The 288,358-nt window shown below is 43.8% G+C and overlaps 4 protein-coding genes across 18 annotated transcripts in view; 2 read left to right on the top strand and 2 right to left on the bottom strand.

The window, feature by feature from the left end:
- Positions 1–55,341, top strand: part of nadsyn1 (NAD synthetase 1) — a 164,586-nt gene extending 109,245 nt beyond the window's left edge. For all 5 annotated transcript variants that reach the window (XM_061277341.1, XM_061277340.1, XM_061277343.1 and 2 more), the window contains 11 exons: positions 13,524–13,651; positions 13,736–13,784; positions 13,902–14,004; positions 17,515–17,683; positions 38,987–39,122; positions 39,585–39,691; positions 40,699–40,830; positions 41,454–41,523; positions 43,246–43,374; positions 54,446–54,622; positions 54,706–55,341. In XM_061277341.1, the coding sequence (XP_061133325.1) occupies positions 13,524–13,651; positions 13,736–13,784; positions 13,902–14,004; positions 17,515–17,683; positions 38,987–39,122; positions 39,585–39,691; positions 40,699–40,830; positions 41,454–41,523; positions 43,246–43,374; positions 54,446–54,622; positions 54,706–54,735 (1,230 nt within the window). In that variant the 3' untranslated portion in view covers positions 54,736–55,341. The remainder of the gene's footprint in view (positions 1–13,523; positions 13,652–13,735; positions 13,785–13,901; positions 14,005–17,514; positions 17,684–38,986; positions 39,123–39,584; positions 39,692–40,698; positions 40,831–41,453; positions 41,524–43,245; positions 43,375–54,445; positions 54,623–54,705) is intronic.
- Positions 55,342–82,802: 27,461 nt separating this feature from the next.
- Positions 82,803–223,681, top strand: tpcn2 (two pore segment channel 2). Of its 11 annotated transcripts, none has more exons than XR_009714163.1 (26): positions 82,803–83,329; positions 99,457–99,509; positions 112,676–112,752; positions 125,810–125,987; positions 126,970–127,086; positions 135,515–135,621; positions 136,353–136,425; positions 140,069–140,168; positions 140,269–140,334; positions 140,438–140,502; positions 170,368–170,459; positions 171,051–171,132; positions 171,545–171,634; positions 171,719–171,838; positions 178,214–178,273; positions 178,392–178,514; positions 181,593–181,642; positions 191,435–191,534; positions 193,228–193,299; positions 195,536–195,609; positions 195,770–195,875; positions 202,010–202,092; positions 202,170–202,251; positions 210,537–210,651; positions 221,595–221,686; positions 221,773–221,820. XR_009714163.1 is itself a non-coding variant. In XM_061276386.1 (26 exons), the coding sequence occupies exons 1-26, from the start codon at positions 83,188–83,190 to the stop codon at positions 223,435–223,437; spliced, it is 2,289 nt and encodes a 762-aa protein (XP_061132370.1). In that variant the 5' UTR covers positions 82,803–83,187; the 3' UTR covers positions 223,438–223,681. The 11 variants fall into 11 exon arrangements, 10 of the variants coding, with proteins under 10 accessions (XP_061132370.1, XP_061132369.1, XP_061132368.1 ...); XM_061276386.1 differs by lacking the exon at positions 210,537–210,651 and adding an exon at positions 223,385–223,681 and having other exon boundaries at positions 171,719–171,766; positions 221,773–221,876; XM_061276385.1 differs by lacking the exon at positions 210,537–210,651 and adding an exon at positions 223,385–223,681 and having other exon boundaries at positions 221,773–221,870.
- On the bottom strand, positions 143,938–147,158 carry LOC133152633 (uncharacterized). The gene has a single exon (XM_061276405.1). The coding sequence runs from the start codon at positions 147,098–147,100 to the stop codon at positions 146,123–146,125; it is 978 nt and encodes a 325-aa protein (XP_061132389.1). The 5' UTR covers positions 147,101–147,158; the 3' UTR covers positions 143,938–146,122.
- LOC133152636 (uncharacterized) lies at positions 202,438–284,024 on the bottom strand. The gene is made up of 3 exons (XM_061276412.1): positions 283,376–284,024; positions 220,782–220,974; positions 202,438–203,280 (listed from the first exon to the last, which is right to left on the bottom strand). Exons 1-3 carry the CDS (start codon positions 283,412–283,414, stop codon positions 202,802–202,804), a joined length of 711 nt encoding a protein of 236 aa, XP_061132396.1. The 5' UTR covers positions 283,415–284,024; the 3' UTR covers positions 202,438–202,801.
- Between the last annotated feature and the right edge of the window lie 4,334 nt (positions 284,025–288,358).

Genomic DNA, 288,358 nt, shown 5'->3' with positions numbered 1-288,358 from the left:
CATGGGTGTTTTTATTCCTCTTCAACGTCTCTCCCATACAGAGCCGCCTCTTTCCCGTGCGCGGTGGTGCGTTTATGGGCAGTCGGAGAAATCAACGCCAACAAAAAAAATTACATCCAGCCTAGTTAAGACCATACCAAAGACTATAAAAACGGGACCCATTGCCTCCCTGCGTGTGTGACGATCATTGGGACTTAAAAAATAAAAATAAAAAAATTAAAAAAAAAATTAAAAAAAATTTTGTACCCATGTATAATGCGCACCCCAGATTTTAGGACAATAAATTAGTTAAATTTTGCGCACTATACACGGAAAAAAACGGTATTTTTATTTTTTATTTTTTTATTTTATTTTTTTATTTTATTTTTTTAATTTTTTTTAAGTCCCAATGATCGTCACACACGCAGGGAGGCAATGGGTCCCATTTTTATAGTCTTTGGTATGGTCTTAACTAGGCTGGATGTAATTTTTTTTGTTGGCGTTGATTTCTCCGACTGCCCGTAAACGCACCACCGCGCTCGGTGCGCGCACGGGAAAGAGGCGTGCGGACGTGAAAAAGTGAACAGCAGAGAAGAAAGGAACAAGGCAAAGTGTTGTGAAATAAAATATTACCTGTAATACGGATTTACGTAGAGAACTGAACTCTCGCTCTTTATATAGCTGACGTGTCTTGCGCATCCGTTCTGCGCATCTGTAATGGCGGCCTCCGTATGATATCCGGTTTGCGTGTGTGCGAGAGCGAGAGAGAGAGCGCGAGAGAGAACGCTCAACCGTAGCGCGCCGCCGACCGCCCAACTGCACCGCGCTGGTCGCATTATTGTGACAGAGCCGTCGCTGAAATTTAGAAGATATTTTTAAAGTCCTGTTGTGCTTTCTAAAATTTAAGTGGACCTCAGTGCGCACTGCGCAGGGAGCTTAATTTGGTGCGGTCGCGCAACCGCAGCGCGCCGGGCGCTCACTGTCGCATTGCTTAAAGAGCGCCTTTGTGTTTTAGTCTTAACACCAAAGGAACAAGGCAAAGTGTTGTGAAATAAAATATTACCTGTAATACGCATTTTGTTATTTGCTGATTGAAACTGCTAATTAAACTGTGAATTGAAACTAATAGGAAGAAAACAACTCTCGCTCTTTATATAGCTGACGTGTCTTGCGCATCCGTTCTGTGCATTTTATTTCACAACACTTTGCCTTGTTCCTTTCTTCTCTGCTGTTCACTTCAAACACGCTCCATGCGACCGCAATGCTCTTGTATCAGACGCTTGCTCGATCACCTGCTCGTTTGCTGTCTGTCACAATGTACCCTACACAAATCCGAAACATTTGTTGCGGCTCCGAGTCACGACGAGGGGCAAGTTTTGGTTTCCAAGGGTGTTTTTATTCCTCTTCAACGTCTCTCCCATACAGAGCCGCCTTTTTCACGTCCGCACGCCTCTTTCCCGTGCGCGCACGGAGCGCGGTGGTGCGTTTATGGACAGTCGGAGAAATCAACGCCAACAAAAAAAATTACATCCAGCCTAGTTAAGACCATACCAAAGACTATAAAAATGGGACCCATTGCCTCCCTGCGTGTGTGACGATCATTGGGACTTAAAAAAAATAAAAAAATAAAAAAGAAAAATAATAAAAAATAAATCATAAAAATTGGGTGCGTATTATACATGGGTACAGGCTTTTTTCCAGCATCAGCATGCCATTTTTAGGGTGCGTATTATACATGGGGGCGCACTATACACGGAAAAAAACGGTAGTGATTTGTTGGAGAGGGAGCGACAGTTCAGCAGCGCAAGGGAGATGGATGAAGGAGCGGGGGGAGGGGGAGCGGAGATTGTTGAGGTTGCCAGTACGGGAGGTGGGGGTGACGGGGGGGCGAGAGGTAGTCCAGAACTTATTAGTTTATTGTGACTCAGTGGTGCCCTCTACAAAATTTTAATGAAACAGCCCCAGTTGTACGTTTCACCTTAATGAATATTTGGTTGTACAGTCAAACCTCGGTATTCGAACGTCCCGGTTCTCGAACAAATAGGAATTCGAACAAAAAATTCGATATTTTTTTGCTTCGGTTGTCGAACAAAAAATGCGGAGGTTGAACCTCGCGAGATGAGCCGAGAAGACCCGAGAAAACCCGACCGCGCGACCCAGGATGCCGACTGACTCCGTTCGTTGTATTGTATTTTTGTTACTTTGAGGATTGTATTAACCCATAATCATGCCTCCAAAGAAAGCAAGTGGGAGCAGTAAAGCCATCCTAAAACACAAAGACGCTCTTAAAGCAATGCGACAGTGAGCGCCGGGCGCGCTGCAGTTGTGCGATCGGACCAAATTAAGCTCCCTGCTCACAGAGGTCCACTTAAATTTTGAAAGTACATCAGGACTTTAGAATATTTTCTACATTTCAGCGACGGCTCTGTCACATTAATGCGACCAGCAGTTGCGCGGTCGGTCGCGCGCTACGGTTGCGCGTTCGGCGGTGTGCTGCAGTTCTGCGATCGGACAAAAATGCGCAAATGAAAAAATGCTTTAAAAAGGCGTTTTTTTAAGTCTTGGAACGGATTACATTTTTTTCCATTATTTGTAATGGGAAAAATAGATTCGGAGTTCGAATGATTCACTTCTCGAACAGCCTTCTGGAACGGATTGTGGTGGAAAACCGAGGTTTGGCTGTACTGTATTTGTATTAACCCGAAAAACACGGTTAGCTTTTCCGCCTCACAGTTCACAGATACAGGGTTCGATTCCGCTTCCAGCCTTCCTGTGTGACGTTTGTATGTTCTCCCCGTGCCTGCGTGGATTTTCCTACTACATTCCTGAAACATCCACAGTTGGCCGACCAAATCAAATTGTCCATAAGTGTGATTGTGAATGGTTGTTAGTCCATTTGTGCTCTGAGGTTGGCTGGCGACCAGTTCAGGATGTACTCCCACATGCCCGCGACCCTCATGAGAATAAGCGGTACGGAAGATGAGTGAGTGAGTGAGTGAGTGAGTGAGTGAGTGAGTGAGTGAGTGAGTGAGTGAGTGAGTGAGTGAGTGAGTGAGTGAGTGTATTCGCTAAAGACCAACAAAAACACCATTTGCTAAACCTAACAGGAAGATAGTTGGCCCTGTTTTTGGCCTTTCTGAAAGGGTTTATCATTTGTCTTGTAACTGTAGGTGCTTCATCTAAATATGTTTATGATGAAAAACAAAACAAAGGCTTTGATGTTCTTAACATTTGTGAAAATACATTACACCTGGCAGACCATTATCCTTGATAAAGTAATCATTACTTAATGCTTTTTTGCACATTTTAAAATCTCTACAAAATTTAAATAAACCAGCTCCTCTTGAACTTTCCACCAAGATCTACCAAAAATTGGAAACATACAGATGCCTATGTAACAGCCCAAGACCTCCCAACAGTCTCTGAAGCTCTACTCTCAACGCAACAGGAAATTTACCATTATTTGCTTTGAGATCCTGTCTCACTTTTGGCCTTTTATTGGGGTAATGTTTTGTTAAAATACCTTTTAATCTGATGTACTTCATTTTCCAACAATTCCAATTTGCTGGCATCCAAATGTACCTGTAACCTAATGGCGCCAGGGCTGCGAGAGCCCTATATTGCTGCTTGTAGCTCTAGTTCAGGGGTGTCCAAACTTTTTGCAAAGAGGACCAGATTTGATCAAGTAAAGTGGCCCGGGGGCCAATAGTTTTTTCTGATGTTTTTAACTACAAAATTTCATGCAAATACGCTATTATGAAAAAAAAGTATTGTCCCAATTGTCTTTATTTTTAAATGACAAAATAACCAAATATAAGCCAGTCAGGCAGTTGTGAACAACTCTAAAAACACAAATTCTGCCTTTCAGTCATATCTGAAGAGTCAGATAGCATTGAACAAACTGTATGAAATACCTGAAATTTACATGAGTTTGAAATTATTTTTGCCTCATGAACATTTTAAACAGGAGTTATAAGTAATGCAAAGTTGGCTGTTATCATTAAAAGTGAATTTTGCTCTTGTCATTTACAATATCTTTCAGAAAGTAATAGTTTGTGTCACGTCTACAGGTTCGTAACATCAACAGTATTAACATGGCCACTTCGTAATATTTAATATTAAGTAATATTTAATATTAAGTTATATTTAATATTAAGTAATATTTAATATTAAGTAATATTTACTTTTGATTTACTTTTTACTCACAGCCCCGCGTGAAGAATCAGTTGTGATGCCAGTTCACCTTGGAGCTGCTTCACTTTATCAGTGCGGTCACTCCCTGTTACCTTGTTGTATGTGTTAACATGTTTAATCTGATACAGTGTCTCTTTAGGTTGAAATCCTTAAACAAGGCAACCGTCTCTTTAGAAATTAAACAAACACAATTGCCTTGATTTTTAGTGAAGTATTGTGATTCCCATTTCTCTTGAAAGCGACAACCCTCAATGTCTACTTTCCTCGTTTTTTTTTGCAGTCGCCTGGCAGAAATGAGCGGAGAGGGGTGCGCGGCACAAATGCAGACTGACATTATTAAAGTGGTGCTGCCACCCTTTGGTAAAAGGAGGAATTATAGTTTAAAGTTTCATTATTTTTATAATTCAGTTTAACAGTGCAGGCTGACATAAATAATACATTATAAGACCGAAGCTGCGGGGGTGGTGCTGCCACCTTTTGATAATAAGAGGAATTACAGTTTCAAGTTTCATGTTTTTTTTTATTCAGTTTGATAGTGCAAGCGGGCCATAAATACTGTGCTCTTCGGACTATAAATCGCTCCGGAATATACGTTGCATCAGCCATAAAATGCACAATAAAGTGAAAAAAACATACAGTGCCTTGCGAAAGTATTCGGCCCCCTTGAACCTTTAAACCAGTGGTCACCAAACTACGGCTGGATACGGCCCACGGGACCGTTTAATCCGGCCCGCCAACCCTGAACAAATTGTATTATTAAACTTTTTTTTTGGTCATTTTTCCTGCAATGACTCTTCTCCACAATGAACTTCAATAAGTCAAAGTTCAGGTCCAGACCTAAAGATGAGCACATTAAAGCCATACTGAGGGTCTCAGTTGCCTCCTCCCTCAAGCCAAATGTGGCTCAGCTGTGTGAGAGGAAGCGCTGCCAAGTCTCTGGCAGCAAGGATTAGGAGGAAGTAAATGAAGCCTATGTTCTGAAGAACAGTTCATGTTCTGCATGTTCTGCATGTTCTGACTTGTTAAGATTGAAAAGATTTTTTTTTGAATACTTGAAGCCTTTTTTTTGTGGAATACTTAATGCGGCCCAGCCTCACCCAGACTCTACCTCCAGCGGCCCCTAGGTAAATTGAGTTTGAGACCCCTGATTTAAACTTTTTTAACAAATAAAAAACTGAAAAGTGGGGCGTGCAATATTATTCGGCCCCCTAGCGCGAATACTTTGTAGCGCCATCTTTTGCTGCAATTACAGCGGCAAGTCGCTTGGGGTATGTCTCTATCAGTTTTGCACATCGAGAGACTCTAATTCTTGCCCATTCTTCCTTGCAAAACAGCTCGAGCTCAGTGAGGTTGGATGGAGAGCGTTTCTGAACAGCAGTCTTCAGTCTTCAGACTATCAAAGAGCAGGTGCATTTATACGGAGACTTGATTACACACAGGTGCATTCTATTTATCATCATCAGTCATTTAGGACAACATTGGATCATTCAAAGATCCTCACTGAACTTCTGGAATGAGTTTGCGGCACTGAAAGTAAAGGGGCCGAATAATATTGCACGCCCCACTTTTCAGTTTTTTATTTGTTAAAAAAGTTTAAATTATCCAATAAATTTCGTTCCACTTCACGATTGTGTCCCACTTGTTGATTCTTGAGAAAAAAATAAAATTTTATATCTTAATGTTTGAAGCCTAAAATGTGGCGAAAGGTTCAAGGGGGCCGAATACTTTTGCAAAGCACTGTACATACCGGGACTCTGTACTGGTATGCAAGCACTGCTCGCCACTGGCGGAGTTTGTGATCATTATAAGTGTCGTCCTTTTTACCTGCCAAGGGAATTTACCGCGATTCTGCTGGTCGCGGTTTACATCCCTTCTCCAACATCGAAGGCGACAGGATCGCGGCTCTTAGTGAACTGTACCAGACTGTCAGTGAACAACAGACAGTGCACCCTGACGGTTTCACCATCTTTGCTGGGGATTTTAATCATGCTAACCTGAAGTCTGTTTTTCCGAGGCTTCACCAGCATGTTAATTTTCCGACACGTGGCGACAGCTTCCTGGACCTGGTCTACTCTTCGCATAAAGGAGCCTTCGAAGCTGCCCCCTTCCCCCATCTTGGACTTTCTGACCATATTACTGTTATGCTTTTGCCCGCATACAGACAAATGGTGAGAGCATCCAGACCAAGCGGGTACGGGTGTGGCCTGAGGGTGCCTCTGATGCACTTCGTGACTGCTTTGGCACTACTGACTGGGACATGTTTCGGAGGGCTGCCACTTGCGACGATCGGACAGACATTGAGGAGTATACTGACTCTGTTTCCTCCTACATCACGAAGTGCATTGATGATGTGACTCACTCAAAATCCATCGTCACTCCGGCTAACCGGAAGCCATGGCTGACAGGGGCGGTCTTCAGGTTGCTGAGGGCCAGGAACAAAGCCTTTAGAGCGGGAGATGAGACTGGCTTGAGGACTTCGAGGGCCGACCTGTCCCGGGGCATCAAGGAAGCGAAGAGGGCGTTCTCTTGCAAAATTACCGCCCACTTCAAGGACAGCAGGGACGCACGGAGCATTTGCCAGGGCATTCAGACCATCACGGACTACAAGCCCGCGCCGCAGAGCTGTGAAGGCGACATCCGTCTGCTCAATGACCTTAAAAGCTTCTTTGCTCGCTTCGACGCTCAGAACAGCACTTGCCTGCTGAAGGCCATTCCCCCTTCACGTGAGCTGCCCCTGTTCCTCTCTGCCGACAGCGTGAGGAGGGCGCTTGCCGCTATCAACATCCGTAAGGCGGCGGGCCCTGACAACATCCCGGGTCGAGCGCTGAAGGACTGCACTAGGGAGCTGACGGGTGTCTTCACGGACATCTTTGACATTTCCCTGCAGCAGGCCATCGTCCCGTCGTGTGTCAAGGCTGCCACCATCGTACCTGTGCCGAAGAAACCTGCTCCTGCTTCGATGACTACCGCCCCGTGGCACTTACGCCCATAATCATGAAGTGCTTTGAGCGGCTTGTCATGGAGCACATCTGATCTGTTCTCCCCCCCACCATAGACCCCTTCCAGTTTGCGTACCGTGCCAAACGGTCCTCTGAGGATGCCATCTGCTCTGCCCTCCACTCGGCCCTCACCAACCTGGAGAGAATGGACTCGTATGTGAGATTGCTTTTTGTGGACTTCAGTTCTGCCTTCAACACCATTGTGCCGCAACGACTCATCTGCAAACTCGACAAGCTGGGCCTCAGTACCTTCAGTTCTTCTGGCGAATGTTCGATCGCTGGACAACAAAATGGATTACATTCGCCTGCTGAGATCTTCAAACCGGACAGTGCGTAACTGCTGTGTGCTCATGTTCACTGAGACTTGGTTGACCGTCAACATTCCGGACTCTGCTGTACATCTGGAGCGGCTAGCGTGCTATCGGCAGATCGGGCCATTGTACAAGGGGGAAAATCTCGAGGAGGTGGGATATGCGTCTACATCCGTGATGAATGGTGCCGGGACTCTGTAGTGGTATGCAAGCACTGCTCGCCACTGGGGGAGTTTGTGATAATTAAGTGCCGTCCTTTTTACCTGCCAAGGGAATTTACCGCGATTCTGCTGGTCGCGGTTTACATCCCGCCTTCCAACATCGAAGGCGACAGGATCGCGGGTCTTAGTGAACTGTACCAGGCTGTCAGTGAACAACAGACGGCGCACCTGATGGTTTCACCATCTTCGCTGGGGATTTTAATCATGCTAACCTGAAGTCTGTTTTTCTGAGGCTTCACCAGCATGTTAATTTTCCAACATGTGGCGACAGCTTCCTGGACCTGGTCTACTGTTCACATAAAGGAACTTTCAAAGCCGCCCCCATCTTGGACTTTCTGACCATATCACTGTTATGCTTTTGCGCGCATACAGACAAGTGGTGAAAGCATCCAGGCCGGTTCTCAAGCGGGTTAGAGTGTAGTCTGAGGGTGCCTCTGATGCGCTTCGAGACTGCTTTGGCTCTACTGACTGGGAAAAGTTTAAGCAGGCGGCCACTTGCGATGATCGGACGGACATAGAGGAGTATATTGACTCTGTTTCCTCTTACATCGCGAAATGCATTGATGATGTGACCCACTCGAAATACATCGTCACTTGGGCTAACTGGAAGCCATGGCTGACAGGGGCTATCATCAGGCTGCTAAGGGCCAGGGACAAAGCCTTCAGAGCGGTGGATGAGGCTGGCTTGAGGACAGCGAGGGCCGACTTGTCCCGGGGCATCAAGGAGGCAAAAAGGGCATTCTCTTGCAAGATCACCGCCCACTTCAAGGACAGCAAGGACGCACGGAGCCTTTGCCAAGGCATTCAGACCATCACGGACTACAAGCCCGCGCTGCAGAGCTGTGAGGGCGACATCCGTCTGCTCAACGATCTCAACCGATTCTTTGCTTCGACGCTCAGAACGGCACTTGCCCGCTGAAGACCCCTCCCCCTCCACAAGAGCAGCCCCTGTGCCTCTCTGCCGATAGCGTGAGGAGGGCGCTTGTCGCTATCAACACCCGTAAGGCGGCGGGACCTGACAACATCCCAGGTCGACCGCTGAGGGACTGCGCTGGGGAGCTGACGGGTGTCTTCACGTCTTTAACATTTCCCTGCAGCAGGCCATCGTCCCTTCGTGTTTCAAGGCTGCCACCATCGTACCTGTGCCGAAGAAACCTGCTCCGTCCTGCTTCAATGACTACCGCCCCGTGGCACTGACGCCCATCATCATGAAGTGCTTCGAACGGCTTGTCAAGGGGCACATCAGATCCATTCTCCCCCCCACCATAGACCCCTTCCAGTTTGCGTACCGAGCCAAACGGCCCTCACCCACCTGGAGAGAAGGGACTCGTATGTGAAATTGCTGTTTGTGGACTTCAGTTCTGCCTTCAACACCATTGTGCCACACCGACTCATCTGCAAAGTCGCCAAGCTGGGCCTCAGTACCTACCTCTGCAACTGGCTACTAGACTTCCTCTGTCGGAGGGCCTCAGGTCGTACGTGTTGGCGACAAAATCTCCGCCAGCATCACGCTGAGCACGGGGGCTCCCCAAGGCTGCGTGCTCAGTCCGCTGCTCTTCACCCTGCTGACGCATGGCTGCGCTGCAACCTACAGCAACAACCGCACAGTGAAATTTGCTGACGACATGACTCTGGTGGGTCTCATCACCAAGGGTGACGAGACTCAATACAGGTTGGAGGTTGACCTTCGGACCATGTGGTGCAGGGACAACAACCACACCCAACACCTGCCGCTGACCATCGACGGTGCTGTGGTGGAGAGAGTGAGCAGCAGCAGGTTCCTGGGGGTGCTCATCAGTGAGGATCTCTCCTGGTCCACCAACACTGCATCACTGGCGAAGAAGGCCCATCGCCGCCTGTACTTCCTGCGGAAACTCAGGCGAGCGAGTGCTCCTCCGGCCGTCATGACAACATTTTACCGTGGCACCATTGGGAGCGTCCTCTCCAGTTGTATTGCTGTTTGGGGTGGTAGCTGCACTGACTACAACATGAAGGCCCTGCAGCGCATAGTGAACACGGCTGGTAAGATTATTGGTGCTTCACTCCCCTCCTTGAAGGACATTTACACCTCCCATCTCACCCGCAAGGCGACCATGATTGTGAGTGATGAGTCACCCCGCTCACTCTTTGTTCGATCTTCTGGCCTCTGGGAAGAGGTACAGGAGCCTGCGCTCCCGCACCACCAGACTCACCAACAGCTTTGTACTCCAGGCTGTTAGGATGCTGAATTCTCTCCCCCCTTCTGCGTAGCATCCTTTACTTTAGCGCTATATTCTGAGCGCTGTATGCACACTTACTCAGTTTTGCTCCTCTTATTTATCGTGTTATTTGTTTATCTGTTATTTATTCATCACTCTTATTATTCATTGTTTGTGCCTTCTTGTTTTTATTTTGTGTTGTTTACTTGTATGTATATTGTGTACGATGTCTTGTCACCGTGGGATAGTGGAAACGTAATTTCGATTTCATTGCGTTTCTTGGCATTTGAAGAGATTGACAATAAAGCAGACTTTGACTTTGATATCAAATTCCTATTATATAAACAACAATATTATCAAACTATCTGTGTCACTCCAAATCATTAAATCCATCCACCCATCCATCTTCCGCTTATCCGGGGTCGGGTCGCGGGGGCAGCAACTTTAGGAGGGACTCCCAGACTTCTCTCTCCGCAGCCACTTCGTCCAGTTTTTCCCGGGGGATCCCAAAGGGTTCCCAGGCCAGCTGAGAGACATAATCTCTCCAGCGCGTCCAGGGTCATGCCCGCAACACCTCCCCAGTGAGGTATTCTGATGAGATGCCCGAGCCACCTCATCTGGCTCCTCTCAACGTGGAGGAGCAGCGCCTCTACTCCAAGTCTCTCCCGGATGACCGAGCTTCTCGCCTCATCTCTAAGGGAGAACCCGGACACCCTGCGGAGGAAACTCATTTCGGCCATTTGTATCCTGGATCTCGTTCTTTCGGTCACGACCCATAGCTCGTGACTTTAGGTGTGGGTGGGAGCATCGATCGACCGGTAAATCGAGAGCTTTGCCTTTTGGCTCAGCTCTCTCTTCACCACGACAGACCGGTACAGAGTCCGCATTACTGCCGACACTGCACCAATCCGCCTGTCGATCTCGCGCTCCAACCTGCCCTCCAAGACCCCAAGACACGTGAACTCCTCCACTTGGGGCAGGATCTCTTCCCCGATCCATATAGGGCATTCCATTCTTTTCCGACCGAGGACCATGGACTCGGATTTGGAGGTGCTGACCCTCATCCCGACCGCTTAACACTTGGCTGCGAACCGGTCCAGTGAAAGCTGGAGACCACGGCTTGAAGAAGGCAAAAGCACCACGTCGTCTCCAAAAAGCAGAGACGCGATGCTGAGGACCCCAAACCGGACACCCTCAACGACTTGGCTGCGCCTAGAAATTCTGTCCATAAAAATTATGAACAGAATCGGTGACAAAGGGCAGCCTTGGCGGAGTCCAACCCTCACTGGGAACGAATCCGACTTACTGCCGGAAATGCGGACCAAACTCTGGCATTGTTGATACAGGGACCGAACCGCCCTTATCAATTGGCTCGGCACCCCGTACTCCCGAAGCACCCGCCACAGAACTTAGTACATGAGTTTTTAAGTTCTCTAGTCACCCAAGGTCTATTTTATGCTGTTATTTCTCTGATATATTCCCATAGGGCAAATTATAGTGTATTAAAGGAAAAAAAAAAAACCTGATAAGATGTTTGAATCACATTTGTCTAATTTCTCACACCGGCTTTGCTTCCTTAAATCGTCCTTAAGGCCTTCTATGGGTGCCGGTCTTTTAAGGCTTGTCTGGTTATTATTATGTTTATCATTGTTATCATCATTGATTAATTTAAATTTTAAAAGATTACAAATATTGGAAAATTGTCACCTATTATCGTATTGGCCAGAATATAAAATGGTGGTTTTTGCATTGAAATTAGAAACGTAGCGATAATCTGGAGAAAAGTGGGTCGAAGATCGGCCAGGTTAACCAGCAGCTGCTGAGAAGTTATGATGCAAACTTCAAGATGATGGTGATAATTGAGTCAGTCTTCAACCAATTGCAAAGCGACTGTGAAATATGGTGTCACAGAGTGTAATGTGTCAGGTCTAAATACTATCAGACGTTTATTTACACGCTGGAAACAAAGAGGAGAAGACAACCAGTATTCTTTTGCTCGCGAGGAGAATTAGGTAGAGGGCCCAGTTCACAGTCCTCCACTAATTCTGACCTGCCCTACCGTCATCTCCTCTTTTTATATTGGGTTGCCCTGGTTACAAGAGGCGTTGCTACACTAAAGGGAGGAGAGAGTGTTACTGTAGCAACGCTGTTCAGCTAGCTAATAATGTTTTGTGGTGCGAGGCCGCATGGCCTTGGCCGATCTGTGACCCCAGGAATGCAGAGTCTGTTCTTAGATGGTTGGCAGCCTCGTTCCCGGCTGCAATCTCCAAACCTGGATGCCATGTCTCTGTAAAACAATGCTCTAGACTTTCTTGCTACATTTCATACAATAATAATAATGAGTAAATAATCAGATACCTCTCGTGCATACACTCCAACAAACTTTAAGTAGATGTGAGATAACTTGCATGAAGTCTACTTAAACAAACATTGAGTAAATATGGGATGACTAAAAACTGTCTCGGACAAAAACAGTTAACAGAGAAAAGACTTCTCTTGAACTAACAAAGAACAAAGAACAAAGGTGTTCTGTTCCTAACTAGTGAGGGCTTCTCACAGATAAGAAAAGGAAGTGAGTATAAGGGCTCCCCAAGGCTAGCTGGCAGATATGTTGACTTGAGCGAAGATATGTAACCTCCGGTTTCAGGCCGACCAGCGCTTCAGCAAAACTAATTATTCTAACATAATGTATGGAGATGGAGAGCTCACCTAAAAAAATGCTCACAATCAGAGAAAAGCTTTCCGTGGTCCTCAGAGCAGCCGTTTTCAAGAGCTCGACAGGATCATTTGTTTCAGATGTACTGCAATTATTTTTTGTAAAAAATAAATTTGGTGTTCAAAAAGTCTTTTTTCAAACTTGAGTCTTGAAAAAGAGGGGGTCGTCTTGTAATCAGGGCCGTCTTATATTCGGGCCAATATTAGATGTCACATAGATTCAGTCCGCAAAGATTTGTAGTCTCAAATTCATTGTTGAAGATGTTATCAATTATTTTTGCTTTAAGAATGAAAAGTGAAGAGGAACAGATTCATAAAGGGAACTAGATGGCTTAATATAGCAAAACACACCCTCTGAAAAAGGAAACAGCTTCAAATGAATTCAGCCGTCGTTTGGCGGTGTTACATTCGACAGAGGGGTCAAATCTGTTATTTGAAATAAGAGCCTTAGCTGTAACAATTTTGTGATTGAAAAACTGCAGCAATCTATTTCTTGAATATATTGAATCTATTCTAATTTTTGGGGAAGAATCTGTGCAAACAGTCCAAGGGGGATTTAATCACAGAATCAATACTTTATGTGCACCTTGTCTTTCTTTCCACTTAAATTCAGCTTTGGAGCACTCCTTTTTTTGAGAAAAGTCAGATGGCTGTACTTAGGAGTGGAAATTTTAACAGCAGTAGGAAAAGACAACATCTAAGAGCACATATGATTGCAAATCACATTTTCAAATTTGAGACCAAAAGACCAAAAACACGAATAAAATCTGAAGTATGTCCTTGCAGCGGAACCAGGGATGAAATGCATGTTTTACGTAACAGTTAAAATGTGACACATTTTGCAGCAAAGACAAACAACACTTACTGTATATAATAATAATGCTGTTCTTTGTGTCTCTGGTCTAGGGAAGTGAATTCAAACCATTCTATAGGATCAAAGTTGACTTTTCTCTATCCAGTAATGATAATGACATCTTCCTCCCCACCCACCAAGCGATAACATGGCACTTGCCTACGCCAGAAGAAGAAATCAGGTAAACAACATGAGTTTTGTATTTGAATGTGATGTGCAGCTGTTTAGGTAAACCCCCCGCTGTTCCTGTATTGTTTTTTTCCAGCCTCGGGCCAGCTTGTTGGCTATGGGACTACCTAAGGAGGAGTGGACAGGTAAGATTGAAAGCCCAAGTAAATGTTGACAAATGACATCTTACTTTGCCTGTCAACAAACAATTTGATTGTGTAATATCAATGTACTATATGTGATGATTTTGTTTTACCTCTTAGGCAGGCTTTCTGTTGCCTTTGAGTGGAGGAGTTGATAGCGCCTCTGTTGCCTGTATTGTCTACTCTATGTGTGTGCTGGTTTGTCAGGCAATAGAAAATGGCAGTAAGTAGATTTTCATTCAATGCATTCTAAATTGTGTTACTTGAGACCAGGGGTGTCCAAAGGGCTGCATACAGAAAAATGAAATAATGTAAGGGCCACTTTAATGTTGGACTTTTATTAAATATGGTAAAATCTAGCAAGCTTTTATCTTTAGCTTCTTGTTTGCATTTTATTGTATTTTATTTCATAAACTGCGAAATATAAGCTTTCTGTTGCAAGGTGATAATACATATATTTGCAGTTTTGTTCTCAAAATTTGGGGGTTTCCTGCGGCCCTGTATACCATTGGACAAAATCCATCATTGCACTAAATACCACCCAAATTCCATCTGCCCATTCAGAAACCCCCAATAGAGCAAACTGTCATAAGATAACCTTTTTTCAAACAGATTACTGCAATATCTTCATAAATCAGACAGAGCAGATAGTAAAGAAACCTTTTGCTTTTGAAATTGAACTATCTTAATTCACCACAGTATTCTGAAGAGAATTTGTGTTATTTTAGTCATAATTTATTATTTTTTGTGCCTCTTTGTGGCTCTAAAATATATAAACCAACTTATTTTGAGGAGTGGAATCTGTTTTTGACACCCTTCCTTCTCATTCTGCCTACCTCTAACTTTTTGTGTCAAATGTCATTTTTAGTTACTGTATTTTCCGCACCATTACGGGGCCTCACACGGCAATACAGGGCGCATGCATGTCATGATTTACGGTAAAAAACAAAATGGGAAAAAACGCGTCACGGAAGTTGTATGAGTTCAGTTGCACTTTATTCTACTATTTAACCATGTACTGTACTGTACTCACATTATTGTTAATCGATAGTCATACGCAAAAATCCATCCAAGTTCTCGTCTTCTGTATCCGAATTAAAAAGTTGGGCAAGTTTGTCATTAAACATGGCAAGTTCCCTCTCGCCATTATCTCAACATTGTCACATTGCTCTTTTGCAATGATCCAGAAAGCTCTGATTGTACCTCATAAGCATGTTTCTTTGTCAATGCCATTTCAGAGGGTCTTAATGCGATTTGTTTTGCACAAACAAAAGTATTTATTTATCAATGGTGACGGTGGTATGTAGGTATTATGTACAGTTCTCTGATTGGTTTACCGCCCTAGTCTACGTATTTTACAATGTAATGTCTGATTGGTTCATTGGGTCTACATATTACGTCTACATTTTGGACTTACCCTGACACTGCACACTAAACACGGCAGCCACACAACATTTACCGATTTTGAAATTCGGTCCACACAAAATGTGCACCTTCGGTTTAGAGAAAATTAAAGGCTTCTAGTGCGGAAAATATGGTAATTACCGTATTTTTTGGAATAAAAGTCGCTGCGGAGTACAAATCGCACCAGCCATAAAATCCACAATAAAGAGGACAAAAACATATAAGTTGCCCCGGAGTTTAAGTCGCATTTTGGGGGAAATTTATTTGACAAAATCCAACTCCAAGAACACACATGAACCAGCAACAACAGGCTAAACGATACGGTATGCTAACGTGGCATAAACACAAACGAGGAGCTGAAAATGGGCCTGATGTAACATTAACAGTGATTCAATTAACTATAGCATAAATAACACATTTATCAAACCATCTGTGTTACTCCAAATCATTAAATCCATCGATGGAATTCGTCGTCCTTTCTGTAAACAACGCCCCGTGTGTGGTGCGCCGCTGACGTCGGACTCGTCGTCAGTTGCAGTTCAAATTATTCCACAGGCCCATATAACGATATATAAAGTATGAATCAAATAACCATCATATAAACAACAATATTATCAAACCATCTGTGTCACTCCAAATCATTAAATCCAACGATCAAATTCCTCGTCCTTTATGTAAACAATGCCTTGTGTACGCCGTGCCGCTGACGTCAGACTCATCGTCAGTTGCAGTTCAAATTATTCCACATGCCCATATAATTATAAACAACAATTTTATCAAACTATCTCTGTGACTCCACGTCATTAAATCCACCTATTGAATCCTTCGTCCTTTATGTTAACAACGCCGCGTGTGTGCCGTGTCGCTGACGTCGGACTAGTCTTTAATTGCAGTTCAAATTACAGTAATCCCTTGCCACATCGCGGTTCGTTTATTGCGGTTTCACTACATCGCGGATTTGTCTTTCTGAATTAAAAAATGATAAGATTCAAAATAAAACTTTTAAATTGAGGAATTATGGCACAAATGTTGCCCACTCGTCAGCAGAAGGCGGGAGTGCCCACACAATTGCAGTGCATACACTTGTACCTTTTTATAAAAAGAAATTGTGTTAATAAGAGTTCTAAAAACACATTTAAGAGTGTTATAACTTGTTATAGAAAAATCGTTATAATGATAAAACAGTTCTAAAAACATATTTACAGTAAGTACACTTGTACCTTGTTATTAAAATTGTTATAATAATAAAGGCTGTTCTAAAAAGATATTTACAGTATGTGTTAAGAATTCTCCATGTTATTTATGTTATTCAGCCGTGCTTTGACTTGGGGTAGGGTGCCATCTCAAATCATTAAATCTCCTGACTCTAGAAGTCAATGAATGTCAGTGAGGCTCCAATTATTCCACAGCCATAGTGCGCCCTCTTGCGGTTTAAAGTGAAAATAACATGTGAAGTGATTAACTATACTAGTAATGTGTTAACGATGAAGTAAAAACCTGTGAATAATTTCACATATAAGTCGCTCTGAGTATAAGTAGACCCCCCCCACACCCAAACTATGAAAAACCCGTGATTTATGGTCTGAAAAATACGGCACTTTTTCATGTCGCGGACCAATAAATGAATGACAGGCTGCAAATGGCCCCCAAGAACTAGTTTGGACACCACTGTTTTTGACAATCATTCTTCATTCATGAACAGTTTGTGTATTTTTATACAGGGTCCGGCAAAATGATCTGACACATTTGTAGGTTTAATAAAATGCAAATAAATTAAAGAAACAAAAAGTTTTTATATTTTCGAAAAGTACATATAATGCCATTTTGTTTTGTTTCGTTTTCGAATAATGTAATTTGGTTTTGTTTCAGTTGCTAACATGAATTGGGCCGGTGAGCATCACACTTTCATTGTGGAAATGTTTATCAAGTACAAATCTGTAACTGCAACACAATGAGCGTTCCGTTTGCGCTTCAGACTTGGTAGACGTGATCCCGTACCTGCTCGAAACACGGTCTTATGTTACTAACTTCAGAGCCTTTGGATCAGCATTGAAACGAAAATTAACCGGCTGACCTTGCACCGCCAGAACTCCAGAAAATCTGGCAGCGGTAAAACCAAAATAAGATTATTTGAAAATGAAACGAAAATTAAATGAAACCAAACAAAACAAAACAAAATGGCATATGTACTTTTCGAAAATAAAAAAAAAACCTTTTGTTTCTTTAATTTATTTGCATTTTATTAAACCTACAAATGTGTCAGATCATTTTGCCGGACCCTGTACTTTCATGTGTTATGCTTTCCTATGATCTCTCTTTCTTCTCTCAGATAACCAGGTACTGGAAGACGTTCGCAGGTTAATTGGGGATGACACGTACTTTCCTCAGCAGCCAAGGGAGCTCTGTGGTCATATCTTTACTACTTGTTACATGGGCAGTGAAAACTCATCAGCAGACACATGCGACCGTGCCAAAAAGTTGGCCAGTCAGATTGGGAGGTATGCATGATCAAAGGTCTTTTGTGTCTTGTAAATTAGCATTTGTGTGTGCAACTTGAGAGGGAGAATCTCCTCACATTCATCATTATCATCATCATCATTCTCTGAACTGCTTTATACTGATGAGGGTCATGGGCATGCTGGAGCCTATCCCAGTAGTCTTTGGGTGGCAGGCGCAGTGCACCTTCAACTGATGGCCAGCTAATCACAGGGCACAAATAAAGAGGAACAACCATTTACATTCACAATCACAGTTAGGGACAATTTGGAGTGGTCAATATTTTTGGAATGTGGGAGGAAACAGGAGAACTCTGGGAAAACCCTCTTAGGCATGGGGAGAACATACAAACCCCACACAGGAAGGCCAGAGCCGGAATCAAACCCTTTACCTCTGAACTGTGAGACCGACGTGCTAACTGGTCCTCACATTCAATTCATGTTAAATTACAGAACTACCGTGATTTTCGGACTATAAGTCGCTCCGGAGTATAAGTCGCACCAGCCATAAAATGCCCCAAAAAGTGAAAAAAAAAAAAACATATATAAGTTGCTCCGGAGTATAAGTCGCATTTTTGGGGGCAATTTATTCGACAAAATCCAACACCAAGAACAGACATGAACGAGCAACAACAAGCTAAACGATACGGTATGCTAACGTGACAAACACAAACGAGGAGCTGAGAACGGGCCTGAGGTAACATTCAGTTATTTAAAAAAACTATTACATAAATAACACGTTTATAAAACCATCTGTGTCACTCCGATTCATTAAATCCATCGATCATCCTTTGTCAAGTCAAGTTTAGCCCTAAATCACAAGCAGTCTCAAAGAGCTTCTTATAGACAAAAAGTGACAATTATTCTCAAAGCATCCCCTGATCTTAAGCTCCCAAAAGGGCAAGGAAAAACTCAAAAAAAAACCTACCAGGGGAAAATGAGAAACCTTGAGAAGTGACCACAGATGGAAGGATCCCCCCTTTCAGGATCACCAGGTTGAAATGGATGCAGAGACGGCACAAATGATACATTTTTTAATTTCAAAATGTTTTTATTAGTTTTCTCACAGAAATGACAACAGCATATGCTCTGGAACAATTCGCATGGGAACAGACATTGCATTGCATACAGCCTACTAAACAAACATTTCACCCATACAAAACACCTCATTGTTACCTAATTAATAATAAAAAAAAATAATAATAATAATAAAAAGATAATAATAATAAACAAAATTAAATTTGGAAAAAAAAAAAAAAAAAAAAAGGGGAAGGGCAAGGGGGGGGGGGGGGGTGAGAGTGGGCTATTACTCCAATAAGTTTGCATCAAACTCATCCTCATAATAATCCAGGAAAGGTTGCCATACAATTCTAAAATTCTCCTTCTGAATTGTGGTTCTAACTTTTTCCAACTGGAGGAAGGACATGGTCTCACTCACCCAGCGAGAGTGCCTAGGGGGCAATGGAGATTTCCAACACATAAGAACCAAACGTCGAGCGAGTAATGAGGAAAACGCCATCATCTGAGATTGAGCCTTCGAGACTCCTTTTGTCTGTACAACCCCAAATACTGCCGTGACTGGATCTGGGTCAATTCTTCTCTTACAGATGTAGGAGAATGTGTCAAAAATTCTAGACCAAAATGTATGTAATTTTGGGCATGTCCAGAACATATGCCCTAAGGTTGCCTCAGCTTGCTTACAGCGGGTACAAGTAGGGTCCACGCTTGGAATCATTTTAGCCAATTTGGTCCGTGAATAATGTAATCGATTAAATACTTTAAACTGTATTAGCCTATGTCTGACACAAATGGATGTACTGTATATCTTACTGATAGCCTTTCGCCAAATTTCATCAGAAATGTTCAAACTCAAATCTCCTTCCCACTGGGTCTTCAAATGGTGAAGTGGCGGGCAGTTAATATTACAAATCATTCTATACAGTCGGGACACACCACCCGATTGTTGCAAATTTAGTGTCAAACAGTCATCCAGGGGACTGGAATCCGGTTGTAGGGGGAATGATGAAAACTGAACTCGAACAAAATCTCAAACTTGGAGATATCGAAAAAATTGAGTACCAGATAAATTAAATTTCGTAATTAATTGTTCCCAAGTTGCAAAACTACCCCCTACATACAAATTTCCCACGCATTTCACCCCATGTCTGGCCCAGGACAAAAAAGCAGTGTCAATCAGTGATGGTTTAAAAGCAGCGTTTTTAATCAGAGGCATAGATAGCAAGGGTTGTGTATATCGAAAGTGCTTACGAAACTGGGTCCAAATGCGAAGGCCCGATCTGATGATTAAATTGGTTGAATGCTCACCCACTGGTAGCGGGAGAGGGGCACACAGTAGCGATGCCAGAGATACTGGAGAACAATCATGCTGTTCCATTAATAACCAAGATGGCCCATCTTCATCCGGATTCAAATTATACCAAAAAGCCATTTTAAAAATATTAGCAGCCCAGTAGTAGTACAAAAAATTAGGTAGCCCCAGTCCACCGTCTTCTTTACGTCTCTCAAGGACTGATTTCCGAACACGAGGTATCGATTTATTCCAAATAAAGCGGCTGATGTACCCATCGAGCTCCTTAAAAAATGATTTTGGCAGAAAAATGGGAATTGTTTGGAACAAGTACAAGATCCTCGGCAGAATCACCATTTTAACCGAATTAATACGGCCTGCCAAATTTATAGGAAGCGAAGACCAGCGCAACAAATCCTCCTTGATTTGATACAAAAGCTTTTTGAAATTAGCTCCGAATAAACCTGTATGACTACTAGTGACTTTCACCCCCAAATATGTCATAGATCCTACTGCGGTCGTGAAGGGGTAAGAGTCATAGACATGATTTTTCGCTATATTATTAATAGGAAATAAAATACTTTTAGTAGGATTGATCCGATACCCCGATGACATACCAAAATGTTCCATTATGTCTAAACATTTCGGGATTGAGGTATCCGGATCTGACACAAACAGCAACAAATCATCCGCATACAACGAAACCTTATGAACTAAGCCTCCTCTCAAGATTCCCCGTACATCCGCACAATGTCTCAGGGCAATAGCAAGTGGTTCTATGGCCAGATCAAAAAGGAGGGGGGATAGAGGGCACCCCTGTCTTGTCCCCCGTTGAAGGGTAAAGTAAGACGAGATAAAATTATTTGTCCTCACCCTTGCTTGAGGTGAAGCATACAGTATCTCTATCCAAGAAACAAAAGTTGGACCAAATCCAAATTTGGTCAAAGTTTTAAAGAGATGTTTATGTTCAATTGAATCGAATGCTTTGTGCGCATCTAATGATATAACTATTTCTGGGGAGTTTCCAGTAGACGTGGAGTAGATTACGTTAAAAAGCCGCCTAATGTTGTGAAATGGTTGACGGCCCTTCAGAAACCCCGTTTGGTCCGGATGTATGATCTTTGGCACTATGGACTCCAACCTTGATGACATAATTTTAGCAAGGATCTTATAATCACTTGTAAGCAAACTTATTGGACGATAAGAATCACATTTGGTTGGGTCCTTGCCCTTTTTAAGAAGAACTGAAATGGTGGCCTGGGTCATGGAAGTTGGAAGCTTTTTCTGTTTTAGGACTTCGCTATAGACTATACATAATAAAGGAGTTAATTTATTAGCAAAAGCCTTATAGAATTCAATTGGGTAACCATCCGGGCCGGGTGCCTTCGAATTCTTCATGGATTTGATAGCTTCCCCTATCTCGGCTTCAGATATGGGCAGTTCCAAAAAATCCCTGTCCTCTTCAGCCACCGTGGGAAAAGCTATATTATCCAGAAAGCTGTTAGAACGAGAATAGTCTGCTGTATAGAGAGACGAATAAAAGTATTTGAACTGGTCGTTGATGTCTTTGGGATTAGATTTAATTTCTCCGTCTAGTGCCTGGATTCCCTCAATAAAATTAGTTGCCGAGCGCTGGCGCAGTTGGTGAGACAGAAGCCTGCCAGCCCGTTCTCCATGTTCATAACAATTTTGCCTGGACTTCAAGAATTTTTCACTGGCCTCCTTAGAGGTCAGAAGATCAAATTCTGTTTGTAACGCTATTCTTTGTTTACGTAAATCGGCTGTTGGTGAAGAAGAATGCTGCAGATCTACATTTCTTATTAATTTGATCAACTTATCAAATCTTTCCCTACGGGTTTTATTGAGACGGGCATTGTATTCAATTATCTGGCCCCTAATGTAAACCTTAAAGGTCTCCCATAATATAAAAACATTCGTGCCCGGTAAATTATTCGTCTCCAAAAAGAAATCAACCTGTGATGAAATAAATTCCACAAAATTCTCATCCGACAATAAATATGTGTTAAATCGCCAATCATACTGTAAGGGCAGTCTACTTTGAAGGCAAAGTTCTAAGGTTACTGGGGCGTGGTCCGAGATTACAATACTATCATAATCAATTGATTTAATTAGTGGGAGTAGTTTTTGATCTATTAAAAAAAGGTCAATTCTTGAATACGTCTGGTGAACTGCAGAAAAAAATGAAAACGTTCTGGAGGTTGGATTTTTAAATCTCCATGGATCGACAGCTCCCAGAGATTGGCAAAAGTTCTTAATAATAGATGCAGATTTAGAAGGGGGGCCACTTGAAACCCTAGATCGGTCAAGTGAGGGCTCAAGAACCGTATTTAGATCCCCGCCCAGTACAAGATGGTGTGTCCCAAGATCCGGAATGCGCCCAAACAAATCTTTAAAGAATTTAGTGTCATCCCAATTGGGGGCATAAACACTAATAAGCACTACTGGAATACCACAAAGCTTGCCCTGCACAATAACAAACCTCCCTTCTTTATCATCTATAGCCCTATAGAGAGTAAATTGCACATTTTTACCAATTAAAATGGCTGTACCGCGTAATTTGGAATTTAAGCCAGAATGATAAACCTGAGATATCGGTCCCCTCTTCAATTTATGGATATCGTTAATACGAAGGTGTGTTTCCTGTAGAAAGATTACCTCCGCTTTTAATTTATTCAGATGAGAAAACACCTTACTCCTCTTCACTGGGTGGTTGAGACCCCTCACATTCCAGGTTACAAATTTTGTTAATCGTCCTTTCACATCACCGGAAGAACTCAACATAAATTGAAGAAAAAATAATGGAGGATGGATGTAAAAAAAGGTTGCTCCACATCTCTAGCCCTTGGATAGGAAAAGGAAAGAAAGGGGAAAAGCAAAAAAAACAACAGAAAGAAAACAGAGAAAAGAGAGGAAAAAAAAAAGAAAAACCACAAAAAACAACAACACCAACACCCAAAAGGGTTTCACACCCAACACAAAACCTTTGTTGCCGGTCCCTCCCCAAATGAGAGACTGCACCCAGCCCACCTCCCACGCCACTATGAAGCATCTGAATTGTTAAGGCTACTCCAGACACTTGTCACAAGTGGCTGCGACCCCACATGAACCTAAGATTACACATTTAACCAAATATCTATACTATGAAACACCAACAAGACCCACCTACATACATATTCCCTCGTTAAGCCCATGGAAAACAAACATATTGAAGTATAATAACTCAGCAAAACAACAGATCGAGAAATACCAACGATGGTACCGTAAACAAGCAGGTAGATTTAAACAAAAATGATTCAAGGCGAGAAATGAATTGAGACATGTGTGTGTGAAATATAAACAAGTAAGCAAAATTGCTTGCATGGAAAAAAAAATATATATACATATATATATATATACACACACACACGTACACATACATACACACATACATATATACATATATATACATATACACATATATATATGCACATACATATATACATACACACATATACACATATATACACACATACATATACATACATACATATATACATACACACACACATATATACATATAAATAATCGACATAACTCAATAATAATAACCCCTAAATAAGTAAGCCTTAACATTAACCACAGTAATTAAGTTTACACATACACAATAGAACTGGCATCAGTCAGTATAAATCACGAGTTATGAGAGAGATGTAGTAAGAACCCACTTACCAACCCAAATAGCTGTCCATGAAAACGTCTCATCCCAAATATGTAATTTTTAATGTCTCAAGAGTCCCCAAGTCATGCCGACATCAGACCTTTGGCAAACGCAATTGCCCTCACTGGGTCGGAGAACACTAGCTGCACGCCATCCGTGGTCGTTACCTTCAATCTCGCAGGGAACAAAAGTCCATATTTCACTCCCTCGCACTGTCTTAGTATCTGTCTCGCCGGGCCGAACTCCGCTCTCTGTCTTGCAACTCGCTGCGTGAAGTCCGGGAAGATTCGTATGACGTCCCCATCTTTAGAGACGAGCTTCTGGGAAGCAGCTTTCTTCAGAATGGCCTCCTTTTCCTGAGAGTAATGGAACTTCACTACGAAGGCTCTCGGTGGCTGATCTTGTCCCGGTTTGCCAGATTGTGGATTGGTGCGGTGGGCCCGGTCAATTACCGGTGTGGTTTCCATTTGCAGTAGTTGCTGCAGAAGTTCCGCAACAAAAGTGCTCACCCTTACACCATATTCACGACCCTCTCTGACACCGAACACTCGCAAATTGTCTCTCCTCGACCTTGCTTCTAAGTCCTCTGTTTTCACCGTCATGTCTGACATTACTTTCCGTAAATCGGACACTTGTTGTTCCAACTCGGTGATTCTGTCTGATTGACCATTGGCACCCTCCTCCAAGCTAGCCATACGTTCCTCCAGGACGCCAACTCTGTTGCTAGCATGGTCGATAGCCGCCTTCAGTTCGTCTCCAAGGCTGCTTATTTGTTTGGACAGCTCCTTCTTCTGCATTTCCGCCTTCTCGTCGATCTTGGTCAGCAATTCAGCCCTCAAAGCGCCAATCGCCTGTAGGACAGCGGACTCTCCCGAGGCTAGGCTACTCTCTCCGGGCTCATTAGCTCTCAGCCTCGGCATTGTAAAGAAACTCCACAATACCGTCGAGAGAGGAAAAAAGAGAAGAATAAAACAACAAAAAATACTGTGTATAATTGATTGATAGGTGTTCCACGAGTAGCAAATTATTTTAAAAAAGGGGTCTCGTTGGCATATTTTAGGTAAATGTGGGAGAGCTCAGACGACACGTCTACATATCTCCGAAGCTCAACCGGAAGTCCCCACAAATGATACATAACATGAAAATCAATGAAAAAAAAGTGGATGTCCATGTCAGAGTGAAGGGCTGCCGGAGGAGCCCTCAATTGTCCTGGCAGTGTCTTCGAGGAGGTTGAGCTGCAGTTCCCCCATCCTGAATTGGCCCACGAGAATCCAGCTGTCAGCTTGGGTGCCACCTAACAGCCTCCCCGGCCGGGGAGGGGGGAGGGGTGGTAGGGGGTGGAGAGGGAGAGAAAACAAACTCCAGCCGAATCAGCCACTACAGGTTAGTTAAAGGCCATGTCATAGAAATGTGTCTTTAAACGTGTCTTAAATGTTTCTACTGAGGTAGCAGTCCTAATATCCATTGGTGGGGCATTCCAAAGCTCTGGAGCCCGAATAGAAAATGCTCCAGACCCTGCAGACATTTTCTTGGCCCTCGGTGTCGCTAAAAGGGTAGCGTTTTGCGAACGAAGGTTACGAGACGGAACAACTAGGTCGACGAGATATGAAGGCGCTAAGCCATGCAGTGATTTATAGGTTAATAGAAGAACCTTGAAGTCACATCTTAAATGGACCGGGAGCCAATGTAAGTTGGCTAATATTGGGGTAATGTGATAAAATTTTCTTTCCGTGAGAGCAGCCTTGCAGCAGTATTTTGTACTAACTGTAGACTTTTGACGCGGGACTTAGGAAGACCAGAGAATAGTACATTACAGTAGTCCAGGTGCGACGTGACGAACGCATGTATAATAGTCTCCGCATCACAGGTCAAGAGGATCGGACGAATCTTTGCAATATTACGAAGGTGAAAAAACGCAATTCTCGTTATATTTTTAATGTGCTTTTGAAAGGAGAGAGTTTGGTCAAATATTACCCCGAGATTAGTTACAGTATCGCTCTGAGTGATAGTAGGGTTATCTATAGTTATAGTGGTTTCCTTGAATAAGTGTTGCTAACAAGTTGGACCAATTATCAACATCTCAGTTTTATCTGGATTAAGACGAAGGAAGTTGAGGGACAAGGCAAGGCACGCCTCAAGATTACAACAATCCCGCGGATCTGTCATCAATAACGGCATATATACCGTTTTTTTCCGTGTATAGTGCGCCCCCATGTATAGTACGCACCCCTAAAAATGGCATGCTGATGCTGGAAAAAAGCTTGTACCCATGTATAATACGCACCCAATTTTTATGATTTTTTTTAAAAAAAAATTTAATTTTTTTTTTTTTTTTTAAGTCCCAATGATCGTCACACACGCAGGGAGGCAATGGGTCCCATTTTTATAGTCTTTGGTATGGTCTTAACTAGGCTGGATGTAATTTTTTTTGTTGGCGTTGATTTCTCCGACTGCCCGTAAACGCACCACCGCGCTCCGTGCGCATGGAGCGTGTTTGAAGTGAACAGCAGAGAAGAAAGGAACAAGGCAAAGTGTTGTGAAATAAAATATTACCTGTAATACGGATTTAGGTAGAGAACTGAACTCTCGCTCTTTATATAGCTGACGTGTCTTGCTCATCCGTTCTGCGCATCTGTAATGGCGGCCTCCGTATGATATCCGGTTTGCGTGTGTGCGAGAGCGAGAGAGAGCGAGAGAGAGAGAGCGCGCGAGAGAACGCTCAATCGTAGCGCGCCGCCGACCGCCCAACTGCACCGGGCTGGTCGATTATTGTGACAGAGCCGTCGCTGAAATTTAGAAGATATTTTTAAAGTCCTGATGTACTTTCTAAAATTTAAGTGGACCTCAGTGCGCACTGCGCAGGGAGCTTAATTTGGTGCAGCGCGCCGGGCGCTCACTGTCGCATTGCTTAAAGAGCGCCTTTGTGTTTTAGGATGAACAGCAGAGACCAAAGGAACAAGGCAAAGTGTTGTGAAATAAAATATTACCTGTAATACGCATTTTGTTATTTGCTGATTGAAACTGCTAATTAAACTGTGAATTGAAACTAATAGGAAGAAAACAACTCTCGCTCTTTATATAGCTGACGTGTCTTGCGCATCCGTTCTGTGCATTTTATTTCACAACACTTTGCCTTTCTTCTCTGCTGTTCACTTCAAACACGCTCCATGCGACCGCAATGCTCTCGTATCAGACGCTTGCTCGATCACCTGCTCGTTTGCTGTCCCGTGCGCGCACGAAGCGCGGTGGTGCGTTTATGGGCAGTCGGAGAAATCAACGCCAACAAAAAAAATTACATCCAGCCTAGTTAAGACCATACCAAAGACTATAAAAATGGGACCCATTGCCTCCCTGCGTGTGTGACGATCATTGGGACTTAAAAAAAAAAAAAAAAAAAAAAATTAAAAAAAAAAAATTTTTTTTTTTTTTTTTGTACCCATGTATAATGCGCACCCCGGATTTTAGGACAATAAATTAGTAAAATTTTGCGCACTATACACGGAAAAAAACGGTAATTGGGTGTCATTCGCGTAGCATTGAAAACTAATATTATATCTACGTACGTATTATGTCCCCAAGCGGAATCATATAAATATTAAATAGAATTGGTCCGAGAACCGCCCTGTGGGACACCACACGTAACATTATAGAGCTCCGAGGACGCATTGCCATGGACCACTCGGTGCGTCCTGTTTGATAGATAGGAATGATAATAAAATATCGAAGTCTACAGTGTCGAAGGCAGCACTAAGAACGAGTAGTAACGGTACAGATGAAGTGTTTGAATCCATAGCTATGAGGAGATCGTTAGTCACTTTAGCAAGTGCTGTCTCAGTGGAATGATTAGCTCTAAAACCAGACTGAAAAGAGTCATATCGATTATTGGCAACCATGTAATCAATAAGATGCTGCGCTACTACTTTTTCAAGAAGTTTTGCTATGAATGGGAGGTTTGAAACTGACTTATAATTACTGAGACAGTCCGGGTCAAGATTTGGTCGCTTAAGTAACGGTTTAATGATAGCGATTTTAAAGGCTGTCGGCACTATCCCAGAGGAGACAGACAGATTGATTATATTTAAGACGGACGGTCTTAAAATTTGAAATAATTCTTTAAGTAGTTTGGCTGGAAGAGGGTCGAGTAAACATGTTGTTTGTTTAGCCGCACTAACCAATTGTGTAAGCCTTTCAAGGGACACGCTTTTAAAATTTGAGAGGGTTGTTGCATGATCATCAGCTTTGGTAAACAGCGGGCTCGACCGAGCGATTGGAATGGTATTCTTGATCTCGTCCCTAATGGATTCAATCTTTTGAGCAAAAAATTTCATGAACTCGTCAGCTGAGTGGAAGGAACTATCGGGGGTTGGCTGGCGTAGAGTCACCTTTCCCACTGTATCAAATAGGTGTTTAGGATTGTTTTTATTGAGATTAATAACCTGCGAAAAATACTGAGTTTTTGCTAAGATAAGCGCATCTTCATATTTCAGGAGGCTATCCTGCCATGCCTGATGGAAAACCTCAAGTTTGGTTAGACGCCATCTGCGCTCATGCTTACTACATATGTAATTGCTTAAGCGTACGCGTTTCATCTGTGAACCACGGAGTACGCAATCTACGGCAAGTTTTCAGACGTAACGGCGCCACAGTATCAATGGCATTTAACAATGTCGCATTGAATTCATTTGTAAGATTATCAATAGAGCCGGTGTATGCGGGAAATATAGCGGTTGCCGGCGACAGCAACTCAGATAGTGCAGTTGCAGTCATGGAGTTAAAATTACGGCTCCTATAATTCTGATTGCTCTCTCGTCTTTGACAAGGAACTAGAACAGTGGTCACCAAACTACGTTTAATCCGGCCCGCCAACCCTGAACAAATTGTATTATTAAACTTTGGTCATTTTGCCTGCAATGACTGCGTTTCCCCAGTAGATGGGGAAGCGCTCGCCTGCGCATTTACTACCGGAAGCCGTGTCAGAAAGCTCGGTGCACACTCACAAGTGCGTGTACGTACTCAGTAGTACGGACATGGCGCACTCGCGCTCTATTTGTATCAGTCCCGAATTTAGAGCGTGGGCTGTGACGACAGCATTCTTGTAATCCGCGCGCTGAGCTTTCAGATGCAGTTTTGCGCTAAAGCCACCCACAAACCTTCCCCTGGAATCCTTCCATTGAAATGAGTCGCCCAAAGAAAAGCAAGGTGGACACAGTGCCGAGCGTTTAAAAGAGAGTGGCCAATTTGGCTCGACGTACGCGACTGACGTTCAGCCACATGAACGTCAACATCAACCCGTCACAGATCGAGGTAAACGGACCAACACCTCGGATCTCGCCTAAGAATTGCCCCAACAAATTTTACTCCAGGCTATGACGCACTAGAAAAACTTTAACAAAAAAGACAGCGGTGTCTACAAGCCTACTGGAACCTACAAAAGGATTATAAGGAAGGAACACAAGAACTTTAAGAGACTGCTCAATGTGTCAGAGAGATTCTGCTCTGACAACTGAGCTGAACTTTTATCTGTTAAGATTGTGCATGGCACAACAGAAAGTCAATGTTCCATGGCTTTTTCTTCTATGAAGAACCCAGAGAGAGTTATTTAGTTATTATTTATTTCCTGTTTTTTCTGTGAAGAACTCAGAGAGGGTTATTTAGTTATTATTTATTTCATTAATAGTGTTATTTGTTTCCTGACTTTTTTTCTGTAAAGAACCTGGAAAGGGTCATTAAATAACCGTTATTTGGTTATGTGTGGCTTTCTGGAAAATAATAATTTTTTTAAGCTCCCATACGATCGTCACACTTTTTCTGTTACAAACTGACACCGGCCCCCCATCAGAGAAGGGAAAAGTTATGTGGCCCTAAAAGGAAAAAGTTTGGGGACCCCTGAACTAGAATTTCAAATTTTATTAAGTAATGATCAGACAGAACAGTAGTGTATGGCAGTAATGCTATATTTGAGGTTGCAAGTCCTCGGGATAATACCAGATCTATGGTATTTCCATTCTTATGCGTTGCTGCCTGTACGGCTTGCATAAAACCAAACGTATTTGTTAAAGTCTGAAACGCCGAAGTTAGTGGCTCTGACGGTAAATTCATGTGGATGTTGAAATCGCCCATGATAATTATATTATCCGCATTGGTTACTAGATCAGCCACGAATTCTGAAAATTCATCCAGGAAGTCAGAGTAAGCCCCGGGTGGACAGTAGTCAAGTCAAGTCAAGTCAAGTTTATTTGTATAGCCCCAAATCACAAGCAGTCTCAAAGGGCTTCACATAGACAGAAATTGACAATTATTCTCAAAGCATCCCCTGATCTTAAGCTCCCAAAAGGGCAAGGAAAAACTTAAAAACCCCTAGCAGGGGAAAATGAGAAACCTTGAGAAGGGACCACAGATGGAAGGATCCCCCTTTCAGGATCACCAGGTTGAAATGGATGCAGAGAGGGCACAAATGATACAACATGAAAATCAATTAAATAAAAAGTGGATGTCCATGTCACAGCAGAGGGCTGCCGAAGGAGCCCTCAATTGTCCTGGCAGTGCTCTTCGAGGAGGTTGAGCTGCAGTTCCCCTTTCCTGAATTGGCCCACGAGAATCCAGATAGAAATAACAGCAAGATAAAATGACGGTAAAGCGGTGGATTGGACAGTGAGAACTTCAAATGTTTTAAATACGTTGATCGAACGAGGCCTAAATCTAAGCTCGGAATTCGAGATGAGGGCGACACCCCCACCCTTTTTTCGAGGACACGCCACATGCGAGCTCACAAAATTTGGAGGCGAGGCCTCGTTAAGCGGCAGCAATTCATTAGGTTTTAACCAGGTCTCGCAGAGACCAAAAACGTTTAGATTATGTTCCGTGATGTGGTCATTAACGAGAACTGCTTTCGTATGAAGCGATCTAATATTCATAAAACCGAGTTTAAGTGTAATCGGTCGATCACGGTGTGTATCTATCGAAGGATATTTAAACGAGATGCGAGTAAGATTGTGTTCTCTAGGCCTGACATCACCTCTCGAATGTTTGTTAGCGCGGTGGGACGATACAGCCGTGGGAATCTGATAGTAAATATTTGTTACACATGTAAAATTATCTGAAACGGGCACCGTTTCATCAGCAAAACCGGTCGGGGTGGAGTGATTGGATTTGTCTACTACCCCAGTAGAAAGTGTGTTTATGTGTACTGTAGCACTATTCAAACTGTCACGCTGTAGTCTACATGAGGAGCTATGTGCATGCTGGAAGTCTAGCCTAGCGCTTTAGCTTAACAGACTCCAAACCCATCCTGACAGGTGGTCTAATCACCTGTGCCCCGGCCTGCTCTAAAGTGACCTGTCATTTGTGGCTCAAACAGTAATCTATATTCCTAGAAAGAGTGAAGGCGCCTTCACGGTTAGGGTGAAGGCCGTCCTTCCTCAGCAAGTCGGGGCGGCCCCAGAAGGAGGGCCAGTTATCTATAAAATACAGTCCCTGCTTTTTACAGAACCCAGCCATCCATCGATTAAGGGAGACTAATCTACTAAACCTCTCATCAGTGCCTCTCCCAGGCAGGGGGCCAGAGACAAATACTCGATGCCGACTCATCTTTCTGGCGAGATCACAAGTCCTCGCTATGTTTCTCTTTGTGATCTCCGATTGCCTCATCCTAACATCATTGGAGCCGACGTGTATCACTATGTCCGAGTAGCTAGTGTTGTTGGAACTACGCTGTTGACTAGACCTATTGCGAGTCAGCTCCCTAAGATTAGCTTCTATGTCGGGTGCTCTGCCCCCAGGAATACACATTACCGTGGCTGGATTTTTAAGCGTAATATTTCGGGTAATGGAGTCACCTATGACCAAAGTGCGAGGGCCAGTAGACCGAGATGACTTTGGACGGCTATGCGTCTTACCTGGCTCATCGCGATTAGCAAGCCGCTTGGGGCTAATGCTAACTGGGCTAGCGGGCTGACTACAGTCCGCGTCTGTATCCGCCACATCTACTGTTATCGCGCAATTCTGCTCTAACTGGCAGACACGTCCCTCTAGCAGGGACAACCTCTCTAAGAGAAGGGTGCAGTTGGTGCACAAAGCCGTACAAACCTCTTGATGCACAGCCATACTTTGTGTCCGATGATCGACGGTAGACAAACGGGCACGAAACTTCAGGTCTCCCAGGCACTCCGGCTGTGAAGTACAAAAGATCGAACAGTGTAATAAAAAGATTCAAACTTACTTTAGAGTCAGGGAGATGAGTTCCACGCTGGAGAAAACAAAATCGTCCAAGCCTGAAAAGTATTGAGAGTCTGGGCTGAGAAGGAAGAGGACGTCCGGCAGAGAACCCGGAAGTGTGTGTCCAAAAGTGCAAGTAAATCTTGTCTATAGGAGATTTAACAATGCCGTGTGCCGCGCCGCAGTTCAAATTATTCCACAGGCCCATGCAACGATATATAAACTATATTTTAAATACCGTATTTTTCGTACCAAAAAGCGCACTGGATTATAAGGCGCACCCTCATTGAATTTTTTATTTTAGAAAGTATTTCATATATAGGGCGCACCGGATTAAAAGGGGCATAAAATAGAAGCTATACTGCAACAAACTGAGGTTGACTAGGGTTGCGGTATGCATCCACTAGCCAATAACCTATGAGCCCTCTGTAAACAATCGCGTTTCTCAAACAATCTCCAATAAAATGATCAGAACTGACTAAAGTTCAATCTATCACTGGTACTGCTTACCTATGTTTCCCTTCCATATCAATCCGTAAATGTACTCAAAACATTAACAGAGCAGCCTATTTTGACATGAAATAGCCTTGTGCGTATACCAGCTATTTTTATAGCATTAGCCACCCGCAAACTCCCATGAGCCTCAGCTCGCAGACCCCCATGAGCCTCAGCAAAGTGTAAACAATCGCGTTTCTCAAACGATCTCCTATAAAATGATCGGAACTGACTAAAGTTCGATCTAACACATTGGTACTGCTTACCTATGTTTCCCTTCCATATCAATCCGTAAATTTACTCGAAACATTAACGGAGCAGCCTATTTCGAAATTAAATAGCCTTGCGGGTACAACAGCTATTCAGTGACGCCCCCTGACTACAGTTGCCGCAATGTTGGGAAGCGATGCGACCTTGTAATATACTAGTTGTACTAAAATGTACTGAAACATTTTGGCAGAGCACTGTGTACAACCAGTAACAAACAAATTCATCAATTGATCCATATATAAGGCGCTCTGCATTATAAGGCGCACTGTGTTTTTTGAGTAAAATGTACGTTTTTAAGTGTGCCTAATAGTGCGGAAAATACGGTAACTATCACATAAACAACAATCTTATCAAACCATTTGTGTCACTCCAAATCATTAAATCCATCGATCAAATTTCTCGTCTTTTATCGATCGTCCTTTGTCAACAAGGCCGTTTACCGCGCCGCAGTTAAAATTATTCCACAGGCCCATACAACGATATATAAACTACCGTTTTTTTCCGTGTATAATGCGCGAAATTTAACTAATTTATTGTCCTAAAATCTGGGGTGCGCATTATACATGGGTACAATTTTTAAAACATTTTTTTTTTTTTAGTTTAGTTTTTTTTTTTAAAACAATCATGGTACAACAAAACCAACAACAGGACTGACCGACAAAGACGTGGAACAAAAAGACAGGGTAACATTACCAAAGACAGGAACAGAAACCAAACAGACATCATGACAATAACACATGCAATGATCCGACGGTGAGCGAGGGGCAGACAGGACTTAAATACAAAACACGTTACATCGATTGAGGTGACACAGGAAGGGAGGGGTGACGCGAACAGAAACTATGGCAACCTAGACCAGGCGTGTCAAACTCAGTTTGGCTCTGGGGCCGGATCCAGACTTTCTGTTCTCAGGTGGGCCGGATCAGTAAAAGTGTCAACTCCAACTATTTAGCTTTGTTTTCCAGTACTATGCTTTATCATTCAGCCTACATTTGTAGCCTACCCTACATATTATAATCACGGATGACAAGGGATCTTTTCTAAGCACAACACATTTATTCACAATGGAGAGAAAAAATGATTTTCATGTTTGGCATTGAATGTGTTAACAACTGGTTTATTTTAACAGTTGAGTGAATGCAGTTTTACACCTGAACCACCTCACCACACTAAACAAACTCAAGTGGGAGCTATGAAAAAAAATGTTTTGCCTTAATTGTCATACTGCTTTGAAATAATAATAAATAAAAATACAAAATAAAAGTTTTAGCAGTGCATGGGCAATAAGATTAGACTACATCAGCTCAAACTACTAGGCTGGGCCTACTGAAGCTGAGAATATACTGCACAATATTAATTGTCTTTAATATGAAACCAGATTAATCTTATTTTTAATGATCTGTATTCATGAGTGCAAACAAATGTCGTGTCATCACACTTTTTTCTCTCTCTCACTGCAGTCAACTTGCTGCTGCTGGCTCCTGAAACTTGGCATCTTTTTGCCTTTACAAGTGCGTCTATCAGGTGTCAAATCCTGAGTAGCAGCACATTTAACAATGTCATTCAAGTGTTCATTTGTTAACCTTGAGCGCTGCTTTGTTTTATTATTGTTCATCACGGAGAACACCTGTTCACAAAGATAAGTAGTCCCAAACATGGAGAGAACCTTTGCAGCCATGGCTGTTAATTTGGGGTAACCTGGCACAAAATACTGATAAAACGTATCCAATCCCACGGACCCAAATTTATCCTTCATAGCGGAATCGCACTGCAAGTCAATAAGCTCGAGCTGAATGTCAGCTGGCACATCAGAAGGCTTCACTGTAAATGGCAAGCGAAAAAAGCCGAACTTGTTCTCAAGTTCACTGAAAACCTGAAACCCCCGCTCAAACTCTCGCAGCAAATCTGTTATGTTGTCTTTATATTTATCCAAATCGGGACGATCCGGTGCCTTCGTACGCACAGCTGTGAGACATGAGAAGTGTGTGATGTCACCGCTGGATAGCTGCGTCTCCCACAGTGACAGTTTCATCTTGAACGCACTTTGTTTATTTCCTGGTACTAACTCGTGTCAGTGCCGCATGCTGGACGTGAGCTCTTTTACACATTTACTGCCCTCTAGCGGCCGGAGGGAGCATTTGAGTGGTATTTATTTTAAAGAATCATAACTTTTGATAGAAATGAGCTAGTGACTCACTTCTTTTTTTGACATACTCAGAAATTTATGACGGGCCGGATTAAATCATCCAACGGGCCGGGTCCGGCCCGCGGGCCGTATGTTTGACATGCCTGACCTAGACACATAGCAAAACTGGGGACGAGACATGACAAATCTCCCTCGAAATAAAACTTGAAATCACCTTTCTTCTTGTTTGTTGTCAATCGCGCATCGCATTCAGCCATCCTGCCCAACACACTTAGTCAGTAAAATTCATAATTGACGACACATCGTTTGATGCGATGGTGCAATCCTTGATGGTGTGTTATTGTCAAATATTGTTTGTTTTTTAATCTCCATCGCGGACCGGACGTCATACGGAGGCAGTATGACTGCGCATGCGCACTATGGATTCAATTCACAGTTTAATTAGCAGTTTCAATCAACAAATAACAAAATGCGTATTACAGGTAGGTAATATTTTATTTCACAACACTTTGCCTTGTTCCTTTTGTCTCTGCTGTTCACTTCAAACACGCTCCATACGACCGCAATGCTCTCGTATCAGACGCTTGCTCGATCACCTGCTCGTTTGCTGTCACAATGTACCCTACACAAATCCGAAACATTTGTTGCGGCTCCGAGTCACGACGAGGGGCAAGTTTTGGTTTCCAAGGGTGTTTTTTATTCCTCTTCAACGTCTCTCCCATACAGAGCCGTTTTTTTCACGTCCGCACGCCTTTTTCACATGTGCGCACTGATCGCGGTGGTGCCTTTACGGGCAGTCGGAGAAATCAACGCCAACAAAAAAAATTACATCCAGCCTAGTTAAGACCATACCAAAGACTATAAAAATGGGACCCATTGCCTCCCTGCGTGTGTGACGATCATTGGGACTTAAAAAAAAAAAAAATTAAAAAAATACTTTTTTTAAAAAAATCATAAAAATTGGATGCGTATTATACATGGGTACAGGCTTTTTTCCAGCATCAACATGCCATTTTTAGGGTGCGTATTATACATGGGGGCGCATTATACACGGAAAAAAACGGTATATTTTAAATAACTATCACATAAACAACAATATTATCAAACCATTTGTGTCACTCCAAATCATTAAATCCATCGATCAAATTTCTCGTCCTTTATGTCATCCTAGTGACAGAGGACATGTCCAGAGGATATGGCGCTTTAAAGTGTTAATTACTTTATTTGATATTTTCTCTCTATTTTTCATGTTTTTAATATGTTCAAGATAAAGATATCAAAGCATGTGAAGTGATCAACTATACTAAAAATAACATGTGAAGTGGTCAACTATACTTGTAAGTAAGTGAGCAAGTAAAAATTTGTGGAAAAAAACATATATAAGTTGCTCCTGAGTATAAGTCGCAAACTGAAAAAAAACGCGACTTATAGTCCGAAAACTACGGTATGTCAATGTAATCTCTGCTTCATTTATGTGTATAAACAACGAACGTTAATCTAAGACCACTTGTAGCTTAATTTACCTTAACCCATTATGATCTAAAGCACCTGGAAAAACACGCCTCTAAAACCTACGGGTGACTTTAGAAGCACTCCCGAAAACCTGATGCTTTACTGGAAATTCAGCAGTATTGTCACCCCCTGTAGCAGATGGAAACATGATTCCATAAACCTTGGAGAACTCAAGTTAAGTCAAGTTTATTTGTATAGCCCTAAATCACAAGCAGTCTCAAAGGGCTTCACATAGACAAACAATTGACAATTATTCCCAAAGCATCCCCTGATCTTAAGCTCCCAAAAGGCCAAGGAAAAATGTAACCCTACCAGGGGAAAAATGAAAAACCTTGAGAAGGGACCACAGATGGAAGGATCCCCCTTTCAGGATCACCGGGCTGTAATGGATGCAGAGAGCGCACATATATGTAATACGTAATATGAAAATCAATGAAAAAGTGGATGTCCAAGTCAAAGCGAAGAGCTGCCGGAGGTGCCCTTGAATGTCCTGGCAGTGTCTTCGAGGAGGGTAATCCGCTGCAGTTCCCTCATTTTGAATTGGTCCACGAGAATCTAGACAGCCTCTGTCAGCTTGGGTACATATCACCTAACCACCTCCCCAGCTGGGTAGGGGATGGGGAGAGGGATAGAAATGTGTCTTTAAACGTGTCTTAAATGTTTTTACTGAGGTAGCAGTTCTAATATCCATTGGTAGGGCATTCCAAAGCTCCGGAGCCAGAATAGAAAATGCTCTAGACCCTGCAGACATTTTCGTGGCCCTCGGTGTCGCTAAAAGGGTAGCGTTTTGCGAACGAAGGTTACGAGACGGAACAACTAGGTCGACGAGATATGAAAGCGCTAAGCCATGCAGTGATTTATAGGTTAATAGAAGAACCTTGAAGTCACATCTTAAATGGACCGGGAGCCAATGTAAGTTGGCTAATATTGGGGTAATGTGATCAAATTACACGTGGCTTTCACATTAACCTTTATTTCTATAAACATTCCGTGTAATTTTTAAAAATTCTCCATTTATCGCTGGGGACGGCTGCATTTAAAACGGCCTCAGTTAAAATTAATCCTCCATTCATCAAAACTTTCTTCCGCGTTGTACACAAACATACTTTTTAGCCACAAATCACAATTCAATCACAATTCTTGTTAAGAAAGCTCTGTTTTCAGGAAAACTTACAATACAGCGCTGGGCTTTTCGTGCAACGATTCTCAGGAGCAGAAAGTCCCGATTCAGAAAAAGCAATGATACGTATAATGTTTCCCCTGGTTCAAAGACCTCAAGAGTTTTCTACCTAATTGTGAAATTCCTACATCTAACATGCTCGATGAACAATTCTATGAACCAAGATCACTGTCACGTGTTAATTGTGATGCATTTCATTGGCTACAAGATCGTGAAGCAAATGTCAACAAACATAAAATACATTTGCATTCCAGGTTTTAAAGGGAGAGATGTGTAACAGCGCTCCTGGCTCAAAAGGTTGAAATACGATAATGCGCTCCTGGCTTAAATGGGACCCATTGCCTCCCTGCTTGGCACTCAGCATTAAGGGTTGGAATTGGGGGTTAGATCACCAAATGGTTCCCGAGCGCGGCACCGCTGCTGCTCACTGCTCCCCTCTCCCCCAGGGGATGGATTAAAATCACATGGGGATGGGTTAAACGCAGAGGACAAATTTCACCACACCCAGATGTGTGTGTGAGACGATCATTGGGACTTTAACTTTAACTTAAATGAGCTAATTTTCATTAATATATAAAGTTTTTTTTGTTTATTGTTTTAGTTCAAGTGATATTGCTGGGCCATCCATCTATCTTCTTCCACTTATCCGGGGTCGGGTTGTGGGCGCAGCAGCTTTAGGAGGGATGCCCAAACCTCCTTCTCCCCAGCCACTTCGTCCAGCTCATACCAGGGGATCCCAAGGCGTTTCCTGGCCAGCCGAGTGACATATTCTCTCCAGCACGTCTTGGGTCATCCACGGGGTCTCCTGCCGATGGGACATGCCCTGAAGACCTCCCCACCTGCAGTCCAGGACCTTACCAGGGAGGCTGAGGAGTGAGATTGCGCTGTAGTTGGAACACACCCTCCGGTCCCCCCTTCTTAAAAAAGGGGACCACCACCCCAGTCTGCCAATCCAGAGGCATGTCCACGCAATGTTGTGGAGGCGCGTCAGCCAGGACAGCCCCACAACATTCAGAGCCTTTAAGAACCGGGGCCTTGCCTCCGAGGAGATTTTTAACTACCTTGGTCACTTTGACCCCAGAGATTGGAGAGTCCACCTCAGAGTCTCCAGGCCCTGCTTCCACTGCGTGTCGGTGGAATTGAAGTCTTCTTCGATGTATTCTCCCCACAGACTCAAGACGTCCCATTATTGCTGGGCAATATCTGAATTTGCAGATTCAGTCAACCCAACATTTAATTTTTTTTAATTTGATGTTCATGTTCTGATTAATAAAAAATAAATCAGCCCTAAGACTATCTCGGCTCTTGCCCAAATGTATCAACAACTTGGAAAAATAGGTTCTGTATTATGCTGACACACATCCAAGGCATGAGAGACTTCCGGACATCACAATTTATACACTCTACAATTGTTGCTATAACATTTAGGAAATTAACTGTTTATGAATTCTTTGTTTTTTTAGCACTCATATGAACATTAATATAGACATGGCAGTAAAAGGCATTCTGGGTATCTTCTCAATGGTTACTGGAAGATGGCCTCAATTCCTCGCCAATGGAGGGAGTCACAGGGAAAACTTGGCGCTGCAGAATGTGCAGGTTTGTCATTCAATCACACAACATTACGTGTTTTACCAGCAGATATTGTGTTGCAACCAAGATTATTTTAGTTAACGAAAACAGGCTTAATACTTCTCAAGGTTTTCAAGCCACGAATCAACTTGTGACGTTAGCAATTTGTCATACAACCCATCTTAGATTTATTTAATTGGGGTACGTGCATGCACTGCACTTATTGTAATCCAAAGTCTGTGGACTGTTAAACTCTACTTGGTATCATAAACATGTTTTAAATTAAAACAATACTTAAATGGTGTTTTTTTAATCTTGCACACAAATAAAACAAATCTTTTGAATAATGAAAACTAATACCACAACCAACTAAAACTAAGCTGAAACTATCATTTAAATTCAGTAACTACGATAACCCTGGTTGTAAATCACTGCTTATTCTTGAGGACCTTCATACTAAATATTTAAGGTCATGCAATGTTTTCATAGGCAAGGATAAGGATGGTCCTGGCTTATTTGTTCGCCCAACTGAGTCTCTGGAGTCGAGGAAAACCAGGGGGCTTACTGGTGCTTGGCTCAGCCAATGTAGATGAGAGGTAATAACTGCTTTTCTTATGGAAACGGGCCGTGGGTTAATCCTATTAAAATGTGACCTTTGCAACCTTCATTGCTGCCCTCTTCTTCTACGCCAGTGCTTCTCAATCATTTCTGTGATGCGCCCCCTAGGGAGAAGAAAACATTTTGCGCCCCCCATGTTACAATTAACATAAAAGAAATACAAAAATAAAAAAGAAAGATCAACTTACAAAAAAGAATAACTTTATTAATAAAATTGTTTTTTAGTCTGTAACAGAACAGATTCTATGTGCATCACTTTGCCTGAAATTAAAAATTAAATTATAATTATTTAAACTATAAACATTCTTGACCAACTGCCATTTTATGCTGAAAAGATATAAAAAATAATAATAAACATACATAATATTAAATTAAATAACAGCAATAAATAATATTCAATTCAAAGTAATCAGCAACATTAACTCGGGAGCGCATTCACCGAATCCCTCTTTTAGTGAAAAATATGTTTTTTTTCGAATTCAACCCATTGATGTTTTTTTACTGGTGCACAAAATAGGCCATGCATGAACATCATCTTGTTCAAAGAACAAAACAAACACACAATGCAGGAACTCACAACAAATGTACCTGGAAATCAGTGTGAATTTTGCTGTTGCTTTTGAGAGACGAGTTCCGATATGCGTCATCATGAATTTACAAGATCAGTCATGTGTGTCCGGACCGCCGCGGCGGAGGCTCTGCCAAACCCTTGAGACCGACTCATTGAACCGCTAGGATTCGATTGAACCCAGGTTAAGAAGCACTAGTTAAAACCTTCTTAAACTATTGAGAAAAACGTGGTGCCCCTAGTCGCGGTTGATTATACTGCTGGCAGTAGATTTTCTGCCACCACTAACAAATAATTGATTATTCAAGGTCTACAACAATGCTAGATTATCTGCCTGAATATTTGATGTGTTGGAGAATTTTCTGAGCTGTATTGACTGGACAACTCGAATCTCTCCCTAATAAAATTTCTTCTCAGTCTGACAGGTTATTTTACAAAGTATGACTGCTCAAGTGCTGACATCAACCCTATTGGAGGGATTAGCAAAAATGACCTGAAGAGTTTTCTTCAGTACTGTGTTCAGCAATTCCAGCTCACAGCTCTTAGAAGGTGAGAGTTGCTGATTTGTATATTTACAAAGGGACACCTAAATGTGTTGATCACTGGCACTTATATCATAAGGCTGCATGTAAAATTTCAGCACAAAAAGTCATGATTTATGGGTATTTTTATTATACTGTATATATATCTTCTTTGTCTCTCTCTTTTTCATGGATGCCATTCATTCAGGACACCTTGGTTCTTGTTTTGGTTATCTGTAGAGTGCTTGTCCCTTCTTTTGTTCCGTCTGACTGTGGTACCTCAGTTGTTCACTATTGTCAAATGGGTCATTTGTGTTTCCTGAAAGTAATTGTTTCTGTCTTGCCAAAGCAGTGTTTACGTTTGGCAAAGTGTATCGTTGGATGTTTAACATCAATGTTCAGAGTCCTATGGATATAAATGAAATGGCAATGACCAATGAACAAATCATAGCACAAAATGCTTCTCTAAACACATTGTGCTCTAATCTTAGAGACTTGTAAAAGAAAGAAAAGCTGCCATTAGAGAATTACTGCATTTAAGATGTTCATCTCCTCATTTTTTTGTAAGTCAGCCATAAGAAGACAGACTTTTTTTTTTTCCATTTAGATTATTGGTATCTCCGTTTTTTTAGTCATTTAATGTCCTTACAGCATCCTGGCTGCTCCACCCACTGCTGAACTGGAGCCTCTGACTAACGGACAGGTGTCGCAGACAGATGAGGTAGGAAATAAGAAACTCCTGTCAAAAACAAACAATCTTTTTCTCAGTGATCTTAACTTTTTAGCACGTTGCTATTTGACTCTTATTTGAGATTTTACTGCTCAGGGACGTGCGGTCAGAGGAGGCAAGGGAGGCCACGCCTCCCCTGCATCATGAAAGGGGAAACATTTTTTTTAATTGTTTTTATTATAAAGTCATTTTCCTTTTAATTTCAGTAGTTTTGTATCATTTTGAACTAAAATCTCAGATTTTTTCATAGTTATTTTAACCGAAGACGATTCGCTCGGAGGAGTCAACTTCCTGCCCTGCCTCCTCTGAGGATTGCGTAATCACACGGCTGCCCATGCTGACAGGCTATGCAGTTAGACCGAACTGCTGTCTGTCGCTGTTTAAGTGTTCAAACACTGTGGCTATATTTACTAGTTTCCGTAGTTAAGCTGATGTATATAATATGCTTATAATATCTAGTGTTTTTTGTTATCCGTCTGTAACGTCGTGTTTCTTTAGATCAGTGCTTCTCAAATAGTGGGGCGCGCGCCCCTTGGGGGGCGCGGTGCTATTCCTGGGGGGGCGCGTGTGACCCTGGGGAACAGGCTTTTTTTTTGGCAGTACTAGAATAAAGTGTAATTGCGCGTTTACTACAGCAGGGGGCAGTGGCGCTCTCATTGTTACTTCTGTCACGTTTGCGACAGTGCAACATTTTACGACTTACAAGACAAGTTAGGATAGTCACGGTGGGGAGGGGGGGCGCGAATAGTTTTCTTCTTGCTAGGGGGGGGCGTAACAGAAAATAATTGAGAACCACTGCTTTGGATGAACAAAACGGCTTTGAAAAGAGACCCAACGGAGGCAACAAAAAAATGCGCCCACCTGTAGAATAAGTGATCTCCAGTTCAAATTTACAGTGAACGACTGAGGAGCAGTTGTCCATTTATTTCGTTTTACATTCGTTTTTTCGTTTTTTTTTTCCGTTTTTACATTTCGTTTTACAATGTAGGATTACATATCCAAACGATTTTCAACTATGGATTTTCGGTCGAAGCAGGAGGTCATCAGTAAAGGAAGACCAACTCCGGAGTTAAAAGGTTTGATTCGGACAACGGGACTTCGGAGCATGTCTTTTCAAACGGAGTGGTACGCATTATCAAAAACAAGTTTTTGATTCCATGTGCTTTATTGAGTGTTTTTATGTTTGAAGACTGCTGATATGAGATTTGAATTAAAAAAGATCAAATTAAATAATGAATAAGCCCCTCTCGAGCAGCGTTCCCCAACCTTTTTTGTGACACGGTTAGGTGTCGGACAAATTTTACCGGGTCGGGGGGGGACGTCAGTGCCTCCCCAGTCATGAGCTTCACAGCACGTCACTGTCACTGCTATACATCCCTTCCTAAGCCGTCACGTTGTGTTACATGAGTTTGTGTGCGTGTGTGTGTGTGTGTGTGTGTGTGTGCGTGTGTGCGTGTGGGTGTGCGTGCGTGCAGGTGTGTGCGCGCGTGTGCGTGTGTGTGTGTATAGTACATATATATATATACACATATACTGTTTTGCACACCATCACAACTTCATTAGAGTTTTTGGGTTTTTGAAAAGCGCTATACAAATTTATTGAATTATTATTAGAGTTTGGGTTTCATCAGTTGCTATTTTTTTGAATGTGAAGAGTTTTATGAGGAAACGAGTTAGTCTTCTATTATTCTCTAACCTTTCATATCTGTATAGGCTGACATGGGGATGACCTACTCCGAGTTATCAGTAATTGGACGCCTAAGGAAGATCTCCAAATGTGGACCTTATAGTATGTTCTCTAAACTCATTCAGATGTGGAAGGATGTGTTGTCACCCACAGAGGTTAGTGATCTGTAGGACATTAGTAGTATTCTCATTTTCCCCAGGTGGGGCTTTGATTTTTTCCTTGCCCTCCTGGAAGTTAAGATCAGGAGATGTTAAGAATAATTGTCAGTATTGCCCATGTGAACCCCTTTGAGACTTGTCTGTGATTAAGGGCTATATAAATAAACTGGATTTGAGTTACCATATTTTCTGGATTATAAGGCGCACCGGACTATAAGGCGCACCTTCAATGAATGGCCCATTTTAAAACTTTGTCCTTATATAAGGTGCACCGGACTATACGGCGCACCATTAATGCATCATGTCAGATTTTTAATTCAAATCAAACCATTCTCCAATTTTTATTTCAACTTCAGACGCAACAAATTACCGTTTTTTTCCGTGTATAGTGTGCCCCCATGTATAGTACGCACCCCTAAAAATGGCATGCTGATGCTGGGAAAAAGCTTGTACCCATGTATAATACGCACCCAATTTTTATGAATTTTTAATTTTTTTTTTTTTTTTTTTTTTTTAAGTCCCAATGATCGTCACACACGCAGGGAGGCAATGGGTCCCATTTTTATAGTCTTTGGTATGGTCTTAACTAGGCTGGATGTAATTTTTTTTGTTGGCGTTGAGTTCTCCGACTGCCCGTAAACGCACCACCGCGCACGGGAAAGAGGCGGCTCTGTATGGGAGAGACGTTGAAGAGGAATAAAAACACCCTTGGAAACCAAAACTTGCCCCTCGTCGTGACTCGGAGCCGCAACAAATGTTTCGGATTTGTGTAGGGTACATTGTGAGACAGCAAACGAGCAGGTTATCGAGCAAGCCTTGTCTGATACGAGAGCATTGCGGTCGCATGGAGCGTGTTTGAAGTGAACAGCAGAGAAGAAAGGAACAAGGCAAAGTGTTGTGAAATAAAATGCACAGAACGGATGCGCAAGACACGTCAGCTATATAAAGAGCGAGAGTTGTTTTCTTCCTATTAGTTTCAATTCACAGTTTAATTAGCAGTTTCAATCAGCAAATAACAAAATGCGTATTACAGGTAATATTTTATTTCACAACACTTTGCCTTGTTCCTTTGGTGTTAAGACTAAAACACAAAGGCGCTCTTTAAGCAATGCGACAGTGAGCGCCCGGCGCGCTGCGGTTGCACGACCGCACCAAATTAAGCTCCCTGCGCAGTGCGCACTGAGGTCCACTTAAATTTTAGAAAGTACATCAGGACTTTAAAAATATCTTCTAAATTTCAGCGACGGCTCTGTCACACTAATCGACCAGCGCGGTGCAGTTGGGCGGTCGGCGGCGCGCTACGGTTGAGCGTTCTCTCTCGCGCTCTCTCCCTCGCTCTCTCTCGCTCTCGCACACACGCAAACCGGATATCATACGGAGGCCGCCATTACAGATGCGCAGAACGGATGCGCAAGACACGTCAGCTATATAAAGAGCGAGAGTTCAGTTTTCTACCTAAATCCGTATTACAGGTAATATTTTATTTCACAACACTTTGCCTTGTTCCTTTCTTCTCTGCTGTTCACTTCAAACACGCTCCATGCGACCGCAATGCTCTCGTATCAGACAAGGCTTGCTCGATCACCTGCTCGTTTGCTGTCTCACAATGTACCCTACACAAATCCGGAACATTTGTTGCGGCTCCGAGTCACGACGAGGGGCAAGTTTTGGTTTCCAAGGGTGTTTTTATTCCTCTTCAACGTCTCTCCCATACAGAGCCGCCTCTTTCCCGTGCGCGGTGGTGCGTTTACGGGCAGTCGGAGAAATCAACGCCAACAAAAAAAATTACATCCTGCCTAGTTAAGACCATACCAAAGACTATAAAAATGGGACCCATTGCCTCCCTGCGTGTGTGACGATCATTGGGACTTTAAAAAAAAAAAAAAAAAAAATTAAAAAAATAAAAAAAAAATTAAAAATTTTTTTGTACCCATGTATAATGCGCACCCCAGATTTTAGGACAATAAATTAGTTAAATTTTGCGCACTATACACGGAAAAAAACGGTACTTTATAATCATAAAATAATGATCCGTAGTCTTTTTGATTCATAGTCTTCAGCGGGCCACTTATGATTGATTTCATGTAACAATGCTTCGGGCCAGTTTAAATATAGGAATTTGGTCCATATATAAGGCGCACCAGACTATAAGGCGCACTGTCGGCTTTTGAGAAAATTTTAGGTTTTTAGGTGTGCCTTATAGTGCGGAAAATGCGGTAACATTTATTGACAGAGATGGAGCTCTGCAAACGTACAAACATGCATAAATCTCAGCGATGAGCACAATAAACCTAATGTACAGGGAACAAGAGCAACAGACAACTGTTATAATATGACAATGAAATGCTTCATCTCCAAGGCAACATCACGTTCTAATTGCAGGTTGCCGTCCCTAATAGATAGATAGAGAGATAGATAGATAGATAGATAGACAGACAGACAGACAGACAGACAGACAGACAGACAGACAGACAGACAGACAGACAGACAGACAGACAGACAGACAGACAGACAGACAGACAGACAGACAGACAGACAGACAGACAGACAGACAGACAGACAGGTTTAACCTGGCCTTAACCAGCTCAATGACCTAGTGGTAGAGTGTCTGCCCTGAGACTGGAAGGTTGTGGGTTCAAATCCTGGCCGGGTCATACCAAAGACAAAAATGGGACCCATTGCCTCCCTGCTTGGCACTCAGCATCAAGGGTTGGAATTGGGGGGTTAGATCAACAAATGATTCCTGAGCGCGGCACCGCTGCTGCTCACTGCTCCCTTATCCCCCAGGGGATGGATCAAAATCACACGGGGATTGGTTAAACGTAGAGGACAAATTTCCCCACGCCCAGATATGTGTGTGACGATCATTGGGACTTTAACTTTTTAAGAATCAATTTCGTACAACTGATTTTTTTAGACAATCGTAGCCTTTATGTCAGGGGTCCCCAAACTTTTTCCTGTGAGGGCCACATAACCTTTCCCTTCTCTGATGGCGGGCCGGTGGCAGTTTGTAACAGAAAAAGTGTGACGATCGTAGGGGAGCTTAAAAAAATTATTGTTTTCCAGAAAGCCACACATAACCAAATAACGGTTATTTAATAACCCTTTCCAGGTTCTTTACAGAAAAAAGGTCAGGAAACAAATAATAACACTATTAATGAAATAAATAATAACTAAACCCTCTCTGAGTTCTTCACAGAAAAAACAGGAAATAAATAATAACTAAATAACTCTCTCTGGGTTCTTCATAGAAAAAAAACCATGGAACATTAACTTTCTGTTGTGCCATGCACAATCTTAACAGACAAAAGTTCAGCTCAGTTGTCAGAGCAGAACCTCTCTGACACATATGAGCAGTCTCTTAAAGTTCTTGTGTTCCTTCCTTATAATCCTTTTGTAGGTTCCAGTAGGCTTGTAGACACCGCTGTCTTTTTTGTTAAAGTTTGATAGTGCGTCATAGTCTGGAGTAAAATTTGTTGTGGCAATTCTTAGGCGAGATCCGAGGTGTTGGTCCGTTTACCTCGATCTGTGACGGGTAGATGTTGACGTTCATGTGGCTGAACGTCACGTCGCGTACGTCGAGCCAAATTGGCAACTCTTTTAAACGCTCGGCACTGTGTTCACCCTGCTTTACTTGGGCGACATTTTAACGGAAGGATTCCAGGGGAAGGTTTGTGGGTGGGTTTAGCGCAAAACTGCATCTGAAAGCTCAGCGCGCGAATTACAAGAATGCTGTCGTCACAGCCCACGCTCTAAATTCGGGACTGATACAAATAGAGCGCGAGTGCGCCATGTCCGTACACGCACTTGTGAGTGTGCACCGAGCTTTCTGACACGGCTTCCGGTAGTAAATGCGCAAGCGAGCGCTCCCCCTTCTACTGGGGAAACGCAGTCATTGCAGGCAAAATGAGCAAAAAAAAAAAAAAAAACAGTTTAATAATACAATTTATTCAGGGTTGGCGGGCCGGATTAAACGGTCCCGCGGGCCGTATCCGGCCCGCGGGCCGTAGTTTGGTGACCCCTGCTTTATGTACTCTCCACCCGCCCAAATATGTACCTCCCCAAATGTACTCAGCCGACACCTGCAACTCCATAATGCTGTTTGTTTATTAATAAGATTCAAAATATCCTCCTGAACCTCAAGATAAATTCATTCTCTCTTCACATACCTAAACTCCTATCCACCAGTCTTTCTCTACTTTTGCACACCCCACTTCCTCACAACTCGCAGAAATCCTCCACAAATCCATGCTCTCCACCTGCCTGCACAATCCTGTCCTTTCAATCTTGGCCAAATACTGCCCTTCCTCGTTATATCCACTAATCTCTGCCATTATTCACTCCTCTTTCTCTAATGGCATTGTACCACCATTGTTGAAAACTGCAGTTGTCACTCACTCTGAAGAAACCTTGTTCAGACCCCAACAATTACAAAAACCTCCACCCCATCTCCAAGCTACCATTCATTTCAAAGATCCTAGAAAAATGGGTCAGCATTCAACTCCGTTGCCATCCAACCCACAACAATCCTTTGCGAGGCTTTTCATTCCAGTTTTCGTCCCCCCACAGCATTGAAATAGCTCAACAATCTCTTTCATTGGCATCGCTCAAACCACCTTAATTTCATTCATACCTCAAAGACCACACCGTTCATCCGGCTAAAAGCATTTTTATCCAGATCCCGCCCAATCTTTTCAGTTTTGCCCCAAGGGTCTGTCCTGGACCCCTTACTATTCATTATCTTCCTCCTCTCCCTTAGGACTATTGTCAAAAAATGTACTACCTTCTTCATTGCTTTGTGGATGACACCCAGCTAGCTCTATTTCTCCTACAAACACAGCATTTCACTCCCTTCCTCTTACCTCACCTCAGATTTATCAGAAATCAACTTCTGGTTCGCCTATAACTATGAAGCGTGACAAAAAATAACTTATTCTCATTGGTACTACAAAATCCGTAATATCCCACCTTGGCACATTTCCCTCAATCTGTTGGCCACACCTGTTTGCCCTCCCTTCAGGTCAAGATTCTGAATGTCATTCAAGACAGCACACTCTCTTTCAATTAACATATCAATAACATCACTAGGTCAGCGTACTTCAGCCTGCACATCACCTGCTGATTATGGGCGATTCGGTGTGTGTGTGGGGACTGTTGTCTTCCATCCCGTCTTTCGGCCTTGGCGATCACCTTTGGCCGGGTTCTTGGTTGTTTTTCCTCCTGCCGCTCTTCCTCTGACACCTCTACCGGTTTTATTGCTAAGTGTCCTTCCTGTAAACCATTCTTGCACATACATCCACTTCGCCCACTGTCGCACACCGCCCATTCATCATTCTTTCAATTTTGTCATTTTGTACGGAACTTTTGTTGTTGTTGTGAACTTTTGGCTGTGACATCATCAATTTATTAATGGCACAAGATGGCGGCGCACGCAGTTGCAGCGGCTCAGTGCTCTCCCGATCTACGCATTGTTTGTTTTTTGTTAGTGTTTGTACTCACTGTATGTCGATCATACACAAGCTACAACCGGCAGGAGCTCCTCAAGATAGGTGTTTGCTGCGAGTTGAGTGTCGCAGCGGAGTTTCACCGCTCGCAAAACATCCCGGAGGATGTCATCAGGCGCCCCGGTTCCCCTTGGATCACCATCCCCGCTGGGAGGAAGCGAAGGCAGCGCAGAGAGAGGAGGCAGAAACGAGGCTGCAGGGCCGGTGCGCTAACCAGGCTACAGAAGCGGCCGTTCAAACTACCGCTCCCTAGCCTGTTTCTTACCAACGTCAGGTCTCTTGCTAACAAGATGGATGAACTAAGGCTACAGATGTCTGCGAACCAGACCGTGAAGCACTGCTGCATGGTACTGATCACCGAAACCTGGCTTCATCCACTCATACCGGACTGTGCTATCGAGCTAGCAGGCTACACCACACAGCGTCATGAAAGGACTGAGAACTCCGGCAAGAGCAAGGGGGGGGGGGGGGGGGGGGCTCTGTATGTACGTCAATAACAACTGGTGTACTAATATTCTGCTGCCCGGACCTGGAGTATGTGACTATTAAATGCAGGCCCTTTTACCTCCCTCGTGAATTTACCGTAGTCATGACGACTGTTGTTTACATACCTCCGGATGCTAAGGCTAAGCTAGCTATTGGACTATTACATGGCAGTATTAGCAGCCATCTGACCAGTTATCCTGACACAGTCCACATCATGGCTGGGGACTTTAATCATGTGGATTTGAAAGCAGCACTCCCTAGTTTCCGCCAGCATGTTAAATGTGCCACTAGAGGAGTTAACACTCTGGACAAGGTCTACTCCAACATTAAGCTAGGCTACAGGGCAAAACAGCTACCTCACCTGGGCCAGTCTGACCATATGTCACTGCTATTAATCCCGGCATATACCACCATCAGGAGATCAGCTCTTGTCATCTCTAAAACTGTTAAAACCTGGCCTGATGACGCCTCTCAGCAGTTGCAGGACTGCTTCGACAGGACTAACTGGGACATCTTTGAACACCGGGACTTGAACGTGTTCACAGACAGTGTTCTGTGTTATATCAAGCACTGCACAGACACTGTCACATTGGACAAGCCTATACGGATATACCCCAATCAGAAGCCCTGGATGACCCGGGAGGTCCTTCGGCTGCTGGAGGAGAGGGACATCGGTCTGTCCCTTAGGTCTGAGGATGGGGCTCTCTACAGCACAGCCAGAGCCAACCTAAGGAGAGGCATCAGAGAGGCCCAGCTTGCCTACAAAAAGAGGATTGAGGATCACCTGGACAGCAACAACAGCAAGCAGGTGTGGCAGGGAGTTCAGCATCTCACCAACTACAGAACCACCATCGGAGCTGCTGAAGGGGACGCCTCACTGGCAGAGGTCCTCAATACCTTCTTTGTCCGGTTCGAGTCCGAGCCACCTGAAGCGGCCACATCACATCCCACAGACCGCAGGCTTCACCTTCACAGTGAAGGAGCACGAGGTGAGGCGCACGCTGCGGACCATCAACTCGAGGAAAGCTGCGGGTCCTGACGGCGTTACTGGGCGTGTTCTGAAGGGCTGCGCAGATCAGCTGGCTGGAGTCTTCACAAAGATTTTCAACCAGTCCCTTACCGAGTCCACCGTCTCATCCTGCTTAAAATCCTCCACTATAGTCCCCCTGCCCAAGAAACGTCACATCGCCAGGCTTAATGACTACCGGCCAGTCGCACTCACCCCGGTGGTCATGAAGTGCTTTGAAAAGCTGGTACGGGGTCACATCACATCACTCCTGTTCAGAGGTTTTGACCCCCGCCAGTTTGCCTACAGGGCAAATAGATCCACAGAGGACGCAGTAGCTACAGCCCTCCACGCTGCACTGTTCCACCTGGAGAAGCCGGGGAGCTATGTGCGGATGCTATTCGTGGACTTTAGCTCTGCTTTTAACACCATCCTCCCCCACAGACTGGTGGACATACTGGAGGGCCTGGGACTTCCACACAATACTTGTAGGTGGATTAAGAGCTTCCTGACGGGTCGCAGCCAGAGGGTGAGAGTGGGCCGTCATACATCCACACCTCTCAGTCTTGGTACCGGCTCCCCACAGGGCTGCGTACTGAGCCCACTGCTTTACACGCTCTACACACATGCATGCACCCCCGCCCACCGCAGCAACACCATCGTGAAGTTTGCGGATGACACAACCGTGGTGGGGCTCATCTCAAAGGGGGATGATGCCTACAGGGACGAAGTGGTCCGGCTATCGGAGTGGTGCGGAGAGAACAATCTGCTCCTAAACACGGCTAAAACCCAAGAACTGGTCATTGATTTTAGGAGGAAAAATAAAATGGACATTCCACCAGTTATCATCAACGGGGTCTGTGTGGAGAGGGTGTCCTCCTTCCGCTACCTGGGTGTCCACATCGAGGAGGACTTCACCTGGGGCGTGAACACCTCTGAGCTGCTTAAAAAGGCCCAGCAGAGACTTTACTTCTTAAGGGTGCTGAGGAGACACAGCATTACACAAAGACTGCTGGTGTCCTTCTATCGCTGCTCCATAGAAAGCACTTTAACATACTGTATATGTGTTTGGTACTCCAGCTGCACCGCTGCTCAGAGGAAAAAACTCCAAGGGGTCATCAACACAGCACAGAAGATCATCGGCTGCCCTCTCCCCACACTGGAAGAGCTACACAGAACCCGCTGTCTCAAAAAAACACAGAACATTCTGAAGGACACTTCCCACCCTGGCCACTCCGTTTTCGAACTGTTGCCATCAGGCAGACGCTACAGAGCAATTAGGTCAAGGACTAGCAGATTTCCCAACAGTTTTTACCCTACAGCGGTAGTCGCATTGAATGCAGCTAAACGTAAATGATTATGTCTGTGTATGTTCTTCTTCTGTGGGTTTTAGCTTGTATTTTTTAAAACTTTTTTTCTATTTATTCTGTTCATTTTTTATCTCATGCGCGGATCGGTTGGCACTTTTTAAATTCCGTTGTACATGTTACAATGACAAATAAAGATCTATCTATCTATCTATCTATCTATCTATCTATCTATCTATCTATCTATCTATCTATCTATCTATCTATCTATCTATCTATCTATCTATCTATCTATCTATCTATCTATCTATCTATCTATCTATCTATCTCTATCTCTATCTCTATCTCTATCTCTATCTCTATCTCTATCTCTATCTCTCTCTCTCTCTCTCTCTCTCTCTCTCTCTCTCTCTCTCTCTCTCTCTCTCTCTCTCTCTCTCTCTCTCTCTCTCTCTCTCTCTCTCTCTCTCTCTATCTCTATCTCTATCTCTATCTCTATCTCTATCTCTATCTCTATCTCGCTATCGCTATCGCTATCGCTATCGCTATCGCTAGCTCGCTAGCTAGCTAGCTATGTTCCCTGACTATGCAAAGTTCTTACTCACCACTTACCATTTATTTGTTTGTTTGTTCTTTTGACACTATCTTTTGACACATCTTTTTGTTGTTAGGCAAAACATTTCCCTCTGTCCAGAACGTTCAGTAGTAATCCAAAACTGGCGTCTAGCATTAATCAAAACGTAAAATGTAATCAAGTACGGAACATTTTTAGACGACTTTGGCAGTGTCCGTGACAGAAAATCATCAGGCATGCATTAAACAGTTCCTTAAGGGTCATTCAGCTATTCGGGCAATATATCAAAAAAACATTTATTTCAAAGTGCACAGAAATGCATAGTATCAGATAATAAATTTATTAATGTCCCCTGACCATGCAAAGTTTGTACTCACCACTTACCATGTTTTTGTTTGTTTGTTTTTTTGATACTCCATGTACTTGCTTACATCATCCTATTCTTAGTTTAATCATGCTTCCAACCATATCTTTTTTTTGTTAGGCAAAATATTTCCCTCTGTCCAGAATGTTCAGTGGTAATCGAAAACTGGTGTCTGCCATTAGTCAAAACATCAGATATAAGCAATTACTAAACATTTTTTGACGACTATGGCAGTTTCCGTGATTTAGAAAATCATCAGGCATGCATTAAACAGTTCCTTAAGGGTCATTTAAGCTATTCAGGCAATATATCAAAAAACATTTGTTATTTTAAAGTGCTCAGAAATACATATCAGATCATAAAGTTATAAAAACCTTTGTCATTACCCCCTATCAAAAATGTCTAGTTATGTCTTCTTTATTGATTTGGTGTGTAGGTATAATTATATGCTTAAAATGTTTCTTTTATTGATTTAATATGTGAATGTACTTGTCTGCTTATGTACTTTATTCAATGAGGTTTGACCATATCTGTTTTTGTAGCTAGGCAGGACTTTTTGTATTTCGACCCCATTCCTTCAGTAGCACTCTCTCCATAAACTTCAATTAGTCCAGACCTTAGGCGCACATGCCATCACAAGAACACTCCCCTCCCATTACATCAACCCCGTTCTCCAGCAACTTCACTGGCCTATGGTCAAATTCTGCATCCAATTTAAGCTGTTCCCTCTTATCCTCAAAGCCATTCATAACCCTGCCCCTCCATACCTGTGTGACCTCCTTCACATCACCCATCACCATTCCAATGCACACCTTCATATCTGCTTCCTCCATCCACCTTATTGTTCCACCTGTCAGCACTCTAAGGGAAGCAGAGCCTTCAGCCACTCCGCTCCCCAGCTTTGGAACTCTTTGCCACTTGCAATTCACTCTCGCTTACTGTTTTAAAATCAATACTTAACACTCACCTATTTAATATTTTCTACTCACTGTGATGGCACTGCATCATTTTCTTTCTTCCTATTCTTATTTTTTTCTAATTTTCTTCTGTACAACCAGTGGTGGGCATCGTTCTCCGTCCCTGAGTTTTCCATCCCTATTCCAGGCTTGCATAGTTGGTCTGAGTCAGCCAAATGGTGTCAAGAATGGACTTTGTATAATTCTGTTTTACCTGTTGTTTATTGATGTACATCGTCCTTGAGGGTCTCAAAAGGCAGTTTCAAATTGAATGTATCATTATTGCTATTATTAAACGAGCACAAAAAGTGCATACGGAAAAGCCAAATGAACGCCATCCTCAAGATTTAGAAAAAAAAAAAAACAGAGCTAAAGTGCGCCAAAGGTAAGAAATAATGCACTGTGGCTGAAAGTGATGTTCAGGGATGAATCGTGAATTTGCATTGGTGATGATGCGGGAACTTTTTTTAAGTGCCATTCCATTTAGATTTCTGTCGATGAAGATTGGCCAAAGAAAATGTGCACATTTATGCAGTCATTGATGATATGTGGTGCATGTTACGTAAAGGCACATGGGAAATGGTAGTCATTGCATCATCAATAAATGTACACATTCCAGGGTATATTCTCCAGGGTACTTGTCAGAAAAGTCGCTGCTGTTGTGCTGATGGCTTGGAGTAATTGTAATCATTCTATTATCCCGATCTATCAAAATAATATGCAGATTATTGTTAAATTTTTAAGCATATATACTACAAGGGCATTGAACAAGTTTGGGGCGGGGGGGCGTATTATATTTGAGAGTATGTTTTGCAACCCGTGTTGATGTTATATGGACTGAGTAAATTTTGTGCATTTTGAAATTTTTAAGGTTGCATACAAGGTTAAGTGCTTCTTCAGGATGTACTCAATGAACCGCCATAAGATGACAACAGTGACTCCATCCTACCATGCTGAGAGCTATAGCCCTGATGACAACCGCTTTGACCTTCGTCCTTTCCTCTACAACACACGCTGGAACTGGCAGTTTCAGTCTATTGACAGTGAGGTAGCAAACACTTTGTAATGTAAATTTCCTGTCATAATGTCTTCAAATGCCATTAAGAGTTTATTCTGTTTCTTTCTCCTTAGATATCACAGATGGCAACAAAAATGCACTAGTACTAAGGTGTTCATTCCCAAATAATATTGTCAAAATAGTAAACATTTTTTGAGTTGGTTTGTATTAAATTCCAAACACAATACAGTACAGGAATTAACAGCATTGGGATTTTCTTTTGTTTAATTAACCCCAAATGTGTCATGATTCGTCCCCGATCACGTCCATGTTGTCATTGTTTTGTCCGTCTGTCTGTGTGCTCATGTCCGTGGATCATGTCAGGGTGCTTCTGTCATGTCTCGTCCCCGGTTTTGCTAGGTTGCCATGGTTTCTGTTCACGTCGCCCCTCCCTTCCTGTGTCACCTCAATCAATGTAACCGCGTTCACCTGCCTCGTGTTTTGTGTTTTGTATTTAAGTCCTGTCTGCCCCTCGTTCACTGTCGGATCATTGCTTGTCAGTTGTTGCGTGTGTCGTCGTCGTCAGGTCCTGTTGTTTTCTTATCTTACGTCCTGGTCGGTCAGTCTAGTCATTGCTGTGTTAACCTCATGATGTCTTTTTGTTCCACGTATTTTTCGGTCAGTCTTGTTGTTAGGTTTTGTCAGTGAGTTAGGTTAGTGTACCAAGTATGTATTTTGAGTTCTTCCAATAAACCCTGGTCCAAGCTGCACATGGTCGCCGTGCTCCATTTCCACCACCCAAGCCTGACACAAATGGTTAATATTGTTTGGAACACTTCAGAATTCAGCCTGCTGCTTTTGTCAGTCGTCACATCAATAAATACAAGTGAATCAACTCCATCGGCAGCCATACCTGCCACAACCATGCTTCATTAATATGGTGGTATTTCAGGGTCATAAATATTGTGACAGGGACACAATTCAAATTTTCTGGCATCCAAACACAGTTTGAAATGAAAAAAGAAATCTAATAAATAGAAAAAACATGGTATCAGTTATTGGTATATACAAGTCATTGGATGTGAACGTTTTTGTTTTTAATTAATGAAAATAGATTTCATTGTATTTGAAATGATGTGCTTTGACTACAGACTCTCAGTTTTAATGTGAGGGTATTTATATCCAAATCGAGTGAATGGAATGGGATTTACAATTTTTTTACAGTTTTTTTGCGGTTCTCCCGGTTTTTAAGGGGCCATAAGTTATGGGGCAAGTTGCTTGTCAGCTTTATCATGGCCAGGTGGCAGGGCAGGTACTGCAGGGGAGTCTGTTACCTTCTATTCTAATGATATGACTGCTGACAAAAGCACCAGGATGTATTTTGTGTTGAGGTGAATATCTGCTCATATTCAGACATCTTTGGAACTGATTTGACAGTGTTTTGCAGTGCAAATGTTCAATGACCCAAAGCATTCTCCAAAGGTAACCACAGTCATTGACTGTAAGTGAAAAAAAGTATAATGTTATGCAATGGTCAAGTCAATCACCTGACCTGAATCCGATTGAGCGTGCATTTACTTGCTGAAAACAAAACTGAGAAAAAACAGAAGCTGAAGACATTTGCAGTAGAGGCCTGGCAGGCATCACCAGTGATGAAATCCAGCATCTGGTAATATGCATTTCAGACTTAATTGACTGCAAGGGATTTGCAACCAAATATGAGGAAAATAGAAGTTTGATTTACCATTTACCAGCATACACTGTAGATGTAGTATGTACATCGTTCACCCTCAAATAAACCTGAAAGTGCGGTTAAAGCACATCTTGTTTGTTTCATTTGAATTACATTGTGGTGATGTTCTCGTCCTTGTGAGGAGTTGAGCTGTAGCGTTTTGTACTAACGTTTTAATACGAGATTTAAGAAGACCAACGAGGAATACGTTACAATTATCTAAGTGTGATGTAACAAACACGTTATCATGACGTCTGCATCACATGTTAAAAGAATGGGATGGATGTTAGCGATACTGCGGTGGTGAAAAACATAGTTCTGGTAATGTTCTCAATGTAGTTGTGAAAGGAGATGTTGGGTCAAATTTAACACGGAGCTTTATTACAGAATAACTTTGGGTAATCGTACATTTATCAATACTTAGAGTGGTGTCCTTACATAGGTGCATATGACGAGCAGGGCCAATTATCAACATCTTGGTTTTATCCAGGTTAAGAAGAAATTGAGGGTCATCCATTATTTAATTTCAGCAAGACACTTCTCAAGATTACAGCAATTACGCTGAATTAACATTACCAACGGCATATGTAGTTCGGTATCGTCTGCTCAACAATGAAAACTAATGTTACATTTCCGTATAATGCAGGGCTGTCCAAACCTTTTGCAAAGCGGGGCCAGATTTGGTTAGATGAAAATGTATAGGGGCCGACCATTTGCACCGACATTCCTCGAACCATTACTATTGTAAATGAACTTGTAAATATGTAACTATATATCCTTTGCTGTCTGCAGATAGGTTGATATTGCAAATGACAATCTGTTGTCAATTGCACTACCAGAAAAGTTAAAGATTAAGATAATGATAAATTAAATACAAATGAACAATTTTATGAAAGTTTAATGATTTTGTATTAGATGTATTGAGCTTGTTTTATTATTATTCTTGTATTAATAAGAAGGGTGATATTGGTGTTTGTGACTGCAGTAAACACGCTAGGTTGCATGTCAGATTCTTAATCCAATTTAAATCATCCATCCATCCATTTTCTGTACTGCTTGTCCCCACGGGGGTCCCGGCCGTGCTGGGGCCTATCCCAACAGTCATCGGGCAGTAGGCGGGGGACACCCTGAACTGGTTGCCAGCCAATCGCAGGGCACACAGAGACGAACAACCATTCGCACTCACACCTAGGGATAATTTGGGGTGCTCAATTTGCCTACCAAGCATGTTTTTGGGATGCGGGAGGAAAGCAGAGTGCCCGGAGAAAACCCACGCGGGCCCGGGGAGAACGTGCAAACATTTGGCCCGAGGACCGGACTTTGGACATGTCTGGGACAACGCTCGCAGCAAGCTTTTTCTTATTGGGGGTGGAAAAGAACGAACTTTTCATTTTTAGAACAATGACCTTAGTTCATAAAATTTCAATTATGAACAATGAATAATCAAGTTCATTTTAAAATTTGTGAACTGATCTTTGAACTAATTTGTGCAGAATATGAGCTTTCTCAACACTGACATAGACACGAGGAGGCAAGACGTTGTGACAGCTGGATTTACCCATTGACACTATATAGGCATAGATATAATTCACAATTCACACCTTGTCCACGTCCCGAAAACCAAGTTGCGCACCATGGGCGACCGGGCCTTATGCCATGCAGCCACCACGCTGTGGAACTCCCTCCCCGACCACCTAAAAGCACCCCAATTCACTGAATCTTTCAAAACCGGATTTAAAACTCACCTCTTTACTCTAGCATTTTCGTAATCTTGTTCTCATATGCTGGTTGTAGTCCAGTTGTTTTATACTTGTCCTTCCTTTGTTTTCTTGTTTTTACTTACCATGTAGTACTTTGAGAGAATAGTATTACTGCAGATAGTGAGGGGTGAAAGTGGTGAAGGGTCTCGCCTGAAGACCACTGTCATCTCCACGGTCTTGAATGGCTTCAGTTCCAGGTGGTTTTGGCTGCATCAGTGGACCAGCCGCTCCTCCTCCTGTCTGTACGCAGTCTCATCACCGTCTTGGATCAGTCCGATGATACTGCATACTTGAGGAGCTTCACAGGGGAGTCACCTGAGGAGAAATCGTTGGTGTAGACTCTGCTCTTCTCTCTCTAGAGGACGCACCCCTGAGGAGCGCCAGTATTCATGGTCCGGGTGTCAGATGTGATGCTCCCCAGCCTCACACGCTGTCTCCTGTTGGTCAGGAAGCTGGTGATCCACTGACAGGTGGAGGCAGGCACCGTGAGCTGGATGAGCTTCTGTTGGAGGATGTCAGGAGCAATGGTGCTGAACGCCGAGCTGAAGTCCACAAACAAGATCCTGGCATACGTTCCTGGGGTGTCCAGGAATAGCTAGTAATCATTTTAACATCCACACGTCTATTCAACATTGAATGATACAATTCAATGATTCAATACATTTAACCTGTAATCCGTACCTTTGAGATGTGCCAGGGTGTGAAAATTTACATAGTTTTTTATATATAAAAATAGGTTTTAGTAACAGTCATACGTACATACGTTTGCTGCAGATATAAATACTCCTTTTGATGTTAAGATTAACCAAAACTACAATTGAACCTAAATAAAACCATTCATACATTATCCAACCATTACAAACTTAAATGTGCAATGTTTTTAATCATGTTTAAAAAATGTAAACATATACATACAATATTAAAAAAAAATGGGGGTTAATTTAATAGAGCAAAACTACTAAGTTGCAATATAAATATATACATACTTTTTACATATCAAATTAACAAAACCACCTGCTTGGCCAAAAACAAGGGGGAAACAAAATAAACATCACTCTCTTGTGGGTCTGATAGCCCCCTCTGCTACTCAGCGCTGGAGCCTGTTTTAATGGACATCAGGCACCACGCATTGTTGACCTTAGGATTACTCTGTAAAAGAAATATGAATATGAAAAAAACGACTACCTGTAAAATTTTATTTTTTCTTGATGTATGTCATGTCAGTCACCCATTTCGAACATGAAGCAATCGCACAGGAACGAGCAGACAGGTGTTTTTATTTACCAGCACTATCACAGCAGTCTTCCTGAGGGCCCTCTGCACGAGTCACACGAGCATGCATATTGAACGTTTGTCATTTGTGTAGAGTCCTCAACAGAAAAAAAATGTCAACATTGAGAGCAGCCACTATGTAAGCCTTCACTGTTGTCTTTTTTAATCTACAGTACAGATATCAAACTAATCATACCTGTCTATGGTCTTCTTGGAAACATGCAGGTCTTGACTGCTTTACAATCTGTATACAAGGAATTATCAACACTGTCTCAGAAGAGTAGAATTAAGAGTGGACAAAATTGATTTGAGGACTTTTTTTCTTGTAAATCAAGCAAAAAATATCTGAAAAGTCAGTAACTTTGACAGTACAGCAATTAAACCAAATGGAACCCTACATGTTCCATTTGTATGCTATCAAGAGTGAACATACAAAATTTTGACAAACCAATTCCAAGCTTAATTATTCTGTCATTCATTCTTGCATCCTGTTTGTCATTTATTTCCTTGGACATCATGTCAAAGGTCTCCAGATCAGTCATGGGCAACCATCCACTCTCCGCGTCACATTATGAACGAGAGTTGAGGCTCCTCAGCCCAGGTATTGACAGAAGGGGTTCCACGATGACCTTCAGAAACTCTGCGAATAAAGATAAATAGAAATAAAATACTCACTTAAATTACTGCAGCGCAGCTATGACCTCTTTTTAGATGACTAATCCCTACAGAAAAAAAAAAAACTATTTTCCTGTCATGGGTGTTTCACACTAACTTCCTAGCTGTTGAAGAATGAAGCAAATTTTAGCTGCAAGATTCAAATGAACCATTTTCCAATTATAAAATTTGCCGTTTGAAGAAAAATGATGGCATTTTGTCTGTGCCTTTGAATGTGCTGCAACTTAATTTGGATGTTATACATATCCAATAACGGTCTTTCAAAGTAGTACTCTATAGAAATAAAAGTTCTTGTTCTACAAGTTGTTATCCAAATGATAATGATACAGGGTAAACCTAGGTTTTAGTTTGCACTTGGACAGCCGCCCCGGTTTCCGGAGTGTGAAAGTCAAGGCAATGACATGTTAGGCTGTTAGGATCCTGAACTCTCTCCGCCCTCCACTCTCAGCTGCATAACGTCCTTGCCTTTTGGGCCACGTTGGCTGCCTTGCACTACTCCTCCTGTACTTTTGCGCTATATTCTGACTGTCTGCACTATTGCTCCATTTCTACCATGTTGCTCTTATTTATTTACTATTGATCCATTGCTGTTATTATTCATTGTATGTGCCTTCTTGTTTTTTCTTGTTGTATTGTTTACTTGAGTGTTTTGTTGTCCGTGGGCGCGCACGCACACACACGCGCACGGAAATAAATCACAATATGTTCACAATTAAAAACTGAAAAAAGTTGCATAAGGATGAAACTGACAGTTACAGATGGGTGGATTAATTGTTTGATTGGTTGGTTGACTGAAAAATGGATTGATTGATTGACTTGTTAAACTGTCTCTGAAGGCAACATAAATAGATAGGTACTTGATAGATTCTTACAAAGGTGTTCTGTCGTGTGGAATGGGTAGCTTAATAGCTCACCCCATTGATTTTTTTTATTTTAGAAATTATTTCATATATACAGGATTGTCTCAGAAAATTGGAATATTGTGATAAAGTTCTTTATTTTCTGTAATGTAATTCAAAAAACAAAAATGTCATACATTCTGGATTCATTACAAATCAACTGAAATATTGCAAGCCTTTTATTATTTTAATCTTGCTGATTATGGCATACAGCTTAAGAAAACTCAAATACCCGATCTCAAAATATTAGAATATCATGAAAAAGTATACTAGTAGGGTATTCAACTAATCACTTGAATCGTCTACTTAATTCTGAACTCCTGCAAGGGTTTCCTGAGCCTTGGAAAACACCCAGCTTGGTTCAGTAAACTAAATCACAAGCATGGGGAAGACTGCTGATCTGACTGCTGTCCAGAGGACCATCATTGACACCCTCCATCAGGAGGGTAAGACACAAAAATAAATTTCTCAAAGAGCAAGTTGTTCACAGAGTGCAGTTACAAAGCACATCCACAAAAAGTCTGTTGGAAGGGGGAAATGTGGCAGGAAACGCTGCACAACCAAGAGAGATGACCGCAGCCTTTACGGCATTGTGAAGAAGAGTCGCTTCCAGAATTTGGGGGCGCTCCAAAGACAGTGGACTGAAGCTGGAGTCCAGGTATCAAAAGCCACTGTTTACAGACGTGTCTGGGAAATGGGCTACAATAGCCGTATGCCCATGGTCAAGCCACTTCTGAACTCAAGATAACGGAAGAAGCATCCGACTTGGGCTATGGAAAAGAAGCACTGGACAGTTGGAGAGTGGTTCAAAGTCCTCTTTTCAGACGAAAGCAAGTTTTGTATTTCATTTGGAAGTCAAGGCGCTAGAGCAGGGGTGGGCAAACTACGGCCCGCGGGCCACATCCGGCCCACGGGACCGTTTAATCCGGCCCGCCAACCCTGAACAAATTGTATTATTAAACTTTTTTTTTGGGTCATTTTGCCTGCAATGACTGCGTTTCCCCAGTAGATGGCGAAGCGCTCGCCTGCGCATTTACTACCGGAAGCCGTGTCAGAAAGCTCGGTGCACACTCACAAGTGCGTGTACGTACTCAGTAGTACGGACATGGCGCACTCTCGCTCTATTCATATCAGTCCCGAATTTAGAGCGTGGGCTTCGACGACAGCATTTTTGTAATTCGCGCGCTGAGCTTTCAGATGCAGTTTTGCGCTAAAGCCACCCACAAACCTTCCCCTGGAATCTTTCCATTAAAATGAGTCGCCCAAGGAAACGCAAGGTGGACACAGTGCCGAGCGTTTAAAAGAGAGTGGCAAATTCGGCCCGACGTACGCGACGTGACGTTCAGCCACATCAACATCAACCCGTCACAGATCGAGGTAAACGGACCAACACCTCGCATCTCTCCTAAGAATTTCCACAACAAATTTTACTCCAGACTATGACGCACTAGCAAAAAAGGGAGACCAACAACACTGTTCCCACTGAAAATGAACGGGAGGCTCTCAAGTTTATTGTAAAAAAAAATGCATATTGAATATGATTTGTACACATAGCAGGGATTGAAACTAGCGACCATTTTCATTTTCAAACAATGCAGGATGCTCAAGGACATTGATGCACCACCTATTTGCGACTAATCTTAACCTGTAAAGTTCTTAAGGCTTACTTTAAGGAAGTGTTTCCCATTTCCTCACCTCTGTTACCAGGTGTTTGTGAGTCAAAACTCTGCTCTGATTTTCAGATACCCCTCACCGTGTTGCTGTTTTGATTACTTTATTTGGATGTATGCTTTCACAGATTCTTCAAGAATTCAAGAATATTTGGTCAGAATGTTTGCCGTTTGATGTGATCGCATAAGATAAACATCTTTCATTAATCTGACCTGCAGGAACTGAAGTGATGGAGACTGTTATTCATAATAACAGTGTCGTATTTTATGAGAATCACTGATAGCAGTTTTTTAGTGAATTATTATTATTTATTTTTTTAATGCTGTTAATAAATGCATTTGTTTTCAAAAAACTTGTTTGGAATATCCATGCTTTACTACCTACTAAAGGCCAAAATCTTTTATGCAATGACCTTTGCAGGTCGCTTATATGACTTCACACAAAGCCTACGTCCTTCTGCTCCTGGTTCGGCCCTCCGGTCCAAATTTAGAACCCAGTTCGGCCCGCGAGTCAAAAAGTTTGCCCACCCCTGCGCTAGAGTCTGGAGAAAGGCTGGAGAGGAGCAAAATCCAAGTTGCTTGAAATCCAGTGTGAAGTTCTCGGTCAGCGATGGTTTGGGGAGCCATGTCAGCTGCTGGTGTTGGTCCACTGTGTTTCATCAAGTCCAGAGTAAATGCAGATTTTAGAGCACTACATGCGTCCATCTGCTGAAGAGCTATATGGCGATGATGATTTTCATTTTCCAGCATGATCTGGCACCAACCCACAGTGCCAAAAGTACCAGTAAATGGTGTACTGATCATAGCATTACTGTCCTCCATTGGCCTGCCAATTCTCCTGACCTGAACCCCATAGAGAATTTGTAGGGTATTTTGAAGAAGAAGCTGAAAGACACCAGACCCAACAATGCAAATGAGCTAAAGGCCGCTATTGAAGCATCCTGGGCATCCATAACACCTCAGCAATGGCAGAGGCTGATTGCCTCCATGCCACGCCGCAATGATGCAGTAATCCGTGCAAAAGGATTCCCAACCAAGTACTGAGTGCATTAATGGACATTTTCAAATGTTTGATTTTGTTTTGCTGTTATAAATCTTTTATTTAACTTGGTCTGAGGAAATATTCTAATATTTTGAGATTGGATTTTTGAGTTTTCTTAAGATGTAAGCCATAGTCAGCAATATTAATATAATAAAAGGCTTGCAATATTTCAGTTGACTTGTAATGAATCCAGAATGTATGACATTGGTTTTTTAATTGCATTACAGAAAACGTTGTCACAATATTCTAATTTTCTGAGACAGTCCTATATATATGTGTATATATATATATATATATATATATATATGTATATATGTATATATGTATATATGTATATGTATATATGTATATGTATATATGTATATATATATATATATATATATATATATATATATATATATATATATATATATATATATATATATATATTTAATATGTGTTGTATGTCTTGTCACCGTGGAATAGTAGGCAACGCAATTTCGATCTCTGTGTGTCTTGACATGTGACGAAATTGACAATTAAGCAGACTGAGTTTATAAATGCAAGTTCGATATTGAAGATTGCAATTACATCATATGCTTTTTGGATATGCTCAACAGTAGCTAAGCATGCATACAGTCGTATGCAAACGTTTGGGCACCCCTGATCAGTTTCATTATTCTTTATAAATCATTGGTTGTTCTGGTCAGCGATTTCAGTGGAATATATATATATATATATATATATATACATATATATATAGCAGACAAACAGTGTGTTTACAGAAAGTGTGCAATCGTTACTTGAACAAAAGTAGGCAGGTGGATAAATATGGGCATCCCAACAGAAAAGTCCTCCTTTTACAGAAATAACAGCCTCTAAACCAGGGGTGTCCAAACTTTTTACGAGGGCCAGATTTAATAAAGTGAAGGGGCCCAGGGGCCAATAGTTTTTTCAGACATGTTTTAACGACAAAAATTTCATGCAAATACACATTGTTATAAAACAAATTTCATTGTCACAATTGTCTTTATTTTTCAAATGACAAAATAATCAAAGAGATTCCATTCAGGCAGATGTGAACAACTCTAAAAACACAAATTCTGCCTTTCATTCATATCTGAAGAGTCAGATAACATTGAACAAACTGTTTGAAATACCTTACATTTACATGAGTTTAAAATTATTTTTGCCTCATGAACATTTTAAACAGGAGTTATAAGTAATGCAAATTTGTCTGTTATTATTAAAACTTAAAACAAGTGAGTTTTGCTCTTGTCATTTACAATGTCTTTCAGAAAGTAATAGTTTGTGTCATGTCTACAGGTTTATAACATCAACAGTATTACCATGGCCACTTTGTAATATTTAATATTAAGTAATATTTAATTTTTATTTAATTTTGACTCACAGCCCCGCGTGAAGAATCGCTGTTGTGATGCCATTTCAGCTTGGAGCTGCTTCACTTTATCAGCGCCGTTACTCCCTGTTAGCTTGTCGTATGTGTTAGCATGTTTAGTCTACTTGTGTCTCTTTAGGTTGAAATCCTTAAAAAAGGCAACCGTCTCTTTAGAAATTAGACTAACATAATTGCCTTGATTTTCTGCAAGGAAGTATTTAAGTAATTCCCATTTCTCTTGAAAGCAACGGCCCTCAATGTCAACTTTCCTCGTTTTCTTTGCAGTCGCCATGGCAGAAATGAGCGGCGAGGGGTGGTGCTGCCACCCTTTGGTAATAGGCGGAATTACAGGTTCAAGTTTCTTTTTTTTTTTTCTTTTTTTTCAGTTTTACAGTGCAGGTGGTCTATAAATAATACATTATAAGACCGAAGCTGCAGGCTATATGAAATCTGATCGGGGGCCGGATTTGGCCCGCAGGCCGGACTTTGGACATCCCTGCTCTAAACGCTTCCTATAGCTTCCAATGAGAGTCAGTATTCTGACTGAAGGTATTTTGACCATTCTTCTTTAAAAAACATCTCCAGTTACGGGTATTTAAGGTGGCCAGTTGCAAGTTGTTCTCCTCTATGCATCTTCTCTGAATAGTGGCAACATGGGAGCCTCAAAACAACTGGCAAATGACCTAAAAACAACGATCATAGTTTAGGGCAGATATGGGCAAACTACGGTCCGCGGGCCTCATCCGGCCCACGGGACCGTTTAATCTGGCCCGCCAACCCTGAATAAATTGTATTATTAAACATTTTTTGGGGTAATTTTGCCTGCAATGACTGCGTTCCCCCAGTAGATGGGGAACCGCTCGCCTGCGCATTTACTACCGGAAGCAGTCAGAAAGCTCGGTGCACACTCAAAAGTGCGTGTACGTACTCAGTAGTACGGACATGGCGCACTCGCGCTTTATTTGTATCAGTGCCGAATTTAGAGCGTGGGCTGTGACGACAGCATTCTTGTAATTTGCGCGCTGAGCTCTCAGATACAGTTTTACGCTAAAGCCACCCACAAATCTTCCCCCGGAATCCTTCTATTAAAATGAGTCGCCCAAGGAAAAGCAAGGTGGACACAGTGTTTAAAAAAGAGTGGCCAATTTGGCTCGACGTACGCGACGTGACGTTCAACCACATGAACATCAACATCAACCCGTCACAGATTGAGGTAAACGGACCAACACCTCGGATCTCTCCTAAGAATTGCCACAACAAATTTTACTCCAGACTATGACGCACTAGCAAAAAAGGGAGACCAACCACACTGTTCCCACTGAAAATGAAGGGGAGGCTCTCAAGTTTGTTGTAAAAAAAAATATTTGGAATATGATTTGTACACATAGCAGGGATTGAAACTAGCGACCATTCTTATTTTCAAACAATGCAGGATGCTCAAGGACATTGATGCACCACCTGTTTGCGACTAATCTTAACCTGTAAAGTTCTTAAGGCTTACTTTAAGGAAGTGTTTCCCGTTTCCTCACCTCTGTTACCAGGTGTTTGTGAGTTAGAACTCTGCTCTTATTTTCAGATACCCCTCACCGTGTTGCCATTTTGATTACTTTATTTGGATGTATGCTTTCGCCGATTCTTCAAGATGATATATTTGGTCAGAATGTTTGCCGTTTGATGTGATCTCATAAAATAAACATCTTCCATTAATCTGACTTGCAGGCACTGAAGTGATGGAGACTGTTATTCATAATAACAGTGTCATATTTTATGAGAATCACTGATCGCAGTTTTTTAGTGATTTTTTTTAAATGCTGTTAATAAATGCATTTGTTTTCAAAAAACCTTTTTTGAATATCCATGCTTTACTACCTACTAAAGGCCAAAACCTTTTATGCAATGACCTTTACAGGTCGTTTATATTACTTCACACAAACACTACATCCATCTGCTCCTGGTTCGGCCCTCCGGTCCAAATTTAGAACCCAGTTCGGCCCGCAAGTCAAAAGGTTTGCCCACCCCTGGTTTAGGGGAAGGATACAAAAAGCTCGCTCAGAGATTTCAGCTGTCAGTTTGCACTAGGAGGAACATAGTGAGGAAATGGAAGACCACAGGCACAGTTCTAGTTAAGGCCCGGAGTGGCAGGCTAAGAAAAATCTCCGCTAAGCAGAGGCGAAGAATGGTGAGATCAGTCAAAGTCAACCCACAGAGCAGCTCCAAAGAGCTACAACATGGTCTTACTGCAGATGGTGACACTGTGCATCGTTCAACTATTCAGTGCACTTTGTTGGAGATGTATGAGAGAATAATGCGGCAGAAGCCTTTTCTGCGCACATGCCACAAACAGAGTCGCTATAGTTATGCTAAATCACATTTGGACAAGCCAGCTTAATTTTGGAATAAGGTGCTGTGGACTGATGAAACTAAAATTTAGTTATTTAGTTAGTTATTTTGTTTTTTTTTTAAGACAATCATGGTACAACAAAACCAACAACAGGACTGACCGACAAAGACGTGGAACAAAAAGACAGGGTAACATTACCAAAGACAGGAACAGAAACCAAACAGACATCATGACAGTAACAGATGCAATGATCCGACGGTGAGCGAGGGGCAGACAGGACTTAAATACAAAACACGTTACATCGATTGAGGTGACACAGGAAGGGAGGGGTGACGCGAACAGAAACTATGGCAACCTAGACACATAGCAAAACTGTGGACGAGACATGACAAATCTCCCTCGAAATAAAACTTGAAATCACCTTTCTTCTTGTTTGTTGTCAATCGCGCATTGCATTCAGCCATCCTGCCCAACACACTTAGTCAGTAAAATTCATAATTGACGACACATCGTTTGATGCGATGGTGCAATCCTTGATGGTGTGTTATTGTCAAATATTGTTTGTTTTTTAATCTCCATCGCGGACCGGACGTCATACGGAGGCAGTATGACTGTGCATGCACGGAAGCAGTATGACTGCGCATGCGCACTATGGGTCAGCTGCGCAGAACGGATGCGCAAGACACGTCAGCTATTTACTAATTAGCGAGAGTTCGGTTTAATTAGCAGTTTCATCAGAATGGATAAGAGAGCAAGTTATACTGTAGCATTTCGAAAGAAAGTCATTGAAGTGGCAGAAGAATTAGGCAATAGGGCAGCTGCGCGCCAATTTGACGTGGAGGAAGAAAAAAAATCAATTTGATACAGCGAAGGCTTCAGCAATATAGTCCTCTTCTTGACTGACAATGAATGTGATAGTTTAATACAATCAGCAAATAACAAAATGCGTATTACAGGTCGGTCATATTTTATTTCACAACACTTTGCCTTGTTCCTTTCGTCTCTGCTATTCACTTCAAACACGCTCCATACGAGCACAATGCTCTCGTATCAGACAAGGCTTGCTCAATCACCTGCTCGTTTGCTGTCTGTCACAATGTACCCTACACAAATCCAAAACATTTGTTGCGGCTCCGAGTCACGACGAGGGGCAAGTTTTGGTTTCCAAGGGTGTTTTTAGTCCTCTTCAACGTCTCTCCCATACAGAGCCGCCTTTTTCACGTCCGCACGCCTCTTTCCCGTGCGCGCACGGAGCGTGGTGCGTTTACGGGCAGTCGGAGAAATCAACGCCAACAAAAAAAAATTACATCCAGCATAGTTAAGACCATGCCAAAGACTATAAAAATGGGACCCATTGCCTCCCTGCGTGTGTGACGATCATTGGGACTTAAAAAAAAAAAAAAAAGAAAAATTTCATAAAAAAAAATTCATAAAAATTGGGTGCGTATTATACATGGGTACAGGCTTTTTTCCAGCATCAGCATGCCATTTTTAGGGTGCGTATTATACATGGGGGTGCACTATACACGGAAAAAAACGGTAAGTCAAATATCAATCTGTACCTGGTGGAGTCCGGTCAGTTTTTAATACAAATGCTCCTCTTTTCTCCAGGCTTGGAGTCTGCGCTGTTAAAGGGAAAAAAGAACATGTCTGATTTGACAATTTACCTATTAACTGCTGTTAATCACATGACACAACACAATTTTAACTTTTGAAGTGATTTGCCTTAGAGTTCCAACCCCTGTTGAGCGTAAAACAAAGTTAGGTGCACATTTGAATGACATCAGAAGAGAAAAACCTACCTTTCCACTGTCACAACTCGTCCCCGGTCGTTTTATTATGTGTATATGTTGCCATGGTGTCTGTTTGCGTCGCCGCTCCCCTCCTTTTTCACCACACAATCTATGTAATCACAGTCACTTGCCTCTCATTACCTGTCGTGTATTTAAGTCCTGTCTGCCTCTCACATCGCTGTCGGACTATTTTGTCTCTCGTCTTTGTCTGTCAGTTCTGTTTCTGTTATCAAGCCCTGTCGGTCAGTCAGTCCCGTTGTTGTTTTGTTAGGCCTTTATGTTAGTTTGTCCGTTGTCTGTTCCCCTTCATCCTTTATTCCAGTGCTTCTCAAATAGTGGGGCGCGCCCCCCTTGGGGGGCGCGGTGCTATATCTGGGGGGGCGCGTGTGACCCTGGGGAACAGGCTTTTTTTTTGGCAGTACTAGAATAAAGTGTAATTGCGAATCTTCACAGCAGGGGGCAGTGGCGCTCACATTGTTACTTCTGTCACGTTTGCGACAGTGCAACATTTTACGACTTACAAGACAAGTTAGGATAGTCACGGTGGGGAAGGGGGGGCGCGAATAGTTTTCTTCTTGCTTGGGGGGGCGTAACAGAAAATAATTGAGAAGCACTGCTTTGTCATGGAGCACATCCGATCCGTTCTCCCGCCCACCATTGACCCCTTCCAGTTTGCGTACCGAGCCAAGCGGTCTTCGGAGGATGCCATCTGCTCTGCCCTCCACTCGGCCCTCACCCACCTGGAGAGAAGGGACTCGTATGTGAGATTGCTGTTTGTGGACTTCAGTTCTGCCTTCAACACCATTGTGCCACAACGCCTCATCAGCAAACTTGACGCGCTGGGCCTCAGTACCTACCTCTGCAACTGGCTACTGGACTTCCTCTGTCAGAGGCCACAGGTAGTACGTGTTGGCGACAAAATCTCCGCCAGCATCACGCTGAGCACGGGGGCCCCCCAAGGCTGCGTGCTCAGTCCGCTGCTCTTCACCCTCCTGACGCATGACTGCACTGCAACCTACAGCGACAACCGTATCGTGAAGTTTGCTGACGACACGACTCTGGTGGGTCTCATCACCAAGGGAGACGAGACTCAATACAGGCTGGAGGTTGACCTTCTGACCACGTGGTGCAGGGACAACAACCTCCTGCTGAACGTCGACAAGACCAAGGAGATTGTTGTGGACTTCCGGAAGGGTCACACCCAACACCTGCCGCTGACCATCGACGGTGCTGTGGTGGAGCGAGTGAGCAGCGCCAAGTTCCTGGGGGTGCACATCAGTGAGGATCTCTCCTGGTCCACCAACACCGCATCACTGGCAAAGAAAGCCCAGCGCCGCCTGTACTTCCTGCGGAAACTTAGGCGGGCGAGCGCTCCTCCGGCCGTCATGACTGCATTTTACCGCGGCACCATTGAGAGCGTCCTCTCCAGCTGTATTGCTGTTTGGGGTGGCGGCTGCACTGACTACAACTTGAAGGCCCTGCAGCGCATAGTGAACACTGCTGGCAAGATTGCTGGTGCTTCGCTCCCCTCCTTGAAGGACATTTACACCTCCCATCTCACCCGCAAGGCGACCACGATTGTGAGTGATGCGAGTCACCCCGCTCACTCTTTGTTCGAGCTTCTGCCCTCTGGGAAGAGGTACAGAAGCCTGCGCTCCCGCACCTCCAGACTCTCAAACAGCTTCATACTCCAGGCTGTTAGGATCCTGAACTCGCTCCCCCGTTCTGCGTAGCGTCCTGTACTTTCACTGTCTGAACTGTCTGAATGCACACTGGCTCTTATTATTTATTATTTGTTATTACTCTTATTTATTGTTTGTGCCTTTTTGTTTATGATGTTTTTTACTTTTGCGCTATGCTTGCTGGCTCCGTTATTTATTGTGTTATCTGTTTATTTATTATTTATTCATCACTCTTACTATTGATTGTTAGTATTTTTGCGTTCTTGTTTTTATATTGTGTCGCGTACATGTATGTCTATCGTGTTATGTGTCTCGTCACCGTGGGATAGAGAAAAACGTAATTTCGGTCTCTTTGTGTGTTGTGACATGTGGAGAGATTGACAATAAAGCTGACTTTGACTTTGACTTTATTCCAACACCCCTTTCCCTCAATAAACCCTAGTCTAAGCTGCATTTGGTCGCCCTGCTCCATTCCAATCCGTGACATCCACGTGCCACTCCTTGAGCTAATTCAGGAGTCACAAATCACAACATGGGTAAAAAGGAAAATTACATCTTTGCCATGCCATCAAAAATCTCAAATTTGTGCTCTGTACTTACTGTTTGATCTTGTTTTATAATAACCATGTAAGATTGCTGGTGCTTCGCTCCCCTCCTTGAAGGACATTTACACCTCCCATCTCACCCGCAAGGCGACCACGATTGTGAGTGATGTGAGTCACCCCGCTCACTCTTTGTTCGAGCTTCTGCCCTCTGGGAAGAGGTACAGAAGCCTGCGCTCCCGCACCACCAGACTCTCAAACAGCTTCATACTCCAGGCTGTTAGGATCCTGAACTCGCTCCCCCGTTCTGCGTAGCGTCCTGTACTTTTACTGTCTGTACTGTCTGTATGCACACTGGCTCTTATTTGGTGTGTTATCTGTTTATTTATTATTTATTATTACTCTTATTATTTATTGTTTGTGCCTTCTTGTTTATGATATTTGTTTTACTTTTGCGCTATGCTTGCTGGCTGCGTTTTGCTCCTCTTATTTATTGTGTTATCTGTTTATTTATTATTTATTCATCACTCTTACTATTTATTGTTTGAATTTTTGCCTTCTTGTTTTTATATTGTGTCGCGTACGTGTGTCTATCGTGTTATACGTCTCGTCACCGTGGGATGGAGAAAACGTAATTTCGGTCTCTTTGTGTGTTGTGACATGTGGAGAGATTGACAATAAAGCTGACTTTGACTTTGACTTTGAACTGACGCACAGAGGAAGGACCCACAAACTGAAACAAGAGGAGCATTATCAAAATAAAACAGGAAGTGACTATACGACAAACAGGACAAGACAACAATAACCCACAAAACATGACGGCATGACAATTGCTTTGTTTTAAACCACCATTGATCCATGTGAAGTGTGGTATATTCTGTAACCTGAGGCCTAATTTAAATCCATCCATCCGTCCTTCCGTCCATCCGTCCGTCCATCCATCCATCCATCCATCCATCCATCCATCCATCCATCCATCCATCCATCCATCTCCTGTACCGCTTGTCCCCGCCATCAAATATGAAATATTAAAGCCTAAACCAGCTATAAATTGTATAAATAATGTACAGAAGTCGTATTGCTTTGTTTTAAACAACCATTGATCTGTGTTAAGTGTGGTTATTTCTGTAAAGTGATTAAATCCATCAAATTTGAAATATTGAACCCTAAACCAGCTGTAATTTGTATGAACAATGTAGAAATGTTGTATTGCTTCATTCGACAATTTCCGCTAAGAGGCAGCAACGTGCATACCGTAATTTTCGGACTATAAGTCGCGTTTTTTTCCATAGTTTGGGTGGGGGGGTAGACTTATACTCAGGAGCGACTTATATATGTTTTTTTTCACAAGTTTTTACTTGATCATTAACACATCACTTACTTACAAGTATAGTTGACCACTTCACATGTTATTTTTAGTATAGTTGATCACTTCACATGCTTTGATATCTTTATCTTGAACATATTCAAAACATGAAAAATACAGAGATAAAATCAAATAAAGTAATTAACACTTTAAAGCGCCATATCCTCTGGACATGTCCTCTGTCACCAGGATGACATAAAAGACGAGACATTTGATCGATGGATTTAATGATTTGGAGTGACACAAATGGTTTGATAATATTGTTGTTTATGTGATAGTTATTTAAAATATAGTTTATATATTGTTGTATGGGCCTGTGGAATAATTTGAACCGCGGCGCGGCACACGGCATTGTTGACAAAGGACGATCGATGGATTTAATGAATTGGAGTGACACAGATGGTTTTATAAACGTGTTATTTATGTAATAGTTTTTTTTAAATAACCAAATGTTACGAGCTTTGGAATGCCCTACCAATAGATATTAGGACTGCTACCTCAGTAGAAACATTTAAGACACGTTTAAAGACACATTTCTATGACATGGCCTTTAACTAACCTGCAGTGGCCGATTCGGCTGGAGTTTGTTTTCTCTCCCTCTCCGCCCCCTACCACCCCTCCCCCTCCCCGGCCGGGGAGGCTGTTAGGTGGCACCCAAGCTGACAGCTGGATTCTCGTGGGCCAATTCAGGATGGGGGAACTGCAGCTCAACCTCCTCAAAGACACTGCCAGGACAATTGAGGGCTCCTCCGGCAGCCCTTCGCTCTGACATGGACATCCACTTTTTTTTTCATTGATTTTCATGTTATGTATCATTTGTGCCCTCTCTGCATCCATTTCAACCTGGTGATCCTGAAAGGAGGGATCCTTCCATCTGTGGTCCCTTCTCAAGGTTTCTCATTTTCCCCTGGTAGGGTTTTTTTGAGTTTTTCCTTGCCCTTTAGGGAGCTTAAGATCAGGGGATGCTTTGAGAATAATTGTCACTTTTTGTCTATGTGAAGCCCTTTGAGACTGCTTGTGATTTAGGGCTATACAAATAAACTTGACTTGACAAAGGATGATCGATGGATTTAATGAATTGGAGTGACACAGATGGTTTTATAAACGTGTTATTTATGTAATAGTTTTTTTAAATAACTGAATGTTACGTCAGGCCCGTTCTCAGCTCCTCGTTTGTGTTTGTCACGTTAGCATACCGTATCGTTTAGCCTGTTGTTGCTCGTTCATGTCTGTTCTTGGTGTTGGATTTTATCGAATAAATTGCCCCCAAAATGCGACTTATACTCCGGAGCGACTTATATATGTTTTATTTCACATTTTTGGGCATTTTATGGCTGGTGCGACTTATACTACGGAGCGACTTATAGTCCGAAAATTACGGTAAACTGTGCGCCACCGTCAAAAAAACAAGGAGTGTGCAGAACAAGTAAAGTTGTCTTTGAAGTTCGAGGCGAGTCGACGCCTGGTTGCTTCTAAAAGACAAAATAAAAAAAAAATGCTAAGGAAGGCTGCTACGAGGTGAGTCTCCAAGGTTTCTCAGTAAGAGTTGTTGTTTCGTACTGCAAAGTGTGTTCATTTCATTATCAATCAATTTCAAGCTAGGACTAAAGTTGTAGCTTGCTTGCTAGCTCGTACTTCATTTTCGCTACGTGACTAGTTGGTTTAGTTTTGATAGTTTGGAAGAGAAGAGCTTCTGACACAAAGGTTAATGGGTTCTAAACGTTAATAGTAGCTAAAGTGAGTTTGCTACAAATTCCAAAGCGTTTGTTTCATGTCATGTGTATGTAATGGTTTTCTCTAAGTAAATAAAATCTCAAGTGAATAAAATATTTTTGAAAGTTTATAACTGTAGACTACATTTAATTTTTTTTTTTTGACAAGAGTTTATGCCATATGCATTTACAATTCAAATGTGAATTCAAAACTAATGTTTTGTTAGGCCTTTATGTTAGTTTGTCCGTTGTCTGTTCCCCTTCATCCTTTATTCCAGTGCTTCTCAAATAGTGGGGCGCTTTCAAAAATCGACATGGTTATTATAAAACAAGATCAAACAGTAAGTACAGAGCACAAATTTGAGATTTTTGATGGCATGGCAAAGATGTAATTTTCCTTTTTACCCATGTTGTGATTTGTGACTCCTGAATTAGCTCAAGGAGTGGCACGTGGATGTCACGGATTGGAATGGAGCAGGGCGACCAAATGCAGCTTAGACTAGGGTTTATTGAGGGAAAGGGGTGTTGGAATAAAGTCAAAGTCAAAGTCAGCTTTATTGTCAATCTCTCCACATGTCACAACACACAAAGAGACCGAAATTACGTTTTTCTCTATCCCACGGTGACGAGACACATAACACGATAGACATACATGTACGCGACACAATATAAAAACAAGAACGCAAAAATACTAACAATCAATAGTAAGAGTGATGAATAAATAATAAATAAACAGATAACACAATAAATAACGGAGCCAGCAAGCATAGCGCAAAAGTAAAAAACATCATAAACAAAAAGGCACAAACAATAAATAAGAGTAATAACAAATAATAAATAATAAGAGCCAGTGTGCATTCAGACAGTTCAGACAGTGAAAGTACAGGACGCTACGCAGAACGGGGGAGCGAGTTCAGGATCCTAACAGCCTGGAGTATGAAGCTGTTTGAGAGTCTGGAGGTGCGGGAGCGCAGGCTTCTGTACCTCTTCCCAGAGGGCAGAAGCTCGAACAAAGAGTGAGCGGGGTGACTCGCATCACTCACAATCGTGGTCGCCTTGCGGGTGAGATGGGAGGTGTAAATGTCCTTCAAGGAGGGGAGCGAAGCACCAGCAATCTTGCCAGCAGTGTTCACTATGCGCTGCAGGGCCTTCAAGTTGTAGTCAGTGCAGCCGCCACCCCAAACAGCAATACAGCTGGAGAGGACGCTCTCAATGGTGCCGCGGTAAAATGCAGTCATGACGGCCGGAGGAGCGCTCGCCCGCCTAAGTTTCCGCAGGAAGTACAGGCGGCGCTGGGCTTTCTTTGCCAGTGATGCGGTGTTGGTGGACCAGGAGAGATCCTCACTAATGTGCACCTCCAGGAACTTGGCGCTGCTCACTCGCTCCACCACAGCACCGTCGATGGTCAGCGGCAGGTGTTGGGTGTGACCCTTCCGGAAGTCCACAACAATCTCCTTGGTCTTGTCGACGTTCAGCAGGAGGTTGTTGTCCCTGCACCACGTGGTCAGAAGGTCAACCTCCAGCCTGTATTGAGTCTCGTCTCCCTTGGTGATGAGACCCACCAGAGTCGTGTCGTCAGCAAACTTCACGATACGGTTGTCGCTGTAGGTTGCAGTGCAGTCATGCGTCAGGAGGGTGAAGAGCAGCGGACTGAGCACGCAGCCTTGGGGGGCCCCCGTGCTCAGCGTGATGCTGGCGGAGATTTTGTCGCCAACACGTACTACCTGTGGCCTCTGACAGAGGAAGTCCAGTAGCCAGTTGCAGAGGTAGGTACTGAGGCCCAGCGCGTCAAGTTTGCTGATGAGGCGTTGTGGCACAATGGTGTTGAAGGCAGAACTGAAGTCCACAAACAGCAATCTCACATACGAGTCCCTTCTCTCCAGGTGGGTGAGGGCCGAGTGGAGGGCAGAGCAGATGGCATCCTCAGAAGACCGTTTGGCTCGGTACGCAAACTGGAAGGGGTCAATGGTGGGGGGGAGAACGGATCGGATGTGCTCCATGACAAGCCGCTCAAAGCACTTCATGATGATGGGCGTAAGTGCCACGGGGCGGTAGTCATTGAAGCAGGACGGAGCGGGCTTCTTCGGCACAGGTACGATGGTGGCAGCTTTGAAACACGACGGGACGACGGCCTGCTGCAGGGAAGTGTTAAAGATGTCTGTGAAGACATCCGTCAGCTCACCAGCGCAGTCCTTCAGCGCTCGACCCGGGATGTTGTCAGGGCCCGCCGCCTTACGGATGTTGATAGCGGCAAGCGCCCTCCTCACGCTGTCGGCGGAGAGGCACAGGGGCAGCTCGTGTGAAGGGGGAGTGGCCTTCAGCGGGCAAGTGCTGTTCTGAGCGTCGAAGCGAGCAAAGAAGCGGTTGAGGTCATTGAGCAGATGGACGTCGCCTTCACAGCTCTGCGGCGCGGGCTTGTAATCCGTGATGGTCTGAATGCCCTGCCAAAGGCTCCGTGCGTCCCTGCTGTCCTTGAAGTGGGCGGTAATTTTGCACGAGAATGCCCTCTTTGCTTCTTTGATGCCCCGGGACAGGTCGGCCCTCGCAGTCCTCAAGCCAGCCTCATCCCCTGCTCTAAAGGCTTTGTCCCTGGCCCTCAGCAGCCTGAAGACAGCCCCTGTCAGCCATGGCTTCCGGTTAGCCCGAGTGACGATGGATATTGAGAGAGTCACATCATCAATGCACTTCCTGATGTAGGAGGAAACAGAGTCAGTATACTCCTCAATGTCTGTCCGATCGTCGCAAGTGGCAGCCCTCCTAAACATGTCCCAGTCAGTAGAGCCAAAGCAGTCACGCAGTGCATCAGAGGCACCCTCAGGCCACACCCGTACCTGCTTGCGAACCGGCCTGGACGCTCTCACCATTTGTCTGTATGCGGGCAAAAGCATAACAGTGATATGGTCAGACAGTCCAAGATGGGGGAGGGGGGCGGCTTTGAGAGCTCCTTTATGCGAAGAGTAGACCCGGTCCAGGAAGCTGTCGCCACGCGTAGGAAAATTAACATGCTGGTGAAGCCTCGGAAAAACAGACTTCAGGTTAGCATGATTAAAATCCCCTGCGAAGATGGTGAAACCGTCAGGGTGCGCTGTCTCTTGTTCACTGACAGCCTGGTACAGTTCACTAAGAGCCACGATCCTGTCGCCTTCGATGTTGGAAGGCGGGATGTAAACCGCGACTAGCAGAATCGCGGTAAATTCGCTTGGCAGGTAAAAAGGACGGCACTTAATGATCACGAACTCCGCCAGTGGCGAGCAGTGCTTGCATACCACTACAGAGTCCCGGCACCATTCGTCACGGATGTAGACGCATATTCCACCTCCACGAGATTTCCCCCCTTGTACAATGGCCCGGTCCGCCCGATAGCACGCTAGCCGCTCCAGATGTACGGCAGAGTCCGGAATGTTGACAGTCAACCAAGTCTCAGTGAACACGAGCATACAGCAGTCCCGCACTGTCCGATTTGTAGATCGCAGCAAGCGAATGCAATCCATTTTGTTGTCCAGCGATCGAACATTCGCCAGAAGAATGGAAGGCACGGCCGGGCGAGCAGGGTTGGCCGCCAGCCTGGCCCGGACGCCCCCGCGTTTGCCCCTCTTCAGCCTCCTCGCACACCGCTTTCGACGCTTCCCAACCGGGGGAGGAATAGCAGACGAGCCCGGCAACGCTTCAGGACGTAGCAGTCCGAGCTCCTTTAATGTTCCCGCATCAAAGTCCAGAACTCGACAAAACTCGCTTTGGCCGATGTCAAGCAGAACCTGCCTGCCGTAACTGTAGCACGACTCAGTACGACGAGACGAGAGTTGACTTGTATTCCCTGATCCCAATTGTGTGCACCTGTGTCCTTGATCCTAATTGTCTGCACCTGTGCCCTTAGCCTTCTGTGTGTATTTAGTCAGTCTTCCCCTTGTCTTGTGCCATTGTGTGTTGTCCCGTCCAGAGCACCAGCGATCGCGTGAGTTAAAGAGACCCATTAGAGAACCTAGTTAAAAAAAGTCAAAGTCTGCTTAATTGTCAATCTCTTCACATGCCAAGACACACAAAGAAATCGAAATTACTTTTCCACTATCTCACGGTGACAAGACATAGTACACGATATACATACAAGTAAACAACACAAAATAAAAACAAGAAGGCACAAACAATGAATAATAATAGTGATGAATAAATAATAAATAAACAAATAACACAAGAAATAACAGGAGCAAAACGGAGCAAGTGTGCATACAGCAGACAGTCAGAATATAGCGCAAAAGTACAGGACGCTACGCAGAAGGGGGGAGAGAATTCAGGATCCTAACAGCCTGAAGTATGAAGCTGTTGGTGAGTCTGGTAGTGCGGGAGCGCCGAATCCTGTACCTCTTCCAAAAGGGCAGAAGATCAAACAAAGAGTGAGCAGGGTGACTCACGTCACTCACAATCGTGGTCGCCTTGCGGGTGAGATGGGAGGTGTAAATGTTGTTCAAGCACCAATAACCCTACCAGCTGTGTTCACTATGCGCTGCAGGGCCTTCATGTTGTAGTCAGTGCAGCTACCACCCCAAACAGCAATGCAACTGGAGAGGACGCTCTCAATGGTGCCACGGTAAACTGTAGTCATGACGGCCGGAGGAGCACTCGCTCGCCTGAGTTTCCGCAGGAGGTACAGGCGGCGCTGGGCCTTCTTCGCCAGTGATGCGGTGTTGGTGGACCAGGAGAGATCCTCACTGATGTGCACCCCCAGGAACCTGGTGCTGCTCACTCTCTCCACCACAGCACCGTTGATGGTCAGCGGCAGGTGTTGGGTGTGACCTTCCGGAAGTCAACAACAATCTCCTTGGTCTTGTTGACGTTCAGCAGGAGGTTGTTGTCCCTGCACCACGTGGTCAGAAGGTCAACCTCCAGCCTGTATTGAGTCTCGTCACCCTTGGTGATGAGACCCACCAGAGTCGTGTCGTCAGCAAATTTCACTATGTGGTTGTTGCTGTAGATTGCAGCGCAGTCATGCGTCAGCAAGGTGAAGAGCAGCGGACTGAGCACGCAGCCTTAGGTGGCCCCCGTGCTCAGCGTGATGCTGGCGGAGATTTTGTCGCCAACACGTACCACCTGAGGCCTCAGACAGAGGAAGTCTAGTAGCCAGTTGCAGAGGTAGATACTGAGGCCCAGCTTGGCGAGTTTGCAGATGAGTCGGTGTGGCACAATGGTGTTGAAGGCAGAACTGAAGTCCAGAAAGAGCAATCGCACATACGAGTCCCTTCTCTTCCGGTGGGTGAGGGCCGAGTGGAGGGCAGAGCAGATGGCATCCTCAGAGGACCGTTTGGCTCGGTACGCAAACTGGAAGGGGTCTATGGTGAGGGGGAGAATGGATCTGATGTGCCCTATGACAAGCCGTTCGAAGCACTTCATGATGATGGGCGTCAGTGCCACGGGGCGGTAGTCATTGAAGCAGGACGGAGCAGGTTTCTTCAGCAAAGGTACGATGGTGGCAGCCTTTAAACATGAAGGGATAATGGCCTGCTGCAGGGAAATGTTAAAGACGTGAAGACACCCGTCAGCTGCCCAGCGCAGTCCCTCAGCGCTCGACCTGGGATGTTGTCAGGGCTCCTCTATGTCCGTCCGATCGTCGCATATGTCCGTCCGATCGTCGCAAGTGGCCGCCTGCCTAAACATTTCCCAGTCAGTAGAACCAAAGCAGTCTCGAAGCGCATCAGAGGCACCCTCAGGCCACACTCTAACCCGCTTGCGAACCGGCCTGGATGCTTTCACCACTTGTCTGTATGCGGGCAAAAGCATAACAGTGATATGGTCAGAAAGTCCAAGATGGGGGAGGGGGCGGCTTTGAAAGCTCCTTTATGTGAAGAGTAGACCAGGTTCAGGAAGCTGTCGCCACGTGTAGGAAAATTAACATGCTGGTGAAGCCTCGGAGAAACAGACTTCAGGTTAGCATGATTAGAATCCCCAGCGAAGATGGTGAAACCGTCAGGGTGCGCTGCCTGTTGTTCACTGACAGCCTGGTACAGTTCACTAAGAGCCACGATCCTGTCGCCTTCGATGTTGGAAGGCGGGATGTATACCGCGACTAGCAGAATCGCGGTAAATTCCCTTAGCAGGTAAAAAGGACGGCACTTAATAATCACAAACTCCGCCAGTGGCGAGCAGTGCTTGCATACCACTACAGAGTCCCGGCGCCATTCGTCACGGATGTAGACGCATATTCCACCTCCTCGCGATTTTCCCCCTTGTACAATGGCCTGGTCCGCCCGATAGCACGCTAGCCGCTCCAGATGTACAGCAGAGTCCGGAATGTTGACGGTCAACCAAGTCTCAGTGAACACGAGCACACAGCAGTTACGCACTGTCCGGTTCGTAGATCTCAGCAGGCGAATGTAATCCATTTTGTTGTCCAGCGATCGAACATTCGCCAGACGAATGGCCGGGCGAGCTGGGTTGGCGGCCAACCTGGCCCCGGACGCCTCCACGCTTGCCCCTCTTCAGCCTCCTCGCACACCGCTTCCGACGCTTCCCAACCGGGGGAGGAATAGCAGGCGAGTCCGGCGACGCTTCAGGACGGAGCAGTCCGAGCTCCTTTAATGTCCCCGCTTCAAAGTCCAGAACGCCACAAAACTCGCTTTTTTATGTGACCGTCAGCCTATCCATGGGGGCAAATAGTCCTTCTTATTCTATCTATTGTATACGTATGTCTATTGATTGTCTATTTATCTGTTTATTGCTTGTCTGTTGTTCTTGTCTTAAGTGTTTTTTTTTTTTTAGCTCTCGTAAACTCTTTTCCAATGTGTTCTTTCAAAAATGGCAAATAAACAGACTCTATGACTCTGGTGTTTCTTTTCTGCTGTGAAGTGTGACTGGTGCACTTCTCATTGTGGAAATCCAACAATAGTACTACCCTATAGGATAATTCTCCCCAAATATTAGATATGTTCTGTGACTAAAAGTTCATTTGAGCCTAGAGGGTGCTGTAAAACTTTGGCATTTTTGCTTCTCAACCCACAACCATCCCTGTTTACCACATTCCTATCTCATGGCCCCATGTACATAAGAAAAGGTGGCCTAATGAAATGGAAAGTAACCCCAGCGCTCCCATTTGGCAGTGCTTGGTAGAAAAAGGAGTAGTGTGAAAATGCTGGTAGTCCTAGTGTTAAGGGAATGGAAAGGTTTATGGAGTGTAAAAGTATTAGGCAGGGTTTAAAAAGCTATAATATTATGTACTGGATCACAATTCAAATGGAGATTCACGCGCAACCATGACTCACTGGTTTCACTATGTATGATTTCCCCTGGGTTAGTGTCATGTGGTAATTCTCAACGTAGACACTTTGCATTGCTTTGCAAGTTAAACCACCCTTCTAATTTACTTACACCAATGTGGTGTTTAAATTTCTAAATAATGTATATACTGTTTCTTCTTCGCGGATCTTCGTTTTTCACGGGTGGTTCTGGAATGCATTCACCACGAAAAACAAGGGTTCACTGTATATTGAAATATTGAATATCTTTCCTAATGTGTGAGCCAGCGCTGCCTTTTTCTGTCGCTGTTTTTTATTTTACAGTCTATAATTTCACCACCACCGTAAACAGTGAGTTAACACAGACACTGTTCCCTTTTAATCAGGGCCGGTTCTAGGAATGCACATAAGAGGGGGCAGTCAGAAATGTGAAGGGGGCATGTTCTTTTTTTTTTTTTTTTTTTTACTTTACACATCCAGATCTCAACCTGGAGAAGTGGATTGCACTGTCAGGCCTCTACACTAAGACCTGTCCAGCTTGGATGTCCCACCTGAAGATTAAAGCTTCTGCTGGTATTGCTCTTAGGGTCACTGAGGCACGCAAACCCCCTGACCACAATAAGGTGGCAATCTCTCGGGGGGGGGGGGGGGGGGTCATATAATATGAATGTTATATTAACTCTTATTTGAGTTGTCGTTAACCATTAGTTATATCACGGGTCATTACGACGAGTTTGGTGGAGTTTTTACTGCTTCTTCCAACTCCTACTGCGCTGACTGTAACTTGACACTCTCTGGCTGCGTCTTGCCTCATTTGCATACTCACAGTGATTGGATGTTTACGGAGGGGCGCGGAGTCGTGACAGCAGGCTGTGTGAGGACACACTGCATCGACATGAGAGAAGAGAGGGGGCTGCTTAACGTGTGTTTCTATCAGCGGAATTTTCCCCTCTAAAAGTTTGATTCAAGTGGGCAGGACATCTGTTTGAGGGGGCGTTGCCCCCTCTTGCCCCTGCGTAGAGCCGGCACTGCTTTGAATGCTGATCACTTATTTTTTTACGTCCCAGTAAGCTTTTTTTTGGATGACAAATTGCAACACAGGCAGACCGTGGAGGTGGAGTCGAGAGGGTAGGAAGTCAATGTAAGGTGACACTCATGGGACAGAGGAAAAGTAGTCATTCCTTGGTATGTTCCCCTTGAAGAGATCAGAATTTGCAATACTGACTAGTAAGGATAACGTTTGAAAATTGTTCCACAGTGACACTTTGCATACCTCGCAATTAAATGGTTACTGTAGCAACTTGTGTATAGTTAGTGTTCGGCAGTCCGATCTACTAGGGGGAGGGGGGCGGTGCGCGTTGTGGGAGGGAGACTTGACACACTCGATCTCTTGGCGCAGATGTTAAGAATTCCTGTTGTTGTTCAATAAAGAGTCAGTTACAAGCCACGACTTGCCTGACACTTCGATACGCTACATTACTTTTTCAATTGCGGGGCCAAAGCTCGGAAAAAACAGCGCGTCGCTTTCTTGAATGGAATCACAAAAGCTGCTGGTGGAAAGTGCCGAACGAACCCCCGGAGATTACGGATGCTGGTCGGGCAGAGATCACCGGAACCCTACTAAGCGGACGGACCCGGTCAAATGCCGATCGAGCAGTGTCAGCGGACAAGCAGGTGAACATATCTATGCTATGAATATATCTATCTTAATTTCCAATGAGTCAGGAAAGACTACAAAGACCTCAATCTGGAATGTTTTTATGACCTTTTATTTTGTCTAATAAGAACACGTTTAAGTAAACCCTCCTATCGTCCTAGGGGTCAATTTGACCCCATTAAATGCTTAGCATTTAAAATATAGTAGTTGACTTTTATTTTTTGCCTCATAATCCATATATTTTCCATAATTTATTTAGGATGATACTTTTTCAATGTACTGAACACATATTGCACGCATTGGTCGTCCTCTGGGGTTAGTTTGACCCCAAGCTCTTTTAGCTGTTCGAACGTCTGTCTGTGTGTGTGACCTAACATTCACACAGCTGCAGGTGCAGAGTTGATACATTTGAGTTGAAACATTATATTTATTGTATTATACATTGCTTATTTTTATTCTAGTTTCCTATTACCACGAGAACATTGAGATTTCCCACCCCATGGGCATGAAGGTGTGTGTTTGTGCGTGCGTGTGTGTATGTGTGTGGGTGCGTGGGTGAGCGAGACCTACTGTACTCACCCTTGCCAAAGTAAAACTGATTTTTTATGCACTGTGGAGGGCGGGTTGTTCCGCAAGGACATTGATAGTTCATGCAAAATCAGGGAGGTGCAAACATATGAAATCTTGCATGGCAGTCCTCTATCTAAATCCTTCCTCATTGAGTATACTGCTATCTGCCTGTCTTTGAAAATGTCATCTAGAAAAACGTTTACTGTCTAAGAGGTTATGGAAAAGTTCTTTGACAGTGAAAGTGACAGAGGAGATTGTCTCTGAAACAGGACTGTTTTGAGGAAGACCCTGATTTTGAGGTGTTCTCATCTGATGAGAAGGAGAGTTTTGACCCTCCTGTTGTCCCTCAACGATCAGACACTATCGCTTCTAAAAATTGAAAGATAAGTTTTCCCACTGAATCAGCAGGGTAGACTTGGTGCTCCCAACGTTATCAAAATGGTTCCAGGACCCACCAAATATGTAGTTAGCCATGTTGACATCGAGTCATCATTGGAGCTCTTCATTCTTCAATCAGAAATGTTGTTCTTGGGATGACAAATGTAGAGGTGAAGCCAGTGCATGGGGACAGTTGGAAAGACTTGGATGTAGTTGACTTGGAAGCCTACATTGGCTTGCTAATTTTGGCAGGCTTTTACAAATCAAAAGGCGAAGAAACAGCAAGCCTTTGGGATGCTGTGAAGGGAAGAGCAATATTTCCTTACACCATGTCTCTGAAGACATTGCAAGTTTTGTCCCGCGTCATACGCTTTGATAACAAACAAACAAGGCGGGACAGACGAGAATGTGACAAAATTGCGACAATAAAGGATGTGTGTGTCAAGTGGGTGCTGCGTTTACCCCTGCTCCAGGCCACTTCGTAACTGTTGATGAGTCCTTAGCTGCGTTTCGTGGGCGCTGTCCATTCCGACAATATATGCCTAGTTTAGCAGCCAAATAAGGCATAGAAATATGGGCAGCCAGTCCCAAGCCCAGATGACAAAAAGAGGATGGGTGAGTGATAGGTTACAGTAATTAGCCACAAATATATTACAAAAAATAGATCAACCTCGCAAAAAATCGCACGTCTGGTTTTGGTGATGACGTAATATGACCAAAGGGTATGAATTGTTTTTTTTAACCAAAACCAGACGTGCGATCATTAATGTTGAGAAGTAAATTTGAGAAGATTTGTATGAAAACTTCAAAATAAAATAATTGTAATTTAAAGATTGGACCTTATGGTGACGCTAGAGAGGTCAACTCACGGATCTTCATGGGGATATTTATGTATTCAACGAATAAAAAAAAGTTCCTTTCACAAAACGTTGGGCAACAAAATTCTGTAAATTATTTTCTAAAGGTAAATGTGCCTGGGGTTAAATTGACCCCAAGAACCAAATGTGTGATTACTTTTGAGGACGATAGGGGGGTAAAGTAAATTCAAGTCCACTGACACCCTTGATTTAACGGCATAGTACGGATGGATGGATGGATGGATGGATGGATGGATGGATGGATGGATGGATGGATGGATGGATGGATGGATGGATTTTTCGGGTTTGAGTAGATGGATGGATCGATGGAAGGAATATCTTACAGACATATTAGTATATACATATAATGTGTATAGTACGTATGTATACACTGTGTGCAGAATTATTAGGCAAATTGTGCATAGATGTTTTTAATATCACAATGCAAAATCATTTTACCGTTTTTTTCCGTGTATAATGCGCAAAATTTAACTAATTTTTTGTCCTAAAATCTGGGGTGCGCATTATACATGGGTACAATTTTTTTTTTTTTTTTTTAAGAAAGTCATGGTACAACAAAACCAACAACAGGACTGACCGACAAAGTTGTGGAACAAAAAGACAGGGTGACATTACCAAAGACAGGAACAGAAACCAAACAGACATCATGACAGTAACACATGCAATGATCCGACAGTGAGCGAGGGGCAGACAGGACTTAAATACAAAACACGTTACATCGATTGAGGTGACACAGGAAAAGAGGGGCGACGCGAACAGAAACTATGGCAACCTAGACACATAGCAAAACTGGGGACGAGACATGACAAATCTCCCCCGAAATAAAACTTGAAATCACCTTTCTTCTTGTTTGTTGTCAATCGCGCATCGCATTCAGCCATCCTGCCCAACACACTTACTCAGTAAAATTCATAATTGACGACACATCGTTTGATGCGATGGTGCAATCCTTGATGGTGTGTTATTGTCAAATATTGTTTGTTTTTTAATCTCCATCGCGGACCGGACGTCATACGGAGGCCGCCATTACAGATGCACAGAACGGATGTGCAAGACACGTCAGCTATATTAAGAGCGAGAGTTGTTTTCTTCCTATTAGTTTCAATTCACAGTTTAATTAGCAGTTTCAATCAGCAAATAACAAAATGCGTATTACAGGTAATATTTTATTTCACAACACTTTGCCTTGTTCCTTTCGTCTCTGCTGTTCACTTCAAACACGCTCCATACGAACACAATGCTCTGGTATCAGACAAGGCTTGCTCGATCACCTGCTCGTTTGCTGTCTGTCACAATGTACCCTACACAAATCCGAAATTTGTTGCGGCTCCGAGTCACGACGAGGGGCAAGTTTTGGTTTCCAAGGGTGTTTTTATTCCTCTCAAACGTCTCTCCCATACAGAGCCGCCTTTTTCACGTCCGCACGCCTTTTTCACATGTGCGCACGGATCGCGGTGGTGCCTTTACGGGCACTTGGAGAAATCAACGCCAACAAATAAAATACATCCAGCCTATTTAAGACCATACCAAAGACTATAAAAATGGGACCCATTGCCTCCCTGCGTGTGACGATCATTGGGACTTAAAAAAAAAAAAAAAAAAAAAATTTTTTTTTTTTTTAAATTTAAAAAAATTGGGTGCGTTTTATACATGGGTACAGGCTTTTTCCCAGCATCAACATGCCATTTTTAGGGTGCGCATTATACATGGGGGTGCATTATACACAGAAAAAACGGTATGCTATTTTTACATCAATTAGTTATCATCTGTTTCTCTCATACTTCTCTTTACTTTTCTATATGAATTAAACCTTTTTGCTAAATGAACAGAAATTAATCACAAAATGTTCGCAATATAAAACTGAAGAAAGTTGCATAACGCTGAAACTGACAGTTACAGATGGGTGGATTAATTAAATGTTTGATTGGTTGGTTGACTGAAAAATTGATTGATTGGTTGATTGATTGACTGACTGACTGACTGACTGACTGACTGACTGACTGATTGATTGATTGATTGACTGGTTAAACTGTCTCTGAAGGCAACATAAATAGTAGATAGGTACGTGATAGATGCTTACAAAGATGTTCGATCGTGCTTAATACCTCACCCCGCTCACTCACATTGAGCACGCACGCACGCACACACTTACACACACTCACACACATGCACACACACACACACGTACCTGCACGCTGATGACGATATGTGGTGTCACCACTACAAAATAACACATTTCCCCTGCCAAGTTTAGTCATTTTTATTCTTAATATGGTTTTGAATGGTAAATCTGTGGATGATTTGTAACAGTGTGAAACCTCCTTTGGCGCAACGGGCTAGCAATTTAGCTTCAACACAGCAGACTGAAAGCTCAAACTTTGGAAACATTATTTAAGATTGTATTTTTTATTTTTATTTTAGCAGATGCACTTTTAATTTCGTTGTACACATGACAATGACAATAAAGATCTATTCTCTAGTCTCTATTCTTAAGATGAATAGGCAATGTCCCCAACAGTGAATACAGTCACCACTTCCTCATTTCCTTCACATGTGAACTGTTGAAGACTCGACAAGCCCAGTCCAGATTCTGAATCATTGTTTTTTTTTTAAATACGAGGTTAAAGTTTATTTGAATATCTGTAATTATTTATGGAGCTAAAATACTAAATATTTCACAACCTGTATTGGCAATTACTTGTTTTTGTTTGGTTTACTATTTGAAAGAAAATAAATGTTAATTAAATAAAAAGACCACAACTTTGGTTGTACACCTCGTGTGCATCCTGTGTGAACAGAAGTGACTCAACATTTATACAAGTTACTTCTGTATAGGAAAAAGTCACACTTCATCTGTCTTGACATTTTACTTCTTCATTCGATTGAAGTTGTGGTTAGAATGTCCGCGTCGCAGTTAAAAAATTATAGGTTTGAATCTCATGTGAAACTTGCATTTTAATCTTCTCCACATTATCCATGGTATCTTATTGCCTTCAGTCACTTGAGAGTATTTCTTGATACAAGCCATTATTGTTATTGCTTTTATTTAAACTTTTATGAGTGCGGGAGGCGGGATGGCTTTGTTTTGTGCTCTGCAGTTTAAAATACAGGAGCTATACAGTGGAACCCTGGAAGTCAACTGCCTCGGAACTCAACATATTCGGTTTTCAACTCAAAATGTCGAGAAATCTTTGTCACAGGAACTTCGGAAACCAACCCGACACACGTGGCTATTGTAAACAAAATAGAGCTCATTCTACCTCACGCTAGTCGGCGCTGGTTGGCGTTGTTTGGCGGGTTGTAGACCGCTGTAAGGCTGCACTGTACTAGAGAAAAACATGGATCCCAAGAAAGACTCAGGAGAAAAGCAGAAGAGGAAAGAAACAAGAACGATAGAGCTGGAAAAGGCGATGTTAGACAAGTATGAAAGAAGCATTTGTATGTTGGACTTGGCATGGGAATTCAAAGTGCCGAGATCAACCATAGGTTCAGTTTTGTGGAATAGAGAGACGATAAAAACTGCTAGTGTTGCTAAGGGGGCTACCAGGGGTTACCAATGGAAAAAATAAAAAAAGGAAAACACTGACAAATGCAGCCAAACAATGCACCTCCTCTCCACCTCCACGTTCATAGATTCAGCGCCAAATCAATGTCAAGGCATGTAGATCATAAATTCACTGTTTTAATGATGTGTTGTAAGGAGACGTATCATGGAAAATCCATTTGTTTTGCTTTTGTATTCATCTTGTGTACTTGGAGTCTCTAAGATTGTAGAAAAGTGTAATCTATCCTTCCAGGTGCTGCAGAGATACTTTTATGATCTGTTTGGGGGCTATTTTTTACTCTGTTCTATTTTCTCCTTTTTCTATTACGTATTTTTATCTATTACATCACATCCGTTGGGGCGGGACTACCAAATAAGGGAATGGGTGCGGCCAAACAAATCCGCCATCATTATTACTCAGAGAGACTTTTGTAGGAGCGGCTCGGTGCGGCACTGGGTAGCACGTCCGCTTCACAGTTAGGAGGGTGCGGGTTTGATTCCACCTCCGACCCTCCCTGTGTGGAGTTTGCATGTTCTCCCCGGGCCCGTGTGGGTTTTCTCCGGGCACTCCGATTTCCTCCCACATCCCAAAAACATGCTTGGTAGGCCGATTGAAGACTCCAAATTGGCCCTAAGTGTGAGTGCGAGTGCAAATGGTTGTTTGTATCTGGCGTGCCCTGTGATTGGCTGGCAACCGGCTCAGGGTGTCCCCCGCCTAATGCCCGATGACGGCTGGAATAGGCTCCAGCACGCCCGCGACCCCTGTGGGTACTAAGCGGTTCAGAAAATGGATGGTTGGATGGACTTTTGTAGTCCAAAAACCTCAAGAAAGCCGAAGTGGAGGGATTAAAATGTTCCGTTGTTGCAGCAATCCGCACAATTCATTGCACCGTTCCCCCAGCATTGGAACCTCAAAGAAGTGCCTAGTCAAATTTCATTTTTTAAGAAGATTTTCTCAGAAATCTTTCATCAGAAGGATTCGCCGAAAGACTGTTTTGTTGATGGTTCAGTTCCTTCAATCTATGGAAACGACGGACACAGTAAACCGAGTTTAAGTGTAATTGGTCGATCCGGGTACGTATCTATCGAAGGATATTTATACGAGATGCGAGTAAGATTGTGTTCTCTAGGCCTGACATCACCTCTCAAATGTTTGTTAGCGCGGTGGGACGATACGACCGTGGGAATCTGATAGTAAATATTTGTTACACTTGTAAAATTATCTGAAACAGGCACTGTTTCATCAGCAAAAACGGTCGGGGTGGAGTGATTGGATTTTTCTACTACCCCAGTAGAAATTGTGTTTATGTCTAGTCTACATGAGGAGCTATGTGCATGCTGGAAGTCTAGCCTAGCGCTAGTTAACTTTAGCTTAAAGACTCCAAACCCATCCTGACAGGTGGTCTAATCACCTGTGCCCCGGCCTGCTCTAAAGTGACCTGTCATGTGTGGCTCAAACAGTAATCTATATTCCTAGAAAGAGTGAAGGCGCCTTCACGGTTAGGGTGAAGGCCGTCCTTCCTCAGCAGGTCGGGGCGGCCCCAGAAGGAAGGCCAGTTATCTATAAAATACAGTCCCTGCTTTTTACAGAACCCAGCCATCCATTGATTAAGGGGAACTAATCTACTAAACCTCTCATCAGTGCTTCTCCCAGGCAGGGGGCCAGAGACAAATACTCGATGCCGACTCATCTTTCTGGCGAGATCACAAGTCCTCGCTATGTTTCTCTTTGTGATCTTCGATTGCCTCATCCTAACATCATTGGAGCCGACGTGTATCACTATGTCCGAGTAGCTAGTGTTGTTGGAACTACGCTGCTGACTAGACCTATTGCGAGTCAGCTGCCTAAGATTAGCTTCTATGTCGGGTGCTCTGCCCCCAGGAATACACATTACCGTGGCTGGATTTTTAAGCGTAATATTTCGGGTAATGGAGTCACCTATGACCAAAGTGCGAGGGCCAGTAGACCGAGATGACTTTGGACGGCTATGCGTCTTACCTGGCTCATCGCGATTAGCAAGCCGCTTGGGGCTGATGCTAACTGGGCTAGCGGGCTGACTACAGTCCGCGTCTGTATACGCCACATCTACAGTTATCGCGCAATTCTGCTCTAACTGGCGGACACGTCCCTCTAGCAAGGACAACCTCTCTAAGAGAAGAGTGCAGTTGGTGCACGAAGCCGCACAAACCTCTTGATCCGCAGCCATCCTTTGTGTCCGATGATCGACGGTAGACAAACGGCCACGAAGCCTCCGCTCTCCCAGGCACTCCGGCTGTGAAAACAAACAAAAAAAAGATCGACAGTGTAATAAAAGATTCAAACTTACTTTAGAGTCAGGGAGATGAGTTCCACGCTGGAGAAAACAAAATCGTCCAAGCCTGAAAAGTATTGATAGTCTGCTATAAATAACCAAAATATCTTTCCTTTTTTTTATTGTAAAGAAGCACAAGAACATTAGGAAAATGTTGAAATTTAATGAACATTCGTTTTACAAAACATTTCATGAAACACCTGAGATTTCCTTAGACAAATGTCTAAAATGTCTTCGGTTGTTGTGATGTCCATCATTGGCACCAACTCAAGAAACTCTTCAGTAACAGTCAATGTGTCATCACCTCCACGCATAAATAAGGCCAGTTGTGCCACGTCTGTGATGTCAGTGCTCTCGTCAATTGCAACGGAAAATGCAATAAATTACTTGACTCTGTTTCAATTGGCTGTATAAATCTGCTCATAGGTCCGAAATCCTCTCTGCTATAGTATTCCTCGTCAGGCTAATATTAGCAAAAGCTTGTCGTTTCTCGGGACATACAAGTTCAGCCGCCTTCATCATGCATCGTTTAACGAAGTTACCATCGGAATACGGCTTTGATGCTAATGCTGTTTCACTGGCAATTGGTTAGCTGGCTTTTACCGCTGCTTCACTGACTTGTCGACTCTGGATGAAAGTTGACATCTATTTCCTCAGACCCGCCTGCAATTCGCTGATCTTATCTCTTCTCACTTGTCCTTGCAAGCCGTCATATTTTTCGCTGTGAAGAGTCTCGTAGTCTCGTTCAATACTGAGGTTTTCCGTGCATTTCAATTAAAAAAAAGGACGTGGTCCATTTTTCATTGAAAATTCTACACTCCATATCTACTTTTCTCAGTTTGGATAATGACATTTTGGCTAATGAGGGTGGAGGGGAGAGGTAGAGACCAGGGTAGAAACGACGTAACAAGCAGCAATTGGTGCATTGCTACCGTCTGCTGTGTTGGGTCTGTCTTCTCTGATCATAACGATGTTGTCTTCTACTCTGATTAAAGATTAAAGTCCCAATGATCGTCACACACACACCTGGGTGTGGTGAAATTTGTCCTCTGCATTTAACCCATCCCCGTGTGATTTTAATCCATCCCCTGGGGGAGAGGGGAGCAGTGAGCAGCAGCGGTGCCGCGCTCGGGAATCAGTTGGTGATCTAACCCCCCAATTCCAACCCTTAATGCTGAGTGCCAAGCAGGGAGGCAATGGGTCCCATTTTTATAGTCTTTGGTATGACCCGGCCAGGGTTTGAACCCACAACCTTCCGGTCTCAGGGCGGACACTCTACCACTATGCCACTGAGCCGGTGTGCCAAAACAGTGTGCCCCATAGCGGATAAACCATTAATAGCATATTAAAAATATTAATTCTGTGTCTTTTATGCATTTTTTCACTTTTAAATTACCCTGCGGGCCTGATCGAACGCGGGCCTGATCGAACCTCCTTGCGGTCCGGTTCCAGCCCACGGACCGTATGTTTGACACCACTGCCCTAGATCATTGTTTGCCTGATGTCTCAAGTCATTAAGGACAAACTCCTCAATGAAATCAACACATCTAATTTTCACATCTAACACGTCTATGACTTGGCCCGCCAACCCTGAATAAATTGTATTATTAAACATTTTTGTGGGTCATTTTCCCTGCAATGACTGTGTTTACCCAGTAGATGGGGAACCGCCCGCCCGCGCATTTACTACCGGAAGCCGCGTCAGAAAGCTCGGTGCACACTCTCAAGTGCGTACAGTAGTACGTATACAAGGCGCACTCCGCGCTCTATTTCTATCAGTGCCGAATTTAGAGCTTAGGCTGTGACGTCAGCATTCTCGTAATTCGCGTGCTGAGCTTTCAGATACAGTTTTACGCTAAAGCCACCCACAAACCTTACCCTGGAATCCTTCCATTTAAATGAGTGGCCCAAGGAAAAGAAAGGTGGACACTGAGTGCCGGGTGTTTAAAGAAGAGTGGACAATTTGGCTCGACCTACGCGAAGTGACGTTCAGCCACATGAACATCAACATCAACCCGTCACAGATCTAGGTTAACGGACCGAAACCGCGGCTCTATCCTAAGAATTGCCACAACAAATATTACTCCAGACGATGATGCACTAGCAAAAAAAGGGAGACCAACAACACTGTTCCCACTGAAAATGAAGGGGAGTTTCTCAAGTTTGTTGTAAAAAAAAAATGCATTTTGAATATAATTGTACAAATAGCAGGGATTGAAAGTAGTGACCATTCTCATTTTCAAACAATGCATGATGCTCAAGGACATTCATGCACCACCTGTTTGCAACTAATCTTAACTTTTAAAGTTCTTAAGTTCGACTTTAAGGAAATGTTTCCCGTTTCCTCACCTCTGTCACCAGGTGTTTGTGAGTTAAAGCTCTGCTCTGACTTTCAGATATTTGTCACAGTGTTGCCGTTTTGATTTCTTTATTACTTTATTTGGGTGTATGCTTTCACTGATTCTTCAAGATGATGTATTTAGTCAGAATGTTTGCCGTTTGATGTCATTTCGCCTCATAAGTTAAACATCTTTAATAAATCTGACCTGCAGGCGCTGAAGTGATAGTTGTATTTAGTGAGACAGTTTTTGGGTGAATTTTTTTTTAATGCTGTTAATAAATGCATTTGTTTTCAAAAAGCTTTTTTGGAATATCCATGCTTTACTATCTACTAAAGACCAAAACCTTTTATGCAATGACCTTTACGTGTCATTTAGATTACTTCACACAAACACTACATCCATCTGCTCCTGGTTCACCCCCCCGGTCAAAATTTAGAACCTAAAACCCAATTAAGACACTTTACACACCTTGCCTCCAGGTTGCCATTGTAAATGAGAAAATGTTCTCAATTGGCTTACCTGGTGAAACATCGAATAAAAAAAATAAAAAATTCGGCCCGCAAGTCTAAACATTTGCCCACCCCTAGAATCTAGGGCAGGGGTCGGGAACCTTTTTGGCGGAGAAAGCCATACATGCCCATTTTTTACAAATAATTTCCCGTAAGAGCCAAACCATTTAAAAAAAAAAAGATAGGCTAGATACAACTAAATGCATGTGTTTTATTTAAGACCAATGATTTTTTGAGTGTACTAATGTATTCTTTTTAATAACGTCACTAAAAGAGCATTATCTGGCTCGCGAGCCATAGGTTCCTGACGCCTGCTCTAGGGGAACACAATGTATTAAATGCATTCGTTAGCTTCTCGCTAATGCTAGCATTAGCTTACTGGTTAACTTGACTTGTTTACAAGATGTTTTCATAAATATTGGGAGGGAATTTATTTTGTTACGAGTTATGTATGTATGGACAAGTCTGCCGTTGACATATTTTAATCATTCGAAAAGTTTGCGGCGCAAGTAAACGCTACTTTTGCTAAAAAACTACAAATATGTCCGACTTGAAAGGAAGGTGCACATCCTGCAGCCTGGAGGGAGTGGGGTGTGAAGTATCTCATTTGCATTCAAAACGGCTTGCTCTGAGCCGCACCTCAGAACAAGTAAAAAGAGAGACCTGTGATGCTATCAAAATGAGGAATTCAGAGAAAAGCATCGCTGTTCCACTTTATATAGACCACAACTGAATGAGTAAATCAAAGAATTTCACAATTTCACGTTTAAAATTTCCGCAAAACTTCACAAAATTTCGTTTTTCACCTCTAATTTAGACATTTTTCAACCGTTTCAACCCATTCCAACTTTCAACTGTTCATCTTTTGCCTACGTATTCCACAACTTCCCACTTACCAAAAATTTAAAATTTTGAAATTCATGCCAAATTCTCCAAAATTTTGTTTTCAACTCTAATTTCTACATTTTCCAATCGATTCAACCTGTTCCAACTTTCAACTGTTCATCTTTTGCCTACTTATTCCACAACTTCCCTCTTACCGAAAATTCCAAATTTTAAATTTTGAAATTCACGGCAAATTCTCCAAAGTTTTTCCCTTCTAATTTCTACATTTTTCAACCGATTCAACCCATTCCAACTTTATTCACTTTGTTCACCTTACTTTCACACCAGCTCAGTGGCCTAGTGGTAGAGTGTCCGCCTTGAGACTGGAAGGTTGTGGGTTCAAACCCCGGCCGGGTCATACCAAAGACTATAAAATTGGGACCCATTGCCTCCCTGCTTGGCACTCAGCATTAAGGGTTGGAATTGGGGGGTTAGATCACCAAATGATTCCCGAGCGCGGCACCGCTGCTGCTCACTGCTCCCTTCTCTCCCAGGGGCTGGATTAAAATCACACGTGGATGGGTTAAATGCAGACGACAAATTTCACCACACCCAGATGTGTGTTAACTTTAACTTTATGCTTACCATATTCACCCCTTTCACCCCTACTTCCACTATGCTTACCGAATTCACCACTTCACCCCCAACTTCCACAGTGTGGTGGCCATCTTGGATTGTTCCAGAAGTGCCCCAAAATGAACACGAAGTGAACCGGAAGTGCCCCAAAACAAACCGGAAGGTCCCCAAAATAAAAAGGAAGTGACCTAATATGAACAGGGAGTGAACCGGAAGGGCCCCAATTTTAACACGAAGTGAACCGGAAGTGCCCCAAATCATACCGTAAATTACCCAAATTAAACCGGAATAGCACCAAATCAAACCAGAAGTGACCGGAAGTCACCTAAATTACACAGGAAGTGACACAAATAAACCGGAAGTGACCTCAACTAAACTGGAAGTGAACCCAAACAAACCAGAAGTGCCCCAAATTAACCGGAAGTGACCTTAATTCAACCAGAAGTTCCCTAAATAAAACCAGAAGTGACCCAAATTAAACATTTGCTCTAACTTTTACCATTTTTGTCCAATTCAACCCGTTTCAACTTTAGAATTCCAAAGTGAACCTCTTAAACCCGTAGTTTTTGTTTCGTTCCAAATTTAAAAAGATTTTGGCGCAATTCTTTTTAAAATCCCCATTCCTTCTCTATGGGGCATTTCGATTCAACCCATTTCAACTTTAAACTGTTCATCTTTTTCCTTTCTATTCCACAACTTCACACTTACAAAAAATTCCACATTTTCAATTTTGAAATTCATGTCAATTGTTTCTACCTTTTGACCGATTCAACCAGTTCTAATTATGATTTTCACCTCTTATTTCTACATGTTTCAACCGATTCAACCCATTTTCCTACCTATTCCACAACTTCCCATCCATCCATCCATCCATCCATTCATCTTCTTCCGGGATCGGGTCGCGGGGGCAGCAGCTTCAGGAGGGACTCCCGGACTTCCCTCTCCCCAGCCACTTCATGTAGCTCATCCCAGGGGATCCCAAGGCGTTCCCAGGCCAGCTGAGAGACATAGCCTCTCCAGCGCTTCCTGGGTCGTCCCCGGGGTCTCCTATCGGTGGGACATGCCCGGAACACCTCCCCAGGGAGGCGACCAGGAGGCATCCTGATGAGATGCCCGAGCAACCTCATCTGCCTCTTCTCAACGGAGGAGTAGCGACTCTACTCCGAGTCTCTCCCGGATGACCGAACTTCTCACCCTATCTCTAAGGGAGAGCCCGGACATCCTGCGGAGAAAACTCATTTCGGCCGGGATCTCGTTCTTTCGGTCACGACCCATAGCTCGTGACCATAGGTGAGGGTAGGAGCGTAAATCGACCGGTAAATTGAGAGCTTTGCCTTTTGGCTCAGCCTTCTTTTTACCACGACGGACCGGTACAGAGTCCGCATTACTGCCGACGCTGCACCGATCCGCCTGTCGATCTCGCGCTCCATCCTCCCCTCACTCGTGAACAAGACCCCAAGATACTTAAACTCCTCCACTTGGGGCAGGATCTCATCCCCGATCCGGAGAGGGCATTCCACCCTTTTCCAATCGAGGACCATGGACTCGGATTTGGAGGTGCTGACACTCATCCCGACCGCTTCACACTCGGCTGCGAACCGCTCCAGTGAGAGCTGGAGATCACGGCCTGAAGAAGCCGGCATGCGATGCTGAGGTCGCCTAACAGGACACCCTCACTACCTCGGCTGCGCCTAGAAATTCGGTCCATAAAAATTATGAACAGAATCGGTGACAAAGGGCAGCCTTGGCGGAGTCCAACCCTCACTGGGAACAAATCTGGCATCGGTGATACAGGAACCGAACCGCCCTTATCAGTCTGCTCGGTACCCCGTACTCCTGAAGCACCCCCCACAGAACCTCCCGAGGGGAGGGACACGGTCGAACGCCTTCTCCAAGTCCACAAAACACATGTGGACTGGTTGGGCGAACTCCCATGCACCCTCGAGGATCCTGCTGAGGGTGAAGAGCTGGTCCACTATTCCACGGCCAGGACGAAAGCCACACTGTTCCTCCTGAATCCGAGGTTTGACCTCCCGACGGACCCTCCTCTCCAGCACCCCTGAATAGACCTTACCAGGGAGGCTGAGGAGTGTAATTCGCCTGTAATTGGAACACACCCTCCGGTCCCCCTTCTTAAAGAGGGGAACCACCACCCCAGTCTGCCAATCCAGAGGGACTGTCCCCGATGTCCACGCGAGGTTGTAGAGACGTGTCAGCCATGACAGCCCCACAACATCCAGAGCCCTTAAGAAATCCGGGCAGATCTCATCCACCCCCGGGGCCTTGCCACCGAGGAGTTTTTTAACTACCTCAGTGATTTCGACCCCAGAGATTGGAGAGTCCGCCTCAGAGTCCCCAGGCCCTGCTTCCACAATGGAAGGTGTGTAGGTGGAATTGAAGAGGTCTTCGAAGTATTCTCCCCACCGACACACGACATCCCGAGTCGAGGTCAGCAGCACGCCATCTCCACTGCAAACAGTGTTGACGTTGCACTGCTTCCCCCTCCTGAGACGCCTGATGGTGGACCAGAATTTCCTCGAAGCCGTCCGGAAGTCATTCTCCATGGCCTTGCCAAACTCCTTCCACGCCCGGGTTTTTGCCTCAGCAACCGCCGAAGCCGCGTTCCGCTTGGCCATCCGGTACCTGTCAGCTGCCTCCGGAGTCCCGCAGGCCAAAAAGCCCGATAGGACTCCTTCTTCAGCTTGACGGCATCCCTTATCCGGATTGCCGCCATGACAGGCACCAATGACCTTACGGCCACAGCTCTGGTCGGCCGCCTCAACAATGCAGGCGCGGAACAAGGTCCACTCGGACTCAATATCTCCCGCCTCCCCTGGGACGTGGGAAAAGCTCTGCCGGAGGTGGGAGTTGAAGCTCTTTCTGACAGGGGATTCCGCCAGACATTCCCAGCAGGAACGCCAGGTCGGACCGGCATCTTCCCCCACCTCCACAACTTCCCACTTACCAAAAATTCCAAATTTTCAATTTTGAAATTCACCCCAAATTCCCCAAAATTTCGTTTTACACTTCTCATTTCTACATTTCTCAAGTAATTCAACTCGTTTCAACATCATTCTGCAGCATTCCCTAAGAATGTATTCAGTTTCTTCACCTTCACGTGCAATTTCTCTAGAAATTGCATTTTCTAGTTACCGTTTTTTTCCATGTATAATGCGCCCCCATGTATAATACGCACCCTAAAAATGGCATGTCGATCCTGGAAAAAAGCCTTTACCCATGTATAATACGCACCCAAATTTTGACTCCTACTTAAGTCCGTAAACGTAAAATTATTTCAGAAAAAAGATCATCTTTGGGAACAACCGGATGTTATTCTGCCGGTCAGTATCACTGCTCATGCGCTAGCAAACTCGAAAGCGAAGAAATGTTTCGGATTTGTGGAGGGTACATTGTGACAGCAAACGAGCGGGTGATCGAGCAAGCGTCTGATACGAGAGCATTGTGTTCGTATGGAGCGTGTTTGAAGTGAACAGCAGAGAAGAAAGCGCTTCTGTAATGGCGACCTCCGTATCATATCCGGATAAAAAAAAAAAAAAGATTTTTTATTTTATTTTGTACCCATATATGTATAATGCGCACCCAAGATTTTAGGACAATAAATTAGTTAAATTTTGCGCATTATACATGGAAAAAAACGGTACTCATGCTACTTAGTGTGCTGCCAGTTGCCCAACCTTGTTTTAAGGTGTACCCTACCTCTTTTAGCTAAAATAGATTACTCTTTAATGTTGAAATCTCTATCGTAACTGGCTGAGGACTTGCGCAAACAAGAACGTTGAACGGGAACTTCTGTTATTTAAGTAGGAAACAAACCAGTCAGACAGGTTCTACAGACAACATTTTACAGACATCTTTTTTTTTAACTTAGTAGGGCAGTGCGTTTAATATCTTATTTAGGTAGGAAATAAACCAGTCAGACGGGTTCCACAGACAATATTTCACTGACATCTTTTGTTTAACTTAGTAAGGCAGCGTGTTTAATATCTCTATCAGTCAGAAAATCTTGTGAAGGTAGACCAGTTGATACAGAACAGTTTATTTCATAATGCCTATTAACTTTGGAATTTGTTAAACTTCACCTCTGCGACAAAGATGGTTTTTCCATTCTCACCGGTCTCTCTTCCGACAGATGAGGACCTCCACATCCAACAAGCTATTGTTCTCATTGAAGATGCCATTCAGGTAACCAATTTTGGTGCTTCAATAGAATAAATGAGGATGTCTGATGGACTGACTTTATTGGGTAGGAGATAGACCCTATTCAATTTTATGACCTTTGAATGCATTTTCACATTGACATGAATGACATTTGCAAAGTTTCTGTTTTTGACAAAACAATCTTTTATTGCATTAGTCTCTTATAATGTTTCTTAACATACTGTAGAACAAAGAAATTTGCAACTGCTAAGTTGGTATTCACTGAAGATATAAGATGAAAAAGTGGGTTACTTCTGTTGTCAAGGGAAACCTACTACTTTCTGAATGTAAATATTTGCTCAGTCAAAGTTATTAAAGCCCAAAGTATATTATTACCGTGTTTTTCTTACTATAAGTCGCGTTTTTTTTTCTATAGTCTGGAAGGGGGGGGGGGTGATTTATACTCAGGAGGGACTTATATGTGAAATTATTCACAAATTTTTACTTGATCATTAACACATTACTTACTTACTAGTATAGTTGATCACTTCACACGTTATTTTCACTTTAAACCGCATGACTATGGCTGTGGAATAATTGGAGCCTCACTGACAATGAGTTCCATTCATTGACTTCCAGAGTCAGGAGATTTAATGATTTGAAATGTATCATCTGAAAACGGCCTTCAAAATAAAGCACCCTAGCTCAAATCAAAGCACGGCTGAATAACATAAATAACAAAGAATTCTTAACACATAGTGTAAATATCTTTTTGGAACAGCTTTTATTATTATAACAATTTTAATAACAAGGTACAAGTGTACATACTGTAAATGTGCTTTTAGAACTGTTTTGTTATAACAATTTTTCTATAACAACTTATAACACTCTTAAATGTGTTTTTAGAACTCATTATCATAACATTTCTTTTTTATAAAATGGTGTATGCACTGCAATTGTGTGGGCACTCCCCGCCATCTGCTGACGAGTTGGCAACATTTGTGCCATAATTCCTCAATTTAAAAGTTTTATTTTGAATCTTATTTTTTTAATTTGGAAAAGAAAATCCACGATGTAGTGAAACCACAATAAATGAACCACAATGCGGCAAGAGATTACTGTAATTTCAGGGCTCGAAACTAACGATTGCCCGATTGCCCGGGGCAAGTAGCGATGGCAGACGGGCAAGTAGAATTTTTTCCTCACTTGCCCGAACTTGCCCTGCCATAATACCATGTTTTCAAGCTGTAAAAATACGATTTTGTGCATAATTTCTCGCAACTTCTGCCGCTTCTGGTCCGACATTTTGTTTTCTAGGAAGCGGTTAGTTTCTCGTGTAAGTCTGCAATACATTGATAACGGCAAAGCGCTTCGTAATTAAATGCATGCTCCCTCACTCGTCCCTGGCTCTTCTGCGCCTGCGCACCAGCAGAGCTTGTTTCCGGTTGGCGGATACGAAGGCATATGAAGGCAAAACTTATAGTGTTGTCTTTTTTATTGCAAAAATGTGTCGGGCAAGTAAAAATCCACTCCAAAAAAATTCGGGCAAGTAAAATTTTGTTTCGGGCAAGTAAAATTTTCTCCAACTTGCCCGAGGGCAACTTGGGCAAAAAATAAGCTTCGAGCCCTGAATTTGAACAGCAACTGACGACTAGTCTGACGTCAGCAGCGCACACGCGGCGTTGTTTACATAAAGAACGAAGGATTCGATCAATGGATTTAATGACGTGGAGGTACAGAGATAGTTTGATAAAATAGTTGTTTATAATTATATGGGCCTGTGGAATCATTTTAACTGCAAGTGATGACGAGTCCGACGTCAGCGGCACGACGCACACGCAGCGTTGTTTACATAAAGGACGAGGAATTTGATCGGTGGGTTTAATGATTTGGAGTGACACAGATGGTTTGATAATATTGTTGTTTATATGATAGTTATTTGATATACCGTTTTTTTCCGTGTATAGTGCGCCCCCATGTATAGTACGCACCCCTAAAAATGGCATGCTAATGCTGGAAAAAAGCTTGTACCCATGTATAATACGCACCCAATTTTTATGAATTTTTTTTTTTTTAAAAATTAATTTTTTTTTTTTTTTTTTTTTTTTTTAAGTCCCAATGATCGTCACACACGCAGGGAGGCAATGGGTCCCATTTTTATAGTCTTTGGTATAGTCTTAACTAGGCTGGATGTAATTTTTTTTGTTGGCGTTGATTTCTCCGACTGCCCATAAACGCACCACCGCGCTCCGTGCGCATGGAGCGTGTTTGAAGTGAACAGCAGAGAAGAAAGGAACAAGGCAAAGTGTTGTGAAATAAAATATTACCTGTAATACGGATTTAGGTAGAGAACTGAACTCTCGCTCTTTATATAGCTGACGTGTCTTGCTCATCCGTTCTGCGCATCTGTAATGGCGGCCTCCGTATGATACCCGGTTTGCGTGTGTGCGAGAGAGAGCGAGAGAGAGAGCGCGCGAGAGAACGCTCAACCGTAGCGCGCCGCCGACCGCCCAACTGCACCGGGCTGGTCGATTATTGTGACAGAGCCGTCGCTGAAATTTAGAAGATATTTTTAAAGTCCTGATGTACTTTCTAAAATTTAAGTGGACCTCAGTGCGCACTGCGCAGGGAGCTTAATTTGGTGCAGCGCGCCGAGCGCTCACTGTCGCATTGCTTAAAGAGCGCCTTTGTGTTTTAGGATGAACAGCAGAGACCAAAGGAACAAGGCAAAGTGTTGTGAAATAAAATATTACCTGTAATACGCATTTTGTTATTTGCTGATTGAAACTGCTAATTAAACTGTGAACTGGAACTAATAGGAAGAAAACAACTCTCGCTCTTTATATAGCTGACGTGTCTTGCGCATCCGTTCTGTGCATTTTATTTCACAACACTTTGCCTTTCTTCTCTGCTGTTCACTTCAAACACGCTCCATGCGACCGCAATGCTCTCGTATCAGACGCTTGCTCGATCACCTGCTCGTTTGCTGTCCCGTGCGCGCACGAAGCGCGGTGGTGCGTTTACGGGCAGTCGGAGAAATCAACGCCAACAAAAAAAATTACATCCAGCCTAGTTAAGACCATACCAAAGACTATAAAAATGGGACCCATTGCCTCCCTGCGTGTGTGACGATCATTGGGACTTAAAAAAAAAAAAAAAAAAAAAAAAAAAATTTTTTTTTTTTTTTTTTTTTTGTACCCATGTATAATGCGCACCCCGGATTTTAGGACAATAAATTAGTAAAATTTTGCGCACTATACACGGAAAAAAACGGTAAGTGGCTCTGACGGTAAATTCATGTGGATATTGAAATCCGCCATAATTATTATATTATCCGCATTTGTCACTAGATCAGCCACGAATTCTGATTCAAATTCATCCAGGAAACCAGAGTAAGCCCCGGCTGGATGGTAAATAACAGCAAGATAAAATGACGGTAGAGCTGTGGATCGGACAATGAGAACTTCAAATGTTTTAAATACGTTAGTCGAACGTGGCCTAAATCTAAGATCGGAATTAGAGATAAGGGCGACACCCCCACCCTTTTTACGAGAATGCGCCACATGCAAGCTCACAAAATTTGGAGGCGAGGCCTCATTAGGCGGCAGCAGTTCATTAGGTTTTAACCAGGTCTCGCAAAGACCAAAAATGTTTAGATTACCGTATTTTTCAGACTATGAATCGCGTTTTTTTTTCATAGTTTGGGTGGGGGGACGACTTATACTGAGGAGCGACTTATATGTGAATTTTATCACAAATTTTCAAAAAAAAAAAAAAAAGTGAAACCGCGATAAACGAGCCGCGATGTAGCAAGGGTTCTGACTGTCTGCTGTATGCACACTTGGCATGTGAAGTGATAAATAAAGCAATAAAGCAGACTTTGACTTTGATTACTGTAATTTGAGCTTCAAGTGACGTCAGCGGCGCGGCGGTTGTTTACATAAAGGACAAAGGGCCCCACGTACTACCGGCATCATTAGCGGCTTTGTTTGTCAATGACACGAAGGAGAGTTTGAAGGGATTTAATGATTTGGAGTGACACGGAAGGTTTGAAAAACTATTATGGCTTTTACGCACGCCCGGTCTCACTCTACGGAGCTCTCTTTCACCTCCGTGGATGGAAGTAGGGGGCCGCCGCTCGGCCGGGTGGCTGTCCGGGGACGGTGGATGGGGCTCGGACACTGCTCCTACGCACGCCCGGTCCTACTCTACGTAGGTCCCAGCCACCTCCGGGGATGGAAGTCCACGCCGCCACACGCCTGGAAGTTGACACCGGTGCTTGGGGCTGTGTGGCGGTGAACTATTTATGTTATAGTTATTTGATATATTTTATTTTGTGTACCAACCTGTACCGTAATTTTCGGACTATAAGTGGCGGGTTTTTTTCATAGTTTGGGTGGGGGGGCCGACTTATAATAAGGAGCGACTTATGTGTTTCTTTTCAAAACATTTTCAAAAAAAAAAGTGAAACCGCTATAAATGAACCGCGATGTAGCAAGGGATTACCGTCATTTGAATTTCAAGTGACGTCAGCAGCACAACGTGGCGCGGCGGTTGTTTACATAAAGAACAAAGATTGATCACGGGATGACGAAGATGACGAAGGGCCCAACATACTACCGTGATCATTAGCGGCTTTGTTTGTAAGTGACACGGAGGACCAAGAGTTTGAAGGATTTAAGGATTTGGAGTGACACAGAAGGTTTGAAAAACTATTATGGCTTTTACGCACGCCTGGTCCTACTCTACAAAGTTCTCTTTCACCTCCATGGATAGAAGTCGGGGGCCGGCGCTTGGCCGGGTGGCTGTCCAGGGACGGTGGATGGGGCTCGGACATGGCTTTTACGCACGCCCGGTCCTACTCTAAGGAGCTCTCTTTCACCTCCGTGGATGGAAGTCGAGGGCCGGCGCTCGGCCGGGTGGCGGTCCGGGGACGGTGGATAGGGCTCGGTCATGGCTTTTATGCACGCCCGGTCCTATTCTATGGAGCTCTCTTCCACTTCCGTGGCTGGAAGTCCACGCCGCCACACGCCTGGAAGGTTGTTTAGTTAAATAAAGAGCCGTTTGCCAAACCCACGTCTTTCCTTGTACTTTGTTAACGTTACTATATAGTTACGTATATACTAGATCTGTGGAATAACGACGAGGCTGACGTCAGGGCACATGCGCGGCGGTGTTGACAAAGGACGAGGAATTCGATCGATGGATTTAATGATTTAGAGTGCACAGATGGTTTGATAATATTACTGCTTAAGTACAGTTTTTTTCCATGTATAATGCACCCCTATGTATAATACGCACCCTAAAAATGGCATGTCGATGCTGGAAAAAAGCCTGTACCCATGTATAATGCGCACCCAAATTTTGACTTTTTTTTTTATTTATTTACTTTTTTTTTAATCCCAATGATCGTCACACACACATCTGGGTGTGGTGAAATTTGTCCTCTGCATTTGACCCATCCCCGTGTGATTTTGATCCATCCCCTGGGGGAGAGGGGAGCAGTGAGCAGCAGCGGCGCCGCGCTCGGGAATCATTTGGTGATCTAACCCCCCAATTCCAACCCTTAATGCTGAGTGTCAAGCAGGGAGGCAATGGGTCCCATTTTTATAGTCTTTGGTATGACCCGACCGTGTTACTTAAATCCGTAAACGTAAAATTATTTCAGAAAAAAGACCATCTTTGGGAACATCCATCCATCCATCCATTTTCTGTACCGCTTAGTCCCCACTGGGGTCGCGGGCGTGCTGGAGCCTATCCCAGCCGTCATCGGGCAGTAGGCGGGGGACACCCTGAACCGGTTGCCAGCCAATCGCAGGGCACACAGAGACAAACAACCATTTGCACTCACACTCACACCTAGGGACAATTTGGAGTGCTCAATCGGCCTACCAAGCATGTTTTTGGGATGTGGGAGGAAATCGGAGTGCCCGGAGAAAACCCATGCGGGCCCGGGGAGAACATGCAAACTCCACACAGGGAGGGCCGGAGGTGGAATCGAACCCGCACCCTCCTAACTGTGAGGCGGACGTGCTACTTTGGGAACAACCGGATGTTATTCTGCCGGTCAGTATCACTGTGCATGCAGTAGCAAACTCTATAGCGAAGAAATATGTGAGACTCTCAACGGGATCACCAATATTTGAGTGATGTTCCAGTTATTTATCACAATTATTTATTATTATAATAATATATATAATATACATAATATTTATTTATTTATTATTCACAATTGTCAAGTGATCTTTCTGGTGATTTCTTAACTAGGCTGGATGTATTTTCTTTGTTGGCGTTGATTTCTCCGACTGCCCGTAAAGGCACCACCGCGATCGGTTAGGTTAAAATGAAAAGAGAGGAAAGTGACGTGTGGACATGTGAAAAAGGCGGCTCAAAGTCAAAAGTCAGTCAAAGTCAGCTTTATTGTCATTCTCTCCACATGTCACAACACACAAAGAGACCGAAATTACGTTTTTCTCTATCCCACGGTGACGAGACACATAACACGATAGACATACAAGTACGCGACACAATATAAAAACAAGAAGGCAAAAATTCAAACAATCAATAGTAAGAGTGATCAATAAATAATAAATAAACAGATAACACAATAAATAAGAGGAGCAAAACGGAGCCAGCAAGCATAGCGCAAAAGTAAAAAACATCATAAACAAAAAGGCACAAACAATAAATAATAAGAGTAATAATAAATAATAAATAAACAGATAACACAATAAATAAGAGCCAGTGTGCATACAGACAGTACAAACAGTAAAAGTACAGGACGCTACGCAGAACGGGGGAGCGAGTTCAGGATCCTAACAGCCTGGAGTATGAAGCTGTTTGAGAGTCTGGTGGTGCGGGAGCGCAGGCTTCTGTACCTCTTCCCAAAGGGCAGAAGCTCGAACAAAGAGTGAGCGGGGTGACTCGCATCACTCACAATCGTGGTCGCCTTGCGGGTGAGATGGGATGTGTAAATGTCCTTCAAGGAGGGGAGCGAAGCACCAGCAATCTTACCAGCAGTGTTCACTATGCGCTGCAGGGCCTTCAAGTTGTAGTCAGTGCAGCCGCCACCCCAAACAGCAATACAGCTGGAGAGGACGCTCTCAATGGTGCCGCGGTAAAATGCAGTCATGACGGCCGGAGGAGCGCTCGCTCGCCTGAGTTTCCGCAGGAAGTACAGGCGGCGCTGGGCTTTCTTTGCCAGTGATGCGGTGTTGGTGGACCAGGAGAGATCCTCACTGATGTGCACCCCCAGGAACTTGGCGCTGCTCACTCTCTCCACCACAGCACCGTCGATGGTCAGCGGCAGGTGTTGGGTGTGACCCTTCCGGAAGTCCACAACAATCTCCTTGGTCTTGTCAACGTTCAGCAGGAGGTTGTTGTCCCTGCACCACGTGGTCAGAAGGTCAACCTCCAGCCTGTATTGAGTCTCGTCTCCCTTGGTTATGAGACCCACCAGAGTCATGTCGTCAGCAAACTTCACGATACGGTTGTCGCTGTAGGTTGCAGTGCAGTCATGCGTCAGGTGGGTGAAGAGCAGCGGACTGAGCACGCAGCCTTGGGGGGCCCCCGTGCTCAGCGTGATGCTGGCGGAGATTTTGTCGCCAACACGTACTACCTGTGGCCTCTGACAGAGGAAGTCCAGTAGCCAGTTGCAGAGGTAGGTACTGAGGCCCAGCGCGTCAAGTTTGCTGATGAGGCGTTGTGGCACAATGGTGTTGAAGGCAGAACTGAAGTCCACAAACAGCAATCTCACATACGAGTCCCTCCTCTCCAGGTGGGTGAGGGCCGAGTGGAGGGCAGAGCAGATGGCATCCTCAGAAGACCGCTTGGCTCGGTACGCAAACTGGAAGGGGTCAATGGTGGGGGGGAGAACGGATCGGATGTGCTCCATGACAAGCCGCTCAAAGCACTTCATGATGATGGGCGTAAGTGCCACGGGGCGGTAGTCATTGAAGCAGGACGGAGCGGGTTTCTTCGGCACAGGTACGATGGTGGCAGCTTTGAAACACGACGGGACGATGGCCTGCTGCCGGGAAGTGTTAAAGATGTCCGTGAAGACATCCGTCAGCTCACCAGCGCAGTCCTTCAGCGCCCGACCCGGGATGTTGTCAGGGCCCGCCGCCTTACGGATGTTGATGGCGGCAAGCGCCCTCCTCACGCTGTCGGCGGAGAGGCACAGGGGCAGCTCGTGTGAAGGGGGAGTGGCCTTCAGCGAGCAAGTGCTGTTCTGAGCGTCGAAGCGAGCAAAGAAGCGGTTGAGGTCATTGAGCAGACGGACGTCGCCTTCACAGCTCTGCGGCGCGGGCTTGTAATCCGTGATGGTCTGAATGCCCCGCCAAAGGCTCCGTGCGTCCCTGCTGTCCTTGAAGTGGGCGGTAATTTTGCACGAGAACGCCCTCTTTGCTTCTTTGATGCCCCGGGACAGGTCGGCCCTCGCAGTCCTCAAGCCAGCCTCATCCCCTGCTCTAAAGGCTTTGTCCCTGGCCCTCAGCAGCCTGAAGACAGCCCCTGTCAGCCATGGCTTCCGGTTAGCCCGAGTGACGATGGATTTTGAGAGAGTCACATCATCAATGCACTTCCTGATGTAGGAGGAAACAGAGTCAGTATACTCCTCAATGTCTGTCCGATCGGCGCAAGTGGCAGCCCTCCTAAACATGTCCCAGTCAGTAGAGCCAAAGCAGTCACGCAGTGCATCAGAGGCACCCTCAGGCCACACCCGTACCTGCTTGCGAACCGGCCTGGACGCTCTCACCATTTGTCTGTATGCGGGCAAAAGCATAACAGTGATATGGTCAGAAAGTCCAAGATGGGGGAGGGAGCGGCTTTGAAAGCTCCTTTATGTGAAGAGTAGACCCGGTCCAGGAAGCTGTCGCCACGCGTAGGAAAATTAACATGCTGGTGAAGCCTCGGAAAAACAGACTTCAGGTTAGCATAATTAAAATCCCCAGCGAAGATGGTGAAACCGTCAGGGTGCGCTGTCTCTTGTTCACTGACAGCCTGGTACAGTTCACTAAGAGCCGCGATCCTGTCGCCTTCGATTTTGGAAGGCGGGATGCAAACCGCGACTAGCAGAATCGCGGTAAATTCCCTTGGCAGGTAAAAAGGACGGCACTTAATGATCACGAACTCCGCCAGTGGCGAGCAGTGCTTGCATACCACTACAGAGTCCCGGCACCATTCGTCACGGATGTAGACGCATATTCCACCTCCACGAGATTTCCCCCCTTGTACAATGGCCCGGTCCGCCCGATAGCACGCTAGCCGCTCCAGATGTACGGCAGAGTCCGGAATGTTGACAGTCAACCAAGTCTCAGTGAACACGAGCACACAGCAGTCCCGCACTGTCCGGTTTGTAGATTGCAGCAGGCGAATGTAATCCATTTTGTTGTCCAGCGATCGAACATTCGCCAGAAGAATGGAAGGCACGGCCGGGCGAGCAGGGCTGGCCGCCAGCCTGGCCCGGACGCCCCCGCGTTTGCCCCTCTTCAGCCTCCTCGCACACCGCTTTCGACGCTTCCCAACCGGGGGAGGAATAGCAGACGAGCCCGGCGACGCTTCAGGACGTAGCAGTCCGAGCTCCTTTGATGTTCCCGCATCAAAGTCCAGAACTCGACAAAACTCGCTTTTGCCGATGTCAAGCAGAACCTGCCTGCCGTACTTGTAGCACGACTCAGTACGACGAGACGAACAAAAAAAACTGCCGGACAAACACTCATTAGACGGACAAAACACCGTTTGGGCGGGACAGAGAGAGGTCGCTGCGTATGCACGCGCCGCCATCTTGAAATCTGTGTGGGATCAATCTCTGTATGGGAGAGAAGTTGAAGAGGAATAAAAACACCCTTGGAAACCAAAACTTGCCCCTCGTCGTGACTCGGAGCCGCAACAAATGTTTCGGATTTGTTTAAGGTACATTGTGACAGCAAACGAGCAGGTGATCGAGCAAACGTCTGATACGAGAGCATTGTGTTCGTATGGAGCGTGTTTGAAGTGAACAGCATAGAAGAAAGGAACAAGGCAAAGTGTTGTGAAATAAAATATTACCTGTAATACGCATTTTGTTATTTGCTGATTGAAACTGCTAATTAAACTGTGAATTGAAACTAATAGGAAAAAAACTGAACTCTCGCTCTTTATATAGCTGACGTGTCTTGCGCATCCGTTCTGCGCATCTGTAATGGCGGCGTCCATATGATGTCTGGGGTCTGTGATGGAGATTAAAAAACAAACAATATTTGACAATAACACATCATCAAAGATTGCATCATCCCATCAAACGATGTGTCGTCAATTATGAATTTTACTGACTAAGTGCGTTGGGCAGGATGGCTGAATGCGATGCGCGATTGACGTGTCTTGCGCATCCGTTCTGCGCATACTGTAATGGCGGCCTCCGTATGATACCCGTGTGATATATAAAACAAACAATATTTGACAATAACACACCATCAAGGATTGCACCATCGCATCAAACGATGTGTCGTCAATTATGAATTTTACTGACTGTGTTGGGCAGGATGGCTGAATGCGATGCGCGATTGACAACAAACAAGAAGAAAGGTGATTTCAAGTTTTATTTCGAAGGAGATTTTCTTCAAAAATTGTTGTACCCATGTATAATACGCACCCAAGATTTTAGGACAATAAATTAGTTAAATTTCGCAGGGTTTACATTGCATTATACATGGAGAAAAACGATAATAGTTACTTGATATCCAACTTATATATCGTTATATGGGCCTGTGGAATATTTTGAAGTGCAAGCGCCGTCAGCGGCGCGCACCCATTGTTGACAAAGGACGATCGATGGATTTAACTGAATTGGAGTGACACAGATGGTTTTATAAACGTGTTATTTATGCAATAGTTTTTTTTAATAACTCTGACTGTTACGCCAGGACCGTTCTCAGCTCTTTGTTTGTGTTTATGTCACGTTAGCATACCTATCGTTTAGCCTGTGTTTGCTCGTTCATGTCTGTTCTTGGTGTTGGATTTTGTCGAATAAATTGCCCCTCAAAATGCGATTTATACTCCGGAGCGACTTATATATGTTTTGTTTCACTTTTTTGGGCATTTTATGGCTGATGTGACTTGTACTCCGGAGCGACTTATAGTCCGAAAATTATGGTATATGTTTTTATCGTTACAGTTCAGTAGTTCTTGGCTCGTTGAACTCTTTTGTTAACTAAAGAGCTGTTTACCAAACCCATGTCTTTCCTGGTACTTTGTTAACGCGACAATATACCGTTTTTTTCCGTGTATAATGCGCAAAATTTAACTAATTTATTGTCCTAAAATTTGGGGTGCGCATTATACATGGATACAATTTTTTATTTGTTTTTATTTTTATTTTTTTAAGAAAATCATGGTACAACAAAACCAACAAGAGGACTGACCGACAAAGTCGTGGAACAAAAAGACAGTGTGACATTACCAAAGACAGGAACAGAAACCAAACAAACATCATGACAGTAACACATGCAATGATCCGACGGTGAGCGAGGGGCAGACAGGACTTAAATACAAAACACGTTACATCGATTGAGGTGACACAGGAAGGGAGGGGCGACGCGAACAGAAACTATGGCAACCTAGACACATAGCGAAACTGGGGACGAGACATGTCAAATCTCCCTCGAAATAAAACTTGAAATCACCTTTCTTCTTGTTTGTTGTCAATCGCGCATCGCATTCAGCCATCCTGCCCAACACACTTAGTCAGTAAAATTCATAATTGACGACACATCGTTTGATGCGATGGTGCAATCCTTGATGGTGTGTTATTGTCAAATATTGTTTGTTTTTTAATCTCCATCGCGGACCGGACGTCATATCAGTATCACTGCGCATGCGCACTATGGACCAGATGCGCAGAACGGATGCGCAAGACACGTCAGCTATATAAAGAGCAATGTTCAGTTTTCTTCCTCTTAGTTTCAATTCACAGTTTAATTAGCAGTTTCAATCAGCAAATAACAAAATGCGTATTACAGGTAATATTTTATTTCACAACACTTTGCCTTGTTCCTTTTGTCTCTGCTGTTCACTTCAAACACGCTCCACATGAACGCAATGTTCTCGTATCAGACGCTTGCTCGAGCACCTGCTCGTTTGCTGTCACAATGTACCCTAGACAAATCCGAAACATTTGTTGCGGCTCCGAGTCACGACGAGGGGCAAGTTTTGGTTTCCAAGGGTGTTTTTATTCCTCTTCAACTTCTCTCCCATACAGAGCCGCCTTTTTCACATGTCTGCACGCCTTTTTTTACATGTCCGCACTGATCGCGGTGGTGCCTTTATGGGCAGTTGGAGAAATCAACGCCAACAAAAAAAATACATCCAGCCTAGTTAAGACCATACCAAAGACTATAAAAACGGGACCCATTGCCTCCCTGCGTGTGTGACGATCATTGGGACTTAAAAAAAAAAAATTGGGTGTGTATTATACATGGGTACAGGCTTTTTTCCAGCATCAACATGCCATTTTCAGGGTGCGTATTATACATGGGGGCGCATTATACACGGAAAAAAACGGTAAGTCAAATATCAATCTGTACCTGGTGGAGTCCGGTCAGTTTTTAATACAAATGCTCCTCTTTTCTCCAGGGATACACATTACCGTGGCTGGATTTTTAAGCGTGATGTTTCGGGTAATTGTGTCACCTATGACCAAGGTGCCAGAGCCAGTAGACCGAGATGGCTTAGCTATGCATCTTAACTGTCTCATCGCGGTTAGCAAGCCACTTGGGGCTAATGCTAACTGGGCTAGCGGGCTGACTACAGTCCACATCTGTGTCCGCCACATCTACTGTTATCGCACTATTCTGCTCTAGCTGCCAGACACGTCCCTCTAGCAGGGACAACCTCTCTAAGAGAAGGGTGCAGTTAGTGCACGAAGCCGAGCAAACCTCTTGATCTGCAGCCATACTTACGTGTCCGATGTTCGACGGTAGACAAACAGCCACGAAGCCTCCGCTGAGAGCCAAACAGTGACATGGTCGAAAAGGCAGGGATTGACGGTCCGCTACTTTCAACAATAGTAAAAAGTGAGTGAAAAACTAGAAAAGAATATACAAATGTAGGAATGTAGATTGTCTCTCTAGTGACGCTGCGGCGCTCTGTGGCAAACCGGAAGATTGAAAGTTGACAGTATACAATATACATAATATAATATTATATGGTCAGAATGTTTATTTGCTTTCTTCCAGTATCGGTCCATTAACCACCGGGTGGATGCAAGATCACTTCGTCTGTATCGTTGGTACTACTCAAGGATATATCAGTGGTCAGTTCAAACCTTTTTACTTTGTTCATCATCTGTCATCATAGGATAGCAACTGGTTCACTCCATTTAATTCAAACTCATTGGTTCTTTAAAACAACACTTATAACCAAATGTGCTTTACTGTTGTTGAATATTTGCTTATCCTAACCTCTTTTAAATGTGGACAATTTTCCAGTCAGTTGGCAGATCAGTTCTTCAGACACATCAGAGGGGTATTCTAGAAAGCGGGTTATGTGAAAACTCTGAGTAAGGTAACCCTGATATGAGGTAAACTCGGAGTTATCCGTTCCAGAAAGAGAGGTAACTTAAAATCCGGGTCAGTTACTGTGGTAACTTACTCTTTGAACATAACCTGCTCGCTGGCAGGTTTACCACAAGAGACCCAGAGTTTCTACATGTCTCCTCGCACACAAAGAAAGCGATTGATTATGGATTAGCTGTTCATTCAAAATCCGATCGAAGCTGCAATAATTCAAAACGCTTTACATCGCGAGAGAATCTTCCGACCCAGATTAGAAGTTTTACCATTTCTAGAAGAATATCCTAGTGTAGTTGTACACTCGCTTGTCCTGTGTGTACCATGAGTTTGACACCATGAGTTTAATTCCCCACATATGATGGTGCGCATGTGTGTGAGCATGTGACTTAAAAAAAAAACAAAACTGCATGTCTGTGAATGTGTGACTAAAAAACATCTCCAACATATCTCTACACACCGCGGACTAGCACTCACATCAGAGCAAACCTTATGCATAGCACTACATTTTTCAATTTTTTTCTGTTGGCTGAGCAGAACTTAATGTTTGTTTTAAAATAGTATTTTAAAGAGTAGACGGCTCGGTGGCGCACTGGTTAGCACGTCCGCCTCACAGTTAGGAGGCCAATCCAACAGGAGAAAAAAGGACTTAGAAGCAGGTATGATTTGCTAGTCTGTGATTGTTTAATTTAATTATTTTAAATGGACTTAGGCTATTTAACAAAGTCAATATTAATTTCAGCTAAAATATTAATTCGGGTGGCGGCTCGGTGACACAATGGTTAGCACGTACACCTCACAGTTAGAAGGGTGAGAGTTCGATTCCACCTCTGACCCTCCCTGTGTGGAGTTTGCATTTTCTCCCCATGCCTGCGTGGGTTTTCTCCAGGCACTCCGGTTTCCTCCCACATCCCAAAAACATGCTTGGTAGGCCAACTGAGCACTCCAAATTGCCCCTAGGTGTGAGTGCGAGTGCGGATGGTTGTTCGTCTCTGTGTGCCCTGCGATCGGCTCTCAACCGGTTCAGGGTGTCCCCCGCCTACTGCCCGATGACTGCTGGGATAGGCTCCAGCACGCCCGCGACCCCCGTGGGGACAAGCGGTATAGAAAATGGATGGATGGATATTAATTCAGTGGCTACTTCAAATCATTTAAACCTCAAACAAAATGTTTTCCACTGTCCTCTCAGTTAAGTCTACACTTACGCTAGACACAAACGCATTTATGTTTTATACATATTGAAGTAATTTAAAATGTGACACTGTAGCCTACACCAACACTCATTAAAATTCATCCATCCATTTTCTGTACTGTGCTTTGAAAGCGGAGTGCCCGAAGAAAGCCCACGCTGGCACGGGGAGAACATGCAAACTCCACACAGGGAGGGTTAGAGGTGGAATCGAACCGGCACCCTCCTGACGTGACTCCCAGTGCGCCACTGAGCCGCCCCCTGAATTAATATTTTAGTTAAAATAATATTTACTTTGTTTAGCCTAAGTCCATTTGAAATAATTAAATTAAAATCAAAGTGAGGCGCAATCACAGACTAGCAAATCATGCCTGCTTCCAAGTCCTTTTTTCTCCTGTTGGATTGCACCTAAAAGAAAATCAGATTTCATTCCGACTTAAATTCCTCACTATAGGCTATGCTACGATCTTATGGGTAAATGTTACATCAATGGAATAATACATTCAAACTTACGCACTGACTCGGGCAGTAATTTCCTCTCATGACGTCTCTCTCTCCTTCGCTGCTGCAGCCGTATTATATTTGAGGCAAAATATAAGTTTGTACTCGCCGTAGGCCTGCATAAGGACCTCCAACTCCATCTTGGTAAAATAAGGTGATCTGTTTGTCCTCAGTTGTCATGGTGACTCGTGGTATCGGGGCTCTATTGATGATGGCTTTTTTATATTGGTTGTGCACGTGCGTAACTCCAGGTTAACCTACTCAGAGTTGATTGAACTAACTCAGATCAGCTGTTCTGAAACCAAATACTCAGAGTCTCCCATCTCAGAGTAGGTCAACTCAGAGTTCAGGGATAGACTCGGAGTATGTTGAACCTGCTTTCTGGAATACCCTCAGTTGTAGAAAAGCAGCACTGTATATGTGGTACATTTAAGTGCAAGCACAATCCATTCCATCCAAAATAAAACTTTAATTGGTAAACCTTCATTAACTGTGCAAGCAATATTTTGATATTTTAATATTATTGTCACACACGTGTCAGAGTTAAGCAGTCCTGTATTAACCATTTGAAAACGCCATTTGAACACTTTTAACAAATGTGTATATATATAATATCATCATCGGCGGTCACACGGGACGAGTATGACGGTCTTCTTCTCAGGGTCGTCTACTTGTGGGTCCGCAGGTGGGCGTAGAGGCCGATCCGGGATCCACATATTCTTGTGCAGTGTGGGCAGGGGAAAGTGGTGGTGGGTTGTGGTCGTGCTGGAGCCTGTTTTTGTCTTTCCTTTCGGAGTTGTCGTTTGGTTTCTGCGACACGGCGGAGTTCCTTTTCGTGATGTGCTGCACCTTCTTGCACCGCTGCCCTCCAGCAGTTCGTGTTCAAGGCGATGCGCTCCCAGTCCCGAGATGTTATTTGGAATTTCTTGAGATTGGTCTTGAGGTTGTCCTTAAAACGTTTCTTTTGCCCGCCCGGGGCTCGCGGACCTCTCTCCAGCTGGGAGTATAACATCTGTTTGGGGAGGCGGGTGTCAGCCATGCGGATGAGATGTCCTGTCCATCGGAGTTGGTGCTGCATTATTAAGGTGGTCATGCTCGGTATCCTGGCTTCCTCCAGAACGCTGATGTTTGTGCGTCTGTCCTCCCATTTGATCCGGAGTATTTTCCTCAAGGTTCTCTGGTGGTGTTGTTCAAGAGCTCTTAGGTGCCTGCTGTAGGTTGTCCATGACTCTGCCCCGTAAAGTAAGGTGGGGAGAACCACAGCTTTGTAAACCAGGAGCTTGGTGTCAACCCGGAGGTCTCGGTCTTCAAAGACTCTTTTCCGGAGTCTGGGATACGCTCCACTGGCACAGCTCAGGCGATGGTTGACCTCGGAGTCAATGTCCGCTTTGGAGGAGAGAAAGCAGCCGAGGTAGGGGAAATGTTGAACATATTCAAGTGCAGTGTTGTCCACATTTATGATGGGCGGAGTAGATGGCTGGTTGGGTGGGGGTTGATGTAGCACCTGGGTCTTCTTGATGTTCACGGTCAGACCTGTATGCCTTAGCGAAGGAGTTCAGGATGCCCTGGAGGTCTTCTGCAGAGTGTGCTGCAATGGCATTATCGTCTGCATACTGGAGCTCCACGACCGTGGTGGTTCTGATCTTGGTTTTGGCTTTGAACCTGTTAAGGTTGAAGAGCCTGCCATCAGTCCTGTACCATATTGGGATTCCGTGTGGTAGTTCTTTGTTGATGAGGTGGAGTATGGCGGCAATGAAGACAGAGAACAGAGTGGGTGCAATAATGCATCCCTGTTTGACCCCTGTCTCTACAGTGAAAGGCTCAGTCAAGGAGCTGTTATTGAGCACTGTGGCTGTCATTCCGTCATGTAATAAACGCAGTATTCTGACGTATTTGTCCGGGCAACCATACCTCAGAAGGATGCTCCATAGGGCCTGGCGATCCACCGTGTCAAAGGCTTTTGTAAGGTCTATGAAAGCCATGAACAAAGGCTGTTTATGCTCACGGCATTTCTCCTGGAGTTGACGTGCTGTAAAAATCATGTCTGCAGTGCCTCTAGATGGGCGAAAACCGCACTGCGATTCTGGGAGAATTTCCTCAGACAGTGGCAGTAGGCGATTGGCAAGAACACGAGCAAGTACTTTGCCAACTGTTGAAAGGAGCGAGATGCCCCTATAGTTTCCGCAATCCGCTTTGTCCCCTTTCTTGAAAATGGTCACTATCAGAGCATCCCTGTGCTCCGAGGGGAGTACTCTTGAGTCTGATGGACATCGTGGATCGTATCAGGCGGTGATCTGTCCAGCAGGCCTCTGAATCCATCATGGCTTTTGTGATGCTCACGTCGCGCTGATCCCTGGCTCTGACAATGACATAGTCAATAAGATGCCATTGCTTAGAGCGAGGGTGTCTCCATGAACCCTTGAGTTTGTTCTTCTGGCGAAAGATGGTATTCGTGATGGTAAGGTCATATTGAGCACATTTGCTAAGAAGCAAAACCCCGTTGGAGTTGATGTTTCCAATGCCTTCCTTTCCAATGGTGCCCTTCCAGAGGTGGTGGTCCCGGCCCACTCTGGCATTGAAATCTCCCAATATAATAATCTTGTCCTCTTTGGGGATTTTTGACAATACATCATCCAGACAGGCATAGAAGGCCTCTTTTTTTTGTCCTCATCGGAAGCAAGGGTAGGTGCATAAGCACTAAGAACTGTTGCCGTCTGGTTGTTGACCAGCACCAGACGGAGGGTCATCAAGCGCTCACTGATTCCCACAGGGAGTTCAGAGAGCTGACTGATCAGTTGGTTCTTGATGGCAAAACCAACCCCATGGATCCTAGGCTCATCTGTGGCCTTTCCTTTCCAAAAGAAAGTGTATCCACCCTTTTCCTCCTTCAGATGACCTTCCTCTGCCCGCCGGGTTTCTGAAAGAGCAGCTATGTCAATCCGGCATCTTCTCAGTTTCCTGGCAATGATGGCGGTTCTCCTCTCCGGCCTATCACTGGTTACACTGTCCATTAGTGTGCGCACATTCCATGCTCCAAAATTCATGTTTCTGTGTTTTTGACCGCATATTGGTGATCCCTCTGAACGCGGTAATCCAGTCGGGAGGTTTGAGGCAGGCTATGTTTAGGGGACCTTTTCTAGCCCCTTCCCCCTCAGGGGTGAGCAGAGTGGATCCTAAAAAGGGCTGCTCAGTCGTGGATGCAGCTACCAAAGAGCTCTATCTGCCTCGGTCCAAGAGCCCAACGATCATCTAACATTCACCGCCTGATGTGCCAGCTTGTGACTAGGGGCTTCCAGACTTCACAATCCTGCCCCCGTTGCCACTTACTGGTCGCCACAGGACTTTAATCCGGGATGTAAGGTGGATTCCCTGAAAAAGACGCCTGTGCGTGACTTTGTTTAAAGTGGGGAGACTGGTGCACAGACAGTCACCACACTGTCCTTGACAGATCGGGGTCAGAGTCCAGTGGCAAGGAGACCAAGACGACTGGTGACCCTTTTCTGCTGCAGCCTTCATCCGCCTTCCCAGCCGTTGTGACGCCACCCATCAGGTCAGCCATCATCCTCCGCCTGGTCCACCGTTGAGGTCTTCACTATTTACCCATAGCTGGAGCTGTTTACCCACAGCCGGGACAGTGGTTGATGGGCAGTAGGGCGTGTCCACACACTGGTGGGCCTACATGCCACATCTCTGGGGCCCACTGCTGCTTCGAGATCCTGCACAAGTTAGCCTGGGACCGCAAGGTGCCAGTTACCGTGTGTGGCCACAAGGAGGCGTGTGCAAGTCTTGGCAATGGAGAGGCTGTGTACCGGCTGAGGAGGCTTACTCACTCGGCTCCTCTTTTCACCCCCGGAAACAGAGGGCTAGCCGGTGGCGGTAGCTGAAAGCAGAAAAGTGGCAAGCAGAGGCAGCATGCAGCATGCACAAACTACAGGCACTACTACTCCAACACTACTGCACTGACGCATCACACGCCCTGTGTGCTGATGGAACACACACATATATAATATATACATACATATATATATATATATATATATATATATATATATATATATATATATATATATATATATATATATATATATATATATATATATATATATATATATATATATATATATATATATATATATATATATATATATCTATATATATATATATATATATATATATATATATATATATAATGTACCGTTTTTTTCCATGTATAATGCGCAAAATTTAACTCATTTATTGTCCTAAAATCTGGGGTGCGCATTATACATGGGTAAAAATATTATTATTTTTAATCATTATTAATTTTTAATAATAAAGATTTTAGAAAATCATGGTTCAACAATTTTTGAAGAAAATCTTGTCACGGATGGAGTGTGGAAAGGAGCGGGGCGACCAAATGCAGCTTGGACCAGGGTTTATTGGAGGAACTCAAAACACAGACTTGGTAAACTAATTGTGATAAATAACTGGAACATCACTCAAATATTGGTGATCCCGTTGAGAGTCTCACATATTTCTTCGCTATCGAGTTTGCTACTGCATGCGCAGTGATACTGACCGGCAGAATAACATCCGGTTGTTCCCAAAGATGATATTTTTTCTGAAATAATTTTACGTTTACGGACTTAAGTAACCCGGCCGGGTCATACCAAAGACTATAAAAATGGGAGCCATTGCCTCCCTGCTTGGCACTCAGCATTAAGGGTTGGAATTGGGGGGGTTAGATCACCAAATGATTCCAGAGCGCGGCGCCGCTGCTGCTCACTGATCCCCTCTCCCCCAAGGGATGGATCAAAATCACACGGGGATGGGTCAAATGCAGAGGACAAATTTCACCACACCCAGATGCGTGTGTGACGATCATTGGGACTTTAAAAAAAAAAAAAGTCAAAATTTGGGTGCCTATTATACATGGGTACAGGCTTTTTTCCAGCATCGACATGCCATGTTCAGGGTGCGTATTATACATGGGGGCGCATTATACATGGAAAAAACGGTAATTAGAAATGAGCAATGGTAGCAAGTACACCTCATTTTTAACATGAACTGTCCCACAATACACAAAAATACTTAAAATTACATACGTCACATGTAATCTAATCTAAAATGTTACATCATGACATACTGTACATACACACACATAACTGTCACTCACCCTCTTGATCACAAGAGGGTGCGTGACAAGCTATGTCAAGTATATGTCCCAGATAACCATTCTATGGCACCAGCCACAGTGGATGTAATTTATTTTTCAAACAGAAAGTTGCATTTCAACTGCCATCACACTCAAACACTCACTGAACAAAAATACGTACTTGAACACCATCTGCTGAGAGTGTGAGTCCTAATAAGTCCTTGTCAGATCTGCAGACGCGTGAGAACCGCATAAAAAAAATGTATGCTTGGACAAACCGGATTCGGTTGAAGTTGGGAAATTGTTAAAATGTAAATAAAAACAAAATACAATGATCTGAAAATCCTTTTCAACCTATATTCAATTGAATACACTACAAAGACAACATATGTGATGCTCAAATAATAATTAACTTGGAATTTCATGGCTGCAACACGTGCAGTAGAAGTTGGGAAAGGGCATGTTTACCACTTCGTTACATCAACTTTCCTTTTAATAACACTCAATAAACGTTTTAGAAGAGAGGAGACTAATTCTCTTAGCTTCTCATGTGGAATTCTTTCCCATTCTTGCTTGATGAACCGCTTCAGTTGTTCACGGGGTCTTCCCTGTCGTATTTTACGCTTCATAATGCACCACACATTTTCAATGGGAGACAGGTCTGGACTGCAAGCTTTTACTTCGAAGCCACGGTGTTGTAACACGTGCAGAATGTGGCTTGGCATTTTCTTGCTGAAATAAGCAGCGGCGTCCATAAAAAAGACGTCGCTTGGATGGCAGCATATGTTGCTCTAAAATCTGTATGTACTTTTCAGCATTTATGTTGCCTTCACAGAAATGTAAGTCACCCATGCCATGGGAACTAATGCCTCCCATACCATCACAGATGCTGGCTTTTGAACTTTGCGTTAATAACAGTCCGGATGGTCTCCTTCCTCTTTGGTCCGGAGGACACGATGTCCAGTGTTTCCAAAAACAATTTGAAAAGTGGACTCATCAGACCACAAAACACTTTTCCATTGTGCATCACTCTATTTTACATGAGCTGGGGCCCAGAGAACCCGGCGGCGTTTCTGGATGTTGTTCATAAACGGCTTTTGCTTTGCATGGTAGAGTTTTAACCTGCACTTACTGATGTAGTGACAAACTGTATTTACTGACAGTAGTTTTCTGAAGTTTTCCTGAGCCCATTTGGTGATATCCTTTACACACTCATGTCGGTTTTTAAGGCAGTGCCGTCTGAGGGATCGAAGGTCACGGTCATTCAGTCTTGGTTTCCGCCCGTGGCGCTTATTTGCAGTGATTTCATCAGATTCTCTGAACCTGTTGATGATATTATGGATCATTGTTGGATTTGGTCCACAATTTGGGAAGCGCGCTATCCGCGCCTCATGGCAAAAGCCACAGTGTTATCCAATTTACTCACTGCGTGCTCGTTTTATTTCTTCAGTTTTAGGAAAAGGCTAAGACACTGAAACAAAATTTAGACTTACACAGGTTGGTTGAGTTCAATCACAATTCTTGTCAAGAAAGCTCTGTTTTCAGGAAAGTACAATACAACGCTGGGCCTTTTGCGCGACCATGCTCAAGAGCAGAAGGTCTCCATTCAGAAGAGGCAATGTGCAAGGTTCTTTGGTCAGCTTATATTCCGTTCCACATGCCAGTGTGGGCCGAGTTTGATGGGTGATGAGTCAGGGGGTGTGGCAAGTTTGCAGGAGAGTTTGATTCTATGGGAGTGGGTGCTAGTTCGGTGAGAGCTGGTTCCGTGGGCGTCGGTGCTGATTATGGGTGATTTGGTGTGTGTGGGGGCCTTAGTTTTCCATCTCGTCTTTCGGCCTTGGCGATCACCTTTGGCCGGGTTCTTGGTTGTTTTTCTCCTGCCGCTCTTCCTTTGGCACCTCTACCGTTTTTATCTCCAAGTGTCTTTCCTGTAAACCATTCTTAAAACATACATCCACTTCGCCCACTTTCTTTCAATTTTGTCATTTTGTACGGAATTATGTGTATGTACTTTTGGCTGTGACATCATCAATTTGTTAATGTTTCCTGACTATGCCAAGTTCTTACTCACCACTTACCAGTTATTTTTTTTTGTTCTTTTGACACTATCTTTCGTTGTTAGGCAAAACATTTCCCTCTGTCCAGAAGGACTATAAGTCGCGTTTTTTTTTCATAGTTTGGGTGGGGGGGGGGGGCGACCTATACTCAGGAGCGACTTATATATGTTTTTTTTCACAAATGTTTACTTGATCATTAACACATCACTTACTTACAAGTATAGTTGACCACTTCACATGTTATTTTTAGTATAGTTGATCACTTCACATGCTTTGATATCTTTATCTTGAACATATTCAAAACATGAAAAATAGAGAGAAAAAATCAAATAAAGTAATTAACACTTTAAAGCGCCATATCCTCTGGACATGTCCTCTGTCACCAGGATGACATAAAGGACGAGAAATTTGATAGATGGATTTAATGATTTGGAGTGACACAAATGGTTTGATAATATTGTTGTTTATGTGATAGTTATTTAAAATACAGTTTATATATCGTTGTATGGGCCTGTGGAATAATTTGAACTGCGGCGCTTCACACGGCATTGTTGACAAAGGACGATCGATGGATTTAATGAATTGGAGTGACACAGATGGTTTTATAAACGTGTTATTTATGTAATGTTTTTTTTTAAATAACTGAATGTTACGTCAGGCCCGTTCTCAGCTCCTCGTTTGAGTTTGTCACGTTAACATACCTATCGTTTAGCTTGTGTTTGCTCGTTCATGTCTGTTCTTGGTGTTGGATTTTGTCGAATAAATTGCCCCCCAAAATGCGATTTATACTCCGGAGCGACTTATATATGTTTTTTTTCACATTTTTGGGCATTTTATGGCTGGTGCGATTTATACTCTGGAGCGATTTATAGTCCGAAAATTACGGTAATCCAAAACAAGCGTCTAGCATTAATCAAAACGTACAATATAATCAAGTACGGAACATTTTTAGACGACTTTGGTAGTGTCCTTGAGTTAGAAAATCATCTGGCATGCATTAAACAGTTACTTAAGAGTCATTAAGCTATTCAGGCAATGTATCAAAAAAGATTGATTTCAAAGTGCACAGAAATACATATCAGATAATAACGTTATAAAAACCTTTGTTATTACCACCTATCAAAAATGTCTAGTTATGTCTTCTTTATTGATTTGGTGTGTAGGTATAAATATATGCTTTTATTGATTTAATATGTGAATATACTTGTCTGCTTATGTACTTTATTCAATGAGGTTTGAGCATATCGGTTTTTGTAGCTAGGCAGGACTTTTTCCATTTCAACCCCATTTGTTCACCGTCGATGTTGAAATCCCTAAATTCCATGCAATTTTGCTTTGAGAAATGTTGTTCTTAAACTGTTGAACTATTTTCTCACGCAGATGTGGACAAAGTGGTGAACCTCGCCCCATCCTTGCTTGTGAATGACTGAGCATGTTTGGGGAGGCTTCTTTTATACCCAATCATGGTACCCACCTGTTCCCAATTAGCCTGATCACATGTGGGATGTTCCAAATAGGTGTTTGATGAGCCTTTCTCAGCTTTCTCAGTATTTTTTGCCGCCTTTCCCAACTTCCACTGGATGTGTTGCAGCCATGAAATTCTATGTTAATTATTATTTGGCGAAAAACAATTAAGTTTATCAGTTTGAACATTAAATATGTTATCTTTGTAGTGTATTCAATTGAATATGGGTTGAGAAGGATTTTCAAATCGTTGTATTTTGTTTTTATTCATATTTTACACAATTTTCCAACTTCAACCGAATACGGTTTATACATAGGTAGACAGTAATCCCTCGTTTTTCGCTGGGGTTACGTTCCGAAAAGAACCCGTGATAGGTGAAATGTGAAGTAGAAACCTTTATTTTTTTTTACCATTATTATAACAGGTATAACATTGAAACCCAAGGACAAAACGTTTTCAAGCCCAAGCATTTGTTTAACAAAGAGAAGTAAACTTTTTCTTCCAGATAACTATAGTAATATAATCATTTTAATCATCAGTATGTATTATATAGTGCGCCTCTGTGGGCTGACTCCGCTCTGTAGTGTCCTTTTCATCTGAAGCCATAACAATGCACAGTGAAAAAAATCTGTGAAGCAGTGAGGCCATGAAAGCTGAACCGTGATATAGCAAGGCATGACTGCATTATTAACTTTGCTCCTCAAACTGTACCTCTGGACGTCCCACATTGAGGTATTGCTGGAGGAAGAGATCAATAATGTAAAGTTTGGTCAATATCTGGTGTCCCCATTTTTGTGTCTGGTCTATTTGCCAAAATAATACTCCTCTACCCTTAATGCACAACGCCATGTTGGAACGGGTGACGTCTTGCTGTTGACGCCCCTTCCACCACAACTTTCTATTGAGTGGCCAGATTGCTTGCCTATGGATTGAAATTGTTTTTTTTCACTAAGTGACTTTAATATTTTCACTACATGATTTTGATAAGCCGCCATATGTGAGAAAATGTTCACTGTACGCCAGGCAGGACACCGAGCAAGCTCCTCACCAATGCTGTCGTGCTCCTGCTTCCTTGTTCGGCTTGAGATGTCAACTACGGCCACACAGTAGATAACATCTGGTTCTAACGACTCGGAGTAATTCTCCCAATTTAGCAGCATCAATATTGACAAAGGTTCGTAAATATGTCATTGAAAAGCCGCCGGACAAAAAAAAATAAGCTGATTGGCTGCAAGCTCGTAGGTGCCGCTATCGCAGCGCCGCCACTCTCTTGTTTGTTCGGCGTGGCCGATGTTGTGGACACCAGACTTTCCATTATTGCTCCCTGTCCCCAACAAGACCCCAATGTGGGACCTCCACAGCGACACTTTAAAGCTCCAGGCATTGATTAAAGTTAAAGTTTAAGGTTAAGCCTTCGCTGACAAAAACAGATGCACTTTGTGACATGTTTAACCGTTCAAATTGATTATTTAGGCTTGAACATTGGTGTGAAAAAACACATTCTAAACCTCTGTTCATTTTTCAAAATTTCCATTATTGTTCCCCGTCCCCAACAAGACCCCAACGTGGGACCTCCACAGGGGCACTTTAAAGCTCCAGGCATTGATTAAAGTTAAAGTTTAAGGTTAAGCCTTTGCTGACAAAAACAGATGCACTTTGTGACATGTTTAACCGTTCAAATTGATTATTTAGGCTTGAACCTTGGTGTGAAAAAACACATTCTAAACCTCTGTTCATTTTTCAAAATTTCCAGACAGATGAAAAAGGTTGACTAAAATTTCTTGAAAAGATTTATCGTGTCAAAATCTTGAAACCATCTAGAACAGACAGACTATACAGCAAGCAACCTATGGGACAGAACAAGGAATCAGCCCAACAGAAATGTTATTTCTAGTGACGTTGAAATAGCCCTCATCATTAGCTTGCACCAATCAATTTGGTAGCTCAAAAAAACACCTTACCCAGAATGCACAGCGCTACACGGAGATCTGCAAGTGACGTATTTATAGTGGATATTGTTCTTCATTTTCCTTATTTTAACCTTACAGAATAAGTGTTGCAAAAAGTTAAGACGCAAACAAAACACCCATAGGGAGTTAAATACAAATTAAACGTTGAGATCATCATTTTGGCTTGGCCCTCGGCAAACGTTCCAGCTTGGCCCCTTTACAAAGTTTATTGCCCACCATTATCTAAGTCAAAACTGTACAACTTTTGGGGCATTGCTACTACAATGTACTACCACCATAGCTAGACTACAGCTTTCCCCCCAAATCTTTGATGTGCACTAGCAATAGCAATAACTGTGTGTAAAATAAACAAATGTATTCATCATGTTTGTAATGTCCATCAAATCCAATAAATCGTATTGGATGTTTAATGTCAGATTTACAGTTGATTTGTACCAGTCACTCCAGTTTCAAGTCTCTGTAATCTATTATTCATACCCATACAGGACCTTAGGCCTGACCATTGGAGTGGTGCTGTTGCTAGCTTTTGTGGAGCGGCCATCTTCCCTTTCTATAACCTCTGACTCTCGATATCGCTCTCCACCCTGGGAGCCTCCTTGCGGTTTCACTGAGAGCATTGAGATAGTCTGTCTTATCATCTTCACTCTTGATCTTGCTGTTAAGGTACATGCAGTCAAACATTTCTCACATGACAGCATATAAAATACAGTGGTACTTCTACTTAGGAATTTAATTGGTTCTGCGATCAGGTTTGTAAGTAGAAATGTTTGTAAATAGAAGCAACATTTCTCATAGGAATCAATGTAAAAGCAAATAATGTGTGCCACACTATCCCAAAGGTCACACTTTTGCCCTATTACTCTGTGTAAAACACACCCTAAACCAAACAAGTTTTATTTTTTGCTTTTTCAAACCTTTATAACAAAAAATAAGTGTCACTTTATTCTTGACCGCCTAACTTTGCTTGGGGCTGGGGGAACCTGTTCTAGTTTTCTACACTTGGTAAAAATACCCCTGAGAAGTCAGAAAAAGTCAGGCTAGTAAATTATTGTATGCTTCCACATGCTCCCTGCAATGTGGTCACGTGCTCGTCATTACTTTTTGGTAGAATTAATGAGTTTTCCCACTGTGTGGGTGGTTATTGAACACACCTCGCGCAGAACGCGAGTGAGAATTACAAAAAAGAAAACAAAAGGAATCGGGCGTGTTTTTATTGAAAACAAGCTAGTATTGTCTGCCGCACGGCAACAGCTTCTACCTTTCACTCATTGCGCGCACACTCCTGCAACAAGGGATACAGATTTTCACAATGTATACTTTGTCATGAGCCCGACCATATACATGCATTCGTCATGCTCCTTTATGATTTTGAGTTTCATATCTACTTAAAGTCTTAGGAGACATACTCAACTACACTACTTGTTCTATACACTGCTAACAGCAAGGGGACAAGACTGGGATGTCGGTTCGGAAGTCGAAAACTGGTTCGTAAGTAGATACAAAAAATATTAAGGCTCCTTTTCGTATATGCAAAAAAATCGCAAGGCTCATTTCGTATCTCAAAACGTTTGTAAGTATATGCGTTCGTAATTAGAGGTACCACTGTAAGTATAATCATGCTTCTCTTTTTTTGGTTCACTCTCAGAGCTACTTAATTGGCTGGGATGAGTTTAGAAAGAACAAATGGCTGATGAGCTATACCATTGTCACTTCCGTCTCCATCATTGACTGGGTGTTGTCAATCAGCATGGTCTGTGATGAGGTGAGAACGAGTTTCTTCATACTTCCTGTTTTGCATTTACTGCTAATGAGCTTGAGCACCTTTCTCGGGGCAAGATCACAATGGATAGAGAGCTGGTTTTCATGGTTATTCCACCCATGCCGTTCTGGTAATGGTGAACATATTTTTTGCTCTATAGCAGTGGTTCTTAACCTGGGTTCGATCGAACCCAAGGGGTTCGGTGAGTCGGTCTCAGGGGTTCGGCAGAGCCTCCACCGCCGAGGTCCGAACACCCCTGATTTATCGTGTAAATTCATGATGACGCATATCTGAACTCGTCTTGCAAAGGCAACAGCAGAAGTCATACTGATTTGTAGGTATGTAATTTGTTGTGAGTTCATGCATTGTGTTGGTTATGTTGTTTGAACAAGGTGATGTTCATGCACGGCTCATTTTGTGCACCAGTAAAAAAACATCTGTCTTGAATTTGAAAATAATTATTTTATTTTTCACTTAAGAGGGGTTTGGTGAATGCGCATATGAAACTGGTGGGGTTCGGTACCCCCAACAAGGTTAAGAACCACTGTTCTAGAGCAAGACAATAAATAGCAGCTTGATAGTTTGCCCCTTAGTGTGTACAACCTAAAGCATTTGTACCGTAATTTTCGGACTATAAGTCGCACCGGAGTATAAGTCGCACCAGCCATAAAATGCCCAAAAAAGTGAAAAAAAACGTATATATATGTATATATATATATATATATATATATATATATATATATATATATATATATATATATATATATATATATATATATATATAAGTCGCTCCTGAGTATAAGTCGCCCCCCCACCCAAACTATGAAAAAAACGCGACTTATAGTCAGAAAATTACGGTAGTTGGCGGCAAACTGTACTCTGTTAAAGTGCTCTTGCTTCGAAACACACTGTTCCTGGCTCCACTCACACATTTGAAGTCCTGTTCATCCAGTTTATTTACCATATATTTTTTTCCTCAGTGCAGTGTCATCCATATCAAGGCTGCTTCAGAAGTCACAAAAGGCTTTAATGAAATTCACTCGTTTTCCCTTGGCTGAAATGAAATGGTCATTTTTCTTGCAGATCAAACATTCCAGAACCATGGGTTTCAGATGTTGACCATATTCTCATTGGCGAAGAACCAGTACTATCTGGAAATGAAATTCAGTACAAGTTTATTCAAAGCTAAAATTATCAATATTTTCAGTGAACCTTCTCTAATGTTAAACAATCCAGAATTATCTCAACTGTTCACTACCGGCGGCACTGCTAATCAAATATAATCAGCCCAATATTTATTGGATATTTATGTGTTTATTAGAAGTGAATGGCTAATTTTTCAAATGAATCAGATAGTCACACCATTTTTTCTACTTTGTTCTTTTTATAGATCTTGTCATCCATAAAACTAATTAGACAATGGGTGACTACCTAAAGGGGACAGAACCCAATTTGGGTGGATTAAGTTCCCCATCCCACACACATACACACTAGTTATTTTTGACAATATTTGGTTGGCATACGAGCAATCTTTGTCTAAATTGTTTACGTTGTAATCTTTACAGGTTACAGTGAATGGTAGGCAAACAGCTGATGCGTCTAGGCAAGTAGCGATGTTTAAAATTACAAATCTGCTACAGCGCCGTCACTTAACAGTGAGCGATAATGGCGTAGTAGATGCAATTATACTTTCCGAAATAGCGAGTGCCAACCAGTCAGATAAGATGCTGCCAACGTTAAAAAACCATGAGACATCCATTCTTAAAAATGCCTTAGTTTTTATATTTTGTTTACCTTGTGAGCGCTTGAGGAACCAGGAATACATCCGCTCTCCATTCTTAAAAACGGCTTAGTTTTTATATTTTGTTTACATTGTGAGCACTAATTTAGAATTTAAAAGAATGAGTAATGCTATATGTGTACAGCGGAAGTATGTCGTGATTTCGACTGACAGCAAACTATTTATACACATCAATGTCCTGCAAAATATTTGTCATCAACTAATTGTGAATTTAAGAAAATATCCTGGCATCTTTTTTCCTTTTTGAAAGCGGGTGTTCAACGTGAATAAGTAACATATTGAAATTATATTTGGGATGTTTTGCAGTTCAAATTAAGTTACTGGATAAAGGCTTTCAAGGAGGGGACTTGGTGACTTCTTGCTAAGGAACAATCTAAAACATTATTTAGCATGCAAAAGACATTAAATAATAAAACATCATTAAATCAAATCATCTTTTTTGGGAGGTGACCTTAAATCTTCCCTGTAATTGTGAAACGTGCCGACTCTTTCCATTCTTCCTCAATTGTGATTGTTCGGATTATTGTTAATGGTCAACAGTCAAATTATTAAGATCTTTTTTTTTTCTTTATTCTTTCTGTTTCTTATAAATGGCTTCTCGAACACAGCCTACGTTGTTGCACAGCGGGCACTGGACTTATTTTCATAGTAAATAATTCATATAAAGGGGGTGGGATTTAATAAGTTTTACTTCTTAATAGTAAAATAATAATGATACATTTTATTTGTAAGGCACTCAAGGTCGCCGAACATACATAAAATAGCAGGCACAATTAAAAGAAAAAAAAGAGAGTCTAAAAACAAAGAACATCTGCAGCAGAGTAATAAAATTAGACAAATGCCTGCCTAAACAGGTGGGATATGAAATGAATGGAGTCAATGTTTCTGATGTCCGGGGGGAGGGAATTCCAGAGGCAAGGGGCAGCGCAACCGAAGGCTCTGGCCCCCATAGTTGACAGATGAAATGGGGGGACAGTGAGGGTGATACTGGAGGCAGACCTGAGAGACTGGGTCGGAATGTGTACGTGAAAGAGGTCTGACAGGTATGGAGGGGTGAGGTTATGGATAGCCTCGAATGTGTTGAGGATTTTATAATCAATGCGCTGTTTTATGGGTATCCAGTAAAGTTGGTATAGAACGGGAGTGATATGATGGTAGACAGGGGTTCCGGTGACAATGCGAGCAGTAGCATTCTGGACCAGTTGCAATTTAAGGAGGAGTTTGTGAGGGAGACCGACAAGGATGGAGTTACAATAATCCAGATGAGAGGTGACAAGAGAGTGGACTAGGATAGCAGCACTGTGTGGGGAGAGTAATGAACGGAGGCGATTAATGTTACGGAGGTGAAAATAGGCAGAACGGATAGTGTTGTTTATGTGGGTGCTGAATGATAGCGTCCTATCGAGGACGACACCCAGGCTCTTTGCCTGAGGGGAAGGGGAAACTGAGGAGGTGTCAATGGTGAGTGTAAAACAGGGTTGTTTGTCGAGAGAAGCTTTGGAACCTATGAGGACTACCTCAGTTTTGTCACTGTTTAGTTTAAGGACGTTTGAGGTGAACCAGGATTTAATTTCTTGAAGGCACACACTGAAGGAGGAGGTGAAAACCTGGAAGGGGGTTTTGAAGAGACGTAGAGCTGGGTGTCGTCCGCGTAACAGTGAAAATTAATGTTATATTTACGGAAAATCGGACCAAGTAGGAGGAGATAAATGAAAAATAGGAGGGGACCAAGAACAGAACCCTGGGGAACACCAGAGGACGCGGGGGAGGGGTGACATGTGAATGATTTTAACTGGATAAATTGAGAAAGTCGGGAGAGATAAGAGTGAAACCAGTGCAGGGGTGTGTCAACCAGTCCAATAGAGGCTAGTCTTCCTCGGAGGATGGAGTGAGAGATGGTGTCAAAAGCTGCACTTAAATCAAGAAGAAGGAGTATGGATATGAGACCAGAGTCGGCTGCAATCAGGAGATCATTGGTGATTTTAATAAGGGCTGTTTCTGTACTATGTCGAGGGCGAAAAACTGGACTGGAATTGTTCATATAGATTATTATTAGTGAGGTGGGTGGTGATCTGTGATGCAACGACTTTTTCAAGAATTTGAGAGAAATGGCAGGTTGGAGATGGGACGGAAGTTACTGAGTATATTGGGGTCTAAGCCAGGTTTTTTAAGAGTTGGTGTGAATGTAGCAGATTTGAAAGATAGAGGGACAGAACCATTCTCACGTTTTCGAATATACCTATTTATGTTTACCATTATTTATCATTATTATTTATTATTATGTTATTTATCTGTTTGTACAGAGGCTATTCGAAATAAATGAAATCAATCTTGGACAGAGGTCTTCAAGAACATCTCCACTTAAAATCAAGTCTATGAAGCCTATAAAGTCTATAAAGCATTGTAGTGGTTAACTCTGGCCACTTAATGGCAGAGTTGCTCTTGCTGACACATAGAGCGGTGACATAAACTGTAAGGCCAGCCCAAATGGGAGCACAACGGAGAGTGTAGTTGTGGAGTAATGGAGGAAGAAGTCCGAGAGCAAGACAAAATGGCAAAACGGAAACAATCGACTTTCAAGTAGCTTACAATTGAACAAACTATTGCTCTTCGTGAGTGCTGTAGAGCAAAACAAAGGAGCGAATTTAGAGGAGATGGCTGTGAGTACGCAACAGATACGAAGTGTGAGTGGCAATTGGAGTTTGCAAAACGGAAGCGATCGTCTTTCAAGCATCTTATAATCAGGCAAACTAGTGGGAGGCAGTTCACATCCAAACAGCAGCTCTGGGAGGCTATTTTGACATCATGCAAAGGAATGTAAGCAGAAACTCTCAAAAAAACTCACAATTTCAATGTATACATGAATCGTAAAGGTAATATCAAAGAGTTGTGTTAACAATAGGGGTGTAAATCACGGGTTTTGTCACGATACGATATCATATCGATACAAAGAACTACGATACGATATTTGCAGATATCTTAAAGCCTGCTGCGATTCAGTCACGATATATCACGATATAGTGCTCTACGATCAATTTTTTTTTTAAAATAAAAAATATAGAACAATATCCTGATTTATAACAATTCATACGCAAAATCAACAAGGTACTGCAAACTCTTTATTTAGGGAATTACAAGAGTATTGTAGTATACAAAGTGCTTATTTTAACACTGAACTTTGATGTCGTGTTTTTTCTTTAAATGTGCGGCGAGATTTGTGGTCCCTGAATATTTGATCACCGCATGGCAGGATTTACAAACTGCACGTGTCTTGTCTGTTGAGCCATCTTTTCTTTGGAATCCAAAGTGCTTCCAAACGAACGACTTGAAGCCTAAAGGTCAAACACGGCGATATAAATCGATGTTTACGTTTAGCATCGATGCCAATAAATCGTAAAGCATTATATCGATTAATCGATGTGTATCGATGAATCGTTACACCCCTAGTTAACAACACAATATTAACATGTAACTTGGCCTGTTAGGATGTTTTTGATTGAACGAGCTGATGATTCAATGAATGTGATCTCTTAATGCTATAATTCAACAAATCACCATTTCCATTTTTTTACAACCTATAACATGTTTTGAAACGCTGATGTGCATTTGGAATAGTGCATTTTGGGTTTTCTTTATTTTTGACAATGTACTGTTTTCATTGTGAGGTTTGTTCAAAAGAAATTGATTTATACTGAAGAACTTATCCTAGACTTCCACAAACACAGTAAAAACACATCCCCACCGATCATCAATGGGACCTGCATCGAAAGGGTCACTTATTCAATCTCCTGGGCGTGCACATCTCCGATGGACCTCCTGGACTGTCAACGGTATGGTGGTGGTGAAGAAAGCCCAACACCCATTCCAGCGGGGACATTTTACTAAACAACCATTAATAGCATTCTTCCATACTACATTCCAGTGTGGTATGGTGGGTGCACCATTGGTAACATGAGAGCAATGATGCAGAGTGATTAATGCTGCTCAGAAATTCACTGCCTGCCCTCTCCCAGGAAGACATTGGAACCTCCCACAACCTCAGCAGAGCAACTAACATTGCCACGGACTCAACACACCCCGGACACCATATTTTCGAACTATTGCTCGCAGGTCGACGCTACAGAGCTCACAAAACCCGCATAGACTCAAGGACAGCTTTTTCCCTAGACCAGGGGTGTCCAAATGTTTTGCAAGGAGGGCCAGATTTGATAAAGTGAAGGGACCCTGGGGCCAATAGTTTTTTCGGACATTTTTTAACTACAAGAATTTCATGCAAGTACACACTGTTATAAAACAATATTCATTGGCCCAGTTTTCTTTATTTTTTAAATGACAGAATAACCAAATATAAGCCACTCAGGCAGATGTGAACAAAAAACACAAATTCTGCCTTTCATTCATATCTGAAGTGTCAGATAACATTGAACACACTGTGTGAAATACCTTCAATTTACATGAGTTTAAAATTATTTTTGCCTCATGAACATTTTAAACAGGAGTTATAAGTAATGTAAAGTTGTCTGTTATTATTAAAACTTAAAACAAGAGAATTTTGCTCTTGTCATATACAATATCTTTCAGAAAGTAATAGTTTGTCACGTCTACATGTTCATAACAACAGTATTAACATGGCCACTTCGTAATATTCAAGATTCAAGAGTTTTTATTCGCCATGTTTGAGCGTGCCAAACAAGGAATTTGACTTTGGTAAATCACAGCCTCTGTTCAACATTTAGGTGACTAAATGTTCAAGATGGCAGCGCGCGCACACGCAGTGACCTCTCTCTGTCCAGCCCGAACGGTGTTTTGTTCGTTGAATGAGTGTTTATCCGACAGTTTGCGCTATATTCTGACTGTCTGCTGTATGCACACTTGCTCCATTTTTGCTCCTCTTATTTATTAGGTTATTTGTTTATTTATTATTTATTCATCACTCTTATTTATTCATTGTTTGTGCTTTCTTGTTTTTATTTTTTGTGTTGTTTACTTGTATGTATGTTGTGTACTATGTCTTGTCACCGTGGGATAATGGGAACGTAATTTCGATTTCTTTGTGTGTCTTGGCATGTTAAGAAATTGCCAATAAAGCAGACTTTGACTTTTTTTTTTACTTTGACTAACACACTCAGGACATGTGAAAAATATTTTATATTAAGTAATATTTACTTTTGATTTACCGTTTTGGCCCGAATATAAGACGATGTTTTCTGCATTGAAATAAGACTGAAAAAGTGGGGGTCGTTTTAGATTCGGGCCCTAGACATTCACAACGCTAGAGGGCGCAGATACCTTCAAAGTGAATGCTGAACTTGACTCCCCAGGCCAAAGCGAACCCGTCACGAAGAAAAATAAAATAAATGCTAAAAATAGCGGAAGCACAAAGAAAAACAGAATAAATAAATATAGCGGTAGCACGAAGAAGAAAAATAAAAAATACCAGTAAGAAAGAAAAGACAAGAAAATAAAAGAAGTGATAAGAGAAAATGGAGAAACGTAGCGACAATCTAGTGCGTCGAAGATCGGCCAGGTTAACCGGCAGCTGAGGAGAAAATATGACGCAAACTTCAAGATGATAGTGATAAATGAGGCAGAGTCTTCAAACAATTGCCAAGCGGCTGTGAAATATGGTGTCACAGAGTGCAATGTACGGAGATGGAGAGCTAAAAAAGATCACCTAAAAAAGGCTCACAGTCAGAGAAAAGCTTTCCATATGTCATTGAAGATTTGTTCTTTAATGATATCATAACAGTAGCCTAACATTAGCTTACATGTAACATCATGTTACTTTCTAAACCCACATGCTTGTAAAAGTAAAAACGTAGCTTTGAGTTTTTTTGTTTCGATGTGCTACTTTAATGTTCTTAGCGCCGCGACCTCCATAGCTGATCATATCTTGACAGAGAATATACAAAACATAAAGATGCCGTCACGGCAGGGGAATGCTCGCGAGTCGCCGAGGCTAACGTTGCCCGGCCAGCTGGCCGGCCGCTCCCCGTCATATACATATATATAAAAAAAAAAATTCCCAACGGATTTACACGATTCACAAAAATGATACTTCCGACGGAAAAAAACACGGAAATCCAGGGCTCCGTGGAAAATTATCATCCCTGTAATAATACAATCTATTCAGGGTTGGCGGGTCGGATTAAACGATTAGTTTGGCATGGCCTAGAACCATGACGTATTCTGTTGTATGAATGGCAACAGATGAATACACAGGTTGTTTCTTTTGCCATCCAAGTGAAGAGAAGTTATTTGTTATGCCTCAAACTATATGCCACAAGAATTGATAGAACAATAATAATTTAAATGACAATACAATAATAGTAGTATATAAAATAATGCTGGAATATATATTTTGCAAATGCCGAACCATGAATTTGTTTGGTTCCACTGTAATGTAGTTAGAACACTGAATTATTCTATACTTTGTATAGTGTAGAGGTCTGTCAAAAAACGTTTGAATTTTTATTTTTGTCAAAGAAAAATCTATTTTACAGACTGAAAAATAAAAGATACTTAGTAATACAACAAAATCCTCCGGTGAAAAAGCTATTTAGATAAAGATATATGAATTAGAGAAACCAACATATTAAGTAATATTTTATTTCTTCTATCATTGGTCAGAAAATGAGAGTCAGAAGATTTTGTCGACCATTCTTCCTCTTGCAAAACTCATCCCTGATGAAAAAAACACTGAAGTGCATCAGGAGAACTCTGCCAGAGATTGCAAGGTATTGACTTTATTCACATTAAACGACATCAAGTTTTGTTAGCAACCAAGCTTATGACCAGCCTCGGTTTTCGAACGTCCCGGTTATCGAACAAATCGGTAATCGAACAAAAAATTAGAGATTTTTTTGCTTCGGATATCGGACGGAATTCGGTTGTCGACCCTCGCATGGTGAGCCAAGAGGACCTGCATGCCAACTGACTCCGTTCGTTATTACGTTCTGGTTACTCTGAGGATTGCATCAACTCTAATCATGGCTCCAAAGGAAGCAAGTGGGAGCAGTAAAGCCATCCTAAAACACAAAGATGCTCCTAAAGCAATGCGACAGTGAGCGCCCGGCCCGCTGTGGTTCCGCGATCGGACCAAATTAAGTTCCCTGTGCACTGAGGTCCACTTAAATTTTGGAAAGTCCATTAGGACTTTAAAAATATTTTCTAAATTTTAGCGACCGCTCAGTCACAATAATGCGACCAGCACGGTCGGCGGCGCGCTACGGTTGTTTTTATTAGTGGCGTAAATTTAAATGCTGACATAGTTTTTACATGTAGACCAATCATGCCAATGTTCAGCCCACTTTAGTGTCCCCTAATTTCATATTCTACAAATGCAATATTGATCAGAATGCTATTTTAGACAGGTGGGAGCACATAGAACATAATTTCAAGAAAGTTTTAAACTTGACTTTACCTTTAGGTTTTTTTAATGACTATAACAAGTTTCCTTTTTCTGCAGTGTCATTTTGCTGTTGGCACTTCATCTCTGTCTGTTTACTATGATTGGCATGTTGTTGTTTCCTAAAACTGAGGTGAGTTATTGTAAGTATATTCCACTAAACTCATCACACCACTCCCTTGTCTTATGTGACAATCCCCAACCATTGACATAGCACCATAGAAATGTTGGAATCCTGCAATTTTTTCTTTACACCTGCCTCACGAGACGTTAGTCACCAATGGCGTTTCCTATCACCAATCCTCGTCGCCACACACGCCTTGTGTGCGGGGACATTTGTTGATTGTCAATGGCACCGGACCCATTGGCTCGGAGTGTCTGACATGTTTGATCATTTTGGCTGGCTGCGCCATCGACGCTTGGTGGGCTGCTATTATCTATGGTGCGTGTGCTTTTTATACACCAAATATGGCTGTGTCCTCCAAATAAACTCCTGAACTTAATTGTGGAAAGTGCTGACATGGTCATCGACGTCGTAAACCGAGGACCCCCTGTAAATCGTATCACTTTACAGAGATACATACTTTGACATACACAAATGAACAAGTGGAGGCACCTAAAAGTTTAGTCAAATTTATTTATATAGCTATTAATCACAGGTGAAATAAATTCAGACATCCCTTGATCTTAACCACCAGGAGGGCAAGGATAAACAAAGATGGAAACAAATTAGAAGGGACCGCAGATAGGAGGATGCCCCTTTCAGTGCGACCAGATTGCAGTGGATGCTAAATAGGCAATGTTAATTACATAATGTAATACAAAACAATGTGATAAAGTAGTGTAAAAGTCCATTCAAGGAAATGACGCGCTGCATGAAAGAGCCTACAAACTAAAACTTCTTTCAAATTCTGCTGAACCTTTTGCATAGTTTTTATTCATTATATTAGTTATTCGTTTTACTGATTCATGACTGTCCCAGGTGACATCGAGTCAAAAGCAGATTACACCCTGAACTGGTCACCAGCCAGTCGCAGGGCACATTTAGAAACAAACAACCAGTTTCACCCATATCATATATGATATCATATCGATACAAAGACGCACGATACGATATTTGCGGATATCTTAAAGCCTGCTGTGATTCATTCATGATACATCATGATATAGTGCTCTACGATCGACATAGAACAATATCCTGATTTATAACAATTCATACGCAAAATCAACAAGGTACTGCAAACTCTTTATTTAGGAAATTACAAAGTGCTTCCAAACGAATGACTTGAAGCCTAAAGGCGAGCGAATTTCCTCGTCTTCTTGGACACTAGCCATGGCATCAGCCCAGGAGCCGCGTAGTTGTCGTCTCCCCTTTCACGTGCCTGCTCTGCTCACAACACAACACGCCGCTCCCGGAAAGAGGAAGCAAGCAACAATGAACTGGATTTCAAAATAAAGTCGCGTCTAATGTCCGAGGTCAAAAACGGGCGATATAGATTGATGTTTACGTTTAGCATTGATGCCAACAAATCGTAGAGCGATTAATCGATGTGTATCGTTACACCCCTGTGACTATTATGAGCTTTAGTAGGAATGCACGCTAAGTGACCTGCGTCAAAGGTCTCTAAACCCTTTCTCTCATTCTGCCATGTGACTCAGAGATTACACAAAGCAAGGACGCTGTTTGGACCATCTGCATTGTATGAAAACCCAATCAATCAGAATTTAAATTAAATTCTTTCGACATTTTGCTCATCAAAAACAAGTTGTAATGAACGTGAACCTTTAATGCATTTTATTCAGAAGGTTACTTTGAACCCCGAGGCTTAAATGGCGGCGCGGGGTATTTATGGATTTTTACGGCCTCCAGGGGGCGCTCTCGCAGGAAGCAAGTCGCTCTTGCTTCTTCTTCTTCTTCTTCTTCTTCTTCTTCTTATTTCTTCTTTGTTTGTCAGCGAGACAGACGAAGAAGAAATAATAAGAAGAAATAATGCGCCGAAGAAGACGTGCTAGTTTGTGTTTTGAACATTTCGCGCATCTTGCACACACCCTCATGGAAAACACACGAAGAAATGCATTTGATGCAGCTTTTAAGTTAAAAGCAATCGATTTGGCTGTCAAATAGGGAAATAGAGCTTAAATGGCGGCGCGGCGTATTTGTGGATTTTTACGGCCTCCGGGGCGCTCTAGCAGGAAGCAAGAGCCAGACAGACGAAGAAGAGATAATGCGCCGAAGAAGACGTGCTAGTTTGTCAAGACGGTTGTGTCACCCTTTTCTTTATTTCGTGGTCCCGTCTACACTGGAGCTATACGTGTCGCTCGCTAGTTTAATGTAATTTAGCGCTTCGTGCATGAATAAAATTACCATGAACAGACCCTCATTACACTCGAAGAAATGCATAAAAGCGACGACGAAAGAGAGACTGAGTGAGGCGAAGGATATCTAACGCTATTCCAATCGGACGCTGAGGAGGAAGGCTTCGCCATTGCACAGGAGGAAGATGAAGACGATGAAGCTCTTTTTTTTACTTTTACTGGTTATGTTTTTTAACGAGCCCTGTTGGTGCTGTACTACCGTGTTGCTGCTGTGTTACCGCCGCGTCTCAGTGACTTTTACCGGGTATGTTTTAAATCCAGCCCTATTAGTCTTGTGTTACTTCCGTGTTGCTGCGGTATTACTGCCGCGGCACGGGCAGTGTTTGGAAAGAAATGTTAATGTATGTTATTAAAACTTTAAAAAAGCTTTCTGTGTCCAGTCTTTCTTTGTTAATAACTCGCGTTGGAAAGAAATGTTAAGGTATGTTATTAAAACTTTAAAAAAGCTTTCTGTGTCCAGTCTTTCTTTGTTAATAACTCGCGTGCACACTTCCGTGTTGCTGCGGTACTACTGCTGTGTCACAGGCAATGTTTAGAAAGACATGTTAAAGTATGTTATTAAAACTTTAAAAAGGCTTTCTGTGAACGGTCTTTCTTTGTAAAAGAACGCGTGTGCACGTGCGGCTTATAGTCCGGTGCGGCTTATATAAAAAAAAAACTAAAATATCCCCCAATGTTAGCTGGTGCGGTTTATAGTCCGGTGCGGCTAATAGTCCGGAATTTACGGTAGGCATTAACTCTCTGTGTGCCCAACAAATCCTAACGTCAGATTCTGTTAGCCGGAATTCAGTTACCACCTTTGGTAGTAGCTTTTTAACAAAGGCCAACGCATCTCTCGCTTACTTCAGGAACCTAATACAACCTTTGTCGTAGCTATATGCTGCTCAACTACCACAACCCTCTTTTCCAGCTGCAGCAGTTGTGCGCTCACAGCCTCAATTAAAGATTCCAGTCTTGTGAACAATTCCTTAGTTTACCCTCCATGCATTTAGCCACAGCAACCGTGCCTTTACTAAGCCTTTGCTGTCTGTCTTTGTGGTGTTGGGCATATTTTTACAGAATACTAATCAAAGTTTGTTTATTGAGTTGGGTTAGTAAGCAGAGATCAAACTTTGCGTCTCACATGGACATGGCATATTTTGCACCCAAACGCATAATTGCCATGTATTTTTTTCTTATTTATATCCCTAATAACCAGGAAATCAAGAGAAAAAAAAATCTGAGAATTTCCTAGTCTGACCTCTAAATGGGTAATGAGTTTCAGGGTTGGGGTTCCTTGGGCAATGTAGAGCTCTGTCAGCCTTTTGAGCTCTTTCCCTTCATGGAACACCTTTCACATATGCTCATGATACACAATAAATGCCTCATTTTGTTATTAACGCTCTCCTTCTTTGGTTCAGGATCCACTTAAGAATGAAGAGTGGAAACTGTATTTTCGAAACCTTTCTACTTCACTTACTTCGCTGCTAGTGCTGCTCACTACAGCAAACAACCCAGATGGTATTTCAGTCAACACTGTCCTCTTCACGCATTACTGTTTTTAGTTAGTGAGTTGCCATATTTATTTTTTATTAATTACAAATATTCTGATTTTGTGCAGTGATGATTCCTGCTTACTCCCTAAACAGGGGATATGCCATTTTCTTTGTCTCCTTCAGTGTTATTGGTAAGATGTATTGTCATTGTCTATTTCAGTTCAATATTTACCTGTTTCTTGAAACAAAATTTGTGTTTCCTCATGTAATGTCTAATTATCTGTTTCCTTCCAGGAACATATTGCTTGATGAATTTACTGACAGCCATTATCTACAACCAGTTCAGAGGATATTTGCTAGTAAGTCGCACTTACACTGTATGATCTACTTCTCCCGAAAGGACAGAATGGAATATTTGAGGCCCTCACAATCCTCAAAGTTGCCCAGTTTATATGACCCGTAGCTCCAATTCAGGTGAAGTTGGGAGAATTTTTAATCTATAATTAAAACCAGAATCTAATAATTTGCAAATCATATCCAACCCATATTCAATTTAATTCACTGCCAAGACAAAATATTTAATGTTCGAACTGATATGCTTTGTTTTTGGAAAATATTGCAAAAACACTTCGAGCGAACCGCTGTCCAAGATCTGGTGCAGTCAGACATTCCATGGAGTAAGTCAGGGATGGGCAATGAATTATTCAAATGTTCAGAGTTAGAAATCGAAAATGTTGTCAAGAGTCATGCCAACATGCTAACTACAATACATTCCTTCTTTCCCTCCACTGTACAAAAAAGTAGAATTTTGCAAACATTGAGTTGGCAAAAGTGGTAGTTTTTCATTCTTTTATTTTAATAGTAGTTTGGATCACCAGAGAATTAACTGGAATCAGTAAATACATTATCTCGCCCACATGTGGAACACAGGTGGGTGGGTGTAGTTGTTGTAATGGCGGCAGTTCGGGCCTTGCGTTCAGCACATTTTCTCTTTCGAGTTTCGGCTGCACGAGCTCCAGTCGTGAGCCTGCATTGCCAGCTTGGGCCGTCCAGAGCATGCATCTCCCAGCTATTGGCGTCGATGCTGAGGTCTCTGAGGTAAGCTTTCAGGCTGTCTTTAAAGCGTTTCTTCTGTCCTCCCACTGTCCGTTTGCCCTGGCACAATTTGCTGTATAACAGCTGTTTCAGCAGTCAGGCATCCTCATGACATGTTCAGCCCATCTGACCTGTGTTGTCTGTAAGAGGGTGTAGATGCTGGGCATAAACCATTGCTGGTGCATTTGCCGATGCCATGCTTCCCAAAGATTCCTTCCCAGCTCTGATGGTCTGTCCCCACTCTGGCGTCCCAGAGAATCAATAGCTTCTCTGATTGTGAGACTGCTGCAATGAGGGCATCCAGTTCTTTGTAGGACTTGTCGGTGACATCATCTGGGTTTAGGGCACCTTTTCTAGCCCCTAGACTGAATCCTATAAAAGGGATGCTCAAACACCCAAGGGGCTGCCGAACTCCACTCTACCGGTGTAGAGAGCGACCACATGTCCTGAGCCGCCTGTGTGTAGGTCTGTGACTGTCCGCTCCCAATGTATCCGCACCTGCTGATTCGCCACACGCCCATTGCCACGGGACTTGTGAAGGTTGCACAGGATGGTTTGGGATGGTCATGATTTGTGCTAGACTTGGATTAAAGCAGTCTTTCTCAAATAGTGGGGCGCACATGGAGTTACGGTATTTTTGCACCAAACAAGAGCACACAGCACAGAGCAGGAGATGTAAAAGTTCAACGAACAAACTCTTCAGCAACACACTGAAAAAATATTTGTCAGGGATGAAAAGAAAGGCGGAGAGGGACGCAGATAATGAGACAAACGTAAGTCACCCGAAAGCCAAGACAAGGAAATATGACAAAGCGTATGTAGCGCTTGGCTTCACTGTTACTACGGTGACGAGGAAAGACCGGTATGTTTACTGTGTCTAAAAATGTTGGCAGCGGACAGCATGAAGCCAAATAAATTAAGGCGGCACTTAAAGACATTACACCTCTATCACGCTGATAAGCCGCTTGAGTTTTTTCAGCGAAAACATGCTAAATATTGCCAACAATCGTTCCGCTTTGTGAGTGCTACTTCAGTAAACCAGTGAGCACTTTTAGCATTATATAAAGTGGCATACCAAATTGCTCAGTGAGAAAAAAAACCCAGCACAATCAATTTTTTATTTTTGTTTTGTTGGTCAAATTGTTTGTCATATTGTGCTCTGAGTTAATGTTGCTGATGAATTTGATTCATTATTATTTATTGATTTCATTTAATTATATTTTTAAATATCAAATGGTCAAAGAATGTACCTAGATCCAGTGTTTACAGTTTAAATAAAGATGTGATTTTTTTTAAAAAATGTTTCGGACAAATTGATGCACTTTAAGTCTTCTCTGTTACAGACAAAAGATGTATATAATATAATATAATATAATATAATATAATATAATATAATATAATATAATATAATATAATATAATATAATATAATATAATATAATATAATATAATATAATATAATAAATATAATATAATATAATATAATATAATATAATATAATATAATATAATATAATATAATACAGTGCTTCTCAAATAGTGGGGCGCGCCCCCCTTGGGGGGCGCGGTGCTATATCTGGGGGGGCGCGTGTGACTCTGGGGAACAGGCTTTTTTTTTGGCAGTACTAGAATAAAGTGTAATTGCGAATCTTCACAGCAGGGGGCAGTGGCGCTCTCATTGTTACTTCTGTGACGTTTGCGACAGTGCAACATTTTACGACTTACAAGACAAGTTAGGATAGTCACGGTGGGGAAGGGGGGGCGCGAATAGTTTTCTTCTTGCTAGGGGGGGGCGTAACAGAAAATAATTGAGAAGCACTGATATAATATAATATAATATAATATAATATAATATAATATACCGTAATTTCCGGACTATAAGTCGCGTTTTTTTTCATAGTTTGGGTGGGGGGGGCGACTTATACTCAGGAGCGACTTATATATGTTTTCTTTCACAAATTTTTACTTGATCATTAACAGATCACTTACTTACAAGTATAGTTGACCACTTCACATATTATTTTTAGTATAGTTGATCACTTCACATGCTTTGATACCTTTATCTTGAACATATTCAAAACATGAAAAATAGAGAGGAAAAATCAAATAAAGTAATTAACACTTTAAAGCGCCATATCCTCTGGACATGTCCTCTGTCACTAGGATGACATAAAGGATGAGAAATTTGATCGATGGATTTAATGATTTGGAGGGACACAAATGGTTTGGTAATATTGTTGTTTATGTGATAGTTATTTAAAATATAATTTATATATCATTGTATGGGCCTGTGGAATAATTTGAACTGTGGCGCGGCACACGGCATTGTTGACAAAGGACGATCGATGGATTTAATGAATTGGAGTGACACAGATGGTTTTATAAACGTGTTATTTATGTGATAGTTATTTTTAAATAACTGAATGTTACGTCAGGCCCGTTCTCAGCTCCTCGTTTGTGTTTGCCACGTTAGCATAACATATCGTTAAGCCTGTTGTTGCTCGTTCATGTCTGTTCTTGGTGTTGGATTTTGTCTAATAAATTGCCCCCCAAAATGTGATTTATACTCCGGAGTAATATAATATAATATAATATAATATAATATAATATAATATAATATAATATAATATAATATAATATAATATAATATAATATAATATAATATAATATAATATAATATAATATAATAAAGTTATTCATTATTGTAAATTGATCTATATAACTTTCTTTTTTCTTTTCTTTAATGTTAACAAGGATACAAGGTTATGCAGAGGTGTACCTATAATAATTTTATAGAAAAATGATACTATATATTTACAGTGGCGGCGGAGAGTTAGGGGGGGCGCGAAACATTTACATCTTCCTGGGGGGGAGCGTAACAGAAAATAATTGAGAAGCACTGGATTAAAGTGAGAGAGAGTTGCACAAAACGTCAGCCTCACTCTCATCCGAGACCATCCAGTGCCATGGCAAAGTCAAGACAACCGGAGACAGAAACGGATGCAGTGGATGGCCGTGATGTTGTACGTGTCCTACCACGCCCTATGCGCTCCACAACGCATTGCTGGTAATTGCCTTTAAGCACACTGACTACAGAAGTAGTTCATCCACGCTGTCCTCCAAATCCAGACTTCACATGCTGGGTGGACAGAGCCCTGTCAGTGAGAGATCCCAGATCTGTAACTTCCGACATATCTTCCAGCATGCTCGCAACATAGTGGAGACTCGTGGCGGTGGAAGCGTCCAACTTCCGTCCATGATAACGACTAGCCCGTATCATGCCACTACCATAATGATGATGAACTACACGTTTGTCAAACTGCACACACATGTACCCACATGCAGACACAAAAGGGGACCGGGGCAAAACAGGAGCAGGCTTGGGGGACTTTAAGTGAGGAACTTGGCATATTTGGTATGTTTGTAGTTTTTTCTTTCTTTCAGTATTTGGACTTTACGATGATGCAACATTTTTTACATTACCATATTGCGGATTGTCAGCCACTCCATGCCGAAACTTTTCTTTCCCCTTTCATCAGAGGTGTGTTGCCTTAAAAAAAATGAAAAAGTGTGTTGTTTGTGCGTCCTGCTGATGTGAACAATTGTCTGGAAGTTGTGTAACAATTTATTTATGTTATGCTTATTTTACATTGTTGTTCAATAAATATTAAGTTAAATGAAGTACTGGTCTATGTTGTTCTACACTATGCAACTCTTGACATTTGTTAAAAAATCTGAATTATTTTACATCATTGAACGTTTTTGAAAAAGTAATGCAAAAACTACTTTCTCTAGTAATTACTTACATTTAAAAAGTAATTCAATTATTAATTAAATTACTTTTTGAAATGGTAACTAGTAACTGTAACAAGACTGGAGCTTATCTCAGCCGTCATCGGGGAGTAGGCGGGGGACACCCTGAACGGGTTGCCAGCCAATCGCAGGTCACACAGAGACAAACAACCATTCGCACTTGTACTCACACCTAGGGACAATTTGGAGTGCTCAATTGGCCTACCAAGCATGTTTTTGGGATGTGGGAGGAAACCGGAGTGCCCAGAGAAAACCCACGCGGGCACGGGGAGAACATGCAAACTCCACACAGGGAGGGCCGGAGGTGGAATCGAACCCGCACCCTCCTAACTGTGAGGCGGACCTGCTACCCTGTGCTCCACCGAGCCGCCGGATACAAACTAAGTTTTAGTAAAAGTTTTTTTATTTGTTTCGGGAGGTCGAATCACAAACAATCAGCCACCAGAGTGCAATAGTGAGCGAACATGAGCCAAGTCATAAGTCTACACTCCTATTAAAGGTATAGTGCATGTTAAACAAAAGGATTTGTATCTAACAAGGAATGTTGTGTTTACATATTTATCTGGAGGAGCCTTGGGGCAAGAATGCGCGTCTACTAATCTTCTCTCCACTCTTTGAACCAGTAAAACAGTCTCAAAGGGCTTCACATAGACAAAAAATTGAGAGTTATTCTCAAAGCATCCCGATCTTAAGCTCCCAAAAGGGCAAGGAAAAACTAAAAAAAAAACCTGCCAGGGGAAAATGAGAAACCTTGAGAAGGGACCACAGATCGAAGGATCCCCCTTTCAGGATCACCAGGTTGAAATGGATGCAGAGAGGGCACAAATGATACATAATATGAAAATCAATGAAAAAGTGGATGTCCAAGTCAAAGCGAAGCGCTGCCGGAGGAGCCCTCAATTGTCCTGGCAGTGTCTTCGAGGAGGTTGAGTTGCAGTTCCCCCATCCTGAATTGGTCCATGAGAATCCAGATAGCCGCTGTCAGCTTGGGTGCCACCTAACCACCTCCCCGGCCGGGGAGGGGGTGGAGAGGGTGGAGAGAGAGAAACTCCAGCCGAATCGCCCACTACAAATTAGTTAAAGGCCATATCATAGAAATGTGTCTTTAAACGTGTCTTAAATGTTTCTACTGAGGTAGCAGTCCTAATATCCATTGGTAGAGCATTCCAAAGCTCTGGAGCCCAAATAGAAAATGCCTTAGACCCTGCAGACATTTTCTTGGCCCTCGGTGTCGCTAAAAGAGTAGCGTTTTGCGAACGAAGGTTACGCAACGGAACATAAGGAACAACTAGGTCGACGAGATATGAAGGCGCTAAGCCATGCAGTGATTTATAGGTTAATAGAAGAACCTTGAAGTCACATCTTAAATGGACCGGAAGCCAATGTAAGTTGGCTAATATTGGGGTAATGTGATCAAATTTTCTTGTCCGTGAGAGCAGCCTTGCAGCAGCATTTTGTACTAACTGTAGACTTTTGATGCGGGATTTAGGAAGAGCAGAGAGTAATACATTACAGTAGTCCAGGCGCGACGTGACGAACGCATGTATAATAGTTTCCGGATCACCGATCGAGAGGATCGGACGAATCTTTGCAATATTACGAAGGTGAAAAAACGCAAATCTGGTTATATTCTTAATGTGCTTTTGAAAGGAGAGAGTTTGGTCAAATATTACCCCAAGATTAGTTACAGTATCGCTCTGAGTGATAGTACGGTTATCTATAGTTATAGCGGTTTCCTTGAAAAATTGTTGATAACGAATTGGACCAATTATCAACATCTCAGTTTTATCTGGGTTAAGACGAAGGAAGTTGAGAGACATCCATTGCTTCATCTCCGCAAGGCACGCCTCAAGATTACAACAATCCCGCGGATCTGTCATCGATAACGGCATATATAATTGGGTGTCATCCGCGTAGCATTGAAAACTAATATTATATTTACGTATTATGTCCCCAAGCGGAATCGTAAATATTAAATAGAATTGGTCCGAGTACCGATCCCTGTGGGACACCACACGTAACATTATAGAGCTCCGAGGACGCATTGCCATGGACCACTCGGTGCGTCCTCTTTGATGGATAGGAATGGAACCAGCCTAGTGCTGACCCTGAAATTATAACACAACTTTTAAGACGCCCTAATAAAATATTGAAGTCTACAGTGTCGAAGGCAGCACTAAGATCGAGTAGTAACAGTACAGATGAAGTGTTTGAATCCATAGCTATGAGGAGATCGTTAGTCACTTTAGCAAGTGCTGTCTCAATGGAATGATTAGCTCTAAAACCAGACCAGACTGCGCTACTACTTTCTCAAGAAGTTTTGGGATGAATGGGAGGTTTGAAACTGGCCTATAATTACTGAGACAGTCCGGGTCAAGATTTGGTCGCTTAAGTAACGGTTTAATGGTAGCGGTTTTAAAGGCTTTTGGCACTATCCCAGAGGAGACAGAAAGATTGATTATATTTAAGACGGACGGTCCTAAAATGTGAAATAGTTCTATAAGTAGTTTGGCTGGAAGAGGGTCGAGTAAACATGTTGTTTGTTTAGCCGCTCTAACCAAATGTTTAAGCCTTTCAAGGGACACGCTTTTAGAATTTGAGAGGGTTGTTGCATGATCATCAGCGTTGGTAAACGGCGGGCTCGACTAAGCGATTGGAGTGGTATTCTTGATCTCGTCCCTAATTGATTCAATCTTTTGAGCAAAGAATTTCATGAATTTGTCAGCTGAGTGGAAGGAACTATCGGGGGTCGGCTGGCGTAGAGTCAGCTTTGCCACTGTATCAAATAGGTGTTTAGGATTGTTTTTATTGAGATTAATAACTTGCGAAAAATACCGAGTTTTTGCTAAGATAAGCGCATCTTTATATTTCAGGATGCAATCCTGCCATGCCTGATGGAAAACCTCAAGTTTGGTTAGACGCCATCTGCGCTCATGCTTTCTACATAATTGCTTAAGCGTACGCGTTTCATCTGTGAACCACGGAGTAGGCAATCTACGGCGAGTTTTCAGACGTAACGGCGCCACAGAGTCAATGGCATTTAACAATGTCACATTGAATTCATTTGTAAGATTATCAATAGAGCCGGTGTATGCGGGAAATATGGCGGTTGCCGCTGACAGTAACTCAGATAGCGCAGTTCCAGTCATGGAGTTAAAATTACGGCTCCTATAATTCTGATTGCTCTCTTGTCTTTGACAAGGAACATTTATTAAGTAATGATCAGACAGAACAGTAGTGTATGGCAGTACTGCTATATTTGAGGTTGCAAGTCTCGGGATAATACCAGATCTATGGTATTTCCATTCTTATGCGTTGCTGCCTGTACGACTTGCGTAAAACCAAACCTATCAGTTAAAGTCTGAAACGCCAAAGTAAGTGGCTCTGATGGTAAATTCATGTGGATGTTGAAATCACCCATGATAATTATATTATCCGGATTGGTTACTAGATCAGCCACGAATTCTGAAAATTCATCCAGGAAGCCAGAGTAAGCCCCAGGTGGACGGTAAATAACAGCAAGATAAAATGACGGTAAAGCAGTGGATCGGACAGTGAGAACTTCAAATTTTTTAAATACGTTGATCGAACGAGGCCTAAATCTAAGCTCGGAATTTGAGATGAGGGCAACACCCCCACCCTTTTTTCGAGGACGCGCCACATGCGAGCTCACAAAATTTGGAGGCGAGGCCTCGTTAAGCGGCAGCAGTTCATTAGGTTTTAACCAGGTCTCGCAGAGACCAAAAACGTTTAGATGATGTTCCGTGATGAGGTCATTAACGAGAACTGCTTTCGTATGAAGCGATCTAATATTCATAAAACCGAGTTTAAGTGTAATCGGTCGATCAGGGTGCGTATCTATCGACGGATATTTAAACGAGATGCGAGTAAGATTGTGTTCTCTAGGCCTGACATCACCTCTCGAATGTTTGTTTGCGCGGTGGGACGATACGACCGTGGGAATCTGATAGTAAATACACAATTACACAATTATCTGAAACAAGCACCGTTTCATCAGCAAAACTGGTCAGGGTGGAGTGATTGGATTTGTCTACTACCCCAATACAAAGTGTGTTTATGTGTACTCTAGCACTATTCAAACTGTCACGCTCTAGTCTACACGAGGAGCTATGTGCATGTTGGAAGTCTAGCCTAGCGCTAGTTAACTTTAGCTTAACAGACTCCAAACCCATCCTGACAGGTGGTCTAATCACCTGTGCCCCGGCCTGCTCTAAAGTGACCTGTCATGAGTGGCTCTAACAGTAATCTATATTCCTAGAAAGAGTGAAGGCGCCTTCACGGTTAGGCTGAAGGCCGTCCTTCCTCAGCATGTCTGGGCGGCCCCAAAAGGAGGGCCAGTTATCTATAAAATGCAGTCCCTGCTTTTTACAGAACCCAGCCATCCATCGATTAAGGGAGACTAATCTACTAAACCTCTCATCAGTGCCTCTCCCAGGCAGGTGGCCAGAGACAAATACTCGATGCCGACTCATCTTTCTGGCGAGATCACAAGTCCTCGCTATGTTTTTCTTTGTGATCTCTGATTGCCTCATCCTAACATCATTGGAGCCGACGTGTATCACTATGTCCGAGTAGCTAGTGTTTTTGGAGCTACGCTGTTGACTAGACCTATTGCGAGTCAGCTCCCTAAGATTAGCTTCTATGTCGGGTGCTCTGCCCCCAGGAATACACATTACCGTGGCTGGATTTTTAAGCGTAATATTTCGGGTAATGGAGTCACCTATGAGCAAAGTGCGAGGGCCAGTAGACCGAGATGACTTTGGACGGCTATGCGTTTTACCTGGCTCATCGCGATTAGCAAGCTGCTTGGGGCTAATGCTAACTGGGCTAGCGGGCTGACTACAGTCCGCGTCTGTATCCGCCACATCTACTGTTATCGCGCAATTCTGCTCTAACTGGCGGACACGTCCCTCTAGCAGGGACAACCTCTCTCAGAGAAGGGTGCAGTTGGTGCACGAAGCCGTACAAACCTCTTGATCCGCAGCCATACTTTGTGTCCGATGATCGACGGTAGACAAACGGCCACGAAGCTTCCGCTCTCTCAGGCACTCCGGCTGTGAAGTAAAAAGATCGAACAGTGTAATAAAAATATTCAAACTTACTTTAGAATCAGGGAGATGAGTTCCACGCTGGAGAAAACAAGATCGTCCAAGCTGTGGCTGGAAGCTCTGCTCTGCTCTCAGAGCAATAGGCGCAATAGGTCCAAGGAAAGAAAGAGAGTATATACTTTATATAAAGTATAAGCTACAAAACAAACTGACAAATAACAAATTTTCAAATCAGACTAGTAAAAACTGTTCAAATATTTTAAAATTATGATTTTAACAGTGAAGACAATTTACAGTTTTAGTAATAACATGAATTTGATGCACAATTTGTCTTTGCGGCCCACATAAAATATCTGTCTCACGACTCATCCTCGGTTGCTGTATTGTGTCTTTGTTACCATGGTTTCTGTTTGCGTTGCCCCTCCCCTCCTGTGTTCCTCCTCAATCAATGTAACCACAGTCGCCTGCCTCGTGTTTCGTGTTTTGTATTTAAGTCCTGTCTGCCCCTCACTCCGTTGTCGGATCATTAATGTCTTCACGTCTCGTCTCGTCTGTCGTCGTTCCTGTTTTATCTTGTCTTTTTGTTCAGTTAGTCTTGCCCCTAGTTGAGCTTCTTATAGTTTGTCTTTGAATTCTCCAATAAACCCTGGTCCAAGCTGCATTTGGTCGCCCTGCTCCATTCCATCCGTGACAGAATGATCCGACCATCACAGCGACCAGCGCTTGGACCTCCTTCCACCACCAGTTCCCGTCAGCGACGCCCAATCCACGTCCGTCGTCCAAGCTTGTTCCAGCGCCATGAGCTCCGTGGCCGCCATCAGTTCGTTCCTGCCACGCTGGACCCACGGCCGCCATCGGAGTGCTTCTGGCGCCAGCGGCTCCGCAGCCGCCGTTGGATTTCACTCCAGCGCCATCGGAGAGCCTCCCGGCGCCATCAGACTCGCGGCCGCCATCGGGGTTCAACACAGCGTCGCAGGCCCCGCGGGCGTCTCCAGATTTCAAGCCAGCTGCGCTGGACCCGCGATCGTCCCTGGCCCCACTCCCACTGCTGCGGCGCGTGGTGGCTCTTGCTGCTGCCACAGCTCCGCCTTCCGAATGCCGCTGATCGTGGTGCGGACTTCCAAATGCCGCCGATTGCGGCTCTGACTTTCCGAGTTTCCGCCAAGCGCGGTTCCGTTCCCCGAGTTTCTGCCGAGCGTGGTTCCGTTCCCCAAGTTTCCGCCGAGTGCGGTTTTGTCCCCGAGTTGCTGCCGTTTGCGGTTCTGTCCCCGAGTTGCCGCCGTTTGGGGTTCATGTCCCCAGAGTTGCCGCTGATTGCGGTTCTGTCCCCGAATTGCCGCCGATTGCGGTTCATGTCCCCAGAGTTGCCGCCGATTGCAGTTCACGTCCCCAGAGTTGCCGCAGATTCCGGTTCATGTCCCTAGAGTTGCCGCCGATTGCGGTTCATGTCCCCTGAGTTGCCGCCGATTGCGGATCATGTCCCCTGAGTTGCCGCCGATTGCGGTTCATGTCCCCAGAGGTGCCGCCGATTGCGGTTCATGTCCCCAGAGGTGCCGCCGATTGCGGTTCATGTCCCCAGAGTTGCCGCCGATTGCGGTTCATGTCCCCAGAGTTGCCGCCTATTGCGGTTCATGTCCCCAGAGTTGCCGCCTATTGCGGTTAGAACTTTGCAATGGCCAGTGAGGTCATTTGAACTGGTGCGCTTCCCCCCCGGCCCCCCGCTCGCCACTTGGGGTTTTTGTTTTTTTGGGACGTCGGGAGCCGTCCCTTGTCGGGGGGTACTGTCACGACTCATCATCAATGCTGTATTGTGTCTTTAATACCATGGTTTCTGTTCGCATTGCCCCTCCCCACCTGTTACCTCAATCAATGTAACCACAGTCACCCGCCTCGTGTTTCGTGTTGTGTATTTAAGTCCCGTCTGCCCCTCACTCCGTTGTCGGATCATTAATGTCTTCACGTCTCGTCTCGTCTGTCGTCGTCCTTCCTGTTTTTATCTTGTCTTTTTGTTCAGTTAGTCTTGTCCGTAGTAGAGCTTCTTATGGAGGATATGCACTGACGTCACAGATCGGGGCGGCCATTATTGTTTGGGTGGCAAAAAGCCTCGTCCGCTGCCACTAGACTCGTGAGGATGGCGGCCTGGGTGGGTGTATTGAATGATTATTTCGTCCAGTTGGACCAAGAAAACCGCAAGAGATACATTGAAAAGTTGAAAAAATATAACATTTGTATTGATCCGCTGTGGAAGCCAAGTAAGAACGCCACCAGCTCAAGCGTAGCAGAAGCTGGGACAGCAAGCGTTTGGTCCTCTGATAAGGCGACTTTTCCGCCAGTAACATATCCAGACATATACAACTATTTGATAGATTGTTCAAGTCCATATATACCAAGGAAGACCTCAGAGCCTACAAGAGTTTGCAACGATATCGCTACCTGACTGCTGGTCCTGTCCATTCCGTTGAGTCACAGCCAGTGGAGCGAAACGGATGCCAGCCATGGCAGCACATAATATAATAATAATATATTATAATTGTAGATATGTGAACAATCTAATTATTAGAAACTAGCAATTAGACAAACATACTGTCATGAAGCTGTGTAATTATGCATTCCTTAGGTCATGGCCGAGTAGCAGGAAGAAAAAAGCAATATCCGAGCAATAATAATAAACTTTATTACAGGCTCTTGGCCCACAGGGGAAAAAACAAACATCACATACATTAAAATAAATAAAAAGAGTACATTTCAAATGTTAAGAGAGGCACTCTGTCATGATTGGTCCCCAGTTTGCTAGGTTGCCATGGTTTCGGTTCGCGTCGCCCCTCCCCTCCTGTGTTCCCTCAATCAGTGTGATCATTCTCACCTGCCTCTCATTTCCAGTCAGGTATTTAAGTCCTGTCTCTGTGTCACTCCCCTGTCGGTTCATTGCGAATGTCACCCGGTCCCTTTGTCTCACATCTCGGTCAGTATCTGTTGTTGGTTTGGTTGCAAGTTATGTCTGTTACCGAGTCTGTAAGTTCCTGCAATAAACCCTTTTCCAAGCTGCACGTGGTCGCCCTGCTCCATCTTCCACTCCGTTCCTGACACACTCATGCCAGCGTCCTCTGATGGTGGATGTGTACCTTATAGCACTACATCCAGTATACCTCACAGATGAATGTTGCCGTCAATAAAACTAAATTACGTACTTCCCACAAAGTGATCTGAGCAGATGTAAGAATGCTTGCAGCTGTTGCGGCCATGTTCCGCCCTACGAAGCGCCGCCACCCAGCTATCCTTTCTGGTCTGGTCCGCAGGGAACCGATATAACTTCTTGGTATCCCTTTTTTTGAAGCGATAGGCACACCCTATGGCACAACAACTCTTCACCATGGTTCAAGTTGCCTACGTAACAACTCTGCCACGATCTGCAACCGATAAAATGCTAAAAAATGCTCCACTATCAGCCTTGGACCTATTATTGTCCGCCGCTTTTTGCCACCTAAACAAACCGTCGGCCGGTCTGTGACATCACGTGCATACCCTCCATAGTCTGTCTTTGAGTTCTCCAATAAACCCTGGTCCAAGCTGCATTTGGTCACCCTGCTCCGTTTCATCCGTGACAATCTGAGTTTGACACCTGTGCAGTAAAACAATGTAGAAAGTACAGAAGGACAAAAAAAGTACCGTATTTTTCGGAATATAAATCAAGTTTTTTTTTCATAGTTTGGGGGGGCGACTTATACTCAGGAGCGACTTATATGTGTAATAATTCACAAATTTTTACTTGCTCATTATCACATTACTGACTTACTCGTATAGTTGATCACTTCACACGTTATTTTCACTTTAAACCGCTTGAGGGCACACTATGGCTGTGGAATAATTGGAGCCTCACTGACAATGAGTTCCATCCCCTGACTTCTGGAGTCAGGAGATTTTATGATTTGCAGTGACACAGATGGTTCGATAAACTTGTTATTTATGTTATAGTTATTTGATATATAGTTTATTTAGAGTAGCAACGTCAGCGGCACTCCACACACGCGGCGTTGTTTACAGGAAGGACGATGAATTCGATCGATGGATTCAATGATTTGGAGTGACACAGATGATTTGATAAACGTATTATTTATGTTATAGTTATTTGAATAACTGTTAATGTTACGTCAGGCCCGTTCTCAGCTCCTCGTTTGTGTTTATGTCACGTTAGCATTCGGTATCATTTAGCCTGTTTCTGCTGGTTCATGTCTGTACTTGGTGTTGGATTTTGTCAAATAAATTTCCCACAAAATGCGACTTAAACACCTGTACGACTTATATATGTTTTTTCCCCTTTATTGTGCATTTTATGGCTGGTGCGACTTGTACTCCGGAACGACTTTTAGTCCGAAAAATACGGTAATTTTGTAGTTTTTTTGCTGGTCGTTTTTATGGAAAATAATGTTGGATTTTATTTAAGCTTGAACTTCTGACTCCCGGACAAACAAGTTGAACATTTTAATCTTTTAACAGTTAGAATTGGTCATGAAATTTTGAAATAACAATAAAGAAAAATGAGAACCATTTTTAATGTTGTGAAGATGGAAATCCGCTGCTGAAGTGTGACCTTGCGCACTAAGGATACATCACAGCAAGTAAACTACATCATTTGATTCATTGGTTCATTTTAAGCCAAGCCAAGCCAAAATCAATGATCTCTTGACCAGACCAGCATTGGGTCTGACTTGCAAGGATAGCTTATTTCAGCAAGACAATACCAAACCACATTCTGCACATTACAACAGTGTACAAGAGTGTAGTTACTAGACTGGCCTGCTGACAGTCAAGATCTGTCTCCCACTGAAAATCTGTGGTGCATTATGAAGCGTAAAAAACAACGGAGACCCCAGGCTATTGAACTGCTGAAACTGTACATCAAACAAGAATGGGAAATAATTCCACCTAAAAAGCTCAAATTATTAGTGTCCTCAGTTCCCAAACATTTATTGAGCGTTGTTAAAAGAAAAGGCGATTTAACACGGTGGTATACATGAGCCTGTCCCAGTTGCCATTGCGGAAGCATGGTCTGGAGAATCTGAGGTGGACTCTCCAATCTCTGGGGTCGAAGTCACCGAGATAGTTAAAGGCCCCAGGAGTGGATGAGATCTGCCCGGAGTTCTTAAAGGCTCTGGATGTTGTGGGGCTGTCCTTGTCCTGGCTGACATGCCTCTACAACATTGCGTGGACATCGGGGACAGTGCCTCTGGATTGGCAGACTGGGGTGGTGGTCCCCCTTTTCAGAAGGGGGACTGGAGGGTGTCTTCCAACCACAGAGGAATCACACTCAGTCTCCTTGGTAAGGTCTATTCAGGGGTACTGGAGAGGAGGGTCCCTTGGGAGGTCGAATCTCAAATTCAGGTGGAGCAGTGTGGTTTTCGTCCTGGCCGTGGAACAGTGGACCAGCTCTATACCCTTGGCAGGATGCTCGAGGGTACATGGCAGTTTGCTCAACCAGTTCACATGTATTTTGTGGACCTGGAGAAGGTGTTCGACCGCGTCTCTCTGGGAGTTCTGTGGAGGTTGCTTCGGGGAAACGGGACAGTGAACCAACTGATAAGGGCGGTTCAGTCCCTGTATCACGGATGTCGGATTCGTTTCCAGTGACGGTTGGACTCCGCCAAGGCTGCCCTTTTTCACAGATTATGTTTATAACTTTTATGGTCAGAATTTCTAGGCGCAGCCGAGGCGTTCAAGGTGTCTGGTTTGGTGACCTCAGCATTGCATTTCTGCTTTTTTTAGACAATGTGGTGCTGTTGGCTTCTTCAAGCCGTGATCTCCAGCTCTCACTGGAACGGTTCGCACCCGAGTGTGAAGCGGTCGGGATGAGGGTCAGCACCTCCAAATCTGAGACCGTGGTCGTCAGTCGGAAAAGGGTGGAATGCCCTCTCTGGTGAGATTCTGCCCCAAGTGGAGGAGTTCAAGTATCTTGGGGTCTTGTTCACGAGCGAGGGCAGGATGGAGCGTGAGATCGACAGATGCAGCATCTGCTGTGATACAGACTCTGATTTACCGGTTGATCAACGCTCCTACCTTCACCTATGGCCAGACTATGTCTCTCGGCTGGCCTGGGAACGTCTTGGGATCCCCCAGGAGGAGCTGGGCGAAGTGGCTGGGGAGAGGGTAGTCTGAGTGTTAGGGTTGATAGATTATATTGATCGTATGATTATGTTGGAATGTAGACTATATTCATTAACCAGTTGCTGAGGGGAACAAACCTCTTCTGTTTGTTCCCACAACATCGTAAACAAAGTGCTAAGACCTCGGCACTGGTTGACTAGCTGCAGAGGAAGCAATCAAAGTTGTTCTGTTTCCCCCAACGCCGTAAAACACCCCTGCTCTGATTTTTCCAGGGGCCGGGGGTTCACTAAACCTGTCCACTCTCACCCCCACCCTGTTTCTCTCAATAAATATGCCCTTGCAAGAGGTCTAAGTCAGACTGCTGTCAAGCACCTCTGTACCACAAAGGGTGCTGATGGCTTTCTCCACTTGCAGGCGTAAAATGGCCAAACTGTCTCACGTGTGGTTCTTACAAATAAGTTAGAGTAAACAACACTAACATTTTGGTGCCGTGACACGGATTCCAACATACCCGCTACTTACGGACGGAGGATGACGTGCTGCACACTGTCGACAGGCCAACGTCCATTAGGAGGACCTGGTAAAGAAAGACCTGGGAAGAAAATTCTTCGCTGGGCCAGCATCTTAGGTCTGCCTTCGTCTGACGACAGTGGATTGATTGGATCCGGAAGTGCAACGAACCAAGAGACAAGTAAGTAAAAAGCCTAAAAGTTGTGTGATTGTGCTGATGTAATAATAATAATAATAATAATAATAATAATAATAATAATAATAATAATAATAATAATAATAATAATAATAATAATAATAATAATAATAATAATAATAATAATAATAATAATAAAACGCGTAAAACGTTAAAGTGTACGGGAAAATGTACTAGTAAATGGGCAGGACAGAAGTTCTTAGGTCCCATGGAAGGAGGGGGTGTTGTAGAGTCCTCCTCTGGATGAAGTAGCTCTTCTAAAGAGTACTACTTTGCGTTGGCAGGGCTGGGTAACAGGACTGTTGTCGTTAGTTCCCAGAGAAGGAGGCGGTGTTGTAGAGTCCCCCTCTGGATGAAGCAGCTCTTTTTTAAGAGGACTTCGCGTTGGCAGGAAAAACAATAAAAAACTTAGGAAACGGGTAACAGGACTGGTGTCCTGAAGTCCCGGGGAAGGAGGGGGTGATGTAGAGTCCCCCTCTGGATGAGGTATCTCTTCTAAAGAGTCCTTCGCGTTGGCAGGGAAAAAAACTTGTGTAGGTGAGAGTGTGACTGCTAGGATAAATTGACTAAAAAGCAGTACTATCAATAACCCACGGCAATAACACAGGCTAGTACATTGTTGAAAGGCCAATTTAAACCTGCATTGAGGATCCTCAGAGAGAGAAAACAGAAAGAAAAATGTAAAAACCTAAAATACTAAATTAAGAAGGGAAATAAAACTGTAAATCTCCAAATAAAGGAGCTCTTGAAGGAGATGAGAAGTACATGGCAAATAGATTTCTTAGTTGTATGCGATATATGCCAAAGTGGAAGAAAAAGTATGGAGTAGAAAGAAAGTTGAAATGTGCTAGAAAGTGTTGGAAAGTGTCACAGGAGAGAAGAGAACAAATTCAAGAGACAAAAAATTCGAAAGATGAAAAGTGATGAAGCCGCAAGTGTTTGTCAGACCAAAAGACAATGAGGCCACAGTGCCCAGGTGCACTGTTCCAGCCGCAGCTCAAGGGTGCAGAGCAGCAAGAGGAGCTTTCGGCTCCTATGCAAAATATGTATCCAGATTTAAAAGACCTAAAGCCTCCCCCCATATAGTAGCAAAACATTTCATTGTCAGATTATTAGAACTCCTGTCCATACAAGAAGTATGACCAGGGATCAAATTATGTGTGCACACTGAAGTTAAAATTTGCAAATCAAGTGGTAAAGAAATACACATTGCTTCTAGAACAGGGGTGGGCAAACTTTTTGACTCGCGGGCCGAACTGGGTTCTAAATTTGGACCGGAGGGCCGGACCAGGAGCAGATGGACGTAGTGTTTGTGTGAAGTAATACATGCGACCTGTAAAGGTCATTCCATAAAAGATTTTGGCCTTTAGTAGGTAGTAAAGCATGGATATTCCAAACAGGTTTTTTGAAAACAAATGCATTTATTAACAGCATTAAAAAAAAATCACTAAAAAACTGCTACCAGTGATTCTCATAAAATACGACACTGTTATTATGAATAACAGTCTCCATCACTTCAGTGCCTCCAGGTCAGATTAATGAAAGATCTTTATTTTATGAGATCACATCAAACGGCAAACATTCTGACCAAATATATCATCTTGAAGAATCGGTGAAAGCATACGTCCAAATAAAGTAATCAAAACGGCAACACGGTGAGGGGTATCTGAACATCAGAGCAGAGTTTTAACTCACAAACACCTGGTAACAGAGGTGAGGAAATGGGAAACACTTCCTTAAAGTAAGCCTTAAGAACTTTAAAGGTTAAGATTAGTCACAAACAGGTGGTGCATTAATGTCCTTGAGCATCCTGCATTGTTTGAAAATGAAAATGGTCGCTAGTTTCAATCCCTGCTATGTGTACAACTCATATTCAAAATGCATTTTTTTACAACAAACTTGAGAGCCTCCCCTTCATTTACAGTGGGAACAGTGTTGTTGGTCTCCCTTTTTTGCTAGTGCGTCATAGTCTGGAGTAAAATTTGTTGTGGCAAGTCTTAGGCGAGATCCGAGGTGTTGGTCCGTTTACCTCGATCTGTGACGGGTTGATGTTGATGTGGGTGAACGTCACGTCGCGTACGTCGAGCCAAATTGGCCACTCTTTTTTAAACGCTCGGCACTGTGTCCACCTTGCTTTTCCTTGGGCGACTCGTTTTAATGAATAGAAGGATTCCAGGGGAAGGTTTGTGGGTGGCTTTAGCGTAAAACTGTATCTGAAAGCTCAGCGCGCGAATTACAAGAATGCTGTCGTCACAGTCCACGCTCTAAATTCGGGACTGATACAAATAGAGCGCGAGTGCGCCATGTCCGTACTACTGAGTACGTACACGCACTTGTGAGTGTGCACCGAGCTTTCTGACACGGCTTCCGGTAGTAGATACACAGGTGAGCGCTTCCCCATCTACTGGGGAAACGCAGTCATTGCAGGCATAATGACCCGAAAAAATGTTTAATAATACAATTTATTCAGGGTTGGCGGGCCGGATTAAACGGTCCCGGGGGCCGGATGTGGCCCGCGGGCCGTAGTTTGCCCACCCCTGTTCTAGAAGATAAATAGAGAATTGGAATGCGCGGTGCTCGCGTGTGTGGGCGAGGACCGGCTTCGTGATCGATTCCAGGAAATGGCCAGCCTGTGACGAATCATTGATGCCACCCCCATGTGTTAAAATGAAATTGGCTAAACTTGTGTGAAAAGAAATTTAATAGACTGGTATTTTCGATTTGCATCGCAAAACAGAAACAATTTTGAAAAATAAAAAAGAGAGGAAAAGAAAGAAATCTGTTTGTTGGCAGAAACTGGTTCCACACTAGTGCACATTACTGTCTAGCCCTGATGAAAAATTCAAAAGAAAGAGAGAACATGCAAAATTGTGAATTTAAGACATTGCAATGCTAAATTTAAGAGTAAAATTGATTGGTTGTGTTATAAGACTATACAGACTTTTGCATGTGAGTTAAACCCAAGAGATTGAGTTAGTTAAACTTAAAAACGAATAAAAAATTCTGATTAATTTGCTAGCAGTTTTCCGTGTTGTTGTTTTTTTTTATTGGTGGATTGTTCTATCAGGAACCTTCGGAAAAATTAGGATAAACAACGCGTGTTGAGAATGTTGTGTGAAGAGCTTGAAGAGAATGAGACCAATATGTCATGGAAAGCCTCCTTTTTGGAGACTGTGTGTGAGATGAAAATGAGCAAGGATGAATGATTGTCTGGATGAAATCAAAACACAGGTTGAATGGTTGAAGTCGTTGGAGACTACTATAGGAAAATTAGTAGAACAACTGTGAAGAAAGAGTGATTTTGAGCAAGTTAAATGCTAAGAGAAAAAAAAGGGTTGCTTTGAGACTGATAATTACCTAGAGGAAAAAATAGGAAGAGAAAAAAACCTGGAGGACCAGTAACACATGTAAAAGTGTGAACTGAGAAAACAGAGAAGTGTTTTGGAAAGAACGTCAAAGAACGTTGCCATCCTCAAATGGAGGGAGAGTGTAGGACAGGTAGTGGAAGATAGTAATTAATACAACACTTTACGACATATGGATTTTCTAATACATTTGGCGTCATGCCATTAAGTTAAAATTTTCTCAAACTTTTGCTGTAAACAATCAGAAGATGATTGAAAAGTGACTTAAGAAGATATGAAGAAGTGATATAGCTTTTGGAAAGGCACGCATTTAAGTGCTTTCCTGACTAATCAACATTTGTTTGACTGATAAGGAGGAGGAGGAATGAGCAGAGCTTCCTGACAAACTGTGGGCTAAGGAACCATCTGAAACAGGACTTAACGTCCATTCCCCCAGTCCAAATCCAACCAAGATCAGAGATTCTCCTTTAAAACAGGACGCAACAAATGGGATAGCCCCTGTCATAAATGGTCTTTGGCAGGGATGAGAATTTTCCGCGGATCCGCGGATTTCCGTGTTTTTTTCCATCGAAAATATGATTTTCGTGAATCGTGTATACCCGTTGAAAATTATTATTTTATATATATGGGGGGAGCGGCCGGCCAGCTGGCCGGGCAACGTTAGCCTCACCGACTCGCGAGCATTCGCCCGCCTGCCGCGACGGCATCTTTTGGCACTTCAAGGCAAAATTAGTTAAACTGTGAGTACGGAAATCTGCTTGCCTCTGTAAACCTAACTCATTGGCAGTAATGATGCGACAACATCCGCCTTATTTTTGGCAGCATTTTGGCTCTACTTCACTACACATCATTTCTCCTTGTTAACTTAACTTACGCAGAGAACTAGTGTTTTTACACCGCCGCAATGTGAATTTGCGATTGGGTTTTCATCACTTGTGGACGAGTTATTTAGTTAGATAGATCTAGGGCCTAATCAGCAAAAGTTTTCGCCAGCATGAGGATCGTGCCGGGGAAACAGACAAGCCATATTATATATATATATATATATATATATATATATATATATATATGTATATATATATATATATCATTGGCCCCCCAGACTCCTGGTTGGCCCCCCACAGCTCCGGCTACTTTTCAGTGTTTTTTTACATTTGCCATTCTCATCCCTGTCTTTGGTCAGGAGTAATCATTAGGAAGTGCTCAGACTCTCCTTGCAAACATTCCTCTTTGCCCAGTTCAAAATGGCAATAAAACGGATTGGTGAATGATACAAGATTAGTAAAAAGCAGATGAAGAACAGTCCTTGGCAGATAGCATGGTCAGAGCACTCAAACTGAAAGATGTGTCAAATGCAAATTTACTGCCGTTTAATCTTTCTTCCCCACAGGTCAACAACTCCATCAAGCCAGGAGACTGGGTCGACATCAATGTTATAAAAAGGAAAAACTTGGCCAGCCACGGTGCGAGGGACTATTCCAAGTCTTGTTGACTACCCCCACTGCACTGAACGTTGCTGGAAGGCCAAGCTGGATTCACCTCAGGCACTGCAAGTTACAGAGAGTGCTGGACCCTTATTTTCGGAGTGGTGGGGAAGTTCTGACTACAAAGGGATCCATCGTTTAGGGTGGTGCATCTCAATGTCAGTGAAGAATTCACCGATCCCCACTCTGACAGGCGATGGGATGTACCATTGTCTCTGCCAACCTAGTAGTAAGGGGGACTCCACATGCCAGGTTGATCCTCTGCTGCGTTGTGGTTGGGGCATGTTATGGTCTATTGACTCATCCGAATAGACCCATTGACAAAGTCAACCGAAGGAGAAAATCGTCACATGAGGAAAAAACATGAGTAATGGGACCCCAGAAAACCCATATGAAACCAACACTTGGTACCGGTGTGGAGTTCACTGTGAGGTCCTACACAGGAGGGGTGCTATGTGTGTTCCAAACTCCCCCCTTCCTCCACGCAAGTTCACCTGGAGGCCAAAGTGATGAACATTACTGAAGCGGAATGTATGGGAGGAGTTGGATGCCAACACCGTGCTGTCACACTCAGTGATGCTACCCCTACCGCCCGGGACTCACAGAAGGAAACTTGTGATCATATTTTCTGGATTAATCTCAGTGGCCTATACAAAAAGGCCACCTGGATTGAACTACATGTGTTACATCCAAGGAAATGGAACCCACAAATGCATTAAGGACGACTGCCCTCCAGGAGTAAACTGGATGGGAGCTTTGGACGTCACCGCTGAGTGCCAGGATAGGAGGGCTGTTTCAAGTGGTGAGGGCTCTGCGACCAACATGGCTGGTGGCTTTGTGGTCACAAGGTTTGTCCGATGTTGCCCGCCAACTGGACAGGAGTGTGTGCACCAGTGTGGGTAACAGACCACACCTGAAGATACAGCATCATCAGATGACAACGGCACACAACTCTCCTGGACGTCGACGCAGGGCTATTACAACCTTTGAACTACATGGTCCCGCCTGAGGTACGAATGTCCCAGACAGCCATAAAGTATGGTCGGTCAGAGACGAAATCGTTCATGCGCTATTTCCTTGGATCAGAGTTGGAAGACAATCACTCTTCATAGAGACACTAAACTATTGTTTTCAATCTTTTGTGTATCTTTTGCTGATGGACAAAACAGAGATCCTGGCTATTGGACTAATGGTCTTGCAGGAGAGGATAGTTCTGGACTTGATGACTGCAGAGCAAGGTGGCGTGTGCCTCATTATTGGAACTTTCTGTTTCACGTACATACCAGGAAATAATGACACTCAGATCAATGACGCCATGAACTCACTGAGGAACTTACAGCAGGCCATGTCGGAGGACAAGGTCCCACATCAATGAAATTTCTTTTTATGACTACTCTCTGGCGCCTGGTGGCTACTGCTGTTGAATTTTGTGACTCCTGTGTTTGGTATACTGGGATTGTTGTGCTTATTTACGACCTGTGTTATCCCATGTTTGAAGTCTTCTACCGAAGCACAAGTACAAATACAACATCTCAGTTGTGTCGGATGTGATGACTTTAATGCGCTGCGGAAAGAAGATTGCGATAATGCTGTTTAGCTGAACATGTTTTACAGAAACTTGATGATTTTACCATCAAAAGTCAAATCAAATGGATACAATGATGTACTGTTTCTGTGTTTTTTATTTTTGGTTTTTCTATCTTCATTATATTTTCTTGCTTATGTTTGTTGATCAGGGTCACAATCATATGATTAACAGGAGGGAAATATTAGGGTTGATACCGTTTTTTTCCGTGTATAGTGCGCCCCCATGTATAATACGCACGCTAAAAATGGCATGCTGATACTGGAAAAAAGCTTGTACCCATGTATAATACGCACCCAATTTTTATGAATTTTTTAAAATTTTTTATTTAATTTTTATTTTTATTTTTATTTTTATTTTTTTAAGTCCCAATGATCGTCACACACGCAGGGAGGCAATGGGTCCCATTTTTATAGTCTTTGGTATGGTCTTAACTAGGCTGGACGTCATTTTTTTTGTTGGCGTTGATTTCTCCGACTGCCCCTAAACGCACCACCGCGCTCCGTGTGCGCACGGTAAAGAGGCGTGCGGACTGAAAAAGGCCGCTCTGTATGGGAGAGACGTTGAAGAGGAATAAAAACACCCTTGGAAACCAAAACTTGCTCCTCGTCGTGACTCGGAGCCGCAACAAATGTTTCGGATTTGTGTAGGGTACATTGTGACAGACAGCAAATGAGCAGGTGATCAAGCAAGCCTTGTCTGATACGAGAGCATTGCGCTCGTATGGAGCGTGTTTGAAGTGAACAGCAGAGACGAAAGGAACAAGGCAAAGTGTTGTGAAATAAAATATTACCTGTAATATGCATTTTGTTATTTGCTGATTGTATTAAACTATCACATTCATTGTCAGTCAAGAAGAGAAGAGGACTATATTGCTGAAGCCTTCGCTGTATCAAATTGATTTTTTTTCTTCCTCCAGAGTCTTATGTTTGACTCATTGACGTCAAATTGGCGCGCAGCTGCCCCATTGCCTAATTCTTCTGCCACTTCAATGACTTTCTTTCGAAATGCTACAGTATAACTTGCTCTCTTATCCATTTTGATGAAACTGCTAATTAAACCGAACTCTCGCTAATTAGTAAATAGCTGACGTGTCTTGCGCATCCGTTCTGCGCAGCTGACCCATAGTGCGCATGCAGTCATACTGCTTCCGCGCATGCGCAGTCATACTGCTTCCGCATGACGTCCGGTCCGCGATGCAGATTAAAAAACAAACAATAAAAACAACACACCATCAAGGATTGCACCATCGCATCAAACGATGTGTCGTCAATTATGAATTTTACTAAGTGTGTTGGGCAGGATGGCTGAATGCGATGCGCGATTGACAACAAACAAGAAGAAAGGTGAGTTTTATTTCGGGGGAGATTTGTCATGTCTCGTCCCCAGTTTTGCTATGTGTCTAGGTTGCCATAGTTTCTGTTCGCGTCGCCCCTCTCTTCCTGTGTCACCTCAATCGATGTAACGTGTTTTGTATTTAAGTCCTGTCTGCCCCTCGCTCACCGTCGGATCATTGCATGTGTTACTGTCATGATGTCTGTTTGCTTTCTGTTCCTGTCTTTGGTAATGTCACCCTGTCTTTTTGTTCCACGACTTTGTCGGTCAGTCCTGTTGTTGGTTTTGTTGTACCATGACTTTCTTTAAAAAAAAAAAAAAAATTTTAAAAAAAAAATTTAAAAAAAAAAATTTTTTTTTTTTTCTTTGTACCCATGTATCATGCGCACCCCAGATTTTAGGACAATAAATTAGTTAAATTTTGCGCACTATACACGGAAATAAACGGTATGTTGTTAACCAGTTGCTGAGGGGATCAAACTTGTTCTGTTCGTTCCCACAACATGGTAAACAAAGTGCTAAAACCCCTGTACTGGTTGACTAGCTGCTGAGGAAGCAATCAAAGTTGTTCTGTTTCCCCCAACGTCATAAAACACCCCCTGCTCTGATTTGACCAAAGGCCGGGGGTTCACCAAACCTGTCCACTCTCACCCCCACCCTGTTTTCTCTCAATAATTATGCCTTTGCAAGAGGTCTTAGTCAGACTGCTGTCAAGCACCTCTGTACCACACAGGGTCCTGATGGCTTTCTCCGCTTGCAGGCGTAAAATGACCAAACTGTCTCACGTGTGGTTCTTGCAAATAAGTTAGAGTAAGCAACACTAACACTGAGCGTCCCACCTAAAGCTGCTGCCCCCGCGACCCGAAGCGATAGAAGACGGATGGATGGATGGATGGATGGATGGATGGATTTATTTCATCACAAAAGTTTGTTGATGTAAAGAATGTCAAGGTGTGTGACTTTTTCTTAAATGAACACTTTTTGCATTGCTTTAATTTCTGCATTTAATTATGCATTGTCTTTTTTTGCTGCCACGTACGCCCTAGCAATGTGCTCACGTACTCCTCATTGCTTTTTGGTGCAGTTGATGAGTTTTCTGACTGTGTGAGTGGTCTAACACTGAGCGTCCCACCTAAAGATGCTGCCCCCGCGACCCGAAGCGATAGAAGACGGATGGATGGATGGATGGATGGATGGATGGATGGATTTATTTCATCACAAAAGTTTGCTGATGTAACGAATGTCAAGGTGTGTGACTTTTTCTTAAATGAACACATTTTGCATTGCTTTAATTTCTGCATTTAATTATGCATTGTCTTTTTTTTGCTGCCACGTACGCCCTAGCAATGTGCTCACGTACTCCTCATTGCTTTTTGGTGCAGTTGATGAGTTTTCTGACTGTGTGAGTGGTCTTTGAATGCACCCCGACAGGGCACTTTAGCTGCAGAGAGGCAGCAAATCCTTGTGAAATGTTGAAGTACCGTTTTTTTCCGTGTATAGTGCGCAAAATTTAACGAATTTATTGTCCTAAAATCTGGGGTGCGCATTATACATGGGTACAAAAAATTTTAATTTTTTTTTTTTTTTTTTTAGAAAACAAAACCAACAACAGGACTGACCGACAAAGTCGTGGAACAAAAAGACAGGGTGACATTACCAAAGACAGGAACAGAAAGCAAACAGACATCATGACAGTAACACATGCAATGATCCGACGGTGAGCGAGGGGCAGACAGGACTTAAATACAAAACACGTTACATCGATTGAGGTGACACAGGAAGAGAGGGGCGACGCGAACAGAAACTATGGCAACCTAGACACATAGCAAAACTGGGGACGAGACATGACAAATCTCCCCCGAAGTAAAACTTGTAATCACCTTTCTTCTTGTTTGTTGTCAATCGCGCATCGCATTCAGCCATCCTGTCCCAACACACTTAGTCAAAAAAATCCATAATTGACCACACATCGTTTGATGCGATGGTGCAATCCTTGATGGTGTGTTATTGTCAAATATTGTTTGTTTTTTAATCTCCATCGCGGACCGGACGTCATGCAGAAGCAGTATGACTGTGCATGCGCGGAAGCGGTATGACTGCGCATGCGCACTATGGGTCAGCTGCGCAGAACGGATGCGCAAGACACGTCAGCTATTTAATAATTAGCGAGAATTCGGTTTAATTAGCAGTTTCATCAGAATGGATAAGAGAGCAAGTTATACTGTAGCATTTCGAAAGAAAGTCATTGAAGTGGCAGAAGAATTAGGCAGTAGGGCAGCTGCGCGCCAATTTGACGTCAATGAGTCAAACATAAGACTCTGGAGGAAGAAAAAAAATCAATTTGATACAGCGAAGGCTTCAGCAATATAGTCCTCTTCTCTTCTTGACTGACAATGAATGTGATAGTTTAATACAATCAGCAAATAACAAAATGCGTATTACAGGTCGGTCATATTTTATTTCACAACACTTTGCCTTGTTCCTTTCGTCTCTGCTGTTCACTTCAAACACGCTCCATACGAGCGCAATGCTCTCGTATCAGACAAGGCTTGCTCGATCACCTGCTCGTTTGCTGTCTGTCACATTTGTTGCGGCTCCGAGTCACGACGAGGGGCAAGTTTTGGTTTCCAAGGGTGTTTTTATTCCTCTTCAACGTCTCTCCCATACAGAGCCGCCTTTTTCATGTCCGCACGCCTCTTTCCCGTGCGCCTACGGAGCGCGGTGGTGCGTTTACGGGCAGTCGGAGAAATCAACGCCAACAAAAAAAATTACATCCAGCCTAGTTAAGACCATACCAAAGACTATAAAAATGGGACCCATTGCCTCCCTGCGTGTGTGACGATCATTGGGACTTAAAAAAAAAAAAAAAAAATTCATAAAAAAAAATTCATAAAAAAAAATTCATAAAAATTGGGTGCGTATTATACATGGGTACAGGCTTTTTTCCAGCATCAGCATGCCATTTTTAGGGTGCGTATTATACATGGGGGCGCACTATACACGGAAAAAAACGGTAGTCATATAGCCAATTTTCCTGGTCAAAAAAATACATAATCTGGGCCAGTAAGTGAAAAATGAACCATCCACCGTTTACCCTCCGTTTAAATGAGTCAACCATGAGAGCCGTGGCTTTAAAAACAGTTGTACATTGCTATCACTACCAGCTACATCAATGAGAGTTGGACTCATTTATCTGGTCACTTATCAACACAATTGTTTTTCCATTTTCAGTTTTATAAAAAAAAGTGTTTGTGTTCAATAATCCATAGTTGCATGAAGAAGCAAAAGAAAGCAAGTGGTTTGACAGTTTACTCGAAGTGCGTTCTATGACTACTCACACATGAGCACCAATCTGGTACTCTTTTGAGAATGATTCTCAAGAGTACGAGTGTGTGCGTGCATGCACGTGTGTGTGCATGCACGTGTGTGTGCGTAGAATGCTGATGAGATACAAAATAACCAGGAGCCAAGTGAATAAACTATCCTTTTGGGTCCATATACTTGTAAATCTGACTCTTAAGGAGTCAGTGCCTCACCAACCATGAACCTCACTGCACGTCACTGTGAGAACCACGCTAAAATTGTTATGTGCACCCCTGGACATACAGTATACAAATATCAGCTGTCTCTCGGAGGTCAGGCCCATCAGCCAAGAAGAACTCAGAAGGGGGCCCTGTGTGGGAGTTGCTTATATCAAGCTCAGCAAAGCAGTGTTTTTTAAATTTTTTTTATTTATTAACATGGACCGATATCAACAATCACCCGCTGTTTCCTTCAGCTCAAGACCCCTTTGAGTTCTGAGCCTATCGTGTAACCTTGGACCTAAGTGGAAATCCAATTTACACTCATGCTACTGCCGGAGTACAAGTCGCACCAGCCATAAGATGCACAATAAAGGGGAAAAAACATATATATTCCGCACAGGTGTTTAAGTGGCATTTTGGGGGAAATGTATTTGACAAAATCCAACACTAAGTCCAGACATGAACGAGCAACAACAGACTAAACGATAGGTATGCTAACATGACATAAACACAAACGAAGAGCTGAGAACGGGCCTGAAGTAACATTCAGAGTTATTAAAAAAAACTATTACATAAATAACCCGTTTAGAAAACCATCTGTGTCACTCCAATTCATTAAATCCATCGATCGTCCTTTGTCAACAATAAGTGTGCGCCACTGATGGCGCTTGCACTTCAAAATATTCCACAGGCCCATATAACGATATGTAAATTAGATATCAAATAACTATTATATAAGTAATAATACTATCAAACCATCTGTGCACTCTAAATCATTAAATCCATCTATCAAATTCCTTGTCCTTTGCCAACAACGCCGCGCGTGCGCCCTGACGTAAGCCTCGTTGTTATTCCACATATCTAGTATATAACTATATTGTAGCGTTAACAAAGTACAAGGAAATACGTGGGTTTGGTAAACGGCTCTTTATTTAACAAAACAAACTTCCAGGCGTGTGTCTGCGTGGACTTCCAGCCACGGAGGTGGAAGAGAGATCCATAGAATGGGACCGGGCGTGCGTAAAAGCCATGACCGAGCCCCATCCAACGTCCCCGGACAGCCACCCGGCCGAGCGCCGGCCCCCGACTTCTATCCACGGAGGTGAAAGAGAGCTCCGTAGAGTAGGACCGGGCGAGCGTAAAAGCCATAATAGTTTTTCAAACCTTCTGTGTCACTCCAAATCCTTAAATCCTTCTAACTCTTCATCCTCCGTGTCACTTTGAAACAAAGCCTTTAATGATGCCGGTAGTGCGTGGGGCCCTTCGTCGTCTTTGTCATCCCGTGATCAATCTTTGTCCTTTTTGTAAACAACCGCCGCGCCACGCCGCGTCTTGCTGCTGACGTCACTTGAAATTCAAATTACAGTAATCCCTTGCTACATCGCGGTTCCACTTTTTTTTTTTGAACATTTTTGAAAAAAAACACGTAAGTCGCTCCTTGTTATAAGTCGCCCCCCCACCCAAACTATGAAAAAAGCGTGACTTATAGTCCAAAAATTACGGTAGTATGTGTAGTATAGTAGTTTAATGTATTTAATTAGTAGTATAGTAACTTAATGTAATTAGTTACCACATTGAGTATTGATATTCAAATATCTTTTTTGATTGGAAGAGGAGCCTCTAGTCAGATGAAAGCAACCACCGTGTAGTTCTCCCGCAAGACATACGTGGATGTGCTTTTTCATGTTTGGTCTGAACTTAGTATTACAGGTCCTACGGCAGTCGTTCTTAACCTTATTGGCGCTACCGCACCCCACCAGTTTCATATGTCATCAATGTTTATTACTGGTGCACAAAATGAGCCATGCATGAACATCACCTTGTTCAAAGAACGTAACCAACACAATGCATGAACTCAAAACAAATTACATTCCTGCAAATCATTGTGACTTCTGTTGTTGCCTTTGTGAGACCAGTTCAGATATGCGTTGTCACAAATTTACACAATAAATCAGGTGTGTTCGGACCTCCGCAGTGGAGGCTCTCCCGAACCCCTGAGACTGACTTACCGAACCCATAGGGTTCGATCCGACCCAGGTTAAGAACGACTGCCCTACTGAAACAATATAGATGAAAAAATAGATATTTTACTTTTTGGGGGGGCTCAGTATCAAATATTTTACCAGTTAGCCTGTTATGTTTGTCATCCAGATGTCAGTCCAAACATCTATCATTAGAAGGCGTCTGGGAATCCGAGCAGCCTTCCAAGTCCTTAGCTCTCATGATGAAGATAATGCTGCTAGGTAAATGAGCACTCTCAGACACACATAGCAATATACTCTAAATGGTTCATCCCTTAGTAACAGATTTTGTTTTTAAATCGTTAAGCTGATACGGAAGTTTTTGCATACATTATTTACATATGTGATACATTATAACTTGAAACAACTCATCGAAAAAGTAGGGGGCTCTCAAAAGTTTACGTAAGATTTGTACTAAATGTATTATAGTATATATTACTAAATGTAAGTATAGGCATATGATCCTCTTTTCTTTAAGTTACTCTCAGCCTGGAAATATATATTATAAGGTTTTGCCTCACATCCCCTCCAGCAGCATCCCCCATTCATAAGTGAAGGTAATGTACCTCATGAGGTTAAATTTGCAGTGCCACAAAGCCAGTTTTTTTCCTCGCAGCTAGCACAATTTGAAAAAGGGCAATTACGGAGTAATCAATATACAATGTGATATTGTCCGGTGGAAATTAGGCCCGTTTCAATAAATTAATAGTTATAGTTCAGTGTAGGTTGTCAGTACAATTTATGAAAACAAAGATATCATACACTTAGCAAGCCCTTAATTGCAAAACGGTATTGATATTGATTTTATTTTAGGGAACGTGTGCCAATTGATGCTGTGCTCCAAGTGATGTCCAGGATCCAGATGCAGAGCTACTACAGAGAGGCGATCACTACTGTCAGTTCATTGTGGCTACATTTAGTACACTAATTTACTACTTGAACCATGTTCTTTGAATTCAACATAAGTATTCTGTCTGTGATGTACAGTGGTATGAAAAAGTATTTGTCTACACAAATTTTCAGTTTGTTGTTGCATAATTTCCCCATTTGAATGATTGAACAGTTGCAAAAACAAGAAATGAGGCCAAATACCTTTTCAATATTCCGTAGATCTGCTGCTTCTATACAGAAATTGGGGTTACAATGTTTATTTAAAAATAAACTGAACATTACTATAATTAACCAAAACCCCAAATCGGTGTACAGTAAGTTGAAATTTCCCCTTAGGGACACCACTGACTATAATAAATTCAAAAGAAACACAACTGGTCAATCTTCCTGACACTTTTGCCTTATGATTATTTCAGAAGTCTCGTCAATATGAAACTGAAGGCTTCATGAATAGAGAGGAGTTCAAACACATATTTGATGAACTGGATAAAGATCGTATAGAAGAGGTACAACATATCAAACCGAATATTAAAAGGTCGTGGTTGTTGGTTTATTGTTGAAGATTGTAAATAGACCTGTTTTCTTTACAGCACCCATCCGTACCACAGTATAACTCTATGGGACTGCAGAAGCTCCAGGTGATCTTCAGCCACTACTATTTTGCTGTATTTAGCAATGCAGTGGCGATGGCCCATGTGGTGTGCATATGTGTAAGAAAAACACTCACCTTTGTCTTTTTGAACATCCACAGTTAGAAAGCTTTTGTCATGTGCAGTACCAATGTGCAGACCACAAGCTGTTTCCTTAACAAGGAGTTTGGAACCATCCAAAAAGCCTGATTGCGCTATTATGGTGTAAAGGTCATAAGAGGGTAATAGCTACACTGTTAAAACTACATTATTTTCCGCACTATAGGACGCACTTAAATGCTTATAATTTAGTCAAAAAATCACAGTGTGCCTTATAATGCAGAGCACCTTATATATGGATGAATTGATGAATTTGTTGATCCATACTGGTTGTACACAGTGCTCTGCCAAAACGTTTCAGGACGTTTCAGTACGACTAGTAAATTACAAGGTTGCATTGCTTTCAGCATTACAGCAACCGTGGTCAGGGGCGTCACCGAAGTAAGCCACTACTGGTCGATCGCATGACTTTTTTTCTATAGGCTAGAATCCATGGTTGACATACAGGTAAGACTGTCAGGAGGCAATCACAGTGAACCGCACATACGCAATAGACAGTAACCACACCTCCTCACCGCAGCAAGTTCGGCTGCGCATACAAAAAAACGGTGCCAAAGCTAACAACCTAATCAAAGCATTAGGCATAAACCCACGCACTTGCTTTTTTCTTTTAAACTAAATAAAGTTTATGGTCATAAAAAATGAGTGGGGTTGCTGGACCAAGTAAGAAGCCAAACCGTATCACTTTCATACGGAATGGGAGTTGGACTTTTTTTTACCTCATTGACTGGGTTGACATTCCCTTTAGCACAGCTCCATCTAGTGGGTGCATAACACAACCCTAGTCAACCCCAGTTTGATGCAGTAGCTTCTATTCTATGTACGTATGTGCCTTTTAGTCTGGTGCGCTTCAATGAAGGTGCGCCTTATAATCCAATGCGTCTTATAGTGCAGAAAATACTGTACTGTATTATTTAGCAATACAGCTCAGCCTCGATCTAGGCAATTTTCTGTCTAACGCAGTTTGGTCATGAACCCCTTTTTTTTGTCCTACATGTATTTTACTACTAACCTTAAATAATTTGGAAAACAACATGCAACAGGACTGTTTGATGACTGCTTATGCTAATTGGACAGGTAGGACGTCCCGACATGATCGCTACCTGGAAATGATTGGAAACTCAGGACATTCTAGATTTTGCAAGGAAGCAATGGACTAAAGTTGTAAGGGCATTATGGACTATTTTAAACATGGAATTTAAGAACGACTTTTGGGATTACTTTAAACTCATTAACGTGTGCAAGGTTTTCCGCGTAACAACGCAACATTACATGTCACAGTTTATGGACGCTTTCTGTTTCAGAGATCAAAAAATTAATTCAAATAATGTTTCTTATCTACATGTGTTGTAGTTCTTTTTTATTACACTGTAATTACTCTGTTTTGTTATTGTTCGGTGATGTCAAGAACAGAGACAGGGTGACCTTTATTGAACAGGGGAAAGGGGAAGTGGAACGCTGGACTGCCGGTCTGGGTGGTGTGGCTGAGCAGAAGAGCGCAGCGCGTAGGAGGCAGGCAGGTGGTCAAGGGAGGCGGCGATCAGAACGTGGTCAAGGACAGGCGAGTAGTCAAGACAGGCAGCGAGCAAGGCGAGTCGGGTCAGAGCACGAGCAAAAACGGCAACGGGAATCATTCGGGCATGGCACAGTGGGCAGTGGCGTCACGCGGCAGGGTAAGGAGACCAACTGACAACCACTTGATTCACTGAGTTTAAATAGAGCGGGCCCAATGAGCCGTGGCAGGTGCTCGTGATTAGCTTGATTGGGGGCGTGGCTGGAAGTCCGGTGAGGCAGGCATGTGACAGGTGAGCGTGGTTTTGCTGTAATACAATGTCTATTAGTTTTGTGTTCTGATGTTTCAATCCAAATACATTTCGTAAAGACTTCCTATAATTTTTAATAATGACATTGTATTAATTTTCACCCAGAAGTGCAAACGTGTATTTCCCTACTGCAATTTCCCGATCCACGCTTAGAATTTTTTCTCCCTCCAAGACTCTATATAACGCGCTTTTAGGGTTAATGTGATTCCGAAATTCTGGACCCCAAAGTCTGCGTAAAATCGAGGCTTAGCTGTACTATTTTTCAAACAAAGATGGCACAACTTCTAAATAACAGATATACTGGTAAACAACAGATACACTGGTCGAACTGAGATTTGGTGGTTTTTCAAAATCCACATAAATGTATATATATATATATATACATGTGTGTATGTATAGAGGCTTCTCAGCTGACGTCATCAAGCTACCCACATTAGCTTGGCGACCATCTTGGCAGTCAACTTTTCAGTGCCGGTCAACGACTCACACACGCTTTCTTGTTATATCTGCTGCTATTTGAGCTTAAAAATGCCGGATACCTGGTGTGCTGTTGGATGTAACAATAGACGAAGCGATAAACCAAATCTTAGGTTCTATAGATTTCCGGCGAACATGATAAAACGTGATAAATGGATCGCGGCGATTCGTCGTGAACAATGGAAACCCACGATTTACACGAGGATATGCAATGAGCACTTCATATCAGGTATGTAAACAAACTATTCACGATGTAGTTTTCTCACAACCACACTGTTACTGCCACTTGCGTGCTTTTTCCTTACCTTGGTCATGAGAAGAAATCAATTCTTGTTTGGAATCTGCCATATCAGCCCATCATGCACAAAACCTGCTGTAAAATCCTTGTAGGCATCCAGACTCTTGTATGCCTTAAGGTCCTTTCCAGTGTACGGAGATGGTGAATCGACGAGGTCATTATAAATATCTGGATATGAGAGTTCAGGCAGGTCGGCTGTTGCAAAATGCTCAGGCGATTTTAGCATGCTTCTCGGTAAAAGGTACGGATCCGTTGTGCCAACAAAGTTCGACTTCTCTCTGTAACGTTTCTTGGATTCTTCATCCAAATGCCCAACTTCGTTGAATAGCAAATCAGCCATAATTCGGATGAAATCGGTGAAAATCTAGCGCAGAAATCAAACAATCTATACAAACACGTAGGAACGAGCTGACGAGTTGACCGCCAAGATGGCGGCATAACACAAAATCACGTGATAAAACCACGTGACTGAAAAGCCTCTATATATGTATGTATGTATGTATGTATGTATGTATGTATGTATCTATCTATCTATCTATCTATCTATCTATCTATCTATCTATCTATCTATCTATCTATCTATCTATCTATCTATCTATCTATCTATCTATCTATCTATCTATCTATCTATCTATCTATCTATCTATCTATCTATCTATCTATCTATCTATATATAGATATGTATATATATATATTGCGCGAACGCGCAACCGTAGCGCGTCGCCGACCGCGCAACTGCACCGTGCTGGTTGCATTATTGTGACAGAGCCGTCGCTGAAATTTCGAAAATATTTTTAATGTCCTGATGTACTTTCCAAAATTTAAGTGGACCTCAGTGCGCAGGGAGTTTAATTTTGTCCGATCGCGCAACTGTAGCGCAACTGCAGGGCACCTGCAGCGCACCGCCGAACGCGCAACTACCGTAATTTTCGGACTATAAGTCACGTTTTTTTTCATAGTTTGGGTGGGGGGGCGAATTATACTCAGGAGCGACTTATATGGTTTTTTTTTCAAAAATTTTCAAAAAAAAAAAGAAAGTGAAAACCGCCATAAACGAACCGCAATGTAGCAAGGGATTACTGTAATTTGAATTTCAAGTGACGACAGCAGCGCAACGTCGCGTCAGCAGCAGCTCGTTGTCCTTTATGTAAACGACCGCCGCGCTGCTGATGCAGCGTCGCGCTGCCTCGTCGTTATTCAACAGATCTACTATATAACTATATTGTAGCGTTAACAAAGTTCAAGGAAAGACGCGGGTTTGGTAAACGGCTCTTTATTTAACAAAACAAACTGACAGGCGTGTGGCGGCGTGGACTTCCAGCCACGGAAGTGGAAGAGAGCTCCATAGAATAGGACCGGGCGTGCGTAACAGCCATGACGGAGCCCCATCCACCGTCCTCGGACAGCCACCCGGCTGAGCGCCGGCCCTTGACTTCCATCCACGGAGGTGGCTGTCCGAGGACGGTGGATGGGGCTCGGACAATGCTTTTACGCACGCCCGGTCCTACTCTACCGAGCTGTCTTTCACCTCCGTGGATGGAAGTCAAGGGCCGGCGCTCAGCCGGGTGGCTGTCCGAGGACGGTGGATGGGGCTCCGTCATGGCTGTTACGCACGCCCGGTCCTATTCTATGGAGCTCTCTTCCACTTCCGTGGCTGGAAGTCCACGCCGCCACACGCCTGTCAGTTTGTTTTGTTAAATAAAGAGCCGTTTACCAAACCCACGTCTTTCCTTGAACTTTGTTAACGCTACAATATAGTTATATAGTAGATCTGTGGAATAACGACGAGGCTGACGTCAGGGCGCACGCGCGGCGATGTTGACAAAGGACGAGGAATTTGATCGATGGATTTAATGATTTAGAGCAGGGGTCCCCAAACTTTTTCCTGTGAGGGCCACATAACTTTTCCCTTCTCTGATGGGGGGCCAGTGTCAGTTTGTAACAGAAAAAGTGTGACGATCATAGGGGAGCTTAAAAAATTCATTGTTTTCCAGAAAGCCACACATAACCAAATAACGGTTATTTAATAACCCTTTCCAGGTTCTTTACAGAAAAAAAGTCAGGAAACAAATAATAACACTATTAATGAAATAAATAATAACTAAATAACCCTCTCTGAGTTCTTCACAGAGAAAAACAGGAAATATTAATGACTAAATAACTCTCTCTGGGTTCTTCATAGAAAAAAAAGCCATGGACCGAACATTAACTTTCTGTTGTGCCATGCACAATCTTAACAGATAAAAGTTCAGCTCAGTTGTCAGAGCAGAATCTCTCTGACACATATGAGAAGTCTCTTAAAGTTCTTGTGTTCCTTCCTTATAATCCTTTTGTAGGTTCCAGTAGGCTTGTAAACACCGCTGTCTTTTTTGTTAAAGTTTGCTAGTGCGTCATAGTCTGGAGTAAAATTTGTTGTGGCAATTCTTAGGCGAGATCCGAGGTGTTGGTCCGTTTTCCTCGATCTGTGACGGGTTGATGTTGACGTTCATGTGGCTGAACGTCACGTCGCGTACATCGAGCCAAATTGGCCACCCTCTTTTAAACGCTCGCCACTGTGTCCACCTTGCTTTTCCTTGGGCGACTCATTTTAATGGAAGGATTCCAGGGGAAGGTTTGTGGGTGCTGCAAAACTGCATCTGAAAGCTCAGCGCGCGAATTACAAGACTGCTGTCGTCACAGCCCGCGCTCTAAATTCGGGACTGATACAAATAGAGCGCGAGTGCGCCATGTCTGTACTACTGACACGCACTTGTGAGTGTGCACCGAGCTTTCTGACACGGCTTCCGGTAGTAAATGCGCAGGCGAGCGCTTCCCCATCTACTGGGGAAACGCAGTCATTGCAGGCAAAATGACCCAAAAAAAAGTTTAATAATACAATTTGTTCAGGGTTGGCGGGCCGGATTAAACGATCCCGTGGGCCGTATCTGGCCCGCGGGCCGTAGTTTGGTGACCACTGATTCAGAGTGCACAGATGGTTTGATAACATTATTGCTTATATAATAGTTATTTGATATATAATTTATATATCGTTATATGGGCCTGTGGAATATTTTGAAGTGCAAGAGCCATCAGCGGCGCGCACGCATTGTTGACAAAGGGCGATTAATGGATTTAATGAATTGGAGTGACGCAGATGGTTTTATTAACGTGTTATTTATGTAATAGTTTTTTGAATAACTCTGAATTTTACGTCAGGGCCGTTCTCAGCTCTTAGTTTGTGTTTATGTCACGTTAGCATACCTATCGTTTAGCCTGTTGTTACTCGTTCATGACTGTTCTTTGTGTTGGATTTCGTCGAATAAATTGCCCCCCAAAATGCGACTTATATATGTTTTTTTTCGCTTTTTGGGGCATTTTATGGCTGGTGCGACTTATACTCCGGTGCGACTTTTAGTCCAAAAATTACGGTACACCGCGCTGGTCGCATTATTGTGACAGAGCCGTCGCTGAAATTTACAAAATATTTTTAATGTCCTGAGGTACTTTCCAAAATGTAAGTGGACCTCAGTGCGCAAGGATCTTAATTTAGTCCGATCGCGCAACCGCAGCGCGCCGGGCACTGACTGTCGCATTGCTTTGAGAGCGTCTTTAGGATGTCTTAACTGCTCCCACTTGCTTCCTTTGAAGGCATGATTAGTGTTGATGCAATCCTCAGAGTAACGAGAATGTGTACTCAAGAACACGTGGTCAGTGACAGCTATTACTGCATTTGCACTGTACTATCTTTTTGTGATTCAGGCTGTGTTGGTATTGAATTCAGAAAAGTCCACAGCAGAGAAAGATAACCATTACATGGAGGTGAGTTCGACCATAACATTTCTTTGATGTGTCATACTAGTTTCAACCAGCATTTGATGAGTATACAGAATTATCGTGACATTTATGCTGTACCACTTTCTCTTTCCATCCATAATAGAACACGTGTTTTATCATCTACTACCTGTTTGAAATGTGTGTGAAGATATTCGCCTTGGGCTGGAAAGGGTACCTTTCCTTCAGGAACAATATCTTCGATGGATTCCTCACCGTCCTGCTGCTGGTAAATTAATGGCACAATCTTCCACAACCTGTCACTGTTAATGTTGAGTGTAATGCATTTATTATAATCATCTAGTTCAGGGGTGGCAAACCCGCGGCTTGCGAGCCGCATGCGGCCCTTTGCCTGGTTTCATGCGGGTCTTTTATGTTCATATCAACATTTGTGTTTGTGTTTTTTTTTGTGCGTGTGGCTTCGCCTGTGTTCAATATGGTATTTCCGTCAAACACGAGGTGAAATCCCGCGGAGTAGGGGCAAACCCATTCGAGGAAACAAATAGTGTCAACTATTTTAAAAAGGGACTGAATTTTGCAAGCGCAAGTTGGACACTTTGAAAAGTCAAGCAGAAAAACAGGTATAGTTTTTCCCAAAAATTACAAAGCACTCAGAGACTTGCATCGCATCAACTGGCTTGGAACATTGCACGGGCTAAAAAGCCATAGAATGAAGGGGAGTTTGTTAAAAAATGCCTCAGTGACGGTGTTGAAATCTTGTCTCCTGAAAAGGACAAACTAAAACGAACGGTATCAGACATCCAAAAAAAAGAATTGCTTTGAGTAGCAACAACGGAATACAAGCCAGATTTGAAGATGGTTGTTCAAGGCAAGGAATGCACTAAGCAACATACATAGTAAGTGAATAAACACTATTGCCAATTATTATGTTTTTGTTTGTGGACTTTGTTGAATTGAGAGTTTGTGTGTGAGACAGTGCACACAATGTGTCATGATTCGTCCCCGGTCACGTCCATGTGTCATTGTTTTGTCCGTCTGTGTGCTCATGTCCGTGGATCATGTGTGCTTCTGTCATGTCTTGTCCTCAGTTTTGCTAGGCACGCGCGTTTGTGTGTGCGTTTGTGTGTGTGTGTGTGTGGGGGGGGTCATGTGTGCTTATGCGTATGATGTCGCTCTTCTTTGCGATGACAGTAAAAAATGTGTCTCTTAGTCTCTGACTGGTTGGCCACCCTTGATCTAGTGGTATTTACAATGGGTATCAAAAGTGTCCGTGCGTGTGCGTGCGTGCGCGCGTGTGTTTGGCCAGTGGCGGTTCTTCAGTGTATTACGCCCTGGGCGAGTTTCCATCACTTCGGCAGCTGCAGGTCAGATTTATGAAAGATGTTTATAATTATGAGGCGAAATCACATAAAACGGCAAACATTCGGACTAAATACATCATCTTGAAGAATGAGTGAAAGAATATATCTAAAAGTAATAAAGAAATCAAAAGCGCAACACGGTGACGGATATCTGAAAATCAGAGCAGAGCTTTTACAAACACCTGGTGACAGAGGTGAGGAAACGGGAAACACTTCCTTAAAATTGGCCTTAAAGCCTTTCAAAGTTAACATTCGTCGCAAACAGGTGGTGCATAAATGTCCTTGAGCATCCTGCATTGTTTGAAAATGAGAATGGTCGCTAGTTTCAATCCCTGCTATTTGTAGAAATGATTTTCAAAATGTTTTTTTTTTTTACAACAAACTCCCCTTCATTTTCAGTGGGAACAGTGTTGTTAGTCTCCCTTTTTTTGCTAGTGCATCATAGTCTGGAGTAAAATGTGTTGTGGCAATTCTTAGGATAGAGCCTAGGTTTTGGTCCGTTAACCTGGATCTGTGACGGGCTTTGTTGATGTTCACGTGGCTGAACGTTTGCTCACACACGTCGGTCGAGCCAAATTGTCCACTCTTTTAAACACACACTTTTAAACACACCTTTCTATTCCTTGGGCCAATCGTTTTAATGGAAGGATTCCAGGGGAAGGTTTGTGGGTGGCTTTAGCGTAAAACTGTATCTGAAAGCTCAGCGCGCAAACTACGAGAATGTTGACGTCACAGCCCACACTCGAAATTCGGCACTGATAGAAATAGAGCGCGGAGTGCGCCAGGTCCATATTACTGAGTACCGTTTTTTTCCGTGTATAGTGCGCCCCCATGTATAGTACGCACCCCTAAAAATGGCATGCTGATGCTGGAAAAAAGCTTGTACCCATGTATAATACGCACCCAATTTTTATGACGAGGGGCAAGTTTTGGTTTCCAAGGGTGTTTTTATTCCTCTTCAACGTCTCTCCCATACAGAGCCGCCTCTTTCCCGTGCGCGGTGGTGCGTTTACGGGCAGTCGGAGAAATCAACGCCAACAAAAAAAATTACATCCAGCCTAGTTAAGACCATACCAAAGACTATGAAAATGGGACCCATTGCCTCCCTGCGTGTGTGACGATCATTGGGACTTAAAAAAAAAAAAAAAAAATTTAAAAAAAAAAATTAAAAAATTTTTTGTACCCATGTATAATGCGCACCCCAGATTTTAGGACAATAAATTAGTTAAATTTTGCGCACTATACACGGAAAAAAACGGTATGTACACGCACTTGTTAGTGCGCACCGAGTTTTCTGACAGTGCTCCCGGGAGTAAATGCGTGGGCGGGCGTTTCCCAATCTCCTGGGGAAACGCAATCATTGCAGGGAAAATGACAAAAGACATTTTTAATAATACAATCTATTCAGGTTTGGCAGGCCGGATTAAACGGCCCAGTGGGCCTAATGTGGCCCGCGGGCCGTAGTTTGTAGTAGTTCTATGCGCCAAAATATTTTTAAAAAGCCCCTGTAAATGCAACTGTGAAGGAGTGCACGACACAGAAACAGATGGCCATTAACAGTAGACACCATCAGGGAGAAACTCCCGGGCAGGGTTTAAATACAGAAGTTAACAAGAGGGAGTAGGTGACAGTCATTACAGTGATTACGGTAGCTGGGGGAAAGTTGCTGGTTGGGTGACATGTGGCATGGGCACGTGACAAAAGCATTCAATAATTTGGGCAAAAGCATAATGTACATAAAAAAAAACGTTTTTTTAATTTAACACGTACCAAGTGTGGGAATTGACACTCGTAATAATCATATCCAAGACACACACTTCTTACATGCACACAATCTGTTAGTTTGAACACAAAATGTATTGCCTGCTTTTTGAGATCTTAGTATATCATTCCCTCTGTGTTCTAACAGGATGTCTCTTTTATTTAGTTTGATTAATTTATTTTGCTGTATTTGTCACTAAATCTTTCTTTTTTTCTATCATTAGGTCCTGCAGATAACTATTTATGTCACCTACGGGCTTACTCACTCACATATGTAAGTTTTATTTAATTTTTAATGTTAGACTGATTATAATCCCTCAAGGCGAGGGCGAGGGCAAGGGCAAGGGCAAGGGCAAGGGCAAGGGCAAGGGCAAGGGCAAGGGCAAGGGCAAGAGCAAGGGCAAGGGCACGGCACGGCAAGGCAAGGCATCAAAGAAAACCATCAAAAAAGAAAACTAACATCAAGGTACAGTTAAAAACATTAAAAACAGTTGATTAAAATTAAAATCAGTGCAGTATAAGTTAAGGTAAAATCAGCAATAGGCCGCAGCAAACAAAGGAGTCTTCAGTTCTGAGGACAGTTGAGAGTTGCAGCAGACCTGCATGTCTCTGGGAGTTTGTTCCAAATATTTGGAGCATAGAAGCTGAACGCTGCTTCTCCCTGTTTGGTTCTGACTCTGAGAACAGAGAGCAGACCTGTGCCAGATCTGAGAGGTCTGGATGGTTCGTAAGAGATCAGCAGGTCAGAAATACAGGACTGTCTCAGAAAATTAGAATATTGTGCTGAAGTTTTTTATTTTCTGTAATGCAATTAAAAAAACAAAAATGTCTTACATTCTGGATTCATTACAAATCAACTGAAATATTGCAAGCCTTTTATTATTTTAATAAAAACTCAAAAATCCTATCTCAAAAAACTTGAATATTTCCTCAGACTAAGTAAAAAAAAAGATTCACTGTATTTTTCGGACTAAAAGTCTCTCCGGAATATACGTCGCATCAGCCATAAAATGCACAATAAAGTGAAAAAAAACATATATAAGTCGCTCTGGAGTACAAGTCGCATTTTGGGGCAAATTTATTCGACAAAATCCAACACCAAGAACAGACATGAACGAGCAACAACAGGCTAAACGATACGGTATGCTAATGTGACATAAACACAAGCAAGAAGCTGATAACAGGCCTGATGTAACAATAACAGTTATTCAAATAACTATAATATAAGTAACATCTTTATCAAACCATCTGTGTCACTCCAAATCATTAAAGCCAAGAGTTGGTCCTCCTTCATGTAAACAAGTCTGACGTCAGCGGTGCGTTGCAGTTCAAATGTTTCTATAGGCCCATATAACAATATATAAACTATTTATGAAATAACAATAATATAAACAACAAATGTATCGAACCGGCCGTGTCACTCCAAATCAATAAATCCATCAGAATATTCGTCTTCCGTGTCACTTGAGAAAAAAACAAAACAAAACACAGCTGTTGACGCCGGAAAGGCTACGTGCGCCGTGGACGTCAGACTAGATACATCAAATAAATGTAATATAAACAACAATTTTATCGAACCATCCGTGTCACTCCAAATCAATAAATTTATCAGAATCTTCGTCTTCCGTGTCACTTGAAGAAGAAGAAAAGAAAAACAGCTGTTGACACCGGAAAGACTACGTGCACCGCTGACGTCAGACTAGATACCGTAATTTCCCATGTATAATACGCCCCCATGCATAATACGCACCCTAAAAATGGCATGTCGATGGTGGAAAAAAGCCTGTACCCATGTATAATACGCACCCAAATTTTGACTCTTACTTACGTAAGTCCGTAAACGTAAAATTATTTCAGAAAAAAGATCATCTTTGGGAACAACCGGATGTTATTCTGCCGGTCAGTATCACTGCGCATGCGCTAGCAAACTCGATAGTGAAGAAATGTTTCGGATTTGTGTAGGATTTGTGACAGTAAACGAGCAGGTGATCGAGCAAGCGTCTGATATGAGAGCATTGTGTTCGTATGGAGCGTGTTTGAAGTGAACAGCAGAGAAGAAAGGAACAAGGCAAAGTGTTGTGAAATAAAATATTACCTGTAATATGCATTTAGGTAGAGAACTGAACTCTCGCTCTTTATATAGCTGACGTGTCTACGCATACTGTAATGGAGGTCTCCGTATGATATCCGGTCTGCGATGGAGATTAAAAAACAAACAATCTTTGACAATAACACACCATCAAGGATTGCACCATCGCATCAAACGATGTGTCGTCAATTATGAATTTTACTGACTAAGTGTGATGGGCAGGATGGCTGAATGCGATGCACAATTGACAACAAACAAGAAGAAAGGTGATTTCAAGTTTTATTTCGAGGGAGATTTTCTTCAAAAACTGTTGTACCCATGCATAATGCGCACCCCAGATTTTAGAACAATAAATTAGTTAAATTTTGCACATTATGCATGGAAAATCACGGTATCTCAAATAAGTGTAATATGAACAACAATTTTAACAAACCATCCGTGTCACTCCAAATCATTAAATCCACCGTATTATTCATCCTCTGTGTCAAAAAAAACAAACAAAAAAAAACAGCTGTCGATTCCGGACCTACGTGCGCCGCTGATGTCAGCCTTGTTGTCAGTTGGCGGCTCCAATTATTCCACAGATCTATGTATGTATATAACTATATTGTAGCGTTACCAAAGTACCAGGCAAGACGTGGGTTTGGTAACCGGCTCTTTATTTCACAAATCAAGAGCTCAACATGTGAGCCAACACGCAAGCGCCCTGGATCGCTCTTCCCCCCCCCCCCCTGCTGCCTTCACAGCCTTCCTAGAAAATCGGAAACTACTGAAGTCTGACAACATACACGTTACTACTCTAAATAAACTATATATCAAATGACTATAACATAAATAGCAAGTCTATCGAATAATCTGTGTCACTCCAAATCATTAAATCTCCCGACTTCGGAAGTCAGTGAATGGAACTCATTCTGTCAGGCTCCAATTATTCCACAGCCATAGTGCGCCCTCACGCGGTTTAAAGTGAAAATAACACGTGAAGTGATCAACTATCCTAGTAAGTAAGTAAAGTGTTAAAGATCAAGTAAGAATTTGTGAAAAAATTCACATAAGTCGCTCCTGAGTACAAGTCGCCCCCCACCCAAATTCGGGAAAAAAACGCGACTTATAGTCCGAAAAATACGGTGTAACAGCAAAACAAAATCAAACATTTGAAAATGTTCATTAATGCAATCAATACTTGGTTGGGAATCCTTTTGCACGGATTACTGCATCAATGCGGCGTGGCATGGAGGCAATCAGCCTTTGGCATTGCTGAGGTGTTATGGATGCCCAGGATGCTTCAATAGCAGCCTTTAGCTCATTTGCATTGTTGGGTCAGGTGTCTTTCAGCTTCTTCTTCACAACACCCCGCAAATTCTTTATGGGGTTCAGGTCAGGGGAATTGACAGGCCAATCGAGGACAGTAATGCCATGGTCAGTACACATTTACTGGTGGTTTTGGCACTGTGGGCAGGTGCCAGATCATGCAAATCATCATCTCCATAGAGCTTTTCAGCAGACGGAAGTATATAATTCTCTAAAATCTATTGGTACACAGCTGCATTTACTCTGGACTGGAAACACAGTGGACCAACACCAGCAGCTGACATGGCTCCCCAAACCATCACTGACTGTGGGAACTTCACACTGGATTTCAAGCAACTTGGATTTTGCTCCTCTCCAGCCTTTCTCCAGATTCTGGCGCCTTGACTTCCAAATGAAATACAAAACTTGCTTTCATCTGAAAAGAGGACTTTGGACCACTCTGCAACTGTCCAGTGCTTCTTTTCCATAGCCCAAGTCAGACGCTTCTTCCGTTGTCTTGAGTTCAGAAGTGGCTTGACCATGGGAATACGGCTATTGTTGCCCATTTCCCGGACACGTCTGTGAACAGTGGCAGTCCACTGTCTTTGAAGCTCCCCCAAATTCTGGAAGCGACTCTTCTTCACAATGCTGTTAAGGCTGTGGTAATCTTTCTTGGTTGTGCACCGTTACCTGCCACATTTCCCCCAGACTTTCTGTCGATGTGCTTTGAAACTGCAGTCTGTGAACAGCTTGCTCTTTGAGAAATTTACTTTTGTGTCTTACCCTCCTGATGGAGGGTGTCAATGATGGTCCTCTGGACAGCAGTCAGATCAGCAGTCTTCCCCATGCTTGTTATTTAGTTTACTGAACCAAGCTGAGTGTTTTTCAAGGTTCAGGAAACCCTTGCAGGTGTTTCGAGTTAATTAGACGATTCAAGTGATTCGTTGAATACCCTACCAGTATACTTTTTCATGATATTGGGGTCTTGTTCCCTCTACGTTATACGACATAACTTTCTTCACCCAGTCGTTCTCGTCCTTCCTCACTACATGTCCGTACCATCGCAGTCTGTCTCTCCTCACCACATCCACTATAGCCTCCACTCCCATCTTCTTTCTCAGCTCTGCACTGGTATTTTCCTCCCTCATTGACACACCACACATCCATCTGATCATCCTCATTTCTCTGTTTAGTTTGTCTTCGTGTTCTGTTTTCAGGGCTGCGTAGACTTGGCCTCTCATCTTCAGGGATGGGGCCTTAGATGTTAAGAAGGGCATGAGTTCCCTGAATTTCTTCCACCCGCTTCTCACCCTTGTGGTCACTGCTAGGTCCACCCCCCCATCAGCGTTGAGCATGTCTCCAAGGTAGCAGAAACTGTCCACCACCTCGTACATCTCCCCATCTACCACGAGCCCCTCTTGCTCAGCTGGGTCTGCTTGGGCGATTTCTCCCCTGCACCGCTTGGATTGGAAGGTCTCACTTGCAGGTAGTAGGCTGCCTTTTACTCCGCTGCATCTTCGGTGTACCCATCTCTGACGACCCCTGCACCGGATAGAGTTAGCTTGCACTCCCTTCCCGCAAACTCCACATGGCCAGGCTCCTGACTGCGATATCACTCCAAGGCCAGCACCACCGACCATGACCTTTGATTTTGCCGCATTCACCTTCATTCTTTTAACTTCCAGGCATGTCTTCCAGGCCGATAGCTTCCTAGCTAGGTCTTCTAGACTGTGAGCCATCAATACCAGGTCATCCGCGTAGAGCAGCTCCCATGGTAGTCCACCCCTCACTTCCCTCAATACCACATCCATCACGATAGCAAACAGTAATGGGCTGAGCACTGATCCCTGGTGCACCCCTACCCTTACTTCAAACCCATTACTGTTGCCAACTCCTGTTCTAACAGCTGTGCAGGCTCTGCAGTAGAGAGCCATCACAGCCTTAACCAGTCCCTCTTCCACGCCCGACTTCCTTGGGGCCCACCTCACCACCTCCCTTGGCACCCTGTCGAACGCTTTTTCCAGGTCAACAAAAGTGAAGTACGTCATCCTCTTCTCAAAGTCAAAGTCAAAAGTAAAAGTCTGCTTTATTGTCAATTTCTTCACATGCCAAGACACACAAAGAAATCGAAATAACGTTCCCACTATCCCACGGTGACAAGACATTACACAATATACAGACAAGTAAACAACACAAAAAAATAAAAACAAGAAGGCACAAACAATGAATAAATAAGAGTGATGAATAAATAATAAATAAACAAATAACACAATAAATAAGAGGAGCAAAAATGGAGCAAGTGTGCACACAGCAGATAGTCAGAATATAGCGCAAAATTACAGGACGCTACGCAGAAGGGGGGAGAGAGTTCAGGATCCTAACAGCCTGGAGAATGAAGCTGTTGGTGGGTCTGGTGGTGCGGGAGCGCAGGCTCCTGTACCTCTTCCCAGAGGGCAGAAGATCAAACAAAGAGTGAGCGGGGTGACTCACATCACTCACAATCGTGGTCGCCTTGCGGGTGAGATGGGAGGTGTAAATGTCCTTCAGGGAGGGGAGAGAGAGGGAGGAAGCACCAATAATCTTACCAGCCGTGTTCACTATGCGCTGGAGGGCCTTCATGTTGTATTCAGTGCAGCTACCACCCCAGACAGCAATACAACTGGAGAGGACGCTCTCAATGGTGCCATGGTAGAATGTAGTCATGACGGCCACAGGAGCACTTGCTCGCCTGAGTTTCCGCAGGAAGTACAGGCGGCGCTGAGCTTTCTTGGCCAGTGATGCGGTGTTGGCGGACCAGGAGAGGTCGTCACTGATGTGCACCACCAGGAATCTGGTGCTTCTCACTCTCTCCACCACAGCACCGTCGATGGTCAGCGCCAGGTGTTGGGTGTGACCCTTCCGGAAGTCAACAACAATTTTCTTGGTCTTGTTGACGTTCAGCAGGAGGTTGTCCCTGCACCACACGGTCAGAAGGTCAACATCCAACCTGTACTGAGTCTCGTCGCCCTTGGTGATGAGACCCACCAGAGTCGTGTCGTCAGCAAACTTCACTATGCGGTTGTCGCTGTAGGTTGCAGTGCAGTCATGCGTCAGCAGGGTGAAGAGCAGCGGACTGAGCACGCAGCCTTGGGGGGCCCCTGTGCTCAGCGGCTGGCTCCTGGTGTTTCTCTTGCATCTGTTGGATGACAAAAATTGCGTCTGTTGTACCTTTACCAGGCATGAAGCCATACTACATCTCGTCCACCTCTACCTGTGACCTCACCCTCTCTAATAGCTTCATTCCATGCTCCAGCAGCTTTATGGCCCTGTATGACCCGCATGCGAGTGGGTCCCCCTTCCCTTTGATTAGAGGCACCAGGATGCTTCTTGTCCAGTCCTCCGGAAAGTGCCCCTCAGCGATGACACTGTTACACAGGTCAGTCATCCACTGCACACCGACGTCTCCCGCTGCCGTTAGCATCTCTGCCACCACTCCAGATGGTCCAGCTGCCTTTCCATCCTTCATGGCCTTCATGGCTTTCCCCACTTCTGTTTATGAGTGATGGGAGAACGGCGTTTAAATCCACGCTGATAGCCTCTAAGCAATCTGACCATGATGTAATCTATTGTGCTCTTGCAGCCACCCGAACTGTATGTTCCTAATCTGGCTTCATCCTTCTTGAAAAGCGTGTTGCACAGCACCAGCTCCAGTGCGTTGCCGAACTCCAGGATCCTCTCTCCCTCTGCGTTCCACATGCCATACCCCTGTCCCCCATGTACCCCCTCAAAGCCATCTGAGTCCCTCCCCACGTGTCCATTCAGATCACCTCCCAGAATTATAACCTCATTCTGGGGGATCCCTGACAGCACCATGATGGCCTTGTCCCAGAACGCATCCTTCTCGTCCTGACTTCTGCCAACTTGAGGGGCATAGATTGAAATTACGTTTGGCAGGCGCTTCCCAACGATCAACTTCACAAAGATGATCCGCTCATTTACCCTGCTAATGCTTGGCACTTGATCTATCCACTTTTCAGTGATAAGTACTCCAACACCACCAGTCCCTTCGTTGCAGCCTTGCCAGAAGAACTTGTACCTTCTGCCGATTGCACCCAGCATCCTTGCACTTCCACCCTTCCATCTCGACTCCTGGACACAGCAGACATCCACCCTTCTCCTGTGTAGAGCCTCAACCACCTCCCCCGATCGGTGCGACATGCTGCCAATTTTCCATGTAGCCACCCTAACACGTGCCTCCTGCCCCTCTCTATTCCGGTTCAGGCCTCCCCGCCTGAGGGCCGGCATATAATCTACCTGCGGTTTGGCCTCCTTTTCCATCATTCTTTTTGTCGTAGGCTGATGAAAATGCCCACGGAGTACTTAAGGCTGTACCCCCCCTCTCCTGTGTTTGTCTAGCCATACTGAGAATATTTTTGGAGCAAAACCTTTTACGGTCGTATGCCCTTCCTGACACCAACCCAAGGGGAAATTGATTTTCTGTAGGGGTTGACTCCCTTAGCCCATTCCTCTCCCGAGGAGCCCACTGGGCAGTGGTACTATTTAACCCATAGTTGGGGGCTGGTTCGTGGGCACCAGGGCGTGTCCACACACCGGTGTGCCTGCGTGCCGCACGTCTAGTGGCCAAACCTCCTCCGAGTCCTTTGTAGTTTAGCCTGGGTCCGTGTTGTACCCAGTTACCATGTGTCGCCGCGTGGAGGCACTACATAGGGCTTGCTGTTAGAGAGGCTATGTACTAGCAGGGAGAGACTTACGCACTCGGCTCTCCCGTTCGCATACTGCTAGCCAGCGGTGAGGGTTGACAGTGAGAAGTGACATGCACTGGGCACTCCACCAACACACTAGACGCATCACAACAACCCGACTTGGTCTTATGAAGTCAGACACACCCTTAAGATGTATGCCATAATCAGCAATATTAAAATAACAAAAGCATTGCAATATTTCAGTTGATGTGTAATGAATCCAGAATGTATGACATTTTTGTTGCATTACAGAAAATAAAGAACTTCATCCCAATATTCAAATTTTTTGAGACAGTCCTGTATACTTAGGTCCTAGACCAGGGGTGTAAAATATTTAAAAAATATATTTTAAAAGTGAAGACAATTTGCAATTCTAGTAATGACACGAATTTGATGCACAATTTGTCTTCGCGGGTCACATAAAATGATGTGGCGGGCCGTATCTGGCCCCCGGGCCTTGAGTTTGACACCTGTGTCCTAGACCATTCAGAGCCTTATAAACCAATAGAGGTATTTTTAAATGAATTCTTTGGCAGACAGAAAGCCAGTGTAAGGACCTCAGAACTGGAGTGGTATGATCAATTTATCTTGTTTTAGTGAGAACTCGAGCGGCAGCATTCTGAATCTGCTGCAGCTGTCTGATTGATTTTTTAGAAAGGCCTGTAAAAACCCCGTTGCAATAATCAAGTTTACTAAAAACAAAAGCATGGACAAGCTTTTCCAAGTCTTGCTGAGACATAAGGCCTTTAATCCTTGATATGTTCTTCAGGTGGTAGTAGGCTGACTTTGTAATAGTTTTAATGTGACTGTTAAAATTCAAGTCTGAGTCCATAACTACACCAAGATTTCTAGCTTGGTTTGTGGGCTTTAACATCACTGAGTGAAGCTGAGTGGTGACTTTTAATCGTTCATCTTTGGCTAAAAAAAAAAAAAAATACTTGAGTTTTCTCTTGATTGGCGAAAGTTCTGGCACATCCAGTCATTAAGTTGTTCAATGCATTTAATCAGTGTTCGTATGGGATTATAATCTCCTGGTCATATGGTGATATAAATTTGTCCATCCATCTTCTTCCGCTTTTTCGGGGTTGGGTTGCGGGGCCAGCAGCTTTAGGAGGGACTCCCAGACTTCCCTCTCCCCAGCCACTTCATCCAGCTCATCCCGGGGGGTCCCAACATGTTCCCAGGCCAGCTAAGAGGCATAGTCTCTCCAGCGCGTCCTGGGTTGTCCACGGGGTCTCTTACCGTTGGGACATGCCCGGAACACCTCCCCAGGGAGGCGACCAGGAGGGATCCTGATGAGATGCCCGAGCCACCTCATCTAGCTCCTCTCAACGTGGAGGAGCAGCGGCTCTACTCCGAGTCTCTCCCGGATGACCGAGCTTCTCACCTATCTCTAAGGGAGAGCCCGGACACCCTGCGGAGGAAACTCATTTCGGCCGCTTGTATCCTGGATCTCGTTCTTTCGGTCACAACCCATAGCTCATGACCATAGGTGAGGGTAGGAGCATAGATTGACCGTTAAATTGAGAGCCTTGCCTTTTGGCTCAGCTCTCGCTTCACCACGACAGACCGGTACAGAGTCCACATTACTGCCGACGCTGCACCGATCCGCCTGTTTTATCTCGCGCTCCATCCTGCCCTCACTCGTGAACAAGACCCCAAGATACTTGAACTCCATTTGGGGCAGGATTTCATCCCCGATCCGGGGATGATCCGGGGGCATTCCACCCTTTTCCGACCACGCCTCTTTACAGCCTCTTTAACTACAGAGACTTAACAGAAGTTGATGTGATTTTTTTTTTAATCATCTGGTTCACTCTTTACAGTGTCAATTGAATTTTTTTAAAGTTAGGAGGAATTTGATGACTATTAGAGGTACATTAGAGGTGTCAAAGAGTACAGCTCTGTAAACAAACTGCGTGTGTTTCTCCATGTGTCGCGACAGGAGCCCATCCTCTCAGGGAATGTTTTCTCTGCAGGAGATGGTTCGATTTGTTAACATGCTGATTGTCTTCCGCTTTCTGCGCATCATACCAGATATTAAGGTAGGTATCAGTTGGGGGGTGGGACATGCCAAACACCTCACCAGTGAAAATTTGTATTTATTGTATATAGTGCTCTTCATCAGTGATCCCCAACCTTTTTAGCGCTACGAACCGCTTTATTGTCAGACAATATTTTCACAAACCAGTGTTAGATGATCTTTTTTTTTTCTCAAAGAGAACTTCTAAAAAACATTCTAGAATACATTATTCTAATCAAAAGCCAAAAGCATCAATAAATCAAATAATCACAACTGTACATTGTTTTTAGACATTTTATTAGCAGAAATCCTCCATTTGAACTACAATCCCATTTCTGTAAAACAAACCAACCACAATTTGGAACGTCACTGTACTGTTCTTCCAGCCAATCATACAGTGTGACGTCTTCAAAAGTGATCTGAACACCAAGGGGATAAATGCAACAAAATAAAATGATACGACCAGCATAAAAACAATGGTATTGTGGTGCCAAAGGAAAGGACACGCAAGAACTGTGCCGTAAAAGACTACTGAACATACTCTTAAAACGAGGGGAAAAGGAAGAACAACATAAGTGCATTACCATATGGACCACATTCTCAACACACCAGTAAATATTTTTATGTATAAAAGCCACGGAGATTCGGTGATGGTGTGGGGGTATAGTCACCTGACTTGTGTGCTGGCAGCAGGGGATTGATTTCTGCTCAGTGATAGTGTGCATGTTGGTATGACAGTTTTTTTGTCTCTGTGCCCTGCGACTTGCTGGCAAACAGTTCAGTGTGTAGTCTGCCTTTCAGGTGGGGCACTGACATCCGCCTCACATTTCAGAGGTGCATGTTTAGATTCTGCCCTTCTGTGGAGTTTGCATGTTCTGCCTGCGTGGGTTTTGCTCAGGGTGCGCCAGTTTCCTCCAAACATTCCAAAAACATGCATCGTAGGCCGATTGACCACTTCAAATTGTCCGTAGGAGTAATTGTGAGTGTAAATAGTTTATCTATTGTGCCCACAATAGGCTGGCAATCAGTTCAGGGTGTTCCCCGCCTAACGCCCAATGACTACTGGCATAGGCTACACCAGGGGTGTCAAACTCATTTTTGTCGCGGACCGCATCGTAATCGTAGTTTTCTTCGGAGGGACATTATGACTGTCAACGTCATACATGATACAGTATAGGCTACACAACAAACAAGTTTTGAAATCAGAGACGAGTAAAAACTGTTCAAATATTTTTAAAAGATGCATGGTAATAGAAACTGAGCAATATCTCTATTTTTTAAAAGTGAAGACAATTTGCAATTTTAGTATTGATACATGAAGTCGATGCAGAATTTGTCTCTCCGGGCCATATAAAATGATGTGGCGGGCCGTATCTGGCCCCCGGGCCTTGACTTTGACAACTATGGGCTACACCATCCCCTTGACCCGTCGTGAGGATTACCAGTTGGGAAGATGATGAAGATGGAACCAGGGAGCACCACTCTCAAATTTTGACCTATTGTATATAATGACAATGAAAGCAATACTGGTTCTTGTTCTTATGGTTGTTTGTCAAGAGTTTTTTTCTTTTTAACTTAAGACAATTCTAAATTGTTGCTTTAAGCTTTTTTAGTAAATATGTTGTATGTGATTAATTAACCAATACAAAAGTCTCATGTATTGTTTAACAAAGTAGTTATTTTCCATGCACTTACACAAGTGTTTTGTTCTACAGTTAATGGCTTTAGTTGCAAGTACTTTGCTGGACCTGGTGAAAAACCTCAGAGCCTTTGCAGGGATACTGGTGGTGAGTTAAACAAGATTAATCCATTATCTTTTCATCTTTTCCATTATCCATAATTTTTAGAAGACAAATGTTAATAAGTATTTATGACTAAAACCATACTCAGCAGAATGTGTTGCTGTTTAGTTTTGTGTAAAACAAAGACAAGATTTCCCATGTGCTGTACTTATTGTTTGTGCTGACCAAAATGGTTTCAGATGCGTCTCATTATAATCAGATTATTTACAAAGCCTCTAATGAATTGGATGTTATTCATCACAGTCATAACCAGTGTTCCCTCTAAACTGCGCAGCTGCGCAATTGCGCACTGCTCGCGAAGTCTCTGCGCACAAGAAACTCCATGCTGCACACAAAATAAAATTCAGCATACACTAATTGCTCAGTATCTAATGTTAGACGTAATCTAATCTACCAATGACTTTCTTTCTGTGCCTTTCTATAGTGCAAATCAGTGATTGACCAGCCAATGTTATATGGTTCACTTACGCTACATAGCCAATCATAGCATTGACAGTGCCTGAAAATGTGTCCTACCCATCCGTCCCGTGCAGGTTTGCTAGCTAACAACACTGCGGCGAAGTCAAGAGATGCAAATGCTAAATTAGCTAACCCCTTATCATGGCAAAACGAACGAGCAGTGACGCATCCACTCGTCAAGCCAAAGTACTGTAAATAAGAGATGCCGCGGTTCTTTTATACGATGGAATGGTTGTCGGAGTGTGTGAAAATAAAAGAACAAACGGTGAAGCTGGGTGTGATTTTCTCTTTTTTGAGTGAGAATGGTCTACTATGCAAAACATGCAGTCAAGCCAAAGTGGCGGGCGAGTTTACAGAGGGAAAAATATGGACTGAATGGAAGTTTGGCAACCTCAAGCGTCACATTTAGCAGAAATGACATTTGAAAGCTGTTGGAATTGTACAAAGACTCAAGATGGGACAGGGGATCGGTACATTATTGTGGGAGAGCGCAAAAGACCGACAGAAAAGGAACGAGCTGTCACACAAAACAGATTCCGACCCTGAGTACGTTAAAGTTCTCGTTGACAATATTATATTTATTTATTTTTTTATTTTTTTATTTATTTATACATTCAATCATTAATTTTTTTATTAAATCTGGTGTTGCACACAATGGTCCACAGTGTGCACAGGGAGCGTGTGTGTTTGCACAGACACTTGAAAAATTAGAGGGAACATTGGTAATAACATTTTATTAAACTTATGCCGTTATTATTAAAAGTTTCTGTTGTGTGTATTGTTGATTTATTTTTCTTTTAGCAATATCATAATGCATCACTGATTAGGATAATTTGGGTATGATTATTTGTATCCCAATTAAATTGTCATACTGTTTGATTGCTAGTATTTTATGTAGTTAGAAATCCAAATGAGGAACCAGCATGAAGCAGCTTCCTCAGATATGGATTATGCATCCATTCATCCATCCAACCACCCACCCAACAATCCATCCATCCATCCGTCCGTCCGTCCATCCGTCCGTCCATCCGTCCATCCGTCCATCCGTCCATCCATCCGTCCATCCGTCCTTCTCTCCAACCACCGACACATCCACCCACCGCTTATCAGGGGTCGGGTCATCGAGGTGGCAGTTTCAGCAGAGAAAACAAAACTTCCCTCTCCCCGCCCACTTCATCCAGCTCTTCCAGAGGGATTCTAAAGCATTCACGGGCCATCTTGTCTCTCCAGCATGTCCTGGGTTGTCTTTGGGATCTCCAGTCAGTGGGATATGCCAGAACACCTCACCAGGGAGACGTCTAGAATGCATCATAATCAGATTCGTGAAAATAATTTTGGTGGGATGTGGCTGCTGACCACTGACTGACTGAGCTGCAATATACTTAATGTGCAGAAAAATCCCAATAGACTGACTTGAACTAGAGTGCAATATTCAATTTCAAGTTCTCTGCACACTGCCTATATGCACCCATTTTTGTTTGAATCCTTGTCATATGTGTTTGTGTCACGAATAATTGAGTTTGTAATATTTAACTCACATTGAAGTTTCACTGTGTCAAGACTGTATCACTGTGTGTAAAACAAGTAAACATTCCGTTGATTAGCCAATGAAGGCTAACAATTGAGACCTGTAACTGTAGTAAATACATAAAAAACATTAAGAACAATTGGCCAATTATTTTCCCCTGTTCACCATTAGCGAACTTCAGGTGACCCAACCCAGCCACGGGCCATCAGTGACTGACATTTATTCTCTCTGTAGGTGGTTTACTATATATTTGCTGTGTTTGGCATCTGGCTGTTTGAGGGGGTCATTAAACCACCAGCACATATGAGGTATTATTACACAAATGATATAAGTATTTCTTTAGTTCGTTTGTTATTAATGCAGTTAATACATAACTGTAAATAATAACAGAATTTTGGCTCTTGGCTCTATATTTGTGCTTTTAGCTTAAGTATCGTTTTCCCATGGACTTTACTTTTATGTTTTCAGTGTCCCATATAATACAACAATGGAAAATACCACCTCTAACTTCAGCCCTGAGTGTGGCACCTATGAACAGCTAGGCTACTGGCCAAACAATTTCGATGACTTTGCTGTAAGTATGTGCTTTATTGGGAGCGATTTAGTGCCTCACTTTTTGCAATGCTTCTCCTATGGTATTAACTATTTCAAATTAATTTCTCAGTTCTGCAAACAAGTACGAGTTTTATTTTTTTCATTTTGTGGTGTAACTTGTACTTTGGTAAAAATGGGGCCCAAAATCATAAAACTGGCCTTGTTTAGCAGCATGGAAGCATTTGTTTAAGATCAGTCCACTGATTTAGCATTGTGTGGATTTTGATGACAATGTTCCCACTCATTTCATGGAAAATCTGGAAAGGTATTGTTTCAGCTTTTCAAATTACTGACTTGACTACTTTATTTTCCTTCAAATATGCAGTTACCTCTCAGCAGTTATATTAATACACATCAGTTATATTAATATACACCAGTTGGTTGCAAACAATTAGCAGCCATACATTGCTATGCCATAACACTACCGCAGTCATGTTTGAAATTGGCACACTTTGGATTCTTGTTTGTACTTTGTAGTTCTCGATTTCGACCATTTATTCTTCTACTGATGTTTGACTGATTGCTGCGTAAAATTGAGATCATAAAATTGGAAAAAATAGCTTGTGACACCTGCTTTACTTTGATAAAGGTATTATTACCCAAAGTGATACTGTAACCAATCTCAGTATTACATTTGACCAAACTGTCTCATTTCAAAAATACATTAAGACCGTAACTAAAACTGTGTTTTTTCACATCCACCTAATATTGCTAAGATTCCTCCGATTCTTTCAACCCGTGATGCGGAAATTATTATACATGCGTTTGTTACGTCGCGCCTTGATTACTGTAAAGTATTGTGCTCTGGTCTTCCGAAGTCTAGTAATAAAAGTCTTTAGTTGGTATAACATGATGCAGCGAGACTCCTTACAAGGAAAAGAAATGTTTGATCATATTACCCTGATACTAGCCAACTTGCATTGGATGCTGGGTGTGTGTCTGGCTACTGTGCACATAGAAAGAAAAGCCCTGCCATCCAGGAGTCGGGATGGCGGCCATGAGCACCTCTGAGCAGTGTTACATTACGCAATTTACACTCTGGACGTGTCACGTGCCTGCGTCACCTGCCTTCCAGCCAAGCCCCCAATTAGCCAATCACCAGCACCTGCCACTGCTTGTTAGGTCAGCCCTATTTAAACCCTGTGAATCAAGCCAGTGACTGTCGGTTTGTCTCCTTACCCTGCCCGTGACGCCACCACCGCAGCTCACTGAACGATTCCTATTGCCGACATTATCCGTGTACCAACCCAACTCCCCTTGCTCGCTGCCTGTCCTGACTGCTTATCCTTAACAATGCTCTGTTCGCAGCCTGCCTCGAGCACCTGCTTGCCCCCGAATTTGACTGCGCGCTGCACTCTTCTGCCCGGCGCGCTTGCTCTGCTGCTCTCTACGCCAGGCTGGCTCCTGCCGTCAGCCAGCTTGTCGCTCCGAGGCCAGCACTCCGCTGCGACTCTGTCTCGCTCATCCGCCGGTTCCTGTTCCGCTGCCCAGCCAAGTTGGCAGTCCAGCCTTCCACGTCCCCTTTATCAATAAAGATGTGCTGCATTTGGTTGCCCTGCCTTGTTCGTGACAGACGTCCACTGTGCAATGCGCTGCAAATAATCGCCTCTTTTTGTCAGCAGCTAACAAGCTAAGCCAGCCTGAAAGGCTTCTTTGACATATACCAAGACGAGTTTATATAAACACAAAACTATTTAATGTTTCAACCAAAACCGACACACCTTTACTGTCACAAGATGAAGATTGTTGTGTTGAATTAAGCCAACACGCTTCACCCACCCGGGCACGAAATACCGTATTGGCCCGAATATAAGACTACCCTGATTATAAGACGACCCCCTCTTTTTGAACACCAAATTTAATTTCTATACAGAAAATACTTACAGTACATCTGAAACAAATGATTATAACAATATATTCAAGAGAAAAAGCATGCTATTTCGCCTCATTCAAATCACGCAAAAACTGTCTTTCACATCTTAATATCTGAACATTTAAATATGTAAACTAAAGTGCAATCACATTTGTAAATGTATGGCTTCTGGTTTCTGAAATGTAAATAAACCAATCTACTGTGATAAAACAACAAAATTGCGATAACTGCATTGACCATCAAAGTGAAGTCTAACTAACTGTAGTCTTGAAAATAATCAGAATAAGGAAAAACATTGCAATAAAATGATGCAAACTGCTACCGCTATTGTTGGGGAGCCTGACCTGAAAAAATACAAAAACAATATCATTCCGTAACATCAGAAACATTAACCTGACCGACCTCACAACTGGCATTGACAGTTTCTCCATCATCAACCCCCCCCCCCACACACACACACACAAACACCACAGATCAGTTGGTTCATTTTTACAATGATGGTCTCAAAGCTCTGCTTAATTCACTTGCACCCCTCAAAACCCGGACTCTTTTATTTCCTCACTCGGCCCCCTGGTTCTCCCCCCACCTATGCCAGCTGAAGGCCAAAGGTCAGCTGAAGCGGCTCTTTAATAAAACTGGACTCGCTGTACACAAAGAAATGCACCACGCACACATCCTCCTTTATAAGGACGCTCTTTCCTCAGCCAAATCTCAATATTTTACAGAAAAAAATAAGTGCTGGTGCTGGTAATACCCGGGCCGTTTTCGGTAGTAAACAATTCCATCCGCCCCCCCTGACTTCCTCCACCTACACTTCTACTCCACTGATCACTGTAAATCTCTGATGTCATTCTTCAACTCAAAAATATCCACCATCCACCAGCAACTGGCCCCCCACTCATCCAGCTGTCCACCCCCTTTCGTTCCCAACCCCCCCCCCCCCCCCCCCATCTCTATGCCCCTCTCCTCTGTCACCAATCTATCAAAACTCATCCGGACTTCCAAGCCATCTACCTGCCAACTCAACCCCAACCCATCCGCCCTGGTTATACCCTCCCTCCCCTCTCTATTACCCCTGATAACAGCCATCATTCACTCCTCTATCACCTCTGGTTCTGTCCCATCATCGCTCAAGACTGCTGCTGTTACACCTCTACTGAAGAAACCTGGTTTAGACCCCAACATCTTCAATAATCTCCGCTCCAACTCAAACCTGCCTTTTCTCTCTAAAATTCTGGAAAAAGCTGTAGCATCACAGATTCAGGCCCCCCTTTCCAAAAATAACCTTTATGAACAGTTTCAGTCCGGTTTTCACCCCCGTCACAGCACAGAAACAGGCCTCATCAAAATCACAAATGACCTACTCATGGCAGTTGACTCCGGTTTAATATCCATTTTCATTCTCCTAGTCTTGAGCGCAGCTTTTGACACCATCTCCCACTCCATCCTCCTCGAACAACTAGCCTCCATTGGCATATCTGATACACCCCTAGACTGGTTCCACTCATATCTCTCTGGCCGTAATCAGTTCATTCAGTTAAAATCATTCACATCCGATCCCTCACCCCTATCCTCTGGTGTTCCCCAGGGTTCTGTCCTTGGCCCTATCCTGTTCATCATGTACCTCCTCCCTCTTGGTCTCATATTTCGTAAATACAACATCAATTTTCACTGCTATGCGGACGATACCCAGCTCTATGTTCCCTCCAAACCCTCTTCCACCTTCCCACCCTCCTCCCTCTGTGCGTGTCTACAGGACATCAAAACTTTCTTCACCTCCAATTTCCTCAAAATGAACAGTGACAAAACTGAGACAGTTCTCTTTGGGCCCAAGTCCATACTTTCCAAGCAACCCAGTTTCACCCTCACCATGGACATCTCCATCATCTCCCCTTCTCCTCTGGGTGTCATCCTCCACACCACTTTATCTTTCCAGTCACACATCAACAACACCATCCGGTCCGCCTACTTCCACCTCCGAAACATCAATCGCCTCCGTCTCTCACTCACTCCCAACAGCGCCGCAATCCTGGTTCATTCACTTCTCACTTCCCGTTTGGACTATTGCAACTACCTTCTGTTTGGTCTCCCCCACAAACTCAGAACGCTGCTGCTTGTATCATAACCAAAACCCCTTCCATCTGTCTAGAGATGCACCGATCCGATATCTGGATCGGATATCGGCCCCGATATCAACAAAATAGATGGATCGGGTATCGGAAAATGCAGCCGATCTGCGAGCCGATATTTTCCTTAATCTATTAGGACGCGGGCTACGTCATACGTCAGCAGCACGTGTGCCGCACGCCACGAGAGTTTTCTAAACAAACACAAACATGGAGCGAACGTTCGCTTCTCTTCCCCGGGTTGCTAAGCGGACGTCAAACCCTGCGCGTTCGCTTCTCTTCGGGTTGCTAATGGGACGTCAAAGGCTGCGCGTTCGCTTCTCTCCCGAATGGGGGGGGGGGCGGTGGGGGGGGGGCTAATCGGATGTCAAACGCTGCGTGTTCGCTTCTCTTCCGGGGGGGTGTTAATGGGACGTTAAACGCTTTGTGTGCCGGGCTCCATCTAGTGTGGAAACTGAGAAGCTGAGCTCAAGCTTCTTGTGCGGGCCATATTCAATTATGTTTTCAGAATTTGCTGCGGGCCAATAAAAACTGGACCGTTAGTTTGGACACCCCTAATTTAGAGCAAAGAACTGTGTAGTCTGCCTGATGCCATTGCCTTTGGTCTTTTCTGTTCCACATGTAGAGTTATGTAGCTTGTTAAGTCAACCATAATATCGGATCGGTATCGGTATCGAAACTGAAAAAGTCGGATCGGTGCATCTCTACATCTGTCACATCACCCCCGTTCTTCACCAACTACACTGGCTTCCAAATCAAATACCATATAGTCTACAAAATCCTTCTCAACACATTCAAAGCAGTCCATAACCTGGCCCCCCCATACCTGTCTGGCCTCATCCATACCAATATCCCCACCCAGTCCCTCAGATCTGCCTCCTCCATCAACCTCACCGTCCCCCCAGCTCGCCTATCCACCATGGGGGCTAGGGCCTTCAGCCGCTCCGCCCCACGTCTCTGGAACTCCATCCCCCCTGACATCAGAAACATTGACTCAATCACCTCATTTCAATCCCACCTCAAAACCCATTTATTTAGACAGGCATTGACCACCTACTGCACTTGATGCTCTGCTGCAAGCGCTCTTGGCTTTTTTAAACTGTGTCCTTTCTTGAATTGTTTTTATGCCTATGTGCAGCGACCTTGAGTGTCCTGAAAGGCCCTGTCAGGTTTAATTCGCTGACTGAATAACTGTTAAGAGATATATTTTTCTAACAGGCGCCTTATAAATCAAATGTGTAGTATTATTATTATTATAAACATGCACAATTAATTATTGGGAATAACATCCTGCACAGAACCCTATAGCTCCCAGGCCTCTGGTGAAGAATCCAACCTTGAAGGAGATACTGTCCGGCTGAGGAAGTGTATATCTCGACAGAATCTTGAAAATATGGAAATTCAGATACATATTTGTAGAAGTGAATTGCCATAGTTTGACAGCTCTGAATATGTGCAACTTTTTACTAGGTCTGTGATCCAATTTTGGGCTCCAACCCGAAAGTTGAGAACCACTGTTTGAAAACGTGCTAATAGCTGCACTGCTGATCAGAAGAAAAAACTCCAAGGGGTCATCAACACAGCACAGAAGATCATTGGCTGCCCTCTCCCCACACTGGAAGACCTACACAGAACCCGCTGTCTCAAAAAAACACAGAACATTCTGATGGACACTTCCCACCCTGGCCACTCCCTTTTCGAACTGTTGCCACCAGGCAGACGCTAAAGAGCAATTAGGTCAAGGACTAGCAGATTTGCCAACAGTTTTTACCTTACAGCGGTAGTCACATTGAATGCAGCTAAACATAAATGATTATGTCTGTGTATGTTCTTCTGTCGGTTTTAGCTTGTATTTGTTTTTTAATCTTTTTATTCTATTTATTTTTTATTTCATGCGCGGATCGGTTGGCACTTTTTAAATTTCGTTGTACATGTGACAATGACAAATAAAGATCTATTCTATTCTATTCTATTCTATTCTATTCTATTCTATTCTATTCTAATATAACATATTCAGAGGATATATGTTAAACTGTATAACATTTTATACATGTTATATGTATAACAAGTTGTACTTGCTCATGCTGACAAATATTTTCTCCCGCTGTTTTTTAGGGAGCCATCATTTTGCTGTATGATATCATGATAGTCAACAACTGGCAGGCCTTCATGGATGCGTATACCAGATATACCACTGAGTGAGGAAAAAAGATATACATAGAGCAGCAATTGGATATGATGTTGAACTAATTTAAATGTGTTTATTGTTTCGCAGATGGTCAAAAATCTACTTTGTCTGTTGGTGGTTCACCTCCTCTGTCATGTGGGTAAACTTGTTTGTGGCACTCATCCTAGAGGTCAGTACACTCAATGCACAGACAAATCTGTTTGAATACATTTTGGCAAGAGGGAGTAAAAGAGTTTATAGTCAAAGCAAAGGTGACACTAGGACAGGGGGTTTAGGCCCTCAGGTGATGCACAAATGGACAGATTTTAGAACAATACAATACTGTGTAAAAGTTTAAAGTCACCATTGTAGTATGTTATTCAAGAGATTCAAGAGTTTTTTTATTCGCCATGTTTGAGCATGCCAAACAAGGAATTTGACTTTGGTAAATCACACCCTCTGTTCAACATTTAGGTGACTAACAATACTCAGGACATGTGAAAAATGGCAAATATTCTCAAACATCCCCTGATCTTAAACTCCCAAAAGGGCAAGGAAAAACCAAACTCCAGCTAGGGGAAATGAGAAACCTTGAGAAGAGACCACAGATGGGAAGGTCCCTTATCCAGGATGACCAGGCTGCAATGGATGAAGAGAGGACTCATAGTACAAACAGTGTAGACAAATTCAAAAAAAGTGTGGAGAGCAGGATGTTATTGCACAGTAATGACTCTGAGACTCTAAGAGTGGCGTGAGTTCATCAGAGCAACAGCCTGGGGGAAGAAGTTGTCTCTGTGTCTGCTGGTTTTGGCGTACCAAGCTCTATAACGCCGTCCGGAGGGGAGTAGTTCAAACAGACTGCAACCTGGGTGAGAAGGGTCTGTAGAGATGCTCGTTGCACGTTTCCTGGTCCTGGACAGGTACAAGTCTTGGATAGATGGGAGGTTGATTCCAATGATCTTTTCTGCAGTCCTGATGGTCCGTTGCAGTCTGTGCTTGTCTTGTTTGGAGGCCGATCCAAACCAGACAGTGATGGAGGTGCAGAAGACAGACTGGATGATGGCAGTGTAGAAGGTCTTCAGAAGCTCTTGGGGCAGGTTGAACTTCTTGAGCTGTCTCAGGAAGTACAGCCTCTGCTGGGCCTTCTTCCGGACAGAGTCTATGTGGCCGGTCCATTTCAGGTCCCGAGAGATTGTGGTTCCCAGGAACTTGAAGGTGTCTGTGGAGAGAATCGTATTACTGAGGATAGTGAGGGGTAAAAAATTCCACTCAAATTTTAATATGGTACACAGGAACAAAATAAACCACAAAAATATAAGTTAATGCAAAATATACTTTGTGTGTGTGTGTGTGTGTGTGTGTGTATATATATATCACATATATATGTCACAGCAAGATGGAACCACCACCAAATTTGAGTGTGGGTAGCAAGTGTTTGTCATGGAATGCTGTGTTCTTCTTCCTCCATGCATACAGCCCCTTGTTATGTCCAAATAACTAAACTTTAGATTCATTAGTCCACATCACCTTACTCCAAAATGAAGCTGGTTTATGCAAATGTGCTTTAGCATACCTCAAGCGACTCTGTTTGTGGCATATGCGCAGAAAAGGCTTCTGCCGCATTATTCTCCCATACAGCATCTCCTTTTACAAAGTGCACTGAATAGTTCAACGATGCACAGTGTCACCATCTGGATGAAGATCATGTTGTAGGTCTTTGGAGTTGTGGGTTGACTTTGACTGTCCTCACCATCCTTCGCCTCTGCTTATCTGAGATTTTTCTTGGCCTGCCACTTAACTAGAACTGTGCCTGTGATCTTCCATGTCCTCACTATGTTCCTCACAGTGCAAACTGGCAGCTGAAATCTCTGAGTTAGCTTTTTGTGTCCTTCCCTTAAACCCGGGGTGGCCAACCTGCGGCTCGCGGGCCGCATGCAGCTCTTTGCCTGGTTTCATACGGCTCTTTTACGTTCATATCAACATTTGTGTTTATTTTTTGTGCGTGTTTGCTTCGCTTGAGTTCAATATGGTATTTTGGTCAAACGCGCATGCGCGTGAGGTGAAATCCTGCAAAGAGGAGGGTGTCAAGTTCCATAGTGGATTGTATGATCATCATCATCATCATCGGCGGTCACTCGTAGTCGAGTATGACGGTCCTCCTTCTTGGTCTTTGTGGGTCTTCAGGTGGTTGAAGAGGCCGATCCTGGACCCGATAACTCTGGTGCAGTGTGGACAGGGGAATGTAATGGTGGTGGGTTTGGGTTGGGCCTGCTTGGTGGGGGCTCTCTCCTTTCTGCGTCTGCGTTTGTCTTGAGCGGCATTGTGGAGGTCAACGTTATATTGCGCGGCGCCGTCACGGACAAGGATTCTCCACGTCGTCCTGTCCGCGGCCTTGTCTTCCCAAGTTTTAAGGTTTATGTGACACTTCTTCAGGTTTGCTTTTATGTTGTCCTTGAACCTCTTCTTCTGACCTCCCGGGGCCCGCTTTCCTTCCGCGAGCTGGGAATAAAGAACTTGTTTTGGGAGGCGAGAGTCAGGCATGCGGATTACATGGCCAATCCATCTCAGTTGGTTTTGGGCAAGGGTGGCAGTGATGGTAGGCAAGCCAGCCTCCTCCAGGACGCTGGTGTTGGTGCGTCGGTCCTTCCAGCTGATCCTGAGGACTTTCGGGAGGCATCTCTGATGGTAGGTCTCCAGTGCCCTTAAGTGCCTGCTGTATGTGGTCCAGGCTTCTGACCCATACAGAAGGGTGGGGAGGACCACAGCTTTGTAGACCAGGATTTTGGTCTTTGCTTGGAGGTCACGATTCTCGAAGACTCGCTTCCGTAGCCTTGAGAAAGCCCCACTGGCACAGCTGAGGCGATGGTCAATTTCGTCATCAATGGTGGCTTTAGATGACAGGAGGCTGCCAAGATAGGGGAAGTGGTCAACCTTTTCCAGTCGGATGTTATCAATAGAGATGTTTGGGGGGCGGACAAGCAAACTGCAGTTTGGTAGTGGTTGGTGGAGGATTTGGGTCTTTTTTATATTAATGGCCAGACCAAGCTGTTTGTATGCCTTCGCGAAAGCAGACAGAATACTCTGTAGGTCTACTTCTGACAGGGCCACAAGGGCATTGTCGTCCGCATACTGCAGCTCCATGATGGATATGGTGGTGGTTTGACCTTTAGCCCTGAGTCGGTTGATGTTGAGGAGTTGACCGTCAGTTCTGTACATGATTTTGACTCCGTGGGGCAGATGCTTGCTTGTATGGCGGAGGATAGCAGCAATAAAGATGGAAAATAGTGTTGGAGCGATGACGCATCCCTGTTTGACACCTGTGTTAACCCTGAAGGGTTCCGTCTCGTCTCCACTGCTGCTGAGCACTGTGGCTGACATGTTATCATGCAGTAGTCTCAGTACTCGGATGTATTTGTCTGGGCAGCCAATCTTGGATAGAACCAGCCAAAGGGCCTGACGGTTAACTGAATCGAAGGCTTTGGTGAGGTCTATAAAGGCCATGTATAGTGGTTGATTTTGTTCCCGGCATTTTTCTTGCAGTTGTCGAGCAATGAAAACCATGTCTGTGGTGCTTCTGCTTGGGCGAAATCCACTCTGAGACTCAGGAAGGATGATTTGTGACAGGGGGGTGAGTCTGTTGGCCAGAACCCGAGCGACGGCTTTCCCTATGGTGGAGAGGAGAGAAATGCCACGGTAATTCCCGCAGTCTGCCTTGTCTCCTTTCTTGAATACGGAGACGATTAAGGCATCTCTGAGCTGCACAGGGATTTCCTCTTCTTCCCAGATCTTAAAAAGCAGAGCATGGATGTGCCTGAGAAGGTCGGGTCCGCCTTTCTTCAAGACCTCTGCTGGAATTCCATCCGGCCCAGCAGCCTTGTTGTTCCTCATCTTCCCAATGGCATCCTGCAGCTCGTTCAGGCTGGGTGGCTCTCCCATGCTTTCAGCTGTGGTCTCTTGTGGTAGTTGATCAAGAGCCTCCATCTCAGGTATAGTGTCCCTGTTTAAGAGGTCCTTGTAGTGTTCTTTCCACCTGTTTGCAATTGCCTCCTTGTCCTTCAGCAGCAGGCCATCCTTTGAGCGAAGGGGGGTTAGGCAGCGGTGGCTGGGACCATACACCGCTCTTGTGGCATCAAAGAAGCCTCTCGTGTCTCCAGAGTCAGCAAGCTGCTCGATCTCCAGAGCCTTCTTTGTCCACCATTAGTTCTTCAGTTTCCTAACCTGTGTTTGGACGGCTGCCTTCGCTTTGGCATGGGCTACTCTTTTCACCTCTCAGTGGATGTCATTTTGCCAGGTGATGAAAGCTTGCCGCTTGTTGTTAATTAGCTGCTGGATCTCAGTGTCATTCTCATTAAACCAGTCTTGATGCGTCCGCTTTTTGTGCCCGAGGATTTTTTTGCAGGTGTTCATTATGGTAGTCGAAAGTGTGCTCCAGTGTGTTTCAGTATCCTCTGTGTAGTGGTTGGGCAGCGCTGCACTAAGAGCCTCCTGCAGCTGTTGTTGGTAGGCGGTGTCATTCAACAGCTCGATGTTTATTCTTGGCCGGCATTGTCTTTTCTGCTTCCGTTTTTTCCGCATTAGGCGGATGGACATTATGGAGCGAATGAGGCGATGGTCGGTCCAGCAGTCGTCTGCACTGCTCTGGTGTTTACGACATCGCGGCGATCTTTAGAGCGGACAATGACATAGTCTATGAGATGCCGCAGTTTGGAGCGAGGATGCATCCAAGATGTTTTGAACTTGTTTTTTTGACGGAAAAGTGTGTTGGTGATGACCAGGTTGTTTTCTGAGCACTTGGTTAGTAGTAATGTGCCATTAGAGTTTGTGTTTCCAACCCCTTCTCGTCCCAGCGTACCCCTCCATAGGTGGTGGTTTCGTCCCACTCTGAAGTTGAAGTCTCCAAGCAGGATTAGCTTATCCTCCTTGGGGACTTCCGATAGGACTTTGTCTAGGTCAGCGTAGAAGGCCTCCTTATCTTCGTCCTGTGCATCAAGTGTTGGTGCATAGGCACTAATGACCATGGCCATCTGATTGTTGGCAAGCATCAGGCGTATGGTCATTAGGCGCTCGTTAATGCCCACAGGGAGTTCATGGAGGTGGTTGATGAGGCGGTTCTTGATAGCAAAACCCACACCATGGATTCTTGGCTCAGTTGCAAGTTTTCCTTTCCAAAAGAAAGTATATCCACCTTTTTCCTCCTTCAGCTGCCCTTCATCTGCTAGTCGGGTCTCGGAGAGTGCTGTGACGTCGATCTGGAACTTCCTTAGCTCCCTGGAGATGATGGCAGTTCGCCTTTCAGGTCGATCACTGGCTTGGTTGTCCGTTAGGGTCCGCACGTTCCAGGCTCCAATGTGTACATGTTTTTGTTTCTGACCGCGTGATGGTGATCCCTCTGAATGCGGTATTCCAGACAGGATTTTGTGAGGCAGGCTATGTTTAGGGTACCTTTTCTAACCCCCTCCACTAAATGGGTGAGCAGAGTGGATCCTAAATAGGGCTGCTCAGTCATGGGTGCAGCTGCCGAGAAGCTCTTCTGCCTCAGTCCAAGAACTTAACGAATGAATCTAACACCCACCGCCTGTGTGCCAGGTTGTGGCTAGGTGCTGCCAGACCTCACTGTCCTGCCCCCGTTACCACTTCCTGATCGCCACAGGACTTTGTTGTCCAGGATGTAAAATGGAATACGTTCCCTTCAGGAGGACGCCTGCGCGTGACGTCTTTTAACGTGGGGAGACTGATGCGCCTGCAGCCACCACACGGTCCTTGGCAGAAAGGGGCCGGGATCCAATGGCACGGGTCCATGACGATTGGAGACCACCCTCTGTTGCAGCCTTCGTCCGCCTTCAGTGCCATTGTGACTCTCAGTGTCATCCTCCGCCACTCCCACCGTTGAGGTCTTTGGATCGCACTTTGTCTGGAACCTCCCCTTTGACCTTACCGCCATGGTTGAATCTACCGGGAGCCGAGACTCCAGACGGGATTGCTCTTAGTTTCATCGGAACACGCAAGGCTCTCCACCACGGCAAGGTGGCGATCCATGGAGAAATTGTATGATATAGACACACACACACACACACACATACTGGTCTATATCAGATCTCTCCTATCTGAAGGCACACTATTAGCCCTATGGTCGTCCAATGGTGAACTCATTGCAGATGCTTGTGTAAAGGAAGATGTCTCAGTCCCTTTTTCGGTCACATCCTCCGCTGGGACTGTTGGCTCTGGTGCGGTTGAGTCCTGCACTTGTGAGGGTATGTGAACCGGTGTGTTGACACTGGCAGGTGCATCAGGGAAATCTCTGAGGGACAGCTCCGCTGGTACTGACGGAGTCTGTAGGAGTTAGGGTTATGTCTCCTCCATACACTATCAGACGTTTGGACAGTATAGGATACTGGTCCAGTTTGCGCAATAACAGTGGCAGGAATCCACTTTGGTTCGCCACGGTAGTTCCTTGCCAGCACAGATTCTCTTGGTTTGAAAACGCTTTCTTTGCCCTTCTGTTCTCTGCACCTAACCTGTTTCTCCTGTTGACATTGGACAATGTCCTTCACTGGTGAGGGCTTCAAGAAGTCAAATGTGGTGTGCAGGTCTCTCTTTAGCATCAGGCTACCAGGAGATGTCTGGGTGGTTGCATGTGGACTGTTGCAGTAGGTTAGTAGAAAGTTGTGCAGTCTCTGATGTAGTGTTCCTTGTCCTTGTGATGTTTTGAAGGCATGTTTCATGGTTTGAACAAACCTCTCAGCAAGCCCATTTGTTTAAGTTTGAGTTTGAGTTTATTCACGCAATATCCAAGACATACAACATGAAGCAACAAACAGTATTACGGATGCGTGAAAGGTCACCCCAAGCAAGCTATTTAAAGCTTTTAATAGGTGGCCTGGTTTCCCATAAGTATCAGATATTGGCCAGATATCCTTACATTTTGGACAACATACAGATGTACTATAATAGACAACAACAACAAACACACAACAAGATACAACACACAACAAACATACGACAAGCAATAGACAGCCTCAGTATTCTGGTTACACTGGATTTGATGTAAAGTACGTTTGCTATTAATAAATTAACAGCTAATAAATTGACAACAGGACACAGGTGTTCATGCAATTTATAATCAGCACATTAAACATAAATTGATAGGAGTCGATTTTTTAGATTTGCCTTGAAGATGGATATGGATTGCAACCTTTTTAGTGTTTCATCAAGCTCCTTCCAAATCTGTGGCCCTCTGCACACAATACTAAAGCTTGTAGATTTTAGTTTCCGTTTTTTCCCAATGATTAGATTGCTATTTCTGGTGGTGTGGGTGTGGCTGGGAGTAGAGATTGGGAGGAGTTGACAGAGTTTATGGTTTCGTTTATGGACAGTCTGATACATGATGCAAGCATTCTTGAAATAGTTATGCTCAACAAGCCTCAGAAGATTGTGTTTGTGGAAGATTGTTTTAGTGGGGGCGTTAAACTCAGACCATGTTATGGCACGTATGACCTTTTTCTGAAGTATCTCCAGCTTTTTAAGATGGGTTGGAAATGTGTTACACCATATAATATTGCAGTATTTTAAATGAGGTTCAAATAAGTATTTGTACAGAATAAGAAGTGCAGTGAGTGGGAGATAATGTCTCAATTTGAAGAACAAAGCCCCATATTTAGACAGTTTTATTGTGAGATCATCAATATGTTTTTTTAAAGTTCAAGAACTCGTCAATGTGGATCCCCAGGAATTTAGTAGAGCTGACTTTTATGCAAACTTGGTCAATGTCCTTTTTTTATGGGAGCGGAATACGATGTGGTATGTCCAAAACCTTGGAAAGAGTAGGCAAGATTGATATTGGTCTGTAGTTGCTAAGATTGTTTTTGTCTCCTGATTTAAAGACCGGTGTGATTCGTGCTATTTTTGCTATTTGTGGCACTACTCCAGAGAGTAGAGACAGATTGATGCAATGTGTAAGAGGTGCAGTTATTATATTGGAGATGCTTTTCAGAATTTTACTTGAGATACCATCTGTTCCAGCTGAGTTTGAATTCTTCATATTCATGATTATTTTATACACTTCATCGCAGTTAGTTGGATTCAGGAAGAAAGAGCCCAGGTAATTACCGGATAGGTAGTCCCTAAACGAGGCATCCTGAGGCTGACTGATTTTACTGGATATGTTGCTACCAATAGAGACAAAGTAGTTATTGAATTTGTCGGCAAGACTATTATTTCTGATGATGTTGCTTGTATTAAGATCATGGTCAGGGAATACAGGAGTTTTTTGTCTTCTGTTCAAGACCCCGTTCAGTACTCTCCAAAATTTCTTGGAATCACCCTGTGATTTGTTTATCAAGTCGGCAAAATGATTACTCTTCCGCTTTCTGATAATATGTGTAAGTTTATTTCTATATATAATTAATAAATGCATTTTTATTTTTATGGTTAGGTTCATTTATGTATCTTTTATATACCGTTTTTTTCCGTGTATAGTGCGCCCCCATGTATAGTACGCACCCCTAAAAATGGCATGCTGATGCTGGAAAAATCCCCTTGGGGGTATGGGACCCAAATGCTGGGGGTATGGGACTCGATCTCTCGTAATCAGGTATTTTTTTTTAGTATCTCTTGTTATTTTCTTCTATTTTGTACCTATTATTGTTCACAGGTTATCTTTTTGTTATGCTTATGTTCTTGTTCACTGTCGTTATGCTTGTAAGTAGTTAAAATCTGACAATCTCAAATGAACGTAAAAATCTGCAGACCTAACGATTAATCTGTAGAGTTGGCAGCACTGACAGCACAGGCAGTGGGTGTTGTGGCCATCACCTTAGCTCTGGCGGGGCCACAAGCAGCATAACTGACCACAACATCGCTGTAGCGTCAAAAAGCCGTCAGCCCCCTCACCCACAACATTCACATTCACGCCTCACTCCCACACCACAGCAGTTATTTTGTCCTGCATCACACTCACTACACCACAACACTCCCACACTCCCCTAAGGAAAATATTAACACAGAAGGAATAATAAGGCAAGTAAATATGAGGTCAAAAGCTCTTCTTTCTTGCCTCCCGCCCTCCCTTGCCTTCAGTGATATGAAAATTACACTATTATTGTTACTGTTCTTGTTGTTATAGGTTTGTTACTGTTATTGATACCAGAAATAAAGTAAAGGTGCTGAGAAGGCAAGAGACAGTAAGGTAGTAGGTTGTTGCTGCTGCTGCATTTTGTTTACATCACAAATGGGTTAGGGTTAGGGGTTAGGGTTAGGGGGTATGGTACCATATTGGACAATCCATTAGGAGGTCTGGAATCATTCGAAGGTTAAGAACCCCTGGGCTAAACGATAGGTATGCTAACGTGACATAAACACAAACGAAGAGCTGAGAACGGCCCTGATGTAACATTCAGTTATTTAAAAAAAACTATTACATAAATAACACGTTTATAAAACCATCTGTCACTCCAATTCATTAAATCCATCGATCGTCCTTTGTCAACAATGGGTGCGCGCCGCTGACGACGCTTGCACTTCAAAATATTCCACAGGCCCATATAACGATATATAAATTAGAAATCAAATAACTATTATATAAGCAATTATCAAACCATCTGTGCACTCTAAATCATTAAATCCATCGATCAAATTCCTCGTCCTTTGTCAACAACGCCGCGCGTGCACCCTACCGTTAGCCTCGTCGTTATTCCACAGATCTAGTATATAATTATATTGTAGCATTAACAAAATACAAGGAAAGACGTGGGTTTGGTAAACAGCTTTTTATTTAACAAAACAAACTTCCAGGCATGTGGCGGCATGGACTTTCAGCCACGAAAGTGGATGAGAGCTCCGTGGAATAGGACCGGGCGTGCGTAAAAGCCATGACCAAGGCCTATCCACCGTCCCCGGACAGCCACCCGGCCGAGCGCCGGCCCTCGACTTCCATCCACGGAGGTGAAAGAGAGCTACTTAGAGTAGGACCGGGCGTGCGTAAAAGCCAAGTCCGAGCCCCATCCACCGTCCTTGGACAGCCACCCGGCCGAGCGCCGGCCCCCGACTTCTATCCGCGGAGGTGAAAGAGAGCTTCGTAGAGTAGGACCAGGCGTGCGTAAAAGCCATAATAGTTTTTCAAACCTTCTGTATCACTCCAAATCCTTAAATCCTTCAAACTCTTCGTCCTCCGTGTCACTTAGAAACAAAGCCGCTAATGATGCTAATGTAGTACGTGGGGCCCTTCGTCATCTTCGCCATCCCGTGATCAATCTTTGTCCTTTATGTAAACAACCGCCGCGCCACGTTGCCTCGCGCTGCTGACGTCACTTGAAATTCAAATTACAGTAATCCCTTGCTACACTGCGGTTCGTTTATCGCGGTTTCACTTTTTTTGGGGGGGGAAAATCTTTGAAAAAAAACACATGTAATAGGGGTGTAACGATACATCGATACACATCGATTAATCGATATTATGCTCTACGATTTATTGGCATCGATGCTAAAGGTAAACATCGATTTATATCGCCGTGTTTGACCTCGGACATTAGACGCGACTTTATTTTGAAATCCAGTTCATTGTTGCTTGCTTCCTCTTCCGGGAGCAGGGAGCAGTGCGCGGCGTTGTTGTGTTGTGAGCAGAGCAGGCACGTGAAAGGGGAGTCGACAACTAGTACGCGGCTCCTGGGCTGGTGCTATGGCTAGTGTCCAAAAAGACGAGGAAATTTGCTCCCCTTTAGGCTTCAAGTCATTCGTTTGGAAGCACTTTGGATTCCAAAGAAAAGATGGCTCAACGGACGAGACACGTGCAGTTTGTAAATCCTGCCATGCGGTGATCAAATATTCAGGGAGCACAAATCTCGCCGCACATTTAAAGAAAAAACACGACATCAAAGTTAAGTGTTAAAGTAAGCAATTTGTATACTACAATACTCTTGTAATTTCCTAAATAAAGAGTTTGCAGTACCTTGTTGATTTTGCGTATGAATTGTTATAAATCAGGATATTGTTCTATATTTTTTATTAAAAAAAAATATATATCGATCGTAGAGCACTATATCGCAGCAGGCTTTAAGATATCGGCAAATATCGTATCGAAGTTCTTTACATCGATATTATATCGTATCGTGACAAAACCCGCGATTTACACCCCTAACATGTAAGTCGCGCCTTATTATAAGACGCCCCCCCCACCCAAACAATGAAAAAAAACGCGATTTATAGTCCGAAAATTACGGTATTTCTGCATGCCCGCTTTGTGTGGCCTTTTTTTCCACATTTACGATAGTCCATCTCTTTACACCAGCATGTTGATGCAAGGTGTCCAGATTTGCCAGAGCAAAAACATGGCCCTTGTGCATTTGGTTTATCGCTGTTGAGTTGGTGCACTCTTCCTGTGGCACTTAGTTGCTGGGCTTCCTGTGTTGCCATTTCCATTGTTACACTGATATTAATGGCCTTTTCCAAAGTCAAGTTTCTTTCTCTTCTGTGCTGTTTCGTTTCTGAGTCCACATACCAGCCTGTCTCTCAAAGTGTCACTTAACACATCCTGGAACTCAGTGTTCAGCTAGCTTGCGTACTGCTGCTACAAACTGGGTGACCGACTCACCCTACTCCTGGGTGCATCTGTGAAATTGAAATATTTCTGTGATTACCAGGGGTTTCGGTGACAGATGGTTTGCCAGTACATCCCCTATTTCTTTGTATGTTTTACTGCCTGGCTTTGCTGGTTGTAGTAGGTCGCGGAGCAGGTTAAACGTCTTTGCCCCTATTATACTAAAAAAAGTGGGTACTAACTTCTCCTCTATATCATTAGCCACAGCGAAGTAATCAAAACGCTCGGTATATGAGCTCCATTGTTCAATACTCTCGTCAAAGGGACCAATTGAGCCAATTATTCCAGCCATTTTAAGCACCTGTTTGTATGGCGCTGCTTTCCCTTCACAGACGTCTCACCCCAGTAGGCTAGGCTACTCTTTTTCACTCTTCACCACACTACTCACGACGCTGTCGATCGTCCACCGATCCACTCCTCCCCTCTAGCTGAAGCTGGCCGCCCGGTCATTAATCCATCATCATTACCGTATTTTCGGCCCTATAAGGCGCACCTAAAAACCTAAATTTTTATCAAAAGTCGACAGTGCGCCTTATAGTCCGGTGCGCCTTATATATGGATCAAGTGATGAATTTGTTGATCCATACTGGTTGTACACAGTGCTCTGCCAAAATGTTTTAGTACGTTTTAGTACGACTAGTAAATTACAAGGTCGCATCGCTTCCCAACATTACGGTAACTGTAGTCAACGGGCGTCACCGAATAGCTGTTGTACCCGCGAGGCTATTTTATTTCAAAATGAGGGCTCGTTGGTTATTGGCTAGTGGGTGCATACCGCAACCCTAGTCAACCTCAGTTTGTTGCAGTAAAGCTTCTATTTTATGCGCCTTATAGTCCGGTGCGCCTTATATATGGACAAAGTTTTAAAATGGGCCGTTCATTGAAGGTGCGCCTTATACCCCGGTGCGCCTAATAGGGCGCAAAATACGGTAATCCATTTTTATTGTTCAGGTGTTTTCAAAGCAACTTAATATTGTTGCATTTATTAATTTGCATTAAAATTAGTGACGATTAAATGAAATGATTAAAAGTTACAAGAGGGAACAAATACTCACAGCGGCCCTGTAAGAATTTGTGTCCCCCTCTCATTTTGAGAACGGTGAGTCCTGGACATCGACGGACTTCTTCTCTGTCTTCCTGGGGGTCTGTTCAGGTAGTGTGCCAGATTTGAATAGGTTGCCTCTTTCCTAGCCCAAATTACAGGGGCGGAGCAAATTCTCACAGCGGCCCTGTGAGAATACATAACCCTCTCCTAAAATATGTATTGGTTTAGCTTTTCAAACATGTAAATCGAAGTGCACTTCATTAATTAAACGCACACACATATACACCGTTTTAAATGGCGGCGGGTACTACCTGAACAGACCCCCAGAAAGACAGAGAAGAAGTCAGGCGATGTCCATGACTCACCGTTCTCAGAGTGGAAGGGGGGCACAAATTCTCACGGGGCCGCTGTGAGGATTTGTTCCCCCCCTGTAACTTGGGCTGCCTCAATTTACCGTTTTTTTCCGTGTATAGTGCGCAAGATTTAACGAATTTATTGTCCTAAAATCTGGGGTGCGCATTATAGTACATGGATATAAACATTTTTTAATTTTTTTTTTTTTTTTTTTTTTTTTTTTAGAAAACAAAACCAACGACAGGACTGACCGACAAAGTCATGGAACAAAAAGACAGGGTGACATTACCAAAGACAGGAACAGAAAGCAAACAGACATCATGACAGTAACACATGCAATGATCCGACGGTGAGCGAGGGGCAGACAGGACTTAAATACAAAACACGTTACATCGATTGAGGTGACACAGGAAGAGAGGGGCGACGCAAACAGAAACTATGGCAACCTAGACACATAGCAAAACTGGGGACGAGACGTGACAACTGTCCCTCGAAATGAAACTTGAAATCACCAAGTTTTGGTTTCCAAGGGTGTTTTTATTCCTCTTCAACGTCTCTCCCATACAGAGCCGCCTTTTTCACGTCCGCACGCCTCTTTCCCGTGCGCGCACAGAGCGCGGTGGTGCGTTTATGGGCAGTCGGAGAAATCAACGCCAACAAAAAAAATTACATCCAGCCTAGTTAAGACCATACCAAGGACTATAAAAATGGGACCCATTGCCTCCCTGCGTGTGTGACGATCATTGGGACTTAAAAAAAAAAATGTCATAAAAAAAATCATAAAAATTGGGTGCGTGTTATACATGGGTACAGGCTTTTTTCCAGCATCAGCATGCCATTTTTAGGGTGCGTATTATACATGGGGGCGCACTATACACGGAAAAAAACGGTATGTAACAAATGGTTCTTGAAATTTAATTAAGCAGCCAGCAACAAAAAACATTTGTGAGAAAATTGCCAGCAGAGACAAGGGAATTATTTTACATATCAATCTAATTTTTTTTTATTCTCTCGATGCATCTTACAACATGGAGTCTTACTCTTGCAATCTGTTTTGTGTAAATTTCCTTTTTTTTTTTTTTTTACTGTAAATCCCTGCCTTTGACAAGCTTCTACCCAGCAAAGGCATTTCTCTCGGCTGCTCCTCGGCTGTGGAAAGGATAACGATAAAGATGGAAAAGAAAACTCCCCTCGTATGATCCCGGTCAGCATATCGCGAGTCGCTCCGGCAGACACCAAAGCAGCAGTGTTTTGTTGTAACCAGCAGCAGTGTTTTGTTGTAACCATGATAGGTCCGTTAATGTTATTTCTGATTTTAAAAAACATAGCGAGTTGGTCCTTTGCGCTCTTACTGTTTACTACCTGTGCGGCTTGTGTAAATGTCGGACCACGCTACGGCCGCGGCGCATGCGCAGTTCGCTGTTCTAAAAATAGAAAGTGGGGAAATTGTGAAAAGTCCCATTAGAGGACTGGGCGCCGAGCAGAGTCAGCGGCTTCAAGGCTTCTCCTCCGCCCAACTGACTGGAGCAGGGGTGCCCAAACTTTTTCAGCTCGCGAGCTACTTTTGAAATGACCAAGTCACAAAGATCTACCCACTAAAAAAAAAAAATAATTTATATATACCGTATTTTCCGCACTATTAGGCGCACCGGATTATAAGGCGCACCTTCAATGAATGGCCCATTTTAAAACTTTGTCCATATATAAGGCACACCGGATTATAAGGCGCATAAAATAGAAGCTATACTGCAACAAACTGAGGTTGACTAGGGTTGCAGTATGCATCCACTAGCCAATAACCAACGAGCCCTCTGTAAACAATCGCGTTTCTCAAACGATCTCCTATAAAATGATTGGAACTGACTAAAGTTCGATCTAACGCATTGGTACTACTTACCTACCGTTTTTTTCCGTGTATAGTGCGCAAAATTCAACTAATTTATTGTCCTAAAAATGGCATGCTGATGCTGGAAAAAAAGCTTGTACCCATGTATAATACGCACCCAATTTTTATGATTTTTTTAAAATTTTATTTATTTTTATTTTTATTTTTTAAGTCCCAATGATCGTCACACACGCAGGGAGGCAATGGATCCCATTTTTATAGTCTTTGGTATGGTCTTAACTAGGCTGGATGTACTCCTGTAGCAAAACTGTAGACTTTTGATGCGGGACTTAGGAAGACCCGAAAAAAGTACATTACAGTAGTCCAGGCGCGACGTGGCGAACGCATGTATAATAGTTTCCGCATCACCGGTCGAGAGGATCGGACGAATCTTTGCAATATTACGAAGGTGAAAAAACGCAATTCTGGTTATATTCTTAATGTGCTTTTGAAAGGAGAGAGTTTGGTCAAATATTACCCCGAGATTAGTTACAGTATCGCTTTGAGTGATAGTACGGTTATCTATAGTTATAGCGGTTTCCTTGAATAAGTGTTGATAACGAGTTGGACCAATTATCAACATCTCAGTTTTATCTGGGTTAAGACGAAGGAAGTTGAGAGACATCCATTGCTTGATCTCCGCAAGGCACTTCTCAAGATTACAACAATCCCGCGGATCTGTCATCGATAACGGCATATATAATTGGGTGTCATCCGCATAGCATTGGAAACTAATATTATATTTACGTATTATGTCCCCAAGCGGAATCATATAAATATTAAAAAGAATTGGTCCGAGAACCGATCCCTGTGGGACACCACATGTAACATTATAGAGCTCCGAGGACGCATTGCCATGGACCACTCGGTGCGTCCTGTTTGATAGATAGGAATGGAACCAGCCTAGCGCTGACCCTGAAATACCAACACAACTTTTAAGACGCCCTAATAAAATATCGAAGTCTACAGTGTCGAAGGCACCACTAAGATCGAGTAGTAACAGTACAGACGAAATGTTTGAATCCATAGCTATGAGGAGATCATTAGTCACTTTAGCAAGTGCTGTCTCAGTGGAATGATTAGCTCTAAAACCAGACTGAAAAGTGTCATATCGATTATTGGCGACCATGTAATCAATAAGCTGCTGCGCTACTACTTTTTCAAGAAGTTTTGCTATGAATGGGAGGTTTGAAACTGGCCTATAATTACTGAGACAGTCCGGGTCAAGACTTGGTCGCTTAAGTAACAGTTTAATGATAGCGGTTTTAAAGGCTGTTGGCACTATCCCAGAGGAGACAGACAGATTGATTATATTTAAGACGGACGGTCCTAAAATTTGAAATAATTCTTTAAGTAGTTTGGCTGGAAGAGGGTCGAGTAAACATGTTGTTTGTTTAGCCGCACTAACCAATTGTGTAAGCCTTTCAAGAGACACGCTTTTAAAAGTTGAGAGGGTTGTTGCATGATCATCAGCGTTGGTAAACGGCGGGCTCGACCGAGCGATTGGAATGGTATTCTTGATCTCATCCCTAATGGATTCAATCTTTTGAGCAAAAATTTTCATGAACTCGTCAGCTGAGTGGAAGGAACTATCGGGGGTCGGCTGGCGCAGAGTCAGCTTTGCCACTGTATCAAATAGGTGTTTCGGATTGTTTTTATTGAGATTAATAACTTGCGAAAAATATCGAGTTTTTGCTAAGATAAGCGCATCTTTATATTTCAGGAGACTATCCTGCCATGCCTGATGGAAAACCTCAAGTTTGGTTAGACGCCATCTGCGCTCATGCTTTCTACATAATTGCTTAAGCGTACGCGTTTCATCTGTGAACCACGGAGAGAGTTTTCAGACGTAACGGCGCCACAGAGTCAATGGCATTTAACAATGTCGCATTGAATTCATTTGTAAGATTATCAATAGAGCCGGCGTATGTGAGAAAATTAGTGGTTGCCGGCGACAGTATTTCAGATAGCGCAGTTGCAGTCATGGAGTTGAAATGACGGCTCCTATAATGTTGATTGCTCTTTTGTCTTTGACAAAGAACTAGAATTTCAAACTTTATTAAGTAATGATCAGACAAAACAGTAGTGTATGGCAGTACTGCTATATTTGAGGTTGCAAGTCCTCGGGATAATACCAGATCTATGGTATTTCCATTCTTATGCGTTGCTGCCTGTACAGCTTGCGTAAAACCAAAAGGTATCAGTTAAAGTCTGAAACGCCGAAGTAAGTGGCTCTGACGGTAAATTCATGTGGATGTTGAAATCGCCCATGATAATTATATTATCCGCATTGGTTACTAGATCAGCCACAAATTCTGAAAATTCATCCAGGAAGCCAGAGTAAGCCCCGGGTGGACGGTAAATAACAACAAGATAAAATGACGGTAAAGCGGTGGATCGGACAATGAGAACCTCAAATGTTTTAAATACGTTGATCGAACGAGGCCTAAAACTAAGCTCGGAATTCGAGATGAGGGCGACACCCCCACCCTTTTTCCGAGGACGCGCCACATGCGAGCTCACAAAATTTGGAGGCGAGGCCTCATTAAGCGGCATCAGTTCATTAGGTTTTAACCAGGTCTCGCAGAGACCAAAAGCGTTTAGATTATGTTCTGTGATGAGATCATTAACGAGAATGGCTTTCGTATGAAGCGATCTAATATTCATAAAACCAAGTTTAAGTGTAATTGGTCGATCCGGGTGCGTATTTATCGAAGGATATTTATACGAAATGCAAGTAAGATTGTGTTCTCTAGGCCTGACATCACCTCTCAAATGTTTGTTGGCGCGGTGGGATGATACGACCGTGGGAATCTGATAGTAAATATTTGTTACACGTGTAGAATTATCTGAAACCGGCACCGTTTCCTCAGCAAAACCGGTCGGGGTGGAGTGATTGGATTTGTCTACTACCCCAGTAGAAAGTGCGTTTATGTGTACTGTAGCACTATTCAAACTATCACGCTCTAGTCTACACAAGGAGCTATGTGCATGCTGGGAGTCTAGCCTAGCGCTAGTTAACTTTATCTTAACAGACTCCAAACCCATCCTGACAGGTGGTCTAATCACCTGTGACCCGGCCTGCTCTAAAGTGACCTGTCATGTGTGGCTCAAACAGTAATCTATATTCCTAGAAAGAGTGAAGGCGCCTTCACGGTTAGGGTGAAGGCCGTCCTTCCTCAGCAGGTCGGGGCGGCCCCAGAAGGAAGGCCAGTTATCTATAAAATACAGTCCCTGCTTCTTACAGAACCCAGCCATCCATCGATTAAGGGAGACTAATCTACTAAGCCTCTCATCAGTGCCTCTCCCAGGCAGGGGGCCAGAGACAAATACTCGATGCCGACTCATCTTTCTAGCGAGATCACAAGTCCTCGCTATGTTTCTCTTTGTGATCTCCGACTGCCTCATCCTAACATCATTGGAGCCGACGTGTATCACTATGTCCGAGTAGCTAGTGTTGATGGAACTACGCTGTTGACTAGACCTATTGCGAGTCAGCTCCCTAAGATTAGCTTCTATGTCGGGTGCTCTGCCCCCAGGAATACACATTACCGTGGCTGGATTTTTAAGCGTAATATTTCGGGTAATGGAGTCACCTCTGACCAAAGTGCGAGGGCCAGTAGACCGAGATGACTTTGGACGGCTATGCGTCTTACCTGGCTCATCGCGATTAGCAAGCCGCTTGGGGCTAATGCTAACTGGGCTAGCGGGCTGACTACAGCCCGCGTCTGTATCCGCCACATCTACAGTTATTGCGCAATTCTGCTCTAACTGGCGGACACGTCCCTCTAGCAGGGACAACCTCTCTAAGAGAAGGGTGCAGTTGGTGCACGAAGCCACACAAACCTCTCGATCCGCAGCCATAAAAACAGGATGAGCAGGCTGTCGCTGAGTCACGTAGGTCCTGACCGACGCGCCCAGCCACCCCAGCTGTCAGGGCCAGGAACAGGATCCGCACACGCCGAGGTGTGGTAGTCGGCACCAGCATCGCCATGTGGACAGCCAAACCTGTGACGGCTCCGACCATGGCCACACATCCCTGTGGGCAAATATCACATTACAGATAAAAAGACAGAGAAAAAAAGGGAAATAAAGAGAAAAGGGAGAACACTGCTAGGAGACTGCCCGCATTCAGGCGACACAATGGTTTAAAACCCGCTAAACAACAAAGCCAACTAATGTTGGCTTCCAAAGTTTTGTTCAACATCAGAGGTAAAGATTTTTTGATATTTTGCGTCAAAATCTGAATATGTTGGGTACAAGGGGTCAATAATTTCTACAAGTACAATAGGGATAATCTCACAGTCGCTGTTCTGAGCCTCACAAAATATTATATTTTTTTTACTTTAGTGAGCACACTAAGTTTGGGAGATGGATGGGGGACTCAGAGAGGGGTTGGGTGCATGGAGGTTGCATGTGGCCCACAGACCGCCATTTGCCGAATCACTGCTGAAGTTTGTTACGGGCATCACTCCCCACAATCCTAAGGAGGACAAATGATAAAGAAAAACAATCGATAGACTAATGTTATAAATGAAATAAATAAATAATGTTTTGCTCAAGAACAGTATGCAGGGTACTGTTCCTAATCGTTAACAGTTTGTGTAAGAGCTAGATGTTCTCCTCTGTCTGAAATATTTGCTCTTTGTTCTCTAACAGAACTTCACCTATAAGTGGGATCGCAGCCACAACTGCTCTGTTACAGATGTCGATAGGATCAGATATGAAGCAACTGTTCAACTCATGTTCAAGTATGTGCAATTGAGATTATGATGTTCATTAGTTAATAAATGGTGTTTTTTGAGTTGATCCCAAACTTTGTGCATATAATCTCTAGAGAGCAAGTCAAGGAGCCAACGGAAGAAGAATTGCTTTGTCAGCTACAACAGCACCGCCACCTTCACTTACACTGGGGACACACGACCCAAACTTACAGTGAAAGTACAGTACATGCAAACCTCTCGTATTTTAGGTTGTAGCGTAGCAATTCTTTAACAATTTTATTTTTATTTGCCAGTAAGAAAAAAAGCATTTCTGGACATGAATCCTCAAGGTTTCTCGGAATCTGAATGTTTTATTATTGTGCTGAATTCCGAAAAAATTACCAATTGAATTCAACAAGACAGACGGATTTATCCCGGTGCAAAAATCTTAAAAATTAATTCTGTAACAAACCAATTCCCTTTAAAATAGCTAAATAATTCAATGAGTTTTAATGAATAAGCTAAACACAAACATTAGCTGTTGTATGGCTATGGTTTTTGTCTTTGCCGTCTACAACCACATGCATACTAACACTGAGCAAGAATCGATTCTGCACGACCCCCTCTCAAGGCAACTGTACCCACAGGCCACCAGTGACTTCCGATAAAAATTAACGCAATTATTTTGATTGGTTAGTAAATGCAGAAGAAGCATTTAAATTTAACCCAGCACATAGGCGTGACTTCCTTAAAGGGATTACAGATGATCTTTCCGACAGCTCAAAAACCAGAATCTATTTGTCTGTTTTTGAATACTGCTTATGCGCAGGTACCTCCTCCCACCCTTCCCTGATGTTTTTAACAAATCCACATTCACATGCACGAGCACCATATTTGAGGTTGTCTTCTCGAAGAAGTCAAAAACAGGCTTTCTTTTGCGAGAACATTCATCATCACGAAGTTCATTAAACATTTTCACTCAGAAGTCAAGTAGGGAACACTAAAACTAGGCCAAAGTCAAAGTCTGCTTTACAAAATTCGGAGGTCGAAGCTCGTGAGATGAGCCGAAAGGACCCGAGAAATCCCGACCGTGCGGCCCGGATGCCGACTGACTCCATTCGTTATTGTATTTTCGTTACTTTGAGGATTGTGTGAACCCCTAATCATGCCTCCAAAGAAAGCAAGTGGGAGCAGTAAAGCCATCCTAAAACACAAAGAAGCTCTTTAAGCAATGCGACAGTGAGCGCCTGCCACGCTGCGGTTGCGCGATCGGACCAAATTAAGCTCCCTGCGCGCTGAGGTCCACTTAAATTTTGGAAAGTACATCAGGACTTTAAAAATATTTTCTAAATTTCAGCGACGGCTCTGTCACAATAATGCGACCAGCGCGGTGCAGTTGCGCAGTTGGCGGCGCGCTACGGTTGCGCGTTCGGCGGTGCACTGCAGTTGCACTATTGCACAAAAATGCACAAATGAAAAAATTGCTTAAAAAAGGCGTTTTTTTTAAGTCTTGGAACAGATTTTTTTTCCATTATTTGTAAGGGGAAAAATAGATTCGGAATTCGACCGATTCACTTCTCGAACCGCCTTCTGGAACGGATTGTGGTCAAAAACCGAGGTTTGACTGTAAATCTTTTTTATATCAATTACTATCAATGGGTGAAAAAAGGGAAAATAAAAAAAACTGTTATGCCTGTGGTTCTTTCTTGTTGTTTTCAGCACTAATCTTCCTTTCCTCTTTCTCAGCCATGGCAGTGCAGGAAGGTGAGACAGAGCTGCTGGAGAGCAGAGCTCATTAAGACACACCTGCTAAAAATCTACAATCAGATGGCTTCTTAAGGATGCTCCGGATGCTAGTCCTGTGCCAGACGTTTTTGCCTTTGCACCCATTCACACATGCTTCTGCTTCCCGCTGGGAGTTATTCTTTGTTTGTTTTTTCCTCCTTGAGATTATTTTGTGTTTTGCATTTGTATCAAGAAAAGTCAATCCCTAAGAGGTGATTTTTCTGTATTTGTGCTCAAATAAATTTGAATTATTCTGCACCTGGGTTCCTTGCTCCTCGATAGCAACACAATCATCTGGCCAGCAATGGACCAAGGGACTCTGAGTGACTTAAATAAATGCTATCTAGCCAGGCTGCTCAGGTGAGCAACGAGGTCTCATGTTAATGAGCACCAGATCATGGATCATCCAATGCAAGCGTGGCACAGCTGGGCAGACAAATCAATACAATGTGGGACCAGCAAATTCCACCAGCAGGTTCCTTCTCCCCCATTTACCGGATGACCCGACTGCCAGTCCAGCACCCCAATCCAAAGAACCATACATTCTGATTCCTGACAGGTATTTAGGAAACTAAGGGTTATGGGCACAGTTTCTCCACCAGGGTTATTGGGTTTTATATGCTACTCACCAATCCAAATAGCTTTTGTAATGAGTTTGCCCTCAGGTCAGGCAGCAGCCTGGTCACTTGCAATCTCAACTCAACAATCAGTAATCCTCACAGATGGTTTGTTCACCAAACAAATGAAACCGATATTTGACCACCCAGTGAAAGGCCGTAGGACACTTGCAGCAGGGTAGTGCAATCACCTTTCACATTTTGGCAGTGAAGAGCAGGTAGGGGGATTCGTCCTTTCGAACCATATTTCTAAAGGGGTTGTCCAGTGAGATGAAGTACGAATTGGTCCTCAGAAATGGCGGCCCATCCCTGAACCATCTGATAGACTTGGCTATCTAGTTAGACAATGTGAGAGAGCAACAAACAACGATCTTACACTGGCAATCACTTCACCCCCTGGACTCACCACAGGTCCCATGTAACACCAACCACGGCACTCCCAAGCAGCACCCAGTATCACGCCACTCTTTGGAGGACGAGTCATGCAGTTAGAATGGAAGGGCCTGAGCGAGCGACAGAGCAAAAGTTTAGCCTTTACTGGGAAGGACACGTCAACTCCTGTTTTGAGCTGCCCAAAAGGCCAGGCTCACCGGTAACCAGGAGGAAATTGGTTCGTCAAATATCCACTTCCTCCGCTGCTCGGATTCAGGTGACTGGTATAATCAGTTCCACTCCACTCCGATAGAGGTCAAAGTTGAAAATGTTAACCTTGTGACTTGACTTGAAACTTGACTTAAAAAACATATCCTCTCGCTAACCCTAACCCACCTTTCCCGAATGCGCTACGTCGCGGGTTTATAAGGGACAGGAGAACGACCCCTGGACAGCAGTGCTTTTTTCCTACGTGCGCGGGACCTAGCCGCATACACAGTGGTTGTCCTCAGTGAAGCACATTGCTCAGAGGCACTCCCCGCGCTATGAGCACTCATTGTCGCTGTACCGAAGCTTTCTGCACAGCGGTGCATTTTTCCTTCGTGCGCAGTTGCGTCACGTCTCAGGCTCCAGTCCTTCTGGTCAGCTGACGTGCCCTCCGCGCGAGACCTCGGGGCGCGTGTTGCCAATACGGAACTGCGCGTCAGACCCACTGTTTCCGGTCTGAGTGCACGCTGGGGCGTCTTGCTGCCGCTACTCATCGGTTGTTTTTACTGTGTTTAGTAAACTCACCTGGCTTCTTGGTTAAAATGTTGTCCTCTAAGTGGATTTTCTGGTCTGCACTTGTTTGGATTACGCTCTCGATGCTCCATGGACCTGTGTCTGGGCTTTTCCAGTACTCGGCTCCTGAGCTCCTCTGGCTACGCTTCCACCTGTCTGAGCCTCCGCCTGCAGTGCTGCGCCTCCGGGACGAAGCTCCCCTGCCTCGCCGCAGATACACCACCGGGGCTCTCGCCGGAGCTTCTAAACTGACAACTCCAAGCCAATAAAATCCTTCTGTCCACCACCCGTCGTCCTCCAACAAACACCGGCGGCCACAACAAACACAGCATGTTAGCCAGCCTACCCAGGTCGGCTAACGCTGCCGTCAAGAACGACAACTCCGTCAACTTTGGGCTTCTCAACATCCGCTCACTCACGAGCAAAGGCCACCTCGTCCAGGACTCCATCACCGAACGCAAGTTCAACTTTCTCTTTCTGACAGAGACATGGCAGCAGCCCAACGACTTCTCTTAGCTCAACGACACTACACCTCTGGGCTTTGTTTACATCTCGCAACCCCGTGGCTCTGGTCGCGGGGTGGTCTAGCGATAATTCACCGTGAGAAGTGGAAATTTACCTCTCTCTCTGTCCCTACATGCAGCTCATTCGGTCCTACTCCTACCATTGTCGCCACTGTTTACCGTCCACCTAAGTCCCACCCTGAGATTTTAAATGACATTGTTGCTCTTCTTGCCCATCTCTCCACACTCTCACCTAACGTAATTCTTTTGGGCGATTTCAGTTTCCACATGGACAACACTACTCTCCCCCTCACCCGCGACTTCTCATCCTGCCTTGAGAGCTCTGGTTTTCACATTTTCACCGACTTCTCTACCCACATTAAAGGTCATACACTAGGTTTAATCTGTTGCTCCGGTCTCACTACCTCCAACTGTACAGCTGATCATCTCCCCATCATGGCCCACTTCCTCCTCTCATTTAAAGTCACACTCCGCCTCTCCATAACCAAGCTACCTCATCTCATCTCATTCCGTAACATCAAGGACACAAAAACTGATACCCTCTCCTCCAACATTGCCTCTTTACCAGACTTTGATTACCGTTTTTTTCCATGTATAATGCGCCCCCATGTATAATACGCACCCTAAAATTGGCATGTCGATGCTGGAAAAAAGCCTGTACCCATGTATAATACGCACCCAGTTTTTTTTATTTATTTATTTATTTATTTATTTATTTTTAAGTCCTAATGATCGTCACACACGCATCTGGGTGTGGTGAAATTTGTCCTCTGCATTTGACCCATCCCCGTGTGATTTTGATCCATCCCCTGGGGGAGAGAGGAGCAGTGAGCAGCAACGGCGCCGCGCTTGGGAATCATTTGGTGATCTAACCCCCCAATTCCAACCCTTAATGCTGAGTGCGAAGCAGGGAGGCAATGGGTCCCATTTTTATAGTCTTTGGTATGGTCTTAACTAGGCTGGATGTATTTTTTTTGTTGGCGTTGATTTCTTCGACTGCCCGTAAAGGCACCACCGCGATCAGTTAGGTTAAAATGAAAAGAGAGGAAAGTGACGTGCGGACATGTGAAAAAGGTGGCTCTGTATGGGAGAGAAGTTGAAGAGGAATAAAAACACCCTTGGAAACCAAAACTTGCCCCTCGACGTGACTCGGAGCCGCAACAAATGTTTCAGATTTGTGTAGGGTACATTGTGACAGCAAACGAGCAGGTGACACGAGAGCATTGCGTTCGTATGGAGCGTGTTTGAAGTGAACAGAGACGAAAGGAACAAGGCAAAGTGTTGTGAAATAAAATATTACCTGTAATACACATTTTGTTATTTGCTGATTGTATTAAACTATCACATTCATTGTCAGTCAAGAAGAGAAGAGGACTATTCGCATCGGATCCATAGTGCGCATGCGCAGTGATACTGCCTCCGTATGACGTCCAGTCCGCGATGGAGATTAAAAAACAAACAATATTTGACAATAACACAGGTTTCTGTTCCTGTCTTTGGTAATGTCACCCTGTCTTTTTGTTCCACGTCTTTGTCGGTCAGTCCTGTTGTTGGTTTTGTTAGAGAGTTATGTTAGTTTACCAAGTCTGTGTTTTGAGTTCCTCCAATGAACCCTGGTCCGAGCTGCACTTGGTCGCCCTGCTCCTTTCCACACTCCATCCGTGACAAGATTTTCTTCAAAAATTGTTTTACCATGATTTTCTTAAAAAATAAAATTGTACCCATGTATAATGCGCACCCCAGATTTTAGGACAATAAATTAGTTAAATTTTGCGCATTATACATGGAAAAAACGGGATGTGTTTGTTTGTGTATGTGTGTGTGTGTGTGTGTGTGTGTGTGTGTGTGTGTGTGTGTGTGTGTGTGTGTGTGTGTGTGTGTGTGTGTGTGTGTGTGTGTGTGTGTGTGTGTGTGTGTGAATGCGTGCGCGTGCGTACGTGTGTATGCGTGCGTGCGTATGTGCGTGAGTGCGCGCGCGTACACGTGTGTGTGTGCGCGTGCGTGTATGTATGTATGTATGTATCTTCATGAGCAGTGATAAACTCGGCACTCTGAAGCACCCAAGAGCGCTTTTTTCTATGCCAACCTAACCAGAGTGACGGGAGTGGCACCATTCAGAAAAAGTGCTCAACTCGTCGAGAAAATGCGATTTAAGCAATAAAATTAAAAAAGCTAATAAAACATAAACCAAACGTTGTAGGTGGTAATTTCTTCATGCGCAGTGATAAACTCGGCACTCTGAAGCACCCGAGAGCGCTTTTTTATATGCCAACCTAACCAGAGTGACGGGAGCGGCACAATTCAGAAAAAGTGCTCAGCTCGTCGAGAAAATGCGATTTAAGCAATAAAATTAAAAATGCTTATAAAACATAAACCAAACGTTGTAGGTGGTCATTTCTTCATTTCTTCAAACATGATTTAAAGTATAAAAAACAAACAATATACATCATTGTTCGAAAAAGCGTAGGAAGAAGCTTAAGCTTATCATGTCCTACCCCTATCCATCACTTAGTTCAGGGGTGGGCAAACTACAGCCCGCGGGCCACATCCGGCCCACGGGACTGTTTAATCCGGCCCGCCAACCCTGAACAAATTGTATTATTAAACTTTTTTTTTGGTCGTATTGCCTGCAATGACTGCGTTTCCTCGCCTGCGCATTTATTACCGGAAGCCGTGTCAGAAAGCTCGGTGCACACTCACAAGTGCGTGTACGTACTCAGTAGTACGGACATGGCGCACTCGCGCTCTATTTGTATCAGTCCCGAATTTAGAGCGTGGGCTGTGACGACTGCATTCTTGTAATTCGACTAACTAAAAGACCGACTAACCTTTCATGACGATTGATTAGGATATCATGCTCAATGGTATCAAACACTGCACTTAGGTCTAAGAGGATAAGAATCGACACCTTGTTTTCGATGTAATGGATTGTATTACCATAGAAATTGACATGGGTAAAAAAATAAATGCAATTGTTAGTTGTGTTTATCGAGCTCCCGGCTCCAGCATTGACATTTTTAAGGACATTATGGAGGGATTTGCCAATACAAATCAGAAACTGAACTTCATCTGTGATGATCTCAATATAGATCTTCTGAATCCCAACAAACATAAACTGACGAGTTCTATGAGTATGAGTATGAGTATGAGTATGAGTATGTTTAGTATGAGTCTCTTTCCTATGATCACCAAGCCAAGCAGAGTAACATCACATTATGCCACTCTCATTGATAACATATTCACAAATAGCTTGGAAAAAATATCATTAGTGGGTTGTTATAGTGGGTAAGGTGGCGGGCCCTGACAACATCCCAGGTCGGGCGCTGAAAGGCAAAGCTGGGGAGCTGACGGGTGTCTTCACGAACATCTTTAACATTTCCCTGCAGCAGGCCATCATCCCTTCGTGTTTCAAGGCTGCCACCATCGTACCTGTGCCGAAGAAACCTGCTCCGTCCTGCTTCAATGACTACCATCCCGTGGCACTGACGCCCATCATCATGAAGTGCTTTGAGCGGCTTGTCACGGAGCACATCAGATCCATTCTCCCCCACACCATAGACCCCTTCTAGTTTGCGTACCGAGGCAAGCGGTCATCTGAGGATGCCATCTGCTCTGCCCTCCACTCGGCCCTCACCCACCTGGAGAGAAGGGACTCGTACGTGAGATTGCGGTTTGTGGACTTCAGTTCTGCCTTCAACACCATTGTGCCACAACGACTCATCTGCAAACTCGACAAGCTGGGCCTCAGTACCTACCTCTGCAACTGGCTACTGGACTTCCTCTGTCAGAGGCCTCAGGTGGTACGTGTCGGCGACAAAATCTCATCACGCTGAGCACGGGGGCCCCCCAAGGCTGCGTGCTCAGTCCGCTGCTCTTCACCCTGCTGCCGCATGACTGCACTGCAACCTACAGCGACAACCGCATAGTGAAGTTTGCTGACAACACGACTCTGGTGGGTCTCATCACCAAGGGTGACGAGACTCAGTACAGCAGTGCTTCTCAATTATTTTCTGTTACGCCCCCCCCCCTAGCAAGAAGAAAACTATTCGCGCCCCCCCCCCTCCCCACCGTGACTATCCTAACTTGTCTTGTAAGTCGTAAAATGTTGCACTGTCGCAAACGTCACAGAAGTAACAATGAGAGCGCCACTGCCCCCTGCTGGGAAGATGCGCAATCACACTTTATTCTAGTACTGCAAAAAAAAAGCCTGTTCCCCAGGGTCACACGCGCCCCCCCAGGTATAGCATGGCGCCCCCCAAGGGGGGCGCGCCCCACTATTTGAGAAGCACTGCAGTACAGGTTGGAGGTTGACCTTCTGACCGCGTGGCGCAGGGACAACAACCTCCTGCGGAACGTCAACAAGACCAAGGAGATTGTTGTTGACTTCCGGAAGGGTCACACCCAACACCTGCCGCTGACCATCGACGGTGCTGTGGTGGAGAGAGTGAGCAACACCAGGTTCCTGGGGGTGCTCATCAGTGAGGATCTCTCCTGGTCCACCAACACCGTATCACTGGCGAACAAAGCTCAGCGCCGCCTGTACTTCCTGCGGAAGCTCAGGCGAGCTAGTGCTCCTCCGGCCGTCATGACTACATTCTACCGTGCACCATTGAGAGCGTCCTCTCGCTGTTTGGGGTGGTAGCTGCACTGAATACAACAGGAAGACCCTGCAGCGCATAGTGAACACGGCTGGTAAGATTATTGGTGCTTCACTCCCCTCCCTGAAGGACATTTACACCTCCCATCTCACCCGCAAAGCGACCACGATTGTGAGCGATGTGAGTCACCCCGCTCACTCTTTGTTTGATCTTCTGCCCTCTGGGAAGAGGTACAGGAGCCTGCGCTCCCGCACCACCAGGCTCACCAATAGCTTCATACTCCAGGCTGTTAGGATCCTGATCTCTCTCCCCCCTTCTGGGTAGTGTCCTGTACTCTTGCGCTATGTGATTCTGACTGTATGCTGACTGCACTTTGCTCCTCTTATTTATTATGTTATTTGTTTATTTATTATTTATTCATCACTCCTATTTATTCACTGTTTGTGCCTTCTTGTTTTTATTTGTTTGTGTTGTTTACTTGTATGTATATTGTGTACTATGTCTTGTCACCGTGGGATAGTGGGAACGTAATTTCGATTTCTTTGTGTCTTGGCATGTGAAGAAATTGACAATAAAACAGACTTTGATTTTTGACTTTGATTTATTGCTGATTGATATAAGTGACCATTTGCCTGTTTTTGTGGTTTATGACTGTGATTGTAATAATGTAAAGGATGGAAGTAAAGTTTACAGGAGGGTGAGAACATCAGAATCCCTGAGTGCTTTCAGAGCAGATCTATTGACAGAAGACTGGAATTGTGTGTATAATGAGTGTAATGTAGACATAGCATATGATATATTCCTAGAAAAATTTACGTCATTGTATGATAAAAACTGCCCACTAAGGCAATGCAATAGGAAGCATAAGTATACAGAGTCCCCATGGATCATCACAAAAGGTCTACATGCCAGTATAAAGAAAAATTTTATGTATCGAGAATTTATAAAGCATAGAACCATAGAGACAGAAATTAAGTACAAAAAATATAAAAATAAGCTGACGCAAATTATGAAGAGGTGCAAGAAGGAATTCCATAGCAAGTTAAGCATTTCAGCCAATTTACCAAAAATCATTTGTTTCTTCAAAATGCACACAAAAACATATCAGATCATGAAGTTATAAAAACATTTCTCATTACCACTTACTACATCACATATTTAAAAAAGTCTACATAGTTATGTCTTCTTTGTTTATTTAGTGTGTAGGTATAATTAGTATATGTGCAAAATGTTTCTTTTGTTCATCTAATGTGTGAATATAATTGTCTGCTTATGTACTTTATTCAATGAGGTGTGAGCATATCTGTTTTTGTAGCTCAGCAGGACTTTTTGGACCCCATTGTCTTCACTCCCTCTGTTGACCTCAGTAACTGAAGTCACCAAAACCGTTGATACGACCAGAAAGATGGAGAGTGGAAAGGCAATTGGCCCAGATGACATTCCAGTGGCAGCATGGAACTATCAAGGAGAGATGGGAGATTCTGACCAGATTGTTTAATAAAAATCCTTAAAAAGTGAGAAGATGCATGAGGAAAGGTTTTGGTTCAATTTTTTTATTTCTTTCCCTCCCCTTTAGGCACATTCTAAAAATGTCACTATGGATTAAAAGTAAAAAAAAAAGACAATGTCTTGCTACGGTAACATACAGCTGGAGTTCGGTGTACAGTAATCCCTCGCTATATCACGGTTTACTTTTCATGTTCTCGCTGCTTCACGGATTTTTTCACAGTACATTGTGTTATGGCTTCAGAAGAAAAAGACACTACAGAACGGAGTCAGGCCGCAGGGGTGCACTATATAGTACGTACTTTGTATTGATGATTAAAATTATTATTTTACTGTAGTTATCTGGAAGAAAGTGTTTACTTCTCTTTGTTAAACAAATGCCCGGGCCTCAAAACAAGTTTTGTTCTTTGGTTTCAATGTTTTACCTGTATAATAATGGTAAAAAAATAAAGGTTTCTACTTTACGGACTTCACCTACGTATCACGGGTTCTTTTCTGAATGTAACCCCAGTGAAAAACGAGGGATTACTGTACCTCCATATGCCATCCTGGCCTGGAATCGCCACTTATCAGACTCTGAAACTCAATTGGCAGCACCTCACATGGCTGTTTGAACAAAAGCAATCACCCTCCTGTAGCTGTGCATGCAGCTCTGCTCACAATAGCCATCCATGATACCAAAAATCAAAAGTATAATTCGCAATGTTAAACAAACAATAATCCACACACGAATGCATGTCAAACAATTGAAAACTGGAGTCTGCTGAGCCTGTCCTGAAAACAAGCACATTTACAAAGTCATGAAAAGCAAGGGGTTAGTGTTAATGCATTTTCACAGACATGACACAAAATTCTCCAAGACTGCAGTTGACAACCCGCAAAGCAAATACAAGGTTCACAAATTGATTGGTTGATTGATTGATGGATTGATTGATATGTTTTTATTTCGAACATATTTAAAACATGAGAAATAGGGAGAAAATAAATAAAACAATTAACACTTTAAAGTGCCATATCTAAGTCCATGCAACAAAAAAAAACTGAAAAAGAATACACAACAAAGAATGCTCGAAAAGGAGTAGGAGGAAGCATTGCTTTTTAGATTCCTACCCCTTTCTCACTTAATCAGTTAAACTAATAATTCAACATCTAAATCAATAAAATGGTACACATGTAGACCAACTTTCAGAATTATTTTCATTTTTGCTTGTGTGTCATTTTGGCTATTTAATTTTTTTCTCATACATGTTAAGAAAACAGTTTTTATACACTTTTTTTAAACAGTTTTATGTTTGCACTATTTTTGTGCTCATTTTCGAGACAATTCCACAATTTCACCCCACACACACAGACTTTTCATAGTTGTTCATACACATACTGTTCATAGTTGTTCTGACTTTTACTCGCTTAAAATTCAGTTCCCCTCTCAGATTATACCCACCCTGCCTTTCCAAAAACAAGTTTTGTATCCCACTTGGAAGAAGGTTATATCTTGCTCTGTACCTAATTTAAGCTGTGTTGTGTTTGATCAGATCCTCGAATTTCAAAGTTTGTGTTATTATGAACAGTGCGTTTGTATGCTCCCGATATCCCTTGTTATTAATTATTCTTATTGCTCTTTTTTGTAACGTACACAATGGCTGTAGGCTGGACTTATAGGTGTTACCCCATACTCCCACACAGTAGCTCAGATATGGCAATATGAGTGCATTATCGAGAATATATATGTACGGATCTGGAGTCCAGAATGCTTCTTGCTTTCCTAAAAATTGCAATCATTTTTGACATTTTTGTTTTTGCATGATTAATATGTGATTCCCAGCAGATTTTATTGTCAACAATCACGCCCAGGAATTTTATTACAGAAACTCTTTCTATAACGTTGTAAATGTTCACTTCCAAATGAGGGTTCAATTTATATTTTCCAAATAAGATGCATTTTGTTTTAGTCAAATTCAGCGACAATTTGTTTACATTAAACCACCTTTTGGATTTATTCATTTCTGTTGTGATTATATCCATAAGCTGCTGTAAATTGTCCCCAGCGCAGTAGATGTTTGTGTCATCAGCAAATAAAATGTATTTCATTATTTTTTTATACATTACATAAGTCATTTATATAGATTATATACAGTTTAGAACCAAGGACAGACCCTTGAGGTACTCCACATGTTATGGGCAAAAAGTCAGATACATGATCTCCAATTTTTACAAATTGCTGCCTGTTGCTTAAGTAGCTCCTCACCCAGTCCAGACCAACAACTCTGATGCCATATCTTTCCAATTTGTTGTATAAAATGCCATGATTTATTGTGTCAAACGCTTTCTTTAGATCTATGAATATCCCCATAACTTGTTTTTTATTATCTATGCCATTTGTGATGTTCTCTATAAGACCTGTTGTTGTTGATCTGTCCTTCCGGAATCCATATTGACTGTCAGCTAAAAGCTTGTTGTTTTCAATAAAGTGGTCTAGTTTTTCTGTGAACAGTTCTTCAAGGTTTTTGCAGAACTGAGAGAGTAGAAATGCTCGCCTGTAATTCGTGTAATGGTGTCTATCCCTACATTTATATAGAGGTATAACTTTAGCTATTATCATGTCATTTGGAAATTTACCAGATGTGAAAGACATATTGCATATGTGAGTAAATAGTTCTGCAATTTCATCAATAACTTCTCTTATTATACACATATAATAAGACAATATCATTGTAATCAGTAGAGGTTTTTGTTAGGGTTGATAGATTATTTTGATTGTATGATTATGTTTGAATGTAGACTAGAATTATTAACTTTGTTTAAACTTTTCACTTTTCCTTGACTCTGGAAAGTTTAACCATTCAGTTGTTGAAACTTTCCAAATGGTGTGGAAGCATTCTTACTTAGTTAGTTATCTAAAATGCTCCATTAGTTTCTGTTTCCACAACTTTGTATAATAAAGTGCTTGCATCCGCTTTACTGATTGACCAGCTGCACAGGAAGCAATCTAAATTGTTCTGTTTGCACAACCTCGTGAACACCCCCTGCTCTGATTTGACCAAAGGCCAAGGGTTCACCAAACTTGTACACTCTCACCCCCACCCTGCTTCTCTCAATAAATATGCTCTTGGAAGAATCCAAAGTCAGGGTTTGTTCGAACATCGCTGTATGCACAGTGACGAACAAATTCTCCACTTGCAAGTGCTCAAAGGGCATACTGTCTCCCGTGTGATTCTTGCAAATAAGTTAGAGTGAGGACCACTCTAACATTTTGGTGCCATGACCCGGATCTCAACATACCCACTGCTGATGGACGGAGGAGGACGTGCTGCACACTGTCGACAAGCCAGCATCCATTAGGAGGACCTGGTATAGAAAGACCTGGGAAGAAAATTCTTCGCTGGGCCAGCCTCTTAGGTCTGCCTTTGTCTGACAACAATGGATTGACGGGATCCGGAAGTGCAACGAACCAGGGTAAGTAAGTAAAAGCCATAAAGTTAAAAGTGCACGAGATGAGGCTTTGGTTTGTCCGAGCCATGAGATACGGCTTTGGTGTGTCCGAGCCATGAGATACGGCTTTGGTGTGTCCGAGCCATGAGATACGGCTTTGGTTTGTCCAAGCCATGAGATATGGCTTTGGTTTGTCCGAGCTGTGAGATACGGCTTTGGTTTTTCCGAGCCAAGAAACAGCTTGGGTCCAAGACCCAGTGGAAGGAACGGGCTAAGAAAAACCGAGCTTCTTTTTCTTAATCGAAGAAGGGCGTAGATTCTTTTCTGTCCGTTTTTCCAAGCTGTTTTGGAGGATTTTATGCCTATCCTGAATAGGCCTGAAGGGAAAAAAAGCGCTGGCGTTTGTGTGGTTGAGAGTGTTACTGGTAGGAATTGACTAAAAAGCAATTCTGTTGAAAGGTCAATTTGAAACTGCATTGAGGATCTTCAAAGAAAAAATATTAAGAAAAAATTGTAAAAACTTAAAATACTAAATTAAGATGCGAAATGAAAACTGCAAATCTCCAAATAAAGGAGCTCTTAAGGAGATGAGAAGTACATGGCGAGTAGATTTCTTAATTGTATACGATACATGCCAAAGTGGAAGAAAAAGTATGGAGTAGAAGGGAAGTTGAAAGTTGAAATGTGGAAGATAGTGGTTGAAGTTTTGGAGGACTAGGAAGACAAAGGGACTGAGAAAGGAAAGAAAAGAGAGAATTGCAATGTGCTAGAGTGTGGTTGAAAGCTTCACAAGAGAGAAGAGAACAAATTCAAAAGACAAAAAATAGAAAGAGAAAAAGTGATGAGGCCGCCATTCAATTGAGATTTGAAAAATAATTCAGGGTGCACAGTGCCATCCCATTCAATGATGCAGCTGAGAGGGCTTATCAGCAACAGATTAAAGCGCTCCTCACTGGTTTCGGCCCTGAAATAGTCAACTGGGTGAGGGAACACTTGGTGGAAGTGGACACTGCTAGTGTAACACCAAACATGCAGTGGGCCAGAGACGCTGACAAAGTGATCAAGAAAGGCAAAAGTACTGATGTATTTCATCTAGATGATAATGATCTCGCTGAAGTCGTGTCGTCAGCAAACTTCACTATGCGGTTGTCGCTGTGGGTTGCAGTGCAGTCATGCGTCAGGAGGGTGAAGAGTAGCGGACTGAGCACACAGCCTTGGGGGCCCCTGTGCTCAGTGTGAAGCTGGCGGAGATTTTGTCGCCAACACGTACCACCTGTGGCCTCTGACAGAGGAAGTCCAGTAGCCAGTTGCAGAGGTAGGTACTGAGGCCCAGCTTGTCAAGTTTGCTGATGAGACGTTGTGGCACAATGGTGTTGAAGGCAGAACTGAAGTCCACAAACAGCAATCTCACATACGAGTCTCTTCTCTCCAGGTGAGTGAGGGCCGAGTGGAGGGCAGAGGAGATGGCATCCTCAGAGGACCGTTTGGCTCGGTACGCAAACTGGAAGGGGTCAATGGTGGGGGGGAGAACGGAACGGATGTGCTCCATGACAAGCCGCTCAAAGCACTTCATGATGATGGGCGGAAGTCCAAGTCATTGAAGCAGGATGGAGCAGGTTTCTTCAGCACAGGTACGATGGTGGCAGCTTTGAAACACGACGGAATGTTGGCCTGCTGCAGAGAAGTGTTAAAGATGTCCATGAAGACATCCGTCAGCTCACCAGCGCAGTCCTTCAGCGCTCGACCCAGGTTGTTGTCAGGGCCCGCCGCCTTACGGATGTTGATAGCGGCAAGCGCCCTCCTCACGCTGTCGGCGGAGAGGCACAGGGGCAGCTCGTGTGAAGGGGGAGTGGTCTTCAGCGGGCAAGTGCTGTTCTGAGCGTCGAAGCGAGCAAAGAAGCGGCTAAGGTCATTTAGCAGACGGACGTCTCCTTCACAGCTCTGCGGCGCGGGCTTGTAGTCCGTGATGGTCTGAATGCCCTGCCAAAGGCTCCGTGCGTCCCTACTGTCCTTGAAGTGGGCGGTAATTTTGCAAGAGAACGCCCTCTTCGCTTCTTTGATGCCCCGGGACAGGTCGGCCCTCGCAGTCCTCAAGCCAGCCTCATCCCCCGCTCTAAAGGCTTTGTCCCTGGCCCTCAGCAGCCTGAAGATAGCCCCCGTCAGCTATGGCTTCCGGTTAGCCCGAGTGACGATGGATTTTGAGTGAGTCACATCATCAATGCACTTCCTGATGTAGAAGGAAACAGAGTCAGTATACTCCTCAATGTCTGTCCGATCGTCGGAAGTGGCAGCCCTCCTAAACATGTCCCAGTCAGTAGAGCCAAAGCAGTCACGGAGCGCATCAGAGGCCCCCTCAGGCCACACCCGTACCCGCTTGCGAACCGGTCTGGATGCTCTCACCATTTGTCTGTATGCGGGCAAAAGCATGACAGTGATATGGTCAGAAAGTCCAAGATGGGGGAGGGGGGCGGCTTTGAAAGCTCCTTTATGCGAAGAGTAGACCAGGTCCAGGAAGCTGTCGCCACGCGTAGGAAAATTAACATGCTGGTGAAGCCTCGGAAAAACAGACTTCAGGTTAGCATGATTAAAATCCCCAGCGAAGATGGTGAAACCGTCAGGGTGCGCTGTCTGTTGTTCACTGACAGCCTGGTACAGTTCACTAAGAGCTGCGATCCTGTCGCCTTCGATGTTGGTAGGCGGGATGTAAACCGGAAATAGCAGAATTGCGGTAAATTCCCTTGGCAGGTAAAAAGGACGGCACTTAATGATCACAAACTCCGCCAGTGGCGAGCAGTGCTTGCATACCACTACAGAGTCCCGGCACCATTTGTCACGGATGTAGACGCATATTCCACCTCCACGAGATGTTCCCCCTTGTACAATGGCCCGGTCCGCCCGATAGCACGCTAGCCGCTCCAGATGTACGGCAGAGTCCGGAACGTTGACGGTCAACCAAGTCTCAGTGAACACGAGCACACAGCAGTCACGCACAGTCCGGTTTGTAGATCGCAGCAAGCGAATGTAATCCATTTTGTTGTCCAGCGATCGAACATTCGCCAGAAGAATGGAAGGCACGGCCGGGCGAGCAGGGTTGGCCGCCAGCCTGGCCCGGACGCCCCCACGCTTGCCCCTCGTCAGCCTCCTCACACACCGCTTTCGACGCTTCCCAACCGGGGGAGGAACAGCAGACGAGCCCGGCGACGCTTCAGGACGTAGCAGTCCGAGCTCCTTTAATGTCCCCGCATCAAAGTCCAGAACTCGACAAAACTGGCTTTCGCCGATGTCAAGCAGAACCTGCCTGCCGTACTTGTAGCACGACTCAGTACGACGAGACGAACACATAAAACTGCCGGACAAACACTTATTAAACGAACAAAACACCGTTCGGGCGGGACAGAGAGAGGTCGCTGCGTATGCACGCGCCGCCATCTTGAACATATGAATGTTGTGTGGAGAGCTTGGATAGATTGAGACCAATGTGATGGAAAGACTCCTTTTTGGAGACTGTGTGTGAGATGCAAATGAGCAAGGATGAATGATTGACTGGATGAAAGAAAAATACAGATTGAATGGTTGAAATTGTTGGAGGCTACCATGGAAACTTAGTAGAACAACTTTGAAGGAAGAGTGATTTTGAGCAAGTTAAATGCTAAGAAAAAAAATTGCTTTTGGATTGATAATTAACTAGAGAAAAAAAAAAAGGAAAAAAAAACTGTAGAACCAGTAACACATGTAGAAGATATGTGAACTGGGAAACTGAGAAGCGTTTTGGAAAGAAAGTCAAATTAAATGATGATGGAATGTAGTAAAGAACACATCCTCCTTGGCGTCGCCAAGCCTCAGAAGGAGGGAGGGAGTAGGACAGATAGTGAAAGATAGTAATAATACAACACTTTACGACATATGGATTCTCTAATACATTTGGCGTCATACCATTAAGTTAAAACTTTTCAAACTTTTGCTGTAAGCAACTGGAAGATGCTTGAAAAGTGACTAAAGAAGCTATGAGGAAGTGGTGTAGCTGTTGGAAGGGAATGCGCTTCTGCGCTTCCCTGACTAATCAACATTTGTTTGACTGATAAGGAGGTGGGCAAAGGAACCATCTGCTACAAGACTTAACGTCCATTCTCCCCATCCAAATCCAACCAAGATCAGAGAATCTCCTTTAAAACAGGAGGCCATAAATGGGATAGCCCCTGTCATAAATGGTCTTTGTGAAGAGGGATCATTCGGAAGTGCTCAGACTCTCCTTGCAAACAGTTCAAAAGGGCAATGAAATTGACTGGTGAATGATACAAGATTTGCAAAAAGCAGACAACAGTCCTTGGCAGATAGCATGATCAGAGCACTCAAACTGAAAGATGTGTCAAATGCAAATTTACTGACGCCTGATCTTTCTTCCCCACAGGTCAACAACCGCTCCAAGCCAGGAGACTGGGACGACATAAAGGTCGTCAAAAAGAACAAACTGGGCCAGCCACGGTGTGAGGGATCATTCCAAGTCTTGCTGACTACCCCCACTGCACTGAAAATTGCTGAAAGGTCCAGCTGGATTCACCTCAGCCACTGCAAGTTACAGAGAGTGCTGGACCCATTTTCGGAGTGGTGGGGAACCCTGACTACAAAGGGGCCTCATCGTTTAGGGTGGGGCATCTAAATATTGGTGAAGAATTCAACGATCCCCACTCTGACAGGCAATGGGATATACCGGTGTCTCTGCCAACCGAGTAGAAAGGGGGATGCCAGATGGATCCTCTCCTGCGTTGTGGTTGGAGCGTGCTATGGTCTATGGCAGGGGTGGGCAAATTTTTTGACTCGCGGGCCGAACTCGGTTCTAAATTTGGACCGGAGGGCCGGACCAGGAGCAGATGGACGTAGTGTTTGTGTGAAGTAATACATGCGACCTGTAAAGGTCATTCCATAAAAGATTTTGGCCTTTAGTAGGTAGTTTTTTTTTTCTCTTGGTATGGCGCCGTGAGTGGCTGCCTCCCAGCAGTGTTCTCTCTTTTCCTCTTTATTTCCTTCTTTTCTCCTTTTTCTTTCTGTCTTTTTGTCCATTCGGCGATGCTGGTGCCTTCTACCGCACCTCGGTACCTCTTCAGATCGGATATTTTATTTTATTTATTTTTTCTTCCTGGGACCGGACCGGGATCATCAGTCGAGACCGGCGTAACTCTACGACGGCTTCCTGCTTATCCGACCAGTGATGACCGGGTCCCTCGCATTGGCCTTGCAGCCGCAACACCTGTGGGGAGTCCGCTCCCTCGTGCTCGTCGGAACCGACGACTTTCGCCATGCTAGCCCCGTGGTGGCCATCTGCACGTCCCCCGACAGGGTGCCCGGGACGCTGCTCACACGTTTGCCTGCTTTGTGATGTTTTCACCGATTCACCACCACGGTCCATTGGGCGCCATTGAACTGGACTGCCCTTACACCTGTCGATGGACCCCGTGGAGGCTATTTTGTGTGTTTTGGGGTGTTCTCTTGTATTGAGGGGTGCTAGGTGGCCGCTGTTGCTTTTTTTTCCTTTGTCTTTTAGCTTTGATTTGCTTTGATGGCTTTTATCTTGTGCACTTTCTGACTTTCTTTGTGGCGCCGTTGTGTGGCAGCCTTGTGAGAGCCTATTGAGTTGCGCTCATGCCATCTGTGTGTCTTTTGTATACCCACTCTGTGGTATGGATACTGCTGGGGCCTGAATTTCCCCACCCCTGGGGATCAATAAATAAATAAATAAATAAATAAATAAAAATAAATAAATAAAGAATGGATATTCCAAACAGGTTTTTTGAAAACAAATGCATTTATTAACAGCATTAAAAAAAATCACTAAAAAACTGCTATCAGTGATTCTCATAAAATACGACACTGTTATTATGAATAACAGTCTCCATCACTTCAGTGCCTCCAGGTCAGATTAATGAAAGATCTTTATTTTATGAGATCACATCAAACGGCAAACATTCTGACCAAATATATCATCTTGAAGAATCGGTGAAAGCATACGTCCAAATAAAGTAATCAAAACGGCAACACGGTGAGGGGTATCTGAACATCAGAGCAGAGTTTTAACTCACAAACACCTGGTAACAGAGGTGAGGAAACGGGAAACACTTCCTTAAAGTAAGCCTTAAGAACTTTAAAGGTTAAGATTAGTCACAAACAGGTGGTGCATTAATGTCCTTGAGCAGCCTGCATTGTTTGAAAATGAAAATGGTCGCTAGTTTCAATCCCTGCTATGTGTACAACTCATATTCAAAATGCATTTTTTTACAACAAACTTGAGAGCCTCCCCTTCATTTACAGTGGGAACAGTGTTGTTGGTCTCCCTTTTTTGCTAGTGCGTCATAGTCTGGAGTATAATTTGTTGTGGCAATTCTTAGAAGAGATCCGAGGTGTTGGTCCGTTTACCTCGATCTGTGACGGGTTGATGTTGATGTGGGTGAACGTCACGTCGCGTACGTCGAGCCAAATTGGCCACTCTTTTTTAAACGCTCGGCACTGTGTCCACCTTGCTTTTCCTTGGGCGACTCGTTTTAATGAATAGAAGGATTCCAGGGGAAGGTTTGTGGGTGGCTTTAGCGTAAAACTGTATCTGAAAGCTCAGCGCGCGAATTACAAGAATGCTGTCGTCACAGTCCACGCTCTAAATTCGGGACTGATACAAATAGAGCGCGAGTGCGCCATGTCCATACTACTGAGTACGTACACGCACTTGTGAGTGTGCACCGAGCTTTCTGACACGGCTTCCGGTAGTAGATACACAGGTGAGCGCTTCCCCATCTACTGGGGAAACGCAGTCATTGCAGGCATAATGACCCAAAAAAGTGTTTAATAATACAATTTATTCAGGGTTGGCGGGCCGGATTAAACGGTCCCGGGGGCCGGATGTGGCCCGCGGGCCGTAGTTTGCCCACCCCTGGTCTATGGGCTCATCTGAATAGACCGATTGACAATGTCAACCGAGGAAAAAGATGGTCACATGATGAGAAATTTGAGGACTAGTCATGGGACCCCAGAAAACCCATACGAAACCAACATTTGGTACCGGTGTGTTCACTGTGAGATCCCACACACAGGAGGGATGCTATGTGTGTTCCAAACCCCCCCCCTACCTCCACGCAGGTTTACCTGGAGGCCAGAGCAATGACTGTCACTGAAGCAAAATGCATGGCCTCTAAGGGAGGAGTTGGATTTCAACACCGTGCTGTCACAATGATGCTACCCCTACCGCCCTGGACTCACAGAAAGAAACCTGTGATCAAACTCTTTTGCATTAATCTCAATGTGACTGTTGAAGGACGAAAGATGCCACAAGTGGCCTAAACAAAAAGGCTACCTGGAGTGAACTGCACGTGTTTCATCCAAGAAAATGAAACCCACAAATGCATTAACGACTTCTCTCCAGGAGGAAACAGGATGGGAGCTTTGGACATCACCGCTGAGTGCCAGGATAGGAGAGCCATTTCAAGTGGTCAGGGCTCTCCTACCAACATGGCTGCACCATCGAACGGGACCTACTTCATTCAGAATGATTGGTGGCAAGGTTAATGCTGCCTGCCAACTGGACAGGAGTGTGTGCACCAGTGTGGGTAACGGACCGCACCACAAGATACAACATCATCAACTGACGATGGCACACAACTCTTCGGGACGTCGACACAGGGCTGTTGCAACCTTTGAACAACGTGGCCCTGTCTGGGGTACTATGTCCCTGACAGCCATAAAGTATGGTCCGTCTGTGACAAAATGGTTCATGCGCTTTTTCCTTGGATCAGGAAGAGAAAAAAAAATCACTCCTAAAAGAGACTCTGAACTATTTACAATCTTTTGTGAATCTCTCGCTGATGGACAAAGTTTTAGTGCGCTGCGGAAAGAAGATTGCGATAATGCTGATTAGCTGAACGTGTTTTACAGAAACTTGTTGATTTGACCATCGAAAATGCCTCGCACGTGATGGATACAATGGTGTAGTGTTTCTGTGTTTATTTTATTTTTATTGTTCTATCTTCATTATATTTTCTTGCTTATTTTTGTTGATCGGGGTGGCATAATCATATGAGAAACAGGAGGGAAATGTTAGGGTTGATAGATTATTTTGATTGTACGATTATGTTGGAATGTAGACTAGAATTATTAACTTTGTTTAAACCTTTGACTTTTCCTTGACTCCGGAAAGTTTAACCATTCAGTTGTTGAAACTTTCCAAATGGTGTGGAAACATTCTTGCTTAGTTATCTAAAATGCCCCACTAGTTTTTGTTTTCACAACCTTGTACAATAAAGTGCTTGCATCCGCTTTACTGATTGATCAACTGCAGAGGAAGCAATCTAAGTTGTTCTGTTTACACAACATCGTAAAACACCCCCTGCTCTGATTTGATCAGAGGCCAGGGGTTCACCAAACTTGTCAACTCTCACCCCCATCCTGCTTCTCTCAATAAATATGCTCTTGCAAGAATCCAAAGTCAGATCTTGTTCGAACATCGCTGTATGCACAGTGACGAACGAATTCTCCACTTGCAAGTGCTCAAAGGGCATACTGTCTCCCGTGTGATTCTTGCAAATAAATTAGAGTGAGCACCACTCGAACAGTTTTGCTTTCACTTCTCATTACAATCTCTATTACTTATTTTGAGCTAACTGCACCAAGAAATATAGATTTAGCATTTCTTTCCCATTGAGCAGCCTCCATTCCCCCGAGTCTGTCTGGATCCTGTATTTATCCTGCCAGCTCTGGTCCTACATTTACAAAAAAAAATATTAAATGCATTCACCACCTCTTTCATATTGTTTATTGATCGGTCATTTTCGATATAATAATCAGGGTAGCTTGTGTTTTAGTTTTTAGCTCTATTCCTAATAACACTGTTTAGTACCTTCCGCATCCCCTTCATATTATTGTTTATTACTATCTAATGTTTTATTATAATATTCCTTTTTACGTGTTCTCATAATGCTGGTTAATTTATTCTTGTATTTTTTAGATTAAATTTCTGCCTCTATAGTTCGTTTTGTTATGAATTGTTTATACATCGTGTTCTTTTTTTTGCAAGCATTTTTTAATCCTTTAGTGACCCATGGGCTGTTTGTCTCTTTTTGTCCAACCCTGTATTTCTGTACAGGACAGGTTCTATCATATAATGTTTTCAAGATATTTATAAATCTACTGTATGCTATGTCAATACATATCTCCTTCCTCGTAAAGTCCATTCCAGTCCTGTTTCAACAATTCACTCTTAAATATTTGTATGTTTTTGCCCGTTCTTATACGTTTGTATTTCAACTGATTTATGTCCTTGGGTGGTTACAGTGAAATACAATAATTACAGGCAAATGGTCACCGATGTCATTATATAAAAGCCCACTCTGTATTGTTTTCCATACTATTTGTAAATATGTTATCTATTAATGTAGCACAATGAGAAGTAATTCTTCTTTGTTTGGTGATTTGTACATTGTATATAAGATATTTTGTGTCATTTTATGCTTTTTTAGAATAGAATAGAATAGAATAGAATAGAATAGAATAGAATAGAATAGAAGAGAATAGAAGAGAATAGAAGAGAATAGAAGAGAATAGAATAGAATAGAATAGAATAGAATAGAATAGAATAGAATGCCCTTTATTGTCATTTTACAATGCAATTGTACAACGAAATTGGAGAGCTTCTCCCTTTCCAGTGCAATAAGAATAAAAAAAGAAATCCCAAAAAATAAACATTACAAAAATTAAGAAGTAAAAAGGGAGCATAAAGAATAAAAGTGAAAGAGTCTTATTTACAGTACATACAATGTGGCTATTTATATAAACATGAATGAGATATGTACAGGAAGTAAATAATAAATAGTTATTGCACTTAGTGTTGACAGCAGCAGTGACAGTGTTAGTATAAAGGTGCATTGGTAACGTATTATAGCTGGTGTTGTTTCCTCTCAGAGTTCAGTGTGGTGATGGCTCTCAGGAAGAAACTGGTTTTCAGCCTGGTAGTCCTTGTGCTGATGCATCTGTAGCGCCTCCCAGAAGGAAGCAGCTCAAACAGCTGTGAGGCGGGATATGTGTTGCTCTTGATACTATTGTGAGGTCTGCTGATGCACCAGGTGTTGTATATGTCCGCCAGGGAGGGGAGAGGACAGCTGACGATCCTCTGCGCTGCTTTGACTATCCTCTGTAGCCTCCCTCTATCTGCAGCAGTGCAGCTCCCGTACCAGGTGGTCAGGCAGTACGTCAGCAGGCTCTCAATGGAGGAGTGGTAAAAGGCCAGCAGAAGCTTCCGGTCCATACTGTTCTTCCTGAGGACTCTCAGGAAGTGTAGATACTGCTGAGCCTTCTTGATGACAGCTGAGGTGTTGTGTGTCCAGGAGAGGTCATCGGAGATCTTGACTCCCAGGAATCTGTTGTCGTAGACCCTCTCCACACTCTCGCTCTTGATGTAGAGGGCAGTGGATCCCTTTTCTTAATCCTGAAGTCCACAATGATCTCCTTTGTCTTCGTGGTGTTCAGAGCCAGGTTATTTGCCGAGCACCAAGTCATGAGCTTCTGGACCTCCTCCCTATAGGCCAGGGGTGTCCAAACGTTTTGCAAGGAGGGCCAGATTTGATAAAGTGATGGGGCCCGGTCCAATAGTTTTTTCAGGACATTTTTTAACTACAAAAATGTCATGCAAATACACACTGTTATGAAACAAATGTCATTGTTGGAGGTATAAGTAATGCAAAGTTGTCTGTTATTATTAAAACTTAAAGCAAGTGAATTTTGCTTTTGTCATTTACAATATCTTTCAGAAAGCAATAGTTTGTCATGTCTACAAGTTTATAACATCAACAGTATTAACATGGCCAATTCATAGCTTGCTTTAGTAATATTTACTTTTGACTCGCAGCCCCGCGTAAAGAATTACTTTTGTGATGCCACTTCAGCTTGGAGCTGCTTCACTTTATCAGCGCGGTCACTCCCTGTTAGCTTGTCGTATGTGTCAGCATGTTTAGTCTGATAGTGTCTCTTTAGGTTGAAATTCTTAAACAAGACAAATTTCTTACAAATTACAAATGAACACAATTGCCTTGATTTTCAGTGAAGAAGTATCGTAATTCCCATTTCTCTTGAAAGCGACGGCCCTCAATGTCAACTTTCCTCGTATTTTTTGCAGTCGCCATGGTAGAAATGAGCAGAGAGGGGTGGTGCTTCCACAATAGGAGGAATTACAGTTTCAAGTTTCATGATTTTTTTAATTCAGTTTGACAGTGCAGGCAGGCCATAAATAATATATTATAAGACCGAAGCTGTGGGCCTAAGGAAATCTGACCGGGGGCCGGATTTGGCCCGGGGGCCGGACTTTGCACATGGCTGCTATAGGCTGTCTCGTCACCACTCGAGATCACCCCGACCACTGTGGTGTCATCAGCAAATTTGACAATCATGTCGCCGTGGGCCGGACTGCAGTTGCAGGTATAGAGGCAGTAGATGAGGGGGCTCAGCACGCAGCTCTGTGGTGAACCAGTGCGCAGTGTGCGTGTAGAGGAAAGGTGGGGGCCAAGACTCACAGTCTGGGGCCTGTTGGTCAAGAAGTCCTTAATACAGGTGCATGTGAGAGGGGGGAGGCCCAGAGTGTCCAGCTTTGTGACCAGAATGTCCGGGATGATTATGTTGAAAGCCGAGCTGTAGTCCACAAAGAGCATTCTCGCATAGTTCTGCTGCTGTTCTAGGTGGTGATGGCGTCCTCCGTGGATCTGTTCACCCGGTATGAGAACTGGTGGGGGGGAGGTAGTCCTTGATGCGCTGGAGAACCAGTGTCTCAAAACACTTCATTATTACCGGGGTGAGGGCAACAGGGCGGTAGTTGTTGAGGCTGGTTGTGGGTGACTTTTTCAGTATGGGCATTATTGTGGCTGACTTCAGGCAGGTAGGGATGACTGCTTGGGCCAGCGAGAGGTTAAAGATCCTGCAGAATATCTAGGACACCTGGTGGGCGCAGGCTCTGAGTACTTTGCCAGGTACTCCGTCTGGACCGGGAGCCTTCCTGAGGTTTACTGCCTGGAGCACACGCCTCACCTCCTGCTCCTCTACCGTGTGGAAGGGTACTGGGATCTGATGTGGATGGGGTGGGGGCAGGGCTAGAGCAGATGAGTGAGGTTGTGGTGATTCAAAGCAGGCAAAGAAGCAATTAAGCTCCTCTGCCAGCGACTCACTTGGGTCTGACGTCACATCACAGCCCCTGAAGTTGGTGATGGTCTGGATGCCCTACCACACCTCTCGTGGTCTGTTGCTGGCGAGGTGGGACTCCATCTTCCTCATGTAGTCCGCTTTGGCTTTTTGAATCCCTTTCTTCAGGTCAGCCCGAGTTGAGCTGTAAAGGGCTCTGTCGCTTGACCTGAAGGCAGAGTCGCAGGCCCTGAGGAGTGAGCGGACCTGGCTTGTCATCCAAAACTGCCATACAAAACTTGATGTAGTCCAGAACTGTCCCTGTGAACATAGCCAGGTCTTGGTGGTGAAATCAAAGTCAAAAAGTCAAAGTCAAAGTCTGCTTTATTGTCAATTTCTTCACGTGCCAAGACACTCAAAGAAATCAAAATAACGTTCCCACTATCCCACGGTGGCAAGACATAGTACACAATATACGTACATACAAGTAAACAACACAAAACATAAAAACAAGACGGCACAAATAATGAATAAATAAGAGTGGTGAATAAATAATAAATAAAGAAATAACACAATAAATAAGAGGAACAAAAATGGAGCAAGTGTGCATACAGCAGACAGTCAGGATATAGCGCAAAATTACAGGACGCTACGCAGAAGGGGGGAGAGAGTTCAGGATCCTAACAGCCTGGAGAATGAAGGTGCTGGTGAGTCTGGTGGTGCGGGAGCGCAGGCTCCTGTACCTCTTCCCAGAGGGCAGAAGATCGAATAAAGAGTGAGCGGGGTGACTCACATCACTCACAATCGTGGTCGTCTTGCGGGTGAGATGGGAGGTGTAAATGTCCTTCAGGGAGGGGAGTGAAGCACCAATAATCTTACCAGCCGTGTTCACGATGCGCTGGAGGGCCTTCACGTTGTATTCAGTGCAGCTACCACCCCAGACAGCGATACAACTGGAGAGGACACTCTCAATGGTGCCACGGTAGAATGTAGTCATGATGGCCGGAGGAGCACTTGCTTGCCTGACTTTCCGCAGGAAGTACAGGCGGCGCTGAGCTTTCTTGGCCAGTGATGCGGTGTTGGCGGACCAGGAGAGATCCTCACTGATGTGCACCCCCAGGAATCTGGTGCTGCTCACTCTCTCCACCACAGCACCGTCGATGGTCATCGGCAGGTGTTGGGTGTGACCCTTCCGGAAGTCAACAACAATTTCCTTTGTCTTGTTGACGTTCAGCAGGAGGTTGTTGTCCCTGCACCACGCGGTCAGAAGGTCAACCTCCAACTTGTACTGAGTCTCGTCGCCATTGGTGGTGAGACCCACCAGAGTCGTGTCGTCAGCAAACTTCACTATGCGGTTGTCGCTGTAGGTTGCAGTGAAGTCATGCGTCAGCAGGGTGAAGAGCAGCGGACTGAGCATGCAGCCTTGGGGGGCCCCTGTGCTCAGCGTGATGCTGGCGGAGATTTTGTCGCCAACACGTACCACCTGGGGCCTCTGACAGAGGAAGTCCAGTAGCCAATTGCAGAGGTAGGTACTGAGGCCCAGCTTGTCGAGTTTGCAGATGAGTCGTTGTGGCACAATGGTGTTGAAGGCAGAACTGAAGTCCACAAACAGCAATCTCACGTACGAGTCTCTTCTCTCCAGGTGAGTGAGGGCCGAGTGGAGGGCAGAGGAGATGGCATCCTCAGAGGACCGTTTGGCTCGGTACGCAAACTGGGAGGGGTCTATGGTGGGGGGGAGAATGGATCTGATGTGCTCCACGACAAGCCGCTCAAAGCACTTCATGATGATGGGCGTCAGTGCCACGGGGTGGTAGTCATTGAAGCAGGACGGAGCAGGTTTCTTCGGCACAGGTACGATGGTGGCAGCCTTGAAACACGAAGGGACGATGGCCTGCTGCAGGGAAATGTTAAAGATGTCCGTGAAGACATCCGTCAGCTCCCCAGCGCAGTCCTTCAGCGCTCGACCTGGGATGTTATCAGGGCCCGCGGCCTTACGGATGTTGATAGCGGCAAGCGCCCTCCTCACGCTGTCAGCAGAGAGGCACAGGGGCTGCTTGTGTGAAGCGGGAGTGGTCTTCAGCGGGCAAGTGCTGTTCAGAGCGTCGAAGCAAGCAAAGAAGCGGTTAAGATCATCGAGCAGCCGGACATCGCCCTCACAGCTCTGCGGCGCAGGCTTGTAGTTCGTGATGGTCTGAATGCCCTGCCAAAGGCTCCGTGTGTCCCTGCTGTCCTTGAAGTGGGCGGTAATCTTGCAAGAGAACAAACACCCTTTTCGCTTCCTTGATGCCCCGGGACAGGTCGGCCCTCGCTGTCCTCAAGCCAGCCTCATCCCCCGCTCTGAAGACTTTGTCCCTGGCCCTCAGCAGCCTGAGAACAGCCCGTGTCAGACACGGCTTCCAGTCAGCCCGAGTGACGATGGATTTCGAGTGAGTCACATCATCAATGCACTTCGTGATGTAAGAGGAAACAGAGTCAGTATATGAAATATATGAAATGTGTCCCAGTCCATGTTTTGAAGGCAATCCTGGAGTTGGCTGAGTGCATTTCCTTGCCAAGTTGTTACAGTCCTTGTGGTGGGCATGGATCTGCGTCTGAGAGGAGTGTATGCAGGGATGAGTTGCATTTCTGGATTTAATAGATCTATATTAAAATCCCCACAGATAAACAAAGTCTTCTGCAATGACATCAATACCATGTTTTCCATCCAGTTTTCTAAAATATCAATACTTGATGCTGGAGTTCTGTATACACAGCTCACAATTATTTTTTTTGTTCTTTCCATACAAATTTCCACTGTGATACATTCCACCAGATTATCAACATCTGATGTCAAACTCTCCACCACCTTATACTTCAGTCCTTTGTCCACTTAAATTGCCACACCTCCACTCTTATTCTCTCTATTTATATGATTTAGTTCATAACCCTCCATCTCAAAATCCACACCTCTGTCAGTGTTTATCCGTGTCTCTGAGATTGCTATGATGTAGGATGGGTTCCTAAACTGTTTCAGATACTCTTTAATGTTATGAAATTTGGCATACAAGCTTCTAGTGGATGATTGATATGTTACGCTTTGATTGGAAAGTTGAATTGTAGTGGTCATCTGTGTAGTAAATGCAGCTGTTCAGTATATCATTGACTACGTTGTTATCTGGATCAATATCATATTCTATGTCCTGTGATTTATGTTCTGTTTATACAAAGGTTTCTAGTCCTAAGGGTTTTTTGTTATCAGGGGTTGTCATGAATGTGGTTTATGTTTACCTTAGTGTTGTGTGTTTTATTGGTATTTGTTCAGCTCCTCCAGCTCCTTGACGACTAGTACTTTGGCTTGTTCTGGTGTTCCAATTAGTTTGATATGTACTTTGCAGTCTGAAGTCCATGTCGATTGTATTTTCTTTTGTTTTCTTAACAGACGGGCTCATCATTCTTGCAATATCCGCATTTTTCTTTATCAGATTCTCGTTGAGGTATAAGGATCCCTTCTGCCGTCTCCCCGGTTTCAATATCTCGTATTTGTGTTGCCTGCTTGCAAACCGCACTATTATTGCTGGTTTTGTATTAAAAATTCTTCTTGCAAGCGGATGACAGGCCTCGATGGTCCCCCTGTCTAACTCAATTCCTTTTGAGCTGAGAAAGTCGATCACCTGGAGTTCAACGGATGTCACGTCCTCCTCACTCGGCTCCTCTTGGTTCCGCGTAGTCACTGCTTGTGCATATGAACGGGGTTTTGTTTCCAAGCCGGTGATAATGATGTCGTTCATTCTGGTGTATTGCGCCAGATCGGCCACCTCATTCTCCAGCAAGTTAACCCGCTTGTCCTTCTTGGTGATTTATAGTCTCAAGGCTTTTATTTCTTCCACCAGGCTCATGATGATTTTCTGCTGTTGTCTAACAGCAGAAACTTCCTCCATCAGCATATCCAACAATCTTTTCATCAATCTCCTCCATCTGTGCCGTGTTCTTTTTTGGTAGCATGGTGTCCCGCTTGATTTGTGTGTTTGACGAAGATACTGATGATGATGATGATGATGATGATAGAACTTTCTTCATCCCACAGTGGGGAAATTTACTTGTCACATCAGCGCATACGAGTGCAAGAAAACAAGTGCCAAAATATCAAAAAGGTTAAATAACAGACAAAGACAAAGACAAGTGCCGCTAGTAGAGACAAAACACAATTGCTATCAGGTGCCACACATGTTGTAAAGTCTGACAGCAGAGGGAATGAAGGACCTGCGGAACCGTATCTTCCTACACCGTGGGTGTAATAGTCTGTTGCTAAAAGAGCTGCTCAGGGATCGCACAATGTCATGGAGGGGGTGAGAGGTGTTGTCCATGATGGATTTCAGCTTAATCAACGTCCTCCTCTCACCCACAACCTCAATGGAGTCCAGAGGACAGCCCAGGACAGAGCTCGCTCTGCTGACCATCTTATTCAGTCTCCCCCTGTCCCGGTCCGTACTGCCCCCACCCCAGCAGACAACAGCATAGAGGATGGCAGAGGCCACCACAGAGTCATATATGGTCCTGAGGAGAGCCCTGCACAGACCAAAGGACCTCAGTCTCCTCAGCAGGTGGAGGCGACTCTGGCCCTTCTTGTACAGGGCGTGGGTGTGATCAGTCCAGTCCAGTTTGTTGTTAAGGCGAACACCTGGGAATTTGTAGTTCTCCACTACCTCAATGTCCAATCCCTGGATGTTCACCGGAGTGAGTTGGGGTGCTGCCCTCCCGAAGCTCACAATCATCTCCTTCGTCTTGCCGGTGTTGTAAGGAACCAGGAAGGGAAATTACACCTCTGTCCACGCTCGCTTGATCAAATAAAGCACTATCTGCTTCCTGGGTTGCGGTTAGGGGCTGTAATACAATCAGGTAAAACATTAAAACAGGGTAAGTCGTCACACATTCCATCACATGAATTTCGTCACATTGTGAGGTCAGTCCAGAGTTGTTGTCATACACTGTTTTGGTTCAAAGTCTAGATGGTCAATACTGGTACCGTCACATCTGGTCACAATCTTGAAATGGGCCTTTAGTCTAAAATTGGCCTTGATCAATCTTGCTGCTGTAGTATCTAAATATTTTCAGGTGAGAGGAATGTTATCCTCTGCTGTGATCGCATAACCCCAACTTCAAATCACTTTAACCATTTGTCACATGCCGAGCCACAGGACGCTCAGCCGGCAACTTCTCTCAGCCACACGCCTTTCCTCACTATAATGACTGTCACCTGCTCCCTCATGTTAGCTCGTTTATTTAAACCCTGCTCGTGTGTTTCTCCCGGTCGGTGTCTTCTGTCAGGAATGAGTGGAGCAGGGCGACCAAATGCTTTTTGGACAAGGGTTTATGGGAGAGAAGGGGAGCAGGTAAACACAGACACAGGCGGGAAAGAGGCTCACGGACACTGAGCAGGAAACAGAAGTCTACTCGGAACAGATTCAGAAACAGGGTTCTGACCTTGAGTCTCCACACGGAACCGGGGGAATGGATGAGCAGGACAGTAACAACAGGTGCAGACACAGTAGACACCGACAATGAACGACACACAGGCAGGGTTTGAATAGACAGGTAACACGAGGGAGCAGGTCATGAATCAGTCGCAAGTGATGTGTAATCAATTTCTGTCATTTTGGTAAAGGTATATTAAGTTTAGTAATTCAGACTCCTGTTGCCCGAATCCAAATGTTCACTGGTCCAATTATAAAATTCCATGATTCAAATCAGTGGTCCCCAAACTACGGCCCGCGGGCCGTACACAGCCCTCCTCCGCATTAGACCCGGCCCCCTGAACAATACCAGAGACGGGAAAAAATGTTAAACAATACCAGAGACGGAGAAAAAAATGCTACTACGATCTCACTTTGCCCCAGCACGTTTTTACACTTATGACCACCCATAACCCAGTCATAGAACGTGAAAGAACGGAATAATGGCAAAAAGGTTGGGTAAGAGAAAATTTTATTCCGAATGCAGGGTATTTAACCCGCAGTGGACACACTTTATTTTTTTGTTCAATTCAAAGACTGCTTGTCTCCTCTGTCAAGAGATAGTGGCGGTATTCAAGGAATACAACCCGCGCCGACATTACGAATCCCGTCACAAAGACAAGTACGCCAGCTTGCAAGGCCAAATGCGAGCAGAAAAGTCCTGAAAGGGGGATCCTTCCATCTGTGGTCCCTTGTCAAGGTTTCTCATTTTTCCCCTGGTAGGGTTTTTTTGAGTTTTTCATTGCCCTTTTGAGAGCTTAAGATCAGGGGATGCTATGAGAATAATTGTCAATTGTTTGTCTATGTGAAGCCCTTTGAGACTGCTTGTGATTTAAGGCTGTACAAATAAACTTGACACCGCGGAGCTTCTTATTTTTATTCGTGGAGTTACCGCAAACTTTGAGATGTGCGAGGAGCTGGCATCCCTACAAAGCTTGAAAGGCACTACGACTGGGGAGGATATTTTCGACTAACCATGCAACAGTTGGATCTGGACTGGGCAAAGGTTGCCAGCGTCACGACCGACGGGGCCCCAAGTATGGTGGGCGCATTTAATAGGACGCATGAGCCGGGAGATGGAAGAATGGAGTCTCAAGCGAAGTTGAACTTTTACCTAGGATTGTGCACGGCACAGCATAACTTTCTTTCTGTTAAGAACCCACTGAGGGTTATTTGATTCTTTATCGAGTTCATAAATACTGTTATTGGCCTATATATTTTCCGCGTCATTTTATTCTGTGAAGAACCTAGAGAGGGCTATTTGATCTCAGAAAGAGTTATTAATATTTGGATATGTGTGGTGCGCTGGAGTGTCAGCATGTTTTCTGGAAAACACTAAATGATTACATTTAGGGACACCTGTGATTGTCACACTTTTTCTGTTAGAAACTGACCCCGGCCCCCCATCAGACAAGGGAAAAGTTATGCGGCCCTCATTGGAAAAAGTTTGGGGACCCCTGATTCAAATGATTAAATTATTATCCATCAGTGTCATATGATTTGTTATTATTTGTGTATCCTCACTGTCCATATCAATGTAGTATTTGGTTTTTATCCCCATTTCAGTGTCAATTGCCAGCCTTATTCTTCCCTTTTTTATCAAAACTCCTCAGTTATGTCGGCCCCAGCACCCAAACATGCTTCCATCCCTTTTGTCCCAAACTCCACCAACTTTGTAATGCTTCAGCATTTTCATTGTCATTTTGGTAAAGGTATATTGAGTTTAGCAATTCAGACTCCTGTTGCCCGAATCCAAATGTTCACTGGTCCAATTATAAAATTCCATGATTCAAATGATTAAATTTCTATCCATTAATGTCATATGATTTGTTATTATTTGTGTATCCTCACTGTCCATACCAATGTATTTGATTTTTATCCCCGTTTCAGTGTCAATTGGCAGCCTTATTATTCCCTTTGTTTTATCAAAACTCCTCAGTTATGACGGCCCCAGCACCCAAACATGCTTCCATCCCTTTTGTCCAAACTCCACCGACTTTGTAATGCTTCAGCAGTCTTTAGCAAGGTGTCCAGTTTGACTTCATGTGACTCTTTCGCAGCCTCTCCTCTTAGACTTTCATGATGATGATTCAGGGCTGGACCAACCGCCACTGTCAAATGCGTCCATCTTGTCTTTGTTCTTTCAGTCCCAAATTTTTATTTTTTATTTTTTATTTTTTTTTAGGCTCTGCAACAGTGTATACTACACCAACCGTATGGCTCTTGTCCTGTGAAGAGCTGTGCTTGTCCCCTGCATCACTAAAACTGTTAAAACCTGGCCTGATGACGCCTCTCAGCAGTTGCAGGACTGCTTTGACAGGACTAACTGGGACATCTTCGAACACCGGGACCTAAACGTGTTCACAGACAGTGTTGTGTTATATCAAGCACTGCACAGACACTGTCACGGTGGACAAACGTATACGGATATACCCCAACCAGAAGCCCTGGATGACCCGGGAAGTCCTTCGGCTGCTGGAGGAGAGGGACACCGCCCTGTCCCTCAGGTCTGAGGACGGGGCTCTCTACAGCGCAGCCAGAGCCAACCTGAGGAGAGGCATCAGAGAGGCCCAGCTGGACTACAAGAGGAGGATTGAGGATCACCTGGAGAGCATCAATAAGAGGCAGAAGTGGCAGGGAATCCAGCATCTTACTAACTACAGGACCACCATCGGAGCTGCTCTAGGGGACGCCTCACTGGCAGAGGACCTTAACACCTTCTTTGCCCGGTTAGGCACATCCCACAGTCCACAGCAGCTTCACCCTCACAGTGGAGGAGCACGAGGTGAGGCACACACTGCGGACCATCAACCCGAGGAAGGCTGCGGGTCCTGACGGCGTCACTGGGCGTGTCCTGAAGGACTGCGCAGATCAGCTGACTGGGGTCTTCACCAAAATCTTCAACCAGTCCCTTACCCAGTTCACTGTCCCATCCTGTTTAAAATCCTCCACTATAGTCCTCCTGCCCAAGAAACGCCACATCACCAGCCTTAATGACTACCGGCCAGTCGCACTCACCCCGGTGGTGATGAAGTTCTTTGAAAAGCTGGTCCGGGGTAACGTCACATCACTCCTGCTTCGAGGTTTTGACCCCCACCAGTTTGCCTACAGAGCTAATAGATCCACAGAGGACGCATTAGCTACACCTCTCCATGCTGCACTGTCCCACCTGGAGCAGCCGGGGAGCTACAAGACTGTCTTTGAAAATTACCGTTTTTTTCCGTGTATAGTGCGCAAAATTTAACTAAATTATTGTCCTAAAATCTGGGGTGCGTATTATACATGGGTACAAAAAAAAAAGAATTTTTTTTTATTTATTTATTTATTTTTTTAAAGAAAGTCATGGTACAACACAACCAACAACAGGACTGACCGACAAAGTCGTGGAACAAAAAGACAGGGTGACATTACCAAAGACAGGAACAGAATGACAGTAACACATGCAATGATCCAACGGTGAGCGAGGGGCAGACAGGACTTAAATACAAAACACATTACCGTTTTTTTCCGTGTATAGTGCGCCCCCATGTATAGTACGCACCCCTAACAATGGCATGCTGATGCTGGAAAAAAGCTTGTACCCATGTATAATACGCACCCAATTTTTATGAATCTTTTTAAATTATTTTTTTATTTTTATTTTTTTTTAAGTCCCAAAGATCGTCACACACGCAGGGAGGCAATGGGTCCCATTTTTAAAGTCTTTGGTATGGTCTTAACTAGGCTGGATGTCATTTTTTTTGTTGGCGTTGATTTCTCCGACTGCCCCTAAACGCACCACCGCGCTCCGTGCGCACACGGCGGCTCTGTATGGGAGAGACGTTGAAGAGGAATAAAAACACCCTTGGAAACCAAAACTTGCCCCTCGTCGTGACTCGGAGCCGCAACAAATGTTTCGGATTTGTGTAGGGTACATTGTGACAGACGGCAAACTAGCAGGTGATCGAGCGAGCGTCTGATACAAGAGCATTGCAGTCGTATGGAGCGTGTTTGAAATGAACAGCAGAGACGAAAGGAACAAGGCAAAGTGTTGTGAAATAAAATATTACCTGTAATACGCATTTTGTTATTTGCTGATTGAAACTGCTAATTAAACTGTGAATTGAAACTAATAGGTGGAGAACTGAACTCTCGCTCTTTATATAGCTGACGTGTCTTGCGCAACCGTTCTGCGCATCTGTAATGGCGGCCTCCGTATGACGTCCGGTCCGCGATGGAGATTAAAAAACAAACAATATTTGACAATAACACACCATCGAGGATTGCACCATCGCATCAAACGATGTGTCGTCAATTATGAATTTTACTAAGTGTGTTGGGCAGGATGGCTGAATGCGATGCGCGATTGACAACAAACAAGAAGAAAGGTGAGTTTTATTTCGGGGGAGATTTGTCATGTCTCGTCCCCAGTTTTGCTATGTGTCTAGGTTGCCATAGTTTCTGTTCGTGTCACCCCGCTCTTCCTGTGTCACCTCAATCGATGTAACGTGTTTTGTATTTAAGTCCTGTCTGCCCCTCGCTCACCGTTGGATCATTGCATGTGTTACTGTCATTCTGTTCCTGTCTTTGGTAATGTCACCCTGTCTTTTTGTTCCACGACTTTGTCGGTCAGTCCTGTTGTTGGTTTTGTTGTACCATGACTTTATTTAAAAAAAAAAAAAAAAAAAAAAATTAAAAAAAAAAATTTAATTTTTTTTTTCTTTGTACCCATGTATAATACGCACCCCAGATTTTAGTACAATAAATTAGTAAAATATTGCGCACTATACACGGAAAAAAACGGTACATCGATTGAGGTGACACAGGAAGAGAGGGGCGACGCGAACAGAAACTATGGCAACCTAGACACATAGCAAAACTGGGGACGAGACATGACAAATCTCCCCAGAAATAAAACTCACGTTTCTTCTTGTTTGTTGTCAATCGCGCATCGCATTCAGCCATCCTGCCCAACACACTTAGTCAAAAAAATCCATAATTGACGACACATCGTTTGATGCGATGGTGCAATCCTTGATGGTGTGTTATTGTCAAATATTGTTTGTTTTTAATCTCCATCGCGGACCGGACGTCATACGGAGGCCGCCATTACAGATTGATTGATTGATTGAATATTTATTGATCCCCAGGGGTGGGGAAATTCAGGCCCCAGCAGTATTCATACCACAGAGTGGGTATACAAAAGACACAGATGGCATGAGCGCAACTCAATAGGCTCTCATAAGGCTGCCACACAACGGCGCCACAAAGAAAGTCAGAAAGTGCTCAAGATAAAAGCCATCAAAGCAAATCAAAGCTAAAAGACAAAGGAAAAAAGTAACAGCGGCCAACCAGCACCCCTCAATACAAGAGAACACCCCAAAACACACAAAATAGCCTCCCCAGGGTCCATCGACAGGTGTAAGGGCAGTCCACTTCAACGGCGCCCAATGGACCGTGGTCGTGAATCGGTGAAAACATCACAAAGCAGGCAAACGTGTGAGCAGCGTCCCTCCCGGGCACCCAGTCGGGGCACGTGCAGATGGTCACCACGGGGCTAGCATGGCGAAAGTCGTTGGTTCCGACGAGCACGAGGGAGCGGACTCCCCACAGGGGTTGCGGCTGCAAGGCCAAGGCGAGGGACCCGGTCATCACCGGCCGGATAAGCAGGAAGCCGTCGTAGAGTTACGCCGGTCTCGACCGATGATCCCGGTCCCAGGAAGAAAAAATAAATAAATAAAATATGCGATCCGAAGAGATACCGAGGTGCGGTAGAAGGCACCGGCATCGGCGAATGGACAAAAAGACAAAGAAAAAGGAGAAAAGAAGGAAATAAAGAGGAAAAGAGAGAACACTGCTGGGAGGCAGCCACTCACGGCGCCATACCAAGGAGAAAAAAAAAAAAAAAAAAAAACGCAGAACGTATGCGCAAGACACGTCAGCTATATTAAGAGCGAGATATGTTTTCTTCCTATTAGTTTCAATTCACAGTTTAATTAGCAGTTTCAATCAGAAAATAACAAAATGCGTATTACAGGTAATATTTTATTTCACAACACTTTGCCTTGTTCCTTTCGTCTCTGCTGTTCACTTCAAACACGCTCCATACGACCGCAATGCTCTTGTAACAGACGCTCGCTTGATCACCTGCTAGTTTGCTGTCTGTCACAATGTACCCTACACAAATCCGAAACATTTGTTGCGGCTCCGAGTCACGACGAGGGGCAAGTTTTGGTTTCCAAGGGTGTTTTTAGGGTCTTCAAGGGTATTCAACGTCTCTCCCATACAGAGCCGCCTCTTTCCCGTGCGCGCACGGAGCGCGGTGGTGCGTTTACGGGCAGTCGGAGAAATCAACGCCAACAAAAAAAATTACATCCAGCCTAGTTAAGACCATACCAAAGACTATAAAAATGGGACCCTTTGCCTCCCTGTGTGTGTGACGATCATTGGGACTTAAAAAAAAAAAAAAAAAAAAAAAAAAAGAAAAAAATTTAAAAAAATTCATAAAAATTGGGTGCGTATTATACATGGGTACAAGCTTTTTTCCAGCATCAGCATGCCATTCTTAGGGTGCGTACTATACATGGGGGCGCACTATACACGGAAAAAAACGGTAGAATATTGTGATAAAGTTCTTTATTTTCTGTAATGCAATTAAAAAAACAAAAATGTCATACATTCTGCATTCATTATAAATCAACGGAAGTATTGCAAGCCTTTTACTATTTTAATATTGCTGATTATGGCATACAGCTTAAGAAAACTCAAACATCCAATCTCAAAATATTATAATATTTCCTCAGACCAAGTAAAAGAAAAAATTATAACAGCAAAACAAAATCAAAAATTTGAAAATGTCCATTAATGCACTCACTACTTGGTTGGTAATCCTTTTGCACGGATTACTGCAACCAATGCGGCGTAGCATGGAGGTAATCAGCCTGTGGCATTGCTGAGGTGTTATGGATGCCCAGGAGGTTCAATACTGCTCTAAAATTTTAGCTCATTTGCATTGTTGGGTCTGGTGTCTTTCAGCGTCTCCTTCACAATACCCCACAAATTCTGTATGGGGTTCAGGTCAGGGGAATTGGCAGGCCAATCGAGGACAGTCATGCCATGGTCAGTACACCATTTACTGGTGGTTTTGGCACTGTGGGCAGGTGCCAGATCATGCTGGAAAATTAAATCATCATCTCCATAGAGCAGATGGAAACACGTAGTGCTCTAAAATCTCTTGGTACACAGTTGCATTTACTCTGGACTTGATGAAACACTTGCTTTCGTCTGAAAAGAAGACTTTGGACCACTGGAACTATCCAGTGCTTCTTTTCCATAGCCCAAGTCAGACACTTCTTCCGTTGTCTTGAGTTCAGAAGTGGCTTGACCATGGGAATATAATTATATTATATAATAAGGCGATTGTAGTCCGTTTCCCGGACACGTCTGTGAACAGTGGCTTTTGATACCTGGACTCCAGCTTCAGTCCACTGTCTTTGAATCTCCCCCAAATTCTGGAAGCGACTCTTCTTCACAGTGCTGTTAAGGCTGCGGTCATCTCTCTTGGTTGTGGAGCGTTTCCTGACACATTTCCCCCTTCGAACAGACTTTTTGTGGATGTGCTTTGAAACTGCACTCTGTGAACAGCATGCTCTTTGAGAAATTTCTTTATGTGTCTTACCCTCCTGATGGAGGGTGTCAGTGATGGTCCTCTGGACAGCAGTCAAATCAGCAGTCTTCCCCATACTTGTGATTTAGTTTACTGAACCAAGCTGAGTGTTTTTCAAGGCTCAGGAAACCCTTGCAGGTGTTTCGAGTTAATTAGACCAGTGGTCCCCAACCTTTTTTGCGCCACGGACCGGTTACATGTCAGAAATATTTTCGCGGACCGGCATTTACATAAATAAATAATACATTTATATAAATAAATAAATAATACATTTATAATAAATATATAAATACGATGAAATAAAATGATATGACTGACATAAAAACAAGTACAAATGACAAAAATAAAACTCACCCTTACGTTGATATAGTGTCAAGTCAAGTCAAGTTTATTTGTATAGTGTCACGCCTCCGCGTCACCTGACTTCCAGCCAAGCCCTACTCAGGGAATTGCCAGCACCTGCCACAGCTCGTTAGGTCCCCTACTTAACCTCTCTGTGTTCTGCCAGTGGTTGTCAGTTCGCCTGCTTACCCTGCCCGTGACACTACTGCCTTTTTTTCCCCGGACCGATCTTTGTAGCCACCTGCTTCCGTGATCTTCGACCCCGCTTCTGATCGCCGCCTGTCCTGACTACTTGCTCGCCCTCCGACCACGCTTCTGATCGCCGCCTGTCCTGACTACTTGCTCGCCTTCCGACCACGCTTCTGATCGCCGCCTGTCCTGACTACGTGCTCGCCTCTTCGACCACGCTTCTGCTCGTCCTTCGACTGCCTGCCTGTCTCAGACTACGACTACGGGCTGTGCTCTGCTTCGCTGCCACGCCAGCCCGACCGCAGGTCCAGCGTTCCATTTCCCCTTTTCCCCTTTGGCAATAAAGGATCGTGCTGCACTTGGTTGCCCTCCCTTAGCCCCTGACATATAGCCCTAAATCACAAGCAGTCTCAAAGGGCTTCACATAAACAAAAATTTACAATTATTTTCAAAGCATCCCCTGATCTTAAGCTCCCAAAAGGGCAAGGAAAATCTCACAAAACCGCTACCGGGGGAAAATGAGAAACCTTGAGAAGGGACCACAGATGGAAGGATCCCCCTTTCAGGATCACCAGGTTGAAATGGATGCAGAGAGGGCACAAATGATGATCGTGGGAGCACTGAGTTTGTTTCTCAGAAACGAGCCGGTCCCACAGTGGCGTAGCCAAGCTGGGGCGGCGCCCCGGATAGGACTCCCTGCATTCACCGTTTGCCTCCCGGACCCGGATGTTGTTTTAGCGATCAGCGAACGGCGTGGGTGATGTTCGATTTTTTTTCCTGTGGGCGCGCACCCCTACTGAAAGAATTCCTGGCTTGCAATATTTCAGTTGATTTATAATGAATCCAGAATGTATGACTTTTTTTTTTTAATTGCATTACAGAAAATAAAGAACTTTATCACAATATTCAAATTTTCTGAGGAGTATTTGCGGATGTTCTTCGTGGACTTCAGCTCTGCGTACTGAGCCCACTGCTCTACACGCTCTACACACACACATGCACCCCCGCCCACCTTAGCAACACCATTGTAAAGTTTGCGCATGACACAACCGCGGTGGGGCTCATCTCAAAGGGGGATGAGTCTGCCTACAGGGACGAGGTGGTGCAGCTGTCGGAGTTGTGCGGAGAGAACAATCTGCTCCTAAACACGGCTAAAACCCAAGAACTGGTCGTTGACTTTTGGAGGGAAAAAACGGACATTCCACCACTAATCATCAACGTGTGTGTCCTCCTTCCGCTTCCTGGGAGTCCACATCGAAGAGGACTTCACCTGGAGCGTGAACACCTCTGAGCTCCTAAAAAGGGCCCAGCAGAGACTCTACTTACTAAGGGTACAGCATCACACAGAGACTGCTGGTGTCCTTCTATCGGTGCTCCATAGAGAGCATTTTAACCTACTGTATATGTGTTTGGTACACCAGCTGCACTGCAGCTCAGAGGAAAAAGGTCCGAGGGGTCATCAACACAGCACAGAAGATCGTTGGCTGCCCTCTCCCCACACTGGAAGATCTACACAGAACCCGCTGTCTAAAAAAAACACAGAACATTCTAAAGGACACTTCCCACCCTGGCCACTCCCTTATCGAACTGTTGCCATCAGGCAGACGCTACAGATCAATTAAATCAAGGACCAGCAGATTTGCCAACAGCTTTTACCCTACAGCGGTAGTCACACTAAATGCTGCCAAAAAAAGAGTAAAAGGACCCAATTCAGGAATCGTGCCATTTGCTAGGGCAGAACACACTGGGACAGAAACTTTACAAAACTATCTTTGTGTTATCAGTCATTACTTCCTGTGTAGCTTTTGTTTATTACACCCCAAATCTTCCTATTAACATTTTGCATACCATCAGTTGCGCACACTCATCATCTTAATATCACGCCGCCCTTATCAAATGGTTTCTATTTTTCTTTTTGAGTAATCCATCCAGCCTACCTATTAACATGGCTATAATCCTCTTCAAAAATGTTTCACAACTTTTCAATAATTCTTTCCTACATTCAAATTCAAATACCGTTTTTTTCCGTGTATAGTGCGCCCCCATGTATAATACGCACCCTAAAAATGGCATGCTGATGCTGGAAAAAAGCCTGTACCCATGTATAATACGCACCCAATTTTTATGAATTAATTTTTTTTTTTTTTTTTAAGTCCCAATGATCGTCACACACGCAGGGAGGCAATAGGTCCCATTTTTATAGTCTTTGGCATGGTCTTAACTAGGCTGGATGTAATTTTTTTTGTTGCCGTTGATTTCTCCGACTGCCCGTAAACGCACCACCACGCTCCGTGCGCGCACGGGAAAGAGGCGTGCGGACGTGAAAAAGGCGGCTCTGTATGGGAGAGACGTTGCAGAGGAATAAAAACACCCTTGGAAACCAAAACTTGCCCCTCGTCGTGACTCGGAGCCGCAACAAACGTTTCGGATTTGTGTAGGGTACATTGTGACAGACAGCAAACGAGCAGGTGATCGAGCAAGCCTTGTCTGATGGAGCGTGTTTGAAGTGAACAGCAGAGACGAAAGGAACAAGGCAAAGTGTTGTGAAATAAAATATGACCGACCTGTAATACGCATTTTGTTATTTGCTGATTGTATTAAACTATCACATTCATTGTCAGTCAAGAAGAGAAGAGGACTATATTGCTGAAGCCTTTGCTGTATCAAATTGATTTTTTTTCTTCCTCCAGAGTCTTATGTTTGACTCATTGACGTCAAATTGGCGCGCAGCTGCCCTATTGCCTAATTCTTCTGCCACTTCAATGACTTTCTTTCGAAATGCTACAGTATAACTTGCTCTCTTATCCATTCTGATGAAACTGCTAATTAAACCGAACTCTCGCTAATTAGTAAATAGCTGACGTGTCTTGCGCATCCGTTCTGCGCAGCTGACCCATAGTGCGCATGCGCAGTCATACTGCTTCCGCGCATGCACAGTCATACTGCTTCTGCATGACGTCCGGTCCGCGATGGAGATTAAAAAACAAACAATATTTGACAATAACACACCATCAAGGATTGCACCATCGCATCAAACGATGTCGTCAATTATGAATTTTACTGACTAAGTGTGTTGGGCAGGATGGCTGAATGTGATGCGCGATTGACAACAAACAAGAAGAAAGGTGATTTCAAGTTTGATTTCGAGGGAGATTTGTCATGTCTCGTCCCCAGTTTTGCTATGTGTCTAGGTTGCCATAGTTTCTGTTCGCGTCGCCCCTCCCTTCCTGTGTCACCTCAATCAATGTAACGTGTTTTGTATTTAAGTCCTGTCTGCCCCTCGCTCACCGTCGGATCATTGCATGTGTTACTGTCATGATGTCTGTTTGCTTTCTGTTCCTGTCTTTGGTAATGTCACCCTGTCTTTTTGTTCCACGACTTTGTCGGTCAGTCCTGTTGTTGGTTTTGTTTTCTAAAAAAAAATTCAAAAAAAAAAATTTAAAATTTTTTGTACCCATGTATAATGCGCACCCCAGATTTTAGGACAATAAATTCGTTAAATTTTGCGCACTATACACGGAAAAAAACGGTATTCAAAAAACCCTGCATTTTCCCTTTATCGTGACTCCAATCTTCGATTCCTTTTTCCTTCGATCACCTACTGGTCTCACGTAAATCATTTCTTCTCCTCTTCCAATCTCTCACACCCCATTGTCAACTCACATTCCTCATTCTTCTTTTTTCTGACTTCCAGCGTTTATCATCAGATAAAATCTCAAAATCCTTTGTAATGAACTGTAATGTAATTTTTTACATAAAATTCCGGATTAATTTCCAAATGTTTTTGTTTTGAAATGTAGCTCTTGTCTTCACACACACACACAAAAGTATACTAAGAGCGATGCCGTCTAGTCTCGGCTCTTGGTAGGTTCAACCATGGTGGTAAGGTCGAAGGAGAGGTTCCAGACAAAGTGCGATCCAAAGACCTCAACGGTGGGAGTGGCGGAGGATGACACTTTGAGTCACAACGGCACTGAAGGCGGACAAAGGCTGCAACAGAGGGTGGTCTCCAATCGTCATGGACTCATGCCATTGGATCCCGGCCCCCTTCTGCCAAGGACCGTGTGGTGGCTGCAGGCGCATCAGTCTCCCCACGCTAAAAGACGTCACGCGCAGGCGTCCTCCTGAAGGGAACGTATTCCATTTTACATCCTGGACAACAAAGTCCTGTGGCGATCAGGAAGTGGTAACGGGTGCAGGACAGTGAGGTCTGGCAGCCCCTAGCCACAACCTGGCACACGGGCGGTGGGTGTTGTCAGTCGTTAAGTTCTTGGACTGAGGCAGAAGAGCTTCTTGGCAGCTGCACCCATGACTGAGCAGCCCTATTTAGGATCCACTCTGCTCACCCCATTTAGGGGAGGGGGTTAGAAAAAGTACCCTAAATATAGCCTGCCTCACAAAATTCTGTCTGGAATACCGCATCCAGAGGGATCACCATCACGCGGTCAGAAACAAAAACGTGTACACATTGGAGCCTGGAACGTGCGGACCCTAACGGACAACCAAGCCAGTGATCGACCTGAAAGGCGAACTGCCATCATCTCCAGAGAGCTAAGGAAGATCCAGATCGACATCGCAGCACTCTCCGAGACCCGACTAGCAGATGAAGGGCAGCTGAAGGAGGAAAAAGGTGGATATACTTTCTTTTGGAAAGGAAAACCTGCAACTGAGCCAAGAATCCATGGTGTGGGTTTTGCTATCAAGAACCGCCTCATCAACCACTTCCATGAATTCCCTGTGGGCATTAACGAGCGCCCAATGACCATACGCCTGATGCTTGCCAACAATCAGATGGCCACGGTCATTAGTGCCTATGGACCAACACTTGATGCACAGGACGAAGTTAAGGAGTCCTTCTACGCTGACCTAGACAAAGTCGTATCGGAAGTCCCCAAGGAGGATAAGCTAATCTTGCTTGGAGACTTCAACGCCAGAGTGGGACGAAACCACCACCTATGGAGGGGTACGCTGGGAAGAGAAGGGGTTGGAAACACAAACTCTAATGGCACATTACTAGTAACCAAGTGCTCAGAACACAACCTGGTCATCACCAACACACTTTTCCGTCAAAAAACAAGTTCAAAACATCTTGGATGCATCCTCGCTCCAAACTGCGGCATCTCATAGACTATGTCATTGTCCGCTCTAAAGACCGCCACAATGTCCTAAACACCAGAGCAATTACCAGTGCAGACGACTGATGGACCGACCATCGCCTCATTCGCTCCATCATGTCCATCCGCCTAATGCGGAAAAAACGGATGCAGAAAAGACAATGCCGGCCAAGAATAAACATCGAGCTGTTCATTGCCATTACCGGTGATTTCAATCATGCCTCTCTGTCTTCCACGCTGCCCACCTTCACTCAGTACATAAACTGTGCTACCAGGGACAATAAGATACTGGACCACTTCTATTGCAATGCTGAGGGAGCATCCACAGCCTCTGCCCTCCCCCCACTGGGCCGTTCAGACCACAACCTGGTACTACTCACCTCCCAATACTCACCAAAGGTGAGAAGAGACCCCCCGCAGGTAAAGGAAGTGAGGGTGTGGAGCGAGGAAGCCATCGAGCATCTGAGAAGCTGCCTTGAGTCTAGCGACTGGAAAGTTTTCTACAGTGATCATGGCAAGGACATCAACGCCCTCACTGACTGCATCACGGACTACATTAATTTCTGCGTTGAGAGCACAATACCTACTAAGAGGGTGCGTTTGCTACTCAAATAACCACCCCTGGATGACCCCGCATCTGAAAGCCCTTATCAACAAGAAGTGGTGGGCTTTTAGACGCGGGGACAGAGAGGAGCAGAAGAGGCTGCAGCATCTGCTCCAGAGGACAATCCGCGAAGCAAAGCGGGAGTACGCCAGGAAGATGGAGGAGGAACTCGCACAGAGGAACGTGCGGGATGTGTGGCGTGGCCTGAGGACTATGTCTGGTTCTTGACGGAGAGCGAGTGGCAGCATTGACGGGGATCAACGCTGGGCGGATGAGCTTAACCAGCACTTCAACCGGTTTTGCCCTTTCCCCACTCCCTCTCACCCCCCTATCCGCTGCCCCCCCAGCCTCCCACTGCTTGGATACCTGGATCCACCCCCCCGCCTGCCTCATGGACAATCAACCTACTCCCCCCTGCTTCATGGCCACTTAACACCCTCCCGCCCACCACATGGACAATCACCCATCTCCGTCAATGACTCACCACGGCCTTCAACCTCATCTCAGCCCCCTCCCCTCTCCTTCACTCCTGCTCAGGTGAGGAGAGAGCTGGGGAAGCTGAAACAGAGAAAGGCCCCGGGACCGGATGGCATCTCCCCCAGGCTGCTACGGACATGTGCTGATGATCTCTGCCATGTTCTGTGCCACCTCCTCAACCTGAGCCTCAGCCTGGCGAAGGTGCCTAGCGCATGGAAGACATCCTCCATCGTCCCAGTTCCCAAAACACCGCACGCCAAGGAACCGGCCCACTTCAGACCCGTCGCCCTCACTTCCCACATCATGAAGGTGATGGAACGCCTGGTCCTCAGCCACCTCCGCTCCGTGGTGAGCCCCACTCTGGATCCGCTGCAGTTTGCCTACAAGATCGGCATTGGGGTGGAAGACGCCGTCATCTACCTGCTGCAGCGGACGCTCACCCACCTGGAGTCCGCCGGCAGCGCTGTGAGGGTCATGTTCTTTGACTTCTCCAGTGCCTTCAACACCATCTCGCCGGCCCTGCTACAAGTGAAGCTGCTAGACACTGGAGTGGACCATCACCTCACTGACTGGACCATTGACTATCTCACTAACCGGCCCCAGTACGTGCAACTGCATGGCTGCCGATCAGAGGTGGTAGTCTGCAGCACTGGAGCACCTCAGGGCACAGTCCTGTCCCCATTTCTTTTCACACTGTACACCTCGGACTTCACGTATAACACTGACTTCTGTCATCTCCAGAAGTTCTCAGATGACTCAACTATTGTTGGCTGTATGTATGATGGCAGTGTAGAAGGTCTTCAGAAGCTCTCGCGGCAGGTTGAACTTCTTGTACTTCCTGAGACAGCTCAAGAAGTTCAACCTGCCGCGAGAGCTTCTGAAGACCTTCTACACTGCCATCATCCAGTCTGTCCTCTGCACCTCCATCACTGTCTGGTTTGGATCGGCCTCCAAACAAAACAAGCACAGACTACAACGGACAATCAGAACTGCAGAAAAGATCATTGGAATCAACCTCCCATCTATCCAAGACTTGTACCTGTCCAGGACCAGGAATCGGGCAAGGAACATCTCTACAGACCCTTCTCACCCGGGTTGCAGTCTGTTTGAACTACTCCCCTCCGGACGGCGTTATAGAGCTCGGTACGCCAAAACCAGCAGACACAGAGACAGCTTCTTCCCCCAGGCTGTTGCTCTGATGAACTCACACCACTCATAGAGTCTCAGAGACATTACTGTGCAATAACATCCTGCTCCTCACACCTTTTTGAATTTGTCTACACTGTTTTTGCCATTATTCACATGTCCTGAATGTTGTTAGTCACCTAAATGTTGAACAGAGGGTGTGTTTCTACCGAAGTCAAATTCCTTGTTTGGCACCCTCAAACATGGCGAATAAAAAAACTCTTGAATCTTGAATCTTGAAGGGGGGCGAGCTGGAGTACCTGTCGGCCATGAGCGCCTTTGTGGACTGGTGTGAGCACAATCACCTGTGCTTGAACACCAGTAAGACGAAGGAGCTGGTGATTGACTTTAGGAGAGGAGCACCTCCCCACTCACCGGTGAACATCCAGGGTCAGGACATTGAGGTCGTGGACAGTTTCAGGTACCTGGGTGTTCACCTCAACAATAAACTGAACTGGACTGATCACATGAACGCCGTCTACAAGAAGGGACAGAGCCGCCTCCACCTCCTGAGGAGACTCAGCTCCTTTGGAGTGAGCAGGCCTCTGCTAAAAACCTTTTATGACTCAGTGGTAGCCTCTGCTATCCTCTACGCTGTGGTCTCCAAGCAGCACAGAGAGGGATAGGAAGAGGCTTAACAAACTGGTTAAGAGGGCCAGCTCTGTGGTGGGCTGCCCTCTTGACACTGTTGAGGAGGTGGGCGAGAGGAGGGTGCTAGCCAGGCTAGCATCCATCAGGAACCCACTCTCACCCACTGCATCTGACCTTGGAGAACTTGAGCAGCTCCTTCAGTCAGAGACTCAGACTCCCCCCGTGTAAGAAGGAACGCTACCGCAGCTCCTTCATCCCCACCGCAATCAGGCTGTACAATGACAACCTGTAAAAACATCCTTCTGTGCAATACCTTTCCCCGTAACGTGCAATTCTTAACCCCAATGTGCAATTTAAGCCAGATGTGCAATATCCTCTGCCACACAATGCATAGATCTATTTCACTTCTATAACCCGTGCACTATTTCTTTTTGTTATTAGCATTACTAAACTTCATACACTTTACGACACTTTACCACTATTTTATCTTCTTCTTTTTGTAAATATTCATAGCTTATATTTTTAGTTTTACTACAATTGCTGTTATTTTTCCATATTTTTCTTTTTATATTGTATTCTATTTTTTATGCCGGAGGACTACGGTCTAGAAGTCTCTTTTTGCACCTTTATCCCCCAACTTGTACCTTCCTGTAAATCTGTTGTTACATGCAGTTTCTCACACGTGAGATTAATAAAGTTCCTTTTATCTTATCTTATCTTATCTTGAATGACACCGCCTACCAATAACAGCTGCAGGAGGCTCTTAGTGCAGCGCTGCCCAACCACTACCCAGAGGATACTGAAACACACTGAAGCACACTTTCGACTACCATAATGAACACCTGCATAAAAATCCTCGGGCACAAAAAGTGGACGCATCAAGACTGGTTTAATGAGAATGACACTGCGATCCAGCAGCTAATTAACAACAAGCGGCAAGCTTTCATCACCTGGCAAAATGACATCCATTGCAAGGTGAAAAGAGTAGCCCATGCCAAAGCGAAGGCAGCCGTCCAAACACAGGTTAGGGAACTGAAGAACCAAAGGTGGACAAAGAAGGCTCTGGAGATCGAGCAGCTTGCTCTGGAGACACGAGAGGCTTCTTTGATGCCACAAGAGCGGTGTATGGTCCCAGCCACCGCTGCCTAACCCCCCTTTGCTCAAAGGATCGCCTGCTGCTGAAGGACAAGGAGGCAATTGCAAACAGGTGGAAAGAACACTACGAGGACCTCTTAAACAGGGACACTATACCTGAGATGGAGGCTCTTGATCAGGGGTGGGCAAACTACGGCCCGCGGGCCACATCCGGCCCACGGGACCGTTTAATCCGGCCCGCCAACCCTGAACAAATTGTATTATTAAACTTTTTTTTTTTTGGTCATTTTGCCTGCAATGACTGCGTTTTCCCAGTAGATGGCGAAGCGCTCGCCTGCGCATTTACTACCGGAAGCCGTGTCAGAAAGCTCGGTGCACACTCAAAGTGCGTGTACGTACTCAGTAGTACGGACTTGGCGCACTCTCGCTCTATTCGTATCAGTCCCGAATTTAGAGCGTGGGCTTTGACGACAGCATTCTTATAATTCGCACGCTGAGCTTTCAGATGCAGTTTTGCGCTAAAGCCACCCACAAACCTTCCCCTGGAATCCTTCCATTAAAATGAGTGGCCCGAAAAAAAGAAGTGAGTGTCGAATGTTAAAAAAGAGTGGCCAATTTGGATCGATGTACGCGACGTGACGTTCAGCCACATCAACATCAACCCGTCACAGATCAAGGTAAACGGACCAACACCTCGGATCTCGCCTAAGAATTGCCACAACAAATTTTACTCCAGACTATGACGCACTAGCAAAAAAGGGAGACCAACAACACTGTTCCCACTGAAAATGAACGGGAGGCTCTCAAGTTTATTGTAAAAAAATGCATTTTGAATATGATTTGTACACATAGCAGGAATTGAAACTAGCGACCATTCTCATTTTCAAACAATGCAGGATGCTCAAGGACATTGATGCACCACCTATTTGCGACAAATCTTAACCTGTAAAGTTCTTAAGGCTTACTTTAAGAAGGTGTTTCCCGTTTCCTCACCTCTGTTACCAGGTGTTTGCGAGTTGAAACTCTGCTCTGATTTTCAGATACCCCTCACCGTGTTGCTGTTTTGATTACTTTATTTGGATGTATGCTTTCACCGATTCTTCAAGATGATATATTTGGTCAGAATGTTTGCCGTTTGATGTGATCTCATAAGATAAACATCTTTCATTAATCTGACCTGCAGGCACTGAAGTGATGGAGATTGTTATTCATAATAACAGTGTCGTATTTTATGAGAATCACTGATAGCATTTTTTTAGTGAATTATTTTTTTAATGCTGTTAATAAATGCATTTGTTTTCAAAAAAATTTTTGGGAATATCCATGCTTTACTACCTACTAAAGGCCAAGATCTTTTATGCAATGACCTTTACAGGTCGCTTATATGACTTCACACAACGCCTACGTCCATCTGCTCCTAGTCCGGCCCTCCGGTCCAAATTTAGAACCCAGTTCGGCCCGCGAGTCAAAAAGTTTGCCCACCCCTGCTCTTGATCAACTACCACAACAGCCCACAGCTGAAAGCATGGGAGAGCCACCCAGCCTGAACGAGCTGCAGGATGCCATTGGGAAGATGAGGAACAACAAGGCTGCTGGGCTCGATGGAATTCCAGCAGAGGTCTTGAAGAAAGGCGGACCCGACCTTCTCAAGCACATCCATGCCCTGCTTCTTAAGATCTGGGAAGAAGAGGAAATCCCTGCACAGCTCAGAGATGCCTTAATCGTCTCCGTATTCAAGACAGGAGACAAGGCAGACTGCGGGAATTACCGTGGCATTTCTCTCCTCTCCACCATAGGGAAAGCCCTCGCTCGGGTTCTGGCCAACAGACTCACCCCCTGTCACAAATCATCCTTCCTGAGTCTCAGAGTGGATTTCGCCCAAGCAGAGGCACCACAGATGGTTTTCATTGCTCGACAACTGCAAGAAAAATGCCGGGAACAAAATCAACCACGATACATGGCCTTCATAGACCTCACCAAAGCCTTCGATTCAGTTAACCGTCAGGCCCTTTGGCTGGTTCTATCCAAGATTGGCTGCCCAGACAAATACATCCGAGTACTGAGACTACTGCATGATAACATGTCAGCCACAGTGCTCAGCAGCAGTGGAGACGAGACGGAACCCTTCAGGGTTGACACAGGTGTCAAACAGGGATGCGTCATCGCTCCAACACTATTTTCCATCTTTATTGCTGCTATCCTCCGCCATACAAGCAAGCATCTGCCCCACGGAGTCAAAATCATGTACAGAACTGACGGTCAACTCCTCAACATCAACCGACTCAGGGCTAAAGGTCAAACCACCACCATATCCATCATGGAGCTGCAGTATGCGGACGACAATGCCCTTGTGGCCCTGTAACCCAGATCTAATGTCCTCTGGGAGTTTATTCCACCTATGGGGGGCATAATGGCAAAAAGCAGCTTCACCATGTTTTGTTTTGTACCTGGGAACAATTAGCAGGCCTGTTCCCGATGACCTAAGTGATCTAGAAGGTTCATAGTGTTGGAGCAGTTCAGAGAGGTATTTTGGCCCTGGCCCATTTAGAGATTTATAAACTATTAGCAGAATCTTAAAATCTACTCTATGGCATACTGGTAGCCAGTGTAGGGACTTGAGTATTGGTGAAATGTGTTTGGCTTTCTTGGTTCTTGTTAGAACTCGAGCAGCAGCATTTTGAATGAGCTGTAGTTGTTTAATAGCTTTCTTTGGTAGGCCTTCGAAGAGGCTGTTCCCGTAGTCCAGTGCTTCTCAAATAGTGGGGCGCGCCCCCCTTGGGCGGTGCTATACCTGGGGGGGCGCGTGGACCCTGGGGAACAGGCTTTTTTTTTGGCAGTACTAGAATAAAGTGTAATTGCGCATCTACTACAGCAGGCCGCAGTGGCGCTCTCATTGTTACTTCTGTCACGTTTGCGACAGTCAACATTTTACGACTTACAAGACAAGTTAGGATAGTCACGGTGGGGAGTGGGGGGCGCGAATAGTTTTCTTCTTGCTAGGGGGGGGCGTAACAGAAAATAATTGAGAAGCACTGCCGTAGTCCAATTTGCTAGATATGAAGGCATGAATTAATTTTTCAAGATCTTGTTTGGATGTATAGCCTCTGAGCCTTGCTATTTTTTTTAGCTGGAAGAAGGCACATTTTCTTATGAGTTTGATGTGGGAGTTGAAATTCAGGTCAGAGTCAATAATAATGCCAAGAATTTTTACTTGTTCCTTTGGTTTAAGGGCTAGGGATTCTAATTGAGCTTAATTTTGCTGTGATTTCTAAGTCTCTCAAAATTGCTATATCCCTACTGCACCGAGATAAACTATTAACTATATCTTTAAAAAACAAACAATAACAATAACAACAATAACAAGCAATGTATATATAGAATATATATATATATATATATAGCCTTCAAACATAAAGATATAAAATCTAAATTAAAATAATTTAATTTAAATAAAAGTGGGACACAATTATGAAGTGGAACAAAACTTATTGGATAATTTAAACTTTTTTAACAAATAAAAAACTGAAAAGTGGGGAGTGCAATATTATTCGGCCCCTTTACCTTCAGTGCAGCAAACTCACTCCAGACGTTCAGTGTTGTCCTAAATGACTGATGATGATAAATAGAATGCACCTGTGTGTAATCAAGTCTCCGTATACGTAAATGCACGTGCTCTTTGATAGTCTCAGGGTTTTCTTTAAAACGCAGAGAACCATGAAGACAAAGGAACACACCAGGCAGATCCGAGATACTGTTGTGGAGAAGTTTAAAGCCGGATTTGGATACAAAAAAGATTTCCCAAGCTTTAAACATCTCAAGGAGCACTGTGCAAGCAATTATATTGAAATGGAAGGAGTATCAGACCACTGCAAATCTACCAAGACCCGGCCGTCCCTCCAAACTTTCATCTCAAATGAGAAGAAGACTGATCAGAGATGCAGCCAAGAGGCCCATGATCACTCTGGATGAACTGCAGATAACTACAGCTGAGGTGGGAGAGTCTGTCCATAGGACAACAATCAGTCGTGCACTGCACAAATCTGGCCTTTATGGAAGAGTGGCAAGAAGAAAGCCATTTCTCAAAGATATCCATAAAAAGTCTCGTTTAAAGTTTGCCACAAGCCACCTGGGAGACACCAAATATGTGGAAGAAGGTGCTCTGGTCAGATGAAACCAAAATCGAACTTTTTGGCCACAATGCAAAACGATATGTTTGGCGTAAAAGCAACACAGCTCATCACCCTGAACACACCATCCCCACTGTCAAACATGGTGGTGGCGGCATCATGGTTTGGGCCTGCTTTTCTTCAGCAGGGACAGGGAAGATGGTTAAAATTGATGGGAAGATGGATGGAGCCAAATACAGGACCATTCTGGAAGAAAATCTGTTGGAGTCTGCAAAAGACCTCAGACTGGGACGGAGATTTATCTTCCAACAGGACATTGATCCAAAACATAAAGCCAAATCTACAATGGAATGGTTCACAAATAGACGTATCCAGGTGTTAGAATGGCCAAGTGAATCCAATCAAGAATCTGTGGAAAGAGCTGAAGACTGCTGTTCACAAACGCTCTCCATCCAACCTCACTGAGCTCGAGCTGTTTTGCAAGGAAGAATGGGCAATAATTCCAGTCTCTCGATGTGCAGAACTCATACAGACATACCCCAAGCGACTTGCAGCTGTAATTGCAGCAAAAGGTGGCGCTACAAAGTATTAGCGCAAGGGGGCCGAATTATATTGCACGCTCCACTTTTCAGTTTTTTATTTGTTAAAAAGGTTTAAATTATCCAATCAATTTCGTTCCACTTCACAATTGTGTCCCACTTGTTGATTCTTGACAAAAAATTAAAATTTTATATCTTTATGTTTGAAGCCTGAAATGTGGCGAAATGTTGAAAGGTTCAAGGGGGCCGAATACTTTCGGAAGGCACTGTATATACTATATATATGCGGCTCGGTGACGCACTGGGTAGAACATCCGCCTCACAGTTAGGAGGGTGCGGGTTCGATTCCACCTCCGGCCCTGTGTGGAGTTTGCATGTTCTCCCCGGGCCCGCGTGGGTTTTCTCCGGGCACTCCGGTTTCCTCCCACATCCCAAAAACATGCTTGGTAGGCTGATTGAAAACTCCAAATTGTCCCTAGGTGTGAGTGCGAGTGCAAATGGTTGTTTCTCTCTGTGTGCCCTGCGATTGGCTGGCAACCGGTTCAGGGTGTCCCCCGCCTACTGCCCGATGACGGCTGGGATAGGCTCCAGCACGCCCGCGACCCCCGTGGGGACTAAGCGGTTCCGAAAATGGATGGATGGATGGATAGACGTTACAGCTGCAGGTGTTGTGAAATACGCTCTATAAATAGTTGCATTTATTTGTAGCATTTTTAAAATTAAAATTTGAGGGGATGTCTTATTTGTCAACCGTGGGCATGTGAAGCTCTCATAGGTAAGTTATTGTTGTCAGCAGCGCATATGGATAATAATAATAATAATAATAACAATAATAATAATATATCAGTTTTGTATAGCGCTTTTCTAAGTACTGAAAGCCGCTTTACATAGAAAAATGTATGCATAATCACGCACACACACACACACACGCACACACACGCGCACACACACATGCACACACGCACGCACACACACACACGCACACACACACACGATGAGTTAGGTATCATATGCAGAATTGAAGAGGTGGGTCTTGATATGGTGTTTGAAGGAGTGCAGGGAGTCAGCGTTACGAATGGTCAGGGGGACAGAGTTCCAGAGAGTGGGTGCAGCAATGGCAAAGGCTGTATCCCCAATAGTCTGGTATTTGGTCGAGGTGGTGGGGGTGAGGAGTATGGCGTCAGCAGAGCGGAGTCGGCGGGTGGGCATGTAGCGGTGCAGGAGGTCAGACAGGTGGGGGGGGGCAAGGTTGTTTACGGCCTTGTACTTAGTGAAAAGGATCTTGAAATGTATGCGCTGTTTTATGGGAAGCCAGAGAAGTCGACGGAGGACAGGGGTGATTTGCTGTCTGGAGGGTGAACGGGTGAGCAGTCGAGTAGCAGAGTTTTGAACATATTGTAATTTGTGAAGGACAGTTGAGGGGAGACCATACAGGGTGCTATTGCAGTAGTCCAGTCTGGAGGTAATAAATGCATGAATTAATGTCTCTGCCGCAGGGGTAGAACGAAAGGGTCGAAGGCGTGCAATGTTTCGTAGATGAAAGAAGGATGTTTTGGTAACGTGCTTGATGTGTAGTCTGAAGGAGAGTGTGAGGTCCATATAAATTCCAAGGTTTCTGACTAGGGGTGAGAGAGTGACAGAGTGGCCGTCAATACAAAGTGTCAAGTTCTGGTAGGTGGAGAGACTGGATTTAGGACCAAAAGTGATGATCTTCGTTTTGTTACTGTTTAGTTTGAGAAAGTTTTGAGTCATCCAGTCTTTGATGTCTGTGAGGAAGCAAGGGAGGGTGGAGAGGATGGCAGGAGAGATGATTTTAGTGGTTATGTAGAGTTGTGTATCGTCAGCGTAACAGCGGAATTTGAGACCATGGTGGCGGATGATGTGTCTAATGGGAAGCATGTACAGAATTAAGAGAACGGGTCCCAGAACTGATCCTTGAGGGACTCCGTGTGCAACAGGGGTGGTGTGGGATTTGTGTTGGTTGATGGTGATGTAGTGACATCTTAGACTTAGACTTAGACTTAGACTTAGACTTAGACATCTTTATTGTCATTTTGTAAACACTCCGTGCACACAAAACGAAATTTCATTGCATACGGCTCTAAACAAAGGAATGACATTTCGGCTGGATAAAAAGTGACACTTCTATATAAATATGAAATAAGATAAGATAAATAAGATAAATATAAAGTGCAGCAATGATGGAAACAAAAACAGTATTTACAAAGTGCGCAGGGGAATGCTACGTTGACTGTTCAACAGTCTGACAACAGTAGGGAAAAAACTATTGCAGAACCTGATGGACCTGCAGCGGATGCTGCGAAACCTCTTCCCAGAGGGTAGGAGGGAGAACAGTCCTTGGTGGGGTGTGATGGGTCACTAATAATATTTCGGGCTCGGGACACGCAGCGCTGGGATGACAAGTCCTGAATGGAGGGAAGAGGAGCCCCGATGATCCTCTCAGCTGTCCTCACCACTCTCCTTATGCTCTTCCGATCGGAGGCGCTGCAACCCCAACACCACACCGAGAGACAGCTCTTCAGAATGCCCTCTATGGTGCTTCGGTAGAACGTCCTCATGATGGGTGGGTGCAGGTGGGCTCTCCTCAGCTGAGCTGTTGATGATCAGTGGAGCGTGGTGAGGCTGGTTCTTCCTGAAGTCGACGATGATCTCCATCTTCTCCACATTCAGGATCAGTCCATTGTCTCTGCACCAGCCCACCAACTGCTCCACCTCCTCTCTGTAGTCCAGGTCGTCGTTATCGCTGATGAGGCCCACCACCGTTGTGTCGTCTGCAAACTTCACGATGTGATTGGTGGTGAACCTGGGGACGCAGTCGTGTGTCATCAGGGTGAACAGCAGGGGGCTCAGGACGCAGCCCTGAGGGGACCCTGTGCCTAAGGGTGATGACACCTGAGGTGTTCTGTCCGACCCGGACTGACTGAGGTCTGTTGGTGAGGAAGTCTAGCAGCCAGTTCCGAAGGGGGGTGCTGAAGCCCAGGCGTTCCATTTTTCCCACCAGATGCTGTGGAATGATGGTGTTAAACGCTGAACTGAAGTCCAGGAACAGCAACGGCACGTGGGTGTTCCTCTCCTCCAGGTGATCCAGGCTCAGGTGAAGAACGGAGGAGATGGCATCCTCAGTAGAGCGGTTCTTCCGGTAGGCAAACTGGAACGGGTCGAATGTCGGGGGGAGTCTGGACACGATGTGGTCTTGGACCAGCCTTTCGAAGCACTTCATAATGATGGGAGTCAGTGCCACAGGTCTGTAGTCATTGAATGAGGTGATTTGAGGTTTCTTTAGCACCGGAATGATGGAGGCAGCCTTGAAGCATACAGGCACCGTGGCTTGGCCCAGCGAGATGTTAAAAATGTCTGTGATGACACCAGTCAGCTGACCTGCACATTCCTTTAACACCCGCCCAGGTATGCTATCAGGGCCTGGGGCCTTACGTGGGTTGACTCTCACCCACCGGGAGGGAGGGTAAGTTATAGTCAGTAATCGCCCGTATGCCTTGCCACATGCTCCTGGTGTTATTGGCGTTGTGGAAAAAATCCTGAATTTTTCGACTGTGGCTTCGCTTCGCTAACATGATGGCACGGTTCAAGTTGGCTCTCGCTGTCCTCAGTGCCTCCTTGTCGCCAGAATTGAGGGCTGCGTTCCGTGCTCGCAGCGTATGACGAACCTCCTCAGTCATCCAGGGTCGTCGGTTGGCTCGGGTGATGATGTTCTTAGTGGTGCTGACGTCCTCGATGCATTTGTTGATGTAGGCTGACAGTCATGGCGTACTCATCAATGTCGATCTGATTGTCATATGTTGCTGCTGATCTGAACATGTCCCAGTCAGAGCACTCAAAGCAGTCCTGGAGCGCCTCCATGGCCCCCTCAGACCACACCCTCACCTGCTTCACTGTAGGTTTAGCTCTGATCAGCAGGGGCCTGTAAGCAGGGATTAGCATTACAGATAGGTGGTCTGAAGAGCCGAGGTGGGGACGGGGGGCTGCTCTGAAAGCATCTTTTATATTTGTATAAACCAAGTCCAGAGTGTTCTCTCCCCGAGTTGGAAAATCCACGTGTTGGTAAAAATGAGGGAGAATAGTCTTCATGTTAGCTTGGTTGAAGTCCCCAGCAATGATGAAAACACCCTCTGTGTGCGTGGATTGCAGCTCACTGATTGTTCAATAGAGAACGCTCATGGCCTCTTTAGTATTAGCGCTAGGAGGGACATACACGGCCGTGATGCTAAGAACAGTAAACTCCCTGGGCAGGTAGAAGGGTCTGCAGTTGACAGTCAAAAGCTCGATGTCCGAAGAGCAGAAGCTGGCGACAGATCTAGCATTTTTGCACCAGCTGTCGTTGATGTAGACACACAGCCCACCTCCTCAAGATTTACCGCTTAGTTCGCTGTTTCTGTCAGCGCGGAATGTAGCTAGCCCCTCCAGCCTAACGGCGGAGTCTGGTATTGATGAGTTCAGCCATGTCTTCGTCAGGATGAAAGCGCAGCAGTCTCTAACCTCCCTCTTTGAAGAGAGTTCCAGTTGTAGATGGTCCATTTTATTATCCGGTGAGCGGACATTGGAGAGGAAGATGGATGGAAGCGGCGGTTTGAGTTTGAGTTTGAGTTTGAGTTTATTGTTTAGCACATATTATTATAGCAATAACAGTGCAAGGAGGGAGACGAAGCCTAGGGCTTGTAAAGAGCTCCACTCCAGTACAAACAAAGTGCAAAAACAAACAAAGCAAGCAAAGTGCTGTGTCGTCAAATGTCAGTGTTTTTTAAAAAAAAAAGAAAAATACACATATACATATATATATACATATATACATATATACACATATACATACATACATACATATATATATATATATATACATACATATACATACACATACATACATACATACACATATACACACATATACATACATACACATACATATATATATACATATACACACATACACATACACATATACATACACATACACACATACCCATATATATACATACATACACATATACACATATACACACACACACACACATACACACACATACATATATATATACATACACACACACACACACCTACATATATATACACATATACATACACACATACACCTACATATACATGCATACACACACACAAGTAACCAAACAAAAGCATAACAAGCTATATATTAATTCGTCATATTTATACATGCATACATAGTACGAATGTGTATGCATATATACATAAACAAATACACTATACAAAATGAGAAACAAGAGAACAAAATAGTCACATAGCGATGTTGAAACAATCAAAGAGACACCAGGTAGGAGTAGCTTAGAGGGGACAGAAGAAACTGCAAACAGAAAATAATAAAAACAAGGAAGAATCAGAGTATAAGTTGTGGTTTAAGTTGATGTTCTTAGTATGAATCAGCTTAGTGCGGTGGAGTAATTATGGTACTGGTAGGATCATGAGTAGAGAAGGTGGTCTTTCAGCTGCTTTCTAAAAGCAGCCTGTGAAGATATGGATCGGATGTGGATTGGTAGCTCATTCCAGAATGAGGGCCCTCTAAAGGAGATATTATATTGATGGCGTGATGTTCGACAGGAAGGTGGGTGGAGATTGTCCCTCTGTCTTGTTGGATAAGAATGAAGATCAGATGCAAATGTGAAGAAATTATAAAAGGTGGCTGGAAGACAGTGTAACCTATATATATATTTGTGGATGAGTAGACAGGTTTGATGAATGTTTACTTTATCAATTGGCAATAGTGAATAATTTTTAAACAGCGGTGCCGTTGGTTCATATCTATTCGAGAAAGAGATCATTCTTAGGAACTTTTTCTGTATGATGAGTAATTTGTTGAGGTATGTTGGATATGTGGCTGCCCAGACTGTGTTGCAGTAATTAAGAAAAGGAAACAGGAAGCTATAATACAGAGTGAGATGAGCAGAAGGATGGACCAAGGGACAAACTTTTCGTAAAATACCTAGCATTTTCATAGATCTTTTGCAAACCAAATCAATGTGTTCAGACCAGTTTAATTGTTTGTCTACTATAACTCCTAAGAATTTGGTGCTAGCAACTTGATGGATTTCGTTATTGTTTATGTAAATTTTGGTCTGTTCTTTGGGGTAAGATTTATTTATATTGCAGAAGATCATGAAGTTACATTTTTTTATATTGAGTGACAACTTATTTATTTTGAACCATTTTGTAACAGCGTGCAATTCAGTATTTACACTTGCAATGAGGAAATTAAAATCATCGTGGGTGGCAATAAGATTAGTATCGTCCGCAAATAACAAAGGGAGAAAATTTGAACAAGACATGGAGAAATCATTTATGTACACCAAAAATAATAGAGGACCCAATATTGAGCCCTGCGGGACCCCAGATAGTATTTTCGATCTGTTCGAAGAAGAACCATTTATATATACATATTGTTCTCTGTTAGCGAGATAGTTTGTGAACCATTTCAGGGCAGAATTGTTCACTCCATATCTCTCTAGCTTAGCGATAAGGATCTTATGGTCGACGGTATCAAATGCTTTACTTAAATCTAGGAAGACACCAAGAGCGAAATTCTTATTGTCAAGAGCTGTTGAGATATGGTTGACAAGCTGAAGCAGTGCATGCTCAGTCGAGAATTTTTTGCGGAAACCATATTGATGTTTATAGAGAATATTGTTTGTTTCTAGGTGCTTTGCCAATCTTGAATAAACCATTTTTTCTAGAATCTTGGAAAAGCATGGAAGAATGGATATAGGTCGATAATTACCATATTCATTTGTCTCACCAGCTTTGAAAATAGGAATGACTTTCGCAATTTTTAGTTCTTGGGGTACAATGCCAAACTTTAATGATAAGGAGAAAATGTGTGTCAGTGGAATTTTTATTGAATGGATGATTTTCTTAATAAGTATGCTTCTGATCTCGTCATGGCCAGGGGCCGTGTTTTTTAAGCTCATGACGATGCTGTAAACTTCCTCAACACTAGGGGGGTCAAGAATAGAGAGTGAAGGAAACTGCCCTGTAATTAGGCAACAGGGGCTTGTATCAGAGGTTGAGAAGCTAGATGCCAATGTAGCGCCAACATTTATAAAGAAATCATTGAAGCCATTAGAAATATCTATTGGGTTAGAATGGGCTCCATTCTTCCCCAACATCTCACTTGGGGTAGATGTGTTAGGTTTTTTGCGATGTAATAAATGGTTGATAAGATTCCATGTTGTTTTGATGTCACCAGAGGCTTGTGTAAATTTATCAGCATAGTAAGTTTGTTTGGTTTTCCTTAATAATACTGTAAAATTATTTTTATATTTCTTGTATGTTTCTATATTTATAGGGGTGGGATTTGCAATAGATTTTCTATATAGTTTATTCTTTTTACGTGAGGATTTTTTAAGTTCATTCGTTATCCAAGGTTTCCCCTTAGAGTTATTTTTGCGACTAGAAACTAAAGGAAATGAGGACTCTAATGCATTTGTGAGTATTGTTTGAAAGGAGTGATAAGCTTTGTTGACATCTTGCAACAGAATAACCTCATTCCATGATACAGAACTGATGATAGATACAAAGGATACCATGTTTTCCTCAGTAAATTTACGGAATTTGATTTGATCACCAATATGACTTTTGATTTTCGGACCACTATCACTGTGGATGAAATGGAAGACAGGAAGATGATCAGATACATCACAGATCAACAGGCCAGATGTTATCTTGTAGTCTAAAGAATTAAATAAAATGTTGTCAATGAGAGTGGCCGTTGAGCTTGTGATCCTGGAGGGTTTGTTAATAAGAGGGAAAAAGTTACTGGAATATAATATATTGAGGAAGTCTGCTGTATGTGACTGCTTAGTTTCAAGCAAATTAATATTATAGTCACCAAGTAGGACACATAATTTGTTTTCTTTGTTTATGATTTCTAGAGTAGAGTCGAGGGCTTCATTGAAGGTCATTTTATCAGAATCTGGTGGTCTATATATACATCCAATTATCACGTTTTTGTTGTTTGTAAGTGAGCAAGATGAGAGTTCTATAAACACAGATTCTGCTACAGTCATATCAAAGTTAACACTTAGATCCTTTCTGGGTGAGAATTTGAAGTTGTCATTTACATACAGTGAGACTCCTCCACCTTGCTTGTTTGGTCTGCAAGAGTGTATAGGAGTGTAGTGAGAGAGAGGGTAGCTAGATGTGTTATCAATCATCCAGGTTTCAGTAAGAGCTATTACTGAAAAGGAATGTGTTAAGGTTGATAAATAGGTTTTTAGACCATCATGATTTTTAGAGATACTCCGTATATTGAAGTGGACAGTGGCGAATACATTTGTTTGGCAGTGGCCAGGAGGAGTATTGCACAATTTGTTAAACATTTCTTCAGAAAAATATTCACATGACAATTTAACAGATTTTAGGGGAGTATAATTAGTATCTGGGTTAAAGAAGGACTCATAGATACCAGCATTAGCATTCTCTAGATCAAATGAATTAAGTAATAAAGAGTCTAGATTTGGTGGGACAGAAATTCCTGCATTTGCGAGAATGTCACTAGATGGCATGAAGGGTGTGAGGGAACTGTCTACCTGAGATGGATGTCCTCCCTGCCAGTCTCTGTTTGCCATATTGTACTCCGCTGTAATCCACCATTCTCGTCCGGAGGGTCCATAAGTACCAGATAATGGTCATCAATTCAGCCATTGTAGATGTTAGGTTCCCCCACCACCAGGCCATATTTCTTCAGTTCCTCCAGTTCACTCACAACGAGAGTTTTGACATCTTCTGGTGTTGCTCCGTTCGTTTTAATCCATACCTTGCAATTTCTGACCCACGTTGCGAGAATCTTGTTTTCCTTCTTCAGTTTACGTGCGTTCCAGGCTATCTCAGCATTCTTCTTAGTGAGGTGCTCATTTTTGTAGGGGTTAGCCTTCAGCTTAGCCGTTAGTCCACCTCGACAGCCGCGCTTCCGCCGCCGGTCGCACCGCCTCCGCTTACTCCTTCTCCGGCGTGTGCTGCCCGGCGAGCCCGCTGCATCGTGAGCTACCGGGGCTACGGCCCGAAGCACTCCGGCAAGGGTAGTTGTGTCTACGAGTCCATCTAAAACACTTGATGACCGATCATAAACTAACCTACTGGATGGATAACCTAAACTTTGTGTTGTAAGTAGTGCCCTAGGCGGCATATTATGTGAAATTAGTGAAATCGCGTCGAGAGCCGTAGCAGCCGCAGCCGACAGAGGCGCCACCATTTTATATCTGTCAAACAGGTGGGATTTGAACCAGGAGAGGGCGGTGTTGGTGATGCCGATGGATTCTAGGCGGTTGAGAAGAATGGAGTGGTTTACTGTGTCAAACGTAGCACTGAGGTCAAGGAGGAGGAGGATGGTGAGAGAGCCAGAGTCAGAAGAAAGCAGGAGATCATTTGTGACCTTGAGTAAGGCTGTTTCAGTGCTGTGGTGTGTACGGAAACCAGATTGGAATGTTTCATACAGGTTATTTGAGAGGAGGTGGGTCTTGAGTTGAGTTGCGACGGCTCTTTCCAGTAGTTTTGACAGAAATGTGAGATTAGAGATGGGTCTGTAGTTGTTGGGGTCCTCAGGGTCAAGGCTGGGTTTTTTGAGGAGAGGAGTGATGGCTGGAAGCTCAAGAGGTGAGGGGACTGTGCCAGAGGCGAGGGAGGAATTGATGATGTCTATGATGAGTGGAGCAATGGGGGTGAGGCAGTCTTTGACGAGTTGAGATGGCATGGAGTCTAGAGGGGAGGTAGAGGATTTCATGGTGGAGAGTATTTTGGAGAGGTCAACAGAAGTTATGGGGGAAAAGGTTGATAGCCGGGGGTCAGATGATGAAAAGAATGTGGGTTCAGGTTGTGGGGTAGTGGAGGGGGAGGATGCGAGCTGGTGGTAGATGTTTTCTATTTTAGAATTGAAAATGACAAAAGCGTGTCACATTTCTCTTGGGTGAATGATGATGAAGTGTTGTCGTGGGGTTTGAGGAGTTTGTTTATGGTCGAAAACAGGGAACGTGGGCTTGAAGAACCAGAGTGGATGATGGCAGAGTAATAAGATGAGTGGGCTTTGTTAAGGGCTGATTTATAATCGTGCATGAGGTCTTTGTAAGTGAGGGCATGGACTGTGAGGCTGGTTTTCTTGCATAATTGTTCTAGCTGTCGGAGTTGTTTCTTAAGTTTATGGAGTTCTGGGTTGAACCAGGGTGTTGAGTGAGTAAAAGTGAATGTTTTGGTTTTCAGAGGAGCCACTGTGTTGAGGGAGGTAGACAGAATGTTGTTGTAAGTGTTGACGAGGTCCGTGGGGGTTGAGGTTTCATGGGGGGGTGAGTCCAGCAAGTGTGTCTGATATGCAGGTGGAGAGAGTGTCTGGGCAGATGGACTTGAGGTTGCGAAAGATGATTGTGCGGTTTTGTTTTGGTTCGGGGGCGGGGGTGTCATGTCAAATAAGATGGCTAGGTGGTCAGATATGGTGAGGTTGGAATTCGAAATGTTGTGGATGTGGAGGCCAGTGGAGCAGACCAGGTCTACAGTGTGTCCGTGGTTGTGGGTAGGGAAGGTGATGTGTTGAGTGAAGCCGGAGCAGTTGAGGACATCCAGGAAGTCCATCGAATGTTTACAGTCTGGGGAATCGATGTGCAGGTTGAAATCACCAAGAAGCAGCAGAGATGATGAAACTGATGAAAGTGCAGTGATGAATTCTGAGAGGTCAGACAAGAAAGATAGGTTTGGTTTGGGGGGCGGTAAATAATAACAGTGATGAGGGGTTTAGGCACTGGAAGATTAAAAGCCAGATGTTCGAATGATGGGGCAGAGGGGAGGGCCAGTGCACGGGCTTTGAGGTTTTGATTGAAAATACCGTTTTTTTCCGTGTATAGTGCGCAAAATTTAACGAATTTATTGTCCTAAAATCTGGGGTGCGCATTATACATGGGTACAAAAAATTTTTAGTTTTTTTTTTTTTTTAATTTTTTTTTTTTTTTTTTTTTTAGAAAACAAAACCAACAACAGGACTGACCGACAAAGTCGTGGAACAAAAAGACAGGGTGACATTACCAAAGACAGGAACAGAAAGCAAACAGACATCATGACAGTAACACAGCTAGCTCAGTGGCCTAGTGGTAGAGTGTCCGCCCTGAGACTGGAAGGTTGTGGGTTCAAACCCCGGCCGGGTCATACCAAAGACTATAAAAAATGGGACCCATTGCCTCCCTGCTTGGCACTCAGCATTAAGGGTTGGAATTGGGGGGTTAGATCACCAAATGATTCCCGAGCGCGGCACCGCTGCTGCTCACTGCTCCCCTCTCCCCCAGGGGATGGATCAAAATCACATGGGGATGGGTTAAATGCAGAGGACAAATTTCACCACACCCAAATGTGTGTGTGACGATCATTGGGACTTTAACTTTAACTTAACATGCAATGATCCGACGGTGAGCGAGGGGCAGACAGGACTTAAATACAAAACACGTTACATTGATTGAGGTGACACAGGAAGGGAGGGGCGACGCGAACAGAAACTATGGCAACCTAGACACATAGCAAAACTGGGGACGAGACATGACGAATCTCCCTCGAAATCAAACTTGTAATCACCTTTCTTCTTGTTTGTTCTCAATCGCGCATCGCATTCAGCCATCCTGCCCAACACACTTAGTCAGTAAAATTCATAATTGACGACATCGTTTGATGCGATGGTGCAATCCTTGATGGTGTGTTATTGTCAAATATTGTTTGTTTTTCAATCTCCATCGCGGACCGGACGTCATGCAGAAGCAGTATGACTGCGCATGCGCACTATGGGTCAGCTGCGCAGAACGGATGCGCAAGACACGTCAGCTATTTACTAATTAGCGAGAGTTCGGTTTAATTAGCAGTTTCATCAGAATGGATAAGAGAGCAAGTTATACTGTAGCATTTCGAAAGAAAGTCATTGAAGTGGCAGAAGAATTAGGCAATAGGGCAGCTGCGCGCCAATTTGACGTCAATGAGTCAAACATAAGACTCTGGAGGAAGAAAAAAAATCAATTTGATACAGCGAAGGCTTCAGCAATATAGTCCTCTTCTCTTCTTGACTGACAATGAATGTGATAGTTTAATACAATCAGCAAATAACAAAATGCGTATTACAGGTCGGTCATATTTTATTTCACAACACTTTGCCTTGTTCCTTTCGTCTCTGCTGTTCACTTCAAACACGCTCCATCAGACAAGGCTTGCTCGATCACCTGCTCGTTTGCTGTCTGTCCCAATGTACCCTACACAAATCCGAAACATTTGTTGCGGCTCCGAGTCACGACGAGGGGCAAGTTTTGGTTTCCAAGGGTGTTTTAATTCCTCTTCAACGTCTCTCCCATACAGAGCCGCCTTTTTCACGTCCGCACGCCTCTTTCCCGTGCGCGCACGGAGCGTGGTGGTGCGTTTAGGGGCAGTCGGAGAAATCAACGCCAACAAAAAAAATTACATCCAGCCTAGTTAAGACCATACCAAAGACTATAAAAATGGGACCCATTGCCTCCCTGCGTGTGTGACGATCATTGGGACTTGAAAAGCAAAATAAAAAAATAAAAAAAAATTGGGTGCGTATTATACATGGGTACAGGCTTTTTTCCAGCATCAGCATGCCATTTTTAGGGTGCGTATTATACATGGGGGCGCACTATACACGGAAAAAACGGTAGCAGCGATGCCACCCCCTCTGCCCTCAGTGCGTGGGCTGTCCAGATAAGAGTATCCTGTAGAGGTGGTTTGATTGAGTGAGAAATAGTCCAGGGGGTTTTGCCATGTTTCGTTTAGGCAGAGCAAAACAAGTTTGTTGTCTGTAATGAATTCATTTAGGATGAGGCTTTTATTGGTGAGGGATCGTATGCTGAAGTGGACAATTTTCAGGGGCTTTTGTTTTGAAGTCGTTGGGGAGGTGGTTGGGATTGTCAGGAGGTTGAAAAGTTTCACCTAGAACGAAATCTGATGATGTGGGTTGATGCAATGACATAGGGCGGAAGTGTGGAAGCCGGTGTGTGAGCTGCGGTCAGTCTATAGCAGTCTATAGTGTTGGAATACAGTTTTCAGTGTTAAAAGTGTAAATGAATTTTTGGCAAGAATACGCGATGGATGTAGGGGGGTCGGCATAAAAAGGCAAAGTCTCGCAGTGCGTTGACCAGCTCGCTGGAAGAAGGAAGCGCGGGAACGAACCGGCGAAGCTCAGCCGGCGTGTAATGGAGGACCATGACAGACGCTGAGAAGTGGCAGATGGTGAAGAAGGGTGAGCAGCAACAGCGGGGCCCCCGACGGCGGGTCGCCGGGCCTGGCCCTGGGGGCAGGCAGCCGCGGCAGCGCCGGCGATGCGGGGCCGCCAAGGCGTCCAGGTACTGTCGATGGCTCCCACGCCGAGCCCCACGACACCGGCAAGTCCAGCCAACACACACAGATCACGCAGGGGTTTCTGAAGCTGTAGCATAGATACGTAGGTGGAGTTTTTTTTGGTGGGTAATCCGGATTGAGATTGAGGTAGAGCGAGAAGCGGCAGGCAGGTGCGCCAGCGTCCTCACGGATGCTCAGTCAAG

Source organism: Syngnathus typhle, linkage group LG4, assembly GCF_033458585.1.
Source record: "Syngnathus typhle isolate RoL2023-S1 ecotype Sweden linkage group LG4, RoL_Styp_1.0, whole genome shotgun sequence".
NCBI classification, from domain to species: domain Eukaryota; kingdom Metazoa; phylum Chordata; class Actinopteri; order Syngnathiformes; family Syngnathidae; genus Syngnathus; species Syngnathus typhle.
Note: the sequence above shows the minus strand (reverse complement) of the source record. Positions and strands in the feature narration are given on the sequence as shown.

Coding starts and splice junctions, on each gene's coding strand:
- tpcn2 (XM_061276384.1), top strand. CDS start 83,188: ATGGAATCACAAAAGCTGCTGGTGGAAAGTGCCGAACGAACCCCCGGA. Junction 112,753..125,809: donor TACTCAAGGATATATCAGTG/GTCAGTTCAAAC, acceptor ATACCCATACAG/GACCTTAGGCCTGACCATTG. Junction 178,515..181,592: donor TCCTCACCGTCCTGCTGCTG/GTAAATTAATGG, acceptor TTCTATCATTAG/GTCCTGCAGATAACTATTTA.
- LOC133152633 (XM_061276405.1), bottom strand. CDS start 147,100: ATGGCAATGCGTCCTCGGAGCTCTATAATGTTACGTGTGGTGTCCCAC.
- LOC133152636 (XM_061276412.1), bottom strand. CDS start 283,414: ATGGCAAACAGAGACTGGCAGGGAGGACATCCATCTCAG. Junction 220,975..283,375: donor AGGGAGGACATCCATCTCAG/GTAGACAGTTCC, acceptor ATTTGCCCACAG/GGATGTGTGGCCATGGTCGG. Junction 203,281..220,781: donor TTATGGCTGCGGATCGAGAG/GTTTGTGTGGCT, acceptor TTCTCTCCACAG/ACACCTTCAAGTTCCTGGGA.